General features: G+C 47.5%; 6 protein-coding genes across 17 annotated transcripts in view; 5 read left to right on the top strand and 1 right to left on the bottom strand.

The window, feature by feature from the left end:
- Positions 1–273: 273 nt before the first annotated feature.
- FLNB (filamin B) lies at positions 274–148,157 on the top strand. Of its 5 annotated transcripts, XM_032323456.1 has the most exons (47): positions 274–753; positions 59,662–59,910; positions 62,353–62,450; positions 64,892–65,039; positions 76,420–76,538; positions 77,372–77,449; positions 78,595–78,757; positions 79,743–79,940; positions 82,538–82,675; positions 84,190–84,316; positions 86,152–86,288; positions 87,565–87,758; positions 88,700–88,813; positions 89,655–89,798; positions 89,941–90,064; positions 90,401–90,561; positions 91,584–91,674; positions 91,967–92,136; positions 97,171–97,288; positions 99,957–100,219; positions 101,497–102,094; positions 102,981–103,154; positions 103,997–104,159; positions 105,548–105,708; positions 110,089–110,256; positions 111,470–111,562; positions 112,330–112,453; positions 113,615–113,771; positions 115,198–115,387; positions 117,278–117,525; positions 120,034–120,105; positions 120,826–120,928; positions 121,641–121,781; positions 124,594–124,722; positions 125,590–125,763; positions 126,648–126,806; positions 127,115–127,318; positions 128,520–128,672; positions 128,777–128,899; positions 131,830–132,096; positions 132,726–132,863; positions 134,318–134,433; positions 137,593–137,725; positions 139,728–139,904; positions 144,195–144,413; positions 145,370–145,573; positions 146,396–148,157. In XM_032323456.1, exons 1-47 carry the CDS (start codon positions 462–464, stop codon positions 146,581–146,583), a joined length of 7,902 nt encoding a protein of 2,633 aa, XP_032179347.1. In that variant the 5' UTR covers positions 274–461; the 3' UTR covers positions 146,584–148,157. The 5 variants fall into 5 exon arrangements, with proteins under 5 accessions (XP_032179347.1, XP_032179380.1, XP_032179354.1 ...); XM_032323463.1 differs by lacking the exon at positions 111,470–111,562 and having other exon boundaries at positions 275–753; XM_032323471.1 differs by lacking the exon at positions 111,470–111,562 and having other exon boundaries at positions 275–753; positions 120,034–120,072.
- Positions 148,158–152,974: 4,817 nt separating this feature from the next.
- On the top strand, positions 152,975–159,591 carry LOC116578896 (protein ATP6V1FNB). 2 transcript variants are annotated; one of them, XM_032323496.1, is made up of 2 exons: positions 152,975–155,953; positions 158,341–159,591. In XM_032323496.1, the coding sequence occupies exons 1-2, from the start codon at positions 155,431–155,433 to the stop codon at positions 158,457–158,459; spliced, it is 642 nt and encodes a 213-aa protein (XP_032179387.1). In that variant the 5' UTR covers positions 152,975–155,430; the 3' UTR covers positions 158,460–159,591. The 2 variants fall into 2 exon arrangements, with proteins under 2 accessions (XP_032179387.1, XP_032179395.1); XM_032323504.1 differs by lacking the exon at positions 158,341–159,591 and adding an exon at positions 157,342–157,676.
- Positions 159,592–166,971: 7,380 nt separating this feature from the next.
- Positions 166,972–188,447, bottom strand: DNASE1L3 (deoxyribonuclease 1 like 3). The gene is made up of 8 exons (XM_032323558.1): positions 188,003–188,447; positions 181,544–181,632; positions 177,794–177,883; positions 177,058–177,170; positions 174,442–174,554; positions 170,965–171,122; positions 167,472–167,568; positions 166,972–167,167 (listed from the first exon to the last, which is right to left on the bottom strand). The coding sequence occupies exons 1-8, from the start codon at positions 188,141–188,143 to the stop codon at positions 167,054–167,056; spliced, it is 915 nt and encodes a 304-aa protein (XP_032179449.1). The 5' UTR covers positions 188,144–188,447; the 3' UTR covers positions 166,972–167,053.
- Positions 188,448–206,949: 18,502 nt separating this feature from the next.
- On the top strand, positions 206,950–260,469 carry ABHD6 (abhydrolase domain containing 6, acylglycerol lipase). 5 transcript variants are annotated; one of them, XM_032323551.1, is made up of 11 exons: positions 212,428–212,511; positions 213,966–214,240; positions 218,411–218,474; positions 227,649–227,792; positions 239,838–239,994; positions 242,115–242,228; positions 243,684–243,816; positions 247,691–247,848; positions 251,022–251,076; positions 251,294–251,394; positions 259,352–260,469. In XM_032323551.1, the coding sequence occupies exons 4-11, from the start codon at positions 227,674–227,676 to the stop codon at positions 259,526–259,528; spliced, it is 1,014 nt and encodes a 337-aa protein (XP_032179442.1). In that variant the 5' UTR covers positions 212,428–212,511; positions 213,966–214,240; positions 218,411–218,474; positions 227,649–227,673; the 3' UTR covers positions 259,529–260,469. The 5 variants fall into 5 exon arrangements, with proteins under 5 accessions (XP_032179409.1, XP_032179416.1, XP_032179434.1 ...); XM_032323533.1 differs by having other exon boundaries at positions 212,430–212,511; positions 227,641–227,792; XM_032323518.1 differs by lacking the exons at positions 212,428–212,511; positions 213,966–214,240 and adding an exon at positions 206,950–207,374 and having other exon boundaries at positions 227,641–227,792.
- A 10,438-nt stretch (positions 260,470–270,907) lies between these two features.
- RPP14 (ribonuclease P/MRP subunit p14) lies at positions 270,908–281,918 on the top strand. 3 transcript variants are annotated; one of them, XM_032323602.1, is made up of 6 exons: positions 270,908–270,943; positions 275,517–275,614; positions 275,712–275,796; positions 280,459–280,535; positions 281,012–281,090; positions 281,812–281,918. In XM_032323602.1, the coding sequence occupies exons 2-6, from the start codon at positions 275,517–275,519 to the stop codon at positions 281,866–281,868; spliced, it is 396 nt and encodes a 131-aa protein (XP_032179493.1). In that variant the 5' UTR covers positions 270,908–270,943; the 3' UTR covers positions 281,869–281,918. The 3 variants fall into 3 exon arrangements, with proteins under 3 accessions (XP_032179493.1, XP_032179485.1, XP_032179478.1); XM_032323594.1 differs by lacking the exon at positions 270,908–270,943 and adding an exon at positions 270,950–271,066; XM_032323587.1 differs by lacking the exon at positions 270,908–270,943 and adding an exon at positions 271,082–271,356.
- Positions 281,919–281,962: 44 nt separating this feature from the next.
- The window catches only part of HTD2 (hydroxyacyl-thioester dehydratase type 2), a 1,493-nt gene continuing 634 nt past the window's right edge, over positions 281,963–282,821 (top strand). Inside the window, exon 1 of the mRNA XM_032323572.1 lies at positions 281,963–282,821. This exon is cut by the window's right edge and continues 634 nt beyond it. Coding sequence (XP_032179463.1) covers positions 281,988–282,494 — 507 coding nt within the window. The 5' untranslated portion in view covers positions 281,963–281,987 and the 3' untranslated portion in view covers positions 282,495–282,821.

Here is a 282,821-nt window from a genome sequence, read left to right on the forward strand (position 1 = left end):
CCGCCCCCGTCCATCGGGTCTTACTCTTGCATGTCTCCTACTCCGGGACCGGGTCCACGACCAGGACCGGATGCATGACCTTTTCCTTAAACCAAAGTCTCCCCACTGCCTTCCTTTTGCTTAGGTGGCGAGCACAGAGCACGGGGTCCCGGGACGCCTTGGACACTGCGGGTGCAGTGCACGTTTACGCCCGTAGGGGGCGAGCGTGGCCCGGGAACTCCCGCGGAAGGGCTGGGACTGGGCGGGGCCTCTAGGGCGGGTCGGCTCAGTGCGCAGGCGCCGGTCCAGACGCCTCGCGCGGCCAGGGGCAGGCGGCGGCAGAGTAGTCCCGGCCGCGGCTCCAGTAGCAGCGAGTTCGAGCCCCGCTCCCGCTCCGCGTTGGTTCTAGTTCCCCGGGCCCTTGGGCCTCCGTACGCCAGTCCCCGCCAGTAGCTGCGCGTTGCGCACTCTCCGCCGCCAGGATGCCGGTAACTGAGAAGGACCTGGCGGAGGACGCGCCGTGGAAGAAAATCCAGCAGAACACCTTCACGCGTTGGTGCAACGAGCACCTCAAGTGCGTGAACAAACGCATTGGGAACCTGCAGACCGATCTGAGCGATGGATTGCGGCTCATCGCGCTGCTCGAGGTGCTCAGCCAGAAGCGCATGTACCGCAAGTACCACCAGCGGCCCACCTTCCGCCAGATGCAGCTGGAGAATGTGTCCGTGGCGCTCGAGTTTCTGGACCGTGAGAGCATCAAGCTCGTGTCCATCGGTGAGTGCCCTGGCTCGGCCAGGCGCCGCGGTGTACCCTCGGGTCTCCGACCGTGGGCCGGGGGTGGGGTGGGGTGGGGAGCAAGGCTAGGGTCCCCTGCCGAGCACCCCTACCGCGCCCAGGAGCTGCGGGCGGGGTGTGGGCGCTGAGGCGGGGGGCGTTGTCCTCCAGGGCATGGGGATGCCGAGGACCTAGGCCCTCTTCCCGTGCTTTTCTCTGGGCTAGGATTTCGTATGATAGCTCCCCGCCCTGCCCCTCGCCATGCATTCCTGGGGGGCTGTGGGTCCTGGGCTTGGGTTGGGGCTGTACGGGGTGTGGTGGGGCTGTAGCATTTCGCCGCACCCGGGGCGTCCCTGCGGGGAGCTGGAAACCTCTGATCTGCGGTCCGTAGAAGTGGGGTTCCTGGTCAGATGCTCCTCGAAGCGCTCGCCCCGTTGCGCCCAGGGCGATGCGCCCAGCGGCTGACCAACGGGCGTTGGCTCTGATGCCCCGAGGAAGACCTGGGGAGGGACAGGTCTCCGAGCTTGGGGCCTCGTCGCCCAGGTGGGGCGTCTCCGATTCGGGTGTGGGCCCAGAGGTGGGAAGGGGAGCCGCGGGGGTGTGTCCTCCTCTCTCCCTCTGCTCCCAGCTCAGCTCTGGCCGGGTACCTCGGGGTGAGCCAGCTCTGAAGCAGAAGTGATAACTCAGGGGCAGTGGTGGTATAGTAACTACTGTTTTGTAGGGAGCCTAAACTAGTGGGTGCTGTGTGCTAACAGCCTTCCAGGTTCTGTCCTTACACATCCTGTGAGTTGGGGTGTCCTTAGATCTCTCTTATAGGCAAGGGGGTCCAGAGGGTTAATGGAGGTGCCCAAGGTCATGGAAGTAGGAAGGGTCTAGCTGAGAATTGAAGGAAGTGGGTACAATGAATGGAGACTTTGCCTTCCTCTCCTTGCCTTCCCCACACCAGGGTCTTCCTGTGAGGAGCGGGGGAGTTGGTGTCGGCTTCCTCTCCCCAGACCTGGGAGAGCATGAGGGTCAGGTCTCCACTGTGACCTGGGCTAATTGAAAGCTTCCAGGAAGGTCACAAGGCTACTGAGGGTATGGGCTGTGACTGTAGGGGCTAGAGGTGTACAGTGTGGGTGGGTGGGTGTGTGCACTTGTATGTGTGCAGAGTGTGTATGGATACACAGCATATGTGTAGAACATGTGTGTACACGACATGGGTGTGTAGAGAAAGTGTGTGCACCTACACTGTGTGTGTGTGTGTGTGTGTGTGTGTGTGTGTGTGTTGGGTCTGTGCTGCCAGGGGAGCGTCTTGCTGGAGTAGCTGAGCAGGCCTAGGACTGGGGTCCCTTCCTGAGAACACCAGACCTTATGGTGACTTCTGTGCTAGGAAGGAAGGGCGGTGGGTGTGGCTGCTGGGACTTTCTCCAGAGTAAAAGGGGTTCCCTCTAGGCTGAGTCTCCTCTGTCCTTTCCCTCCCCCACACCTGTCCTGGCAGGTAGGGCTGCTTCCTGTTTCCTGGGCCCAGGCAGCTGTCACCACCCAGTCAGCGCCCCATGGGTGGGGGTGGTGGCGGCAGAGGGTGTGTGTGGCTTCTCTGCAGAGCTGTGTGATATGCTTGCCTGTACAGTGGTAGGGGCCATCTCCTACCACTGGGAAAGGAGCACCCTAGAATCATCCTGGGATTTTTCCCTTTTCAGAAACCATTTTTGCTACTGAGGGATCTGAAGGCCTGGCTGAGCTCAACAGGGCTCACTTCGTCTTTGTTTTAAAAATGTGCATTTATTTAATTAAGTGAACAAAGAAACTTAAAGTAAACCGGGAGTATCCAAACATGACATGAAATCTCCTTAAAAAACAAACCAAAGAATGAAACCACAGCCTCAAAATCCTGGACTGCCTGATTTACCAACTGTTTACAGAGGCTGCAGCTGCTCGCAGCGTGGTTTGTCGTCTGTGCCCTGAGCTTGGGGGTCTCATTCTAGACTTTGTCTGGTCCCGTTTTCCTACTCAACCCCCATGATTGTCATTCCTGAACTCCCCCAGGACATAGTATCTTCCATTGTCCTGACATTCCAGGGCTAGCCTCCCCTTCTCTGGTTGCAGGCCCGTGGGCTGTTGGCAGCTTCTTGCTGTGGACCGCTTCCCACCACAGGCAGTGTTGTTTTATTTTATTTTCTCCTTTTCACTGATTTCTTGGATGATATTCCCCCAGGTGGCATTCCGGGGTCAAAGAGTGTGGCCACAGTTATGACTCCTGTCATTGGCTGCCTTGTTGCTCTTTGGAAGGATCTCACCGTAAACAGGTTTTCCAGCCTCTAGAGCCTAGAGGGAGACTTGCCAAGGGCCAGAACTCCCGTGGGGGTGAGGCCTGAGGCCTCTTCCCCCTGCGCCTGGGGGTGTTCTGAGGACCGGCCCTACTGCCCTTGAGATAACGAGTCACATCCAGCTCAGACTTCAGTTCAAGTACCACGGCTTATGCTGTATTGCATTGTGCTGAGGAAGACACGGGTTGCAGTTCGTTGTTGAATGTGTTCTGTTCATCATCCCATTGATCGCCACCTTGAGTCCTCAGATTCGGTTTCCTTGTCTGCATAGCGATCTGCCTTAGCAAATCATGGGGAGGGTAAAGGGTTTGCCCTAGTTTGCCCAGGTGCCTAGAACATGGTTGCTGTTATTCTGTGGTGGTTGTTAGTGTTACTGATGTCCATTTTAGGTGAGGAAACAGGAGTGAAGTAACTTGCAGAGGTCATCCAGTTTGTAAGTGGTGACTGGAGACGGGGCCTGTCCCTTTGTGAAATTGACCCTTAACTGACCCGCTGTTCAGTGTTCTGAGTACAACACAGCCCCTCTCCCCTAACCAGAGAGCCCCTTTTAACACCAGTTTTGCAAGTCTGGGATGTTGGGGTGGGGCAGCTAGATGCCCACACTTTGAGCCTCTGGTCTTGAGCAAAGCAGGGATCTCAAGACTTTGGGTAAGTAGCAGGATGAGGGTCCCTTGAGGTGAGTGTCACATCAGGACCTGAGCAGAATCACTTTGCATCTTCATAGTGAACTTGTGGAGGGGGTGGCTGCCGTGTGTTCACTGAACTGATTTCTTGGGGGGAGAGTGTGGGATGTGGTATTCCTATTACTTAATGGATGGTGTTTTACTCCATAATCTGGGAAGGTATCTTTGAATGGGTACAGGGTTTTGTGGACTTTGCTAGCTTCCAACCATGTACATTGCTGGAATCTTAGGAGTTGTGGACAGGCGCCCAGCTCAGAGACAGGAGATGATCAGAAGCTGCCAGAGGACTTGGGCTTTTCTGCCTAGAATTCACTGGAAGACAGTTCTGGCTGTGGATTCCTCTTTGTGAGTTGTTGTAAGGTGGGCCTATTCTAGGCTGTATCCAAGAGCTGCAGAGTTTGTTCAGTTTCTTGTTCTGTCTCGGGCAGTTCATAGTGAGGCCTCGGTACTTTTAATCCTAGTTGCCTGCCAGGAGCTGGCAGTTTTATTTACTTGTTTTTACAAAAACCTTTTTGACACTGGGCAGCTCGGCCAACTTGGAGACAAAGGGGTCTCCTAGCCCAAGAATGACAATCAATTCTGCCTAGAAGTTTGGGTGGTATGGTTTGGTTTGATCCTTTAGAAAAAGGAATTCTTTCCTTTTCGGAGGATGCGGTCTGACCCTAATGTTTACTTAAGGTGCCTGTGCCAGGCCAGTGCCTCAGAGCAGGCGGGTGTGTGTTCCCAAGACCTTGGGTCACTGGGCAGGGTTTCCAGGGTGGTGGGTCACCACGGCACTCAGCCCCTTTTCCTTCCTGTTGTCCCGCCCCCACCAAAATAACATACAAATACAGTAATCCTAAATCCTGTTCTTTCTTGAACTACCTAGCAAATTCCAGTGTGTCTAGGTAGCAGAGAATGTTTTAAAGTAGCAAAGTTGCGTGCTGGTCAGAATTAACAAGGTCTGGACCATTCGCAACAAAGTAACAGAAAGAGAGGAAGCTCTTATAGTAGTTCAGAGCAAAGATTCTTGGTTCAAATTCCACTTGGCACTAAGTAGCCATTAAGAAACTTCTGCGCCTTGGTTTCCTTATCACTAAAATGGAGGTGATAACTACCTCTTTTCATAGGTTGTTAATAAAAAGCAAACAAGTTAATATTCTTAAAAATGTTTGGAAAAGTTTATGGCACATAAGTGAGTGCTATGTGATTGTTCACTAAATACAGTACTATCCACCAGTATTCTCAAAAGTCACTGCTGGAGGGTTTGCTCACTGAAACGATGTTTAAAATCAGTGCCGCACTGGGGAGACCAGCGTGGTTGGCTCGTGTTGCTGCTGCTTTGCTGTAATAGGGCTGTGGACTGGCCTCCTTGGAAGGGGAGGACCCCTGGTTAGGTTACGGCTGCCTCCGGGGCCCATTCATGCCGGCTTTGTTTCTGAGACCTGGACCGGAGCACCGGGTGGCTGGTCATTCCAGCCTTCCACCCTGTTCAGGAATCTCTGGGCCAAATCACTTCCAGATGGCAGTTGGGCTCTGCGGCGGCTGAGCCCTCATGCCAGTCAGCAGCTGCCTTCATTCTTGGAGAGTCTGTGCTCAAGGAGGGCTTTGATTTGGAACCAAATTTTGGTCTCCTGGGCCCTTCCCCTCCCCTCTTTGCCCGGATCCTGGGTTCTGTGTGGTGAGGTGGGTGCACAGGGTAGTTGAGGACGGCTGCCCTGCTCATTGGGCAGTAGAAGCCCAGGCTCAGAGCCTTGAGTCGTGCTGGCCGTGGCTTCGTGGCCAGGGTACCACGTCACCCTGCTTTCTCTATAAATGGCCTTCTGGTCAGCACATACTCGGTTAAACTAGGTCCAGGTGGATGGTTGAGGATATGGGCTTGAAGCTAGGCGGCCAGCACGCTAAGTCCCACTCTCTCCCTAACAGCTGTGCAGCTCTGGCCTACTGTCTTCACCTTTGTGAGCCTCAGTGTCCCCCATCTGTAAAATGCAGAATAATAGTTCCTGTCTTAGTTGCTGAGGCCAGTGTATGTTCATAGCACAATGCTGGCATAATCATCATTATTATTATCAATGTGCTTCTGAACCCAGGTCTGGGACTTTGTCTTGTTTTCCATCTGCTCTCTGGCATGTACTACCGCTGTCATCTGGTGTGTTAGGTAGTCATCCCCCAACCCCCAGCCAAGTTTGGAACCTCTGTCAAAGATGTCCCCTAAGATCTTTCTTTCCTTTCCTCATTCCAGTGAATCTAGGAGAGACCAGCTGTGAGCCAGGCCCGGTGCTAGGGCCACAGCAATAATGAGAGTCAGGCCCTGAGCTTGCCTCACACACTGCTTGGTGCAGAGGAGAGAGTAACCTGGGAGTGTGCTTCTCAAACCTTCAAGCACACACAGATCTCCTGGCGACGTTGTTAAAAATGTTAGTGTGGTTTTGAGGAATACTAAGCAGCCATCAAAAGAAATGAAATCTTGCCATTTGCGACGACGTGGATGGAACTAGAGGGTGTCATGCTTAGCGAAATAAGTCAAGCAGAGAAAGACAACTACCATATGATCTCCCTGATATGAGGAAGTGGAGATGCAACATGGGGGGTTAAGGGGGTAGGAGAAGAATAAATGAAACAAGATGGAATTGGGAGGGAGACAAACCACAAGTGACTCTTAATCTTACAAAACAAACTGAGGGTTGCTGGGGGGAGGGGGGTTGGGAGAAGGGGGTGGGATTATGGACATTGGGGAGGGTATTGCTATGGTGAGTGCTGTGAAGTGTGTAAACCTGGTGATTCACAGACCTGTACCCCTGGGGATAAAAATACATTATATGTTTATAAAAAAATAAAAAATTAATAAAAAAATTTTTAAATGAAAAAAAAAAAATGTTATTGTGACAGAGCAGGTCAGGTGTGAAGGCTGAAATTCTTTTACTTCAGCCCGCTCCCAGTAGCTACTGTCTGCTGCCTGCCATGCTGTGGGTTTGAGGATCAAGATGGCAGGCTTTCTGGGTAGAGGCTTTCGTGGGGAGGAGTGCCTTCCCTGAGGCTGGGATGGGTAGTCTGGAGGACTCCCTGGAGGGAGGGACTGTTAAGCTGGGGCCTAAAGCCTGAGTAGAATTAGGCAGGTGAGGCACAGCAGAAGGCTTTGTCAGCTGGAGGTCAGAGGAGTGGGGTGGACACAGAGGTAGGCAGGGGCTGTCTCACAAAGGGTCTTCCTTTTTTTTTTTAAAGATTTTATTTATTTATTTATTTATTTATTTATTTATTTGACAGACAGAGATCACAAATAGGCAGAGAGGCAAGGCAGAGAGAGAGGAGGAAGCAGGCTCCCTGCAGAGCAGAGAGCCAGATGTGGGGCTCAATCCCAGGACCCTGGGATCATGACCTGAGCCGAAGGCAGAGGCTTTAACCCACTGAGCCACCCAGGTGCCCCTCAAAGGGTCTTCTGAGGCTGGAGGCTGCCATCCAGGCATACCCCACTTGGTGTGGGGTTGGTGAACCCAGCTGAAATAGATCATCTACTCTGGGGCTTGCTTGCTTGCTTTCTTTTTAAGATTTTATTCATTTATTTAACAGAGATCACAAGTAGGCAGAGAGGCAGGCAGAGAGAGAGGAGGAAGCAGGCTCCCTGCAGAGCAGAGAGCCTGATGCGGGGCTCGATCCCAGGACCCTGGGATCATGACCTGAGCCGAAGCAGAGGCTTTAGCCCACTGAGCCACCCAGGTGCCCCACTCTGGGGCTTCCTTGACTGTGACTGCAGTCATTCCTATCAGTCAAACAATTTTAACATGTCACTCTTTCATACATGCAAATTCACAAGCTATATACATATCTTACTGTCAGCCTGTATATTAAATATTAGTAAATCTTAGTTTTCCTGTGTTCTAATGGATATTCTTGTGTGCCCTTGTGGAGGGCCGCCCATTGGGAGGCCCCCGAGGACCTTTTCCTGCATTTCATCTCTCCTACCCCCTTCCTGTTGCTATTCTGCATTTAGTTTTGATCTTTAGTTGTCCTCAGTGAAGGAGGTAGATCTCTAATTCTGTCCACTTCCCCCAAGTTGAACCAAACGAATAAACGCAATGGAATGAGCCGTTTCAGTCTAAATGCGTGCTATTTCCTGCTCTTACAATGATGAAAATTGCCTTTCATGACAGTCTACGAGAAGGCACCTTACATTACTGGTGTAAATCTAGTTATCCATTAAACATGCTCAATAATCACCAGATTGGCTCAGGTTACTGTGTAATGAACAACAGCACTTTCCCTCTGCCGGGGCTTGGAAAGTGGCCTTGCAGCTTTTAAGTGCCTTGCTTGCTTTTCTTGGGAAATTGAGTCCCTGTTCTAGGGAGAGAGTTTTTTGGGAAAGATTAGAAAACCAAATGGCTCTTTATACCAAAATGATAAAGCAGTACCTGAGAGAAGTTATACACAGTATGAAGGATGGAACTATTGGTTTTGTTGTTGTTGTTGTTTTACTATTGGGTATTTTATTTTATTATTATTTTTATTTATTTATTTATTTATTTTTAAAGAATTTATTCATTATTTTGACAGACAGATCAGAAGCAGGCAGAGAGAGAGGGAGGAAGCAGGCTCCCTGCTGAGCAGAGAGCCCAATGCGGGGCTCGATCCCAGGACCCTGAGATCATGACCTGAGCCGAAGGCAGAGGCTTAACCCACTGAGCCACCCAGGCGCCCCCACTATTGGGTATTTTAATTATACCTACTTAGTATCATGATTTCTCTTTTTCAAAATCATACTGAGCTATACCTGCAGTGTTGCCTTTCCTCTAAGAGCCTTATAGCACTTGCCTTAAATACAGTCATTTGAAACATTGTAAATGGTTGTTGTAACTCTTCTGCAAACTGTTCAGTTCTAAAAAAAAATTTCCTGGGGCTTGCTTTCTTTCACTCATTGTCTGGTTACAACACACAGCAAAGAACTTTTAACTTCCCTGATCCCCCTTTGACCAGTTGCTGTGCAGTAGAATGTCCTTCGTTAAGATTTTCTTGTACTAGAAGCAAAGAAGCAGTTTGGTTTTTCACTTAGCCGAGACTGGTTTTAGGTCGGAATTATTTTGACAGAGCATCTTACTTCCTCCTTTCCGTCATCATCACAACCTGGCCTGGAGAGATGGCTTGGTAGGGAGAACACTTGTCCTCCTCCTGCATGTTCCTTGGCTTTTGCAAGGATCCATGCTGATGAGACATTGGTGTACTGAATGTTAGATGCGCACACGTATCCTGGAGTGGAATGTCTACCACATTCCTGTGCCTGCTAGCCACTAAGCATGGTCCTGAGTGCCTTACCTTTATTGCTCTCGTCCTCGTCGTGGAGCGCGCAAAGTGGCTTTGTATTCATTGCCATTTTGCAGATGAGAAAATTGAGGCCCAAATCAGCCTCTCTGCACATGCCAGGCACAATGCTTGCCTGCATCAAACTGTTGAGTATTTTCTTTTTTTAATCTCCAAGTTTGGTTTCACCCTTAAAAGTAAAATAGATACACTGTAGTGAGAGATTTCCTGCAGCTTTAGTTCTGCTCATTTCTGTGTTGCGAGCAGCTTGACTCACTTGACCTTGACGAATGTGCAATTGAAACGTTCTTCTAGAAAACAAAATTTTGGGGGGCCCATTTGCCTCGCCTTGCCCAGCATTGTTGAACTTTTTCTTTAACTGGGGCCTCCTCTTCAGTTCTGGAGGAACTCTAGTTCTTCCCCTGCCTTTATTTGGTTATTTGGGGCAGGGTTCGGACAGTGGGGAGCAGCTGAAGGCTGCTTTGGGCGGCCAGGCAGGGCTTTGTTGGTGGGGCCTAGAAGCCACGGGTGAGGAGGAGGTGCCCTCGTAGCAGCTGGGGGGCTCGCTGTGCCCACCCCATGGGGTGGAGACATAGCTGTGCCGGGAGATCCTCTGTCACATTCCCTGTTGGGTTGCTCTCAGAAAGGACCCCAAGCCCCATCCTCTCCTTCTCCTACCTTTAAAGATTAACAGGCGGTAGGGCATGTGGGATTGTGTTTGCTGCTGACCAGAGCCTCTCTCTCCTGGCAGGAGTGTTGGCCTTCATCAGTCTGGCTGCTCTGGCACAAGTAGCTGCCCACTCCCCACTCCAAGCCAGCAGCCCCCGCTCTTCCTGGGGAGCCTTGTGAAGGGCCCCTAGCAGGGGCACGTAGCTCTGGCGAGCTGCTCTTAGGAGCTGAACTTGGTGTCCCCAAGGGCATCTCCTGCAGCACTCCAGAGAGAGGAAGCTGCTCTGGGGGTGGGGTGGGGGGGCACTCAGGGCTCAGCCTCCCCAGAAACCGCTGGGCTGGTTAGTTGCAAGGTCTGGGCGTTTACACAACACCCCTGCTCTCCCTCTCTGAAGGCCCTTTATGCTAGCGTGAATTCCTTTTCTCACGGAGATCTGAAAGCTCTTTTGACTAAATGGGTCACCTTTCTGGGTATTTTCATAAGGCTGGTCAGCTTCTGCCATGCCAGACGACTTCCCTGGAATTTCCGTTTAGATATAGTGAGAACACAGTGTGGAATTTGGGCTTTTGAGCTATAGGGAAATGGGTGGGGATTTGTGGCTGGCATATGTAAATTTGTTGCGGCCCATAAATTCAGATTTTAAGATGAAAAAAAAGCAAGCAGCAGTCAGCTTTCCATCTACAAACAAGAATGGTGTTACTCTCCGCCCATGCTCCTGCTCGCCGGGGAGGCACAGGCAGGCCTCCCGTGGAGGCTAGGGTCTGAAAAGATTCTCGGTGGCTAAAATCAGATTCCTCCATCTCCCCTGCTGCCCCCAAGAAAACAATCAAGTTCTTATCATGCTGGTGCTGTGCTGCTTGTGTAAATCACCCCGATTTCCCTGTACCTCCCTGAAGTGATTTCTCAGATATTCCAGGGAAACAAGGATTATTTGGCCTTCTTCAGTCTGAGGGGAGCATGGCTGGGCCTGGGCTGCTTCCTCGCAAGAACAGAGTGATTTGTTCCCTGGATGGGGGAAAGCAGGCCAGAGGTGGGGAGGGGGGGCTAGGTGCCACCCTCCAGGGGACCACAGGTGCAGCCTCTGTGACTTGGCTGTGTAGTAACTGAGCAGAGTCCTGGGTTCTGTTTATAAGATTCCTTTGGCAGAAGAGGCAGAGGCTGGAAGACCAAGTGTGTGCTCCTGGGGCGCCTGGGGGCCTCTCAGAGGAGCTTGCAGCCTCCAGGGGTCTAGGGGCAGAACCCAGAAAGCGTGCCAAGAGCAGGAGCCATAGGGATCTTGGCCAGCAAGCACCTGCTTGTCATGTTCCTTCTCGGCACTGAAGAAAGAGGCTAGCGGGCGCTTGGGGAATGCCTCTCCTGTGCCCGTGTCCTCTATAGGAAATGATCAGGCTGTCACATTACGCTTCCTGTCGGGCATGCATCTCTCATCACCATAATGACCTCTCCTGTCCCTTCTTCTTGGCACACTTGTTTGACACCATGGGCGGTCACACCTGAGGTGGGAGGGTCACTCGGAGCTCTCCTCCTGCCTTGTGCCGTCTCATGTCATCACTTCCTGAGCTCTGTAGGTCTCTTGACCTGCCTGTTTCTCGCTCTCCCACTGGATCCCCTCTGCTCTAGGGGCAGGTTTGAATCTCTCGTTCATCTCTGGGGCTCGGGGCTTGACACCTAGTAGGAATATAAGAAGTTATTGAATAAATGCACAGCCTCCAACGTAGATGGGTTGAATAATAAGTCTGATGCATTCATTGGTCTGCAATATATTTGCTTTCAAAAATGCAAAATGGGATCATTTGTAGCCCATATCGGAAGAGGAATTTTGTGTAGTGGACCTCTGGGTCTGGGGTCCCAGTAGAACACCCTCATTTGGGGGACAGTGATGCTGATGTAAAGAATTCAGCACTTCATTGTCGTTCTCTGAACATTGGTGATTTGCTTCAACTGTTAGAGAATAAAGCCTTTTCCAAGTGGCCATGTGAGTTGCAGAAAATGAATATAAATGGGATCCACTGAGAGTCACTCTAATCACAGTTTCACTAATAATAGTGAATATATATTGAACACCTACCTGTACCAGAAAATTGTGAAGGATGCTTTTCACTAATAGCTAAGTAAAGCCTAATTGCAACCCTGGGATGTAGTTATTGTTATAATCCTCATTATACAGATGAGGAAACTAAGGCACATTCCAGATCAGCCACTTAGTATTGACCATGAGTCAAACCCTTTCCTCAAAGGAGAGCCATCAGCATGGTCTTCAGAATTCCCTTTAAGTATTTTTTTTTTAATATTAAGAAGTTGCATTTGTAGTTCTTAGAAGAAAAATGCAAGAATGTAGAGGAATACAAAGAAAAAAAATACCACCTGTGGAGAATCTTAACAAATCTTTTTCTACTTTTGGGGAGTTTTGTGTGAACAGCTGCTTTTTGATCAGAATGGGGAAAGGAGATTGCATGGTCTCAGGAGAAAAGAGACTGGACTGGAAATGTTTTGTAAAATCATTTGATCATACTGATTGTTGTAACAAGCTTCATCGTTGAGTTATTGCAGAACCGGGACCAGCATTAAAATTGGTGGTCTTGGTTGAGGCTCATGGTTTGCGAGTCTCCCTTGGTCTTGAAATATGTTATGGTCAACCACAGAGTGGGGGTGTTCCAGCTATTTTCTGTCTCTTAAAAGTTTTTAGGACCAACTTTTATTGGGATTGCCAAGGTCTCTTAATAATAGTTATTATGTTTGGTAACTAGTATGCCCTTGTCTCATGGTGAAGCCCAGCGCGGAAATTCATCTACTTTTTAGTTGCTCGACTCCATTAGCAATTTCAGTGTCTCCAGTATGAGCCTAACAGAGTGTCGTTGGCAGCTTGGTTCACCCTTACCCATCTGGGAGCTTTTAGAAGTCTGAGTATATTATGCAGCCCTAAGGTCTTCATGATATTGGTGTTTCTGAAACATTTCCTCAACAGCCCTCAGGACACCTGGTCCACGGAGTCATCTGTTCTACCCGTGTTCGAAGCAAAGGTGAGGGAAGGAAACCACTTCCAGATGCAAACTGAACTAGGTTCCTGAGTGTGGTCGCGACTGTGGGTCAGTTAGCCCCTGCCGCTGACTGCCTGGGAGACTCAGGGGAAGTTGCTGGACCTCTCTGAGCTTCAGTGTCCCAGGCTTGTCGCAGTGCTCCGACTGTTGGCGTTGTTGAAGAGTAAACGACACAATCTTTACAAAGCACGTGGCAGATAATATGGGCCACCTGAGTGGTGGTCTTTGCCCTCCTTCTCCCCTGTCCCCCTCCTCCTCCTTGACCTGCGGTGGCCCCCTCGGACTGGAGGAAGAAGTGACCTGATTACCTTGGAAGGGGAGAGGTAGGTGGGAATACTCCCAGAAACGGGTCCAGGGTACCTCATACCTAGTGAGCTGCTTTTAGAAGAGGTGACCTGGGGTTTTGAGTAGCCTCCGGCAGGAACCATGGGCTAGAGACACTTCCTGATCTTCCAGCCAAGCTTTCCTTAAGGACAGAAAATGGGTGCCAACTATTCTTGACATCTTCCCTCACTTTCCCTTTTGTCCTGTTTGGCTAATGAATCCGTTGTTTTAACTAGCATTTTTGCCTTTCTTTTTTTTCCTTTCTTTTTTTTTTTTTCTTTAATCCTTGTTTCTTAGATTCACTCCCCGTTTCTTTCCTGGTTTGGCTCTTGTGGAAGTGGCTGTGACACCATCCCAGTGATGCACTTGGGGTGGGTCTGAGCCTTGGCTCTGACCTTCTGAGAGCTGGCTGACCCCAGGAAGCTTTTTCACCTCTAGGAGCCTGTCTTCCATATGCAGAATATGATAATGAAGTGCTCTGTCTTGGGGATGCCTGGGTGGCTTAGTTGGTTAAGCACCTGCCTTTTGGCTCAGGTCATGATGATCGGAAGGTCCTGGGATTGTCCCCCTCTCCTGCTCCCCCTGCCTGTGCTCACTCTCTCTATATCAAATAAGTAAATAAAATCTTTAAAATAAAATAAAATGCTCTGCCTTACTGAGTTCTAAGGTATAAAGAGAATGTGCATCTAAAGCCCTTAGCATCGCTCCTGGTCATGGGCAGTGACTGCTGACAGCTGCTGCCCTCGCGATGCTGGCAGGAACATTATTACTAGAAAGTCCCGCACCTCCCACTTATCCTTTTCAGGGCTCAGCTGAGAAGCACGAAGAGAAAGCAGCCACGCTGGAGATGAGACCATGCTCACTGCCTTGTGTGTTTCCCATCTGGAACAAAGGGGCGTGCACCGACTGCCCTCCTCCAGCCAGGCCTGGCTCTGCCTTGGCCCTGGGCACTGTTTTCTCTCCCTTCTAGTCCTGGCGCTTTGATACCTGGGATCATGGTGGGGCTTGATGCCAAGATTTCTGCTGCCCTGGGTGTGGTCTTAAACCCAGCACAACCCAAACCCATGCCGTGGAGCTAGTGACAATATTTTTACAGTAGTGCTTGGAAACTGGAATCCTGGGGTCACACCCTGTACAAACAGCGTCAGGCTTGCTGGGAGACTGGAGGAGATTGACAGCAGCAGGTTCTGTGGCTCCCAAGTCTAGAAGGATGTGGGAGGTTGTGCAGGGATGGAAGGGGTGGAAAGCATCATTCCCAGTTCTTTTCAGGGGTTCACTGGCCTGAGCCCTGCCAGGCGGAAGGGATCTGTGTGTGTCTCGTGTAACGAACTACCTGGTTCCTTCTGTCGCTCCTTGGGTACGAGGCTGCCCACTGTTTCCCTGGTTGGGCCAGATTTCCAGTGCTGCGTCCCTTTGAGGGGCGTGTCATTTTTAGGTTGTCTCTCTCCGGGGCAGGGAACACCCAACACCTTTCCCAGAGGTAGCATTTATGGGGGTGATGCTTGAGTGATGATGACTAATGCAGATCTTCGCGTTTTAATGATGGGAAGGAATGAGTCAACCTGGGCACTGTTTCCATGTGACAGGGCAAAAATTGAAACACTTGCACAATGGCGTTTGTTCTGCCAGCAGTTGAAGCTGACCATCAGGCGTTATCAGTAGGATCAGCAGGTGTTCACCGCTTTTTGGTCCTGGGAAAGGCCCAGAGCGAGCCGGATTTGGCAAGACCTGGGCCTTTCTCCAGCATCCCTGGGGCCCCGAGGAGAGGCCCTGCCTCCCTCTGTCTCTCAGCCGGTTTCCCTGTCTGTCAAAGGGGAGAACTGGACCAGGTCTGTGTTTCCCAGACTTCAGTCATACGTAAAGGAGTCCCTTGTATTATTCATTTTGCCAGATCCCATGGCTGCCTCTGTTTCATTTTTGCTTAACCCTTTTCCCCGCTGTGGCTGACTCACTTTTAAAACAAATGTGTTTGAAAAGGAGACTTGTGTCACTGTCATAACAGAAAAGCAATGTCACTAGGTAAATCAGGGTAAACCATAGATAAACCCAAAGTGGCGTTATTAAATTCTAGCTAGCGTCGATGCCTGTTCTTAGCGGGAGGCCCACTCTTTTGGTTAAAAAGGAAAATTAGCCAGGGAGCCATAGGTGTTCAGAGAAACTTAGTACCACACTGAGCTTTTCTCCCTGACCTAGCCAGGAGGACTGATAGAGAATTGGAAAGAGAGGAATGTTGTCTCCGTGATGGAGGGAGGCTGATAGAGGGTCACCGATAGCTCCAAGTCTTCACGGCTAGATGCTTTTTTCGATAAATACTTCCAGAGGGTTCTTTGTGTGCCAGGATCCGTGCCAGGAGCTGGGCTAGTGGTCAGGAGGACAGAGGGGACTGGGGCCTTGTCACCTGCCTCAGGGGGCTCACTGAGGGTCTAAGTGTGTGTTGGGGGGGGTGCCACAGGAGTAGGTTAACAAAGTTAATGAAGAGCAGGGCAGGCCACAGAAGTTACAGTAAGAAAATCGTGGAACTGAGCTCTGTCATGCATGTAGTGGTCTTTTACAAATAAGAGTTCAGAAAATGATTTCTAAAAAGAAAATGATTCTTTAAATTTGAATTTTTTTTTTTGAATGGACAATAAACCCACTTCAGTCCAGAATGATTCTAGAGAAACACCCAGGCACCCCAAGAGAATGATCCATCCTAACCCTTTATGAGGTGGTAACCTACCTTAGATCCCTAAAGCTTGATTTGAGTTTTGAGCTCTTTTGGAGTCCCATGTCCATTGTAAATAGCTAAAAACAAGATGTCCTGATAATGCTTTTTACGACATGATTTTTACCCCCTCAGATGAGCATGTCCTGTAGTTTCTGCAAGCAAGATATATCCCATGATTGGACCTTTGAAATGCCTTTGGCTAGTGTCCAGGAATGAATGGTATTTTTTGAGGTAGTAGAGTCGAGGCTGAGTCTGATTTTTCTGTCCATCTGCCAGCCAAGGGCAATACCTGCTTCTCTTGGGTTTCTGGGAGGAGGGAAGTTGTGGTTTAAAATGAGGACTACAGGGCATGTGGGTGGCTCAGTAGGTTAAGCGCCTGCCTTTGGCTTGGGTCCTGACCCTAGGGTCCTGGGATTGAGTCCCACCTCCGGGCTCCCTGCTCAGCGGGGCGTCTGCTTCTCCCTCTCTGCCTTTCCCCATGCACTCTTTCTCTCTCAGATAAATAAATAAATATATAAAATCTTTAAAAAGAAAATGAGGACAGGGGTGTAAGGCAGCTCTGGGGTTGAATCTGGGACTTGCTGTGTGACCTAGGATTGAGTTACAGGAGTTCTCTGGAGCATTAGTGCCCGGTGTTCTCACCTGTAAACTGGGGATAATCATAGTTTCTGCCTGAAAGAGTGGGTGTGAAGATTTAATGAGCTAAATTTTGTCAAGTACTTGCCACATGGGAAGTATTTTGGAAGCGCTAACAGGTAATCCCACACTTCCCTGATTGAAAGGCTCAGGTGTTTACTACTCTGGGCTGGTAGTGAGTGAGATGAAGGGGTATGTCAGGTTTGGGGTTTGGTTAGATCCTGCTGATCGGCATCAGGACATACAGAAGGGATCTGAGGTTTGGGACAAAGGGCACCATGACCCCTACGACACCGTGTGTGGGTTAAATGAGGATGAAATGGACAGCCAGAAGAGCCTTCTGGCAGGTGGGATAATTAGAATCCTTTCAGCTGCAGGAGTGGGACCCCAAACTGGCTCACGTACAAGGAAATTGGTTGGCTCCTGTCAGCAAGCACAGAGTGGGTGATGGGTTTGTGGGTCCCAGCAGCTCTGTCATCAAGGATCCAGGTTCTCTTGGTCTCTGCTCTCTTGGTTTCCATAGTCCTGAGGCTGATTCATTCCCCTGTGGTTTCCTGTAGCAGAGAGTTCCCATGAGGCAGAGATAGAGTTCCTGGCATTTCCTTATGGGCCAAGAACAGCTTTTCCAGAAGCTGTCAACAGACCTCTTCTTATATTTTATTGGCCCAGATTGGACCACATGGTGATTTCTGAACCAGTACCGGGTAAGGGAGATCAATTGCCCTCAGACCGGTGAGGTCTTCTCCAGAGTTGGAGGTGGAGTCTTTTCTCTGGAGGACTGGGGCTGTGGTGGGGGCAGGAGGCTCTAGAATCCTCTCAGGGCCCTTCTAGGAAGGGCAGAGGGGGATGGATGCTGGGGGTACCTGTTGTTCTTTGCCCATCTCTCTACCTCCCCAGCCCGTCTCTTCTGTACCCAGGGGCCATTCACACGTCCTCTTCTGGACCCTGGATCCTTCCCTTCTTTCTTCTGCCATGAGACCTCCTCTAGGCTGAGTCATTCATTGTAGGAATCCTACTGATGTCAACTGTAGATAATCTATATAGACTTTCTTGTTTTTTTTTTTCCTCCTTAGGAGTGATTCATGTTTTTACATAGAAATGGGACAATTGCATAAAAATAATAAAAGAAGAAACTTTGCTTTCAATCTCACTGTCCAGAGAAATCGAAGTAGTTGCTAGCCTCCCTTTCAGTTGTGTCTGCACATGTGTACACAGCACAGTATAAACCGCTCAGGAACCAGACTGCATGAAGTTCGGTATTCCTTCCTATGATGATCCTTTCTCTGCTATCAAGTGTCGCTTAAAAGCTTGACTTCTTGTAACACTCCATCCTAAAGGGCAGAGTCTTTCAAAATAAATTAGGCCAATAAAAATGGAATATACAGAGTAATAATGAGTAAACCGGAACTCTGCTCAGTTTGTGTTCTGAGACTGGGCTGGACCTGAGGACCTACACCCATGTGGAGATGCCTTTTTCTAGGGAGGTGATCCTGGGAAGCAGGAAGGAGGAACAGGGAGTGATACAGGGAAGGAGGAGAAACCAGGACTAGGGTGAGTTATCGAGGTCACTGCTGTGGACAGTTCTGCTGGGGCCTCTTGAGGAGCATACATACAGAATGCCTCAGGACCTGTCTGCCTGGAGAAGGACGGGAAGCTAGAGATCCATGGGCTCCTGCTCCCCATTGAGGGAGGCATTCGTTCTTCAAGCTTCCAGGCTGGATGCTCATGCATGCTGGCTCTGCTGGGGCAAAAAGGAAAAGAAAAGGTGTGTGCGGGGATCTGTAGGTGGTCCCTAGAGAATAGTTTGAGCTGGCACAGAACTGCTGGCTGTTACTGTGGCTGAAATCAGAAGTGGGCCAGGAAAGAGGATGGACATAGGCAAGAGTGGAATCACCAAGCATACCACCCTGGTCAGTTTTGCAAACTGTTGAGCTGAAAAAACAAATTGCAAAAAAATAACCTATGGTGTGATACTGTTAATATATAAAGTTTTACATATGTAGTAGAAATACACATATATTCACTGCAATGACAATTCCCAAACTTTGGATTGTGGTTGCCTATAGGCGGTATGGGAGGTACAGCCAGTGAAGGGGGTGCAGCATCTCTCAATATTTTGTGACATATTACTTGTTCTGTTGGTTGCATGGTGCTTCTATTATATTGTTCTTTCTGTCCCCCTTTCCTTGTGTCTATTTGTTGGAAATATGACTCTTACAGAAAGTATCTCATTTTAATGTTGGTACAGTGCATTAATGAGCTTGACCAAGGGAAGGGGATAAAAGTATCCTTTTATTATTTTGTTTGTTTGTTTGTTTGAAAGACAAGCTTGCCCCCCAGCTTGTAAGAAAGGAAACAGATCATCCTCAGGATGTCAGGATGTCAGGATGATATATATATAAAGATATTATTAGGGGCACCTAGGTGGCTCGGTTGTTAATCCCAGGGTCCTGGGATCAAGGTCCACATTGGGCTCCTGCTCATCAGGAAGCTTGCTTCTCCCTCTCTCACTCTCCCTGCTTGTGTTCCCTTTCTCGCTCTCGCTCTCTCTCTCTCTCTCAAATAAATAAAATCTTAGGTGGCTCAGTGGGTTAAGCCGCTGACTTTGGCTCAGGTCATGATCTCAGGGTCCTGGGATCGAGTCCCATATCGGGCTTTCTGCTCAGCAGGGAACCTGCTTCCCTCTCTCTGCCTGCCTCTCTACCTACTTGTGATCTCTCTCTGTCAAATAAATAAATAAAATCTTAAAAAAAAAAGATTTTATTCATTCATTTGACAGAGAGAGACTGAGAGCATAAGCAGGGGGAGCAGCAAAGGGAAAGGGAGAAGCAGGCTCCTCTCCCAGAAGGGAGCCTGATGTGGGGCTCAGTCCTAGGACCCTGGGATCATGACCTGAGCTGAAGGCAGACGCTTAAGGACCGAGCCACTCAGGCACCCCTGTCAGGATGATACTAAGACAAAAGACATTCACTCTTAGAGGGTTTCTCCCTCCCACACCCCAAGTGTGTGTTGAAACTCCTGAGCTAATAACCTTAGAATGTGAGGCAGTCCTGTTGCTTGTGAGCATGGCGGGCTTGGGTTTCTCAAAGGCAGAGGGAGAGAGCTTCAGGCATTTGCCTCTGGGTACTTCCAGTCAATGGCTTTTTGTCTGAGGGAAGGAGATATTTCTCAAGGAGATACCTCAGGGGACTGCTGAAATATTTGCATTGTCCTTAAAAGTGGGTGAAAGTCCCTGATAGTGATGGTTCACAGTGGAATGAGTGTTAACGGAATTGCATTTTTTTTAAAGATTTTATTTATTTATTTGACAGAGAGAGATTACAAGTAGACAGAGAGGCAGGCAGAGAGAGAGAGAGAGAGAGAGAGAGAGAGAGGCAAGCAGGCTCCCTGCTGAGCAGAGAACCTGATGTGGGACTCGATCCCAGGACGCTGAGATCATGACCTGAGCCAAAGGCAGCGGCTTAACCCACTGAGCCACCCAGGCGCCCCCCCCCCCTTTTTTTTTTTTTTTTTTAAAGATTTTATTTATTTCGGAATTGCATTTTAAGAACACCTTCCCATTACGGCCAGAATCAAGTCTGTCTGTTTTGTCGTATGATGGCTCGTGTCTTGGTTTCCCAGGCTCCTGAACATAGGAGCTCAGAAGCACTAAATTTTTTAAAAAATGGCTCTGTTGGGGTATAATTGACGTACAACAAAGGACACATTTAAAAGTGTACTGTTGGGGTGCCTGGGTGGCTTGGTGGATTGAAGCCTCTGCCTTGCGCTCAGGTCATGATCTCAGGGTCCTGGGATTGATCTCAGGGTCCTGGGATTGAGCCCCGCATCGGGCTCTCTGCTCGGCAAGGAACCTTCTTCCTCATCTCTCTCTTTCTGCCTGCTTCTTTGCCTACCTGTGATGATCTCTGTCTGTCAAATAAATAAATAAAATCTTTAAAAAATAAAAAAAGTAAAAGTATAGTGTTAGAAGGCAAATAAAATAAATAAGTTAAAATAAGTAGGACTTCATTAAACTAAAAAGCTCTGCACAGCAAAGGAAACCATCAACAAAATGAAAAAAATCATCCACTGAATGGGAGAAGATACATGCAAATCATGTATCTGATAAGAGGTTAATATCCAAAATATATAAATAACTCCTGCAACTCAGTAGCAAAAGTCCAAACAATCTGCTTAAAAAATGGGCAGAGGATTTTAAGACATTTTTTCTGCAAATGGCTAACAAGTCCAGAAAAACAGGCTCAAATGTCACTCCTCATCAAGGAAATGCAAATCAAAAGTCCAGGTGATATCACGCTATATCCATTACAATGGCTAGTATCAAAAAGATAAGAAATAGTGAATGTCGGCAAGGATGTGAAGAGGCAGCCCTTGTGAGCTGTCGGTAGGACTGTAAATGGTGCAGCCACTGTGGAAAACAGTATGGAGTTTCCTAAAAAAGTTAAAAATAGAACTGCCATACGGTGCTGCAGTTTCACTTCTGGGTATTTATCCAAAGCAAAAGAAAGCACTAACTCAAAAAAGATACACACACCTCCAACAAACAGCCAAGATACGGAAATAACCTAGGTGTCTATTGATGGATGAATGGATAAAGATTGTGTGTGTGTGTATGTCTGTGTGTTTGTGTATTTGTGCATAATTCATCAACAAGAAGGAAATCTTGTTATTTGTGAGAGCACAGATGGACTTTGGGAGCATGGTGCTACATGAAATAAGTCAGATAAATACTGTTTGATCTCATTTATCTGTAGAATCTTAAAGATAATAGATTGGTGCAGAAGTAGGGGCTGGGCGGTGGGCGGAATGGGGGAAGAGGATCAAAAGGTTTTATACCTGAAACAGAATTCCAGATATTTAATCAGTAGTCCTAGGGTATGATGGACAGCATCGTGACTATGGTTAATGCTGCTGTATTGCCTATTTGAAAGTTGCTTAGAGAGTAGATCTTAAAAGTTACCACAAGAAAAAAATTTGACACCATTTGTCACCATGTGTCTCAAGAGATGTTAGCTAGATTTCCTCTGATGATCCTCTCACAATATATACAAGTGTTTTAGAAAAGGTAGGGGGGCCCCTTGACTGAGCTAAAAGTAAAATCTCAAGTTCTAAACTTCAGTCATGTGCCGTGTTTTCCCAGTTTTGCTCTGAAGGAGGAGTCTTTCTGAGTCGGTCTCGGAATGACATTCATTCATTCATTCATTTTTTAAAAAAGATTTTAATATTACTGTTTTTTATTTGACAGAGATCGATCACAAGTAGGCAGAGGGGGAGGGGGAAGCAGAGAGCAGGGCTCCATCCCAGGACCCTGAGATCATGACCTGTGCTGAAGGCAGAGGCTTAACCCACTGAGCCACCCAGACACCCCTCATTCATTTATTTAAGATTTTATTTATTTGACAGAGAGAGACAGGAAGAGAGGGAACACAAGCAGGGGGAGTGGGAGAGGGAGAAGGAGAAGCAGGCTTCCTGCTCAAGCAGGGAGCCAGATGCGGGACTCGATCTCAGGTCCCGGGGAACATGACCTGAGCCAAAGGCAGATGCTGAACAGCTGAGCCTTCCAGGTGCCCTTGGAATAATTTTTTAAAAAGTGTACAGTTTGCTAAGTTTTGAGATATACACACATAACATCTCACTTACAAACACACATTGGGCAATTGTTACCATAACCAAGAGAGCGAACATACCTGTTCAGACCCAGAAGTTTCCTTGAGCCTCTCTGCGATTCCTCCCTCCCATCCTTCCTGCCCCTCTAGTCCCCAAGTAATCACTGATTTCCTTTCTGCTGCAGTAGTTCAGTTCGCATGTGGCAGAACTTCGTGTAAATGGAATTCTACAGCGTGTACTCTTTCTATGCTTTGCCTGTCATTCTTGTTTTTGTATGTATCAGCAGTTTGCTCCTTCTGATTCCGGAGCAATATTTCATTGTATGGATGTACTATAATTTGTTTATACATTCTTCTGTCGATGACATTTGGGTTGTTAACAGATAAAGCTATTATGAACATTGTACAAGTCTCTGTGTAGACATGTATTTTTCTTTATTGTCCGGAGTGAATGGTAGGATCATATAGTAGGTGTATATTTAATTAAAAAAATTTTTTTGTTTATTTGAAAGAGAGAGCACACAGGGGGAGGGGCAGAGGGAGAGAGGGAGGGAAGCCGACTCCCTGCTGAGCACAGAGCCTAACACAGGGCTCGGTCTCACAACCCTGAGATATGACCTGAGCCAAAATCAAGAGTCAGACGCTTAGCCGACTGAGCCAACCAGGCCCCCCTGTATTTAACTTTTTTAGAAACTGCCAAACTTTTCCATTTTGACCAACGGTGTATTTGAATTACAGTTCCCACATATCCTAGCTGTAAGAGGTGGTGTTTTCTTAAAGACAGGATTCTTTAAGCAGGTTGGTGAAAGCAGCTGTGGCTCTGACCAGTTTGTATTTCTCTGTCCTCTACGCCAGTGTTCGTTCCTACTGTCATCAGCTGCTGTGACTAATTGGTTTGCTTCTAGGGGGAAGCCCCACAGTGCTAACACCATGGCTGACTGGTAGAGTGCGGGGTGCTTCTTGGAAACAGTGTCTTTCATGGGCCATCGTTCAGGGATGGGGCTGTGGGCTGCCATCTGCCGTGTGCCAGGACCGTGCCACGTTGGTGCCTTATGTCAAGTATCTCGTTTAATTTAGTGGTCCTGGGAAGTAGGTATTACTTAGGTGTTGCAGGTGGGGAGACTGAGGCATTAAGAGCTTTCATGATTGGCTGCATGGCCAGGAAGCAGAAGAGACAGACTCTGAGAGGAAACGGATCAGTTAGGCTGCATATGGCTCCACGTCATAGGAGACCCCACTAATCCTGGCTTCTCCAGACAGGAAGTTCACTGGCTCCTGCAGCTGCAAAGTCCAGGCCTCAGGCAGGCTGCAGGTGCCTTTTGACCCAGAGGTTTTGAGGTGGTCAGAGCCCTGGATCTGTTTCTCTACGATTCTGTTTTCTGTTGTCTCTGCTCACTGACAGGCTGGCGTCTTTCTGGGCTGCACAGCCATGCCCACACTGCTCCTGTCTGAGGAAGAAGGCAGGCCCTGGGGTTCGCAGGGGTCAGCCCAGCCTGGGTCACCTGTCCTCTCTACTGGTCACTGCTCAGGGGGTTTGGCTATTGGGAGTGGCTCACCTAGATCACCTGTCCTACCTCCCCTCTCCGCTCGGCAGCCCAGAACACTGAAGAGGCTGGAAGGGTGGATCTCGGGGAGGCTTCTCACACCCAACCACTGCTGTCCTAGGTTGCTGTTGGGTCTTGAGAAACCCCCTTCGTTTTATGAAAGTCTGGTGCCACTGGCTATAGTATTACATAATCTGTGACTTAGGTTATCACCTCCTTCCCCACCTTGAAGTGGGATTACCTCTTCCCGTCACGGGCAGATCAAACAGAAAAAAAAAAAAACCAAAATAAAATCAACCCATAAATTGTAGGATGCTTGAGGGTTCTTAAAAGCTGTCTATATAATTAAAAGCTGTTAGTTAAACTTGGATATAAAATAAAATCTGACTTCAAATTGAAGTGGTATAATTTCCATGGTAAAATATCAGGTAACTTCCCTCAGTCCCTCAGTCTTGCAGGCTTGGATCCCTATCCAGAGAGGAAGCAAAATGGCAGCTTAGAGACAGGGAGAGGCACCCAATCCCCTTTCTAGGAGGACGTGTTGAAAGAAAGAATGAATGTGTGCAGAATAGGGGGTTTGATGGCCTTCCAGGGTCCATGTTGAAGGAGAGGAAAATGTAGCTCAGCCACAGCGACGCTCCCCAATTAAAAACTAAAAAAAGATCGTGGTTATGGGGCTTGGACTTCAGACAAACCAGCAGCCTCTGTCATTTTGAGTGTTATTCCAGATCGGAAGGTTCTGCTAGGAGGAAGGTGGAAGCTTCAAGAATTCCTCATTGGACCGGCAGAGCAGCCCCTCCTCACAGCCCCCACTAGAGGAGATGCCCCCTATTTGCTGGACAGATGAGCCGACCATGCGTGGAGTCTGGCCCAGCACCACATAACTGGGTTTGGGGCGGCAACATAGGAAAGCTTTTTACTGGGATTGACTTTCTATAAGGATGCACTTTCAGATGAGACCATGTTTTCCCACTGGTGATCTCACCATTGCCCTTACTCCACAAAGCTTAATTGTTTGGGGCCCATAAATGTAAGCCTCTTGATGAATCGACTCAAGGCTTAGAGCAAATTCGCTTTTCTTTGTAATGAATCCGTGGCCTTAAATGCTCTGACTCAGGTGAAAGGGGATCCTGGAGCAGAGAATGGGGAGAACGCGGAGTCGGCAGACCCGGTTTTCATCTGTGCTCTTCATGAGCTCTTCCTTTGGGCCTCGCTGTTCTGGTCTGGGAACTGTGAGTGTTGATCGAGAATCAGGGTTTATAAATAGCTGATACCCGTCAGCTTGTCTGAACTTGTCTCTCTCCGGGGCAGACATCACTAAGGGGTCTTGGTGTTTTTTCCCCTTGAGCCCAGACTGGGCATTGGAATCCATTTCTTTCTTTTTAATTTTTTTTTTAATTTAATTTATTTATTTGAGAGAGAGACAGCGAGAAAGAACATGAGAGGGGAGAAGGTCAGAGGGAGAAGCAGGCTCCCCGCCGAGCAGGGAGCCCGACGTGGGATTCGATCCCAGGACTCCGGGATCATGACCTGACCTGAAGGCAGTTGTTCAACCAACTGAGCCACCCAGGCACCCTGGAATCCTTTTCAGTGTGGTGCCCTAGGCTGCCTTTTGGTCCTTGAGATGAAACCCATTTACTGTCTTGCTGAGTCTACATGAACTTGAACTCCCCTTTACATATGATGGTTTGAATCCTGCCCCTCAAAGAGTTTTCACATCACATCTGCTGTCCCCTACCCCACCCCCCGCTGCTGCTGATGGGACTCCTCTCCTTCACACCCCCATACCTTGGCCCGTGCTCTCCCCTCCGCTGAACCACTCATTTTTTTCATGTAGTTCAGGAACCAATTCACATGCATCTCCTGTGTAGAAGTACCCGGGTGGCTCATTGACTGAGCAGCTGGCTCTTGATTTCTGTTCAGGTCATGAACGCACATTTGTGGGATCAAACCTTTCATCAGGCTCCTCGCCCAGTGGGGAGAACGCTTGAGGATTTTCTGTCTCCCCCTCCTACTGCCTTGCCCCTCACGCTCTTTCTCTCTCTCTAAAATAAATAAATCAAGCTTAAAAAAAAAAAAAAAAAAAGAATCCTCTTCAAATCCCCCATATGGAATTAGTCATTTCTTCTCTTGTGTTCCCACAGCATTGTACACATAAAATTATAATCCTTATAAAATGGCCACAATCGTATTTATGACCATAGTCCTCTATCAGACCAGCCTCCAGGCTCTTTGGCTTTCTTGCCTTACCATCATGATTTCTCCCTCCTTTTTCTTCCCTTCCCTTCCCTTCTCTTCTGTTTTCCTTCTTCTTCCTGCATTTCCTTCCTTCCTTTGAACCATCATGATTTCTGCCAGACTTATTTTCTGAATATTTTTTCTTTATGCATTTTTGTATTCCTTTATCTCAAAAGGAAACGATAGAACATAATCATCAATAGAAAGCCACTATCACTGGCCATAAAGGAGAGGTAACTATAAAAGTGAAATCAATGAAAACAAGTTTACTAAATTTTGGAAAAGCTTGTTGAAGCCTCTGACCTGGAGGTCTGCTTAGAATCAGAAAGTGATTCAGTGTGAACCACGCAGCCCTAGTAGTTACCACCTAACTCATCTGCTTTGTCCGGCCTCATCTGGGGAAAGGCTATGCTGACTCGCAGCGGGGGTCCAGCGCCTGAAGAGGCCGGCCTCCGGAGGGTTGGATACTGGAATCCCAGCCTCCCACATAGCACCTTTGTGTACTGTCAAAAGTAAGAATTGTGTAGGGGGGCCTGCGTGGCTCAGTGGGTTAGGCCCCTGCTTTGGCTCAGGTCATGATCTCAGGGTTCTGGGATCAAGCCCCATATTGGGCTCTCTGCTCAGTGGGGAGCCTGCTTCCCCTGCTCTCTCTCTGCCTGCCTCTCTGCCTACTTGTGATCTCTGTCAAATAAATAAATGAAATATATTTTTTTTTAAAAGTAAGAATTGTGTAACAATCATCAGAACTACCGAGTGAAAAATCACATACAGGTGGCTTCTGTTTGTTCACTGCCTCTGACTGGTACGACAGATTCCTTGCTTTGCTGGATTAGTATTTTTTTTTTTTTAAGATTTTATTTATTTATTTGACAGACAGGGATCACAAGTAGGCAGAGAGAGAGAGAAGAGGAAGCAGGCTCCTCGCTGAGCAGAGAGCCAGTTCTGGGGCTCCATCCCAGGAGCCTGGGATCATGACCTGAGCTGAAGGTAGAGGCTTTAACCCACTGAGCCACCCAGGCGCCCCTGGATCAGTATTTGATAGGCGAAAAAATCTTATAGAGAAGTAATTCCACCCTTGAGCAAATCTTAGGGAAAATGATGTCTTGGGAGTCTTTTCTTTGGGAATATCTAGGGAAGACCTGGTGGTTCAGGCACCCCATTCCACAGATCGGAACACTGATGCTCTGAGGTTAACAACTCACCTGGAAGGGAGTCTGGGGTGAGACGAGGTTACCTCTCTGTGCCTCATTTTTGCATCTCCTAGACCTTTGCTCTGCTGTGGTTCAGGTTGCTGAGTGACAAACAAGAAGCACAGTGACTAGACTGAGCAGAACTAACCTTCTTGGGCTTTGGAAGGAGAATTTCTCAAGGCCTTTTTCCTCGCAAAGGATTCAGAGTGCTCTGGTTTGCTCTTGGGAGCATGCCAGTCATCTGATTGTTGGTTTTCCTTTCTGCCCAGAGTGGTGCCATGTTTTAGTGATGGGTGGGGAGCTTCAGGAGTCACTGGCAGTGGTTGAAGCCTGGGACACACTCCCTGCAGACAGGTGACACACTGTGAAGAGCTGTGCAGAAGCAAGCCAGATCCTTGGGGGTGCTGCTCCAGCAACTCCCCTGCCCTGGCTGCAGCATCAGACCTCTCCAGCTCTCCCACAGGATTCGTGTTTGTTAAATAATAATACACCCTGACCCAGGGAGCAAAAGCAAACAGGACTGGCCCTGAAACCGCAGGGCGAGTGTGAGTAAACAGTTCCAGGCTACCCCGTGGAGCTGGCCTCTGGTCAGCAATCCGATGGCCGCTGGCAGTCCACTCTTAGGGAGCCATCGGCCTTCTCGTTAGGGGACTAGGCAGTTCCTGGCCTGTGCTTGCAAGCCTGGATGGGGTGGGGGTTAGAGCTGAGGACGTAGTTTCTCTAAAACATATCCCCTCTCCCTCCTGTTCTTATGTGGAGGTTAAATGTATCTGTTCTTTCTGTCTCCTTTTTTCTGTACATTTTTATTGGCTTTTTCGATCACAGAATAGGTGTATGCTTGTCAAAAAAAACTTCACAGAATATTTTACAGAATAAAAAACATTACAGAAACTTAATTGAGATATTGAGTGCTAACTATAATGATCATATGTCCCAGGTGGCTTGTTTACTTATTTTTTTGCCACATCTCAGTTTATCTTTACACTAGATCTGAGGAATGGTGTTCACCCCCATTTTACAGATGAGGAAACTGAGGCTCCATTTAATTTTTTATTATTTTTTAAAAAGATTTTATTTATTTATTTGAGAGAGAGAGAGACAGAGAGAGAGCATGAGAGGGGAGAAGGTCAGAGGGAGAAGCAGACTCCCTTTGGAGCTGGGAGCCTGATGCGGGACTTGGTCCCCGAACTCTGGGATCGTGACCTGAGCCGAAAGCAGTCGCTTAACCAACTGAGCCACCCAGGCACTCCTGAGGCTCCATTTATTTTATTTTATTTTATTTTGTTTATTTATTTGACAGAGAGAGAGATCACAAGTAGACAGAGAGGCAGGCAGAGAGAGAGGAGGGAAGCAGGCTCCCCACTGAGCAGAGAGCCCGATATGGGGCTTGATCCCAAGACCCTGGGATCATGACCCAAGTGGAAGGCAGAGGCTTCAACCTACTGAGCCACCCAGGTGCCCCCTGAGGCTCCATTTAAAGTCATCTCACTGGTAAGCAATGGCTGTGCCTGGACCAGCAGCAGGTGACTCTGGAAACCAGAGCTCTGTGTGGTGTCTTTCTGGACTGAAAGATTTAACTTGATTCAGTATCATTTTACTTATAAGTGGAATGAGCTTGGATACTTTATCTTCAGGAGAAAGGCCATCCAGGTTATTATTGTTAAAATAAAAAGACATGCGGACAGGGGTCTCCAAAGATGGATGGTCAGCTGTGTGTCTCCCTGTTGGGCAGCAGGGTGCCCCCGGTGTGCTCAATGAGTCTCTGAGCCAGAGGATAAGTTGTCAGGCTAGGCTGCTAGCCTGCCTCAGTGGGGTAGCGGCACGGCTGGGTGGGCTCCTTGCTTTTCCTGAGCAGCCCTCCCTGTCCCCCAACTCATACCACCTGTGGGGCAAGCTGGTGAGCTCTTAGGCAGCCTTTTCATTCCTAACTTAGTTTCCAAATAATGTGTAACATATACCCACCCCCATTGCTCTGGTATCTCAAGCAATTGTTTGGGAAACATACCTGCCTTAAATCTGTACCTTGAGTCAAACGGCCTTGGCCTTGAGCAGGATCCGCAGACCCTTGTGTCAGCTTGCTGAGGCTGTAGAGCATCTGGATTGAGCGGGGTCACGGGCTGTGTTTTCAAACCTCCCTTATCCTTGCTTGGCTTGCCTCTGCCACCTTCCCTCCGGAGGCCTTTACCGCCCGCCCGTCCTGGCCAGAACCTGTGGGTGGTCCCAGCCACATGACTACACTGTCAGGCAGCCCCAGGAGGGGGCTTCCCCACCTGGGTTGTGCTGAGTGCCCTCATGGCTTTCTTTTTAGGGAGCCCCAATACTTGAGACTCGTTAGAGGTTGGATAGAGGTTGGAGATTTTGCATTCTTGAGATTCTTTCTGTGGCCAGTTTGGCAAACCGTTTCATCTCTTCAGTTTCCCAACTGAGCCCATCCTTCCCCTTGCTCTTGGGGCAGGGCTGGGGGGATGGGGGGGCACGGACTGATTGGCTCAGGTGCTGGACTGTGTTGCATTCTCAGCGAAGCTGCTGCTCTTTGGTTTGTGTGAGTTTTCTGTAGCCTGGTTTGAACAAGCCTTCTAGACTCCTAAATAGTCCCCTATTCACACCAGCCTGGTTTTCCCACTTGCCCGGGGCTCCTCGTCCACATCCACACTGGGTCAGCCTCAGACTTGCAAGCCTGCTGTTGATGGGAGGAGCTCATAAGTTGTTGTTTATTCACCTTTTAGGAGCGCTAGCGTCTGTAGGTATATCCTCCCTTCTGTCTCCTGGCGGGAGGGAGATCTCAGATTCTCACCCTGTTGGTGCTGTGATGCTGGGAATGCTTATGGTGGTTAGCCTGGTGCTGGCAGGGAGTTAATCCCAGGAGGCCCACCATTGGACCACGTTGTGCTGTTGACTAAGGTCAGTAGGCTTCTCGTCAGTTCTTCTGATGGAACAGAAAGGAATTGGGAGATTTCATGGATTTTTCTCTGTAGCATTGGGCAATTGGAGAAAATAGGCCTTAAACTCTAGCCATGGAGGCTGGGTAAGTCCTTTTGGCGATTTGTTATGCACCATGCTTCAAGTGCAAGTGAGAGAAACTCACTTGAACTAGCTTATGTGTGAAAGATTAGTTTTTGTTAAGGAGGATCTATCAAGATGGATTGATTGAGTGGCAGGTGGTGGAAACCCGTTTGAAACCACCTAAAGACAACAGAAGGAGCCACCTGGCCCAGTGAGAAGTTCTACAGTAGAGCAACCCTCAGGCATGGTTGGGTGTCGAGGCTCAAACAGGCCATCATAATTTGATCCCTCTCCTAGTCTCTCACTGTATCTGCTGGGGGGTCCCAGCAGGACTGATGGCAGGATGCTGCTGCATTTCTGGGCCTTTAGGCCTCCCAGACCTAAGCCCGGCCAGGTACCAGAGAGAATGAAGTTGGTGAGCACAGCCCTGTTTTCTGGAGCTCCCATATGAGATCCAAGATTTGCTGCTTAGACCCCGTGAATCATCTGCCTAGCTCTGAGACTGGGCCCTTTAAGACACCTTTGGGTGGGCGGAGCCTCTTCTTGGAGAAGATGCTGTGTGGGGTCCCGATGGTCCAGAAGCGACAGATAGGTGCTTCTTCTTATCTGGTTGACAGCCTTCTCTAAGTCAAGATGTTGATAATAAAAGGCCTCTGTCTCAAGCTAGGAAAATGTTAGATGAAGTTTCAGCCCAGCTACAGGACGCCTTCCATGGAGCCTGCTTCCGGCCTGGAAAGCGGTGCCCAGGATCAGTGCTTTGGGACCTCTCTGAGCTCAGCTCCCTGCTCCAGCATGGGCCCTTGCTTCCTGCAGAGGAGATGGCACTGTCTGAGAGGCATGAATGGGAATTTCCTCCTTCCAGACCCCAGTCAGCATGACTCGGGATGGCTTTGACTGGAAAATCTGAATCAAAGAGTGCGTTTAGGCCAAGGATTTCCCCAAACGCTAATCAGCACTGATTACTTCCAGCGTGTTGCCTTTGGCTCCGTAGAGGGATTTGTCCGTTGTGGCTGCAGTGTCTGGCTTGGGCTGCCCAGAAGATGAGACGTGAGTGTGTAGGGATGAGCCCCGGTGTGGGCTGAGTCCCTTTGCCATCCTGACCTTTACTAGGTGTGAGAAACCCTAATTAGCAGATTCATGGGTCATTGGCTGGCCTTTCCTTTGGCATTACCACTTGGGACTGGAGTTTCGCTTAAACGCAATCCTGAAAGTGTGTCGAGGAAACACTTGTATAAAAATCCTTGTGCAGTGTTGAAAACACCTTCTCTCCCCCACGTTGATGTCTTCTGAACAGAGTCGAAATGCTAAGGGTGCTACGGTTGCCATGGTACTGAACCTCAGGATCATCTCGAGAAAATAACGCAGTTCACATCTTGGATGGACTGAATGAAGTTTTATTATTAGGTCCCGGAAGTTCAGTAACTGTGTTGTTTAAAATAGCAGCAGAGGACTTGTAATCGGCTCTTCAAATGTCTTATAGAACCTTGAAATGCTTTCAGGTCTAGCCCTGAATTTGCAGTCTGGAAGTGAAACACTCAGAGAGAGACAGGATGTGCTCAGGGTCTCAGAGGGAGTTGTGGTAGCTGGACTAGAACCCAGACCTCCTGGGTCCCAGGTCATACATTGCCTTGTCTTAGTACTGTAACTGCCTTCTGCTAAGAAGAGTAAGAGGGAGCTTGTAGCCTGGAGGAATACAATTAAAAAAAAAAAAAAAGGCACCCCCCCAACTCTACTGAGATATAATTCACACTCCATAAAATTCACCCCTTTGAACTGTACAGTTTTTAGAATATTCAGAGTTATGTAGCCATCACCACTATATAATTTCAGATCATTTTATCCTCTCCCCTGTCCCTACCCCCTCCCCCACCAAGAAACCCTGTACCCATTAGCAGTTACTTACCGCACCCCTACTCCCTTCTCCCCACCACCACTGGTTTATTTCTCTGTGGATTTGCTGATGCCGACATACAGTGGAACCATAGAACATGTGGTCTCTGGTGACTGGCTTCTTTGACTTAGTAAAATGTTTTCAAGGTCCAAACATGTTGTATCCATCCTTCATTCCTTTTCACGGCCAGATGTGGGAATCAAGCCTGTACAGGGCTTGAATTTGAAAATAAAGCTGTAAAATTTTCCTTTGCCTAGTAAGCTTTCTCCTGGGGAGTCACTCTCTTCATTTGGAGATGAAATGGGAGACTTTCTCAGCCTCCCTGAACCTAAGTAGTTACTACGTTACTTAGATGTTTTGACACCTTGGGGAAGAGTTGGTTTGTGAAGAATGTATGTCCTTTCTTGTATTGCCAAGAGTATTAATACATGCTAATTAATACAGATTCTCAAGAGGCAGGGTTGTAATGAACTTCTGTCTTACATTTATTTTCCAAGGGTTTGACTTATTTTAAGAAATTTAAATAATTTAAGAAATTTAAATTTTGCAACAATGTAATTTTCCTTCCCTTTCCCAAATTCATTGGCAGCTTTTAGTCCTCCAGTAGGAAAGAACAGTGTAGCAAACTCCCCTATAACCTTCCCCTAGAGTCTCCAGTCGTTAAAGTCTGGCCACATTTGTTTACTTTGTAACTCTCTAAGGATACACATCATACACCTATCCCTTACTGAATCATTTGAAAGCCTCTAGCACAGGTCATGACCAGTCACCAGTCTCCCCACCCCACCCCCGGCCCCCAATACTTAAGCAGGTGTCTCCAAGAAAAAGGACATTTTCCTAACCACAGTGTCACTGCATACTCAAGAGGTTAGCACTGATACAATAATACCTTGTAGAAAATTTCCCCAAATGCTCCCAACCAAGTGTTCTTTATGGTTTTTTTTTTTTTTTTTAAATTCAGGAAACAAAGATTACTCAATTGAAATTTGTTTCAGAGGTACTTCATCCTAACCTTTCATCTAGAACACCCCCCTATCTTTAACATTTTTTGATTTGGGTCTTTTCTGACATTGCCATTTAAAAAAATATATATTTTATTTATTTATTTGACACAGGGATAGAGACCATGAGAGAGGGAATACGATACAGCAGGGGGGAGTGGGAGGAGAAGCAGGCTTCCTGCTGAGAGCAGGGAACGGAATGTGGGTCTCAATCCCAGGACCCTGGGATCATGACCTGAGCAGAAGGCAGATGCCTAATGACTGAGCCACCCAGGTGCCCCTGACATGGCCATTTTTGAAGAAGCTAGGCCATTTGCCTTGTGAGATGTTATGTACACAAGAGTTACAGGGTGAGGAGTAGTCGGGGTACACAGGGTGGTGGGAAGGGTCTTTGTAAAATGCAAATTCTGATTCTGGAAGCCACTGCTGGGGCCTGAGTCTGCATTTCTCTCTTTCTTTCTTTTTAAGATTTTATTTATTTATTTGACAGACAGAGATCACAAGTAGGCAGAGAGGCAGGCAGAGAGAGGAGGAAGCAGGCTCCCTGCTGAGCAGAGTGCAGGATGCAGGCTCCATCCCAAGACCCTGAGATCATGACCTGAGCCAAAGGCAGAGACTTTAACCCACTGAGCCACCCAGGCGCCCCTGAGTCTGCATTTCTAGCAGGCTTCCAGGTGAAGCCTGCTAGACCACACTTACCTGCAGACCACATTTGGAGTAGCAAGGCTGTAGAATATCCATATTCTAGATTTGTTTGTTTCCTTGTGATTAACTCAAGTCCAACATTTTTGGCAAGTGCCCTTGGAAAGAAGTCATGAATGTGTCCCGTTGCATCACATCAGGAGGTACATCATGTCGATTTGTCCTGTTATTAGTGAAGCTAACTGCCATTTCTTGATTCAAACAGTGTTTGCCAGCACTCCACTGAAATGCTGCCTTTCTCTTATTGTAATTTTTTTTAAAGATTTTATTTATTTATTTTCAGAGAGAAATCACAAGTAGACGGAGAGGCAGGCGGAGAGAGAGAGGGAAGCAGCCTCCCTGCTGAGCAGAGAGCCCGATGCGGGACTCGATCCCAGGACCCTGAGATCATGACCTGAGCCGAAGGCAGTGGCCCAACCCACTGAGCCACCCAGGCGCCCCTGTAATTTTTTTTTAATAAAGATTTTATTTGGGGGGCATCTGGGTGGCTCAGTTGGTTAAGCAGCTGCCTTCAGCCCAGGTCATGATCCCAGGTCCTAGGAAGGAGCTCTGAGCTCTGCATTGGGCTTCTTGCTCAGCGGGGAAGCCTACTTCTCCCTCTCTCCCTCTCTTTGCCACACCCTCTGCCTGTGTTCCTTCTCTCTGTCAAATAAATAAAATCTTTTTTAAAAAAATATTTTATTTTTGGGGCACCTGGGTGGCTCAGTGGGTTAAAGCCTCTGCCTTCGGCTCAGGTCAAATAAATAAAATCTTAAAAAAAAAATTTAAAAAAATATTTTATTTTTAAGTAATCTCTATACTCAATGTGGAACTCAAACTTAACAACCCTGAGATTGAGAGCCCCATGCTCCAAGTGAGTCAGCCAGGCACCGGTCTCCTATTGTAATTTAAAGTAACCAATGAGGGGTGCCTGAGTCCTTAAGCTGAGCTTCCGCCTTTGGCTCAGGTCATGATCTTAGGGGCCTGAGATCAAGCCCTGCATCAGGCTCCCTGCTCAGCGGGAAGTCAGCTTCTCCCTCTCCCACTCCCCCTGCTTGTCTTCCTGCTCTTTCTCTCACTGCCAAATAAATAAAATCTTTAAAAAAATAATAAAGTAACCATTGAGATTGCATCAATATCCTGGACTGCAACAGTTTCCACCCATTAATCATCTTTTTTGGGGAGAAGCATCTTGAGTTACAATAATCTCTTACTGGCAATGTATGTCTCTTAATGTTATTAGCAATTAATTGTGTGTGTGTGAGAGTAATTTTTGTTTTTTAAATGTAGCTAGTGGCTGGTTGCCTCCCATTTGTATTGTAAACATTGGCTTTTACATTTCCCAAATTTGGAAGCTTTACAGTCCTGTTTTGCATGATTCCCACGAGAAGTATTTACATCCCACAGCCAGGGGTGGGGTGGTGTCTTAAAAAAAATCCATTAAATTTTTGAGTACCTCCTGAAGTTGCTTGCTAGGACCACAACTGCGATTCTTTTTTTTTTTTTTTTTTTTTTAAAGATTTTATTTATTTATTTATTTGACAGAGAGAGATCACAAGCAGGCAGAGAGGCAGGCAGAGAGAGAGGAGGAAGCAGGCTCCCGGCTGAGCAGAGAGCCCTATGCGGGGCTTGATCCCAGGACCCTGGGATCATGACCTGAGCCGAAGGCAGCGGCTTAACACACTGAGCCACCCAGGCGCCCCCACAACTGCGAATCTTAAATATCTCACAGATTTCAGAAAATGACTCTACTAAACTGGACAGGCAGTTCTTACATGTTACAAGTTATTCTTCTTCTTTTTTTTTTTTAAGATTTTATTTATTTATTTGACAGACAGAGATCACAAGGAGGCAGAGAGACAGGCAGAGAGAGAGGAGGAAGCAGGCTCCCTGCTGAGCAGAGAGCCCGATGTGGGGCTCGATCCCAGGACCCTGGGATCATGACCTGAGCCGAAGGCAGAGGCTTTAACCCACTGAGCCACCCAGGTGCCCCACAAGTTATTCTTCTTGATTGAAACAGAGTTGGGAGGCCTAGAAGGGAGTATTTGAGTGGGGGCCACTGGCAGAGGTGTCTTTGGTGGGCTTGGTGCTCTAGGGTATGTTCTCCCAACCCAGCCCTCAGCCCCTAAGAAACTGCAGAGGAGAGATTTCCAAATGAGGATTCTTTACCAGTGAGTGTTGGGGTGCTTGGCAGTTTTACGAATGAGTCCATATCCCTCACTGTGCTGACCTGGAGGTAGAAAGACTAGGATTGGAGAGTATTCAAAGCCAATGGAGAGCAAAGACCTGGTTCTAAGTCCTGGCCCCACCTTCTACCAACACTGTGGCCTTGGGCAAGTGTCTGAGCCCTAATTTCCCTGTCTGTGAAGTGGGGATAATAATAGGTCTTGGCCTCATAGGTTTGTTGGAAGGATGAAAGAAGATGATCACTTTAAATGCTTAACATAGGTCTTGGTACACACTGAATGAACGCATGATGCATGTTGATTGAATTTCAGGTCCTTAAAAGGGTTAAATCTATTTTAATTTAAAACCTGTAATGAGGGGCGCCTAGGTGGCTCAGTGGGTTAAGCCACTGCCTTCGGCTCAGGTCATGATCCCAGGGTCCTGGGATCGAGTCCCGCATCGGGCTCTCTGCTCAGCGGGGAGCCTGCTTCCTCCTCTTTCTCTCTCTGCCTGCCTCTCTGCCTACTTGTGATCTCTCTCTGTCAAATAAATAAATAAATTCTTTAAAAAAAATAAAAAAAATAAAACCTATAATGATGTATTTACTGGTTAATTATTTCCAAACACCCATGTTCCTGATTTTGTCTGTCACCGTTTATTCAGTAAATAAGTCTGAGCCCATATTATCAGAGATTGTGTGTGTAAAGTTTTGGTTTACTGCATTCCTTTAAGAAATGAGATCACGAAGTTATACATGCTTATTCTTTTTGGTGCTTGATCTACCAAATTGGATGGGGTTCTAGTGAATGGATTACCACTGGCCACTTTCAGCATCATTATTATTCTAGAAATAAAGTCCTAACCAGGGAGATTCATTCCACAAAAATCACCCGAGTTTCTCCTCTGTCACCAGGCACTGCTCCTCCAGTGCCAGGGTATGGGGTCTTGCCATCTTCTCATGTAGGATGAGGACTTTTTTTTCTGACTGTGTGTTGCCGGGAGGCATAAACCATGTTCAGAATGCATCATCTCATTTCTGTCTAGCATTGACATCTTTAAGGTAGGGGAAGGACACTTGTTGAAACAGTGTGAGTACAGAAACCTTCTGGATTTTTGTTCCCTCTTCCCTTCCCCCCATTTCTTGTGGTTAACTTTTTCCACACGTAATTCAACAGTCCCACAAAGTGAGAGGGTTGAGAGTCAGTCACCTGTGGTCCTCCCAGGTTGCCGGAGAAAGCAGTTCAATTTTAATTTCAGAGAAACAATGAACAACTTTTAGTAGAAGTATGTTCCAAGTGGGGCAGGCAGTTCGCTGTTGTTAGAAGTCATCAAATGGGGTATACTTACACCAAGCATCGAATGGGGTATACTTACACCTTGAATGGGCTATACTTATCCACTTAAATTATACTTACATGACATTATTTACTGTTTCTCTAAATTCATATTTAACTCGATATCCTGTATTTTATTTGCAAAATATGGGGGCTGGAGATACCCCTTGCTTGCTCAGGGGTTTCATGTTCACTGTGGGGTGGTATTTGCACTGTCAGGAACACCCTAGGAGAGAATTGGAGTGGCATCTCATGGCGCTGTGGCTTCGGGCCGAGGGTAGGGGCCAGATTAGTAATTAGCTAACCATGACCTCACCGGGGAGGAATGTGCTCTTGCTAGGTATTAGCGAGAGGGTTAGGCTCTCGGGAGCCATTGTCAGAATCCTGTCAGTGACATCATCAGCTGGAAAAGCCAGCTTCCAGGCCTCAGGAAAAAAAAGCTCCACAAGACAGGGCTCCAGTTTTGGTAATAAATGGAAATGGATTTTCACAGGTGGGGTGTGGAGGAATTTGTTACAACAGGAAGCCTGATGGAGCCTCCTGGCGCGTGCAGCCCCCAGCCAAGTTTCTGGGTTCTGATGAACAACCAGAAGCTTCTAATGTGGTGTGCGATTATACTGTTGGCCCAGTGCCCTGGAAAAGTTGGCTTGTTCTCCGTGCACACTCCAGGAGCTGTAAAAGGGGGTGTCAGGACTGCTTTGTGGCTCGGAGTAGGACTCTTACACTGGAGAGGAAGGGAGGCTGATGTGGTTAAGTATTCCTTATGCTGCCCAGAGTAGTTCTAGAAAATGCATACTTGGTACCATCTGGTCCCTCCACTTGGGGATGGGGGATCGGGGTGGCCTTGGACGAAGGGGTCAAGTTGTCTGGATTTAGACTCAAAAAGACCCTGTTTTACCTTGTTTGGAAGAAGTAGAGCACGCTTTTAAATTTTCTTATTTTTAAAGGCTAATTAATTGTGCGTGGCTAGGCTGTCAGACCAGAAGGGGACCCAACTTAAATCAAGTGCTGAACGAGGTAAATAAAGCCATTTAAATTTTTATTTGAAATTTCCCATAAAACCTCCTGGGAAAAGAGGGGCTCTAGGGGTGAGAGTTCTGAGCTCAGGGCTGGGGTTTGCTGTTAGGTTTGTCTGGCCTGCTGGAGGTCCCAGTTACGCCGTTACGCAGGGCACTTCTGCCCAGCTGCAGTGCTAACAACAGGCATACTTGACCAGGTGGGAAGACTTGTGTTGAGCAAGGCAGAGGCTCAGAGCTCCGCTTCTGAAGGTCCGGCCTCCATCCCATCTGGCTTTCTGGTCTAGTTAGAATGCAGAAGCATTGCCCCCGAGTCTCCAGATTGGCTCCCATAATGGTAAGGCTGGGACAGGTTCTCCTGGGCCTCCTTTTCTTCCACACCCTCCCCTGGGGCTCCCCCACCCACTGGTGCAGTGCCCCCCCACCCTGCCGCCCTGCAGGTCACGGAGCATCTCGAAGCCTCTGCCTGGGCAGCTGTTTAGTGGGCAGCTCGTGTGCCTGTCCTACATGAAGTGTTGCAACCCGGCTGTCAGGTTCTGAGCTGTTACTTAGGAGGTGGTTGATGTTAACTGGGCACATTAGAGGAAGTCATCAAAAGGGTAGAGCCTGAACCACTGTGGAGTACGCCTGGCGGTTCATCATTTGGGATCCTCTCCATTTCTCTGATCCCTCTGTAAGATGGAGTGTCTGGATTCGTCGCAGGAACCAAGGGCAAAGCCTCTCCAATGAGCAGCTCCTGGAACCCCCTTCTGGTCCACTGTGTTAGCGTCCAGTACTAGTGGATATCCTTTTAAAAAAGAAAGGTCAAAACACAGTTCTGAAGACACCACTGCAGCCCATTTATTCCAAGGGACCGGCAGAGTCCTCCTTGTCTTTGTTGGGATGTGGCTTCGGTGCTATTTGTTTTTTGTTTTTTTGTTGTTTTTAATAAAGATTTTTATTTACTTATTTGACAGACAGAGATCACAAGTAGGCAGAGAGGCAGGCAGAGAGAGAGTAAGGGAAGCAGGCCCCCTGCTGAGCAGACAGCCTGATGCGGGGGCTCGATCCCAGGACCCTAAGATCATGACCTGATCAGAGGCTTAATCCACTGAGCCACCCAGGCACCCCGTGGCTTCATTGTTTTGAGACAAGTGGCTCATGGTGACTGAGAAAGGAGGCTTGAAGCAGTAGCTTTGGGCACTGAGTTCCTGACTTCCTGGGTGCACTCACTTTCCTTTCTGCTTCCCCATTCACCTCTCTTGGAGTCTGTCTGCCTTAGGCCCTTTCCCAGTTGAGAAAAAGGTTGGCCTCTTTGGTGGGGGTTTTGGGGCAGTTGCATTCCCATGGGGTCTGGTTGTCGACAGCGATTCTGAACCCTTAGTACCTACTCAGAAGCTTTAAAAATTACTGATAATTTGGGACACCTGGGTGGCTCAGTTGGTTAAGCAGCTGCCTTCGGCTCAGGTCATGATCCCAGTGTCCTGGAATCGAGTCCCACATCGGGCTCCTTGCTCAGCGGGGAGCCTGCTTCTCCCTCTGCCTGCTATTCTGTCTGCCTGTGCTCTTTCTCTCCCCCTCTCTCTCTGATAAATAAATAAAATCTTTAAATAAATAAATAAATAAATAAAAATTACTGATAATTTTAAAGAAATTCTCATTTTGTTTTCTTGTGGGGAGAGCGACTGCCTTGTTTTTTTTTTGTTTTTTTTTTAAGCTTTTCAGATGATTCCATTGTGTAGCCAGGGTTGAAACTCAAATGATTTCTTTCTTTCTTTTCTTTTTTTAAAAGATTTTCTTTATTTATTTGACAGAGAGCATAAACGGGGGAGGTTGTAGACAGAGGGAGAGAGAAGCAGACTCCCCACTGAGCAGAGAGTCCGACTATGTGCGTTTTGATCCCAGCACCCTGGGATCATGACCTGAGCCAGAGGCAGGTGCCACCCAGGCACCCTGAAGCTCAAGTGATTTCTCTGAGCAACAGAGGTGGTGAGGCTTGAGAAGAAGGTTGGATATGCCAAGCCTGAGGTGGGACCAAGGTCATGACCATCATTAACAGCAGGGCAACCCTAGCCTGTCAGTGGGGAGAGACTCAATTTATTTTATATCTATTTTACATATAATTTGAATTGATTGTAATGGCATGTTTTATAACTCGGGAAGATAGATGAGGATCAGGAAAGAACATTCCATATATATCAGTACCAACATGAGAGGCAGCTGAGATCCCTTCCGATTAAGAACTTCTGACAAGGCTGCTGGAGTTCAAAGCCACTTTTGTCACAAGATGCTGCTCCCCCTCATCCTGTCTGAGGATGGTTGTTAACAAAGGCCCAATCATTTGGCTCCCAGCCTGGTGAGTAAAGCAGCTGAGTAAGAGGGGAAATAGGGCCTTGGGTCAGAAAAACCAGAGTAACAAGTGGTCTGGCTGGATTTTCTTACCTATTCAGAGAAGCCCCAGAAGCTCCAAAAATCACAACTTCCAGACTGTCTTGTGTGTAGTGGCTGTGACATTTCTGAGGATCAGAGCAGCAAGACCCTGGGATCATGACCTGAGCCGAAAACAAGAGTCAGACACTTAACCGACTGAGCCCCCCAGGGGCCCTACTGTTAACCCATTTTACAGATGAGGAAAACTGAGGCTTCAGTAGGGTGAGATCTTGTGGTAGTGGAATGGGATGTTGACCAAGTGGTCTTATCCCTCTGTACTGCCGACTGGAAATCCATCTGGGCTTTTTTACTTTAACCTAGATTCTAGCCCTTAAAAAGATGTGATAAGCAGGTTTTAGGTAAATCTATTAATTTCAAAAAGAATTTTTTTTTTAAAAAGACAGTTTGTATTCGGTACTTAACTATAATGAAAGTGCATTCATTTCACAAATTTAGCGAATGCTTATTAACCTTAAACGTGGCTGTGCTGGGGCCTCTGGGTGGCTCAGTGGGTTAAGCATCTGACTCTTGTTTTCGGCTCAGGTCATGATCTCAGGGTCATGAGATTGAGCCCATTGTCAGGCTCCGTGCTCAGTGTGGAGTCTGCTTGAGATTCTCTTTCCCTCTTCATTTACCCTTCCTGCTTGTAACTCTCTTTCTCTCTCATTGTAAAATAAATATTTTTTAAAAAGTCTGTCAAATAAATAAATAAATAAAATCTTAAAAAAAAAAAAAAGATTTTTAAAAAATCTTTTAAAGAGACACAGGAGAGAGAGAGACACAGGAGAGGGAACACAAGTAGGGGGAGTGGGAGACGGAGAACAGGCTTCCCGCTGAGCAGAGAGCCCGACGCAGGGCTTGATCCCAGAACTCTGGGATCATGACCTGAGTCAAAGGCAGACGTTTAACGACTGAGCCACCCAGGCGCCTCTAAAATAAATAAATTTTAAAAAGAAAAAAGTAAGAGAGGCACTGTGCTAGCGACATGGTTTCAGAAACTTGTAGTATCTTAGAGTGAAGGGGAGAAAGCCAGAGAATGAGTGCACAGGTCACTGTGGCATGTCTGGTAGGAGAAGGTTCTTACAGGGCATGAAGAGCAGCAGTTTTCATCTGGGATGTCAGGGAAGGCCTGTGGCAAGAGTGGGGTTGGTGAATAATGGCGTTTAAAGGGGGCAGATTCAGGAGACAGGGCGTTCGGACCTGCAGAACTGCTTGGGAGTAGGAAGGGAGTGCAGGAAGGTGAGAGCACTTGGTACATCACCCCCTGATTGGCCTCAATGCTTAGGACTTATGGAGGGTGGGACCATCAGTTGTGATGTTGGCCAGGTTATGGAAAACCTCAGAAGGGATGATAAAAGGCTTGGGTTTGACTGCGTAGACCTGTTGGCTGGCTAAATTTAAATTAAGTAAAAATAAAGAAGTATATAAAAGGTACAATTTGGCATTTTAGTCACACCACATTTCAAGTGCTCAGCAGTATGGCTCGTGGCTACCAAATTGGACAGCATATAGAAACATTTCCATCATCCCAGAATTACATAGGCAGTGGTGCCAGATCTGGCCCCCTGCCTGTTTTTGTCAGTGAGTTTCACTGGGACATGGGCCACACCCGCTCCCTTATGTATAGCCTGTAGCTGCTTTCTCCCCGCAGTAAATCTGAATAGTTGCACCATGGGCCATATGGCCTGTAAACCCCAAATACTTGCCCCGTGGCCCTTTACAGAACATGTTTGCTGACCCCTGCCACAGACCGTGGGGAATAACAGAAGGTATTCATTCTGGGAGTAGCATAAGTGATTGTATTCATGGCCAGAGAAGATAGCTCAGTGATGGTGGGTAGGCCATATTGGTTGGGAGACCTAGTCACAGTGACCTCCTGAGGTCCTCATGAGAGATGACCAGTGCCATGCCCTGGCAGGTGCAGTTTCACTGACCCATGCCCCATTTACCAAACACTGATTACTGAAGTCCTTTCATTTCTTGGTTCTGAAAATTCACTAATTGGAGCCAGGAGGTTTTTTTTTTTTTTTTAATGATTTTTAAAATTATTATTATTACTTTAAGATTTTCTTTATTTGAGAGCGAGAGAGTGAGAGAGAGCATGAGAGGGGAGAAGGTCAGAGGGAGAAGCAGAACTCTGCGTGGAGCTGGGAGTCCGATGTGGGACTCGATCCTGGGACTCCAGGATCATGACCTGAGCAGAAGACAGCTGCTTAACCAACTGAGCCACTCAGACGCCCTAAATGATTTTATTTATTTATTATTTTAAAGATTTTAATTTATTGACAGAGATCACAAGTAGGCAGAGAGGCAGGCAGAGAGAGAGAGCGGGGGAAGCAGGCTCCCTGCTGCGCAGAGAGCCCGATGCCGGGCTCAATCCCAGGACCCAGAGATCATGATCCAAGCCGAAGGCAGAGGCTCAACCCCCACTGAGCCACCCAGGTGCCCTAAACGATTTTATTTTTTAAGTAATTTCTACACTCAACATGGGGGCTCAGATTCACAACCTTGAGATCAAGAGTTGAATGTTTTACTGACTGAGCCAACCAGGCAGCCTGGTTAAGTTGTGTGTCTTGAATCCCATTGGCTCCTGGAAGACTGCACTCTTTGTGCATAAAATCATGTACACGGGGTTCCAGAGGAAACTGTGATATTGAAATGCATTTATCAGAGATAAATTTTTGGTGACAGTAATACATGTACATATGTGTTTAAATGTTTAATAAGATCTAGCGGCTAGTCCCATGACTGCCATGATTTTGATGTAGGGATGAATGTGCAGGATATTTTGAGATATTGCCAACACGGTAATGTGATGGGCGAAGATCTGATTTTGCTGCTGACAAAACCACAGGTGCTGCTCCTACACTTGTGTTTCATGGTGCACATTCATTATGGAACAATATGCTGCATTTTAGTTGGAAGTTACCAAAGACCACCATTTTAGTTCTTTCCTATTCCAGCTCATAGTCTCTGCCCCCGACCCACCTTCCCTGCAAGAGTCCCTAGTAGGAAGCTGTGATGTCATCATTAAGGATGGTAGCTTGTCTTGCCTGCTGTCCCAAGACATTTGGCTTCCTGGTAAGATCATGTGGGAAGTTCACTTCTGTCCACTTTGTGAGAGGGTCTTTAGATACTAGAAAGCATGACGCCAAGGAGAAAAGGAATGTATCCGAGAAGGCTGGATCTTGAAAGGCTGGATCTTGAAGGGTGACTAAGAAAGCCCCCGAGTGAGAGGTGCGAGAGGAGGGTGTTCCAAATAGGGGGAGCAGCCCGGGGTTCCGCCAGCAGTGGGAGCACAGGCCAGGGTGTGCGGAGGGCCAGCTGTTTGGGGACACAGGCAGAGGCCAACTGTGGGAGCCTTGGGACAGTGATAGGGAGTTCAGACTTCATAGGGCATGCCAGGGTCTTTTCCGACCTTAGGGCCTGAGCCTATCCTATCAAATAGAATATAATACACCCATCTCACACTAAGAAAAAGGGGGGGGGGTGTTTTTTACATGTGTTTACATGGAATAATTGGAAAGATTTTTCAAAGAATACCTTTGCTTTTATTTATATTTATGTTCTGTTACATTATTTGGCCATGACTCTCTCCTTTATTTTACGGTTGACTGATTTCACAGCAATTATAATGTATACTTTGGAATTCTCAGGATGTGAGAAAACAAACCTGTAAGCCATTTTCACATGCAGTGAAATCTCTGTAGATGTCAGCCGTAGATTGCAGTTAGTGAGGAAGACACAATGCTAAAGGCGGGCACTTAATAAAACATTTTTTAACTTCAGTTTCTTTTAATTTTTTTGTGTTTTGTTTCGGAACCAATTCTTCTCTTGGCCCCCCAACTTCGAGATTGTTTTGCATGTCTCTGAGAAGGAGCTGTGCCTCAGAGCTATGGGGTGGCCCTGCTGGGTGGGGCCCATGGAAAGATCTGGGAAGAGTTAAGACTTCATGATCTGTGGACTGAGACAACAGTGGCCAGTGAAGGGGACCTGCCGTTAGCTGAGTGCGGCTGGGCGGGAGATCAATTTAGCAATGGCCAGCAGGACTGAATGAAGGAAGGGATTTGGTGGGAGAGGGTGGTGAAGGATGAGTCTACTCGGGTTTGATAGTTGGTTGACTAAGTGGGTGGTGGTTTTGGTAGGTCTGTTTCGTAGGTCTGTAACTATTGGTTGTCTGGTTGATTGTTAGTTGGTAGGTGGATTGATCAGTGGGTAGTTGTTGGTTAGGTAGTAAGTGCCCTGCCTCCTTTTGCTTTTCTCCTTTTTACTACGTGATCAGCATCTTGCTAGGTAGTAGAATCACAACGATGCTAGAGACGGAGTCCACGGCTTGTCTGTAGGATGCTTGCATTACAATCGACGGAGTCTCAGATTTGGATCCAGTGCTACACAGAAGTTTAGAGAGTGGAGTTAATTAGCACTCGTGCTGTGTGGCTCATTGCTCTGTTGGTATGCCTGTGAGGATTTCATCCTTACACAGCAGTAGGAATGCTACTTGGATATGTTTCAGTTAATTATATAAATAATTTTTACTAACTTAAGCCCCCTACCCCCACCCCATTATAATAAGTTTAGAGCTGAGTGGCCATGGGGTGGAGCTTCTGGAAAACTTCCTCTGTTCATGTAATTTGATATTGCAATTGGTCCCATCAGGACAACGCCCCTCTTTCTGCGGCATGAAGTGGTGGTCCAAATTAGCAGGTTTCATCTCTGACTCTTCCCACTTGGCAATACATTGTCTGTGGATGAAAATTTTGGCATTAGAAGCTCTTGAGCAAAACCAGAAAGGAGGAGGCTGCTTTTGGCCGGGATCCCTCTAAATCATGACCCATGTTTAAGAATTACAGTTTGCACTGGAACAATAACCTGTTTCTTAGTGTGGTTTTTAAGTGAGTTGGTTATCACCAGAATTTCATAAACATCATGGCTAAGGGATGTGCCTCCCTTTAGCCCCCTTCACTAGAAGCCATGTTTCGGGAACCTGCTTTTATTACCCTTTATCTCCAAAACTCATTGATTCCAAGTAACAAGGTTCTAGATTCATAATCACTGCCACCAAAATAGTTGTAGATCAGAGAAAGCCTTAATAGCTTATTTCCTGTCATCCTCCTTTTGTGCCTCTTGCCTGTCTCCCCTCACCCCGACATCTACCAGTTTTATAAAACATAATCTCCAGACCTATGGGAGTGTTCAGGAAAAGGGTTTGTAGAAGATCTAAAAGGCAGTTTAAGGTAGAGTTTCCCGAAGTATCTTCTGTACACTATTAAAGTCCTTTGAGAGGATATTTAAAAAGTTCCCTAATCCAGTAAAGTTGGAAAATGCTGTGTGGCACCCTAGTGCTCTTGGAGATTGTTAGTGTGCATTTGCATATTAAAGGCTCTGAGAAGTCCTGCAGGAGTTTAAAATTGTTCAATTCTTTTTTTTTTAAGTTTTATTTTTTAATTTTAAAAAAATGATTTTATTTATTTGACAGAGAGATCACAAGTAGGGAGAGAGGTAGGTGGGGGAGGGGGAGAAAGTGGGGGAAGCAGGATCCCCCGCTGAGCAAAGAGCTGGATGTGGGGTTCGATCCCAGGACCCTGAGATCAGGACCAGAGCCGAAGGCAGAGGCTTAACCCACTGAGCCACCCAGGTGCCCCAAAACTGTTCAGTTCTATATAACCCCACCTTATTTGTCCACAGGAGGAGTTTGTCTTGGTAAACCAGCTAACGTCTTTTTGAAGCTATGGTACACAAGATGATTGCAGGTGTTACGCAACCTTCATTTAAAAATTGTTAACTGTTAGGTATTTTCACATGTAGTTTAAAAATAAAGTGACTGGGGCACCATTCATGTGTGTATGTGTGTCTATAAAATTGTGTGTGTGTGCGTATACATACATAAATAAAGTAGGCCTAGGGAAAAAGAAAATGCAAACTGATTTTTTTTTTTTTTAATCTGCATTGATTTAAGGAAAACAACTGCTGGTAAGTGGTCTAAGTTAGGACCAGGTTTGTGAGTGCAGCCCGAGAGACAAATCTTCCTCAAGGCCAGGTTTACCAGAGTGGGTGTTTTGCTGAGCCAGGAAGTGACTTCAGCTCAGGCGCAGGACAGAGAGAGAAAGAAGTGGTCGTGAAGACGCTTGGCCCCGGACCACGTGTCTCCAGTCACTGGCAGCTGTGGCTAGGGCGTGGCTGTGGCTAGGCGGTGTGTATCACTCGCTTGTGCCTCAGGGATGTTGGAACTTGTTCCCCTTTCAGTAGAGAAGCTGAGCTGCTCTGTGCCTGGGCTGTTTATTTTACTGCTGTGGCCGGTGGCCGTGGCCGGTTTATCGTGGGACAGAGTTCAGGGACACAGCGATAAATCTCTTCTAGGAGGATGATGTAAGCCTCAGCCCTGACTTCCTCCTCGGCTTCTGCGGGTTTGGAAAGCCTTTGCAAATAGTATTCTGTCCGGGTGTGAGCCTCTTCCTTAACGCCCCATCCTGGTCTCCAGGTGGAGTGGTCTGCAGCAGGTTCTGGAGCCGGATGGCCTAGATTCGAATCCCACTCCTCCACTTACGAGCTGTGTGACTTTGGGCTTGGTTTATCCGCTTACTAGTTTTTTGTTGTTGTTTTTTAAGATTTTTTTAAAAAATTTATTTGACAGAGATCACAAGTAGGCAGAACAGCAGGCAGAGAGAGAGGGAGGAGGAAGCAGGCTCCCTGCCGAGCAGAGAGCTGGATGCGGGGGTTCGATCCCAGGACCCTGAGATCATGACCCTGAGCGGAAGGCAGAGGCTTTAACCCACTGAGCCACCCAGGCACCCCTGCTTACTAGTTTTTTAATCTGGAAAACGGGACTATCGGGTCCTTCCAGAAGCAGTAGTGAGAATCCAGTGGGGTCATTGCACTGGGCCTGGGCCCTCGGTCCTCACATAAAACTGAGTGCTGAGCCTCTGTGTCTTGGGAAGGACACTGTCAGGTAGGAAGAGATCAGGACAGTGGAGAGTTGATTTTTTTTTTGATGGGGTTGGATTGTTAAGCCTGCCCAAAGGCAACCAACCAGACTCCCATCTTCTCACAAAGTCATCTTGAACAACTTCCACTCATCCCGCGAGCTGTATGGAAATGGCAGAGGCCATCTTCTGAGGCAGGGGGGCTTGTCCAGGAGAGAGAGAGAGTGTGTGTGTGTGTGAGGGGGGGTGCTAAGGACTGGGAAGGCATCTGGATGGCCCCTCTATGACAACTGAGCAAGAAGTGGTCACCAGAAGGACATCTGCCCCATCTTGGAAGGCCTCCACGGATGTTTTGGTCCCTTGTTGACAGGGGACAATAAACATTGTGAGAATCGTATGTAGTGTACAAAGATAAGACTGACTCCCTCACACTCCCCTTCACCCCTTTCCCTGTTCCTCTACCCAGAAGCAGATGCAGTTGGTGAACAGTGTCTTATCTTTTCTAGAGGTGTTCTGTGCCCATCTGAACGCAATCATGCCGGTCTCTGGCTACCCCGTTACTCATATGCAAACCTACGGCACACATAGCTTTCATCGTTTGATAAACCCTGTCACTTTTTCCCACATCAGTGCCTCTAGATGCCGACAGGCAATTTTGTTCAGTGAGGAGTTCCTTCACATATACTGTTTCTTTCTTTGGGGAGGTGTATGTCACAATTTATTGTAAAAGTAGCACATGTAACTTAAACTGAGAAAAGAAATTCAGACAATATGGGAGTATGTCACAACAATAAAAGAGAAAGCTCGTCTTTTGCAATCATCCCAAGTCTTCTTCCCAGGGAGAACCAGTGAACACAGTTGGGTGTGCAAGCTTCCAGATTTTTCTGTTCAGATGCAGAGTCACGCCTTTTCCAAAACAGAATTGCACATTCTATGCTTTGCTACAAATGGTCGTGTTCCTTGATGTATCACAAAGGCCTGTCCCTATTGGAACAAACATATCTTTCTCATTCTTTTCTCAGTGGAATGTTCTGTATTTATTTAACCATTTATTCCCCGATAGGCATTTCCTTTTTTTTTTTTTTTCCTTCGGTTTTACTCCCTCATTGTGTGATGGTAATGAGCTGTTTTCCTGTTTAAAGATCGCTTTAGTATCCCCTCCCCCCATTAGAGAAAGGAATCCCGTTAGGGAACTTTCTTGAATACTTTGTGCTTCACATTGAATTTATTGACCTTGCATTTACTTTCCTGTCAACGGTGGCCCGAGCTGGCCCCTGCAGACTGCTCAGGAATCTGCTGGAGGAGTTGGGGTGGCCTGCAGATTCTAGCAAAGTGCAAGTTCATTCAGGCAGCTCACTGAGCAGAGAACATCTTGATTCTATCAGCCTTAATCCCGGGTCCCTGATGGGGGCTGGCTCTTGTGGTCGTTAGCAGATGGAATGCTCGTCTGTGTTGGAAGGCACAGTTCTGGGGTCTTTGGCTCTGGGGAGTCCTGAACCAGAATTGAATGGCATTGAATCTTTCACGATATTAATGGGGCACTGTGAGTCCTTGAACTTGTGTGTGCTTGTAATGTTACAGTAATAACCGTAGTGGCTGTCCTGGTCTCTGCTGATAGAGGAGACCCCTCAGAATGCAGAGCACTACCTGATGTATAGTATTGTCTGCCAAGCACTTCACATGGTGAGTTCGGTTCTGACTCTGAGCCTCCAGGTGACCCATCGCTGTCCCACGGTCACTCGCTAGCCAGGCTCGGGAGGGAAATCAGGCTTCTCTGAACCCTGACTGCCCTGTGACTGACCACGTCTGTGTCCCTGGCCCCTGGGTTACCTGGCTACCAAAGATTTTAGCAAGGGAGCTCCCCTTTGTCTGAGTGGGTTCTGTCCTGCCCCACACTCTTTATCGGGGGATATTGGTGGTATAGAACACCACCCACAGGGAGGACCCTGGGTCTGGGCCCAGTAGACTCTGTTGTGGCACAGTGGATGTGTGTCCAGAGGCCTCCTCATGTAATTCTGGGTTGAAGATTCAAATTTGGGGGTACAAACTCGCCAGTGGGGCAACTGTCTGAAAAGTGCCCATACAGGTAAAGCCCCTCCCTGTATCTGTCCTTCGAGAACTTCTCTTCTCCCAACCTCATCCTTTTTCTGTTGGTAATGATGGGAGCCAGCAGTTATAAATTATTTGGAATTTCCCTCAGCTTGGTTCCTATTCAAGACTTTAAATTGGGAGTTTTGTTCTATTTGTGACTTCACAATCTTTGGGCAGGCTGCCATTTCTAGAACAGGCTTATATGAGTTGTAACATGAGGTGAGCTGTGGGGGTGGGGTGAGGGGATGCAAACTGATTTCTCCCCTTTCAAACCAAGGAAACCACCTTGATCATCTTCTTCTTCTTCTTCTTCTTCTTTTTTTTTTTTTAAAGATTTTATTTATTTATTTGATAGAGAGAGACACAGCGAGAGAGGGAGCACAGCAGGGGGAGTGGGAGAGGGAGAAGCAAGCTTCCTGCTGAGCAGGGAGCCCAATCCAGAGCTGGATTCCAGCACCCTGGGATCATGACTCAAGCTGAAGGCAGTCGCTTAACAGCTGAGCCACCCAGGTGCCCTTACCTTGATCTTTTTTGTAACAAGGCTCAACTTTTATATGTTAGCAGTGGAGGGATGAATACCTGTCCTAGTCATCAACATTATTATTTTTTACCTTTTACTCTTAATTATAAAAGGGGAAAAAAAAAACGACTTCAAGAAATATAGTTTAGCATGAAAGACAAAAGGCAAAAAGAGAAAATTTTTTTTCTTTTTTCTCTTTAAAAGATCTTTAGTGTCCGTGCCTGGGAGGCTCTGGGTTAAGCCTCTGGCTTCAGTTCAAGGTCATTGTCTCAGGGTCCTGGGATCGAGCCCCGCATTGGGCTCTCTGCTTAGCAAGGAGCCTGCTTCCTCCTGTCTCTCTGCCTGCTGTTCTGCCTACTTGTGATCTCTCTCTCTCTGTTAAATAAATAAATAAAATCTTAAAAAAAAAAAAAAAAAAAAAAGATCTTCGATGTCTTGCCCTGGGGCAGGGTTGCAGGAGTGGGGGTGATTAGGGGGATGGCGGATGGTTTTCATTATAATAATGTTGTCATCTCTTTGTAGAGCATTTTAAAGCCAATTTAACTTATTGTCCTTAGATAAAAATACAATTTGTAGCCAGCACAGGGCCTGGCATTTGGTAGGCAGGATGTATTTGTTGGGTACGAGACCAGATGAATAGAACAAATTGAGCTTTCATGTAGCCAAGTGACCCTAATTTCTATTTTCCAGAGAAATGACAGTCGAGCAGGTTTGAGGAAATGAGGGCTGAGCTGTGTCCTCTGCCATCCTCCCCAACTTCCCATGCTGAGCAGGAGGGCCTGTGTGGCGGACCTCCCAGAATGCTGGGACATTGGAATCCCCAGTTCCTAGGGTGTAGTAGAGGCTGAGTCATGCCTGAGACACGGGGACTGAAATAATCCATGTCTGACTCCTGCTTGCACCACCCAGGCCTGGTGCTGTCACTTTCTGTGCTGTCTGTCCACATTTTACTGCCAGAATCTTGACAGTTTGGGACTGTGGGAATGACTGGGGCAGTTACGGGGTCAGAGGCCTTGCCTGGGGTTCCCCTCCCAAGGCCACGGCTCCCCGGCATTGGGTCCCAAGGGTGTGTCCCCTCCTCATCAGTGAAATGTGTGTCCTGTTCCACTCAGCGAATGGAGCTGTCAGTGTGCATTCAGGAAAGTAGGGAGGTTTGGGCCCGTGCAACAGAGAGAACTGGGTTTAAATGTAGGTTCTTCCTCTGTGTTACTTTTGGCCAGTGCCTCTGTGGCCCTCTGTCGTCTCATGTGTAAGATGAGATGAACCATAAAGCTGCCCTGGTGGAGTCACAGGGAGGGTCATGGAAGGTGATGCATGTGGCACAGGGCTGGGCCCAGGGGTCAGGTCTGGAAGAGAGGGAGCTGCTGTCACCATATGATTGTTTTGATGTCAAGAGGGGAGGGGCTTAGCCATCTTTCCCAGCGTGGTTCCTCCTGTGGTCACACTCTTTCTCCAAGAGTTCCCCTGTGGGCTGCGCTCCTGTGCACAGGGTGGGCCGTGAGCTGTGTTTCCAGTGAGGGGGCCTTGCCACGCGACAGACTGAGCTGGAGGACTGTTTCATGTGAGCCTGGGCTGGAGTCAGAGCCGATACCTCCATTCACAGCCCGCGTTTATTACTTCAGCTGGCCATGTTCTCAGAGTTGTGGTGGCTGGAAGCGAGGAGCAAGAGACAGACACCGCCATGCTGAGAACTTGGGAGCTCACACTGGGGTTTCCTGGTGCCTCCCAGTGGCTGGACTCCAGGCTCTTCCACTCCCTGTCCAGGCTCAGGGGTCCCTGGGGCCCTCATCCTACTACTCACTTAGGAGGCCTGTGGCTTCGAGATCAAAAACCTAGTGTGGCATACATTGCTTTGACCATTTTGGAGTGTCTTGTCTTTTTTTCCTTCTTTCTTTAATCCTTATAATAAGGCTAGAATCCTTGTCCTCACTTTTTAAGGCTGTCCCAGTCATACTGGTTGGAAGGGACTTACTAAGTTCTAGGCCCATTCATATGCCTATTTCATTTTAGTCCTGTGTGACTTTGTCCCTGGATAGAAAGTAATTCCCAGAAGCGGTAAGCACTTTTCAAAAGTGGCATTTGGAAGCCCGCTCGGGGATGCAGTTGCACATTTTGAATAAAGGATGCCTCTTAACCAGAAAATCTGAGGTTTGGGATAAATTAGGAAGCAAGACACTGTCGTAGTATCTGTGATCTGAGTGTCCACCAAAAACTCTTCACCAAAATAAAAGTAAGGTATTTATGAAATAATTTGTTCCAATTATTCCAGGCAAAAGTTGTCCAGCTAGTGAGAGAAAACAGAAGGAATAGTTGGCAAAGTAGGAAATTTGAAGTCTGAGGTTATGCATAAGGAATGTGTTATGGGCCTATAGCAGAAATCTCAAATCAGGGATCTGGCAGTGTTTACTTAGTTCTGTTGTAGAGACTCAGCCACTGCTCCCCATGCCGTGCCCAGGGCAGGCATGGCTAATCTGCACAATTCTGCCTCCCTGAGCCTCCATTCCCTGTGCCTGTTCAGGACAGAGATCGGTAATCAGTTTTCTCTCCTGCTGACCCCAGATAGGGCCTCAGAATCTTTCTGATTCTGAGCACACTGAGAGGGTCTTCACTTCACATGCCGATTCTGTTTGCCACCCCTGGTCTATGGTATCATCTCTTGAAAAATTAACTAACTTAAAAAGGTCTTCCACATGGACTCTTTATTAACGGAATCCTGACATAGTGACGTGTGAAAGCTATTAACTCAGACAGCTCCTTTGTCATCTTTGAGAGTTCCTGAGTTAGAAGAAGGATCGGAAATCCAGCTGACCCGAGTACCTCAATCCACACTTATTTCATTGTGGTCTGTGACTCCAGGGCCTCAGGGCCCAGAACATCCTCTTGTTAGAGTTAAACAGCTGTAACAGAGATTGAAAAACAACGACGACAAACCCCAAATACAGTGACTTTTTTCAGTCTTCCAGTTGTCAGGACACCCTAATCTGGGACCCAGGTTCCTTCTATCACCTTGGCTGGCCTCCCTGAGGGCAGGTCAGAGCTAAGTGACGGTCATGTCAGAGGCTCTGGCTGGCCATAGGAGCGAGTGCTTGGAGGAGGCACCCCAGCCCATGGGCCCTAAAGTGTTAGCGCACTTCCTCTGCTCACCGTCCATTGGCGGAGCAGCCTACCACTGAGCTGCAAGGGAGGCTGCGGAGGGACGTCCAGCTGGCAGCTGCATGCCTGGGAGAAGGGGCAGAAGGATTTTGGTGGCCTTCCCCGCAGAACCCCTCAACCATCGGCAGTATGAGCCACCTTGTTGTAAGTCTGTCTTTCCTTGGGATGGGTTCAGGCTGTAGATGAAGCCCTGAGCAGGAGAGATGCTGGCCTGGCCCCTTCATCCTGCCCAGAGCCGTCTGGGCAGGTACATAGCCCTGCCGGGGTACATACAGTCTGCCACCCACTGTATGGATGGAAGGACTGTCGGGCTCCTGGAAATGCACCCCGGCGCTGGACAGCGGACTGAGAGGCCCTCCTCACCGTGGCCTCAGGAACAGGTGGCAGCTGAGAAACTGAGGACCATGGTAAACTGCCTTCTTTCAGTTGAGGGTGTCCTCTTGTTTGCACAGCTGAGGCCAACAATTTAGCCGCAGTTGGTTGAGGCTAGGGAGGAATGAAGGATGGGGAGAAACTGTAAAGCCAACCCGGGAGGCCCGTGAGCCCCAGTTCCACCACCTGGCTCCTGGGCCCAGGTGCTGTGAGCGCTGCCGTGTGGGGTTACCGTGGGGCAGCCCCGCACAGGATGCCACTGTGGTTGGCTCACCCAAGCTGTCAGGGCTGACAGGAAACCCCAGGGCAGACGTGGAAGTCACCACCTTAAACGGCTAAGCTTTCACTTTTTCCTTTGGCCTTTGTTCTTTTTGGGTCAAGGTTGATAAAAGCATGGTGAAGTCAGGGGTGTAAGAATAATAGTAATAATACCAGCATTCAGTGCCAGCTGAGAGTGGGGGAGGGGGGTCTGAGTGCTGGAGACGTGTGACCCCATGTGTAGGCTTCCCAGCCCCTCTGTACTCCTGCTCTAGCATTGTCCCCAGTTTCCAGGGAAGGTCACTGAGGCACTGTGGGATCGGATCACTTGGCCATGGCTCTGTGGCCAATGTAGTGGTGTCCCCCCCTACACCAAGCCATCTTCCTGTGCCACATGCTCTGTTGTAGTGGTGTCCCCCCCTACACCAAGCCATCTTCCTGTGCCACATGCTCTGTTGCATGCTCTGGTGCAGAGGTGGTTACCATCAGGAGCAGGTTAGCATTCAGTCTAAAAGTTTGTATGTGGACTTCTGCATCCACTCAGTGAGGGCAGCTGTGTCTCAGTGAGCACCCAGGGGGGAGGGCTGTGCGTGTGGCAGCCTGTCCCCCAAACAGCCAAGTATCCATGCTTCGGGGAGCAGAAGAGCCTATTCCCACCCTTGCAGAGCTGGTGCTTTGAGCAGGGGAGGCCGATGCAGCCATTCCACTGGAAGAGGAGGGCACGTTGGACCAGGGACCTATTCCAGGGTTGCAGAGTTGGATGTAGAAGAGGTATTAACCAGGTCAGCAGAGGTGGGGAAGGAGTCCCAGAGTAAGCCTGCGTGGAGGCTGGAGATCAAGTTTAACCTAAGGTTAACCCCAGGTTAACCCCTGGGGCAATGTGACATTGGGAAATCAAGAAGGGGCCAGACCCCAGGCTCTTGTGGGCTGCTATCTGTAAGGTGTTCTCTTTCAGGGAGGTCTGATGAATGATCCATAGTTGGGTTCCTTGGTGGTTCTTGGTTTCTGTCTGGGGATCTCAGGCCGTGTGGGTCTCCCTAAAGCACTCAGCCCAAGAAGGGACCCCTGACACTGACCTCACGTGTCCTGGGTTCACCGCAGTGTGTGGGTCAGCTTCCTCCCAGTACAGGAGATCAGGGACCTCAGAGACTCACGACCCTTGTAATGCATTGCTTGACCCAGAGAAGTGACACATGCAATACCTCATCCTCCTCTTAATTCACAAAGTACTGTCTCTCCTTTCATTTCCTGCTTGCCTGCAAACCTGGGATTTAGCTTCTGGGCTTCCGGCTTTGTGGAAGTGTGTTGGGCACACAGCTCGTACTCAGGTATGAGGTGAAGGAGTAAGGAAGGGGAGGGAGGTATTGTTCAGCACCCGCCCTGTACCCGGCCTTGTGCTTAACTCTTGATGTTCTGTAGCCCAGCGAGGATGGATGGGTTGTTCAAAGTGACATGTCTAGTTGAGTGGCTGGTTCCAGCCATCGTGCCCCACGGCCTCTCTGAGAGTAACAGAGGTGAGAGGGTGGGGAGCAGCGTGTGTGGCAGACCCCTCTCCGGATGGCCCAGTCATAGTTGGAGCATGGCCTGCGTGCTCTTCCCCAAGCATACACGAGGGAGTTTTTCTGAAACTTCGTCTCCCGTGTGGGCTATTACTCACCTAGCAGCAAGTTGTTCTGTTGTGGCTAATGGAGGACCTGTTGTTCTGACTCAGGAGAGCAAAACTGTGGGATGGTGTTCGCTCAGGCCTCTTCCGGCCCCCCACTACGCTGCCCTCAGTAATAGGGTAGGCCGGCATGGGGACTGTAGCAGGCACGCAGGTAGTTGCTTGGACACCGCCCTCCTGATAGAAGAGAAGGAAAGATCACCATCGCCCTTCTGGGAGGATCTTGTCTACACAGTAGATGTTTCCACAGTGCTTCCAAAGACGCCTAAAAATAGCTGGTTTCTTCCCCCATAAATGTTGCCCATTCCCAATTGCTGCTCAGGGAGGACTGGGGAACCGGTGTAGAGAAGGTACGTGGAAACATTCCGTCCTGGAACTTGCAGTAGCTCAAATTAACTTACTAGCTATTAAAAAAAAAAAAAAAAAAAAAAAAGCCACGGCCCTCCCTTGGAAGCAATGCAGGGTGATTTTAAGTAGTTCCAGAGGGGGTGTGTGGTTCGAGGGTCATGCTGTCCAGAGCCAGGCCCAGTTCCATGGGAATTGGGATTGGTTGGATCTGGGGAGGGGAAACCTGGGGCCAGATTCCAACCCACCGGCAATCTAAGTCGATTCTAGGAGGTCCTGCAGGCGTGGCAGGCGTTGGCTTATTATTTTATTCCAGAAAGAGTCTGTCAATGAGGTGGAATCCTTCCAGGGAGGCTTCCCGCTGACCTGGCCTTTTCCTCTTTTTACATTTCTGTTCCATGTTTATCCCCAACATAAACATCACAGAGCGCACACACATTTGAAAAACCCGTCGTCGGCTGTGATGGTCCGATGTCGACACTGGGATGCTCTGTAGCATTTCATTTTCAAGGCGCTGGGAGTCTCCTGTTTCATGTGGGTGGGAAAGGGGGGGACCTTTTGGGCAAGCTGCCATCTTTTTATTGTTCCAAGAGTTCGGTAAAACATTTGAACCTTCACCTGTCAAAATCACTTTTGGAGCGAGGACTGTTCTTTCTCCAGCTTCTTAGACTAGCAGAACAAAAGTATCATTTATCCCAATGAGACCTTAATGGGGGCTTTCCCGTTTGGACACCCACCTTGAATTCATTGGAAACAGAAGTTCTGGGCATTGTATTTTTCATACATTTGGCTCAGACTTTTACTGGGTCATATTTCCCCCCAAATCTTTTTCAAAAAAGACTCCTGTCTCATTCGTTTAGACCAACACGTGTAATATAAGCTGGGTAAAAATAGAGCAAGCTGGTTTTGTGTTTTGATTTATGGATCAGTTCTGTAAGTTTGCATTTGAAAGGCATTTAACACAAAACTCAGGAAAGCTGAACTTTGCTGTCTGATGCTTGTGGCTGGGTGAGACTTGTAGGCCTGTTCCGATTCTGTCTGGTGCAAGACCAGACCCCACGTGGTCCACCACCGGTACCTAACAGTAAGCGTGCGCACACTTGGTGTCCTTCCTGCCCCTGCCCCCCACCCTTCTGAGGACTGTTCTTCTCCCTGTAGTTGTAGCTGGCATGGAAAATTGTTTGACCTGGAATTTCTTAAAGTTGGTAGGTAGTAACTCAGTAATCAGCAGCACTTCAAAAAGACAACTTTATAACAGGACATCTAATCAGAAAAATTCCGTCACGGTGGAGGCCTGTCACCTGGAGAAACATATAGTCAATAAGGTGGGATGCATTCCTTGGATGTCCAAGTTCTGTGCCTGGTCAAGCGTTTTGTGCATCTCATTGCTACCTTACTGACCACAGGACCTCAGAGGCAGAGGGCACTTCATGGCCAACAGAACGGGGCCTCGCCCTGAGAAGGCTTCTCTACTTGCTTTAATCTTCTGCTGCTGCCATCCTGAAATTTGTAATACTTTTGGACAAGGAGTCTTGTATTTTCATTTGTTGCTGGGCCCCATGAATTACATGGACTGTCCTGCTTCAAAGTTATTATTTATACAATTCATTACATAGAAAATCTCTGGGCGCCTTAACTTTGAGTAAGGATTGCTCAAATTTAGATTGTCCTGGGACACTTGGCTGGCTCAGCGTGTCTGCCTTGGGCTCGGGCCATTATCCCAGCATCCTGAGATCAAGTCCTGCATCGGGCTCCTTGCTCAGCAGGGAGCCTGCTTCTCCCTCTGCCTGCTCCTCTCTCTCTCTGGCCAAAAAAAAAAAATAATAAAATAAAATAAAATTAAAAATTCTAGACAGTCTTACCAGCCAGTTCATGATAATCTTTACTCTGCACAGTTTTACAAGATCAAGTTTTATTATGATTAAATCTGCAACCATAAAGCTACCTTTGGTTTTTGTGGGTTTGGGTGTGCCCTATTACGAGGTTCGTTTCTTGTAAGAGGACTAACAATAAACAGGTTAATTTAAAAAAAGAAAAAAGCCTCCAGGTTTTAAGTGGTGAGCCGTTTATTCCTTATGAGCATGTGTGTATTTCTCATGTGGTCGTAGCTGGGTTTCATGAAGTGCAATCTGGCGTGTGTTTGACTGACATGCAGGTGGTTTGTGGGGGATGGGTGGATGGGACACCATCTTGGAGCTAGCTCCAAGATGACAGAGGCTCAGTTACTCTCCTGCAGGGGCTTGTAGTCTGGTGGGCTCTGGGGGGGCTCGGAGGCTTGGTTTTCATCTTGAGAGGGCCCTGGCACAGTCACCCACATGCTGATGGGAGCAAAGCGCCACCCACTGTTGGATCTGGCCCTTGAAGGAGGAGCCCGAGGTTGTCCCAGAGGAGGGCGTGGTTGAAGGGTCTTTTCATCAAAGGGAATACAGAACGCATGGAGAGATCCGAGGGGTTCAAAGCAGGATGTGGTCCAGGAGTGAGGGGTCTGTGTGTCTGCAGTGTGAACTGTGGTGGGCGGGGGTGACAAGGGTGAAAAAGCAGGCTGGCTTTGGGGGTTCCGAGGGTGCTGTATGTGTAAGGAGTTCAACCGTGGGCAGTTGGGACCATTGGTGAATTTGGAAGCACAGTGGTACCTGACCAGAAAGATAGTTCTTCTTTTTTAAAATTTTATTTATTTATTTGTCGGGGGGCTGGTGGTGGAGAGAGCACAAGTAGGGGGAGGAACAGGAAGAAGCAGGCTCCCTGCTGAGCAAGGAGCACCATGTGGGACTCAGTCCCAGGACTCTGGGATCATGGCCTGAGCTGAAGGCGGATCCTGAACGACTGAGCCACCCACACGTCCCATGAGCAGAAAGATATTCTAAGGTTATGCAAACAGGGTTCAGTTTCATGGCTGTCGAGGATTCGGGGTGGAGGGGGGCCCATATTTACTAGGAAGGTGGAGAAGAGGATTTGCCAAGAGATGTAGGTAGAGAGGGGATTGATGTGTTGTAGAAACAACCACCTGGGATTTAAAGGAGAAGTCTAAGATGGCTCTCACGTTTGCAGTTGGGGGTCCTGGTAGAATTGGGGATTGCAGCAGGGGAGTTTGGTGGGGAAAGGGTGAAGGAAGTTGGGGAGGTGGGTGAATGCTTAGCAGGGGAGGTGTGTGGGAGGAGGTAGAGGGGAGAGATGGAGTAGATAGGAAGGGAAGTGTGGGGAGAGGCAGAGGAAGAGAGAGATGGGATAGAGAGGGGAAGTTGGGGGATGGTAGAGGAAGAGAGAATGAGAGAGGAGATTTTGTTGATAATGTTCGGGTTTTGATGGATGTAGGTAGAGGTTGGAAAGAGGACAGAGGATAGAGGGCCACAGAGAAGCCGAGGGAGTAGAAGAAGGTAGAAACCAGCAGCACTGAGATTCCTAGAAGATCCCTAAAGGGGGCCTGGGTTTGGCAGAGAGAGGAAAGTGTAATGCATTTTCATGTACACATGATCCAGTGACACTGAGAAACATTTTGGAATCTCACTTTCTATCTATTCCCATCTTCAAGTGTTCTGAAGCAAATTCTAACATTACAACCTTCCTTTTTCTTTTTTTAAGATTTTATTTATTTCTTTGACACAGAGAGAGATCACAAGTAGGCAGAGAGGCAGGCAGAGGGGGTGGGGAAGCGGGCTCCCTGCTGAGCAGAGAGCCCAATGTGGGGCTCGATCCCAGGACCCTGAGACCATGATCCGAGCTGAAGGTAGAGACTTAACCCACTGAGCCGCCCAGGCGCCCCTAACACTACATCCTTTCATTGGGAAATGGTTGTGTGTGGTTCTCTAACAGATAAGAATTTCCTTGACAGCCCAGAGGAATGTGCCATCTCAAGCCTGTGCCTCTCTCCCCAGATAGCAAAGCCATCGTGGATGGGAACCTGAAGCTCATCTTGGGCCTGGTGTGGACGCTGATCCTCCACTACTCCATTTCCATGCCTGTGTGGGAGGATGAAGGGGACGATGATGCCAAGAAGCAGACACCAAAGCAGAGGCTGCTGGGGTGGATTCAGAACAAGATCCCCTACTTGCCCATCACCAACTTTAACCAGAACTGGCAGGATGGCAAGGCTCTGGGGGCCTTAGTGGACAGCTGTGCTCCAGGTAAGTGTCCGAGGCTGCCTAAGCCTTCTCTTCAGGATGGGGGTTTGTGGGCCTCAAACCTCTTGGCTTCCCATTGGGAAAGTTGAGTTTGCTGGGATTGGTGTATTCTCCTAGTTTTAGCCCACTGTAAGAGCAAAGGGAACTAAAAATGGCTCTGTTTATCTTCTAGGTGTATCCATGGACTTTCTGAACATTGAGCTCAGTTATTTACCCAAATTCCCAATGAAGTTCTTGGAGCGGGCCTTGGTTTAGCTTTCAGATCCAAAGTCCCGCTTCTTCCCACAGTTGGTGCCGGGTTTCCCATTGACTTTAGCAGAAACACGTGGCTCTGTTAGTTGACTTGGCATGAAAATCCAAAAACTTCCATTGAGTGGAAAGTACCCATTTTTACCGACTGCTGGGTTGACCATGTATGGCTTTCTCTCCACCCTTTTCTTTCTGCATTGCTATGAAATAGTGTTTGGTCAAGATCCAGTTGGAGGTTTTCCCACCCTTTTCTGAGTGGTTGAGCGTACACCAACGTAGTAGTTATCCTCCCTGGAGCATTTAGATTGATGGGTAGAGTTTGCTGGTACAGAGTCAAGAGAATAACCAATCCGTCTTTATATGCACCACCAGAATTGTTTCTAATAAAAAATTTACTCTAATAATCATATTTTCCATTTATGAAAACTCCATATATATGCTGTTCACATTCATTTTTAGTAAGCTAGTCGTTCTTACCATGCTGTGAACAGAGCTGGCTGGTCTGTATTGAATAGGGAGAGAGGACGGACTCCAGGCCTCACTCTTCCTGTAAAGGTGCTCAGCTGGTGTTATCCAGAACGAAGTCAAGAGCTCAGCCTTAGTTTCCTGGCACCTTCTTCATTGCTTCCACCTACGGACACATTTTAAGATACCTCTTCACCAGTTTGAACCGGTGCATGTTTACTTCAGTCCTATACTTCTTGTGCTTACAAAGGTTTTTCAGATGATTCTATGTTTGGGCTTTTGGGTGTGTGGATTTTTGAATTATACAGATGCTAGATAGTCTTTTTAGATATATCTAGGAACCAGACTGTGATACTGTGACTTAGAATAAGAAATGGATATTGGGGTCTTTGTCCCTTTCTTGGCACAGAGCTCCAAAAACCCTTGGAATTTTTTAAGTGATAAGAGCCATGATAATGGTTTCTTTCAACCACACCTGAGTTTGTGTTAATGAGATGACTTTTGGACAGCCCCTAAGCATGGGATGGGGCCAGGAGAACCAACCATGTGATTAGAGGGTTTGAGCTTTTGGTCCCATCTCTTGACCTTCAGGGAAGGGATGGGCTGGAGGTTGAGTTAACCACAAATGGCCAGTGATTTAATCAATCCTTGTCTACTCGACCTAATGAAGCCTCCATAAAATTTCTCCAACTATAAATTTTGGGGAGCTTTCGTAAACACATGGAGTAAACACATGGAGTTGTGAGGAGAGTGGTACACGCTGAGATGGGGTGGGTGCTCCATACCCCTTCTCCCATATCTTGCCATGGGCATTTCTTTCATCTGGTTGTCCTTGAGTTGTATCCTTTTATAATAAATTGGTAATCTAGCATTTAAACTGTTCTCTTGAGGGCGCCTGGGTGGCTCAGTGGGTTAAGCCACTGCCTTCGGCTCAGGTCATGATCTCGGGGTCCTGGGATCGAGTCCCACATCAGGCTCTCTGCTCGGCAGGGAGCCTGCTTCCCTCTCTCTCTCTCTGCCTGCCTCTCCATCTACTTGTGATTTCTCTCTGTCAAATAAATAAATAAAATCTTAAAAAAAAAAAATAAAAAAAATAAACTGTTCTCTTGAGTTCTGTGAGCCACTCTAGTAAATGAGTTGAGGAAGAGTTGTGGGAACCTCCGATTTATAGCTGGTCTTTTAGAAGCCCAGGTGAGAACCTGGACTTGGAGTTGACCTCCGAAGTGGAGGATGGAGGTGCTGGACCTGAAGGTGAAGGACCTGAGCCCTTCACCTGCAGGATCTGACTCTGTCTCCATGTAGATAATGTCAGATTTGAGTTAATGTTGAGTTAATCCAGCTGGTGTGAATCCTGCACATTTGGTGACCAGAGTACAGAAGTTTGAAGGTGGTAGGAGGAAAAAAAAAATTCTTGCAAAAAGGCACCAGGCCCAAGGAGTTTTACAGACTTTTTTTTTTTTTATATCTATCACACCTTAAAGGAATGGATAATCTCTCTGTTAATGCAAGAAAATAACGGCCTGAAAGAGAAGTCTCAGCTTAGTCTTCAGAATAGTTTGGCCTACTCCTATCTGTGATACTTTTTCCCCTTAAGGTATCTAATTGACTGAGATTTTTGGAAGAAATTGTTCTCTGAATTAAGATACCAAGGGGGTTTAATTTAAGCATGGGGCTTCCTTTAATCTCTTCTGTCAGCTAATACTAATGGAATCTTTTGTGTTACATTAACAGGTCTGTGCCCAGACTGGGAATCGTGGGATCCACGAAAGCCTGTGGATAATGCACGGGAAGCTATGCAGCAAGCAGACGACTGGCTGGGGGTCCCACAGGTAGGCATACAAGCAGTGCCATGTGCCTGGAGGCTGTTTCCATCCTGGTTGTTCGGGCACTCTATAGATGCCTGTTTGGGTCTGGCAGGCGGTCTTACCTCCTCAGCATGAGCCTTCAAAGAGTACTGCCTCTGGCACGCTCCTGTCTTCCTCAGTTTACCCATAATAATAGGTCCTCATTGTCTTGGGTGCTTGTAGATTGTTCAGAAATCTTCACATCGCTCTTTGTCACATGTGGCAAATTTTATAGTATTTTTGCTCCAAAGATCTTAAAGACTATCTTGGGACACCAGACTGCAAATGTAGATTTTAATGATTGGGTTGTACTGTAAGGAATAGCCAATATTTGACCACTTTTTCCATATTTAAAAAGTCTTTTTTTTAAAAATCTGATATCTTAGGGGAAGTCACAAGACTTAGAACTTTGAAAAAAATTTAAACCGGGATAACCTACCATTATTGGAAATTGTGGAAAATTTGTATTGCTCATAATCCTATCACAGGAACATAACAGGAGAACTTGGAGATTGAGCAACTCTTGGATACCTTCAGCAGTAGCCACATTGTGTAATTGAGGTGCCGTCTTCCAGGGTTTTCCAAGGAAGCTAAAAAACTCCCCAAGCCTCCCATGTTTGAAGCCCTGGTCAAGAGCAGTTGTAGGGAGCCATTGCCATGGATGGATGACCTCACCCCAGGTCACATGATGGTCTAAGTTGGTGTTCAGAGCTGAGTTCCATGTCTTTTGTAATAGGATCCCTCGGGAGGGAGAAAAACTTTCCTGTATTTCTTTGGTTTGGTTTTGACATCATGTCTCCGCTTCATGGCCCATTTCTTCACTCTTCCATCCTTAGTAAGTGGTGTGGTATGTTTTTCATCTCCTCTTAAACCTAAAACCATCTCCTTTTGATGTTCGTGTGATGTTGGCACTGTATAGTTGTTGAAGGAGCTTTCTGGAAGAAATATCAAATCAACACACATCTTACATTTCATGGAATGGGTGAAGGCAACTGTTCAAACCCAAGTAGCTGTTTTGTTGCTGAAGGCTAACTATCAGAATGTTCTCTGGCAGTTTGTTTTGTTCTGTTTTCCTGTTTGGTGAGGGAAGCAGGGTATAGAAGTTGCTCCTCTGCATTTGGTTAACCTGGTTCATGAGACAGTGCCTTTTTTTGGGTCTGAGGGGTAGCGCTTAGCTCCTCAGCACCCTAGTTGGGGGCAGAGGGATGTTTTGGTGACTGTTTAGGGCTGGGTCAGGTGGTGGACCTGAGGCTGTGATGCCTCTGGGGGGCCTCCTATCCAGCATGAGCATAATCTTGCTCCTAGGCTACATTCAGGAGAAATTAATTCCTCCCTATTTCTTTGGACGGCTCATAATGTCCTGAAACCCATTTTAGTCAGCTCAGGCTGCTGTTTGACAAAATACGGTAGACTGGATGATGTAAACAGCAGGGGCTTATTTCACGTACCTGGAAGCTGGAAGGCAAGAGCAGGGTGCAAGCAGATTCAGTGTTTGGTGAGGAGGGCCCTCTTGGTGACTTGCAGACCTCTGGCTTCTTGTTGTGTCCTCACACGGCTAGACAGAGAGGTCTGCTCTTTCCTCCCCTTCTCATGAGGGCACCAATCCCATCATGGGGGCTCCATCCTCTTGACCTCGTCTAAACCTACTCACCTCCCAAAGGCCGAGCCTGCTAATCCCATCATCCTTGCGGTTAGGGCTTAGGCATAAGAGGTTTGGGAGGGGGCGTCTGGGTGGCTCAGGGGGTTAAAGCCTCTGCTTTCATCTCAGATCATGATCTCAGGGTCCTGGGATCAAGTCCCACATCAGGCTCTCTGCTCAGCAGGAAGCCTGCTTCCTCCTCTCTCTCTGCCTGCCTCTCTGCCTACTTGTGATCTGTCTCTGTCAAAGAAAGAAATAAAATCTTTAAAAAAAAAAAAAAGAGCTTTGGGAAGATACAAACATCCAAGTCTGTAACAAACAAGACCACAAGTTTAATTTGTTGCCGGGTTGTCTCTGTTTTTATGACTCTTTTTTATTAGTAACAGAGTTAATAGAGATGGAGGCAATGAAAAGATGAACAAGGGAAAAGGACAATTTATGTGCTTTTTGGTGAGATGCTCCAATCTGATGTGTATCTGATACAGCTTACCCCTTTTGGAAAGTTTCTCTGGGGGATGAGTGAGTTTTTTTCCCAGGGAAGGGTGTGCACCTCTGGAAATTACATGTAGAATTGTCTGGAGGGGGTCTTCAGCTTCCACAAGGAAGAGTGACACCTCTAAAAGGTTAAAAACACTGACATCAGCATGTTGTTTTAATGTAATTTCACTTAATTTAGAGCTTGACTCCGTTTCTTCGATTTGTAGTGGTTGGCCTAAGACACATTTGCAAATCCTTGACAGTTACCAGTGAGTTGTTCTGGGCCTTCACCTACCATGCTTTATTCTAGGTCATCACTCCTGAAGAAATTATTCATCCAGATGTGGACGAGCACTCGGTGATGACTTACCTGTCCCAGTTCCCCAAAGCCAAGCTCAAGCCCGGGGCTCCTCTTAAACCCAAACTCAACCCGAAGAAAGCCAGGGCCTATGGCCGAGGTAAGCACTGGTCTTGTTGGGTTTGAGCCTTGTCCTTTAGTCTTAGACATGGTTTTGTGGCTTCAGGGGGAAGGTTCTTAGCAGCCAGAGAGAAAATAGGCCTGATCTTTGAGACCCCCAGGTCTCCTTTATCAGCTGTTTTTTAGCTCAAGGTTTTTTTGTTTTTGGTTTGTTTATTTTTTAAGATTTTATTTATTTATTTGACAGAGGGAGACAGCGAGAGAGGGAACACAGCACGGGGACTGGGAGAGGGAGAAGTAGGCTTCCTGCTGAGCAGGGAGCCAAATGTGGGGACTTGATCCCAGGACCCTGGGATCATGACCCGAGTTGAAGGCAGATGCTTAATGACTGAGCCACCCAGGTGCCCCAGGGTCCATTTGTTTGTGACCAACATTGCTGCTGCACGAATCTAGACTCTGAGAAACACTGCGGCTTTAACCTGATGGAGAGTGAGGAGTTTGTAGCATTGTGATTTTAATGCAGTAACCCTGGGTTGAGGAGAGGATTATTTTTTCTCACTTTTCAGTTGAGGAATCAGAGGCCCAATCCACTGGAGGTGGGGGTGCCTACCCCAGATCTCCACTGTTAGTGATGGGAGTGGACCAGAGCCTGGGTCATGTGGCTACTGATCCTTTCTGCTTTGGTCATGCTCCTGCTGCTTCAGCTGTTCACGTGGGGAGGGAGCTCTTGGGACCCCCACACACTTCCTTGCTGAGACGTCCTATTTATGATCACCAAGGCTGCTACCGGGCACTGTTCTGTTCAGAACGTTATGGTGGGTTGAGGCATGCTGAGGCTTTATGGTGTCGTGGTTGGCACCTAGCTTCAAGCGCTCCAGCTTTTTTTTTTTTTTTTTAAGGTTTTATTTATTTATTTGACAGAGAGAGAGAGAGAGAGAGATCACAAGTAGGCAGAGAGGCAGGCAGAGAGAGAGAAGGAAGCAGGCTCCCTGCTGAGCAGAGAGCCTGATGTACACCTCGATCCCAGGACCCTGAGATCATGACCTGAGCTGGAGGCAGAAGCTTAACCCACTGAGCCACCCAGGTGCCCCGCACACCAGCTTTTTAAAGAACAATTTTTAAAGAACAATTGCATTTCAGCCCAGTGTGGTTTCTGGTAAAGAGGAGCATAGTGAGATACAGTTGATTCCCTTTTTTATGGAGAAGGGAAGGAATGCTTTCTCTTTCTTAATTTTTGTAACCACAGCTGGGATGACATTTAGAGACACAAAACATCTTGTATCTCCTCTGCTAGAATCTGCTATGCTAACCATTCTAACATAACAGTTTTCTTTAGCCCTTCTTGTGTGTGTGTGTGTGTGTGTGTGTGTGTGTGTGTGTGTGTGTGGTTGTTGAATTCTTTGAAAATCAGTGCGGACACCATGACAGTACATCAGCAGGCCTCTCCTAAAAGTAGGGTAGCCTCTTGCCTAACCACAATATTCATGATCACACATACGAAAATTAACAGTTTCATACCAGCTAATATCCAGTTTATATGAACATTTCACTCTTGTCCTAAAATCATCTTTTATAGAGTTTGTGGTTTTATAAACCGGGATCTGATTAAGGTTCATCTGAGTGCTCAGATGATGATGCTGAGGGCATGTGAGTGGCTCCGTGGGTTAAGCGTCGGACTCTTGGTTTTGGCTCAGGTCTCCACCTCGCGGTTGTGGGATTGAGCCCCTCTCATCCTCTCCCTCTCATTCTCTCTCTGTCTTTCAATAAATAAAATCTTAAAAAAAAAAATTCTCATATTTGTTGTTTCTTTAGACTCTTGTAATCTGGAATGATTTCCCTGAAAAAAATATTTTGCCCCAAGATTTTTTTTTTTTTTAAGATTTTATTTATTTATTTGACAGAGAGAAATCACAAGTAGATGGAGAGGCAGGCAGAGAGAGAGAGAGAGGGAAGCAGGCTCCCTGCTGAGCAGAGAGCCCGATGCGGGACTCGATCCGAGGACCCTGAGATCATGACCTGAGCCAAAGGCAGCGGCTTAACCCACTGAGCCACCCAGGCGCCCCGCCCCTAAAGATTTTTTAATTTATTTTTAGGGAGGTGGGGAGGGGCAGAGGGAGAGGGAGAGAGAGAGTCTTAAGCAGGATCCACACTGAGCAAGCAGCCGCATGCAGGGGCCAGTCTCACGACCCTGAGATCACCACCTGAGCCGAAACCAAGAGTTGGACACTTAACCAACTGTACCACCCGGGCACCCCTGCCCGCAATTTTTTTTTTTTAAATAACACTGACTTTCTGAAGGGTTCAGAGTACTTGTCATGTAACAGGATATCCCATACACATTGCCTTTGAAGATAGCATTTCCCCACCAGGGCAGTGGTGCTGTGTGCGGTTCTCAGTCTTAGTAGTCAGGGTCTTTTCATCTTTTTTAGGATGATTTAGAACAGCGGAGACAGCCTGATGGTTCTGGAACAATCCCGTTTGAGGTTCCTTTGGGCATGAAGTGGTGCTTCCGGGCAATTGTTTCTGTGTGGGGCCTGGGGATGCGTTGTTGGAGGCCCTCTCCTGAGGAGCATTCCCTGGAAGGTTGGCGCGTCCATGCTTGCTTTAAACCTGCCTGCTCTGAGCCAAAGGTCATGGCTAGAGTAAGGAATCTCAGATTTTTCAAGGTTATGCTTCCTTCATGGCAAAAAGCTTCAAACAGCTGGGGCACCTGGGTGCCTCAGTTGATTAAGCATCTGCCTTCTGCTCAGTTCGTGATCTTAGGGTCCTGGTGTTGAGCCCCATGTGGGGGGTGGGGGGGTGCTGGTCCTTGCTCAGTGGGAAGTCTGCTTCCCCTCTCCCTCTGTCCCTCCCCTGCCTTGTTCTCTCTCTCACAAATAAATAAATAAAATCTTAAAAAAAAAAAAAAAAGCTTCAAACGGCCAAATAAATCTCTTGTCGACAAAACCTCTTGTCCACAAAACTGGTTAGGTGGATCAAATCTCATCGAGGCATAAAATGCTTATTTGCAGTCGTCTTATCACTGGCTGTCCGGCTTCCCCATTGTTAATGGGAAACGGTTTCCTTTCACGATGCTGTTTTCTAGAAAATGACTGTTTGCTGCAGTCAGGAATGTGGCTGGTCATTGCCGTTTCCTTCATCTGCCTTTTTTTTTTTTTTTTAAGATTTTATTTTTAAGTCATCTCTACACCCCAACATGAGGCCTGAACTCATAACCCTAAGATCAAGAGTCACATGCTTCAGTGACTGAGCCAGCCAGGTGCCCCTCATCTGTCTTTTTTTTTTTTTAAGTGTTTTGACCTTGTGGAGGAAACACTCCTTAAAAAAAAAAAAAAATACACACCCCATATGTATGTATGCATAGGTACATTTTTTTTTTTTTTTTTTTTGCTGTGGTAAAATATATATAACACATTTCCTGTTTTAACCATTTTAAAATGTACCACTTAGTGACATTAAGTACACTCACTGTGTCATGTGGCCATCACCGCCATCCACCTCCAGAACTTTTTTATCTTCCCAAACTGAAACTCAAATCCCATCGCACTGTAGCCTTCCCTCCCCCGCTCCCCCAGCCCCTGGCAACCATCATTCTATTTCCTGTCTATGAATTTGCCTACTCCAGGTACCCCACATAAGTGGAATCCTACACTGTTTGTACTTTTGTATCTGGCCTACTTTAGTGTCATGTTTTCAGCGTTCATCCAGGTTGTGGCATGTGTCAGAATTTTGTTCCTTTTTAAAGCCGAATGATACACATCAACGCGTGGATATACCACGTCTTGCCCATCCATTCTTCGTCAGTAGACATTGGGATGGCTCCTACCTTCTAGCTCCTGTGGATAGTGCTGCTGCGATTGCGATAAGCAAGTAGCTGAATCCCTGCTTTCAGTTTTTTGTGTCTGCACCTGGAAGGGATTTTGCTGGATTATATGGTAATTCTGTGTCTGTTTCTCTCTTTTTGTTTCTGAGAGAGAGAATGAGTATGAGTGGAGGAGGGCTGTGTTGGCGAGGAGGGGGCAGAGAGAGAATCCCAAACAGGCTCCATGCTTTGCATGGAGCTGGACATGGGGCTCGATCTCACGACCCTGAGATCATCACCTGAACCAAAATCAAGAGCCAAACGCTTAACCTACAGAGCCATCCAGGTGCCCCTTTTTTGTTCTTAAGTAGGAGGATCAAGTGTCATTTTAGGCCACTGGGCCACCTGTGAAGCTACATGGGTAGGGCCTTATGATAATGTCTTTGTCCTGTGGTGAACCTGAGTGCAGGGGGCAGTTTTCTGTCTCTCGTGTGGCCACAGTTGCTTCATTTTTGCCAACTGAACCAAAGAGCATAGAGCACACCTCATCCTCTAGTTTCTGAAAGGATTGAGGTTTTCTTTGTTTTATCTTTTGGACGGCGGCCAGATTACAGTTAGCGGCTGGTTGGCACTTGCAGATCTGCTTTCTGAGACCCATTCCCTGAAAGGATCCGGAGGGCTGGAGTGAGGCAGTTCTACAGCCACAAGCAGATCCTTGTGGGGGGCTCGCTTGCAGGTGAGGTGTGTTGAAAGCATGCCTCTGTGAGCTAAGCAGAAACCTTTACTAAAACCCATGTTCTGTGAAGCATTCACTGCAGAGCTCGCCATGAGCACCCTTCATTGTGAGGGGTCCTAGGGAATAGGAACACTGAATATTTGATGGTTTTAAGGAATTATTAATTTTTTTGATGTGGATATTCTAGAAACATCTCTTAAAGATATATGGTGAATGATTATAGGTTAAAGATAGGAGGTCTACGGGCACCTGGGTGGCTCAGTCAGTTGAGGGTCTAACTCTTGCTTTCAGCGCAGGTCATTATCTCAGGGTCAGGAGATGGAGCCCCGTATCAGGCTCCAGGATCAGCAGGGAGTCTGCTTAAAGATTCTCTTCCCCTGCCCCTCCCCCATCCTCTAAAATAAATCTTTAAAAAATAAAGATGTGAGGTCTAGGATTTGTACCAAAAATAGTACAGGAGGACGGGAGAGGTAGGGGTGAAGATGTAAAGCAGGACTGGCCATGAGTTGTGGCATCGAGGTGATAGGTACCCGGGGCTTCAGTAGACCCTTCTCTGTGTCTGTATAGCGGAGTGAGAGCATGGGAGTGAGGGAGTGCACATGCGCAGGAGTGGGGGCAGGGGGTCAGAGGGAGAAGCAGACTGCCCACTGGGCAGGGAGCCCTGCCATATGTGGGGCTTGATCCCAGGCCCCTGAGATCATGACCTGATCTGAAGACGGACGCTGAACCAACTGAGCCACCCCATGAAAATAACTTTTAAAATAGGACTCCTTGAACTTCTTCTTCTGGGATGATAGAGTAGAAATACTTTTCCTAATTGCCTCTGCTGAGTACAAAATTCCTGGGCATTTTATATAAGATAAACATAAGGAGACTCTGAAAAGGAATAGGAGAAATGGGTTCCAGATCTCAGGCCCCAGGGGCTGACAAAGTAGTGAGTTCCCTGGGCTTACTCCCCCCTCCCCCCGCCCCCCATATCAGACTGGGTGTGGGGAAGCCACATACCTGAAACACAAAAGGCAAAAACAAACGCCTGCTCTCTCTGGCCAGAGGGACAAGAAAGGGCAGCCTCGCAGGACAGAAATCTGTGAGACACTAACTGCTCTTCTATAGCCAAGCATCCCAGGAAGAACTGTGACCTCTCAGACCCCACTTAGACCAGTAAGAGCCAGGTGGGGAGCCTAGACTCTGACCACAGTCTAGCGGTAAGGAGATGTCAGTAGACGATATCAGTAGCAATGAGGCGCTCCTACCCCTTCCAGCCACAGATGGAGGCCCAGTGGGGAGCTGGATCTCCCACTTCCACCTGCCAGTAATGAGGAGCCCCCTCATTTCGAGTGTCAGTGAGGAGCCCCCCTCATTTCGAGTGTCAGTGGAGGTTGAATAGGGAACCTGGACTTCCTCCCTGCATCGACACTAACAAGGCATACACTCTCCCTTCCCCTGATGTATCAGCATTATAAAAGGCATCTAAAACAGAACATTTAAATAAAACTCAGGTTTTATAACATAACATAATACCCAGTTTTTTTTTAAAAAAGCACTCATCACACCAAGAACCAGGAAGATCTCAAACTGAATGAAAAAAGGCAGTCCATTGATGCCAACGCTGAGATGATAGAACTGTTAGAATTATTTGATAAAGATTTAGTGCGGCTGTTATAAAAAGGCTTCAACAGGGCACCTGGGTGGCTCAGTGGGTTAAGCCGCTGTCCTCGGCTCAGGTCATGATCTCAGGGTCCTGGGATCGAGTCCCGCATCGGGCTCTCTGCTCAGCAGGGAGCCTGCTTCCCTCTTTCTCTCTCTCTGCCTGCCTCTCTGTCTACTGTGATCTCTCTCTGTCAAATAAATAAATAACATCTTAAAAAAAAAAAAAAGGCTTCAACAAGCGCTTACAACTCTATGTCAAGCAAGCAAAAAATTGAAAAGCTCAGCAAGGACATAGACTGTCTCAGAAGATATAAAGAAGCACCAAATGAAGCTTTTAGAACTGAAAAATGAACTAACTCAAATAAAAACTCAGGGGATGAGTTCCATAGTAGAATGGAAGGACAGAGAAAGAATCCATGACCTGGACAAAAAGAGAATAAAAATTGCCCAATCTGAATAACAGAGCAAGTGGACTGAAAAACCAAAGAAACAAGCAAAGTCTCAAGGACTTACGGGACAATAACAAAACATCTAACATTCATGTCACAGGGGACCCAGAGGAGAGGAAAAAGAGGGCAGGGCTGAAAACTCCCAAAGAAATAATGGCTGAAAACTTCCAAATTTGGCAGAGAACTTCCACATTTGGCAAAAGACATAAACTTACAGAGTCAAGATGCTGAGCTAAACCCAAACAGGATAAAACCCCTACCTACCTACTGCCACCAAAAAATAAGTAATCCACACCAAGCTACATCTTAGACAGCAGGGGAACAAGGAAAAAAGGAATCTTTGAATTATAGGAAGAAAGAACATGGTATAAAAAAAATAGGTATGACAACCATAGATGTTTTGCAGAAAAAGCACAAACTTCCAAAACTCATCCAAGATGAAATGGATAACCTGAGTGGCCCTGAAACCATTAAAGAATCAAGTTTATAGTTTAAAAGCCCTTGGAAAAGAAATCTCCAGCCCTGGTGGTTTTACTGGAGAATTTTAGCAAACATTTAGAGAAGAATTAACACCAATTCTATGCAATCTCTTCCAGAACGTATGAGGAGGGAACACTTTCCAATTCATTTTATTTTTTTATTTTATTATTTTTTTCCAGTTCATTTTATGAAGCCAGTGTTGCTCTAAAAATCAGAGAAAGGTGACCCCCCCCCAGATCAATATCCCTTGTGAATATAGATACAAAACTATAGGGGCATGTGGTGGGTTTATTCAGTAGAGCATGCGACTGTTGATCTTGGGGTTATAAGTTAGAGCCTCGTGTTGGGTGTAGAGATTACTCAGAATCTTAAAAAATAAAAAAAAGCATACAACAGAATAGTTGCAAATAGAGTTTAGCAATATATGAAAATAATTCTTCATCATGACCAAGCAGAGTTTATTCCATGAATGCAAGGCTGGCACACTATTGGAAAATCAGTGAAAACAACCTACTACCTTAACAGGCTAAAAAAGGAAAATCACACGATCACATCAATTGGTACAGAAAAAGCATCTGACCAGATTCAGCAGGCATCAATGATAAGAACTCAGAAAAGGGGAACTAGAGAAGAACTTCTTCAATTTGATCCAGAGTAGCTACCACAAGTCAACATCTACCATGATAATTAATGGCAAAAGACTGAGTGTGCCCCCTAAGAGTGGGACTAGGACAAGGATGTCCATGCTTAACCACCATTCAACAACATGATGCAAGTTTTAGTGAGTGCAGTCAGGCAAGCGAAGGAAATAAGACACACATATTGGAAAGTGAGAAATAAAGCTGTCCCTGTTTATAGATGACTTGATTGTCTGTGTAGGAATTCCTGAAGGATCTATAACAAAAGAAGATCAAATACAACAAAGCCCCAAAACTCTCCTTGAATAAGTGAATTCAGCAAGGTCTCAGGTTATAAAGTTGGTGTACAAAAATCATTTGTACTTCTGTATGCTCTGATGTCTGTCATACAGGCTTACCACAATGAACATGAGGACATCAAAATTCAAAGATGCCATATCATTGACAGTCAGTCAGAAGATTGAGAAATAGGTGTAAATGTAATAAAATGTGTAAGACTTTTTATGCTGAGAACTACAAAAAACATAAGATATCAAAGAAAAGACCCACATAAATGAAGAGACCTACTGTTTTTATAGATTGAAAAAGTCAGAGAGGGGCGCCTGGGTGGCTCAGTAGGTTGAGCCGCTGCCTTCGGCTCAGGTCATGATCTCAGGGTCCTGGGATCGAGTCCCACATCGGGCTCTCTGCTCAGCAGGGAGCCTGATTCCTCCTCTCTCTCTGCCTACTTGTGCTCTCTCTCTGTCAAATAAATAAATAAAATCTTTAAAAAAAAAAAAAAAGTCAGAGAGTAAAGTGGCAGTTTTCCCCAAATTGTCATTTAGGTTTAACATAGGTTTCTATTAAAATTCCAGCCAGATTCTTCACAGATACAGAAAAGATTATTATTTAAAGCATATATGGCAAAAAATAAAATCAGTCAACCAATCAATCATATATGGCAAGGCAAAGAAACTACAGTAGGGAAAGTGAGTTTTTGAAAAAGAAGAAAAATGTGGGAGGAGTTAGTGTACCTGAATTCAGGACTCATCAAGGCATACCAATTAAGACCATGTGATATTAGTAGAAAGACACAAGGATCAACGGAACAGAATCCAGAACTGTTTGCAGCTGTGCAAACTGATCATTAGTAGAGGTGCAAAAGTTGTTGCGGGGTGGGGAGAGAGCCTTTTCCATGCATGGTTCCAGAGCAATTGGGCCAAGGAAAGAAAAAAAAAAAAAAAAAAAAAAGGAAAAGAAACAGTAAGTTTCACACCTTCTAGAAAAACTCACCCAAAGTGGACCGTATCCTACTGTAAACTTCTTCAGAAAATCAACAACAACATAGAAGACATTCTTTGGGATCTAGGACGAGACCAAGAGTTCTTTGATTTGACACCAAAGCATGATCCCTAAAGGGAAAAATACAGTGTTGGTCTTCACCAAAATTAAGAACATAAAAAAATGTCATGAAGCATGGTCTGTCCCTCAGTGTGCCCCAAAGCATGGCCTGGCAGAGGAGGATTGGACTGCTTTCTCACAGTGAAGGTGTACTACTCGGCCACCTTACTCTCTTGCAAGACAAGAGACTGCAGCCTCCACCCCTCAGGCCACCTGGACACCACCTCAAATGGAACTCAAAATCCTAGTGAGACAACAGTTGAATTTCACTCTCTCAAACTTTTTAAAGCTATTTAAAACTCTTTGTAGTTAAGAGGATGAAAAGACAAGGTTAAGACTGGGAGAAAATATTTGAGAGCCACTTTATCCAAAGAAGAACTAGTATCTAGAATATATAAGGAATGCTCAAAACTCAGTAGGTAAAAAAAATCCAATTAGAAGATAGGCAAAAGATGCTAACAGGCATTTCCCGGAAGAGGGTATACAAATGGCAAAGAAGCACATGAAAAGATCTTCAGTGTTATTGGCCATGAGAAAAATACAAATTAAAATCACTACACATCTGGGGCGCCTGGGTGGCTCTGTCAGTTAAATGGCTGCCTTTTGCTCAGGTCACGATCCTGGGATCTTGCGATCAAATCCCACATAGGGTTCCCTGCTGATCGGGGAGCCTGCTTCTCCCTCTCCCTCTGCTACTCCCCCTGCTTGTTGCTCTCTCTCTGTCAAATAAAATCTTTAAAAAAAAATTTTTTTTAAATAAATCACTACACATCTATCAGAATGGCTAAAATAGAAAGTAGCAATAATACGAAATGCTGGCAAAGATGCAGAGAAAGCAGATCCAGATCATTCATCCATTGCTGGTGGGAATGCAGCCTCTTGAGAACACAGTTGGGCAGTTTCTTTAAAAGAACTAAATAGGGGTGCCTGGGTGGCTCAGTGAGTTAAAGCCTCTGCCTTCAGCTCAGGTCATGATCCCAAGGGTCCTGGGATCGAGCCCCGCATCCAGCTCTCTGCTCAGCGGGGAGCCTGCTTCCCTTCCTCTTTCTCTGCCTGCCTCTCTGCCTGCTTGTGATCTCTGTCTGTCAAATAAATAAAATCTTTTAAAAAAATAAAAGAACTAAATGTGCAACTACCATGCCACCCAGCAGTTGTACCCCCTGGAATTTATCCCAGAGGAATGAAATCTTGGGGTCAGACACAGCCTTGTACAGTAATGTTTATAGCAGCTTTATCAGTAATAGACAACTGGAAACAACCCAGATGTCCTTCAGTGGGTGAATGGTTAAACACATGGTGCTACATTCGTATCATGGAATATGCAATAAAAGAAAAACTATTGCTAGAGGCACCCATCTGGGTGAACCCTCCAAAAGATTATACTTAGTGGAAAAAGCCAACTGAAAAGGTTGCATAATGTGATTCCATTTATGTAACATTCTAGAAGTGATAAAATTGTGGAAATAGAGAACGGATTAGGAGTTATTGGGGTAAGGAGAGGGTAGGGTGGGGAGGGAATGTGTATGGCTATAGGCTAGCATGAGGGATCCCTCCCTGTGGTGTTGGAAATGTTCTGTGTCCTGACGGTGTCAAGGCCAGGATCCTTGGGATACTGTACTAGGGTTTTGTACAAGGTAACCTTGGGGAACCGGTTAAAGGATATTACTTCTTTCACCTGCATGTGAGTATCTCAAAATAATTTGCTCAGTCAGCTCAAAATGAATAGTGTAATTAAAAAATACTGATCCAAGGCCATTTTTAAGCATTTCAAGTAATAGAATATGGTCTTTAATGAAAAATGAGCCCTTCTCCCACACCTCATGCCTCCTTCCCCTGTGTTACCTCCCTTGGGGCAAACCCCACTGATGATTACTGCATCATTTTTTGCAGTTTTATAAACTTCTGACTGAAGTGCTCTGAATATTCCAGAATCCGATATCGCTGAAATAACAAGGGCAGGAGTGCCAGGGTGGCTTAGTCAGTTAAGCACCTGACTCTTGATCTCAGCTCAGGTCTTGGTCTCAAGGTCATGAGTTCAAGACCTCCACTGGGCTCTGTACTGGGTGTGGAGCCTACTTTAAAAAATTAAATTAAATTAAATTAAATAACAAGGACAAATTTAGGGCTCTCAACCTGTTCACTAATCCTGTCCCAGGTGTCCCTGTCTCCCACATGGCAGCTGCAGGGCTGGGTCCCTTCTCTCAGTTCCCTGAAGGAAACATGGTGAGTAATGGTCATTGTCAAGGCCCTGTGCAGCTTGTAATGTGCTTGTGTCAACCTGGCAGGAATTGAGCCTACAGGAAACATGGTGAAGCAGCCAGCGAAGTTCACTGTGGACACCATCAGTGCTGGGCAAGGAGACGTGATGGTGTTTGTTGAGGACCCAGAAGGGAACAAAGAGGAGGTAGGTTGGAAGATGCTGCCATTCCATGGAGCTCTGGGGGCTTGTGGCAGGCCCGGGGTCTGTGCTTTCCATTTTCCTCATTAAACCTCACAGTAAAAATTGTTTTTTACCAAGAGGAACCTAAGGCTTAGAGTAGTCAAAGTAACTGCCCAAGGACTGTGCATTGAAAGGTAATAGAAATTGATACCCAAGGACACAGTGGTTTGGTTTTTTTTTTAAACAACGTTTAATAAAATAAAGGATTCTTTGGATTTAGCAAAGGCCTTGTGAATTGAGGTTTTAGAGGCCGATGACCGAAATAACAATAACAAAACTGATGCTCTCCTCTCTTCCCAGGCTGACTATACTTGGTTCCTCCCTCAGGGCCTTTGCACATGCATTCCTCCTTCTTATCTTCTTAAGACTTATTCCTAGTGCCTAGTACCATCTAAAATTCTGTTTACTGGAATGTGGTCTATTTCTCCCACTGGGGCAGGGATTATGCTTGATTTGTTTTATTTTTGGTTCCTGACACCAGGCCTGTTCTTTCATAAGCTCTTCATAATTATTGAGCCACTAAAGGTTGAAGTGACTGGCTTTATGGTCCTTCTCATCTGCTGAGTTCCAGCCCTAAGACAGTGGGGAGTTGTGACGTGGTTATACATTTGTGCCATGTGACTTTGTTTCTGTGACTTTCAGCTGCTGCTTTCCTGGGGCATCCTTCAGCAGCAATGGGGCAGGAGAGAGCCAGGACAGCGCCCGACCTGGCGGCTCACTGCAGGGCCTTGGCTGGCACAGCGTACTTTTACTCATACCCAGCACCTTCTCTAACTATTGTTCATTTTCTGTCCTAGGCACAAGTGACCCCTGATAGTGACAAGAACAAGACATATTCTGTGGAGTATCTGCCCAAGGTCACTGGGTTGCACAAAGTAAGATGAGGTGTCATGGCCTTTGCTTGGATTGCTCTTCTAGGCTTGCATCAGTGTGTATGTGAGAGGGTTATCTTAGGAAGGTTGAATGCTGCTCAGTTCTTTGCAGTGTAAGGTGGTTTTCAACTCCCATCTGGGTAACAAATGGTTGTAGCTACATGCCTGGACCATAGATGCTATGGATTCTTTGTCTTCAATGCTTTCTTGAGTATCCCCCGTGGGGTGCTCTGGAGGGTCTCTCCATATTGAAGCTTGAGAGCCAGCTGAGTATAGTCCAATGGCCCAGTTATGCACCTGGAGGAATGATGGGGGTCTAACCCCCAGGTCCTTTGTCTCAGCAACATTTTGAGTTCTGTTGAGTAGTGTCTAGTTGGCCTATAGGACAGAGGTCCAGGGAGTCTTGCAAGAGAGTAGGGTGATCCAAGAGTATAGCTTTCCCTAAAAGAAAGTCTTCAACAGCACACATAGGTCAATCCTTGTGTACCATGCCAATATTTTGAGACCTAGATCATACCTTCTACCACCTTGGCCTTTAGTGAAGTCACCTGGAATCCTGACTGTCAGTTTTTCTTATACCCTTAGGACATCAGGAATTTGGGGGAAAAAAAATCCTAAAGGGAACATGTATGATGTAATTACTTTGTTCAGTTCGTATGAAATCCAACTCCATACCCCCTTAAAATTTAAAAGATGAGAACTGACTCAAATTTTAAATGAAAATCTATACTGTTTCTCACGTGAGTGATCTTGGTCCCTTGAAAGACATTTTGACTGTAAGTTTGAAACCCTGGAACTGTGCCTTATCTTCGGTGGGGCGGGGGGAGGGGGAGAGCGTGGCCCCTTCTGCAGCTGTCTTAAAGGATCCAGTGTCTGCCGGTTCAGTTAGAAGTGTTGGTTCACCTCCTGTTCACGGAGGCCACCTGTATCCAATGTAAGCATTTTTAGTTCAGTAAAAGACGTGATGTCCCAAGGCCCAGCCGTGTAGTGGATGGAGCCAGGTGGGGACCCCACTCCGGCTAAGTAGGGCTCCTGTTCGCAGCCACCTTTGTGTGGAGAGGTAGGAGATCGTCCGTGCATGTGGCTTGACATGGGGTCTCCCTGGGCAGGGAGCAGTGATGATACTGCATCTATCTTTCAACTTGTAGGTTACAGTCCTCTTTGCAGGACAGCACATCTCCAAGAGCCCATTTGAAGTGAATGTCGACAAGGCACAGGGAGATGCCAGTAAAGTCACCGCAAAAGGCCCAGGCTTGGAAGCTGCCGGAAACATAGCCAATAAGCCCACCTACTTCGATATCTACACGGCAGGTATTGTGGGTCAGGCTTTCTTCCAGAGCCTGAAGTGATCCTCGGGGACCCCAAGGCTTGGGATGCCTGACCTTTTATATTTTAAATCAAATCACTGCCAACAAACGTGCCCTTTTTCAAGTGTATTGGTTATATTTATAGATTTTCAAAACCAGCTTATCTTTTTTTAAAGATTTTATTTATTTATTTGACAGAGCAAAAGCAGAGGGAGCGGCAGGCAGAGGGACAGGGAGAAGCAGGCTGCCTGCTGAGCAGAGAGTCCAACGTGGGGTTCAATCCCAGGACCCTTGGGATCATAACCTGAGCCCAAGGCAGATGCTTAACTGACTAAGCGACCCAGGTGCTCCCCCCAAACCAGCTTTTCTTTAAGATCTTAACACTCAAGCTTGGGTTTGATTATTAATAATCCATCAATTTCTGTACACATTTCTGCCTTAGCTAAATAACTATTCCAAAGAAACTAAGTTTTAAGAATCCTTTACTAAGGGCACCTGGGAGGCTTATTTGATTAAGCATCTGCCTGTGGCTCAGGTCATGATCCCAAAATCCTGGGATCAAGCCCCACGTCAGGCTCCTTGCTCAGCTGGGAGTCATCTGCTTCTACTTCTCTCTCTAGTAAATAAATAAGATTAAAAAAAAATCTCTACTAGACCAAATTCTATACCAGGTTTGGGGGTGAGGAGAAGAATGATAGAACAGTTTAAATACACAGACACATACACACATACACACACTTTTTTTTTTTTAAATGATACATTTCATGAAATGTCACCTTTCTTTCAATGTAGGAAATTTAAAAAATAGAGAATGGGGGAAAAAAGAAAGTTAATGACCCTCCTGGCCAAACCAGAAAACAGTTGTTAGCATCTCGGTGTGGACCTTCTAAGTGCCTGTCTCCTCCCGTCTGCACTTTGCACCTGTGCTGATCTGCAGCGAGTGTTCTGAGAAGGTGACTGGGGCTCCTGGAGTGCTTGTTTTATTCCAGGTGCTGGTGTGGGGGACATTGGTGTTGAGGTGGAGGATCCCCAGGGGAAGAACACTGTGGAATTGCTGGTGGAAGACAAAGGAAACCAGGTGTATCGGTGTGTGTACAAACCAGTGCAGCCCGGCCCGCACGTGGTCAAGGTCTCCTTTGCGGGGGACACCATTCCCAAGAGTCCCTTCGTCGTGCAGGTCGGGGAAGGTGAGTGCTGGGGTGGCCAGCTATCCCTGCTTCTGGCCTTGAGGCTGACTGCTCACAGCTGAGCTCTGAGGCCAGGAGAAGAGTGGGGGCCATGCTGGGATGCACCTGTCCCCTTTCTGCCAGGGCCCCTGCAGTGGGAAGTGGCTTGCTTTGTCCTCAAGGTATTCATACTGATATCTTATCTTCCTGTGAGCCAAGCAATGACCCAAGTGCTTCACTTGTATTAACTGACTGAATCCTCCCCAAAACACTCATACAGGAGAGTTGTCCTCACTGAGAGCTGCAGGACTGAGACTGTGTAGGCCATTGGTTCCTGTGGCTGAAGTCAGCAGCTGTGGCTCCCATGGCCCCTGCTGCTTGGCCTTTACTGGCTGCCGTGTGCTCAGCACCACAGCATGTAACTGTCACCCCAGTCAGCGTGTTCCAGGTGCTGGGGTCCTCTCCAATTTGCAGGTGGAGACACCAAGGCTAAGATGACATTAGGGCATCAGTGAGTACAGACCAGGCATCTGTACACAAGGTCTCTGTCAACCCCTTAACCCTGCTGCTAAACCCCTTCTGCAGCCAGAGCATGCATTTTTTTCTCTAATGTTAGACTTCTTTTCCTTCTGACTTGGTTGTTCTTTTTGTTTTGTTTTGTTTTCCAACTCTGCTGCCTTTTCTAACCAATACTTGCCTTTCCCTGTTCTGTCCTCTGTCTCTGCGTCTGTAGAGCTGGCTTCCTCTTCTGAATCCTGCCTCTGGGTCAGCCTGGACCCCAAAGCTGTTGGCTTCCTAACTGAGAGCACTGGGCCAGAGGCTCCTCGCTGGGTAAGGGCTGGTTGAGTGGGACTTTCCTCCCAGTTCCCATGCTTCCCGCACACGTCACCTTGGGCCCGTGCTCTTGGTGCCCTCAGGACATGACAGTATACACGTCAGCATCACTTGGCCAGCTGGACCCCAAGCCCACTCATTACATTGAAACTTGTCTAAAACATCTCAAAGTGGTAGATAATTCAGTGGTTTCCTTCAGCTCCATTTCATGTTTATATGAACTGAGCAGTTACCCTTTTGATGTTGAGACTAATACCCATGTTCAGAATTTCCATGAGTGGTTGTTTTTTTTTAAGGCACATTAAAACCCTCCACGGGAAGTCCTGTCATCCTGTTGTGACTTACTTCTGGTATGATCAACTTTTCTCCTTTTAACAAAAAAAAAAAACAACCCAACATATTCATAAACAAAACTCTGTTTGATATAACGCAAGAAAGCATTTTTTTAACAGCTTTCCTGTTCTGATACTGTTCTCTGACTTCCTCTCAGTTAATGGATGATGCTTTTCATCTCTTGCGTTGTCCATTTGTCACTTGTACTGTTTAGAATTTAATTGATTGGGTTTTTCTTTTGACGTACTTCTCCTACTTAACTGATTTTATATTAAAAAGAATCTTCATCCCCCTTTCACAATGGAAAACTAATGTCACTTGCCATAAAATGTGGCCACCAACTTATATTCGCCTACAAACCACCTAAAATCTTCTCTGACTCCTAGAGTGTGGGTCCGTCTCTTCCAGAAATAGTTGTCTGCCAAGCAGCCAGCTGAGGACGTTGTTGGCGGGGGGGGGGTGGGGGGTGGGGGGGGGTGGGGAGACCCGAGGAGGCATTATCTTCCTTCTATGGAGTAAAGAGTTTCATCCTTTGGAGTCTGTGATCCCACTCCTGGCATAGAGAAAACTGTCAAATGTGCATTGCTAAATTTAGAAAGGAAAAGCTACTTAGTCAACAACATGACATTTTACCCCTGCTTTCTCATTTCTGTACTTAAAAAGGTCTCCTATGTTGGCAAAGAATTCCTAGGGTACAGGGATGTGTTTTATTAGCCTTCTGATGACCTCCCTGGAATGGTCGTTTTGTGGACCTCTCATGTAAGAAATTATTAGAAGCTACTTTGGTCCTTAATTTTTAGACTTCTGACTTTAGTTTTTTAAACTAGATCCAGAAATCAAATGAGGAGGGGTGTTTATTGCTAATTGTTGTATTTATAGCCACCCACATTCCGATTACCTGCTGACAGCAGTAAAATGTTTGTCTGCCTTGGCTGAGGGGGTGTCGAATGGGTTCCTTTTTGAGCTATCCCCTGGCTCTCCATGCGAAAGATGATCACATTTTGGCTTTTAAAAATGGCCGATCCAAAGTTTGGAACGCGGTCAGATGTTTTCAAGTGCTACATTTTCCAAGTAGACTTGAAAAAATTGGGTCTTCCCAATTACTGGGCCCTTGAGTGTGGAAATGAGATTTAACTCTCCTTCACCACCGAGAGGATAAACGCCAGGATTCAGTGGGTTCCAGGAGCACAGCGAATGCAGGCTGTGCTTCTCCTCCTTTCTTTGCCAAAGTCACCCCCCAGCCCCCCCACCCCAGTGTGGCTGGACAAAGTTATGTTGTGTCCTTATTTGCTAGCCTGGTGTGCTCCCTGAACAGGACCCTTGGCCTTGGGCAGCTGCTGCAGATTCTCTGTGCAGAGCAAACATTTTCTTGGCGGGTGGCTCCAGGTTACCTTGGCTTGCTCAACTCGAACGAATGAAAGGTTGAATTGATGTCAAAACTCTGTTTGCAGCCTGTAGTCCAAACGCCTGCCGGGCCAGTGGCCGAGGCTTGCAGCCCAAAGGTATCCGCATCCGGGAGACTGCAGACTTCAAGGTTGATACCAAGGCTGCTGGAAGCGGGGAACTTGCTGTCACTGTGAAGGGTCCTAGTAAGTGCTCCTTTGTTTCCCCATCTCAGGTGTGACCTGGGCCAGCTTTGCAGCCCTGGTGTGTGGATTTCATGCCACAGGCAGTTGTGATCGATCCCAGAGAGAATGGTATAAAAGAATTGAGGTGCCCTGAGCTCCATGGGGGAAGGAGGCAGGGATTGATTAGTAACGTCTGCCCTGGGTGCAGTGGGACCAGTGGTAGCTTGACAGCCTCCCCATTTTAAGGCTTCTGGGAATCGAAAAAGCAGTGATGTAATGGAGTTTGGAAAGTGCTGTCCTTGGAGCGACAACCTGAAGTGGCTTACTTTTTATTTGAGGAAACGTGGGCTCGAGAGGAGGGGTCTTGCCCAAGGTCACACAGCTTGTAAGCATCTGAGCTGGAATGCAAGCACAGTCTCCAAAGCCAGTAATTTTTCCACTCCAGGTTACATTTTATAGACTATGAAATTATGCCAAGTACCTAATTACTGTGATCAGTGCTTATAGAAGGAAAATAAAATTCCCTGAGATTAAGTTTTCTTTGTAGATAAATGCTGATTGTGGAGGGGTGGGTTGCACTCTGCAGCTCCTTCTTTTCCCTTTTCGGGAAAGGAGACCGCAGACACGAGGACGAGGATCTGCTCCGTCGGTGCGTTTGCCCCAGCATTTCTGGCTGTAGGCATAGCAGCCCTCCATGGGTTTCTGCCTTGTGGGAATGTGCGTGGTCTCTGTGTTGCTCCCATCCTCTCTATCTTCAACAGGCTGGGGCAGGAGTGCTCTGAGCTCCAGAAAGTTAATATTTGATCACAGAGCACCAAGCTGTGGGGAAGGCTGTGTTCGAAGGGTGGCCAAGGTTCTAGACTGCCCAGACCTGGAGCCAAGTTGCTCTGGGGCTGCCCTCCCTGCTGGCTTGTTGCTACAGGAGCCAAGGAGGCTTTTTCCCCCCCCCCCCCCCCCCCCCCCCGACCTTGGATTCTCGCTTGGCTAAGTGGCTTTCCCAGCCAAACCTCAGGGCACAACATAAAACAAGTTTCTACCTGATGGCTGAACCTGGAGTTTGTGGTACAGCATCTGAAACCTGTTCTCTTGTAGATAGCATGCAGGAGCTTTCTTACTGCTGCTGAAAGATATGCCAGGACAGTAAGCAGAAACCCATGCCAAATACTTGTAAGGGCTCAGTGTCCCTCGACCATTTCATGAGAGGCTAAGACAGCTAGCGATGATCATTAGGAAAAATTAAGATATGACTAGGAGGTCAAGGACCTGTTGGCCCCCACCTCTGTAGAAGGTTCTCTGAGCTTTCGAAAGCTGGTTAAGGTGGGAAATCTTCCTTTTCCCCACACTTAGAAGCAGAGATGGGTCTATTTTTAGGCTTGGATTAATCTCCCAAGTTTTGAGGGGGTCGCATTCTGAGGCAGCCCGTTTCCCTCTATGGCTTACATCTTGTGGATATTGCTATCTTTCTGTTCTTTTTTTTGGATTCTTGTTGGGGGCCTGGAATTGCTTTGGAAAAATGGTGTGTTTTCTTCCCACAGAGGGCCTGGAGGAGCTGGTGAAACAGAAAGGCTTTCTGGATGGAGTCTATGCATTCGAGTATTACCCCAGCACCCCGGGGAAATACAGCATCGCCATCACGTGGGGGGGACACCACATTCCAAAGAGGTGAGTCTCCAGTCGGAGTTGCGTCTTCTCTGGGGGCGTGCTCGGCTCCAGGCAGGATCAGGGAGGTTGCTTCCCCAGGCTGCAGGAGGGAAAGAGATCTGCTTTGTTGAAAACGTTTTTCTTTCTTTTTTTTCTTCTTTTTTTAAAGAGCAGCACACAGACATTTGGCCTGTTCTCAAAAACAGCACTGTGGTTTCGGTTGCCTTGCTTTAAATCAAATGCTGGCGGTCTGGGGCTGGGGGGAGGCAGGGAAGCCAGAAGGAGCAGTAATAGAGAGCAAATGGGCTGTGTGTCTATACACCCTTATATAAACTAAGATTCTCTTTCTTTCAATGTGTGCCTCTGTTCAGGAATGCCATGGGGGTAAAATCTGCCATGGTTTACATTAAAATTCTCTAGGTGAGTGCAGTCAGGAGCCAAGGGACGCAGTCTACAGCTTTGCCTGTGGACATCACAGTTACCCTCCCCTCTTCATTCTCCCCAGCCCTCCTGGGGGCACTTTTAGACTGCAAAGAATAAACTCCATTTACCTTGAGAAATAATCTGGGCATGATCGGGTACTGAGAATCTCAACAAACTTTTTAAAGATTTTTTTAAAAAGTTGGGGTGCCTGTTTAGAAAAGTTTTTAAAAAAATAGAAAAATAAACTCATGAAGCTCAAAAAAAAAAAAGTTGGGGTGCCTGAGCAGCAGTCCATTAAGCATCTGCCTTTGGCTCAGGTTGTGATTCCAGGGTCCTAGGATCGAGTAACATGTTGGGTTCCCCACTCTGCAGGGAGTCTGTTTCTTCCTCTGCCTCTCTCTCTCTCTGTTTCTCATGAATAAATGAACAAAATCTTTTTTTTAAATTAAGTATATTTATTTAAGCAATATCTATGCCCAATATGGGGTTCAGACTCACAACCCCAAGATTAAGAGCTACTTGCTCTACGAACTGAGCCAGCCAGGTATCCCCTTTGCTTTTTTTTATTCTGCTATACTAAAGTTAAAGCTCATCATTTGAAAAAGAAAGAAAGAAAAGAAAAAACTCATTCGTTCATGTGTGAGATAAAGCCTGTTCAACTTAGTTTTTTGTCTTACAAGATACTTTTTAAGATTTTACTTATTTTAGGGACACCTGGGTGGCTCAGTGGGTTAAAGCCTCTGCCTTCGGCTCAGGTCATGATCTCAGGGTCCTGGGATCGAGTCCCACATCGGGCTCTCTGCTCAGCAGGGAGCCTGCTTCCCTTCCTCTCTCTCTGCCTGCCTCTCTGCCTACTTGTGATCTCTGTCAAATAAATAAATAAATAAAATCTTAAAAAAAACAAAAAGATTTTATTTACTTTAGAGAGACAGAGGCAGCACAGGTGGGAGGGGCTAAGGGGGAGGGAGAGTGAGAATCTCAAGCAGAGTCCATGCTGGGCATGGAGCCTGATGCGGGGCGCCATCCCAGGACCCTGAGATCATGACCTGAGCTGAAATCACGAGTTGGATACCCAACCGACTGCACCACCCAGGTGCCCCTTATTCATATAATATAAGCAGGATATAGGAAGGCAGGCACACTCTTACCTTCCCGAGCTCGAGGTCTGCTGAGCCCTGCACTCAAAAGGTGAATGATGGGAAGGATAGTGTGAGGCAGGGTGTTTTGAGAGCCCACCTAGCGGCCACCTGAGTGCCCCAAGGCAGCCACAGTACTTATATTGTTGACATAACAATGGCTGTGGGTGCACCTGTGGAGGAAGGGCTTGGCTGGACACTGGGACTCCAGGTAAAAGGAGTGGAAAAAAACAGCTTATGGCTGTATTTAGTTCCTTCTTTGCTCTTCTTTAATGCTTTTTGTTCCTTTTCTCCTAGCCCCTTTGAGGTTCAAGTTGGCCCGGAAGCAGGCATGCAGAAAGTTCGTGCGTGGGGCCCTGGCCTCCACAGCGGAATTGTCGGGCGTTCGGCGGATTTCGTGGTGGAGTCCATTGGCTCTGAAGTGGGGTCTCTGGGTAGGTGGAAGCAGCCGGCCAGCAGCCCTGGGGGGCTGAGATGACACGAGGCTTGGTTCCAGTGTTAGACTGAGACTCGGGCCTCCTCCAAGCCTCGCTCCCCTTTTCCCCCAGCCTCCTGACCCCCCAAGTCCAACTCTTGGTACTGCCGTGGGATTGCGATTTTCCTTTTCCTATTGCCCTGCAAGTTGCCCTCTGCCTCTTCATTCATTCACCTGCTAAACCTCAAGGTAGAGGTTTCCTATGGATCTGGTGCTTGAAACAGTGCCTGGAACCTAGGAGGCACTTGTCAAATCATGTTGACTGATTCTTAGTTTAGATGAATGAAGGAATTTGGCTGAAATTTGAAATTTGGAGAAAAAATATTCTTCGGAGTGGAACAGTATATTTTAAACACACCTCTGATGTATATAGGATCACTTGAGAACAGTGGTCGGCATACCTGCTCTAAAAAGGACCAGAAAGCAAATATTTCAGTCTCGTGGGCCATATTCTTCCCACTGCAGCCGTGGCTGCATGAAAGCAGCCAGAGAAGGGAGGTAAGGGAAGGGGTGTGGCTGTGTCCCAGCAAAGCCTTATGTACAGAAACAGCTGTACTGGCCATAGGGTGATGACCAACTGTTTCAGGTAGTAAGAATAAGCAAACTGGCCAAAAAGAAGAAATCACCTTTAGTGTTTCCTTCTAGAGAGAGAATCAATGTTTTGGTATTAAACCTTTTGGCATATCCTTCTAGGCTTTTTTTTTTTTTTTTCTATGCATGGACATAGAAACATTCATCTGCCACAAAGAATACCTCGGGGTAATCTTTCTATCTTTCCGCCTCATAAAGATAGGCCTTGTCTTCATTTTCCTTGGCTTCTTTGGAATTCCATTGCATGGATATGTCTATTGTTAGGCTCTCTGGTTACTTCCACGGTTTTCCTGTAGAAACAGTGCTGAGTACATAGACTGTTTCTGTTTATGCATAGCCTTGATTACTTCCTTTAGACAAGAGCCCAGAAGCGGATTTGATGGGGCAAAGGGCGGGCATTGGTTTAAGGTTTTAGTTGACCTTCCCTGATAGATGATGTTTTTAAAACAATAACAACAACAACAAAACCCCATGGTATAAAATCCAACCTTCCATATCTAGTGAAGACTCAGTAGTCTTGGTTTTGTCAGAAAGGGATACAAAGAGATTTCAGTCTTCTGGCTGATACTTGCTTTGAGGGAATGAGCCAATAGAATAGGTTCTTTCCACCATGCAACCAGGGGTCCCTCTCACCTTGTCCCCAGGGTTTGCCATTGAAGGCCCCTCCCAGGCAAAGATTGAGTATGATGACCAGAACGATGGGTCATGTGATGTCAAGTACTGGCCCAAGGAGCCCGGGGAGTACGCCGTTCACATCATGTGTGATGACGAAGACATCAAGGACAGCCCATACATGGCCTTCATCCACCCGGCCGCAGGAGACTACAACCCGGATCTGGTGAGCCTGTCACGTTTCTGTGCTCTCCTCCTGGCTCCTGGCCCTCTCTGTGGTGCGCAGAGGGTGACCCTAACCAGCCTGTTAAGGGATGGCCGCGAGGAGCCGTGTAGAGCTTAGGAAGGATGCTGATCTGAGTTGGAACCCTGGTAGTACCATTCCAGAATTTTCTAATGCTGGGCGAGAAAGAAAAGATTCTTTCTCTTTACAGTGGGAATGATGGCCCTGTCTGCCTCCCAGTGTTTCTGGGATGACTCAAGGAGCTAACGTGCATAAAGACAGCCCTTCGCCCAGTGCCTGGCTCGTGCAGGGGGTCATGGGGACTGCTGCTCTTTTTCTCCCCAGCTCCCTTCTCTTAAATGGGAACAGTATTTCTAAGCGCTTCTGTCACACTCTTAGGCTGCAGATAAGCATCGAGTCTGAGGTGGCCTGGCTGCCAGGAGGAAGCCTCCACGCCTCCACGTGTGCTGCCCTGGCCCACACGGGGAGCCATTTGTAGCCTGGAGGCGGTCTGGGCTAGTTGCCTTTCCTCATTGGCCAGTGGCTGGTCCTTTGTTCTCTAGAGCTGTAAACCTTTGGGATGTCTGTGGTAAAGGTTCTGAGTCCCCTCCGTGTGGAAACGTTGAACCCAGACATGACTGGAGATCCCTGCCCTGGGTACTAGAAGTTGTCTCTGCTCAGAACAAGGCAAGGAGCCCCAGGCTCGTTTGGGGCCTGGTTTTGGAGAGTTTTCCTCCTGCTAGGATGTTAATGATACTGTTTGTAATTTTGGGGTTACAACCTGCTGGAGCATTTTCTTCCTTCCCTAGCCATCCTATTACATAGGTAATGTGAAACCAGACACCGGTAGTTTTGTTATCTTGTTCCTGGGTCCTTGGTCATTATGTAGGGGTTTCGTTCAGGCATTGCACAGAAGGAGAATCATTATTGGCCCTTTGCCCCAGGTCCAAGCATACGGGCCAGGTTTGGAGAAATCTGGGTGCATTGTCAACAACCTGTGTGAGTTCACTGTGGATCCTAAGGATGCTGGAAAAGCCCCCTTGAAGATATTTGCTCAGGTAAGTTTCCAGGGACCATCTGTGCAGGCAATCATCGGGAGACATGCTTCGCCGCTGTAATGGCGACTTGGCTCTGTTCACCTGACCCTCAGTTTATTCATTTGCATGCTGGGAATAAGAAGAATATCTCTTGAGGTTATGTGCAGATTACATGGGATTCTAATATGTAAAGCCAGGGTGCTTTTCTCATTTTTATGATTTGTATTCTTTGGAAACAAGGCTTGATTTCAGATTTCCCCTGTACATGTCCTTCAGTGTGGCCAAAGCTACTTAGGCCTTCACTGGAGGTTTGTAAATAAGCGTTTATTGAATATGTTTATCTAATTTAATCAAATTTGGCCCAGGAATTTAAATGCAGGAATTAAAATTAAGGAGGATTTTTTAAAAGATTGATTTATTTAGTGAGAGAGAGTGTGCACATGTGTAAGCACACACCCGAGTGGGGGGAGCAGAGAGGGAGAGAGAATCTCAAGCAGACCCCTGCTGAACATGGAGCCCAATGCAGGGGTTCAATCTCTCAACCCTGAGATCATGACCTGAGCCGAAATCAAGAGTTGGACACTTAACCAACCGAGTGAGCCACCCAGGCACCCCCAAATTAAGAGGTATTGAGTGGTCATGACTTTCTAGCAGGGTCATTTGCTCTTATGAAAAAAACAAATAAATACAGTCAGTATTTTGTCACCTGTGGTGACGACATTGTGAAAGCGTGGCATATCATAGTTGTTCCATGTTTTGTTGGATGGGTGGTGACTTGATGGTCTTGGGAAGCAATGGTGGCCCTGTTTGATGAAGACTATGTGAAGGCCAGTTTCTGTTCTTAGCCCCTGCTCTTTTATAGGATGGGGAAGGCCAGCCCATTGACATCCAGATGAAGAGCCGGATGGACGGCACGTACGCCTGCTCGTACACCCCGGTTAAGGCCATCAAGCATACCATTGCTGTGGTCTGGGGAGGCGTGAACATTCCACGCAGCCCCTATAGGGTAGGTTGAGATTCCTAATCCTGGCCACTCTATGAAAAAGCCAAGACCTATGACGGGTCTGGGCTCCATGCTAACTAGCAACGTTTCACTGGGTCCAAGTGGAGGAAAACTTGGTTATAACTTTGGACTGTGTTCTTTTTAGGTCAGTATTGGGCAGGGTAGCCATCCCCAGAAGGTCAAGGTGTTTGGGCCAGGCGTGGAGCGAAGTGGACTGAAGGCAAATGAGCCTACTCATTTCACGGTGGACTGTACTGAGGCTGGGGAAGGTGAGTGGAGGGTTCCCCCATTGAGGTCGTTGAAGCTTCTTGAGGAAGAATGGTCTTTTCCTAATGTTGGAAGGGCAGTGAACTTTGAGCTAGAAAATAGTGCACCTGAATAGGTAACTGTTCATCTAATGAGCGTCTGTGGCAGTTCCTTGGTGATCTTTGCTAATCCTCTATTCCTCCTCCAAAGCCCTGACTTAGCACCATCCCTTTGTCAGGCTTGTCACTGGAAACTTCCCAACTGCTTTTCTGGGGTGTTAGCTGAGCTGAGCTGGAAGTGATTGCACGGGACATGCTGTTTCTTGTACACTGGTGCGCTCATAAGCTGGTCTGTTCCAGGTGATGTCAGCGTTGGCATTAAATGTGATGCCCGGGTGTTAAGTGAGGATGAGGAAGACGTGGACTTTGACATTATTCACAACGCCAACGACACGTTTACGGTCAAATATGTGCCTCCTGCCGCCGGGCGATACACTATCAAAGTTCTGTTTGCATCTCAGGTGTGTGTTTGGGCCTGGGTTCTTTCTGGCCACCTGTGTGCATATTTCCTTTTTGTTTTGTTTTGTTTTTTAGCAATAGGGCAGTGTCTTGAGAATTCTCAGGTTTTCCTCTCTGGTTCCTGAAAACCGTAAGGAAAAAAAAAAAAAAACAACCCACCCAGAACTAAAGTTTTAACACTTTCTGACCAAAGTGAGGCACACAGTGTTTTCATGGGTTATAGCAGGGCTCTGGAAGGAGACTGGTTTGTTAGAAATGCTTGTCAAGTCTTTGACTGAAACATAATGAACTTCTGGATGTGTTCTACCTCTCCTCCTTGGAAGCAATGGCTTTGGCCTTGACCTTTATACCTCTATAGGGAGAGGAGGTTTGACCTTTCAAATTGAGCTCCTATTTATTTGTGATAGGTGAAGATAAGGCGAGTGGTACCTGAAACAGGGAACAGTGGAATCCTGGTGATTCAGATTAACCTCCTGTAAGGATGGAATCTCAAGAGAAAGTTCTCTGCCTGAGGTGTTGGTCTTGAATTGACTTCATCCAGTTAGCCTATTCTGCCTTTATTCTGATAATCTGCACCATTCTTTGTGAAGAATTACAATCCTGTTTCTGATCAGCTCCTCCCATTCCCCAAACCTTAGCTCTGAACTGTGCCTAAGGGCCTGTCCTTTAGCCCAATCCTTTTTGTTACTGTCATTTTGGGTTTTATTCTTGGTAGGATTTTTTGCATCCTAAGAACTCAACTTTTGGTGTTAAAGGCTCAGAGTTTTCTGATTCATTTGGAGGAAACTTTCCTTCAGCTGTGCAGCATCACAGGTCAAAGCCTGTGATGGAGGGATCCAGGCATTCATGAATGACCCCCGATGGCCCCTACCTTAGGCTAGAGTAGGAAAACTTGACCCGTGGGGAAAGAAGTTAGCCTGCTGCCCGCCAGAGTCACAGAGGTCTCCCCTTCACGTTGGGCAGAAGGCTAAGCTCTGGCAGAAGATTCAGGGGCTTTCCTACTGAGATAGTGTCTCCCCTGCAGGAAATCCCCGCCAGCCCTTTCAGAGTGAAAGTTGACCCTTCCCACGATGCCAGCAAAGTGAAGGCAGAAGGCCCAGGGCTCAGCAAAGCAGGTAAGAGAGTACCCGGGAAAGGTCATCCCGGAGACCTTCTGTGGTCCAGTGGCCATGGGCAGGTTGGGTCCAGGGACCCTGAGGGACTTGTCTCCTTGAAAGGCTGGTCCTGTTGGGGTTCCCATTCAGCAGAGGCGGTGCTCCTGCCGAGCTGTTGGCAGTGCTCCTGAGTACCAGCCCCTGTCACCGACTGCCTTGCTGGGGCTGGGGCTGATGAACCCGTCGGACTGGTTGTAAGAGTGAAACCGCTCCAGCCAGGCCTGTCTCCTCACTTCACAGTCTGTCCTTCCAGGTGTGGAAAACGGGAAACCAACCCACTTCACGGTCTACACCAAAGGGGCCGGAAAAGCCCCACTGAACGTGCAGTTCAGTAGCCCCATTCCCGGAGATGCTGTGAAGGACTTGGACATCATCGACAATTACGACTACTCCCACACTGTCAAATACACACCCACCCAGCAGGTAGGGTCCTTCCTGTGTCCGCTGCCACCAGCCCAGGCCCTCTCCCTCTCAGTGCTGTGCTGGGCACTTTGGACACCAAGGCTGTGATCGGTGCTTTGTTGAGGTGCTCCTCTGTGGGTGACAGGCTCTTTATTCCTGTCATTCTGAGCCTCTCCAGGAGGGCTGGCAAGAGGCCTGGCTGGTTCTGTGAGAGAGGCCTGAAGGTTTCCCTAAGTACAAGGGGCAAGCTAGCTTGTCTCTCCCCATCCCCAGCTCCCACCTCTATTTTGGGTTTTAGCAGAAACAGTGAGCTCTTGAAATTCGGAACCTAGTATTTTCCTCTTAGTCCACACTCTCTCCCATTCTTACCAGCTGCCCTTAAATGCAGTCTTTTCTTACTTACTCCAAGGGTAGGACGGGCGACCCCTTTGTGTTTTCTTGCTGGTCCCATTTACAAGGTGGTGGAGTGGGTCTCTCTCAAAACCCAGTTCAGCCCTTGGTCTTCTAGGCCTGAGACACTATCTAGGGCCCCAGATTGTCCTCTTTTACAAAATCCAGGAACGTACACAGGATCTTACGATCCAGGCCATTTTGCTCTGTTTATTTTAGGCAAGAAACACCTAAAAAATGACTTCTCAGCCTCTCTGTGTGAATTCATGTTAATTTGTTCAAAATTGGAGTTTGCTTCATGGCCACACATCTGGGATGTGAGGAACAGAAAACCCAGAAGAAAAGCCTGGATTTCCTATTTTTTATGCATAGTGTTCTACACAGTCCTTCCGAACCTCTCAGATTTCTTCTTTCTTGAGGAAAATAGTCTCCCTTGTGTGAGGTGCCTTTTGTAGGAGAACAGGGGCGATGCTTTCTGTAGAAACACCACCCAAGAGAGAAGCATCACTCCTGCCTGACCCTCAGTGAGGAGCTGCCTGGAGTCTAGTGGGAAGGAACGACGGGTATGGTGAGGATGAGGGGGTGGTGCAAATGTCCCCTTGCCTTAGGGACTACATGTCCTTGGAGATGGACTCTTTGGCGGTGGGAGCGGTTCTCTGGGGTGAATTCTGTGCCACCGTAAAGATGTGGCCTCTTACATCAAGCTGTCCTTCCTGTGGTTTTTGTTTTGACCTTAAGGAGGGCTTCCTTGTTAGTGATGGTAAAAATACTTTTGTAGGTAGGATGCTCTTTATTCATCAGGGCGTTCGGGGCTACGTAGGTAATTATTTTCCCGATGCTTCCAAGGGCTGGCAGGAGACTCACCATTGGGAGCACTAGTGTGACATCATCCTTGTTGCCAGTTCTCCACATTCCTTAGGAGAAGGTACCAGAAAGCATAGCCATGCACACTGGTCAAGGTCACAAGGTCTTTGACTCCTATAAAACATCTTGCTTTCTCGTCTGTCTACAAACCTCATTGGGTTCTGGCTGAGCCACTCAAAAGTAAGTTGCAGACATCAAGACAGAATCAGGTTTGGGCCTGCACCCCCAGAAAGGGCTTCAGAACCTCTTGCCATCTGGGGCAGAGGTGGAGGCTAGAGAGGAAGGCTTCTTACTTCGAAGTCACCCCAGGGTCAAGTTCAAGCAGTTCCTGGAGAACAGCAGGTTTTTCGGCAGGCTCCATGGGCGCATGGGGCTTTGCTCAAATGGTGCTGGTCATATCCCCAGGGAGCCTGGCCGTCTCAGGTGTCGGTCACTACCTCCAGAGTTGGTCACTACCTCCAGTGTGAGCAGCTCGCCTCGTGCCTCTTTGGTCCTTCTTGTTTAGTGTCTAGAACAAAGTTCATGGTTTCATTTTTTGGGCAACGTGCAGTTTCGCATATTTCCCTGTGGCAGAGAAAGCAGATTGAATTTCTTCTCTTGGATGGTGAGTTCCCCAGTGATGGGATAGTATGTCCTGTATATATATCTTTCTGGCCCCAGTCTGAGCACAGGACCTCTTGGTGTAGGGTCTCTACATGAATTTATGGCGTAAAGTGTGAATACACAAGGTTGAGCCTCTCTACTCACAAGCAGAGACAGCAGAAAAACTTTGTAGGGACGGTGGGGCCAACACATCCTTGTCCACCTTTGATCTCTCTTTTCTGAAGAGCGGCATACAGCTCAAGATTGGTTTAAATAAGCTTGCCTTTTGAGCTTTGCCCTTGGATGTGGTTAAGAGGCCTGTGTCAGCCCAGAAGGCCCTGCCCAATGTGGAGGCAGGGAGTGTACGTTGAGGGCTCATACTTGGAGTGCACTTCTCGTGGTGGTTTTTGGGTAACAGACTGGAATTTTCCAGAAATGGAGTTGTTCAGTGTGTGTGTGTGGAGAGAGGGCAGTGGCTCCTGGCCCAGTGAGACCGCGTCACCATCAGCATGCAGGCCATGCTGTGTGAGGAGCTGTCCCCCTCAGGGTCTCTGGGCCACAGCTTGAAGATCCCTGCCGACCTGCAGTGGACCCACCAGTCACGGTTTTGTCGGAAAGCAGTGGTCAGCTGTTGTGCCTTGGTGGAGTCACTTGTTGGATTGAGGCTTGAGGATGGTCAGAGAGAGACGAGAAGGGAGATCACACCATGCCATATTCTCCTAAGGATTTTGCCTTCTGTGCTTTCGGTTTTCTGTGACCTCAAGGGACTTGGGTTTCTTCCCCCATATTCCCTCACAAAGAGCAAGTGCTTTGAGAAGCCAGTGGCAACAATTCCGTGACCCACCAGGTCAGAAGCCATGGGGAATCATAAACCCCACACACTTCTAGGGGTGCCTTGAGAAGACCCTGTGGGTTCACTGATCTCCCTGCCTGTCCCAGAGGTCACTGGAGGAGGAGGGGGCTGTGGGTAGCTTACTTGATCCTGTCCTCACCTGAGCTCTTGGGTCAGAGTCTTACATTCGTGTGTTTGCAGGGTGGGATTAAGGTCTCAGAGGCTCAGTGGGGAGAGAGTAAAACTGTCCTATAGTCAGCAAGGTTGTCGTGAAATGCACCAGTGGTCATTTCTCAGACATTCCTCATGTCACCCCCCTCTGGGGGGCAAGCACAGTCCGTTCCTTAGCTGCACCCCAGAGGAAACCTTAAGTGCTACAAGCGGTCCAGGTGGAAGCCCCTTAAGATTTCTTCCTCCCCCTTGTTAGGTTATTTTAAGTAGAGTTTATTTCCTCTCTGAGGTTTTTGTTTTTGTTGTTGTTGTTGTTTTTAATGACTGGTGATGAGAACACACTTTCTTTCATGGGATGGGTAGGCTTAACTGAAAGAGGACTTTTCCCTCTCCTGTGGCACACTGGGGACACAATCAGAAGACTTCCAGGGCTGGTGGAGAAGGGTTTTCCATGACCCATGGTCAGCCGTGAGGCCTCTCCCGCAAGGAGTGAGGGGCTTGTGGTCAAATGGAAGCTTGGGAGTTGCTGGCCTGATGGGGATCCCATGGTGGCTGAAAGTCACAAACCACTCCCCGACTTCCTTATTATAAGGAGGAGACCTGTCCTGTCCTGGGCTGGCTCTGAGCTCTGTTGGGTCGGACCTGTGCACGTTCTACCATGAACATTGTGCACTCCCCCCAAATCCTGGAGGATCCGGTCTTCCCTCCTTCATTGATGTAGCCAATTCTTTTCTTAGCTTTTGCCCCCCCCCCTTTTTTTTTATTATGAAAAGCAACGTGAAGGATGACTGGGTGACTCAGTTGGTTATTAAGCCGCTGCCTCCGATGCAGATCATGATCCCAGGGTCATGAGATCGAGTCCTGCATCGGGCTCCTTGCTCAGTGGGGAGCCTGCTCTCTCTGCCTCTGCTGCCACTCTGCCTGTTTGTGTGCTCTCGCTCTCTCTCTCTCTCTCTCTCTGACAAATAAATAAATAAAGTCTTTAAAAAATGGCAGCACGAGAAAATACATGTGGGCCCAAAGGTACACCCTTTAACACTTGATCACCGGCAGCTTTCAGTAAAGCCTGAATTCTGGCGACCCTCCCCCAACCCCAGATTCTCAGGGGATATCGTCTCTCCCTCCATAGCCTTTGACGGTATGCCTGGGGTATTTGAGGTGTGGGAGAGCTTCATCTACGGAGACCGCCGTGGGCTTTCACGGAGCCTGGGTTTGGCAGTTGGGGGGGATGCTTAGCCGACGGGAGAGGGGAAGCCAGCAGGGAGTGGGCCGCACGGGGCCGGAGGAGAAACGCCCTGTGCATATATAGTCAGTGCTCCCACAGACCCGGAGCTGCGAAGAAGCAGCCTGCCAAACCCACAGGCGGGGTTCCCTTCACACTTGCCACTTTCCTTTCCTTGACATAGATGTGGGAGTGTAGAGGCTGCTGTAGTGAGCAAATCCCTCTCACAGGCTACAGGCCTGAAACTGATTTCCGAGACGTAGAAAAAGCTGGTTTTGGTCAGTGAGAGGCTCCCGTAGATGGCAGCTTTACCCGCGGCCAGGGGCCGGTGTGTGCTGGGCAGGGGGTAGTGCGGCCCAGCAGCTGAGACGGAGGTCCGGGTGCCCTGAGTATGAGGTCCAGCTCTCGCACTTACCAGGCATGTGATTTGGGGCAAGTGCCTCTACCTCCCTGAGCTGTAGTTTCCTTTCCTGGAGAAATGGGAACAGCAGTGAGAACCACCCCTTTGGACTGTTTGGAGATTGAGTCAAGGAAATGCTTGAAAGCACGGCATACAGTATGCTTAGGAAGTCTCCCCTGTTGTTCTTAGCAGCTCTGATTTTATCTGACTTCTCGGTTGTTTTTGCCATGGGGCCAGAAGCTTAGAGAAATACGTCTGTGGTGTTTCTAAATCCGCTGGAGTGAAGCGCCCCTAGTCTCCGGAAGAATGAAAGATCTGGAAGGCGGGTTTAAACAACAAGCTAGGGGGCGCCTGGGTGGCTCAGTGTGTTAAGCATCAGCCTTTGGCTCAGGTCATGGTCTCAGGGTGCTGAGATTGAGTCCCGCATTGGGCTCCTTGCTCAGCGGGGAGCCTGCTTCTTTCTCTGCCTGCTGCTCCCCTTGCTTGTGTGCTCTCTGTCTGACAAATAAATCAGGAAAATCTTTTAAAAAAATGAAATAAATAGCACGTTAGATGTTGGTGCCCAAAGGTGCACTTGCTGTCCTCTCGTTGCAGGGCTCTATGCAGGTGCTGGTGACCTATGGCGGTGACCCCATCCCTAAAAGCCCTTTCACCGTGGGCGTGGCCGCTCCACTGGATTTGAGCAAGATCAAGATTAATGGACTGGAAAACAGTAAGTGGGTGGAGGCAGGGGAGACGGGGTCACCGACGACCCCTCGACTGGAGCTGCCTGTTAGATGCCTTTCAAAAGAGAGTTTGCAGAGGGCGTCTGGGTGGCTCAGTCGTTAAGTGTCTGCCTTCCGCCTGGGGCGTGATCCCAAGGTCCTGGGATCAAGTTCCTCATTGGGCTCCCTGCACAGCGGGAGGCCTGCGTCTTCTCCCACTCCCCCTGTTCTGTTCCCTCTCTTGCTGTGTGTCTCGGTCATATAAATAAATAAAATCTTGAAAAACAGATACCCAAAGGCAGGAGAGCAAACTCTGCCCTAACAGACCTTGCAATGGGACAGACATGGGTGTGAACTGGGGCCACGCAGCAGGGTTGCACTGTGACCTTACCTGTGCTTAACCTCCCTGAGCCTCCGTCTCCTCATTTGTACAGTGTGGGCAGGGGGAACACTGTTAAGAACACTTGACATTCGTGGGAATATTTTGAAAGGTAAATGAGCTCATAATTCAGGGGCTGGCACATTGTCAGCCCTCAGTAACTGCTGGCTTCACAGCGGGATGTTTTCATTGCAAAGAGAAGTTGGGATGCATTACCTTCTGGTGACTTGTGCTGTGCTAGCTGTCCTTGGCCTTGGATCCACATGAGGAGGGACCATCAAGGGTAAAAGCCAGCTCCCAGCACTCAGAAGCCACGACTCTGATGCAGCCCCCACCCCACCCCCATATTCCTTTAGCCTGGTGGGTATCTTCTTCGTATAAGCTCATCTCATTTATTTAAAAATGTTTTCATTTGTTGTATTAGGGAAAATTCCAAGCATAAAAACGTAAACACATTGGGGCGCCTGGGTGGCTCAGTGGGTTAAGCCGCTGCCTTCAGCTCAGGTCATGATCTCAGGGTCCTGGGATCGAGTCCCGCATCGGGCTCTCTGCTCAGCAGGGAGCCTGCTTCCCTCTCTCTCTCTCTCTGCCTGCCTCTCTGTCTGCTTGTGATCTCTGTTTGTCAAATCAACAAATAAAATCTTTAAAAAAAAAAAAAAAAAAGTAAACACAGTAGTAGTATATAAACACTGGTGTGCTCCCCACTCAGCTTCAGAAGTTCAGCACATAATCATGAAATTCTTCTTTTTTTTTTTCTTACGCAAAGTAATGCGTAAATCCATTTTCACCTAAAAAGAAAGGCACCACCGTTGAAACTAAACTCTGCTCTCTGCATCACCTCTTATTCTTCCTAGGGTGACTCAAAGTTACCATCAGTTTCGGTGCTTCCAGACCTTCTCTCTCCCTCTGCATACATGCCGGCAGCAAATGTTTGGCAGTGTTCATGTTGCATTAGTGTTATCCTGCTATGCCCATATGCTTGCAGTCTGCCTTTAGACCTGAGCCATGCATCTCGGAGAACCTTCGCACCAGTGTTGCCTTGCATGAGCCGCCATACGGCTGAAGCCTGGTCACACCTCTGTAGCACACACTCAGCCTGATTTCGGGGTTACGCAGGGCTCCGTGCATCCCCCCATCCCCAGTCCCCGGCAGACCTCTTAGGTCTCAGTGGACCATCGATGAGCACCTTCACTGACCTGGGACTCAGACGCACAGGTTGTGAATGAGGCCACTTAACCAGCTCTGGGTTCTCTGAAGCTCGGCCAGCTCCAAGTGTGTAAAAGTCACTGGCCAGTCCTTTCGTGGGTCTCCTCATTGCTGCTTCCTCTAAGACACCTACGGCTTCAGTTCCAGAACAGGAGAAACATGATGCTAATTAGGAAAAGCCTTTGGGCCGTGGTGCTCTGAGGCCTCCTTGCTTGTGGTTCGGAGGTGCTGGTCTAGCCTCCTACTGCCCTAGAGTCAGAATTTCCCTGGCTTGTGGTGGGAGCCCGATGCTCCCAGTGCTGTCATTTTGGTTCAAAGTCCTTTCCTTTTTTTTTTTTGTCAGATACAACACACGGTTTTTCCAAGGCCCTGCTTTGCAGGGATCTTTCGAATATCGGTGCAGTAGAGAGAGTCCATTCTTTGGACTCGCTCTGGTGCCCCTGCGTTGACTAGCTCTCTGACTTTTGCCTTGTTGGCTGTGGGATTAAATTTGCTGCCAAGAATTAGTAAATAAAACATTGGCTTCTGGGAATGTTTTGATATAAAGTTAATACCAGAAGTGAGTAAAGCAGAGAGGATAGCGTCAGGTTATGATTTCCTCTTTGGCAGAGCAGATCACGAGGTCGTGTGAGTCCCACCTTTGTGGTCTGTTGCGTACGGCACCCTGGACACATTCCTTGACCTCGGAGCCACTGTTTTCCCATTTGCTAAAGCCATTGGTAACTAATAAATAACACTCTAGGGTTGTGGTAAAAATTAAAGGAGGCCATGTGCTATACTGAGAAATGCAGTCATTGAGTGATCAATCGTTATTGGTTTTTAAGTAACCCATCATTATAGTATCAGTAAGTGTCAGCTCTCATTGCTAGAATATCTATGGTTAGCTAGTAGCTGTTCTCGAACTGATTGTTATCTAGGTAGATGCTGATTATCCTGACTTAGTCTTGCTTCTTGTCCTTGGTATCTGCCCTTGCTTGTGGCCCAGACTGAGATAATGCCTCATGTCCAGGGAACCCTCACGGGTCTGCTCTCAACCACTCTTTCTGCTGAAAAGGGCGAGCTGATCACTCGGGCGTGTCTCCCTTTTCCAGGAGTCGAAGTTGGGAAGGGTCAGGAGTTCGCCATCGACACAAAAGGAGCAGGAGGCCAGGGGAAGCTGGATGTGACGATCCTAAGCCCCTCGAGGAAGGTTGTGCCTTGCATGGTGGCGCCCGTGGTGGGCCGAGAGAGCAGCACGGCCAAGTTCATCCCTCGGGAGGAGGGACTCTATGCCGTCGACGTCACCTACGATGGACACCCCGTGCCTGGGAGCCCCTACACAGTGGAGGCCTCATTGCCACCAGATCCCACAAAGGTCAGCTTTTGTTCTGTGCCGGGACTTGTCTCCTGTTGTCAAATAGAACACTGTAGTCCTTCACCGATCCTGCTTGACCAAGGCCTGTAGAGAATCGTTCTCTGAGGAAGGTTCATTCTCAGCGGCTGACAGTTGTTTTCCCTCCCAGTTCAGCCCGAGGGGACCCTTGGGTGGCTGGGTGTCCTCCCCACACTGCTCCTCCTCTTGCTCTCTGGCAGTGAGGCTTGGGTGAGGGACTTCTCGTCCCTGAGTTCTGTCCCTTCACTTGTTAGCATGACAAACAGCGCTCGCTTCACAGATGAACCCATAAGGGTTAGCTCACTCTGCAGGAACTTTATACCTCAGTATCAAAAATATATCCGTCTCTTTCTCACTGCTTCCTGGTAGCCCTGAATCAAGGGTTTTAGAACAGCACGCATCCTATAAACTGGTCTTATTTGTTGAATCAGAGAGGAAAATCCTGTCCCCTCCCTCTTGTAAAAGCAGTTTCGTTTACTCATTTGCTTTTAAATCCTTAAATCAGAATTTTTATATACATCTTTATATCAGAATCAGTTTTTCAGAGCGGTTTTAGGTTCGTCGTAAAACGTGGAGGCAGGTACAGGGATTTCCCTCCTACCCCTGCACCTGCGGGTGCCCAGCCTCCCCATTATCGCCATCCCCCACCAGAGCGGTGCATTTGTTCATACTGCGAACTTGCTCTGACAGTGTGTTCACCCCCAAATACGTAGTTTACATGGGGGTTCGCTCTGGGGGCTCTGCATTCTCCGGGTTTGGACAAACGTACCGTGACACATACCCACCACTCCAGGGTCGTGTCTTATTACATGGAATTTGTTGAGGGAGGCGTAGCTGTCCAAGCAACAGAGAGGTCCATAAAAGCCATCCCTACCAGCATTCAGCCCTGCGTGTGTGTATGTGTGTGTGAGAGAGATGAGACGTTAGGTCTCCACCTCTGGCCCGTGGTTCAGAAACGCAGGGCATGTCCGGACGGGCAGTCAAGCCCCGTGCTCTGGAGGGCCACGCCTCTGTGCTGTGGCTTTCCAAGTTGACTGAGCTCACAGGTGTGTCTCCCTCAGCTAGCCGTTCAAAACCTGGGATGATTGCATTGTGGCTCCATGGCAGTGTCTGTCTGATGTGAGCTAGGCCTGAGGGAGAAGGGCCCCTCTTCCGCTGAAGCAGCTCAGCGCCGAGTGCAGGCTGGGGTGGTGAGCAGGGCTGGCCGAGCGGCAACCCCAGTGTTAGGCAGAGAGTGACTTTATTTTCTATTGAACTAGGTGAAGGCCTATGGCCCTGGCCTTGAAGGTGGTCTCGTGGGCAAGCCTGCCGAGTTCACCATCGACACCAAAGGAGCAGGCACTGGAGGGCTGGGCCTCACCGTGGAAGGTCCGTGTGAGGCCAAAATCGAATGCTCTGACAATGGGGATGGCACCTGCTCCGTCTCTTACCTGCCCACAAAGCCTGGGGAGTACTTTGTCAACATCCTCTTTGAAGAAGTCCACATACCTGGTTCTCCCTTCAAAGCCGACATTGAAATGCCTTTCGACCCCTCTAAAGTCGTGGCGTCGGGACCGGGTCTCCAGCACGGGAAGGTGGGCGAAGCTGGGCTGCTGAGCGTGGACTGCTCGGAAGCAGGCCCCGGGGCCCTGGGCCTGGAAGCCGTCTCAGACTCGGGAGCGAAAGCCGAAGTCTGTATTGAAAACAACAAAGACGGCACCTACGCGGTGACCTATGTGCCCCTGACTGCCGGCATGTACACTCTGACCATGAAGTATGGCGGTGAGCTGGTGCCCCACTTCCCCACCAGGGTCAAGGTGGATCCCGCCGTCGACACCAGCAGGGTCAAAGTCTTTGGGCCAGGAATAGAAGGAAAAGGTGGGTTTCATTAAAAAGTCTGCAAAAGAACTTAGGATATAGGGGTCCCCAGAAACTCAGAGTAGATGTGCAAACTAATGTACCCCCAGAGGCCATGTGGAGCATAAGAAAGCACTCTCCTGTGGTCTCGGCATCAGGAAGAGAGGGACCACAGCAAAGCCGTGAGCATGTGACATTTCTGCTTCCCGAGCCTCACTTCATTTCTCTAGGGGGAACAGGGCCCAACACTGCTGGCAGATGTTCTTATTTTTCTGACAAAGCCAGAAGTTGTGATTTTTACATGGAAATTCAAGATCTTTCATTTTTGGCACTAATTGAAAAGGTTTAAAATATGATGCTGTTACCATTTTTGCGGCAGAGTAGGTCTGTCTTTTCGCTTTACCCTGTCCAAGAGTCAACCCCACCTTTGTCCAGAAAGTGTGCAAGGAGTTGTGTAGTCACAGGGTGGGGGCTTCCGCAGCCCACCCTCGTGGGAAGAAGCAGCTTTTGCAGGATGGTGGCAGGGAGGAGGTGGTCATTAACACTCTTGATTTGGGGGCGCCTGGGTGGCTCAGTGGGTTAAGCCGCTGCTTTCGGCTCATGATCTCAGGGTCCTGGGATCGAGTCCTGCATCGGGCTCTCTGCTCAGCAGGGAGCCTGCTTCCCTCTCTCTCTCTCTGCCTGCCTCTCTATCTACTTGTGATCTCTGTCAAATAAATAAATAAAATCTTTAAAAAAAACACACAACAACAAAAAACACTCTTGATTTGGAGAGTCAGAAAAAACACCCATCTGCTGGCACCGAGCTTAGACAAAACGTACCTCAAGAGCCGAGAACCCTGGTTCTTGGATATGTTCCGAGGTCCCAGGCGTTGGTGACGTTCTCCTCTGTGTGATTGCTCTGCAGACGTGTTTCGTGAAGCCACCACTGACTTCACAGTCGATTCACGGCCCCTGACACAGGTAGGGGGTGACCACATCAAAGCCCACATTGCCAACCCCTCGGGGGCCTCTACCGAGTGCTTCGTCACGGACAACGCTGACGGGACCTACCAGGTGGAGTACACACCCTTCGAGAAAGGTGAGCTGACTTCTCCTTGGACACGACCATCATTCAGAGCTATGCCAGGCCATTTCCTTGGGTGACTGGTGCTGTCTCCTGCCCCATGAGTCTGGCCTATCTCCATGAAGGCACAGACAGAGTGACAGGGACATGTGGAAATCTCCCTCCCCAGCAGAGCCACTGAACGCTCAGTGCCTGACAAGCTGGCCCTGGTGTGTGACAGACATTGTGGCCAAGGTTAGCCTCATGCTCCTCTGAGCAGCTTATGGTTGATATCATGGCATAGCGCCCATTTGTATCAATTTTTTTTTTACATAATTTCTTTATTAAAATTCTAGAAATGACTTGAAAATTTGACAAATCTTGAAAAGTTAAAGGAAAAAATAAAAGCACTATATATTTTCATTACCTGGGTATATGATTCCTGTAAGTATTCCGGTATAGACATAGTCAACCTCTTTATGTAGATGCATGGATATTGTGTTTCATGGATTTCCCTTTGTCTTTTGGCTAATGACAGGAGGAAGTTTTTCCAAATCAGAATAGTGCATTTAAGATGACTAACTTCAGTACAGACTTCGTGATACTTGCTTGGGGGAGAGGCCCTCTGCATATGTGTTATCTGTTGGGGAGGGAGGACTATGTGGCTGCCAGGTGAACAGAAAGCATTAAATAAATAGGTACATTTAAAAAAAAAAATCAGATCATACCAATATTGTACTATTTCTTTAACCTGCTTGTTTCCAGTAACACGGGATAGCGGGTCCATGTGAGCCCTGGTTGAAACCTGGCAGGAGAGTCTGTCTTTCCACAGGTAGGTGACTCTTGTGCATATAATTTCTGTTTGTCATTTTGAACAGGTCTCCACATAGTGGAGGTGACGTACGATGACGTACCCATCCCAAATAGTCCCTTCAAAGTGGCTGTAACCGAAGGCTGCCAGCCGTCTCGGGTTCAGGCCCAAGGACCCGGACTGAAAGAGGCCTTTACCAATAAACCCAATGTCTTCACCGTAGTTACCAGGTGAGCAAGGCACTGGGATCTGTGTGTTGACTCTGAAAGGAGTAATCCTGGGTGTTTGTTTATTTATTCATTTTTATGCCTTCTTGCTTTTTTTTTTTTTTTAATTTTTTATTTTTTATAAACATACATTTTTATCCCCAGGGGTACAGGTCTGTGAATCGCCAGGTTTACACACTTCACAGCACTCAACAAAGCACATACCCTCCCCAATGTCCATAACCCCACCCCCCTCTCCCAACCCCCCTCCCCCCACCAACCCTCAGTTTGTTTTGTGAGATTGAGTCACTTATGGTTTGTCTGCCTTCTTGCTTTTTTCTTTTTTCTTCCAATTCAGCTAATTAACATATAGTGTATTATTAGTTTCAGAGGTAGAGGTCAGTGATTCATCAGTCTCATATAGTATCCAGAACTCATTACATCACGTGCCCTCTTTCATGCCCCTATCTGAAGGGGTTGGTTTGGGTCCCTGGGCGGCTCAGCCAGTCAAGCATCTGCCTTCAGCTCAGGTCATGATCCCAGGGTGCTGGGATTGAAGTCCCACATCAGGCTCTCTGCTGAATGAAGGGCCTGCTTCTCCTTCCTCCTCTGCTGCTCCCTCTGCTTGTTCTCTCTCTCTCTCTATTGAATCAATAAATAAAATGTTTTAAAATTTTCTTTAAAAAATGAAAGAGTTGGTTTTTTTAAAATAAGATTTTATTTATTTATTTGAGAGAAAGAGAGAGTACACGAGTGGTGGGAGGGGCAGAGGGAAAAGCAGACTCCCTGCTGAGCAAGGAGCCTGATGTGGGACTTGTGAGTCCCCCACATCAGGGACTCGATCTCAGGACCCTGAGATCACGACCTGAGCAGAAGGCAGGCACTTAACCGAATGAGCCACACAGGTGCCCCTCGAAAGGAGTTTTATGGGTATATTTTGCATATGTGTCCTGATCTCCCAACTTTGGGAGGCTTTTTTTTTTTTTTTTCCCATGGTATGGGAGGCATTTGCTTTGTAGAGACTTTTATGCTACGGAGAGAGGGTGAGTATACCTCAGGAAGTACCAGAAACCCTTTGGTTACAGTCATAAGATGGCTAAGCAAACCAGAACGAGATGGCAGCTCCTTAACTGGATAATGCAGAAGCATACAGCCAGTTTTATGGTTAAGTGAAGTATTGGAAGTAGTCCCGCTAGAATGGGTCACAGATACAATCAGGTGTGAAAATGAAGGATAAGCATTGGAAAGAGGGGGTCGGAGCCGTCTGTCTATGACACCGTTGAGAAATTTTCAGCAGTTGAATCAGATTGGCTTCCTGGGATTATTTATAGAGAGATTTTAAGTAATTCTGGCAATAAGCAGACTAGCGTGAAGCGCTCGTCCCACTTCACTCTCTTTTCCACCCTTTCCAGAGGGGCAGGCATTGGTGGGCTCGGCATAACCGTGGAGGGACCCTCAGAGTCCAAGATCAACTGCAGAGATAACAAAGATGGAAGCTGTAGCGCTGAGTACATCCCCTTTGCTCCGGGGGATTACGACGTCAACATCACGTACGGAGGAGCCCACATCCCTGGTAAGCAATCCCGTAGAAATGTGTCCAGAGAATAATGGATTTGGCATGAAAGCAGGTTTTGTCTGCTCATGTCTGAGTGGGAAAGAGATACTGATACTTGCAGGAGGTGCAGAAGGAGAACTTCTCCTGATGGCTGCGTCTCCCAGGAATATCCCAGCTCCCAGTAGGGCTGATAACTGGCAAAACGCCTTGGCTTGGCATTTGGACTAGAAATCATTCACGTGTTGGAAGACCTGCTATTTAATTTAAGGGAGAGGTGGTTTTTTTGTTGTTTTTTTTTTTTACAAAGCTGAAAATCTCCACTTTATTTTGTGATTGGTTCTTCTTTACCTTATACGTGTTCTCTTATTTTCTGCTATTCGTGGATAGTCCTGGTAGACGAAAGAGACCCACAAACTCCAATTCTTACTTATTAATATCTTTTCTATTTCAAAGCAGCGTCTGTCAAGTGCTTGGCTGGCGCGGTCAGTGGAGCGTGCAGCCCTTAATCTCGGGGTTTTGCATTTGAGCCCCACATTGGGTTTGGAGAGATTACATAAAAATCAAATCTTTAAAAAACAAAACAAAACAAAACTAAGGTTTGTCGTCCTCAGGACCCTGACATTTCGGATGGGATAATTCTTTGTTGTTGGGAGGAGGGGGGCCGTCCTGTGCATTGTAGGGCATTTAGTAGTATTCCAAACCACCCCCTTCATTTTGGGACAACCAGAAATGTCTCTAGATATTGGCAAGTGTCCACTCTGGGACAAAATCACCTTTAGTTGAGAACCACTGCTATACTGATTGAAACAATGAGAAATACATGACTTAAGTAGCAAAGGGCCCTCCAACTTCCGTGCTTTAAGGGGAAGACTCTCCATCGGTTCTGGTCTGTTTATTTAATGAAACAGTTGCCATTCCATACACATCTGGCTGGGTCAATGCCCCTATGGTGTGGATACAAGGACCCTGGGGGCTGCCTCTGAGTCCACCTATGCCTTGTCTTGGGTATGGTGAGAAAGGGGGCAGAACCTCATCCGAGGATTCCTGGGGCAGGAAGAGCCTCGGATGGGTCAGGGTTATTGCCCCCAAAGCCATAAGCCAGGATAACACTGAGGAGGAAGGAACAGACTTGAGGAGCTTGCTTCTGGGTTTCTGGAATGACTCCCAGAAGCTGGAGTGTGTGCATTGACCAAACGCTTTCCTGAATCTATAGACATTTCCTCCTTATGACATGCCTATGTGCCCACAGACTCTCTCTTCCTCTCCCATTGGTCAGAAAACCCAGACATTCAGCTCAAATGAATGCTACTCAGATATCATTTAAGGCTTAATTTTATGAAGGCTTAGATTTTTCTTTGAAGACTTCACATTTAAGAAAAACTAAATTGGTGAGTTTCTCCTCCAACTTGTCTTTGCAGCTGATCACAGATTTTTTTTTTTCTAAGATTTTATTTATTTATTTGACAGACCGAGATCCCAAGTAGGCTGAGAGGCAGGCGGCGGGGGGGTGGGGGGGGCAGGCTCCTCGCCAAGCAGAGAGGCCGATGCGGGGCTCGATCCCAGGATCCCGGGATCATGACCCAAGCCAAAGGCAGAGGCTTTCACCCACTGAGCCACCCAGGTGCCCCTGATCACAGATTTTTAAATCCCTATCAGCACTAGGCAAGGGGAATTCAGCCAAGGACAAGACAGTCAGAGCTCTTGTGCTCCGGTAACTTCCTGTCTGGTGTTGATGCAGCTTCTTGTGATGACTGCTACCAGGAAAGAACAGGGCCCAGTGACAGAGGACAGAGCCATGGGTGTTGGGGGGAGCTTGGCAGCTCCGCAGTAGGAGGGACGGGAGGGGAGAGCGCAGAGGACAGGTGGAGGGCTGCTGTCCGGAAAGATGACGTGGTGGCTGCAAGCCCGCAGGTAGCATTGAGAAGAGCCTCTCTTCATGGAGGCGACAACACTGTTCTTAACTTCATGGGGATGGTCTGGCTGATGCTTTCAGCTTGGGAATTCGCCTCGCAGAAGAGGGTGAGGGTTTGGACCCCAGTGACTGACCTGGGAGCATGAAGCAGATGGCCATCTTTGAGAAGTCCAGTAAAAAGAGACCCATTTCTTGACCCATTTCTCATCAGAGGTAGATGATACGTCCATGTTTCAGATTCTCTGTAGCCACTCGGAGCGTAATGGCAGTTTCTCCCAGATCCCAGGCCCTGGGTGGTTAGTTAGTAAAGTGTGGGTTGGTTGTCTTAGTTTGGGCTTCTTAGTAAAGTAACTTGTGAGGTATTGCTGTGAAACACTCGGCAACCTGCTGGCTTCTCATTTGCTTTCATGGGAATTCTCACCGGTTAAACATTAGTCCAGTGTTTCCTGGCCTGGTGCAAAGCCCTAGTAGGGCTGGGTTTTTTTGTTTGTTTGTTTGTTTTTTGTTTTTTTTTTTTAAGATTTTATTTATTTATTTGACAGAGAGAAATCACAAGTAGATGGAGAGGCAGGCAGAGAGAGAGAGAGAGGGAAGCAGGTTCCCTGCTGAGCAGAGAGCCCGATGCGGGGCTCGATCCCAGGACCCTGAGATCATGACCTGAGCCGAAGGCAGCGGCTTAACCCACTGAGCCACCCAGGCGCCCCTAGTAGGGCTGTTTTTGACAAGGTTTGCTGTCCTCCCCACTGTGGCATACTGGTTTCCCTTGCTAGGCCAGCTGGGGTCAGCTGGTGGTGGCTTTTAGATCACTGGATCCACCAGGAAAAGCACATCAGGAGAGAGAGCTGCTGTGGCGGTTTCTGGTGTCTGCCTGGGGCCTGGAACAGGGTAGCAGGGAATGCTTGGTATGTGTCACCTGGGGTCTAAAGTTACCTTGCTAGTTCTGGATGCCCTCATGCAGTGTTCAGACACCATCCAGTGGAAGCTCTGACTTGGAGATCGGCCTCAGAGGCCGTCCATCGCCACCACCTGCTGACATAAGATGGCTCTACCGTTCCCCTGTGACATGAAGCTCCCTTATGTTTATTTCCCTAAACCCCAGCCTGGAGGGTGATGTTTGTCTTGGCCGGGTCAGCCATTTATTTCAGTTAGCTGAAAAACTGGATGCCACTGAAACCCAGCTGTCATTAAAGAGCCAAGGCCTCTGTTCTTTGTGCAATCTTGTAATTTACCACCGTATTCCACAACAGATGAATTTGGGGGGATGCAAAGCAGAAGACACCTGAGTTTGTGTGTCAGTTAGAAGTCATTGATTTTGCCAGTCTCTTTGGGAGCACAAGGACCCCTGCTCACAGCACGAGGTACATGTTGCCCCTTGGCGATGGGCTTGGTTGCCCAAGGAGGCATGGTGCTAGGGATTCTGAGGTTCCTGTTTCCAGCTCACCTCTCAGAGGTCTTATTTAGTCCCCTTGGTGGGGGAATCCCAGGAGGGACCCTGGCCCAGCCCTAGTTATTCTCTTTAGTGCTTCTCTTGCAAATCCTGATCACACAGCATTTTCTGTTTCCTTGGATTTTTTTTTTTTTTTAAGATTTTGTTATTTATTTGGGAGAGAGAGAGCGCAAGTGCACAGAGGGAGAGAGAGCCTGATGTGGGGCTCGATTCCAGGACCCTGAGATGATGACCTGAACCAAAGACAGATGCTTAACTGACTGAGCCACCCAGGTGCCCCTGTTTACCCTTGGTCTTTAAAACCAGTACCCTCAAAGAGTCGGAGACCCCAGTGCCACCTGTGGGGTCAGCCATGCAGGAGGACCACAGCTGACGATGGTCAGGAGAAAGCAAGGCTTCACCCAATGGCCAGGGAACCAAGCAGGCCATTCATGTTGGGAAGGAGCAGGCTACGTTGTAGGGGAAGGACTCCAGGAAGCCCTCAGGAGAGGTTTGGGGAGAGGGTATTAGATGCGGGCTGGTAGGGCTCCCAACCTCTGCAGCCCCCTGCATTCACTCCTTCCTTCCACCACTGAGCGTCCTCCTTCAGCGTCTTTGACAGCTTGTGCTCTCCCTCCCCTCCAGGGCCCTGTACCCCCCCATCACTGTGCTTGAAACCCCCTCCATCTGCTTCCCTGGGTGCTGTCTGCTCACTTTCTTGTCTGGGGTTAGTTGTCCCTGGAGAGCTGCCTCTGGCCCCCTGAAGACCAGATTCCTTGCCTTCTAAGTGTTCTACTGATGCTTGTACATGGCCCCGGCCTCTGTTGAATGTGATGTCACAGCTGCCTGTTTGCCACCTTCTCCTGCACTGTGGGTTCCTCCAGGGCCATGAAACCCTCTGGGCCCAGCTCGCAGCCCGATGCTGCATGTGGTGGGTGCGTGTGGGAGCACACAGCCAGGCAGGGCCCCTGGGGAGCTGTGGGGAAGTTCTGGGCACACATGAGGCAGGTCATCTTTCACTAGGAGAGCTGTGCTCAGGATCCTGTGACTTCTTCTCCAGGCAGTCCCTTCAGAGTTCCTGTGAAGGATGTCGTGGACCCTAGCAAGGTCAAGGTTGCTGGCCCTGGGCTGGGCTCTGGTGTCCGAGCCCGCATCTCACAGTCCTTTACAGTGGACAGCAGCAAGGCCGGCCTGGCTCCTCTGGAAGTGAGGGTCCTGGGCCCACGAGGTGAGTACGTCCTGCCAACACTCTCGCCACAGGTGAGGGCAGCCATGACTCAGTGAGCACTTGACTTTTGAGTTTGGTCATGAACTTAAAATTAAATTTGCTAAATTACTGTATTGCTCCATATTCCAGCTAAACAGGAGAAGTGCCTGCTTTTATTTATTTATTTTTAAATATTGTATTTATATATTTTGAGAGAGACAGAGTGTGCACATGCATGCTTACATGTGCACACTTGCAAGTGGAGAGGGAAGGGCAGAGGCACAGGGAGAGGCAGAATCTCAAGCAGACTTGTGCTGAGCACGGAACATTCTCTTGACCCTGCAGTCAAGGCCTGAGTCGAAATCAAAGAGTTGGATGCTTAACCGACTGAGCCATTCAGATGGCTCTGAAGCTGCTTTTAGAAAGCAGGCAGACCTCCTGTGTCTCTAGTGGTCTCTTCCCACATTTAATAAGGCGGCTCTAAGTGTCTTTTTCAGTTTTCACTGAAGTAGTGAGATGAGGCAAGTAGTATTTGTGCTCTCATATGCGTGTGTCAGCCTTTGTGAGGTGACTGAGGTCTGGAGTTTGGGTGGGCAGTGGGTTTAGAGGTGATAACTCTCTTTGAGGTGCCTTGGTGCCCATGTGCAATACATCCAAATCTCTGAAAATGACAGATACGCAACCCATGTGACATGGCTTTTGTCATTGTCCCCACTTCCTGGAGGGAGAGGGTCTCTTGGGAAATGGCCTCTGTTGACAATTCGGCCTGCCCTGTTGGCAGCCGAGACCTGGGGTTTGGTATGACGAGCAGGCCATTTTGGGACAGAGCCCTGCAGTGCATTGAGATTTACCTTATTTGGCAGGCAATCACATTTCCTCTTCCGGCACTGAAAAATGAGCCATTCCCTCCTTAATTTCTTAAGTTATCTGGATTTTTCCCTGGTGATGTGTTCTTGGCTTTATAGATGTAGCAAATGGGGGCTTCCTTCTTTGAAGAGGAACTTTCTACTTAATGGGGTTCAGCAGGAGGTTATGCCTTTTGAAGCTCAGGGCAGATGTGGTTTGAGGGAAATGAGGTCATGGGGCTGGAATCTGATTCTGCATAGTTACTGAGCTTTAAGACCTGTGTGTGTGTGGAAGAGAGAGAGAGACAGAGGGAGGGAGGCTTTACTTAGATATCTACTGCTATTATATTATTCTGGAGGACTCGGAAGTAACAGCCTTTTAATTTTAGCTGATGAGATGGATTCCCAGTCTTGGCGCAGCCCCTTGAAAGCCATTTCAGAGTTCTTTAAAGGTGACCCGAAGGGTGACTTTACGGAGACAGGTTTGCATTTTCCTATTGGCTGCTGCTCTAATTATGCTGAATGCCTCTTGCTGTCCTCACCCCCAAAATTGCCTGGTTCCTGCCTCATCTGCTTTGCTTAATGAGCAGCCTACCCTCAGTCGACCCATCCCCGATACTCATGGCCAGAACTAGGATCTAGAATCCACCAACGCAATGCATGCCTCGATTATGCTTTAACACGGTCTCTAGCTGACCCCTGTAGGCATCACTTGAAGATCCCCCCCCCCCACCCGATGGAATGGGCACCCTCACCTGCCCTGCACCTAACACTCAGCCTGCTGGCATCCTACTGGTCTGTGCTCTAGGTGGCCATCCATTTGCTTGGCCAGTCCATTGGTTAACTTCTGCTTCTCAGAGTTGTGGTCTCTTTGGCCCTTCCTCTGCTATAGAGTAAAATGGCCACATCCCAAGCATGCCTCACCAGCTTGGAAGGGGATAGCGTGCCTGCAACATGCATCTTCACGCAAGCATGGCAGTCTCCTTAATTGCACTCGAGGGCCGACTGAGTGTACTTCAGCCATCAGAAAGCTAAAGGTGTCTCTTGGGGTCATTTCTGCAACCATGAATTGGGGATCCTGTCTCCTGTGATTTCTTGGGCCACTGATTATGGCCTCCCCTGCCTTTATGTTTCTCCTCATTGGAAACCAATAGGTCTTGGGATGAATGTGATTCTATTTCAGACTCAGCCCAGGGTGGAGTGAAGGAGAGTCTGTGCAGTTCCTCAGATGTCTCATTTTTGTTCTCAGGCCTGGTGGAGCCGGTGAACGTAGTGGACAATGGGGATGGCACACATACGGTGACCTACACGCCATCCCAGGAGGGGCCTTACATGGTCTCAGTAAAATATGCTGATGAAGAGATACCTCGTAGGTAAGCTTCTGACACTTACAGAAGGGGGTCAGAACCAGCCTGAACTCCAGCCCTCTGAAGGTTTGGCCAGCACTGTCCTGGTGACCCATTCAGCCATTCATTGATCCAACTACCCATCCATCCATCCGTCCGTCCATCCGTCCATCCATCCATCCAACCATCCAACCATCCAACCGTCCATCTGTCCATCCATCTGTCCATCCATCTATCCGTCTTCCAACCAACCATCCATCCATCCATCTACCCACCCAACTTCCTCATCAGCAGGTATCAGTGAGAACCTGCAGGCTATCTCTGCACGGGTGTTAGAACATACTAGCCTTGATACCTGTGGCTGCTTCTCTCTTGATATCCTGTATCCCCCTGCTTTGTCCTTTTGTCCATATTTAATTTAAAGATGAGCTGAAATTAAGGAGTTGGGAATCTTTGAAGAAACAAGGAATGTGTTATTTCATCAACGTCATCTTTCTGGTGACCTTACAAGTAGTTCTCTGATGAGGGCAAAGATTTTTACTTTTTTACTTCTTTACTTGAGGATTTGGTTGACAGTATGTTCCCAGAAGGTATTGGATAGAAACGTCATTCCTCATTCACATTAATATGAAATGTTGCTATACTCTTCCTCTGTCAGGACAGCCTCCAAGGGATTCTTTTCATACTCCTTAAGATGAAAAGAATTTACCCAAACCCCAATATATGTTTTATATAGAGATATACATATAGCTCTAGGTATGTAGAAATCTGTAATTTATAAATTACATTTATGTATTACTTTGCTAATAGGTAGTTCACCATCTAAGGCATGCTAAGAATAGAAGAGGATGAGATAAGACATTAATTTTATTATTCCAACATTGTCTCCTAATTCCAACAGTCCCTTCCCATTTTGGTGACCATTTTCTTAGCATGACAAAAGCGAGTTAACTGTGTCTCCCAAACCAAGTTGAGGATTAGTGTGTATCCCATGGTGTGCACTCAGGGAAAGCATATGATGGTTACATGCTTGTAAATTTCTATTAGACTTAAGGTACATAAGGCACTCGCTGTCTTACCTTCTGTAGAAATCCTCCCTCTCAAGCCCTGTCTCTTTGTGTAAGAGAGATCGAATGTAGCTGGTTGATAGTATTGGCACTCACCCAGCATGTGTATGTGTCTTTCAAGTCCCTTCAAGGTCAAGGTCCTTCCCACATATGATGCCAGCAAAGTGACGGCCAGTGGCCCTGGCCTCAGTTCCTATGGTGTGCCTGCCAGTCTGCCTGTGGAGTTTGCAATTGATGCCAGAGATGCTGGGGAAGGCCTGCTTGCTGTTCAGATCACGGTAACTTTGAGTTATTTTCTAGAGTCAAATTCAATTAATGAAGACCTAACTTCCTGGTCAGGGATAAGAATAAGATTTTAAAGACCGATTTCTGGCCTGATGCAAATGTCTGATGATCCCTCCCACCCCCCATCAGAGAACCGGTCATTGTGTAAGAAAACAAACATGCTTGCCTGAATGAGAGGTCTGAAGGGGTAGCTCCAAGCACCACATTTGGATGAATCTCATGTACTTTGATCTCTACTCTATCTGCTCCTCTGCTTTTGTTTTAAAATGTTTTAAATTACTCATCAGATTATTTAAGACTAGGTTGCACTGTATATCACAATACCCCCGCAAATGAGAGTGGCTCCAACCGTGGGATTAATCTCTCTATTGAAGGAAGCCCGGAGGCAAGCCACCTGGGTACTGTGTGGCTCGGCAAGGAAGCCGGCTCCAGCTCTCCCGCTCCTCGGTCCTAGCGTGTGGCTTCTGTCCTGAGGTTTCCTCCTGGACCACGAACTGATGCACGTGGCAGGCCACAAAGAGAAGGAAGGGCAGAAATGGAAAGGGGACCTTCAACTCAATCAGCGGTCTTGACCAGCTCTGTGTGACTTCCACTTCCCTCTCATTTATTTACTGGCACTTTGTCACAAGTCCCAAGGCCATACCTAGGGGAAGAGTTTGCTAGCAAGTGGGAGCTGCCCCCAGCCAAGGACTGGGTATTTTTTACTAAAGGGAAGAAGGAGAGTGGATGTGGTGATATAGGAGCAGGGACCTTGTCCCTCTTGTCTCCCTGAATTTGGTTGGATTCAGAGGTGAATCAGTTCTTGTTTACTTGACCGTAGAATTCCTAAAAATTGACAAGGTCCATAGGGTGTGACCCTCTCCCCTCCCTGCCCCCCCAAAACAAGATTTTTTTTTTTAAGATTTTATTTATTTATTTGACAGACGGAGATCACAGAGAAGCAGGCTCCCTGCTGAGCAGAGAGCCCGATGCGCGGCTGGATCCCAGGATCCTGGGATCATGACCTGAGTTGAAGGCAGAGGCTTTAACCCACTGAGCCACCCAGGGGCCCCCCAAAACAAAACTATAATTAAGATTGTGTTGGGGCGCCTGGGTGGCTCAGTGGGTTAAAGCCTCTGCCTTCAACTCAGGTCATGATCCCAGGGTCCTGGGATCGAGCCCCACATCAGGCTCTCTGCTCAGCAGGGAGCCTGCTTCCTCCTCTCTCTCTCTGCCTGCCTCTCTGCCTACTTGTGATCTCTGTCTGCCAAATAAATAAATAAAATCTTCAAAAAAAAAAAAAGATTGTGTTAAGCCATTAATTCTGTCTCCTCTGGAATAGAGGCACCAATGAAGAAGCAAAATGTATCTTGTTTTCCCATGAGTGGTCTCTACATCTTGATGACAAAACCCTAAATAGCATTTCTTGGTGCTTCACAGGACCAAGAGGGAAAACCCAAAAGAGCCATTGTCCATGACAATGAAGATGGCACATACGCCGTCACCTACATCCCTGACAAGACTGGACGCTACATGATTGGGGTCACCTACGGGGGGGACGACATCCCATTGTCTCCCTACCGCATCCGGGCCACACAGACGGGAGATGCCAGCAAGTGCCTGGCCACGGGTGAGTGTGGGCTTTGGAGTCAGTAAGCCAGGGGCCAATCCTTCTCTGCCCCTCAGTGGCTGTGTGATTAGGGCAAGTTGCTTAGCCACTCTGAGCTTTGGTCAAACTTAGATGGAAGCTCTTTCTGAGAACATTTGAATTCAAGAAACTCTTCTTGGGATCAGAGACTGTTTCATGGGTTTACTGCAAAATTATATGAGGTCGGGTAGGAGAAATGTTTAGCATGGTACCAGGCACATGGAAGCTTTAAACATATTTATTATGTTACTTTTGAAGTGGGTGCTTTTGTGGAGATCTCACCTGTGGTGGTAGGTCCCACGAAAAGCTGCATATATATGCCTTTCCTTTCATGAGGAGATGGTTTAATTTTTCAAGATTTATTTGAGAGCATTTCAGGTCAGCGAAATGCATTCGAGGATCTGGGTTTTTCCTCAGCACTTCAGCCCGTGCCTACGTCTCTCAGAATGTCTCCAGAAATATTTGAACATCACACTTCCTTCAGTTTCTGAGATGTGACCGAGACCATCACGGGCCCTTCATTTCTAAGAACAGCTCTTGTTACCCTGACGCTGTTCCAGCAGATTTCAAAACATGAATCCCCATCTCTGAAGTGAAACAGATTGGCTTCTCTTTGAATTCAGCGTAGGTCCAACCTGGATGGACCTGTTTCTCTCATATCTTAGCTTGTTCTGAACGGAGGAAGAATTTCTGGCTTTCAGAGCAAGTTGTAAACTGCTCAGCTTGGCGAGTTGGGGCTCAAACGCTGGGAAATTTTGAACCACTGGCCAATCCAATCCACCACCTCCTAGGTCTGTGCTATCTGCCAGGAACGACTGGATTGCCTTGACTAACCTGGGGCATGATAATACTGGGTGGGGACTGACTCCTTCCTCTCCAGGCTCTGTTCTGTCCCTTGCTGGGGCAGAATCCTGAACAGGATACTCGCTCATCCTGGGGGCTCCGAGAGGCCACTGTTCTCTGTCGTTCAGACTGGCCCCAGGCTCCCTTCTACTATTCCCGCTCTGAACAATATGTTTTTAGCATTCGCTGTTGCTTCTACACCCCTTGCTTGCCTTTTTTTTTTTTTTGGCAGCATGCTTTTTGGTTCACTCATCTGCACTCCCTGATGTGGAAGCTGTGTAAAGAGTGCCCCCAGTCAGACAGAGAGAGACTGGTCGTGGTTTGGGGGCAGAGGTGGAAAGTGTCCTCTAGCCAGCCACGCCTGTGCTTCAGAATCAGCCATTCCCCTTTTCTTGCCCCCATCAGTGTGGCAGTGCTGAGATACAAAGTCATAGAACTTTCTTTATAGAAATGAGCTATGGGACACTTCTCTAAAGCACGGCTGACTCTTTTTTCTATAACTGAGTGTTCCCACAGCACATTGAGCCGTCGTTGTTGGTGCCTGGCCTGCAAACGTCTGCCTGTTCATAATGAACAGCCGACAGCAGAGACCGTGTGTGGTTCAATGTTGTGTGTACCTGGCCCTCAAGGAAGTGCCCATTGTACGTCTGCTTGCGGAAGTTGACCATCCCCTCTGACCCCTGAATGCCAGCAAGCTGGGTCTGACATCGGTTGACACTCCCAGCTTGTCTCTTAAGTACTAGAGCGCCCCCCACTCCCACGGGGAGCAGCCCCTTCCTCCGACCCCCAGGGGTCTCCAGGACCACCCTGTGTGTGGTGGCCGTCGAAGATCTGGCATGGACAGATGCGGACTCTGCACCAATGCGTGATTTGTTCTGGGGTCCCCAGGACCACCCTGTGTGTGGTGGCCGTCGAAGATCTGGCATGGACAGATGCGGACTCTGCACCAATGCGTGCTTTGTTCTGGGGTCCCCAGGGCAGCTCTCTGTGGCTGGAGCTTCTAGTCTTTTCTCCGGAACTGTTCTCTAGGTCCTGGAATTGCCTCCACCGTGAAAACTGGCGAGGAAGTGGGCTTTGTGGTGGATGCCAAGACTGCTGGGAAAGGGAAGGTGACCTGCACGGTTCTGACCCCCGATGGCACTGAGGCTGAGGCCGACGTCATTGAGAATGAGGATGGCACCTACGACATCTTTTACACAGCCGCCAAGCCAGGCACCTACGTCATCTACGTGCGCTTTGGCGGCGTTGATATCCCCAACAGCCCCTTCACTGTCATGGTAAGCCACATTCCTTCCCTAGAGCGCCCTGGTCTGACAGAAAAGCTAACAGCTGCCCTCTGTTAAATCCTGGCTAGAACATCCCCTTCCACTTTTTTTTCTTTAAAAATTTTTTCCTCAGCAGTCATGACCTTGTTGAGTCCTAGAGTAATCTCTAGAAATCCGGAAGCTCTTGGCTGTTAGAGTTTTTAAGGAATCTTATTGGCCATCGAAGTATCCATCAGGCTAAGGGTCTTGGGCAATGTCCTGGCCAAAGCCCAGTTCAGAAAGATATACTCGGACAAAAAAAAAAAAAAAAAAAAAAGAAAATGCGTGTAAGTAAGACAGCACAATTTTTTATTCTGCTAGCTTTTCCTCCTCCCTCATCTCCACGGCCTGGAGGAGAGAGGTTCCTGATGCCGTTATGTCTGGAGACTTGACCCATATCCCAGGACACAAAGTGCCTCCAGTTTTGTTTGGGAAAGACAGAGATTTTGCATAGACCTAGGAAATAGGAACATCTAGAAGAAAGGGATACCATTATGGTCCAGAACGGTGAGGCTCCTTAGTTTTCAACAAGTGACTCTTGGATTCTCCTCTGATAAAGAAGGTTCTTCAGTCAGGACAAGATTAGAAACCTCATTTGATCCTTAAAGCCAAGCATCATTGGCTCTCTTGCAGATGAGGTGTGGGAACAGGGCCCAGATTGAAGTTCACGGTGCCCAGCGTGCCTGCTGTGGACAACCACTGAGGGCCCCTTACACGGTGTCCTTCGATGCCATGGGCAGCAGCCATGCTTGACCACAAAGTCCTTAGGCCTCAGTGGCCTAGCCCCATGCACAGCCTGTGGAGTCCCTTCGGATGATTTCACTTCATGCAGCAACAGAGAAGGGACCCTGTTCCAAACAGAAGCCTGTGCCTTGCCTCCTTCCAAGCAGTCTTTCATTTGTTGTAGCTTTTTTCCCTTTCCATAGATTTTTGTTTATCTGTAAACATCCTGGCAGAGATCCAGAGGCTCTTTTTTGTCTCAAGGATGTAAGTGCCTCTCAACTTTGACACTTCATTTGGGAGTGTTCTCCTTTGAAGGCAGAAAGAAATGCAGCTAGAGAGTTTCTGTCATTCTTACTTCCCAAGAAGGGTGTAATTTTAAGAATCTGTTTTGGGTTTTATGGGGTTGATTGGAACAGGGCAGCATGGAGGAGCGGCCCCCGGGCAGAGGTCATGGCTTTGCAGGTGCAACGAGCTAGGATGGGTGAGGCGGGTCTGAGTGAGAAAGTCAGTGTGGAAATACCAAGGGCCATTTTAGCTGCTGAGTCAGGGACCTGAAGTGGGGGCCACCAGATTCAGTGGGAATAAATGTCCCCTCAGCTGGGAGGTCACCTCTAGTACCTGGTTTGGGCCTTTTTTGGTTTGGGTCTTCCATGCCAAGCTCTCTCTAGCCTTATCCAGGTGGACTTTCTCTACATGTGGATTCCCTGCCTCCCTCTACAGACTTGTGGCCAGAAGGACACAAGCACCCAGTACTGCCTTAAGAGCTCTTGTCTCAAGGAGCCCCAGCAGTCTGGTTCAGTTAAATAGATCACACAGCCATGGGTCTAGTGGTGTTTCTGCTCATCTCGTCCCCACTGAGAAGTCCTGGGTCAAAGGCCATAGAGTGGCCATTGAAAGATCTGTGACTAGTGTGTCCCTGCATAGCTCCACTGTGAGAGAGAGGTGGGGGTAGGGCTGTTCCAAATGGTGGTGCTCTCTTTCTGCAGATGCTGAAGTACACAAAGAGGAGTGAAGCAGGCATGTTGGCCTTCCTCCCAGCGAGAGGGCCTTTCAGTTCTTACTGTTGATGATGGGAGAAGAGAGGGATCCCTCCCTTACCGGGTTGATGGGATCAGGAATGTGAAGTCTGTGGTTTAAAAAAAAAAATGAATTTATAAAGACTTTTAAAACATAAATACCTTGGGCACTTACCAAGTAACAGGAGACCTCTTTCCCAGTTCTGTGCCGCAGAAGGGACTGGTGTTCCCTTTTCGCTGTTGGCACAACAAAGCCATCAGCTTTGTACACGGGGCGGCTCCTACCCAGTGCTTTACAACTCGTCTCGGTCCCTCCGAGTGTCAGAGGTACCCTTCCCCTTTCATTCATCAGACTTCGTAGCTTTTTCAAGTACAGGTTTGCATAGTTAGCAGACTCCCTGGCAGGTGTTTTAGGTACCTCCAAGTTCTCAGGACCACAAGCAGCCCGGGTAAAGAACCCTGCACGTATCACTACAGACTCTCCAGCTAGCATTTCTTTGGGCCAGCTTCCTAGAAGTGGGGTCATGGGTTTCAAGGGCATGTGGATTTGACATTTGAAGGAGGGATGCCGGCTTGCTCTCCACAAGGCGAGGAAGGTTGTAGGCTCCCGCTAGAGCAAGTGGTTCCTGCTGTATGAGACAGAGCCGTTGGGGAGGAAGCAACCCTCATGTTGTAGGACCTTCTAAAGTAGCAGCGTCCCTTCCGTGTGATTCCCGACTAATCTCCATTTGCCACCAACCAGGCCACGGATGGGGAAGTCGAGGCTGTGGAGGAGGCTCCGGTAAATGCCTGTTCCCCCGGATTCAGGCCCTGGGTACACTTTTTTTTTTGTCCCCCCCTTTTTGGCATTTCTGTGTTTACTCAGCCTTCATTTCAGAAAGCTGCAGCCTGCTTCTGGGGATTGCTTAAGCCCTCTGGGTGTCCTGGTCATTGGTTTGCCCCGCCCCCACTGATCAGTCCGTCACAATGATCCCCCGCTTCCTCTGTAAAGAGACCCACCTGTGTCATCGTCTGCGCTCCACGAATCTCCAGCCGTCATGTCTGTGATCACACTCGGTGTCGTTTGTCTCTGCGGTTCGGAGAAACACAGACTGTCCTCAGCCCTCCTGCTGACTCGCACAGCCGCCCCTCGCACAGTTGGTTTCTGTTCAGGGGAGAGCCACCCGCTGCTACTTTCTGCCACTTAAAACGCACCTTCTTTTCCAGGCCACAACTAAACCTTTCCAGGTGGAGCCTCTTGGGACCCACAGACATTGCTCTCTCTCACTTTCCCATGCCCCCGTGAGCCCTGCTGGGAATTCTGCAAGCAGAACGCCTAGCGATCGTTAGCAATTGGTCAGCATGACTTCTCCAGTACCCCAGGCTCTGCTTCGGCCCCAGGGTGTTAGACAGAGGCCATCCCACATGGACGGCAGCCACATCCCCAGATCCCGGCTACACTGGCTTGCAGGATTCCCAGCTCTCTGCCCTCTGTTGCTTCATCAGCCCACACCATGGTCCGCTCTACCCAGTGACGACTGCTTCCTGTTTTTAGGTGACCGAAGAGGCCTATGTCCCCGTGAGTGACATGAACGGCCTGGGGTTCAAGCCTTTCGACTTGGTCATTCCGTTTGCGGTCAGGAAAGGGGAAATTACTGGTAAGCACAGTCACGAAAGCCACCTTGTTCTCCCTAGATTGCATTAGCTTTCCAGAATGTTGCCCGGGAGGTGGTCCCACCTGTCCCCGATACCTGCCATCCTGAACCCAGCATCCCTGTTTCTTGCTGTAGGGGATTGGTCCGTGAGCCCCGAGACGGCAGAATGTTCACTGTATATATGTGTGTCTCTGAAGGGGCTGCTTCGTTTAGGACTTGCATCACATCCTAGAGAAGGCCAGGCACTCTCTCCAGGTTACGAACCACTGTATTTAGATACCTCTCGACTGTCAGGTTCCTGTCCCACCTTTCTTCCTGCCTTGTCTTATGCGCACACCTTTCCAGAGGTGACATTCCTACGATGTCTCTTGTACAAGCCTACCTTTCTCTCCCAGCCTCCTTTTAATGCCCATTTCTCTTTGAGCTGACTCTGCTACTTGGCTCGTGGTCTTTTCTAGTCTAGTTTGAGCTGCTCACTTGCAAGTACAAAGGTAGAAAACCCTTTACTGGAGTTGCCTGCTGCATTTTGTGGAAGGAAAAGGGAACAAAATAGAGGTAGACATGTCTCTGTTTTCCTGTTGTCCTTGTCCTGTCTTGGATGCTTTAGGCAGCAGGGAGTGCCCTCTGATCTGAAGGCCACCTGTGCCTTTGCACTGAGCTTCTCCGGGGGAAGTGCCTGGGGTGCTCATTGCCCTGTCTGCCCGTTCTCCCGCAGGAGAGGTCCACATGCCTTCCGGGAAGACGGCCACACCTGAGATTGTGGACAACAAGGATGGCACAGTCACGGTCCGATACGCCCCCACTGAGGTCGGGCTGCATGAAATGCACATCAAATATATGGGCAGCCACATCCCTGGTGAGTCGGGCTCTGCACCTGGGCAGCATGCTCACAGGACGGCATGACTTGGGCCTTGGTATCTGGGAGGTTTGCAGAGACGTGTAGTTAGCTGCTACATGGGAAATAATTCTCAGTGGCAGGATCAGGAATGCAGTGTGGGAGTCGCTATGAAACCAAATAGCCTGTGACCCCAGCAGATCCAGCTACTTTTCCAGAAGGGACAACACAGCCTAGCATCCTGGGTCACAGTTCACGCCCTTAGGTCCATGATTGTTTGTCTTTGTCACTGTGCCGAGCGTGGTCAGAGAGTATGCTGGGAGAAGAATGTGAGGCTCCCGGAGGGACTTTCCAGCCTGGCCTGCAGAGCCTGGTGTGGTGTGGGGTTTTGGGGCGGAAGGAGAGGACAAGCTGCCTTATGTTCACACTGACCTTGACAAGGAAACTCAGCTCAGATATCATGTCCATCAACCAACACAGTGTTATTCTTGTTCTTCTTTTTCTTTTTTTTTAAATGTTCAAATAGTTTTGTTTTTTAATTTAATATTTTGAGGCAACATATCCACATGGTTTAAAAAATGGTACGGGGAAAGGTTTCCTTCCTGCCTGTATCACCCACCTGACCTCTCCTTGAACTTGACTGCTGTTAACTTTTTACATTGGACTTCAGAATATTTTTAAGACCCTACAGACAAATGAGAAATATGGATTCTTAAGCCCTTTCCCATTCGTGCATTAATAGCAAAGTCTGCACATCATTTTGAGCTCGTCCTTTTCCATCTGACAGTGTATCTGGGAGAGCTTTATGCTCCGAATGATAGAGCATGTTTGTGGTGTCGCACCGTTGGGGTGAGCATGGTATATTCCACCATTACCCTCACTGGAGGATTTGAAGGTCTCCCCTGCCTTTTGCTGTCATTAGGCAGCAGTGAATAGCCTTTGTATCCATCATTTCACACTCACAAAGGTACAGCTGTGAGGTTTAATTCCCAAGGCACGTATTGTGGCCACAGAGATAACTGTCATTTTTAAGAATTAATTATTTTTATTAACATATAATGTATTATTTGCCCCAGGGGTGCAGGTCTGTGAATCATCAGGCTTACACACTTCACAGCACTCATCATAGCGCATACCCTCCCCAATGTCCATAACCCAACCACCCTCTCCACACCCCCCACCCCCCAGCAACCCTCAGCTTGTTCTGTGAGACTGAGAGTGAGACAACTGTCATTTTGATAGATCTTGACAAATTGTCAAGACAAATCTTGACAATTGCCTCCCCTCATCCACACATGCACCAGCAAGGTAGATGAGCACCTGCTTTCTACCAGGTTTTGGATCTTTGCCAGACCATTCAGAAAAACAGTATCTCTGTGTTTCTTTGTATGTCTCTTGCAAATGAGCCTGAGCAACTTTCTATATGTCTAAGTACCGTTTGTATTTCTTTCTCTGTGAACTGAGCGCTTGTTTCCTTGGCCAGGTTTTTCTCTTGGGTGATTGGCTTTTGTCATATCACTTTCTGAGAGCAAATTAAATACTGGAGAGATTAGTCCTTTGTGATACAAGTCGCAAATAGTTCTCCAGTTTGATGTTTGCTGTAGTTCATACATACATGTGTGCATAATATTTATTTAAAGCAAAAATATGTTATCTGCTTGTATCTAAATATTCTAAAGATGCAGATAAAGAGAAAGTAAAAAATGCCTTTCTCTTTCCCTTTTACTACCACTGCTGAGGTGTTAGTCTTTTCAGATGTTTCTCTCTGTGCCTACAAAACATGCATAGAATTTTGCTGGGTTTTTTCCTTCAAAGAAATGAGATAATGGTATTAATATTATATAGCAGCTTGTCTTTTTAACATGACACGTTATGAATAATCTCTCAAGTTAATACACACAGATCTCCCTCTTTTCTTTTCTTTTTTTTTTTTTTTGTAAGAGAGTGCGTGTGCCTGCATGTGGGCAGGCAAAGGGGGGGGAGGGGCAGAAGGCTAGGGAGAGAGGGAATCTCAAGCAAGCTCCACGCTCAACATGGAGACAGACACAGGGCTGAATCTCAGGGCATCTCCCAGCCCTGAAATTATGCCCTGAGCCGAAATCAAGAATCAGACACTTTGAGCCACCCAGGCTCCCCTTCATTCATTATTTTTAACGACCTGCCAGTAGACCCATGTTTACTTAACTGGCCCCCTGTTGTTGGACACTGGAGTCTTTTCCTAACTTGGATCTGAGCACTGTGGAAGTGGAAGTCCTTGCACAGGGCTGGGTCTGAGGTGTGGGATAGATTACTAGGGCCCTCATAGGGCCTTACATTTTGAAAGGGGCAGCAAATGGCCTTCCCAAAAGACTTCTCCAGTTGTGTTCCATCCAGTAGTGAGTCATTTCTTCACATGGTCAGCTGTTTCTTCCCTTATTCATCAACCTTTGGGATTATTTTTCTTGCGCACTATGAGTAGACCCTTTGGGTATTCCAGCATGGTCAGCTGTCCTGGAGTCTCCTTTGGATTTCTGCCCCTGTGTGGGAGACCCCGCCCTTGCCTGCTGTTAAAGGGAATGTTAAGACACTGGGTGTCCTTGGGGCGCCTGGGTGGCTCAGTGGATTAACGCCTCTGCCTTCGGCTCAGGTCATGGTTCCAGGGTCCTGGGATGGAGCCCTGCTTCCCCTCTCTCTCTCTGCCTGCCTCTCTGCCTACTTGTGATCTCTGTCTGTCAAATAAATAAACAAAATCTTAAAAAAAAAAAAAAAAAAAGACACTGGATATCCAAGGGATGCATGCTCCCCTCAATGAGTCCCCCTCGATCTTGTGATCTTGTGTTCTTTGCCAACTCAGAAAGCCCGCTCCAGTTCTATGTGAACTACCCGAACAGCGGGAGCGTCTCTGCATACGGTCCAGGCCTGGTGTATGGAGTGGCCAACAAAACCGCCACCTTCACCATCGTCACCGAGGATGCAGGAGAAGGTACTGTGTGGTCCCTGTGGGTTTTGCGCTTCCGGCCATCTGTTTGGAGAGTCGAGTGGACACAGTTCCGGGACAGCTTTAAAAATTAGACTGCTGAGGGGTAGCATTTGTCTTGTCCTTTCTTCTCCGTCTCTTCTGTAGAGCTGCTCTGTCTTCACCCAAGGCAGAACTTTTGAGGTCCTTTGTGTTCTGATGGAAATCCGTTTGATGCTGTGAAATGTTTTTACAGGACTTGCCTGAAATTTAAGCATGTTTTTTGGTAGATGATGTTCTTCTTTTGTTCTTTTTTGCATGTGTACATGTATCTAGAAGACTGCCTGAGTTACTGCCCATTCCAGATACAGCTCCATGCCTGTGCCCCTTGTCACCATGGAGACTTCTCAGTTTGTGGTCCTTTTTTGAAGATTTTCTTTTTAAGTAATCACACCCAACACAGGGCTCAAAATCAAAACCCCAGGATCGAGAGTCGCATGCTCTGCTGACTGAGCCAGTCGGGTGCCCCTAAATGTGTGGTCCTTACTGGATTTTCATGATGGCACCTGGTGCCCCACCAGCAGGAACAGCCTATGTGTGGCTCCCCTATATGTGTGGCTCGTGTGCTGGACGCCTTTCACGTCCCATGTATCCCGAAGAATAGAGAGATCTTGAAGGTCACTTATAGTGAATATTTCAGCTGGTGAAATGTCTTTCCAGTGGGCGGATTTGGCATGTCATTTGCTTTGCTCTGACATGCCCCTTGGTGGCCCACGTGGCGTGCATCAGCCTCTTGTTCCCAGCATTGGGACCACCCTGGATGAGTTGTGATCTCTGTTGAAACAGGGGAACACACTCTCTCTAAGGGCTCGCCCTCCTCCCTCCCATCTGCAGGTGGCCTAGACTTGGCTATCGAGGGACCCTCCAAGGCTGAAATCAGCTGCATTGACAACAAAGATGGGACATGCACCGTGACCTATCTGCCCACCCTGCCAGGGGACTACAGCATTCTGGTCAAGTACAATGACAAGCACATCCCTGGCAGCCCATTCACAGCCAAGATCACAGGTATGATTACCTGGCTCGTTTGGGGGGTAGGCAGGTGGGAGAGGCTGCCTACGGGGAGGTGTGGCTGCCTGGACAGCCACATCAGACCCCATCAGACCTGCGGCAGCAGGCTAGGCATCTAAGTGTAGGTTCTACTTCCAGACTCCTTGGGAAGGAATTGGGGTGCAAAGTCAACTTCGGGCTGGCCCAGTTCCTCCAGTAGCCTGTAATCCAAGGGAAAGCTTACAGTACCCTTCAGACGGCCCTTGTTTGGTGCTAGTCGGGCCATAGCATGCCAGTAGCAGGCCCTCAGAGGCATTCACATACTCCATGATTCACGTAAATACGTGAACTCGAAGATACCCTTCAGCATCACTACTGGATAGATTTCCTTTCCGTTTTTTGGATGGAAAAACTGACACAGGGTGAGATAGTGACTTAGCCAAATTGATAACGTGGGTATTCGGGGACTCAGACCCGGGTTATCTGATTCAAAGCCCACACTCCCAGTGTCTGTTGCGCTGGCTGTGTTCATATCATGCTGTCAGGAGGTTATAAAGGAGATAAGAAAGGCAAGGTTCTTGACCCTGAGGTGTTCAGGGCAGTCACCAGTCCCACATGGAGCATGAGGTACTTGTGCCTGAGGAATGTCCAAGGCAGGAGGTGACACGTGCCTCCTGCTGGCAAAGACGCCTTTAGAAAGTGGCCCGTGAAGCCTCGAGTTGCCTGCCAGTTCCCAGACACCATCAGCCAGCACTCATCATTGGTTAGGTCTGCTCATGGTCCCAGACGGGCTTTTTCACTGAACTCCGAGTAACTCATTCTCCGTGCTCCTGTGTAAACAGTGTGTGGCTGGGGAGACCACACGTAACCCAAGCCGCACGGTGGGGGGGGCTGTTTCCCAGACGACAGCAGACGCTGCTCTCAGGTGAAGCTGGGCTCTGCCGCGGACTTCCTGCTCGACATCAGCGAGACAGACCTGAGCACCCTGACGGCCAGCATTAAGGCACCATCCGGCCGCGACGAGCCCTGTCTCCTCAAGAGGCTGCCCAACAACCACATCGGTGAGCCCAGGCTGCCTTCCTGGCTGCGGCTGGGGCTGGGGCTGGGGAAGGGGATCGAGGGGGATGGGCTTTCCTCCAGTCCCAACCTGGGGACCTGATAGCACATGAGAGCATGCAGCTGGGTCGCACATGCTAAGAGTCCGCGTGCGTTTCTGCATTGAGCTGTTGACCATCCTCTTGGACACTCTGGGCTGCTGGAGAGTCAGGAGGGAAGTCCATTTTCATTCCTGCATGTGTGTCTCCCTCCCGCTTCCTCTTTTTCGTCCTGTCTCTGGACCTTACCAACCCCAGTCTATGCTCCTGTGCAGGCATCTCCTTCATCCCCCGGGAGGTGGGCGAGCACCTGGTCAGCATCAAGAAGAACGGCAACCATGTGGCCAACAGCCCCGTGTCCATCATGGTGGTCCAGTCCGAGATCGGTGATGCACGCAGAGCCAAAGTCTATGGCCGTGGCCTGTCGGAAGGCCGGACTTTCGAGATGTCTGAATTCATCGTGGACACAAGGGATGCAGGTGTGTGGAGACGTCCCTGGGGAAAGGCTTGCGGGAACAGTCTTCTTTTTGCTCGGGCTGCTTGTCTTTTCATCCTACCACCTCCCCTTTCTCTCTGAGCATCCTTCAAGCTGTAGGTCTTGTACCTGCATCAGCATTTAGGGCCCACAATTCCCAGTGAACTGGGTATTATCTGTATTTCTAGAGGAAGAAACTGAGGCTTTACAGAAGTGAACAGCCTGTCTGCTCCTGGCATCTGAAGCCAGAGCCAAAACAAGTCACAGATCTGTCATGATGGGTACTCCCACCCTCCAGCCGCTTTCCAGGACCTCCTGGGATCATCCCAAGCAGAGGAGGTTGGCCAACTGGCCAAGATCGTGTCAGCTGAGCTGTGCTTTCATGGAAGTGTGGACTCTCTTCCTGTTTGCTCTTTAAAATGGCTTGAATTGGATCGGGCCTCTTCACACTATGCCATGTGGCCATATATATCTTCATTGTCTGCCTTCTTGCGTCATGGCCATTTTGGTGGCTTTTGGACAAAGTGACAGTCTCAGGGGAGAGAGCTCGAGAATTTCTGGTCCTGGTGGGCCGATGCTCCCTCTTGATTCTTCAGGTTGTTAAACCTTTGGATCTGCTCCCTTAGAGGTTCCCCGGCTACATGGAGACACCTGGACGCAGTTTGAACATTCACATTTTCAGACCTGGAGCTGGTGATGAATACATGCCATTCTTGGAGGCGTGTGGTCAGAGCATCTTCCCCAGCGGGTTCTGTAGGACAGGGGCTCCATGGGATGTTAATACATACCCTTGACAGGAGCTGTGGTCAAAGCCACGCTCAGAGGTTTTTTGCTATGGGATTTCACGTGCTCCCCTGCCTGAGGCTCTCTGATTGGGGCTGCCTGCCCTTTCTTTTTTTTTTTTTAATAAAGATTTTATTTATTCATTTGACACAGAGAGATCACAAGTAGGCAGAGAGGCAGGCAGAGAGAGAGAGAGGAGGAAGCAGGCTCCCCGCGGAGCAGAGAACCCGATGCGGGACTCGATCCCAGGACCCTGAGATCATGACCTGAGCCGAAGGCAGCGGCCCAACCCACTGAGCCACCCAGGCGCCCTGCCTGCCCTTTCTATCATAACAGCTTGTATTTCCGTTCCTTCTGCCTGCGTCGAGCTCCCCCTCCCCAGTGAGTTGTGGTGCCATCAGCCCCGGGCTACCGTGTTGCAGGTTACGGTGGCATATCCCTGGCAGTGGAAGGCCCCAGCAAAGTGGACATCCAGACAGAGGACCTGGAAGATGGCACTTGCAAGGTCTCCTACTTCCCCACTGTGCCCGGCGTTTACATTGTCTCCACCAAGTTCGCGGATGAGCACGTACCTGGTGCGTCTGGCCCCCTCTGCCCTCCCTGTGTGGCGCTTGGGTTTTCTGTCAGTGCCGTGCCTCAGCCTCCGGGCCGCTCACCAGGGCCTTCTCGGCTTTCGCAGGGAGCCCGTTCACCGTGAAGATCAGCGGGGAGGGGAGAGTCAAGGAGAGCATCACTCGGACCAGTCGGGCCCCGTCTGTGGCCACTGTTGGGAGCATCTGTGACCTGAACCTGAAAATCCCAGGTGAGCCTGAGGAATGCGGGGGTCAGGGCGGGGAGCACCCCTGGGAGCCACGTCTGGGCATGGCCTGGGACGTACTAAGTGCTCTGTGGGTGACTATTTGTAAGTAAGCAAGCAGTGTATTTGTTTGTATTTTTCATACTGTTTTCACCGAGTCCCATCCAAGGAAAAAAAAATCACTATTCCCTTTTTCTTCTTCCAAATGAAATTTTTTTTTATTGTGTCGCATGGCGGGGAGACAGATAGGCTTTTTAGGTTTGAATTTACTATCCGTTGAATATAGAGTCATGTCAGTGAGAGAATTGGCCCTGTCCATGCCAATAGTTGGAAGTATTTCAGAGGTGTCAGCCCAATGGCATCCTTCTAATATTCGATGCATTTCTTCCATCCCTACAGTGAGAGCGGAGACTGGGTGGGTGGGCCACATCCGGCCTTTTCGTCGTGAATGGTGTAAATGGACACTTCAGTCTGTCTGAATATGGCCCAGGTTCCTTCTGTAAAGAGCCGTCTCTGGGGTGCCTGGGTGGCTCAGTCAGTTAAGCATCTGCCGTCGACTCAGGTCATGATCCCAGAGTCCTGGGGAGGACTCAGCAGGGAGTCTGTTGCTCCTACTCCCTCTGCCCCTTTGCCTGCTTGTGCACACTCTCTCCCTCTCTTTCCCTCAAATAAATAAAAAGAGCCATCACAGTGAATGCAGGTGTAAGGGTCCTGTGCCCACAAGTGGGCACAGGCTGTGTTGTGGCACAGATCCATGTGGACAGAAAATGGAAACAGTCTTCGGATCACGCTCAGGTTGTGATTTGGAGAAGGGGCTGCTTCTCCTCCACCGCTCTTCCCCTCTTTCCCAACATGCCCCCCTTCTACCTACTCTGCCTCCCCCATGGTCCTCAGTGGCGTCTTCCTATGTGGCTGCACCGCTGGCCACCTGAGAATGCGGGGAAAGCCTCCTTACTGCAGCATCCATACGGAATCACTTATTAAAAATAGCTGATGCATTGTGATCGTGAAAAGTTCAGGTGTTCCATCCCCGGGAAAGGAAGTGTCATTGCATCTCTGATCAGCCAGGAGGGTTGTGGCTCACATGTGAGGCACAGAGCTGGACCGCAGTTGCCTCCAGCTTCCTGGACATGTGGGGTCCCTTTCCAGTCGCACCTGTGCACTTCTCACACACTGGAGTCTGGTCATCTATTGATACTCCCACATCATCTTTTTTTTTTTTAAGAATTTTATCCACTTACTTATTAGAGAGCAAGCAAGCAGGGGGAAGGAGTGGAGGGAGAGGGACAAGCAGACTCCACACTGAGCGTGGAGCCCGACACAGGGCTTGAACTCATCACCCTGAAATCATGACCTGAGCCCGAATCAAGAGGTGGACGCTTGACCAAGTGAGCCATGCAGACGCCCCTCCACATCATATTTTTAGTGACGACGTAAGATTCCTTTCCATGTCCTGATGTACTGTCCTTCCTTACGTAGTCTCAGCACACGCACACTCATTTCCATCCCCGGATTCCGACAGCTGGGGCTCTGTAAAGCGCTCCGCTGTGTGCTCAGTCCGTCAGCACGTCGGACGGTTGCCCCGGCTGCTGTGCCGGATGGCGCGGCTGCTGTGATTTGAATGCTCCCCCACCCTGGCAGACAGACCGCCCTCGTGATAAAGGATCCGTGCCCATCTCTCCATTTCCCCACCAGCCCTGGGCAGTGTTTCCTTCTCATTTTGACCAATCCAGTGGAAAAATACAGATCTGGTTTTCAGTTCCATTTCTCGGGTCCCTAGTGACATGGACTGTGTTTTTGTCTGCTTTACATTCCTCATTTTGCAAGTTCTCTGTTTCCGGAGGAACTAGCAGGTCAGTTACTTTTTCCCTAAGGTCTCCCTGGCTCTTGGCTCCTCTTTTCTCTGATCAGGTCCTTCTCAGTGCCAGCTGACTCTGGGTGAGACTCGCTTCCCCCTCACTACCTAAATGAGCCTCTGTCCTCGGTTAGAATGGAAGACAGCTCATCAGTTTCCAGATGTCCTCTGGTCCCAGGCCATGTAGGGCGACCCTCTCCTCAACCGCCCTTCCTTTCTCTGTCCTCAGGGCTCAAAGTCATGGCTGCTCAGCCCAGGTCGTTGTAGGGCTGGCGAGTGCAGCTTCATGTGGCTCTAGGTGATGGCATTACGTGGTCACCCAGCATGCGTGTGCCTGTCTCTACCACGTCAGTGCGAGCACGGTCACTGGCACGGCATGAGCGCCGAGGGTGTGGCAGACGCGGTCTGCATCCCGGGGTCGGTGACCAGAGGCGTCACTCTTCTGAAAGCATGGCCTCTGGTATTTGACTGGCTCAGAGCTTGGCTTATGCACGGTTTCCCTTTGTGGTTGTGACCAACGTGGGTTCACTTTTTCTCTAAATGCATTTGTCTTGTTGCCTCCAAAGAAATGCCAAGTCTTCTTGAAGGTACGGGGTGACAGTTCTTGCATTTTCTCCCCTTACCTACCCGTGGGAAAGAGCCCCAGTAAGCATGATGGGTGGGCACGTGTCACCTTTGGTTTAGGAACATCTGATCTGTTATAATGGTTTCTGTTTACCTGCTGTCACTTACCAGCTCCAGGCCCTGGTTTGAAACTGCTGTGTGGAATTAATGCCAGCTAGGAAGTCTATAAAAGTACTCGGTGGGGCAGACAGTGTCACTATCCCTACAACATTCTCTGCACTGCGTGGCTGGAGGGGCCCTGGCATCTCCGTGGTGGCCACGGCAACCCAGGGTTTGAGGGAGACAGGAGGGTAGGCATCACGCCTGAGTGGGAGGAAAGCCTGAGCACCCCATATCCCACCCTGGGCTGCCCTCTGCCCCGCCTTGCCCTCTGCTGCTTGCCCTGCATGGCCTGCTCTGCCTTGGTCCCTCGCCCTAACCCTGTTCTCTTCCTCCCCAAACTTCCGCCCCCTTTCAGAAATCGACAGCAGTGACATGTCGGCCCATGTCACCAGCCCCTCTGGCCGCATCACCGAGGCTGAGATCGTGTCCGTGGGGAAGAACTCGCACTGTGTCCGGTTTGTGCCCCAGGAGATGGGCGTTCACACAGTCAGCGTCAAGTACCGCGGCCAGCACGTGACCGGCAGCCCCTTCCAGTTCACCGTGGGGCCACTGGGAGAGGGGGGCGCCCACAAGGTCCGCGCGGGAGGCCCTGGCCTGGAGAGAGGAGAAGCAGGGGTCCCAGGTGAGCTTGTGGGCGGGCTTGTGACTTGAGAACAGGAGGAGCCTACAGGTGTGAGCACCCCACGTTCTTCACGGGTATGGGATTCTGATGGTGGTATTGAGGGGCATTCTTTCGGGTATGGGATTCTGACAGTGGTATTGAGGGGCATTCTTTAAAACAAGGCCTCTGTGGCTACACATGATTAGGAATTGCCCACTTACCCAAAGCTAATAAACAAGCTTACTGAGAGACCTATAGAGCCTGTAACTAGGTGTGTGAGCATCTAAGAGGGACGCAGGCTAAGGAAGCTCTTTGCAGACCGTCCTGCAGTGCTGACATTTGGTGGAACACACTGGAATTCTACAAAACCCATTGTGGTGGTGGTTGCTGGTGGGGAGGATCTGTAGGGACAAAACTGAGCGTTCTCATCTTTTTCTGCCTCGGTCGGGTGTGTTCAGAGATGCCTGATTTCCCACAAACTTTATGTTCTTGTGGGTGATGCTCCGAAAACATCGGTGATGCCCTTCCTTGGGGCTCTGCCTGGCCTTAAAGGAGAGAAAAGGGAGCAGATGGAACCCAGCATCGTAGGTGTGAGCTAGAAGAGAGTATGTCCCAAGCTTGGTCGCTAACCAGGTGTGTCTTTGCTTTAGCCGAATTCAGCATCTGGACCCGGGAAGCAGGTGCTGGTGGCTTGTCCATTGCTGTCGAAGGCCCTAGTAAGGCCGAGATTACGTTCGATGACCATAAAAATGGATCATGTGGTGTGTCTTACATTGCCCAGGAGCCTGGTATGTAATCACGAGCCAGCTGAGGATGTGTTCCTTGTTGGGGGATGCCTAGGCTGTAGGGAACGGAAGCCTGGCCAGCTAGCTCCAGTCAATGGAGTTATCTCCATTGTTTATCTCCAAGTATGGGTGCGTGGGAGCGCCTTCTAGAAATCCATGGCAGGAAATCAGTCGGGCCTCGGGGCAGGAAGTGTGGTTCTCTGGTACCTCTCTGCTGGCCTCTCCTTCATTGCTTCATTCAGCCCTGCCCTTCCTCTCGCTGACCAGGCTCTCTTCCCATCCTTGGTCACTGGCTCTGTGGGCTCAGGGCTCTGAGCTCCCTCAAGCAGCAGCTCTTGACCTTTTGTGAGCCGTGGACTCTCTTGGGCATCTCCTAAAGCCTACAGGGACTGTTCTCAGGATAATGTTTTAAACATATAAAATAAAATGCATTGGGTTATAAAAGAAATCAGTTACATTAAAATAGAGATATCAAAATCTTCAGGAGAATGTGTAACATAGTAACATAAGCACATTCTTCTGAATACATGAAGTCATAGGATTTGGCAATGGTCTGCTAAGGACCTTAATTTCAAAGTAGAGGTGAGAGTAAATAATACATTAAGGTATATATAAAACTGTAAAGTGACATGAAAATATCTGTGATCTTTGTTGGTGACAGAATCACGCTTCTGATGTGTGCTTTGAGTGTTTCTTACTGATTTTTTTTTTTTAAGATTTTATTTATTTATTTGACAGAGAGAAAGATCACAAGTAGGCAGGCAGAGAGAGAGTGGGAAGCAGGCTCCCTGCTGAGCAGAGAGCCCAATGCAGGGTTCCATCGCAGGACCCTGAGATCATGGCCTGAGCTGAAGGCAGAGCTTAACCTACTGAGCCACCCAGGACCCCCTCTTGTTGACCTTTCTAGTAGAAAGAAAGGAAATGCTAAATTTCAGTCTGAACTTAGTGAAAGTAAGATGCAATTTTTTTTCCCATTCACGGTCTCCTGCGTTCTATAAGCAGGACCTTAGGGAGGCCTTGGACCCAAGTTAAGACTCTTGGCCCTTGGGGTGGCTGGGTGTCTCAGTCAGTTCAGTGTCTGTCTTTGGCTCAGGTCATGATTCTGGGGTCCTGGGATCAGTTTCCCTGCTTGGCAAAGAGTCTCCTTCTCACTCTACCCCTCCCCCCACTCATGCACGTGCTTGCACACACTCTCTCTCTCAAATAAACAAATAAAATCTTAAAAAAGAAGAAGAAGAAGAAGAAGAAGAAGAAGAATATCGGCCCTTTCCCGACTAAAGGAATCCTATTGGCTCAACCTCAGCTAGGTGACCTGCCCTCAGCCAACCAACCAGCCCTGACGGTCGGGGAGGCAGAGGCTCTTGGAAGGCATTTCAGCCCTAGGAAGGAAGCCAGAGGCCGCTCTGGAACCACCTTCCCAGATTCTCTGAAATGATGGGACTTTTCTGTCCCCACAGGTAACTACGAAGTGTCTATCAAGTTCAACGATGAGCACATCCCTGAAAGTCCTTACCTGGTGCCAGTCGTCGCACCCTCGGACGACGCCCGCCGCCTCACTGTTATGAGCCTTCAGGTGAGACGCAAGGAAACATCCGTCTCATTGGCCACAGGCCGACCAGTGAAACCCTGGACTCTTGAGGCCGCTTCAATCCTCCCTTCAGTGCCAAGGGCCCCATTCCAGTGGGACCAGAGATGCTGCCAGCTGTCGAGGACCCTTCTTCCCATGGCAGAGTGAAATCCCCACCACCACCATGGTTAGGACAGGAGACAATTGGGGCAAGCGGAAACAGAGCCACAGTCAACAAAACACCTCAACATTTGGGAACAAGTTCGTTTCTTAAATACTTATTCAAGAGAAACAAAGGAGGCCTGTTAATAATCGGTTAAGGGTTAAGGAGGACTTTCCAACAGAACGAACACCAGGCCAACAGTCCAGGGACATTCTGCCGGCTACTGCAGGCTTCCTCTCCCTCCGAAAAGTCAATTGCAGTTGATTATATTATGGTGCTTTATTTATAAGGGTGCAAGGTACCACCTAAGGACTTGATCAGTATTAAATCCTTGCATGAGCCTGGGGAGTAGGTTTCTCCGGACCCCATTTTAAAGATGGAGAAACTGAGGTATAGAGAGGTTACGGCTACCAGAAACCAGCTAGCATGAGGCAGAGGGATGGTCTCTGTGGCTCCAGAACCCGTGGTCTTAACCATGGCCCCGTGAATCCCCGCCCTGGCACGGTGGCAAGCAGTTACATAGTCCAACCTGTGGGGGTGCCAGAAAGGGCAACTTTCCCCCCGTCTTCAACAGGCTGTCAAAGTCCAGGTTTCATTAGAGCCCGCAGACAGACTAATAACCGGTAGGGATGCCTTTGGGTCATTACTCAGGACACTGAAAAGCAATTAGGTATCAGAAATCAGGAGCAGCAGTTCAGTTGCAGAATCATACCAGAGTCCCCCAGTCTGATTTCTGATCAGTAGGATTTCTCAGTAGCCTTCAGCTGCCCCACCCCCACCCCCATTTTTGAAAATCCTGTATCTGAGGTTGGTGATCTCATCGACCCTAATTCCACACACTTGGTTTACATGTGAGATTCTAACCTTACCCTGAGGAGAACTAGTGCTGCTGGTTGTTCCAAAACATCAGACTGAACCCAAAGCAGACTCACCTCGGCGGATTGAAGAGGCCTCACCCAAGAGTCCTCAGGGTGCGAACGGGTCGCTGTGGTGTCGATGTTTTTCTTGTGTTTCATTTAAAGGCTTCTTAACAGAAGTTTCTTCTGTGGCCGACTTAACTAAAACCTGTGGAGGGAGATAAACCCGGCATTTGTTGAGGGCAGAGAGCTGCCTTCATGCATCTCGAAGATTTCTCTCAGATCTTCTGAGGCGTTTATCTCCCTCTTGAGGATTTAGCGGCAAGCGGATTCAGGTAACGTAAATGGTTCTGTCACCCAAAAACCTGGTTTGGAGAAATCCTGTCCAGGAGACTTTTCTGTAGTCTCCTCTCATCACCGTTAGGTCGTCAATGTTTGAACAAGTGTGCAGTGGGCTGTGCGTGTCTCTTTGTCCCATTCTGCACCCCTCCCCCCTCCCCCTGGGTCACTTGGTGCTGAGTGATATGTAAATTATTTATCGGAGATTTGCCCGCGGCCTGCATGCCAACATCTGGTGCTGATTAGGAAAAGAGAGGCATGTATTGTTTTGTCTTGCGTTTAAGACTTTTTAGAAAATTAAAGTCGGCCGGTATTTCGTAGAGGAGGGGATGGTGCGACAGAGGCAATCTGGCGATCAAAGATTCCTGAATTTCGTGCGCAGTCCTCTCTCCCCAGCCTGTGACCTCCAGTGCAGCACAGTGCAATAGAATGTTCTACAACAACGGAAACGTCTCACATCTCCTCTGTGCAACGTGGTAGCCACTGGCCACACGTGGTTGTTGAGCCCTTGAAATGTCGCTAATGTAACTGAGGAATCAGATCTTCAATTTAATTTAATTTAATTGATTTAAAGTTTTAAAAAATATATTCTTCGGTGGCTCGTGGCTACCAGCTAAGCAGTGTAGCTTTACTGCCTTATTGGTGAGACGTGGTCCTGGGACAAGCAGCCTCAGCATTGCCTGGGAGTTTACTAGACTCCTAGAACTCCAGGCTCTCCGAGCCCCCCCACCCCCCGCCCCGGCCTCTGACCTGCTGGATCAGAATCTGCATTTTAACAAGACCCCCATGTGCTTCAATCGCACCCTGCAGTATCATCGGAGGAGTGGCTGTCTGATCAACTTCACCACAAAACTGCTAACGATGTTCAGGCAGGACTGGCCAATTTTAAACTATCTTAAGCATCTAAACCTCTAATCCCCTTCTCCTGGGAGAGGCTCTAGTTTCCAGGGCTGAGTGTGGAGGGTAAAACTGAACCAGTGAAGAGTAAAAAAAAAAAAAAAAAAGTCTAGGTGCACTAGACTTCTTTCTGTTGAGGCGGCGGAGGACGGCAGAGGGTGGGGGGAGACGGGGAGTTAAGTGCAGACAACTTCTGAGTTCATATACGTACTTAACGATAAGCTGACCTTTGGGAGCCTTTCTGTGTATGGACCAGCCCCTGCGCTGAGTGCTTGGAATGCATCACTTCCTTTCATCCTGATACGGCAGCTGTCTGGCGTAGATTCGGTTATTGTGCCCATTCTGCAGATGAGAAGACTGAGACTCAAAGGTGGAACAACTTTACTTACATACCTAGGAAATGGTAGTCACCCCAGGTCCTGCTGGGGTGTATACTCCTCTGTGAGTTTATTAAAAGTTGTCTCCATTCCTACCCTTGAGATAAAAAATAGCAATGATATAAAACTGTTCATGTTGGTGAGTACAGGGTTTTGTCTGTTGCCAGGCTCCTCTTAAAAGAGGGTCCTTTCTGACTTGGAAGGCACTGGGTTTTCTGGCTGTCTGGTCTTGTTTGAGATACGGAAATTATAGTTCTGTTGGCGAGGATGTCTGAGTCTCCAAATCCGGTAACCCTCTCTCCCAGCCCAAACCGAGGTGCTAGACGACGCTGACATGGGTCTCTGCTGTCTTATATTTAAAGCTAGAAGTGTGGAAGAAGGCACCTGCTCTTCTGTTGTCAGATGTTGTATGGTTCAATATCCCGGGCCTTTTTGCACGAGAACTGTCCCATGGAGTCCCAGGTCGGGTCAGTGTGTGCCACCGAACAGGAACACCAAGGGCCATAACCTCTTTAATGTATTAAATTCCCAGGAATCGGGATTAAAAGTTAACCAGCCAGCCTCCTTTGCTATAAGGTTGAATGGGGCAAAAGGCAAGATCGATGCGAAGGTGCACAGCCCCTCAGGAGCCGTGGAGGAGTGCCACGTGTCTGAGCTGGAGCCAGGTGAGCAGGGCGGGCGGGCAGACCCCGGCATCTGTGCCTCTCTGAGGCACGTTTCTGCAGGCGTGCACCCCCATGGAGGGCTCACCAGCCGCACCGAGGCCAGCCAGCCTGCAGATCCTTTTTGCTGCTCTTGCCAGGCCCTGTTTACAAATTAGGGCATAAACATTCGCCAGGGACAGGAAGACACTTTAAGACACAGCCTTCCTTTTTCTTTTTTCCTTTTCTTTTTCTTTTTTTAAAAGATTTTATTTATATGACAGAGAGACACAGCAAAAGAGGGAACATAAGAAGGGGGAGTGGGAGAGGGAGAAGCAGGCTTCCTGCTGAACAGGGCTCCTGGACTTGATCCTAGGACCTGGGATCATGACTTGAGCTGAAGGCAGATGCTTAATCAACTGAACCACCCAGGCACTCTTTTCTTTTCTTTTTTAACAAACTGTTTTATTTTTTTTGTTTTTCAGATTCTGTTCACATTCTATTCATTGTGGGTTTTTTCTTCTTCTTTTTTTTTTTTTAAGATGTTTTTTATTTATTTGACAGACAAGAGATCACAAGTAGGCAGAGAGGCAAACAGAGAGAGAGGAGGAAGCAGGCTCCCCGCTGAGCAGAGAACCCATGCGGGGCTCGATCCCAGGACCCTGGGATCATGACCTGAGCCAGAGGTAGAGGCTTTAACCCACTGAACCACCCAGGCGCCCCTGTGGTTTTTTCCTTCTAGTTTAACAAAATCTTAACAGATTTTTATTATGTTGTTGACCTTATGACACAAGTAAGTACTCTCTGACCTCACTTTACTCTGAGGGAAAAGTTAATCGATGTTCATCTGTAAATTTCAAAGAATCTGGGACTCCAGTATGCTTATGAGTCCAAGATTTTCCTGCCTGCTCCCTTGACGTACGGAATTCTCTGACGTCTATCAACTTTAATGAGCCATTTTGCCAGTGAACATTTGTTAAGTGTGAGAGACTTGGCAGGATGGTAGGAGGAAGACATGATGCTTGCCCTCAAGCAGGAGCTCAGAGTGGGATGGGGACCTGGCTGGAAGCCTGCAGTCCCTGCGGAGGACCCCAGGTGGTCAATAATACCACAGGGGACCCAAGAATGAAATGATGAGGGAACAGGAGAGAAAAGCAAGTTTCTGCCTTGGTGAGCCCAGAGGGCTTCTCAGAGGAAGTGACATGGAATGTGGGCTCCGATACGTGAGGAATTGTAGGGCATCTGTTATGTGTCCTACGATGTGTACAGTAAGGGTAGACACCTGGAGAGGTTAGAGGAGAGCAGTTAGTCTGCATCCCAGGTGGGAGGGTTTCAAGGAGAAAGAGGTGATGGATGGATAGTCTTGGTGGCTGGTCATTGGACAGATTGCCGCCTGCTGTGATCTAAACACTGTGAAAAACCTGGCCATTGCCCTGGGGAAGCAGTTGTTAGCTTAGAGCTTAATTCAGGAGCATTAATGCTAGTTGGAACCATTTCTTTTCCCTTCAAGAGAAACTTTGTGAGAAGTGAGCTTTTCATAAAGAAAGTGTTCTTCCGGGGTGCCTGAGTGGCTCAGTCGGTTAAGCGTTCGCCTTTGGCTCAGGTCATGATCCCAGGGTCCTGAGATTAAGCCCCGCTTGGGGGGGTCCCTGCTCTGTGGGGTGCCTGCTTCTCCGTCTCCTTCTGCCCTGCCCCCCACTCATTTTCTCGTTCTCTCTCTCTGAAATAAATAAAAATATCTTTGGAAAAAAGAAAGTGTTCTCCCAAGGCAGACGCCATGTTCTCAGAGGATGAATCCTAGAATTTGAGACTTGGATGCATTTCCCAAAGGGTTGACGAGGGACACCTAAACAGGCCCATTTGGTTTTGAAATCCAACATGCCGGGTACCAGGCTTCCGGGAGAGGTGTGGTCTTACTAATGATTTAAAATGCACCGTCTCCGGCTGGACTCCCGTCCTTTTTCCTCGCCTCGTTGGGTCGTATGCACATACTCAGCCTGACCCTGGACTCTGCTCACTCTCCTAGACAAGTACGCGGTGCGCTTCATCCCTCATGAGAACGGCATCCACACGATCGACGTCAAGTTCAACGGGAGCCACGTGGTTGGAAGCCCCTTCAAAGTGCGGGTCGGGGAGCCTGGACAAGCAGGGAACCCCGCCCTGGTGTCCGCCTACGGCGCCGGGCTTGAGGGGGGCACCACAGGTAACCCATGGCCTCCGCCTCTGATCATTAGCTGAGCCTGCTCCAGGGGCTCAGCCAGCAGGAGCTCTTCAGACTTCAGGAAGCCTTCCCTGACCTCTCCCCACCCCCCCCCACACACCCCCCCCCCACGCTGGGGAAGCTGCAATGCTCAACACTTTGGAGCTCTTGATCTCTGGAATTGTTTGGGGACATGTACTTTGACCCTCGGTCAGTCCAAAAGCAAGGGCTTGATGACTGTGTTATCACACCTCATTACTGTTTGTTCCACTTCGCCTGTCTTCCTTGGCCAAGCGCCTTGACTTCAGGGCCAGGACACCGATGGTGAGGGAAGACAGGGTCCTGTCTTTGCTTCTGAGGGTTTCTTCGCCTGCAAAGGATTCAGTGTGTGTCACAGGCCTCCTGGGAGGTCTCCTGCCCTCCATTCCTTCTGCAGTCCTGGGCTCACAGAAACAACCTTGAATTGGCAGTAGGACCTGTCACAGTCTGCCTCCCCGTTTTAGTTTCTGGTCCTTGGGGAGGAGGAGAAAAGATGGTGGCAAGGAATTCTAGAGCTTTTTGGACTTCTTACAGTCTGGTTTTAGTCTTTACCGTGGATGGGGCACATTGGTAGCAAAGGAGGCAGCGGGATGTATGTAAAGGAAGCTGGCTCCGTCTCCTTGCTTCTCCCTCCTTCCGTCTAGACCCAGGAGGGACCACCACCTGTGGTTCAGGGGAGGACCTTCTGTCTGCCTGTGTCTGTCACCCTCACACATGGTCACTTAGCTAGTTGGTTTGTTAAAAAGGTGGACATACAGTTTGGCTTTTATTTTCCAGAAATAATCTTGGTGCATGTGCTACTGTACAGTGTTTTTCACTTGGCATCTTCGAGAACTTTGTGTCAAGACACAGATACCTGCCCCTTGTAATGGCTGCGGTTCGTGTTCATCCCATGAGCCTCCAGGCTGGCCTTGGGTGGGTGGGTGGGGGGTCACTCTATGGAGAGGGCCAGCCTGGGGAGCTTGTCCACTCAGGCTTTTCTGCAGGGCCTGTCTGCAGACATGGACACACTGGGCATGGTTTGCACTGGGGGTTACCTTGGGCCTTGGGAAGGCAGCCCGGTCCCGGCTCAAGGCCCTTGTGTGTACAAGTTCTGCTCCAGTCTCCTGCTGATGTGATGACTTGGACAAAGCAGACCCGCCTTGCCTGGGCAAGGAGATGAGTGGCTGCAGCTCCTGGGGATCTAGCCCTAGGGAGCCTGTGTCCCAAGTGGCCCGAGGGGCCCTGTCCGGGTGCAGGAGTCACTGACAGACTGGCATGTGGCCCTAGGCTCTGGTTGAAGCAGTGGCCTCAGCAGAAACACCCGTAGGAGTGGCGTAAATACTTCTGGACTCCCAAGACCATCTAGTCCAGCTCCACACTGAACTGTGGGCCAGCAGCCTGCCCTTAATAAAAGGCATGGTAACCCTTCACGGTACGCCATTCCATTTCACAGATGAAGAAAGTGAGGCTCAGAAGGGTTGAGTCTCTCCCTAAGCTTACTTAGCTGGGAGTAACAGAACCAAAAATCAGTCTGGGTCCCTGACCTCAAAGCCTATACCCTTAACCCCGGAGTTTGGCTGCCTCTCTGAGTGGCTAGCTCAATCCAGATAATGACTTCACCCCTGGCCCACTTTGGGGGGTATTCTAAACGAGGACCCCTATTGTCCCAGCTGCCTGGAATGGTCCCCATGCAGGAGCGCAGGCATTTGGTCCCTGGCAGACCACCCGCCTTTAAAGACCCCGAGGGGTCCTCCCGGCATCGGAGCCACACACACCTTGGTCCGGGTTGCATAGCAGCCACTGAGGTCTCCTGCAGCTGCCAGCAGCCACCTTCCCTCCTGCTGGGTCACACCTGCTGCGTTCGGGGCCTCTTGTGCTTCCTCTTGGCTGTTTGCATGCCTTCTCGGGAGCTTGGGTTTCAGGCTGTCCTTTGCAAGGGCTGGATGCCACTGAGAGAAGGAGCCAGTCTTACAGGGAGACTCCCAGCCAGGAGGGAGAGGTACAGAGCATGCCTGTTTCAAACGCTGTGTCAATATTGCTCTTGTCAAGGGGAAGGCGTCTTGTTTTTCTAGCCCTCCCGCTCGCAAGCCTTTTCCCAAATATCCATCCCAAGATAACACAGCTGCAGTGTGCATGGGATGAAAAGGTATCTGTGCTTGGCTGCTGGAGGGCCTGGCACCCTGACCTTCAGAATAAAGCAAACTTCCCTGTGTTTTTATGGGTTCGCTTGCTGTATCTTTTGGCTTGAGCTTTAAATGGGCCATTTTGCAGGTTTTGGAACAGGGGAATGTGGAGAATTTGGGGTGGGACTCTGCTTGCCAGGGAGTTGAGAGGTTGGGCGTGAGACCAGGGGGTTCTCAATGCTCTCTGGGTTGGAAGACCAGTCTTCGTGATAAAATGCTCCAAGATCGCCGGTGCGCGCCAGGTGGAGTAGAAGAGCCTCCGTCCCTCCCCTGCCCCGTCGCCCACCTTCACAATAGAGTAGGGCTGCAGTAGACACGAATTCACCACACAGGAACTCAGCTGTGCGCACACGGGGCTGCAGAGGGGAAGACCGCCATGCCCAGAGATGTTTGGGCTGTCATGCTCTAGCTGGAGGCAGTAGGCAGAGGGACTCCTGTGCGTGGGGATTTTCTTTTTCCTCATTTCTCTCAGACAAGTGCCTTAGCTCCATGCTGGCCGGGTCTCGTGTTTAAATCCCAGTCCTTCCATTCCCCAGCCGTGGGACTTGGCGCCAAGGATTTGACCTCACCCGGCCTCCGCTTCCTTCCTGTAAAATGGGAAGAAGAAGGGAGCCCACCCCACAGGTTGTTCCACGTAGCTCTTGCCCTGTCATTCCTTACTTCTCTTTTCCCACCTCATGTCTCCTGTGTCTCCAGGCCCTCACAGCCAGGATTCACAGATCTTGATCTTTCTCGAGAAGGCAGCAACTTGTTAAAATGGGTTGGGCTTCTCGCCACTACAGCCGGGTTTTTTCATCTTCACTTTAAAAATATCTTTCCTTATTGTCGCCTTGCAGCTACTTCCTGGAAAGGCCGTCCCTTGTCGTGTGCCACCCCACCCCCACCCCCTTGCCCACACAGCCTCACTCTGGCTGCAGGGTTTAGAGACAAGGTTGAGATAATCCGGGGGGCCCTGGGACAGGAGGAGCCTCAGGAGCTTCCAGAAGCAGCTGGGTTGTGTTTGGGGGTTGCATGATAGCAGCGCCTTTGTTTTATTGATAGCCAGAACAATAATTCTTTCTCTGGCCTAGGAGCTATAATTAAACCCAAATAGTTCCCAGCTGGGGCGGCATCCAGGGCTCTGGGGAAAAGCCCTGCCCTGCACAAGGCTGCTGTGCCGGGGATGGCCTTTAGAGGGCACTGTCGTGGGCAGCCCTCACGGACCACCTCCTGCCTCTTGGCATGGGAAATGGGCCTGAAGGAGTGGAGGCTTCTGCAGGGCCCCCGGCTCAGGCAGGAATGCAGCACAGACATTGATCAGCCCAGCTTTTCTTTGTCACAAGGCAAGATGTCCGTGCAGAAGGCCCCTGTGGGCCAGGCAAGAGGCTCTGGAGCCACATGGAATTGTTCATACCCCCGTTCTACCAGTTCCTAGTTTGTATCACTGCCCGGCAAGTGCCCGAGCCTCCCTGAGCCTCTGCCGTTTGTTGAACAGGAGTCACTGGGTACGTAACAGGATGCTTACTCTAGAATCTGGAACCCGAGCAGTGGAAGCTTGAGTCAGTTAGCAGGAGCCACTGTTTCGGCCGGCTGGTGCTCCTGGCAAAGGGGAGGGCTGGCAGATTCCAACAGCCTCCCCAGACTTCAGCGTGGTGACTGAGGCAGGGAGCCTGTGGGAGGAGAAGAAGATGCTGGGTCTGCTTGGCGTCTCCAAATCCACTCAGGGGAAAAAGGAAAGGTCAGAGGGGCCCACGCATCCTCCACCCCGCTGGAGGCAGGGCTGAGCCCCCAGCAGCTGAAACAGCATTTTAGGCTGACAGCGAAGACTCCGGCTTCTTGTCCTCAGCCACCACGCCTTCCCAGAGGCAAGAACAGGGTGTCCTGGCGCTTGGGGCTGGTGGGCGAAAGGTCAGCCACACTCTTGCCTCCTGCTAGGAAAGGGAGTTACTGCCCTCAGGAGCTCAGAGCTAGTACCGATGCTGTGCCTCTGTGGGGAAACCTATGTCGCCCCCCGACCCCCGCCACTGCTTCACTGCCCCTGGGAAAGCTCCCCAAACCACATCCCCCCATCCCTCCAAACCAATACACATTCCCTCTTCATTTCTCCCAGGTATCCAGTCTGAATTTTTCATCAACACCACCCGAGCAGGGCCAGGGACGTTATCTGTCACCATCGAAGGCCCATCCAAAGTTAAAATGGATTGCCAGGAAACCCCAGAAGGCTACAAAGTCATGTACACGCCCATGGCTCCTGGAAACTACCTGATTGGCGTCAAATATGGTGGACCCAACCACATTGTGGGCAGTCCATTCAAGGCCAAGGTGACAGGTAACAACCAAACGGCTTTGAAGTTACTGTTTCTCCTGTGGACCGTGTCCTGTCAGATTATCAACAGAGTTACTTGATACTAGAAACTGTGGGTAATTTTAGATATGTTGAATCTACTTTGAATCTTGAATATAAAGAAATGGTAGGACATTGCCAGGAGAGTAAACATCTTTAGAAGCCCGTGAATATGTGTTGACGTCATCGCCCTATAAAATGATGAGTGTCGAGATTGAAAAAAAAAATGTTTAACAGAACAGAAAAAAAATTTACATATTTGTTAAGATCAGACCTGAAAAATCCTCTTGTTTCTAGCCTTTTACCTTTAAAATAATCAAACCGTTTTATTAAATTTATAAAAATGCACCTCTTTCAGAGCACTAGGAAAAATACCAGTCAATAGCATCTCACAGCCCACGGGCCCTAGGTAATCATCATAAATATCGTGGTAAATCCCTTCCACGTGTCTCTGCTCAGTTCACTGTTGTATAGGTAGTATATATAACTTCATTGCAGAAAAATTTATTAAAGAGTCAGATGGAAAAATCATCCTTTCACATGCAGAGAGAACCATTTTTGTTAATTTTGTTTTATATTCTCCCCAACATCTGACATTGTTTATGCATAAGGGTATTTTATTTCCATGGAAAGAAGTAGATTCTGCAGGGTGCCACAGGGTTATGTGGGAGGGATTTCCAGGCTTGGTCATTTGTCATTGCCCACTGGGTGGGGTGGGACCCAGGGGTTTGGAAGACATTATGGGTGTGAGATGGGGAGCTGGCAACGTTTACATCAGGTGTTGGGGATATGAGGTGGGGATGTGGTAGCTTTGGGATCCAGCCATTGAGGTGCACGGACTTTCCTGGAGCTTCTGCCCCCGGGACACTTGCCTCTTGTAGCTGAGAGAGCCTACTGCCACTGGCCATTCACTCCTACCTCCCCTCCCTTCCATCTTCTAGGCCAGCGTCTGGTCAGCCCTGGCTCAGCCAATGAGACCTCATCCATTCTGGTGGAGTCTGTGACCAGGTCATCGACAGAGACCTGCTATAGTGCCATCCCCAAGGCATCCTCAGATGCCAGCAAGGTGACCTCCAAGGGGGCAGGGCTCTCAAAGGCCTTCGTGGGCCAGAAGAGCTCCTTCTTGGTGGACTGCAGCAAAGCCGGTAGGTAGCCTGGTCCTGCTTGAGGGTCAGGGTGGAGGCAGGCTGACACCCTCTGCCCACCGGCCCATGCAACCCAGGCATTTGCAAGTACTTAATATTTGCTGATGATTTTCCTCTTTTGACTCTCGATTCCTTCAAATGCCCACAAGGTAGACAGGAAAGGTGACATTATCCCCATTACAGATGGGCAAATTGAATCGGTAACCTGGCTCCTTTCTCTGCCAGTAATTGCTTTAATTGCAGTTTGAACTTGAGTATTGATTTGGGTGTCAGTGGTTGGTTGCCTGGGTTCGGGGATCTGGCACATCTGGGCTGGAAACCTGGCTCCAGTACTTCTTCCCCCGCCCCCTTCCCTCACCCCTCCCTTCCTTCCTTGCCTCCTTCCTTCCTGCCCCAGACTTAGCCATGTGATCTTGGGAAAGGTACTAAATCATTTTCTAAAAGTCAGTTTCTTGTTGTCTAAAATGGGAATCTTTATAAAGTGACCTTCCTTAAGTTTCTGATGAGAATGAGATCAGAGTAGCGATCATTTATATAACTCTTTGCTACAAGCTAGGGCTTCACATATAACTCTGTAAACCTCATAGCAAGTCCATAGGGGAGGTGCTAGGATCATGTCCTATTTATAGATGGATTTGAACCCATGCCACTGGGCTCTGAGTCTGCTTGTAATTGCCATGTTGTCCCACCTCTCGAAGTTCTCAGTGTCAGAATCTCAGCAGACAATAGTTGGTATATTTCCTTTGGCTCCCATTTCCCCTCCCCTTCCTCTGCCTTCCGTGATGCATCCTGATAGAGTAACCACCTTTCCTTGCATCCTAGGTTCCAACATGCTGCTGATTGGTGTCCATGGGCCAACCACCCCCTGCGAAGAGGTCTCCATGAAGCACGTGGGCAACCAACAATACAACGTCACATACGTTGTCAAGGAGAAGGGAGATTACGTTCTAGCCGTGAAGTGGGGAGAGGAACACATCCCCGGCAGTCCATTCCACGTCACGGTGCCTTAAAACGGTTCTCGTCAAATGCTGGGAGGAGTTCTGGTGGTTGCTTTTTGTTGCTTGTTTGTAACTTGTTGTATACAAAGTTTTCCTCCAGCTTGTTTATGGGTCTGAAACCCCACCCCAAAAACATTGTCATTCTAAAGTGCCTTGAGAAATAAGTCCTAGACTTGACTCTTTAGGAACGCATTGGGGACTGTTAAGAAATACAGACTCATGCAATGGGCTGAGAGGATTTCCATGCTCATTTGGTTCAGATCCAGATCTGACCTCTTGCTGGCACCCATCGCCCCCTGCAGACAGACCAAGGTCACTCGCAAGACTGTCGTTCCTAAAGCATGAAATTGGCTAGCCCGGTTATGCAACAAGACTGGCAGGGCGGGACAGGGCAAAGAGGCCACCTACTTTTAGGCTGTCACTTAGAAAACAAGATGACTTAAAAAAAACCAGCTTCATCTCTCCAGCATTTCTCCATCTCTCCCTATCACAGAGAAGACTCTTGTTTCGACATGACTCATCTCCACACTCCCACCTGCCCCGTGGCCTTTTTACACGTCTCAGAGGGCAGTGGTCCGCGGCGGCAGACTGCCCTCAGTGCCTCCTAGTGCCTCTCCCCTCGTTCTGCTGAGTCTTCCCCTGCAAAGTTGTAACATGGGCCCCATCTGGGCAGCCACGTTTTGCTTTTGTCTTTAAAGGCCCTTGACGTCTCTGGGTCCGAGGAAGTTCTGCTGTGGCAGGCAGCTCCCTCCCGCCAAAGATCCCTTTTTTTTTTAAACCAACTCGAGGCTTTGTTCTTAACACACACTCCAGCCGTTGTCAGTCTGATGAGTCTTGCCAACATGCTCGAAGGGACCGCAGGTGGGTCCCTGTGTCAGTGCCCTCGTCTGCAGAGGCCTGTCACGGGACAGAACATTCCACACCCACCTGGGATCACTTCTGGAAAAGAATGATAGACAGGAAAGAATGGAACTCCTGCTGATCTTTGGCCTCAAAATCAGGGCGTGGCAGAGGGGGTGGGAAGGCCAGCGGCAGCTCCTAGGTGGTCTTCTGTCGTTGGGCAGAAATAGTGAAAGCTACGTAGCTGACCGTGGCCCTGTGTTCATTTGGCCCCGACCGTGTCCTCTGAGGTTGTTTAGAAAGCAGCGTGCAGGTGCATAATTCCAGAAATGGGGCTTAAGGCGTTTTGCACCCCTTTCTGCAGACCTGAGCTGGCTTTGGAATAAAATTAAAGCCTTTGGGGACTCTGCCCGACTTTAGGGCCCAGGGGTGTCGTATGGCCTGGGCCGGCAGACCTTTTTGATTTGCTGCTCCGTCCTGAGGAAGTGGCTGCCCTGGTCACGAGTGCCTCCATGGGTGGGACAGGGAGTGAGGCAGAGGACTGTCACTGAGACGCTGCAGCTGGGAGCAGGTGCTGGCAATAGCCCACCTCTTAGAAACCGGGGCAGCCCGAAGCCCCATGTGAAAGGGCCACAGGTTTTGTAAACTGGGACGTGGAAGTGAAACTGGAATCAGATGCCGACTGTAAATTGTATCTTATAACTTATTAAATGTTTGCTCCGTCAAGCTCCCTTGGTGTTCTTGGATGGTGTTGTTTCTGAATAAATGGTTCGAGTCTCTGACCAGCTCTCCCTGCCACAGGTGAGCAGCTTGTTCTGACGTGAGCCTGGCTTCTCTTTGCAGGAGGGATGATGGCCCTTCATGAGCGCCGCTGGGAGGGGAGTGTCAGGGGAGGCCCAGCAGCCAGACAGGTGGCGGTGAGGGCCCTAGGGAAGGGGCACTGGCCAGGACACCAACACAGTGTCTAGGACAGAAAGCCTTTTTCCCCAATGATGGTAGAAGGGGTCGTTTTAGGGGGTTTACTTAAACAAGAAGCAATGTCACCTGTCGTCCCAAGTGCCCTTGGACCAGAGGGTTCGGGTGTCTGTGGTATTCGTCTTTCTCTCCCTGCCCCTTCCTTCTGCTAGGAAGAGCTTGTGCCTGATATATTCTTAACATACCTCCCCCCGCCCCTCCTGCTCACCCTCATGGCACCCCCATGACCCCACTTTGCCATACTGACACCAGCTCAGGTGCTGAATGGACACATCACTTGGGGCAGACCCCAGACCCTGACCTTTTTGTCCCCAGAGTGGAGGCTCTTCCTCCCTGGTTATCCCTCCGTGGGAGCAGGAAGGGCATCAGGATTCCCCAGATGAGCCCCAGGAAGTCCCCGCTGGGCCCCTGGCCTTCCACTGGAGTGAGGGCTTCGAGGGAAAGGCAGGGAAGGAAGACTGGATCCTTTTGTGTGTTTCTTCCTGGCACCTCCTCATTGGTAAGGATGGAGGCTTGTTTACCGCTGGGAGGTGGGAGGAAAGTGGGAATAAAGAAGGTTTTCCCTCCTTTTCCCTCCCCGTGGAGGAAACCCCCATAGCTGTGGGCCTGTGCCGGCTGTGACTGTTCCAGGACTCCCCAAGATGGGGGGCTTGGGGGGCTGTCCAGGCTCTGCGTGGTGATGCTGACCTTGCTGGTTTCAATCCCAGGAGGTCTGCCTGGTTTCTTTTGGGGAGGCAGCATGTCTGTGTTCACAGCTGGACTTGGGCATCAGGTATTGTTTGAATGTGGGCTTGGCTGCTTAGTGGCACTGTAGCCTTGGGGAGGTGGCTTCCCCTCTGAGACCAAGCCTCCCTCGGGGTGGTTGTGAGACTCCTACGAAATCTCACTGGGAGCTGTGAGTCTTGGCTCCTGCTGTCTGTGACCAGCCCCTGCTGGAGGTGCCATTCCTTGTACAAGGCCACACCTGGGGCTGCCCTAGTGGGCCCCTGCCTGAAGCATCACCCACGACCCAGGGGAATCTGTGCACCTCCCAGTTGGTCAGTGGCTAGAACCACAGGGCAGCTCCTCTCTGCACCTGGACTTGCTGCTATGGGAATGAGCTGTTTTCTGTGCAAACACCTCAATGACTTTGAAACTCGACCTTGACCTGGTACCAGGCCCTTTCTGACTTCCTCCAGTTGACTTGTCCCCCTTTCTACCCGGGGCTGGCTGGGCCATCACTTTTGAGGGGCCAACATGGGTGTAAGCAGGACAGCACTAGCAGCTGATCTGCAAAGATCTTTAACCCAGAGAGACCCCTTCCAATCCACGGTGTGCTCCTCTCCCTCGTCTGCCTTCCCTCTGCAGCCCCGGGAAGCCCTCCTCAGCAGAGCTGCCCAGAAGGAAACACTGATTAACATGTCTGTTTCCAATGCACTTAGAGGCCTGTGGGCCCTTGACCACATGGCTGGTCTTCAGACTTCAAAGGGGCCTCGAAAACCACATCTTGATGAGTTTGATGTAAAATGAGTAAGACACTAGGGATTTAATTTTCCCTAAAAATGGCACCGCCTTAAAAATTAGCAGAATAAATGTAAATGGCAGAATGAGTGTTTGGTCCTTGTCACCACCACCCCCAAGTTTGTATTTTAAAATGGGGAAGAAGGGGGCGCCTGGGGGGCTCAGTGGGTTAAAGCCTCTGCCTTCGGCTCAGGTCATGATCCCAGAGTCCTGGGATTGAGCCCCGCATCAGGATCTCTGCTCGGGATCTCTGCTCGGGATCTCTGCCGGGATCTCTGCTCGGCAGGGATCCTGCTTCCTCCCCCCCCTCCCTGCTTCTCTGCCTACTTGTGATCTCTGTCTGTCAAATACATACATAAAATCTAAAAAAATAAAAAATTTTAAAAATGGGAAAGAAGGGCGCCTGGGTGGCTCAGTGGGTTAAGCCGCTGCCTTCGGCTCGGGTCATGATCTCAGGGTCCTGGGATTGAGTACCACGTAGGGCTCCCTGCTCAGCAGGGAGCCTGCTTCCTCCTCTCTCTGCCTGCCTCTCTGCCTACTTGTGACCTCTCTCTGTCAAATAAATAAATAAAATCTTCAAAAAAAAAAAATGGGGAAGTAGGGGTACCTGGGTGGCTCAGTGGGTTAAAGCCTCTACCTTCAGCTCAGATCATGGTCCCCAGGATCCTGGGATCGAGTACCGCATCAGCGGCTCTGCTCAGTGGGGAGCGGGCATCCTCCTCTCTCTCTCTCTCTGCCTGCCTCTCTGCAAACTTGTGATCTCTGTCTGTCAAATAAATAAATAAAATCTTTTTTAAAAAATAAAAATAAAATGGGGAAGAAGCTCATTAATTTAAGTGCTCTTTGGGCTTAGCACTCTGTCTGATGGAAGCCAGATCTAGGAAAGGAATGGAATCTTTTCAAATCCCCATTAACTGGGAGGGGGAAGGGGTTTTGTAATCAGGATATTCCACTAATGAAAACTCTCTTCCAGAAACACGTCTTGTTTAGCTCATTTTTTTCCCCCTCCTAACAATGGCAAATCATAACTCAAAGAGGGAGTAAAAATGTCACACGGCTCAAAGCAAGCCTGAATTCGAATTTTTCCCCCTCTGGCTTTGTCCTAAGGATGCTGACCAAACACTTGGCGAAACAAAGGGATCCTTTTTGCTTTGTAACAAGGCTTTTGTCTGGGTCCCTGAGCCCACAGGGGACCAACTCTTATGCAAGGAATTTAGGGTGGCCCACCCCATACCCCTTCTCTCTCCCTCAAGAGTTCTCCAAAGCAGGCAGGCAGGAGGTGGGGAATTTATCCTGACTTATGGCCTGCATCCAAGGGTGTTTCGGATTTGCTTATCTCCCCAGGACAAAGCTCAAGGATCAAAGAATATTCGAGCCTTGTACTGCCAACATTATTATTCCCTTTGCCATAACCACCGCCTTCCCAAGGTATCAGGATGCCTCTCCCAGGACAAAGCTAATACTGAACCCTGGTGGGAGAAAGGGGATCTCTGAGAAAGAGGAAATCTCAGCAGAGGCGCCACGCCCCCGGAAATGCCAGGCTCGGGCCCAGCTCCAAGCAGCTGGCACCTGTACCAGCAGTGTTGCTGGGTATGTGAGAAATGCCCAGAAAGCAGCTAGCTGCAGGTTCAAGTCTTCAGTCCCAGCCCTGCGGCTTACCGACTCAGACTCTGGCTGGCTCTCCATCTCCCCAAATGTCCCAGACTTCTTCATAGCACTCATTTTATACCAGTCGAGACAGCCTTACACTTTCTTGTCTTGCAGACTGGATGTCCCAGTCTGGAACATTCTTCCTCCACTCTTTGTCTGGCTAACTCCTGTTCATAGCTCAGGTTTCAAAGGGCACCTCCTCCAGGAAGCCGCCTTTGTGTCTCAGTGCCCTCATCCATAAAATGGGCAAGTGGGAAACTTCCATTCTAAGATTAACCTCTAGAAAGGTCTCCCAACACATTCATCCTCCAACTGGCTGCCAAATCCTTCCCCACCCAGAGCTGCTAGAATAGGGACTGACTACATGTTGAGGAGACTCAGTTCCCCAAGGCAAAGTAGAAAGGGTACCTCCATGAGGGGAAGGGAGCCTGTAGGGTGTCTATTAAGCATGGTGATTCAAAGCATGGGCCAGAGGGTTCAGATCCTGCCCTGCCATGAACTCCAGCAGATCATTTACCCATCAGACTCTCATAGCTTCTGTTTTCTCTCCAATGAAATGGGGTACTAGAACCTACCCTATGTGGTGTTCTGAGGGAACACTGTGTTCACGGACAAAATGAATGTAAACAACATACCACAGTGTCTAGTACATGATAAGCCTTCATAGAATTACTACTGGTGAAAGGTAAATAAGAGGATTCTTCTATAGGGAGAGTTTAAATCTGGGGTGGGGGTGGGGGCTACTTTAAGGACACACATAACCACAAACAGAAGGGGCACTTGGCCTGCAAACAGAGCCCAGTACTGGGAACTGGGTTGGGAGTCATCAGTGAGAGTGGATGGGGTGGCCAATGGCAGTACTAGGAGCAGGGTGGGTCCTTGGAGGCCTGGGGGAGTGGCCAGGAAGGTGGGAAGAAAGGTGAGTCAGGAGCACTGGGGAGAGACCCAGCTCACCTTCCAGCCTCCCCTGGTTTCCCTTTCAGGGACCCCTTCCCTTAGCAGAAGCCTAGGCCAGAGGCAGGCCTGGGGCTGCCCCCACACCTTCCCAGGGGTTGCAGGATGGGTTTGAAGTGAATAAATCTGGAGTAAACCAAGTGTAATAACTAACACTAATGCTAGAGTCTTAGGATTACCCTCATTTTTTTACAGGGGCATCTCCCAGGGCTCAGAGAGGTTAAGTGACTTGTACAATGTCACACAGTAATGGTCAAGGCTGTGTTAAAAGCCAGAAAGCCTGGGGCGCCTGGGTGTCTGCCTTCAGCTCAGGTCATGATCCAAGGATCCTGGGATGGAGCCCTGCATTAGGCTGTCTGCTCAGCAGGGACCCTGCTTCCCTGCCCCCCACCCCCTCCCCGCCTCTCTGCCTGCCTCTCTGCCTACTTGTGATCTCTGTCAAATAAATAAATAAAAATCTTTTTAAAAATAAAAGGGAAAAAAATTCAGAAAGCCTGAATGTAGGGAGAAGGGCATGAAGCGGTGCCCTGCACCCAAGGGCCTCCCCCAGGTGGGTACTCGGAATCCAAAGGCGACTCTCCTTGTGAGCCAACCTCTGTTCCTGAGCCCGTTGGAAGTGAGTATATTTGGGGCGCCTTTCTACACCCTTCCACCCCACTTCCCTCTTGGGAGTGCCTGTCCAGCCCTCAGTGTAACACCCGCCTCCTCCACCCGCCTATTGACAGGACAGCTACTCCGCTGTCATCCCCGTGATGACCGCCAGGGGTCGCCTTGGGCGCGCCAACCGTGGCACGGAAGAAAACCCTGCGGTCCGGAAGGCACTGGGTCTTCCAAGCCAGGAGGGAGCACACCCACCTCTGCGCTTCCTGGGGCTGGGGTGGTCTGGGTCAGGGATGCTTGCTTGAGTTCCGGGGTCATACCCTGCCCCACAAGCATCTGACACTAGGGTCCGGCCGCCCCCAGCCCCTAAATCTGCTCTGAATTTCCTCCATCTGTCCCTGAGGCAACAGAATAGACATGAAGTCTGCTGATTCATCCTTTCCTCGAGCACTTTCTCTGAGCACCAACTGTATGCCAGATAATCCCCCCAGACATACTGGAAATGTGGAGTTGAGGAGGACAGGACCCAGAATGCAACCTCCGTGAAGGAGGGACAGTTTGTCAGCACTGTTCACTTGCCGCTCCTGGCACACACATCCCCTCAGTACCCAAAGTGTGTTTGGTGCTTACAGGAGAGCCTGGATTAAAAAAGTGATTGCACAATTAATTGATGACTGTTGTGAGTGCTCCAGATGAGCTCCTACCATGCCTGGGCTGTTTTACTTACCAAGCTGGTTCTTAATCTTCCCAATTGTCCCAAACATCATAACCCTCATTTTACAGCTGGGAAGACTGAAAGCACAGAGGGCAGTCTAGACAGCCTTATGGTTTCTTGCCTTGGGAGTCCCAGTCTACAACATTCTTCCACTACTCTTTGCCTGGCTAACTCATGGTCACAGTTCAGGGTTCACTCAAAGGGCATCTCCTCCAGGAAGCCTCCCCTGATCATCTCTCCAGTTCCCTGCTCCCCATCTACCTGATTATGAGTCTGTCTCCCCTCCTGGACTGTGAAACCCTGAAGGCAGGAAGCATGTAGACTCTGTTCCTCCTCATCTACCTTTAGTACCTGGCTTAGTGTCTGGCAACAGGGTCAAGAGTGAATGAATGTTTGTTGAATGAATAAATGAGAGCACATAAAGCAGATAGTGGAAAGGTGCATGGCTCCAGGGCATTATGGGTAACCTCCTTGTCACTGGTACTCAGGCGGCCCACACCTGCAGGGCCCTGATGGGAGAGGCAGAGGGTGTGAGGGTCCTGGAAGTGGATGTTATGGAGCTGCTGGGTAACTGGTGGGTCCTCCTCTGCTTGCCCCCACTCCCACCACCCACTGTCTCTCTCAGATGATGCTGTCACATTCAGTGGGAAAGTTCTATATCTGTAACGCGGGGCGGGGTGTGAGGGGGGGTTGATGTCCATCCCAGTGGAACCAAATGAACATTGCTGAGCCCCCATCTCTCCATCTGGAAAAGGAATGGGAGAGAGCCTGCTAGTGAGTCACCGTGAGGATTCCACTGAGTGGGATCACTCGTTAAAGCCTCCAGCCCAGTGCCTAGCACAGAGTAGCCCGGGTGTGCCCTGGGCTGGCACATAGTTAGTTCCTGCAAGTCTCCCTTTCCTCACCTGGAAAGGAGGTTAATGAGAGCCCCAGCAACCGAAGAGGGTGGTTTCAGGCAGAGGGAGCTCAGCACAGCAGCTGGCACTGAGCAGGGCCTTGTGAACAGCGGCTGCCTCCATCCACGCCAGGCACTGTTCCAAGTTCTTCTACCCTGGCTTGATGTCATTCTCGCGAGTCCAGAAGTAATTCCCGCTGACATTCTGATGTTTCAGTGATGCCAGGTAAGCTCTCCTGTGTCAGAGCCGTGTCTGAGGAGTTGGGGGTCCAGAGTTTCCATGGCAACCCCCCAGCCATGTGTCCAGAGCATCCTGAGAGTGGACCCTGGGCCTCCCTTGGGACCTCCCTGGGTGCCTGGTGCACGGTAGGTGTGCGTCAGGGTTTGCTGAATGGACTAGAGGCTCGGGCACCCTGTGAGCCTCCCTGGGACCCTCTGGGTGTGGGGGGTAAAGGCTTGGGCCCCGAGTCCCTCTGGGGCAGAATACAGCCTCCTGCCAGGCACACTGGGTGGGCTGCAGCCAGCCCTTGCTCCCTTTTCCAGCCTGGTCTGTCCTGCTGCCTGCGAGTGGCCCCCTGAGCAGCCCAGCCCCTCCTCTCCAGCGGGGCCTTGGCAACCCGGCCCTCATTGGCTGCACGTAACCTTGGAGACGGGTCCCCGCAGAGCAAACAGGCCACAGGGCTCCGGGCAGAATGGTTCCTCCCTCCGCACCCTGTCCCCTCCCACTGCCATGAGGGATCTCTGCACCACCCAGAGCCAAGCCTACTGGCGAGAGCGCATCCAGAAGGAGACCACAGCCCGGGTCACCTGGAAGATCAACTATGGCCACAAGTACCTGAAGGAGGGGCCCATGCCCAGGAAGCGGCTGCAGCGGGCCCCCCTCAGGTTAGCCTTGGGAGCAGGGCCCTTGCCTGCCACCAGCGCCCCTGAGAGCAAGGAAATATGGGATGGATGGCCAGAGACCAAGGGGGTCCGGGATCAACTGTCCAAGGGAGTGGGCGTCCAGGGCCCCCCACCCAAGGGAGAGAAGGCCTGGGAGGCCCAAAGAGCCCCTCGGGGGCCAGCAGTCCAGACCAGGCCAGGGGGCTTAGAAATGAGGCAGGTCCCCGCCGGCACCTTGCGGCTGCTCTTCCAAGGCATCTCCCACGACGGCCAAGGCCGGGCCTCGTACCTCCGTGAGCGGCATCGGCAGAAGCCAGAGGAGAAGTTTCTGTACCCGGTCTTGTCATCCTGGGAGTACGGCTGGCACATGGGTAAGGGCTGCCACCATCTTGCCACTCCAGGCCTCTACTGGCAGGCCTGGCCCTCCCCTCCCCCACCCCAGCCCTGTCCTTAATCACCCCGCAGGCAACAGCCTATCCCTCGGTCTCACCCTTCTCAGAGCAGGCCCCACGCCTTCACACCTTCGGGCCTTCGCACATTTTCGTTGCTCCACCTGGAATGTACCTCCTGCCTCCTCCTCTGCTTGCTAACTTTCCCATGTCACCTCCTCTGGGAAGCCCTCCGAAAGTCCTCCAGGTAGATTTGAGTCCACCCTAGTGCTTATCCAGCTTTCTGTGTCTACAGAAGCCCTGGGCCCCCTGTGTCACCATTCCTCAAGTATCCATCTGGTCTAATGAGCCCTTTGGGTTCCAGAAATTCCTAGTTAATTTTATTAAGGCCCTCCCAGCCCCCAGCTTGGGGATGGTACCCTGTGACCATGGAATGAGTGAACAAATGAATGAAGGTAGACTAGGGAATGAGGCCTTGGTTTGGAATCAGGAAGTGCAAGTTCAAATCCTAGCTCCTCCCCTTGGGAGTTGTGTTGAGCTCAAGTAAGAACCTTAACATCACTGGACCTCAGTTTCCACATCTGAAAAATGGGACTATACTAGTACCTGTCTTCCTGTGTCACAGAGTTTTGGGGAAATCAAATGGGAAAGCACCCTGAACAGAAAGTTTTTTCACAAAATCCTCATGCGGTGGAGAGGACATTCATTCATCTGACATGCGATGCTTTCATTCTGGAAAGTCCAGCGAGGGAGATCTAGAGTCACTAAATCCCAGCTCTGCCCCAACATGAGTTAGCAAACGAACAACCATGGAAGAGGGACTCAGTTTGAAATGAGAGTGCCTGGGTTTGGATTCTGGTCTGTTGATTTATTCACTCGCTCAACAAAGATTTAGTGAGCACCTGATTTACGTCAGGACCTTTGTGTCCCTGGGGATATGGCAGAGCTTGTGAGTGTTCAGCCTGTAGAAGGAGATCTGTCGGGAAAAGGAGAGGAAGACGCAGGGGCTCCTTGGTGGACAGGTGGTCAGGGAAGGACTGCTGGGACAGGATGCTGGAGCAGAAGCCTGAGGTGTTTCTACTTCATCGGATTCTTCCGAGGAGGGCCTGACTCCTTGGGCCCCAGAGCGAGTCTCGGTTCCTGCACTACACCCCCCTCCCTTCTCCCCCTCTCCTCCTCCTGCCTATGGGTCTATGTCTCTGCCCGTGAAGCCACTGCCAGGCAAGGGCCACCAGACCGAGCAAACGAAACTACAGGATGCCCAGTTACATTTGAGCTTCGGATAAACAATAATTTATTAGTCTAAGTATGTCCCAGATATGGCACGGAACATACTTAGACTGAAAAATTGCCGTTTATCTGAAATTCAGCCATCACTGGGCATCCTTTACTTCATCCACAGTCCGAATACTGGAGCCGGGGGGAGCTGCTCCCGGATGCCTCCTGTGTCCTAGGGCAGTCCTAGGTTCAGGGCCAAGACTGAAGACTGTTTCCCTCCATGGTTGTTCTGCTTAAGCTCCCGGTTGCTCCTAAAATCTCCTGAACATTCTGTAAGATTCTGGCCTCATGCCCCCTACCCTGACCAGTTCAGGGACTAAATGAGGAACAGATGAGAGAACTTCTGTGGACCATCTCTCTCCATCCCCCGACCCGGTTACAGACAGGAGCTGCATCATCCCGGAGAGGGGAGGGGGAGTAGGGTGCACTGCAAACAGCCATGGGGCAGTGGGGTCACATGCATCATCTGGACCCCAGCTGGATTGTCCCCAAATGCCCTTTGACACATAGAGAGTACCAGTCTAGTGCTTGGCACATAGTAAGTGCTCAACAGATGGTAACTGGTATTATTATTATTATTATTATTATTATTATTAATTCAGCAGCCAGAACTTACTGCTGGTGGGCATCTGGGAGCTGGTTCAGCCTTGGCGAGGACCCTGGAGACTCTCACTAAGAAGCTCTGGGATGGAGGGGCTCTCACTAGACAAAAGGGAGAAATGGAATGAGGTTACCCCTTGTCGGTGTAGGGTAGGGATGGGAACAAAAGAGTCAACTGGTGGAATGACTTGAGCGCCTGCCACCCGTTGGGGCAGATTGTGGGCCCAAAGCCAATGTAAGGCTTTGAGGTCTCCATGCTACGTACGCCAGGTGTACCATGTAGTTCCTGGTTGCTAAGAAGGAACAGGGGAGTGAGGGAGGGATCAAGGGGCACAGGGGCAACTGCTGCCCCCAACTGTTCAGAAGTACTTCAAGATTTTAACTAGAGCGATTGTAGCCCGTGTCCCTGCTGACCCTCGGCCCTCCTGGCTGGGCCAGGGCTGGCGGGAGGAAGGTGGCCCCACCTCAACCAGGCCTTTGCTGTGTTCCAGGGGACATCATGAAGGACACCAGGGCTCCAACGTATGCCAGGTGCCAGCCCATCTCAAAGACCTTTTACATCAAGAGTAGCGTCTTCCATTTTCCACGGCGAACAGACCAGCTAAGCTGAGCTCAAGGGGGGCTCAGAGGCTGCTCCTGCCTTCTCCTGCAGTCTGTGCGGACCCCGCTGCGCAGAGATGCTGCCGCTCCACCTACCTTCCCTCCGTTTGTCCGGCCCTGCCTTCTCTGTGGAGCATGAGGGGACATGAGTGTTTTTCTCTACCTCTGGGACTCAGGGTGGCCCACCTGCAGCCTCTTGGATGTCCTCAGGGACTTCAGCTCCTTGCACAGCCCTGCCCCCAGCATCACCAGCCAAGTGTGGCTGCTCGCTGCCCTCCCAGTGTCCCAGCAGCAGAGCAGGAGGCAGGGGAGGGGCTCGCTAAGTGGAGGAGAGAAGTATCTCCCTGTCTTGACTCTCTCTATATTTCAGTGAAGGGACCCACAGCCGAATCGCTTGGTCCCAGTGTATCCACCAGTTCAAGGAGGAAGTGGTTTCTATGTTTACTTACTATTTCTCTCACTGTCCCCCACCTCCACCCCGAAGTACCTGCATGGGTCAGGTTTGCCTTGTTTTTGTAGCAAACAGCCACCACCTTTATTGCTTTAACCAATAAAGGCATATTCGTGCAGCACGGTGCACTCTGATGGCCAGTGCGCCGCCTGTCGCCTGCGGCCTGCCAACCTGGGGAGCCGAGCCACTCCCATCTGGTGGCTCTGCCATCTCCTAGGGCTTCAGGGTCTTTCCCTGAGTCTCTCTGCATCCAGCTGGGGACAAGGGAAGAGACAGAGTCTGGGGAGAACACACCCACTCTTAACTGCCTTGGTCCGAAACGGACCAATGTCGCCTCCCGTCACGTCCTGTTGATGAGAACTCATTCCATGACTTCTAGGTGTGTGAAGGCTGAGAGAGTTGTGTCTCTTCTGGTCAGCCTCTCAGTACAACTTCACAGACAGCCAGGCTCCCTACAGCTGAGATTTGAGCTAATTGGCCTGGCTTTCCCTCATCGACTTCAGGAAAGTTCTGGAGTGGGGAAGAGCAAGAGGCAGAGGATGTGAGTGAGGGCCAAAGTGTGCGTGTGATTCAAATGGAATTCACACTGTGGCTTTGCATGCACACCAGAGGTGCTTGGCAACAACCTGCTGAATGTACTCAAATACCAAAGAACACCCTGGATTCCTCCAGGGGCCATGTGATTGCAACAGCCATGGATCTGACCGCTCCTGTGGGTCAGACCTGGTCTGGGCTCCTGTGGGATCAGGGGCCACACCTTCTGGGAGTTCACAGTGCAGACTGAGAAGGGCTTGTGATGGGGAAGGTGGGCACTTTGGGAGCACAGAGGAGACACTGAAGTCGGCATGGTGTGAAAATGATTTAAGTGATGATTTTCTCAATTCTCTCAAGGAGGGGACTCCGTAGCTAGCACCGTTCTAGAGGCTCGGGAAAGAGATTCATTACAAACAGTGAATGTCCCAGGATGTTAGGCTTACTTCTTCTGAGGAATTTATTTGTGTATGTATTTAACAAAACTCCAATGTGGCATTGACTATGTACGGGCATTTTTCCAAGGCTGCACTGTGGCAATCGGTAGGCATAAGCCACACGGGTCCATTGAGCCCTTGAAATGTGTTGTAAGCATAAAAGATACACGAAAACTTGAAGATTTAATATGATAAAAAAGGTAAACTATCTAATGATTGTTATATTGAGTTACATGCTGAAAAGACAAAGTCTGTCATTTCAGACTTGGATGCTGGATTAAACCAGCGATTGGCAGACTTTCTCTGGAAAGGACTAGTTGTATTTTCCACTTGGGAGCCATCCAGTCTCAACTCCACAGCTACTCAACTCTGCAGTTACAGGGTAAAGGCAGCCATAAATAATACATAACCAAATGGGTGTGGCTGTGTGCCCGTAAAGCTTTATTTAAAAAAATAGGCAGTGGGCTCGACTTGACCTACAGGCTGTCATGTACTCACCCCTGGGTTAAATAAAATATATTATTCAAATTACATTTACTTGTTTATTTATTTATTTATTTTTGCTTTTCTTAATGTGGCTAATAGAAGATTTCAGATTACATTCGGCTCACATGCTATTCCTACTGAACAAGCTGATCTAAGTATTCTATGAATATTAACTCTAGGGATAACTGTTACCCTGAGGCGGGGGTGGGGGGTCGGGGAGTGTGTGAAATCTGCTGACAACCTAAGAAAAGAGCATGCATTGGCTCCTTAGCCTGGCTGCCAAGGGGTGGAGCCCAAGGCCAGACTAGCTTGTGGCTGCTTCCTGGGAATATCCCAGTCTGTACCCTCTCTGTAGGTTCCTTTGACTAAAAGGAAGTCCCCAGAAAGACCACCAGGTGGTGCTGTCAGACCACAGAGCCTGGCAGTTGGCCTGCAGAGACCTGGGCTCTAGGGCTGGGGTTGACCATTCACCTGCCGTGTGGCCTTGGACCTCAATTTTCTGACCTATAAAATGGGGTCAGACTGGCCTAGTGGAAACATGACCTTTTAAGACAGACTGACCTGATTTGAGCTTTGACTCCACCAGAGCCACAGGATGACTATCATGGTCCCCAGGCATTTTGCCTTCGTGCACCCCTTCTTCCATAGAAAAATATTAAAAGTTATATTTAAACTCTGTTGGTATAAGCACAAATATCTTAATATTACATATTAAAATATCTTTCCTCAACCTAAAACTTCATCTTATTCCTTCTTATTCTGAAAGAAAAAATTTCTGTGGCCCTTAAAACTATCATAAGCCCTAAGCCCAGAGGCTACTGGGCCTCTGGGAGAGTCACACGGGACTCCACTACTCACCAGCTGTGTGACTATGGGCAGGTTATTCAACCTCTCTGGGCCTCAGTTTCCTCATTTATGAAATGGAGATGACAACAGACCCCATGTTTTTAGAGCCATGGTTGGAATTTAGTGAGAGAGTATATACCATGACTATGAGTGGCAGCTATTATTTCTTCTTATTATTTATTATCTTTAAGGATATATTCAGCTCTAACCTCTATGAAACTACTAAAGTATCTCAAACAAGTAAGAATCTCAAAATACATCAAAAACATTTTTTTTTTTTTTCTGAAGCTTCCAGGCTCCTTGGTGGGGGAAGTAGGAGAGTTTCCCAGAGAAGAGTGTGTCAGCAGAAGTTTTTGCAAATGGCAAACACAGATTTTTTTTTTTTTTTCTCCTGCCATCAGGGAACTTATGAGGGAGGAACATGGGCTTGCACCAAATAGCTGGACCCTGAGCCCCTGGACAATATGTGCCGGTGGGCAAGAACTTGTTTGGGAAAGGTGAGTGAGTGTGTGTGTGTGTGTGTGTGTCTGTATGTCACATTCATCTTTCTAAGATGGGAGATTTGCATGGAGTTTTGAAGGCTATGAAAGCCTCAAGCATATGGAGACAGGAACATCATATTTGCAGGGAAGAGGAGTAAAGAGGGAAGGGGTGCTTTAGGCTAAGGGAATAGTATGTGAAAAAGTCCGTGGGGCGCACCTGGGTGGCTCAGTGGATTAAGCCTCTGCCTCCAGCTCAGGTCATGATATCATGATATCAGGGTCCTGGGATTGAGCCTCGCATTGGGCTCTCTGCTCAGCGGGGAGCCTGCTTCCTCCTCTCTCTCTGCCTGCCTCTCTGCCTACTTGCGATCTCTCTATGTCAAATAAATAAATAAAATCTTAAAAAAAAAAGATTAAAAAAAAAGTCCAGGGTAGGAGGGTAGAGGTCAAGTTCAAGGTGAGGTTTAGCTGAATTTTAGTTCATCTATCCCTGGTGCCACCCCATTTTATATCCTTCAAATATTCTTTGAGAAACTTGAATACACTAGAAAGCGGGTCAGTTTTCTTTGTATTGTTTTGGTTTGGGGCTTTTAATTTAATTTAATTATTTTAATTTATTTGACAGAGAGAGAGAAAGAGAGAAAGCATGAGTGAGGGCAGCAGACTGGGGTAGAGGAAGAAGCGGACTCTCCAATGAGCTGGGAGCCCGATGTGGGACTCAATCCCAGGGCCCTGAGATCATGACCCAAGCCGAAGGCAGACACTTAATGACTGAGCTACCCAAGTGTCCCAGCACTAAAATTTTTTAATCCCCAATTTGTACCAGCAGAAATCACTATCTTTGTAAGCTAGGTGTTTCCATCTGGAAGCATTTCTAAAAGAAAAATTACAACAACGTCCACTACTTTTCACTCCAAAAAAAAAAAAAAATTGCTTCAAAGGATGACTATGAAAAGGCTTTTACCTTCTTAACAAGATAGCACAGTAGTGCCCCAGTGTTTCATTAACTCCACAAAAACTGTGAGTAGTGACTACGAAGACACAGCTTTGCCATCATAGAGGCTGACGATTGGGAGTGGGGGCAGACACTGAGCAACCAGCTGTACAGGTAATGAGGGTTAGGAAAGGGACCTGAAGAGCACTGTGGGAAGATGTAATGGAGGGTCATAGAAAGACTGGGGGAAGCTAGTGAGAAAAGGCCTTCCTGAGTGAGATTTAAGCTGAGTTTTGAGGAATGAGAAGAAATTAGCGAAGCGGATGGGGTGATGGGGAAAAGGGGTGATGGGAGTAGGGGTGCCAGTGCAAAGCCCAGAAGCTGGGGAGAGCATGAAGAACTGAAGAACTACATGTTGTGGCTAGAAGGTGTAATGGTTGAAAGTGGAGTTGGAGAAGTAAGTGAAGGCCAAGATATACAGGGCTTCGATGAAAAGGACTGGGGTCTTTACCCAGAAGAGAAGTGGGGAGCCCTTGAGGGTTTTGGCAGGGAGGCAACAGCAGGAGATTTGCATTTTAGTAAGTATATCCTGTTGTTGGGAGGAGACCAGATTGTAGGGGGCTAGGGTGGGAGTGGTGGGACCAGTGCGGGGGCCGCTGATGCCACCCAAGGAGAGTCCATGGCTTGGCCTATGGCAGCCCCCCTTGGCTCTTGGCCCCATGAGGCCTGATGTTTGTCTGCAGCTCAGTCTCAGCTACGTGGAGACTTTGGGAACCAAGCGACCATCTGGCTAGAAAATGTCCCGTTGTTCCAGTCCATTCAGGGAACGCACTGTTTCCCACACTATTTTCTCAGAAGAGGCGTGTGCGTGCGTGCGTGCGTGCGTCTGTGTGTGTGAATGCGAGCGTGCGCGTGCCTGCGAACGTGCGCGCGCATGCGCGTTTGTATATGTGTGCAATGCTCCCTGCACGGCTCCTTGTTTTCTCGAGATTCCCTCAGTTTTATGGAATTCAGTAGCTTTCCTGAGTCCTGAAGCTTGAAACCGCTGGTGCCCGAGTTCCGTGGACCTTGGTTACCCGTCCCTTCTCCCAGATGTGACCTGTGAGTAAACGACATGGGAATGTGGGCTCCTCACGGTGCCTCTGTCCTCAGGACCATGGGGTGGATTCCTTAATGGGGGAGACTCGGCAGCCGATGCAGGTGGAAACGTCTCTCACCCGCACACCTGCCTTGGCCAGACCCCTTTGCTCCCTCCAGGAGGGAAGACAGATGTGGCCTCTAGTCTGTCACCTTTTCCTTTCCTGGTTTGACAACTGTCCTTTATACTTGCCTTCTCCAATCCAAGGGAAAGATGGGAGCCAGGGCTGCTGAATTAGAGAAGCTCCCGGTACTCCCCACCCCGGTCTCCCATCCCAGCAGGGACAGGATGAGGAATACTAAACATTAACACAGAGGGGTCTCTGTGCTTGCGGCAGGAAAGGGTGTTGAATAGAAAGCGATAATAACAGGGCCTGGATGGAGACACATCTCCATGTCTCAAGTCTCACTTGCCGAAATGCTTTTTGTGGTCCAAGATAAAGCAATGGAACCTTAGTCTGATTCCTCATATGGCAACAATTCAAAGCAGTGAAATGAGAGACCTTTGTACCCAAAGACTGCAGGTGGGCCATCCTTTGATGGAGCAAGTCCTATTGTTAAAATACAGCCTCCATCTTTGGAGGGCTTACCAAGTGTGAGGCACGTATTTGGTATGTTACATTCATTACTTAAACTTCATCTCTGAGGTTGGTTCTCTCATTAGCCTCGTTTTAGACATAAGGGAACTGAGGGCAAGTGGGCGGCTCAGAATCCCAGAGCTCCAAGGTGGTGCAGAGTATGACTCCGAAGTGAGCCAGAGTCCTGGATCACTCTACACTTCTTGTCCCGAAGCAGAGCTGGGAGAGTGAGTTCAAGATCTGGTCCCTCGATAAAGAATGAAAGAAGAGTCTCATCCTCAGGTCACCTGGGAGCTTGTTGAAAAGGCAGTTCCTGAGGCACCTGGATGGCTGGTTTGGTTGAGCGTCTAGACGCCTTAGCTCAGGTCATGACCTCAGGGTCCTGGGATCGAGTCCTGTGTTGGACTCCCTGCTCAGTGGAGAGTCTGATTGTCTCTTTCTCTCTGCCCTCTACCCCTGCTCGTGTGCATGCACGCTCTCTCTCTATATATATATATCATAAATTAATTAATTAAAAATAAAAATGCAGGCTCCCACCCTGCCCCCACTCCAAGCTTCTGAGACAGACTCTGGGAGCCTGGGACCTGGGATCAGCATAACAGGTCCTCTGGGATTCTGGTGCATACAAGTTTCAAACCCTCTGGACAAAGCCAAAGCTGAAAGGTTATACACACAACCAGGGTATACCCTCCTTCCCCAAAAGTTGCAAGGGTTCCTTGCCCCAGGCAGACCAGGTGACCCAGAGGGATGGGAGCATGTCTGTGGCTCTGTTAGTTTGTGACCAGAAAGAAACAGCCTCACTCCAGCCTCACTCCGTCTCTTCTTGTCTGGCAGAGTTTGCCCGGAATGGGAGCTGGCGGGGCCTGTGGCTCTGGGAAGCTGCTTCAGCGCAGGGATAGAGGGATGTCTTCTCACCAAGGAGGCCGCAGGGTAGCAGAGACCAGCTCAGAACCATTGACAAGCTCACTTAGTGTCTGGCCAACTTTTCCCCACCAAGCACAGGGCTCTTGTCCCACTGTGCTACTGGCCTTTAGGGCAAAAGCATGATCCTATCCTCCAAAATATGCTCTTTTGGGAATTGCCTGCTTGACCATTTTGGACCTTAGAAACTGGAAGTTTTCCTGGGCCTGTGAGCCCTGTTCAGAAGGGATGACAGAAGCTTTATAGCCTTGCCACCTGCCCCCACCCCCAGTTCCAACAAGAGCTCTGAGGGTCATTGGGTTTTTGGAGAGAAACAATTTTCCCATTTAAGCCAACCCCTTTTGATTTTATTCCCTTGCTCAGATGCAAACCAAATTTTAAAAATCAGGCTCATGGTTTCTTTCTTATATCAAAAGTCACATTGTCCCTGATATATTAAGGAAAATAATCAGGGGGTGGGACCCTGCTTATAGGATGCTAATGCTCTATTTTGGGGAGTCACTTAATGGTGCTGATTATTCATAGATTTTCTTGAAAGAATGCATAGGCTGGTAAGAGGAGTTGCATCTGACACAGGCAACTAAGGGGTGGGGTCCCGGGGCAGCAATCCTTATCACTGCTTATGCTTTGGAATGCCTGCATATTTAGCCATGCCCAGGTACTATTTGAACAAAAGAAACAATACAAGAGAAAGCAAAGCCAAACAAACAAAAATGGTCACCATGGATACAGGTAAAATGGTGCTTCTCGGCAGGACTCCTCTGCAGCTCTTTGGTTGCAGAATGATAACAAAATCCTTGAGTCTCTGCCAGCCAGCTAGCCTCCTCAAAGCCTAGGAGGAGGGAGGCTTGGAACGTGCAGGGAAGGGGCAGTCCCGTGGGGCACCAAGTGCAAGGTGGGACAAAGGCAAGGCTGACATGATACCCCACAAAATACAGACCCTTGTAGGCATCCAAAACCTGGGCTCTCTCGATGTGGGTGATGGGAGTGTCTGAGGGATTTAGAAGCAGGAATGGGAGAGCAGGTGGACCATGGTCAGAATGCAATTCCAAAGGATGGCACTGGTAGGTACTGGGGTGGCTGAGTTGGAGGACAATTTAGAGGCAGGGAGACCAGATGGGATAGCCTTCCTTCTTGATCCCTGTGAGACATGATCACTATCCTGACCTCAGACAAGAGGAAGTAGATTCCTCAGAGAGTGAAGGGCCCAAATCATGGGGTGCAGTGGAGGCCTTGGCCTTCCTGGTCATTTCCTGTGGACTAGGATCCACTCCATGAAGACTGAAAGCTAATGTTCTTCCTCCTCCGGCAGCCTCTTTCATGGCAGGGCTGAGCAGAGGCAGTGACAGCTGATGAGGCTCTCCTTGGGACATGAAGACTATCCTTTAGGACTGCAAAAGCCCCCAGTTTCCTTTTGGGTAATTCAGGGAAGATATAGCCCAAGTAGGATAATAGAAGACTCTCCTCCCAACTTGACAAAAATTTTTAAAGATTTTTATTTATTTATTTGAGAGAGAGAGAGAGAGAGAAAACACAAGAGGGGGAGGGGCAAAGGGAAAGGGAGAAGCAGGCTCCCTGCCGAGCCCAGGACCCCAGGACTCCAGAATCATAACCTGAGCTGAAGGCAGATGTTTAACTGACTGAGCCACCCAGACACCCCCAATTCAAGACAGATTAAATTCATGTTGAAGATGAAAACAGTTGGACCAGTCTTGTTTCCTGAGTGCAGGCAGCAGCTCATGCCTCTTAGAGCTGTTTTATTTAGAGACAAGAAATGGTTAGTACAATGGCTCCCTTGTATCTAGGAGCGTTGGACCTTTTTCTTCTTCGGAGAGATAGATTTCTTGCTGTTGGTGAAGGCCCTTGAAGACTGTAGTTTAAATTCAACTGGAAAGTGGTCGCTGACCTCCAAAGCCTATAAAGAGAAAAGGGAGATGAATTTGGGAATTCAGAGACTGTCATTTTAGTGAACAAATTCAGGCTTAAGGTGGGAAAATAAAACACCTAAAGTCATGCAGTAGAGCACACACTAGTGAGTGTCATCCTTGGACCAGCTCAACCAGAAATTTAGGTAGGTCTTCAAGCCATAGAATGAATCATAGACTTTGAGACTCGGGGGTCCAATGGCCCTATGTTGTATCTCCAGTGGTGGCCTCAAAGGGTGACACCAACCCGTCTCCCAGGACAGTGGTACAGAAAGACAAAGATGGCAGCTGTACCTCCTCCTCGGTCAACCCATAAGCTTTCTGGAAGTTAAAGGTGCTGTTTGATTTGAGAACAACAGAGTTGACGATCTCTTGTCCTCTAAGCACGATCCTGGAGAAAAGGGGGAGAAGACAGTCCTATTAATCCACCTCGTTGATTTGTGAAACAAACCGATTTTCCTGTTTGACCTCTGGAATTGACTGAGCAGCCTGGCTCTTTCATGTGGTGTTCAAATTCCAGGCCTGGTTTTGTCTCCCTTAGGACAGTGCCTAAGATTGGAGAAATTGGCTCATCCCCTACTGGGGCTCTGTGGGCACCAGCACACAGTGTTTCCCTGTATGGGCAGTAGCCCTGTAGGTGGAAGAGAAGATTTTGTATGAAACATGGACACCACATCGTGGATCAATGACTTACATACTAAGAATGTTGTTCCCCTTGCAATTATCTTTCACTTTTCCTGATTCGGTTATGAAGAAAGGTACTGGCTTATCTTTTTAAAAAATATTTTAATTATTTATTAGAGAGAGAGATTGGGAGCACACATGGGGTGGGGGTGTGGAGGGAAGAGGGAAAGGGAGAAGCAGGCTCCCTGCTCAGTGGGGAGGGAGCCCGATGTAGAGCTCGATCCCAGGATCCTGAGATCATGACCTGAGCTGAACATAGATGGTTAGTCCATTGAGCCACCCAGGCGTCCCTGGCTTATCTTTAATAACACTCTAAGCTCCCATTTTAACCAAGACAGAGCGGGCTGTAATCACCAAGCACTCTGCAAGCAAGATAATTAAGGCAGAATTTAACATTGTTCAGTTTCACTGGGCTTATGTTTTTAGTTATTTTCGATTTATGACAAATAATGCTATTTTCTTACCTTAGTATGAAATTTCCTTTATTTATTTATTTATTTGTCAGAGAGAGACACAGCGAGAGAGGGAACACAAGCAGGGGGAGTGAGAGAGGGAGAAGCAGGCTTCCCGCTGAGCAAGGAGCCCAACATGAGGCTCGATCCCAGGACCCTGGGATCATGACCTGAGCTGAAGGCAGACGCTTAACAACTGAGCCACCCAGGCACCCCTGAAATTTCTTTTAAAAATTAATTTATTTCATTACAAATGAATAAATTTAAAGACAAATATAGGGGAAAACCATAGTATAGTTGCTTTGTAACGACAGCAAAAACTGGGAACATGGTAGTTAAGTGAGTTTTGGAAAGATGGACTCTAATATACCCCACGTGGAGTGATACATTTGGGGCCTACATGGCCCCCACCGACTGACTGAGTGAGGAGGGACAAGGTGAGTCAACTGCCAGGTCATGACCATCCACTGAGCTTTTCCTAATTCCAACTGACTGATTTGGTTTCCTGTGTTTGTTACCAATTCCACCATGGTTAACTCTGAGCTTAATCCACAAGTAAACTCTTTCCATTCTCTTGGTGATTTCTTCAAGCCATCCTTCAGACCCAGAGAGTCAAGAGCAACATAGTTAAGGTGCCTCTGTTTCTGGCTTCTACGGACATGTGTGGGCAGGTCAGCTGATTGTTGAAGGCTCTCCTGAGGCTGCTCCTTGCACAGGCCAGCTCTTGGCAGCTTTCATGTCCAGGAGTGCACAGCTCATGGGAGGTGTTCAATAAATATTTGTCCACAGAATAAAGACTTGAATTGAGACCATTTCATCCTACTCCCCTAATTAGAAATGTACATCCCTTTAATTTTTTAAAATTTTCTTCATTTTTAAAGTAGGCTCCATGCCCAACATGGGGCTCAAACGCACATCCCAAGATCAAGAGTTGCATGTTCTACCGACTGAGCCAGCCAGGTACCCCAGAAATTTATAACTCTTTTAAGAAAAGCATAAAAGAGGGACGCCTAGGTGGCTCAGTCAGTTAAGCATCTGCCTTCGGCTCAGGTCATGAACCCAAGATCCTGGGACTGAGTCCCACACTGGGCTCCTTGCTCAGAGGGGAGCCTGGTTCTCCCTCTGCCTGCTGCTTCCACTGCTTGTGCACTCTCTCTCTCACTCTCTCTCTCTCTGACAAATAAATTAATTAATTAAATAAAATAAAAAAACATAAAATATATATGCCAGTCCAGAAAATATAGAAAATTCAGAGCAACAAATGAGAAATTAATCTTTAAAAAAATCACATGTAATCCTGCCATCCTTTGGCATATATGTGTCTAAACCCGAGGTTCTTTTAGTAAACACATTTTTAACCTGTTCCCCCACCCCTCCTAATCTACTGTGAGCATCTTTCCTGGTGATGCACTGTTCTTCAGCTTCATTATTTTTGATCACCTCCCCCTTGTTGGCCAGGGGAGAAGAATGGGGCTGCAGAATGGCCTTGACCTGCCCAAGGCAAGTGGGCAAGTGGCCATCTCCAACCCACTTAGTTGGCAAACCCTCAAAGTAAGAAGAGGAGTGAAGGCACCAGGGTTGCAGTAGGTTGTGGGGTGGCCCAGGCTCCTGGGACTTCCTGCCTCCATTCACCTTTCCTTAATGCTAGGGCTCATTCCACTCTTGGGAACTGGAGTAGGGACTTCTGCAAAGGATACACCAGCCCTGAAAGCTCCAAGAGGAACAAATGAGGTCATGGGATGGAAGTGAAAGCCTGACCTCAAAACTAGAGAAGTGAGAACAGCTGTCTTCTGGCAGAAGCCATCTCATGCTTCCTTGGAGGCACGCTGGGCTCTGGGAACCACAGAAGATCAGGAACATTCACATGTTTTGAGTGCCTCCCACATGTCCTGATTTAAGGAGCAAAAGTGAAAGCTAACTGAAAACCCCCGGGAGATTTTACAAGCAATTTTTTTTTTTTTTTTTTTTTTTTTAATGTAGGCACTACAGCCTACGTGGGGCTTGAACTCACACCCCAAAATCAAGAGACACGTGCTCCACTGACTGAGCCAGCCAGGCACCCTGAGAATGCTGTTACTTAAAGGTATGTATTTGCGTCTAGGAACATACAGCAAAAGCTTTGAGAGTGGAAAGACCCTTGTTCTAACTGGTCTCTTATGGATCGTCCGTTTCAGCAGTGCTTACGCTAGCAAACTCTTGGCAATAACCTAAGCTCAATGATGGGGGATTTGAGTGACTAAATTCTGGTATGTCTTTGTGATGAAATAATTAACAGCCAGTGAGTGTGTGGAGCACTACCATCTGCCAGGCATTGTGTGAGAAGACACATACTACTTCATCTACTTTTCCTCATGGCTCCATGAATGAGGCTTCACGACAATCCCTGTCTTACAGGCCAGGAAGCAAAGACACACAGAGCTTAAGTCTCTTGGTTACAGACAGGAAGTGGTAGAGGCAGGATTTGAAGCCAGGCCAGCACTAGCCATAACTAAGCTACAACGCCCAGGGCTCCCAGGCGTGGTGATGCAGGTTGCACACTGCACAAGTACCTAATGGGTGAGCCTGAAATCTAATGGGCTGAGGTGGGTTGCCTTTCCTGAGGCATATCAAATACTGTGTGGGCTAGCTTGCGTCGGGCAGGTGCCTCCTACCTGTCATATGCACAGCTGGTGCTCCCCTTGACTGTGGTGTCTTCTTGGTCCCCTATCAGCCAGACAAACCTGGTGTCAGTCCTCAAGCGGATGTTCTTCCAGGCCTTCTTGGGGACATAGCTACAGCCGGCATTGAAGTCACCCATGAAAATGAAATTCTGAAAGATGTTATTTGGAATTGTCACCTTGTAGGTATTATTGCCATGCTTTTTCTTAGACCCACTAACAGTGGCTCCACCTCCCACACCCAGTAAACAGTGGGTTCCGTTACGAGCTAAATTGTGTCCTTCCCTCCCCAATGCCCCCACACAAATTCATATACTGAAGTCCTAACCTAATACCTCATGCGACTGTATTTGGAGAGAGGGCCTTTAAATGAGGCTATATGGGTGGCCCCTAATCCAGTATGACTGGTCCCTCATAAAAAGAGATTAGAACCTGGCAATTCACAGACCTGTACCCCTGGGGCTAATAATACATTATATGTTTATAAAAAAATTTAAAAATTATTAAAAGAGATTAGGACACAGACAGACAAAGAGGGAAGACCAAGGATAGAGGCTTTAGGAGAAAACAACCCTGCTGACACCTTGACCTTGGCCATCCAGCTTCCAGAGCTGTGAGGAATACCTTTCTGTTGTTTAAATGGCCCAGTTTTGGGCAGTCCTTGCAAACTAATACAGGGTCTTTCTTCATTCCTTTTTCTTTTCTTTTTTTTAAAGATTTTGTTTATGTATTTGAGAGAGAGAAAGCGCTGGCACAAATGGGGAAAGCAGAGGGAAAGAGAGCAGCAGGCTCGACGCTGAGCAGGGAGCCCACTGTGGGTCTCAATCCCAGCACCCCGGATCATAACCTGAGCCGATGGGAGATACTTAATCAACTGAGCCACCCAGGCACCCTGATTTCTTTTTGGTTTTTGAAGTTGAAAACGGAGTCATGGTTTTGATGAGTATTTGGCAGGTGATGTCCAAGGGAAGGTGTTGTCATGGGGCTGTAGGATGTTTGCTGCAGCCCTTCCCTCCTGGTCTTACTCTCCGCATCCGTGTCATTCAGCACGCTGAGTTAGGTGGGCATAAAAGAATCCAGCTCATTTATTCCCTCAGATCTTTCTGGCTCAAACTACTAGAGGGTATAAATACATGAATGAATCAACGTTTTTTTGTTTCCAAGCAGGAAAATGAATTTGGGTGGTTTGACAGCTTTGGCACCATGCTTTCTCTTCTATTGTTTGTAAGCTGGGAACTTATTCCTGTGGAAATTCTGTCTGCTGAGGAAGTGGGAAGAGCCTGAAAGGGAGGGGTGATAGAATGGGTTGTCCACCCTTGCCCCGAGGCCACCAACAGGACCTTCTATCTTAGAAGTGTTTTTCCCTACAGAGCTTTCGGGGGAAAAAAACTTTTAATATTCCTTAATCCAGAGGAAGTGTCATATTTCCTAGTTAGTGCTATTGTTTGGGGTTGTTGTTGACTTTAGCATTTTCTTCAAAAACATTTTATTTTGACCTCAGAGATCATGGTTTTCCTTGAGATAGATGAGTGTGGTTGAGGGCAGAATGTCATCCTTAACCCCAGTGACCACCGGTTCCTGTTGTTCTAGGCACAGTTTACTGAGCACGCACTATGTGTCAGGCCAAGGATTAAATGTTTCATAAAGTTGGGGCGCCTGAGTGGTTCAGTCAGTTGAGCATCTGACTCTTGATTTCAGCTCAGGTTATGATCTCAGGGTCCTGGGATGGAGCCCCACCCCTGGCTCTGTGCTCTCATGGACTCTGCTTGTCCCTCTCCCCTCTGCTCCTCCCCTCATGTTCTCTCTCTCTGTCAAATAAATAAATAAATCTTTAAAAAATGTTTCATAAAGTTTAAGTTAAATCTCACAATAAACACTGGGAGGTGGAAGGGACCTTTAATCCCTGTGGAAACAGGATAGAGGGATAAAGTGAACTGCTCTAGACCATTCCACTTATTGGCTCAAGTGATAAAGTCAAGAATTAAATCCTGATCTGCCTCACTGAAGGCCCTCAGCACAAGAGTAGCGCCTCTTATTCACTCTTGTGCCATCGATGCCTCCCTAGTGCCTGACTTAATTTAAGAGATGCTCACTAAATTGTTAAATGACTGAAAGAATTCAAACTTTTAGGAATGAATGAGTCTTTCTCTTGCTTGGCAAGAGAAATAAGCAGTGAATTACACACCTTGTGCTCTCCATGTCCTAGCTCTGCGCCCCCACTTTATTTGACCCATGTTGCACTTTGAACGGTGGATCTGGAGAGGAGGAAGGGGGTGGTCACTGGAGTCACATCCCAAAAGGAGGAAAGAGGAATGAGGAAGAGCCCTCTAGAAGACTTCTGAACTTGCCAAGAGCTTTCACAGACCCTCACAGCTGCAAAGGTGGCATCCCTGTTTTCTAGGTGAGAAAATAATTGAGGCCAAGAAAGACAGTGGATATATTCCCCTAGATTGCACCCTTAGATCACTGGAGAAACCACTTCTGTTCTTCACTTCCGTCTATGAGGCTGGGCTGAAGCTCACACAGATTTAATCAATCGGAGCTTCTCAACCCCCCCTGATCACAGTGGTTGGTTAGGATGGACATGTGACCCAGTCAGGGCCAATGGGACTCAACCCCAGGGCACTTGTTGCATAGTGGGACAGACAGTTTGTCAGTGGGCTGGAAGCTACTGGTGGCCATCTTGCCATCCCAAAGGTGGAGCCCACCCAGAGGAAATGAGGGCAAAGAGATGGAAAGAAAGCGAGGAGACGGGATGCCTGGCTGGCTCAGTTGGTTAAGCAGCTGCCTTCGGCTCAGGTCATGATCCCAGCGTCCTAGGATTGAATCCCACATCGGGCTCCTTGCTCTGCAGGGAGCCTGCTTCTCCCTCTGACTCTGCCTGCCACTCTGTCTGCCTGTGCTCGCTCTTGCTCTCTCTCTCTGACAAATAAATAAATAAAATCTTTAAAAAAAAAAAAAGAAAGAAAGCGAGGAGACAAGCCCTGATTACTGGATCCAACTATGCCTGAACTACTCCTGGACATTCTAGTTACATGAACCAATAAATTGCACCTCCCTTTCACAAACCAGTTTTGAAAGTCTGTCCCATGCAGTGAAGGACTCCTGACCACTGTTCTCATTGCAAAGTGAGAATGATAAAGGTAGTAAATCGTGGGGTTATTGGGAGGATTAAATCGACTTGTCCATGTCCAGCCTCAGCATAAGGCACGGCTCCCACTATTTGTAATTTGGGGCAGCCATTATTAGTGGAGCAGAGTATGAATTGCTGAGCCCCACGCGGACGGGACCCAGGCAGATTTAGCAAGAAGGATATTTAAGGCTGAGGTAAGGCCTAAGATGAGGCTCTAACAGGGTGCTGCGCTGCACATGTCCTGCCCGCCTCGCTCTCCCGGGGAGTCACTCATCCCTTCCCAGAACCGGATTCTGCCTCTGCTAGATGGGAATTCAACAGACACAGAGGGTCATCACCTCCGCCTTCCAGCGGCGTTTCACATCCCAGTAGACATCAGCGAGCTCATCAATCTCTTTCACGGAGGTCTCAGGGGTGGTGTGCAGGGGGACAATCACGAAGTCCTTGACAGCTGAGGAACAGGAAAGAGGCAGAGGTCACATGCACACTTTCCTGAACAGGAGCAGGTTCAGGGAACACTGCTGGAGAGAAACAGGCTGTCCTTCCCGAAGGCCCAGACTGCACTGCCTGGGTCCTCTCATTTCTGGAGGGGCCAGCCAGCCAGTGGCTGAGATGTGAATGCTGTTGGGACCATTGGGCTGCTGTTCTCAGAGCGTGAAAGCCTCTTTTCACCCATTCACCTGCCCGGCCAAGAGAAAGCTGGTAATCAGGACTCCTTGCTGACATTGTGGGTGTTTTCATTTTCTCATTTTTTGAAAAATGGTATTTTCCACTTTTTGAAAAATAGGAAGTCTCTTTGGCTTTTGTACGGAAGAAAAAAGTTTTTTCTAGTTAAAAAAAAAGTGAGGCTTGTCAGTTTACGTTTCTTTTATAATCTAGAAAAAAGCCTCTCTAAAATTATGTATTTTTAAAACAGCCTTTGTGAAATAGCTGAAAACCTCCCCACCAGGAGGGACTGAGTGAGCCTGTATCCGGGAATGTGGGTGAGCTTGGGAGCCGTGCCTTGCCCACCTGCCAGTGGCAGCTGGCGTGTTCTGAGGGCCTCTTCCCCGGGGTTCCCTTGCCCAGTGCCTGGGTCCCCACTCATACTGCTCAAGTCACACAGTGGGGAGTCAGGACTCAGATCCGGAAGCCTGTCTCCATGACCCCACGCTTACCCACCAGCCGTGTCTCCACTCTCCTCCTCCGGCCTCCACTCCATTTCCCATCCTCTCTGGCCCCCTAAACACCCCTACCCTTTTCCCACCTCCGAGTTTGTGTGTACTTACTGGGACCTCCCCCTGGAAAGGCCCTTGCCTTAGCCCTCAGTGACTGGCTTCTTCAGGTCACACTCCCATGTCACCCTGAAGAGGCCATCTGTGGCCTGCCCCATCTAAGGCAGGCCCCTCTCCCCAGTATGCTTTTACTTCCTTCTTGCTCTGAAGTTACTTGCTGTGCCTCTGCGTTTTTCCCACTGGAACCTTGGCTCTGTCTTGCTCACTGGCTTGGCTCTAGCACTTAGCACAGTACCTGGCCCATGGGAGGGACTAAAAAATGTTTGTTGGTTGAGTTTATGATTGAAAGAATGAATGAGTAAATGAATAAAGGGAAAAAATGATGAATGAATGGCTAAATGATATAAAGGAAAAAAGTAAATGAATAAAGGGAAAAAATGATAAACGAATGGCTAACTCTATCTTTAATCTCAGAGGGGACATAAGGATGTTTCCTTGTACAAGAGAGAGAATTCCAAACAGGGCATGGCTGCAATGCCATCCTCTGGGAGGAGAGGTAGAGGAAGGAGGAAAGGTAGATGCTCACGATAAACAGGTTTGTTTAGTCATGTTTAGCTATGTGTCGCTGAAGACTCTATTCGAGGAGACGGGGCAGAGTGCTCTGCAAACACTGGTCAGCCAAATGGGAATTGTGTGTCTGACAAAGGTGATTATTACACCTGCTCTCTGAAGTGCATTTCTGCCCTAAACAGCCCCCACCTCCTCCTCTTTTTCTACTGGAAATTTCCACCACCATTCTTCCATGTTTGTTTTCCCGAAGTACTCACAAAGCCAGGGCCGAAATAGTTATGTTCCTACTTCAGGCTGTTTATATTTGTGTAATATATATATGCAGCTGTACATACATACAGCTCTATGGATATTTATTTGGTCAGTGTCTGTCTTGTCCACTACGACATAACTTCCCTAGGACAGGGACCTTGTCTGCCTTGTCTAGTTCCTGGAACAGAACGTGGTAGGCGTTGAAAAAAATATTTGATTCATATAGCTCCAATCTGCAAATCAAATTAATTATTGATTTTGGAGTTAGATATGCACAGTGGTTAAGAGTGTGGGCACCCAAGATAATGGCTTGGGTTCCAACTACTGAGTGAGTGACCTTGGGCCAGTGATTCCACCTGTTTGAACCTTGGCTACCTCAAATGTAAAGTGCAGATAATCCTAGATCCTGCTGGGTGTTGCAAGGATTACAGGAACCTGGCACTAGTCAGGGATCTGTAATTGTTAGTGGCATATATAAGTGTAGTTGTCAGAGTTCAGACGTGTAGTCGTTTGGATTTCCTCTCTATACACAGTGTGTGGAGGAGATTGGAAGGGGAGGGAGAGGGAGACTCTAGGTTGGGAGTTCGTCTCTGCTAGCCATCGCTGGGACTCTCTTTTTTAAATGAAGTTGTATTTGATTGGGACTGAAAAAAATCATGGTAAGTAATTTCCATCAGCCTAAAAGCTCAGAGAGTGGAGTGATCACTGATTTCTGAAGGTGAGTTCCAGGCTGAGGAGGTCTTGAGTTGAGGATACCTCCTCAACATTCAAATATTAGACGTTCTTAATGGCCATCTCAAGTCTAATGTATCCCTAACGATGCAGTGCAAACCCTGGGACCCCTGCTCACACTCGGGGCTACTGTCCATTCATGGGATCACAGGAAGGTCATAAGCAGGAGGGGCCTGTGGATCTCACCGGTGTGGGGTGACTGGAACCAGACCACAAAGGGTTCCCTGGAAAACACATCTGCATCACCAGCCTGATAGTCATGGTAGAGGTAGCGTTTCTTCACAGACACTAGCTTTTCCCTAGAAATAAAAGAAAAAAGAAGCCCTTCCAGCTGATTCAGTTGTCTTCTTAACCTCATTCAAGAAGCAGAGACCTAGCCCATGGCTTTATCGGCCCCCCCAGACAGGCTCTTGCCCTGCAAGGGATCTTCCCCTTGAGAACAAGTTTCCGTCAAATCTTCTCAATGGCCAGAGCCCTTTGAAAGCTGGAGACCAGAACAGCACCAGTTCTCTGGGGCAGCCACAAGTTAACGTTCAGACTTAGAACACAATTACTGGTAAGAAGAAGACAACACTGAAATTTCGGAGTCAGCCATGCTGGGCAGCTCAGGTTTCCATCCCTGGGCTGGAACTTCACTGTGAAGGATAAAGAAGTGACCCTCCAGACCAGGCCGCCACTGAACCAACCAGCAAATTCGAGGTCAGGAAGCTGCATGTGCTTTTACTTTGAGGAGATAATGCTTTGCTTCAGCCTCAATTCAGTAGCAATTAGTTTGATATTTTGATATTATTTGATATTGAGAACTGGTTAGAGATCATTAGAGATCCAAATTTGGTTTTGAAGAAAAGAAATACATTTTGATTCAAATCACAGTCATCATTTAGAAGTGAATCATGTCCCAGGAAGCCGAGACTATACTTACTTGTAGAGAAAGGCATACTGTTCTTTATATGTGTTTCTTCCAAGCCGAGAGCTAATCACATAGTTGTAGATTATATGTCTTCTTGAGTTTCTAGAAAACATAAAGATTTTACATTGCATCTTAAAAAATAAGCATTTCCCTACTGCAGGCTCCCCTCTCTTCATTCTGTATCCATATTGCCAAGGGTATCATGGAGAAAGGCTGCCATTTGTCATAATCTCTGAGTCTAATAAGAAGGGCCACCATCGCCTGGGAATGTGACATTTCTCAGGATCTTTACAGACGTTATCTCTTGCCCTTAGGAGGTGGGTAGTATTGTTACCCATTTTTTATAGTTTGCAGGTACAAAGCTGGGATTTGAGCTCAGATCCTATATACCCCAAATCCATAGGCTTTGGCCTGTACCTGTGGGACATTATTGAGACCATAGAAGATTCAGGCCAGATCAGTCCCAGATCCCACTCTGGTTCGTGGCTGGGGCTGACCTCATACTCCCTGGTGGAGTAAATCTTACCAGGTCACCCTGTCCCTGCACTACTCCTGAACATTTCTCAAAGGCAGAATTCCTAGTACCATTTTCTTTTTAAGATTTTATTTATTTATTCAACAGAGAGAGAGATCACAAGTAGGCAGAGAGGCAGGCAGAGAGAGCACAGGAAGCAGGCTCCCTGCCAAGCAGAGAGCCTGATGTGGGGCTTGATCCCAGGACCCTGAGATCATGACCTGAGCCGAAAGCAGAGGCTTTAACCCACTGAGCCACTCAGGCACCCCCCCAGTACCATTTTCATTGGACGTTCACTCCTGTTCTGAAAACCCCCAAGCATTTTCTCACAAGTCAGCTATTGTTTATGTCTTGGGGGCTAGAGGTATAGCTAGAGGTGAAGTCCCATTACCTCTACCACTCACTCATACCAGGGAAATGGACTCTCCGTGTGTTTGCCAAACCTGCTGATAACTCCACCCAGGGCAGGGCCTGACACAGGTTACTTCATTCGCACACAGAAAGATCTAGGGCATATCTAAGCTGTGGCATATTCTTAGGTTCTGTTGGAATATAGCAGATTGGGTCTTTAGGAGCCCACTGAGGCCCTGCAGAAATTCCCGAGCATGCTAGATACATCTTCTATGGCAGGTCCAGCTACTGGGGCCCAAGAAGTGTGGGCAGTGGATTCCACCGGGTTTCCAGTTTGGGAAGACTGGCCTTGTTCTGAATCTCGCCTGCCAAATTTTGGGTTGGCAGACTGCTCACAATGACTCAGCTGTGAGGCGATTAAGGCCCCTCCTAGCTTACGGGGGTTAAGGGGACAAACAGGCCTGCCTCTGCCTGGAGTCCATGGCACAGTCTAGGGAAGTTGGGGAGAACTGACTACAGTGGGGGTGGGAAGACCCGACCCAGGATGCTCTGGGGAGGGGCTTCTGAAAACTGACCAGAGACCCTCTATGGGAGGCTGAGGAGGTTCAGAATAGAGCACCGGCTTTGGAGTCAGACATGACCCAGGTGCAAAGGTAAGCTCCACCGTTTACTGGCTGGATGATCTTAGGCAGATCCCTCCTCTCTGAGTCTCAGTTCCCCCAGCTATGAGGGAAGTAGTAAAAGTACCAACCCCACAGAGTTGTGGGAGTAAATGAAATAGTGCACATAAATGGATTAACAGGATGCCTGGCATGTAGTTAGGGCTATCGATGGTAGGTGTTGCACATGGCCCTCTGGACCACCATCTGCTATCGTAATTTTCTTCCTTTTAACTAGTAGTAGACTCCACCAGCACTTACTGATCCCTGCTACATGCCAGGCACAGTGCAACCACTTACATGCAGGATTTAATCACAGCCACATCCCAGGAAGATGGGTTCATTATTAGCCCCATTTTGTAGATAGGGAAAATGAGGTACGAAGAGCTTGAATAACTTGCTCAAAGGCATATTAGAGCCAAGATCCAAACACAAGTTGGTCTGAGACTAGCATAGGTGCCTAACCCTTGTGCTAAACTCCCTTTTCTATCGTCAAAGATCAGATCTGGAACCAGAAGAGCAAAGCATATTTTTAGAGGAGAAACAGAGGCCCAGAGGGGAGTGGAGCCAGCCCAAGAGGCCTCTTGGAACAAGAGTGTCCAAGGCTGTTCTTGCTGGGCTTACTGAGGCTGGATTGATCATTTATTTATTTTTTTTAAACGTGAGTTTCCTTAATTATAAAAGTGTAACAATGGCCAGATGTACTGGATGGTAGATTACATGGTTGTTAGCATTTTCTCTGTGCTCTTAAGAATGTTTAAAATACATCATAAGAAAAAGGAAAGGGCGTATAACATTCTTGTTGTAGAAAACTTGGAAAATACAGACAATATAGAGAAGACACCATATTTAAATTCCTTGTAATTTTTGCTCTGCAATAGCTGTTGTCAGCCTTTGATTCACCGCTTTTGAATCTTTTAAATATTTTTTGTTTTGTTTTTCTTTTGACATAATTGAACTACTTGTTACATATTATCATATGTTCTAGTTTGTGGTATAATCTTATCATGCATGTACAAAGGAAACATTATATTAGAAGTTTTTAAAAATTGGGGCACCTGGGTGGTTCAGTGGGTTAAGCCTCTGCCTTCAGCTGGGATCATGATCTTGATCTCGGGGCCTGGGATTGAGCACCACTTCAGGCTCTCTCCTCAGCAGGGAGCCTGCTTCCTCCTCTCTCTCTGCCTGCCACTCTACCTACTTGTGATCTCACTCTATGTCAAATAAATCAATAACATCTTTAAAAAAAAAAAAAAAGTTTTAAAAAATTGGAGTGCATCAGAATCACCCGGGAAGGCTACTTAGATGAAGATCACTCCCAGGGATCCCGCAGACATTCTCGTTCAATAGCCTGGAAGTTCTGGAATGTGCCTTTTTAACTCACTTTGGGGTGATTTTCAGGTGGCTAGGTCTGCTGATTATTCTTTAAGAAAGAATGTAAATCATAACTATAATCCAAAATTATAAATTATTTGAGGACATTATCTTTTGGGGTTTTTTGAATTTATAAAATCAATCTAGGCTTTTTGTAAGATATTCAAATCATATACAAGTATATAAAATAAAAAGTAAATGTTCCCTATTTCTTCAGTGACCCCATCCACAGTGGTTCCGCAATCACACCCACCTCCCTGACCCAAAGTAACCACTCTTAATAGTTGGAGCCTATCCTCCCATTCTCTCCTCTGTCCCCGTGCAAACTCAAACACCCTCTTACTCAGGCATAGTAGTAATGTGATCACTAAAATGGGCCACTCTATCTACAGTTATGAACCTTTTTTGAATTGCTTTCAAGATTACTGCAGTTGTCTTCCTGTGCTGAATATTTAGCTCTAACATATTCTGTAGTGAATGTGGTTTTTAATGGCTACGTAGTATTCCAGCCTGTAGGCGTATGGTAACTTCATACTTGTACTTAATCTTTTCTTTATGACAGTAGTTCTGATTTCAATCTCTTGTCTGAAAACCTCTTGTCTTTTTCATTTCTCTCTCTGTCTTGGCTCCTCATGCATTTCCTCTATTTTGCTTTATCATATTAAAACTAGCTAGTCGAAAGTTCTCAAGACTGCAGCTACTGGAGTTGGAAGCTGGGGCAGTGTTGGCCATGTGATGTGGTGGTCAGGGCAGTGCTGGCTTTCACACTAGTTTCAGTTCCCCCGGGCTTTTCAGATATCCTTGCACTTAACCTTGAGCCTGCAGGCGGTCCAGGCCTCCCACCCCACCCCACCCCGTCTTTACCCATTTAATCTCTCCATCAGAGTAGGACAGATCCTGTTGTTGCTGTCCTTGATTTCCATCAGGAGTATGATATCACAGCGTTTGATGACCTGCAGAGACAGAATTCCCAGATGTCTTCAGGCAAATAATCTACACATAATAAATTCTTTTATTGGGCACTATGTTTTAAGTATAGGATTAGTGTTTGGTTAAAGTAATTAACTTCATTGCTGAAACAAGTGAGGAACTTCCTGAGGTAGGTAATATTGTTATGTCCATTTTATTTTATTTTAGTAAAGTTTTTATTTTTAAGTAACCTCTATGGCCAATGTGAAAATCAAGCTCACAGTCCTGAGATCAAGAGTCACAAGCTCCACCGACTGAGCCAGTCAGGTGCCCCAGTTAAGTCCATTGTAAAGATAAGGAGTCTAGGGCTCCAGGAAAGTCAAGTAAACTACCCAAAGTCACTCCGTTGGAAAGTGGCTGATACCGAGGGCAAATCTAGGCAGTCTGAATCCAGAGCCAATGATCATATGATCACGTGTCCTATATCTTGGCTTTGCTTGAATAATCACAATAACAACTACAAATATTTATTAAGCTCTTAGTAAGTGAGAGGGACACAGCTGGATATGGGTCTCCCTAGTTCACCTGGCAACAAAATTATAATAATAAAAATTACAAGGGCTAACATTTATTGTGATCCTACTCTGAACCTCACCAACCTTACGAGATAATCATAAGCAGAAATCAGGCTTAGAGTGATTGGATGAGAAGTTTGAAGTCACACAGCCAGTATATAGATGGTAGAGTCAGGATTTGAATTCAGGATCATGTGGCTACAAAGCCCATGATGATGTTAGAATACAGGGAGAGCTGGGTCTGGCCACCAAGCCAGCCTGCTGATTTAGTTACCTGTCACTGTCAGACCTTTCTTGAAGGCACTTTAATCTAGGGGCACCTGACTGGGTCAGTTGGTGGAGCATGCAAATCTTGATCTCAGGGTTGCGAGTTTGAACCCCTTACTTAAAAATAACTAAAATATTTTTAAAAAATACTCTTTAAAGTATGGATCAAAATCCTTGGAGAATGTACTTACCCTTTGGCCTAGTTTTCCCACCTGGAGGAAGGTCTCCTATCATAATGTAATATCTACTACCTCTCTGCATCTCAGTGTCCTCATCTATAGATTGGAATGATGATAGTTCTTCACTCACAGGGTTGCTGGAGGATTAAATGGGCACTTGGAGCAGTGAGAGCAGTATAGGAGGCACTCAGTAAATTATTACTACTACTATTATAACTTGTATAGATCAAAGAGGAAGATACATTGCAACGGACGACAACAACAAAATTGGAAACAACCTAACTATCCCCGAATAGGAAACCATTAAATGAAAGATAACATAGGGCATTATATAGAATTAAGAGTCATGTGAATGGGTCCCTCAGTGGCTCAGTCTGTTGAGCGTCTGACTCTTGATTTCAGCTCAGGTGATGATTTCAGGGGTGTGAGATCGACCCCCATGCTGGGCTCTGTGCTGGGCGTGGAGCCTGCTTAAGATTTTCTCTTTCTCCTTCTGTACCTTCCCCTGCTTGAAAAAGGCATGTTTTAAAAGAATTATTAACAAAATATATAAATAAATAATAACAGCATGTGAAATGCTTCTGATACAAAAGCAGGATGCAAAACTGATGATAGAGGGTAGTCTCCGTGCTGAAAAACAGATGCAAATTTATGTATTTATTTTTGTGTAGAAAAATGCTCATAATGTCCTAAACGCCAGTAGCTCTTATCTTCCAGTGATAACACTTCTTTATATGTTTCTATATTTTCAAAATAGTCCCTAATGACTGTTTTTTACTTACTAAAATTAGTTTCAAAATTCTAAATTTATATTTTAAAAAATTATACGTAATTTAAAAAAATTAAAGTGTTATTTAAAAAAAGAAAACTGCAGAGTGCCTAGGTGGTTCAGTTGGTTAAGCATCTGCCTTCGGCTCAGGTCACGATCCCAGGGTCCTGGGACTCAGCCCTGCATCCAGGCTCTCTCTCTGCTTGGCAGGGAGTGTGCTTCTCCTTCTCCCTCTGCCTGCCTCTCCCGCTGCTTGTGCTCTCTCTCTGCGTCAAATAAATAAGTAAAATATTTTAAAAAAGTAAGTGTTAGCTCTTACCATCGACTCACTGAATTTATAATAACCCTTTGATGCAGGTCCTCTTACTATCCCCACTGTATATATAGTTGGGCATTCAGCCTCAGCGTGGCTAAGTAACCTGAACATCGTGTGAATGTGGATAATGGGATCATCTGCTACAGAGCCCCTCTTGACCACTTGCTCAACGGCCGAAGTAATCACCATATTCCTGTGATTGCTCCTTTTGAATGTCATCCACTGGTGCAGGGCAAAAACGGACCAGGGTTCAGACTGCATTTCCTGAGCAGAAAGGTTGAGCTTTTAGATTCCCTGCTTACAGCTCTTTGCCCGCACAAAAACAAACCAAAACCAAAAAAAAAAAAAAACACCACTCCAAAGCCCCACATCTCCAGCAGTTACTCCAGCAGATCTCCATGTCCCTTGAGTACTTGCCTCTGAACCTCTGGACGAATTTCCTATAGACTGGAACCTACAGCGCAGTGAGCGATGGATCTCACCATCAGCGTTCTCCTGGGGACGAACCCTAGAGCTTTAACAGTCCGTCCATCCTCCTGCCCATCTCTCCACTCGCTTGTTTATCCATCCAACAAAATTCTGTCAGGCGCCTGCTGTGTCCCAGATGACCTGTGAGGCCTTGCTTTACTCACAACTCTACAGCATCTGGCATGAGTGAAAGAGAGAAGGGAGGGAAGGAGAGAGAGAGAGAGAGGCCCAGGGAGCCATACTGGAGCCATTTGAGCCCAGTTTATGAAGCACAAATACCTTCCCGTGTTTAACTCTTCTTTATGGCAGCATAAGAAAAATGGGAATACATTTCCTAGCCAGTGCTTTAAAAAATAATTTTGTTAACAGTTTTCTAATTATAAAAATAATGTTGCTTTTTGTAGAAATTTGAAAAATACAGAAAAGACTATAAAAAAAAATCACCTGATGACCTCTAAACCCATCACCCAGACACTTCTCACATGATTTCTGTACTTGTATTTACAAAATGACATCAAAATAACTCGCCTGTTAGTTAGCATCAAATGGCCTCAGAGTCGTATCTTGACTCTATTGCTCACCAGCTGTGTGACCCTGAGCAAGTCACTTAAGCTCCCCGAATCCGCCAGATTCCTCATCTATAACCTGGGATGAAATCCTCCTCCTGGGGATGTCATGGGGATTAAAGGATATGATAGATCTAAGGCATTCAGTCCAGTCCCTGGCCTGGAAAAGAAGCTCTGCAAACAGTGGGGCAGTGTTTATCACACAGTTTGGGTCTGATTGGTTTTTTTGTTCTTGTTTTTCAGCCTCAGTGATGTTCTGAGCGTTTTCCCCAGTGATTAAATACTCACTTTTCAAATCTTATCACTGATACATGTTTTCCCTGCCCCCGTTTCAGGCCAGGAAAAAATACTTCTCCCTGAATCTATCTCCTCAGAATGAGCCTCCAGAGATGAGAGGCCCCCCAGAAGGCCCTCTCAGACCTGAAACTGGAGATTTTCCTGACTCCCTTTACAGATGGGAGGGAGGAGAGGCTGAGCTCGGCCAGCAGTGAAGCCTTCCCAGCAAGCGGTATTGTGCTGCGAGTGGGCCTGGAAAGACGGGAAGGAGCAGTCTAGAGAAATCTTATGAAGACTCTGGGGCCAAGAGCAGCCTATGAAGCCGTACCGTACAGGAGGGAACCGTACAGTACAGGAGGGGACAGAGCCCAGAGAGGGTCCATTAGGCCAGGGTCCCAGCCTTTGCTCTCACACTTACTGGCTCCATGACCAGGGACTATGTCCGTCTCTGCTCTGAACTCCACTTGCCCATGTGCAAAAGGCAACCAGAGGGCTTGTGAGGCTGAACTTGGATGCTGCCTGATAAGGGCCTGGCTACTCCCAAAATTGTAAGTACCATGTGCTGTGGGAGACGATGCCTCCCATGTCCCCCATCTCAACCCGAGTGCCTCAGAGCATCGAGTACTTGGCCTACGTTCAGTATTTGTTGGATGAACAAACTTTGCTCTTTAAGGACACAGACTGAGGAATGGGACAGAAGCAGCCTTGCCCAGGCAGGGTTTGGCATCTGGAGAACTGCCCATAATGCCAGCCAGCAAGTCCAAGTTGGAGAAGGCAGGTCTCCTTCACTCTCCAGCCTCCCTGATGAAGGTCATAGACAACAGCATGATGAAGCCCGGCTCATCTCCAAAGTGATCAAGCCGGTATGGAAGGGTGGAAAAGGCATCTTCTCTAATAGGGTTGGTTCATATGGCTGCCTTTGATCCTGGCTCTTCTGCTTACCTGCTAGGGAATCCTGGGTACGGCACTTCACCATTCTGAGTCTGCCTTCTCTGTTACAAAGTGGGGGGAATGCCACCTATGTCATAATATTAAATAAGAATATGGAGGCATCTGGATGGCTCAGTTGGTTAAGCGTCTGCCTTTGGCTCAAGTCGTGATCAGGTCGTGATCCCAGAGTCCTGGGATGGAGACCCACATTGGGCTTCCTGCTCAGTGTGGAGGCTGTCTCTCCCTCTGCTCCTCTCTCCTGCTCTCTCTCCCTCTGTTTCTCAAATAAATAAATAAATAAAAATAAAAATAGAAAATTCCTGGCCAGAAGCAGGTACGCAGACACAAGGCCCTGTGAGTATTACTGCCCTGAATATCTGGGTTCGGGTTTCACTGTAAGTGCTCTCATTGGCTCTGGCAGTCTTTGGGGATGGCCTCTGTTTATGGGATGGTTCTGCAGCAGTGGGGTTAGGTAAGGATTCCTTGACAGAGACTTCCCATGTGCTTGGTGTTCGGTGTGACGGGCTGTCCATCAGTGGGCTCTCTAGGACGGGGCAGCTCCAGGGAGGTCCTAAGTGTAGGGCCCCAATGATGGAATCTCCAAGAACCAAAAAGACAGCCTCTTAAGATTGTGATGACTTTTCCTGGGTAGAATAAGTGAGGAAGGTGATCGGCACTAGGGAACTCATAGGTACCCACGCTCCGTGTGCCCTTGTGTGAGGAAGCAGGGAAAATAGTTTCCCGGCACGTCAGAGCTCCCTGTAGTGCCAGGGAGTCTCGGCGCCCACAGGTTGGGCATGGTTGTTCTGGTTAAACGACTGCCGCTGGAAGGCCTTGGGTGCCATCCAAAGGGCAGGGCCAGCCAGGGAGAGGACGATCTAAATAAGAACAGAGCGTGTAGTCCTTGTTCTAATCCATTTTGTGTATTAATCCCAACAGTAGCGGCTCTGTTTGTGATCATCTGCCCCGTCCCAGGCTCTCCTGGGGCCCTTCCACACCTTGAGTTCTCTCTGCCAACCAGTGTCACAGGTTGTGTGAGGCCCAATTGCTGAAAGGCCCAGAGGTTCAGGGAGGAGAAGGGAATTCCCGAGCTTCCTCTCACAGCTGCTGGGCAGGATCTGAACCCAAGGCTTGCGGTGCTCCCACCATACCATGGTGCCCACAGGATTTTCTAGGGTGGTAATACCCAGACAGAGTCCTGGGAAAGGTTTCAGCTCCCAGCATCATCAGAGATTAGTTAACGTGTCAGGTAAAGACAAAGTTAGTCGACTCCAGAGAAACGTGAGCAGCCACTCCGGACCTTGGTCATACAACCCAGGGAGGTTTTATCTAAGTGGAGAGAAAGTTTAGAATTGGTAGTTGGGAAAAGGTTGATGGGTGTAAGGTGGAAAAGGAGGGAGAGGTGGGGAGGAGGGAAGGAGAGAGAGAAAGGAAGGAAGGAAAGAAAAAGAAAAGGAAGGAAGGGAGAGAAGGGAGGATGGAAGAAAGGAAGGAAGGAAAGGAAAGAAAGAAATCTGTGCTGTAGTGATGGAGAAAAAGATAGAAAGACCAGGCTGGGCTGGCATCCCAGCTCCCCCTCCACCCACCCCCCACCTACATGAGGTCACTACACCTTTTGTTGTTCATCTCTTCATGGGGGGTAATAACCCTCCTTCTTGAGAGTGATGGAATGAAATCGTGGATTCGTGGTGCCTGGCGGGGGCATTCAGTAAATGGTAATAAAAATCATGGTATTAGCCAGCCCTTCCCTGGAGCTTACTAGGAGCCAGATATTGTTTTAGGAGCTTTACATTTACCAACTCACACAAACCCCCGAACAATCCCACAGGGAGGAGCCGTCGTAGCTCCCGAACGCCCCTCATGTTCCGAGGATGACATGAAGCCCGGAGAGGGGGATGTGGTTATTGGCATTATTGCTGTCAGTACTGCGACTGAATGCAAAGGCAGCTGCTACCTTCCCCCTAGAGACTAACTTGGGTGAAATTTCTCCTGAGTCTCTTGAAGTCCAAAGGCAGAGAGAGCGCATGAGGGGGATCCACCGCTCTCCGTGACCAGGAAGGGGTCTCACCTTCATGATGACGTCCATGGCATTCTTGTTTTCCTTCTTGGCTTCCCCAAAGGACCTCACGTTGAAGGAGCAGAGCCTCAGGGCCTGGGCACTGCTGATGGAGAGGAGGAGAAGCAGCGGGAAGGCGGGCAGCCGGGGCATCCTGGCAGGGCTCCGGATTCAGCGAGAGGACCGTGGTGGCTGGCGTTCAAGGGCTCTGGGCCACCTCCTTGGGCTCAGCTGACTTATAAAGCCTGCGGATAACAGGAATGACTGGATTCCTTGTTGCTACTTTCACTTCTCTGAGGAACTGAAGATCATGGGCTTCTTTCCCCAAGGAAATGAAGAAAGGGGTCTAGTCTTTTAGGGGCCCCTGTTTTTGTCACTCGGGTGCGGAAATTGGCCTGCGTAATTGAGGGACCATCCCCTGCAGAGTCTCTCCTATCCCAGTCGGGAACCAGCTGTGACATCTGGTCATCAGCCCTGCAGTGGCATGCCATGTGCCTTTTCCTGAGAATGGATAACTCGGAAGTGGTCCACCCCAAGAGGGCAGCTGGGGTGAGGAAGGCTTCTGTGGAGGGGATGGTGAGGCAGGGGTCAGTGGGAAATCCGGCCAGGCTTTCTGTCCTCACTGGGGTTTCGCAGCCAGCTGTCCTGGGACACACCCAGGCTCTGACTCTCTAATTGCCCTGGTGGGCGTAATTAAGATCAACTCTGCTTTGAGTTACATAATGTTATAGGCAGTTTTACCGTTTACAGTGTAACACACCGAAGGCTGGTAGGGTATTGCCAGGGAGAGCAAGTGCTGGTCTGCTGGAATGGGTCCGTAAAATATCCTTGGACTTGAAGGACTAATAGCCAGTGAAAGCCCCTGGAGAGATCACAGTTCAGTCAGGTATGATCTTAATGTTTGTGAGAGATGTATGACCCGAAGAAAGGAAGGTTTTTCAAGAACTGTAGGATTTCAACCCAAGTAAAATGAGTTTTAGAGAGGTGGACATGGAGCCGGGACGATCCGAAATGCAAAATCCAGTCAAGTCCTAAGCCCCGGGTGAGATTTGCAGACTTTGGCAAGGAAAATTCTTCTGTGAAGAAGGCGGGTGATGAGAATAAGTGGAGGGTAGCATTGGGATCTCTGGGCCACCCCCCTCTTGAAGAGATGGGCGGGAAAAGGGAGAAGCACGCATGTATCACTAACATACATCCAGGCAGCATCCTGGCCAAAATCTCTTGCCGAGCACGCTCAGGCATCCTAAGGAGATAACCCCAAATAGTACATGGAAGGAAATAATGGTTTCCTGAGCTCCTGGTGACAGGCTGATCCCTGGCGTCAACAACAGGCTTCTCTGAATCTCCAGGGAAAAGGGTGATGATTGCCTTCCTAGGCAAATCGGCCTCTCCCAGCCGGAGGAAGATTTAGAATTGAGTGCTGTCCATGCTTTTCGGGCCTCTTAAGGAATTTGTACATATGCGCATTTCACGAACTTGTAACATGCGAGAGATCTTGGACTATTTAACTGACAATCTTGTAACTCCGACATCAACTGGGCAGTTAGGGGGATCAATTTAGAGTTGTGGCTTTACGTTGAAGCCTTTCTGAATTCATGCATGGATCTGGAACATTTATAAGAATGTGGAGTTAACAGTGTTTTGTAAGTTTAATTTATTAGAATTACTTAGTATTTAGGGGCGCCTGGCAGGCTCAATTAGTAGAGCATGGGACTCTTGGTCTTAGGGTTGTGGGTTCGAGCCCCACATTGGGTGTAGAGACTACTTAAACACAAAAAAATTCTTAAAAAAAAAAAAAAGAGAATTACTTAGTATTTTAAAAGGTGGCTTTTTTTTTTTTTTATTAGTTCAGACAACTAAAGTCGTTTACAAGGAAATGGGATATATTAAATGTATAAAAGTAGTTTAAGTTGTTTGTAAATGGGTCTATAACCCCTTAAAAGTAATTATTTAAGTTTGCTGAATGTAGGGCTCATTAGATTTAGCAAATAAAAATACAGGGCACTAGGTAAATTTGCTTTTTTTTTTTAATATTCATTTATTTATTTTAGAGAGAGACAGAGCAAGCAGGGGGAGGGAGATAGAGAATCTCAAGCAGATTCCCTGCACAGCCCGACTCGGGGCTCAATCCCAGGACCCTGAGATCATGACCTGAACCAAAATCAGGAGTCAGACGCTTAATTGATTGAGCCGCCCAGGCACCCCTAGGTAAATTTGATTTTTAGATAATTCAAATTTAATTGGACATCCTATCCTGTGTTTTATCTGGCAGTCCTACCTGAATTTATAAAAAGAATAAAGACTTTCATAAGCTGAATTTAAAGGCATGGCATTGCCTACGGCAGTAACAATCCTGTAAGGATCCTGGGATAGGGTTTAGTTCCCAGCATCAAAAATAAGCTAACCTGGGGACCCCTGGCTGGCTCAATCAGCAGAGCATGTGACTCTTGATCTCGGGGTTGAGGGTTCGAGCCTCACGTTGGGTGTAGAGATGATTTAAAAATAAAATCTTAAGGGGTGCCTGGGTGGCTCAACAGGTTAAAGCCTCTGCCTTCAGCTCAGGTCATGATCCCAGGGTCCTGGGATCGAGCACCACATCGGGAATCTCTGCTCAGTGGGGAGCCTGCTTCCTCCTCTCTCTCTCTGCCTGCCTCTCTGCCTACTTGTGATTTCTGTCAAATAAATAAATAAAATCTTAAAAAATAATAATAAAATCTTTTTAAAAAAGCTAACCTCCTCTACTGGGTAAAAAGCAAACCCCTTTGTTAGAATACTGCACATGTTTATGAGAAAAAAATTTTTTAAAGACTAGAATGATACAAGTGAGCAAAAGAAGTTGGTCATCTTGACTATGGAGGGGTGGCAATAATCTCGAAACATTCCAAAAGATTACGAGCTGAACCTCAGCTCCCTTGGCAACTGAACAGACATAGGAACATAGAATTGCCAGTTGAAAACTGTGACCAGATAGTCTGGACCTCAGAGGCATCAGTAGGTGGCCTAAAGCCATTTCAAGTACAGAAACTATATTGGGGGGCACCTGGGTAGCTCAGTCAGTTAAACGTCTGCCTTCTGCTCAGGTCATGATTCCGGAGTCCTTGGATCAAGCCCTGCATCAGGCTTCCTGCTAGTGGAGAAACCTGCTCCTCCTTCTCCCTCTGCCTGCTGCTCCCCCTGCTTGTGCTCTGTCCCTCTCTCTCTCTCTCTCTGTGTCAAATAAATAAATCTTTTTTTTTTTTTTAAAGGAAACTATATTGGGACTACAGTTATATAAATTTGAACATTAAGTGTAACTTTTCTTTTTTCTTTTTTTCTTTTTTTTTTGCTTTTTCTTTTTTAAAGCATATTTGTAACCTCAAAGCTGAGCAGAAGTGACTTTACTTTCTCAAGGCCGATACTGAGCTGGCTGTGTTCCCTCCTTTACCACCTCATCATTCCTCTCACCTTCCCTAAGGCCACAGTCCACAACTTAGGTTATTTTTGCTTCAAAAATTTGAAAGAACTTCATGCCATGAATTTTTTTTCTTTTTCAAGACACCTATTATCACTTTGTTCAAGTGTAAATGTTCCCTTACCCTTTTGAAATAAATTTCCTTTTGTAATTTTGAAAAAAAAAAAAAAAAGTTAACCTGTAAGATGAGAGAGCCGACTAATCCATTTCTGAATTTTTAATTTTGATTGTTTGAATATGAATTTGAAAAATAATATAAACCTCTGTATAGTGGCTTCTGCATATAGTAACTGCCCTTGAGGACTTTAAAAAAAAAAAAAAATCGGGCGCCTGGGCGGCTCAGTTGGTTGGACGACTGCCTTCGGCTCAGGTCATGATCCTGGAGTCCTAGGATCGAGTCCCATATCAGGCTCCCAGCTCCATGGGGAGTCTGCTTCTCCCTCTGACTTTCTCCTCGCTCATGTTCTCACTCACTGTCTCTCTCTTAAATAAATAAATAAAATCTTTAAAAAAAAATCACATAAACAGTCTGAAGATTGACCCCATTCTGTAATTAGCACATTCAACTGCACAGAACTGGACTTAGGGGGGAAAAGTATCTGGATTTCAGAAAGAAAATGCTATGCCTCTAATTTAACCAAAGTCAGCTAGGTGCAGAGGCTTTGCTGAGTACTTTCTGTGTTTCATATTACTTAGTACTCCCCTCGGCCCTTCTATGCTTCCTCCATTTTATGGATGAGCAAACTGAGGTTTACACCCAAGGATACACAGCTAGCTGGTCTCACCTGGGGCCTGAACCCAGGCCCTCGAACTCCAGACCAGAGAGACTGAATCCAGTCCCTCGGGCTCCAGACCAGCCATCTAGCCTGCCAAACCAGGCACAGCAAAACCTTAATAAGGAACAAACACTATAGGTGGGGGACAGGAAGCAGACCAAAGGAGACTTCGATTTTTTACTGTTACACATCTGGGTATTGTTGGGTTATTTCGTTTGTTTGTTTCTACAAGAATATTTACTTTTTAGTAATTAAAAAGGAAGATAGAAGAGTTAAAACGCTTTTTATTTTTTAAAGCAGATTAAACAATGCCCTTGCCAACATGTTTTCTTCGACTGAGCCAAGTGCAGTTTTCAGCCAGCTCCAGGAGTCACTGATAACATGGAGGGGGTCAGGGACGGGAGGCTCTACTGCAGCCTCAAGGGAAGCAGAAAGACCACACTCATCCATCCTGTGCTGGGAATTGAGGGTTTGAGACAGTTCCTTCCAGGAGCCTGGAGTCCGGAGCCCGGAAGGAAAGGCAGACACTGGCCTGACCTACACTGATCACTTTGAAGTGTCCTTCCTTCTGCCACTTAGTGGCTGTGGATGCTGTTTCCTGGGGCATGTACTTCTGAGCACTAGTCTGTAAGATGCTCCTAGAAAAAAGGATAAATATGTTACTCCCTGGAGATTTATAAAGCACATTAGCACATTAAATGCTCTGAAAAGTCCTGCAATAAAGAAAACTACTTCAGAGGGGCGCCTGGGTGGCTCAGTGGGTTAGAGTCTCTGCCTTTGGCTCAGGTTGTAATCCCAGGGTCCTGGGATTGAGCCCCGAATTGGGCTCTCTGCTCAGTGGGGAGCCTGCTTCCTCCTCCTCCTCCTCCTCCTCTCTCTCTCTCTCTCTCTCTCTCTGCCTGCCTCTCTGCCTGCTTGTGATCTCTATGAAATAAATAAAATCTTAAAAAAAAAAAAAAAAGAGGAAAGCTGCTTCAGTGTCCTGAGGCAGGGTGTCCTGACTTTGTTGTCCATAGAACTCTTTTCTTTCTGTAAGTCCTTTCAATATCTTGAGCAACATACACCTTGAGAAATACCATCCCAATTGGGCAGGGACAGTCAGGTCCCCCAAAGCCTCACTAAGCCCTCATGGAAGAGTTCCCTGAATGCCATATGAATGGTCAAAAATAAGGAGCAGATGTTCAGACACATGGTCCCATACATCATTGGGAGCCACAGCCAGCCACCATGGGCCCTGGTGGAACAGGAGTCGGTGGGAGCAATATACTGGGGCAAAGGATACCTCAGAATTGGAGAAAGACACAATGGGCATTTCAGGGGGAGTGCAAGTGCACAGGCTGAGTAGCAAAAAGAAAGTAGCAAAAGTAGGAAAAGGAAATAAAGGGTTTGTGGGAAAATCCCCACTACTAGCATGGACAAGCCGCCTGACCCAAATAGGTGTTTCCAGTGACTGATGTCACTCTTTGTCTAGTAACAAATGAGCCATAGCAATAATCTTATAATGTATGCAAATCGCTCTGGTTATCACGGTTCAGAGCCAGCTTCCCTCACCCCAACCATGAGGGGAGGTGTCTTGTTTAAGGCTGCTTAATTGGGACCAAGACCTTGGTGTGATGGTTTCCAGGTGATGAAGCAGGCTCTGGGTTTTGGCCTCACACAGCATCTAACACGCAAGGCTGTGCTTGGACTTCAAAAAGGTCGCATTTTGAAGGACTGGCCTTGGCATGTCACTGCTCTAATTAGAATCCTTCAGAGATCCTTCATTTGGCATAAAGACAAAGCTCCTTCCTATGGCCTCTACCCACCTACCTCTTCAAAGTAACATTGTTCCTTTCCTCTCTCCTCCCCCACTGGCCTCCCCTCACACTGAGTGGCTTTCAGTGCCCACCTCAGGACCTTTGCACATCTGTTCCCTCCATATACAGAACTCTTCCTTCCTCCCACCTCCAAGTCTCAGCTTAAATGTCACATTCTCAGAAAAGCCTTGCTACTAGTGTCTTTTCTTTTATTCTCTTCCATGGGGCCTATGTCTTTTGCTACGTGGCATGTATCATAGTATATGATTATGTATGAGCTGTGTGTTGTCTTATGTCTGTCCGGCTCTCTCTAGACACCTCTGTCGGGGCAGAGACACCTATCTGTGTCTGCATGGCCTGGGACAAGGCCAGCATATAGCAGGTGTGTGATAAATCATTGTTAAAAGCACATTACGGTGCTCTGAATCCAAAGCCCATCTTCTCTGCAAATGTAGGGATCCAGAGGGGCACATGTGCCCAAATATTTATAGCAGCAATGTTCACAATAGCCAAACTATGGAAAGAGCCTAGATGTCCATCGACAGATGAAAGGAGAAAGATGTGGTATCTATATACAATGGAATACTATGCAGCCTTCAAAAGAGATGAAATTTTGCCATTTGCAATGATATGGATGGAACTAGAGGGTATTGTGCTGAGCGAAATAAGTCAATCAGAGAAAGATAATTATCATACGATCTCTCTGTTATGAGGAATTTGAGAGGAAGGGCAGGGAGCTGTATGGGGTAGGGAAGGAAAAAATGAAACAAGATGGGATCAGGAGGGAGACAAACCATAAGAGACTCTTTAATCTCACAAAACAAACTAGGGTTGCTGGGGGGTGAGGTGGGGAAGGATAGGGTGGTTGGGTTATGGACATTGAGGAGGGTATGTGCTATGGTGAGTGCTGTGAATTATGTAAGCCTGATGATTCACAGACCTGTACCCCTGTGGCAAATAATACATTATATGTCAAAACAAAACAAAAACCCATCTTCTCAACCGTCGTGTGAGGGCGCTAAGCCAGGGGAACTTGGGTCCCTGAATAACCAAGAGAATCCAGGTCAACTGAGACAAAAGAAAGAAAGCAACCACCTCCACATAGCATCTGTCTTTCAGGGAGCCTGCGTGTTAAGCTCTCATATAGCTCCCCGATCTCAGCTGCAGAGCAGTGAGCGGGCTTCTCCACCTCAGCACTACTGACATGTTGGTCCAGATAATTCTGTGTTGTGGGGGCTGCCTCATGCATTGCTTGGTGGTTAGCAGCTTTCTTGGCCTTTACCCACTGGATGCTAGTAGCACCCCCCTAGTCATGACAACCCAGGATATCTCCAGATATTGCCAAATGCCTCCACAGGGATGGAGATTGCCCCCACCCCCACCTCCTGCCCCGCACTGAGAATGCTTGTGTGAAGGTGAAAGCATATGCACTTCTGCTTACTGGCTGTTCAACCTTCGGCAAGTCTCTCTGTGCTTATTTCCTCATCCTCAAAAACGGGGATGATAATAGCTCTTATATGGTAAAACTTGACAATTTTGTGAGTTTATAAATAAAGGGCAGACTCAGCACAGCATCTGGCCCTCAGGAAGTACTCAGTTGGATGATATTCTGCCTTCAGAATGAACTGTGCAAAGAAGGAATTGTGATCTCCGTTTTACAGATGAGAAAACTGAGAGATAATGACGTCTGGCCCAAGCCACTGACTGTAAAGTCACATCAAAGGCAGGAATTTAGGTTTTCAGGATTAATTCTCTTAGCCAACCCTTTCTTTATGGTACAAAAGGGCCTATTAACTGCAGACCTCATCTGACCAATCACAAACTGAGCTGGTGGTGTTGTAATTAATGGGTTTGATCTGCCACGGTGGGACTAGGAAGAGGCAAATGAGGCCCTGGCCTCAGATGGAACATTTAAGGGGTTGACAACTCACTAATCAAGATCAATAATATTTTTCACAATATTTTCAGTAATTAATCTTGAGTAATTAATCTAAATTTATGCAGAACATAAATCATCTACAATGAACAAAGTATCACATCTTAAATGAAGAGAGAAGCCAACCCTCACTTTCAGGCCCCGCCTCCATCACCTGACCCTGCAGATCTGGGAAACCACTGTGAACACACCCAAAGTAGAAAAGTTGGTTTTGGGGCACCTGGGTGGCTCAGTGGGTTAAGTCTCTGCCTTTGGCTCAGGTCATGATCTCAGGGTCCTGGGATAGAGTCCCACATGGGGCTCTCTACTCAGCAGGGATCCGGCTTCCCCCTCTCTCTCTGCCTGTCTCTCTGCCTACTTGTGATCTCTGTCTGTCAAATAAATAAATAAAATCTTAAAAAAAAAAAAAAAAAGGAAAAAAGAAAGAAAAGTCGGTTTCCCAGCATGATGCGGGGAGAGAGAGCGCCCTCTTCTGGCTAATGGTGGGCACTGCTCCTCTCCTGGGAAGCCAAGTTCATCTTCCCTGGATAAAGAAGCATCTCAATGCTAGAACAGTTTCTTCCAGCATCACGGTGCTTTTCACCCTGCCCTTCCTGAGACATCTAGGTTAAAAAACTGCAAGCAGGCCAAATAATGCTACTGGAGCCCCCACCCCTTCCCACTGGCCACTGCACTGTGCTGGATCCATCCATTGCCTTTCTCTCCTTACCACATGTGCAAACAAGTCCAGCACCTGTCCCTGCCTCTATGGGCGATTCTAAAGCTGCCTGTTAGTACACAGCTGGTCCTTCCAGGCTGACCACAAGAGGGGATGGTGAGGAAACAGGACCAGGAGGTGGAAGGCTTCTCACTGTTTGCCTAACTGCACTGTTTCTTCTTCTAAGGGTTTGGTAGTTTCTTTATGTTAATTATGTTTTCATTTTTACTTTTAAATAACTTCTTTTACTTTTTTTAAAAAGGTTTTATTTGTTTATTTATTTGACAGCGAGAGAGAGAGAGGAGAAAGAGAGCGAGCGCACAAGCACAGGGAGTAGCAGAGGGAGAGGGAGAAGCAGGCTTCCCGCCAAGCAGGGTGCGCGATGCAGGGCTTGATCCCAGGACCTTGGGATTATGACCTGAGCAGAAGGCATACAGTTAACAACTGAGCCACCTAGGTACCCCTATTTTTAAATAATTTCAAATGTGCATTAAAGTTGCAAAAATAGTTCAAAAATATATACCCTTCACCCAGATTCACCAATGAACATTTAGGTCCATTTGCTTTTTCATTAGTTTTCATACATACAGATTTTTTTTTTTTTCCTGAACTGCTCAAGAGTAAGTTGGAGGCATTAGGACCCATTCTTCCTAAATACTTCCAAGTGATTTCTCAAGGACAAGTAATTTGCCTTTACAACCACAGGACAATTATCAAAACGAGAATCTTTAGCAATGATATAACATTATTACCTAATCCACAGACCTTGTTTAAATTTTACCAATTACACTAGTAATATTCTTTATAGCAGTTTTTTTGGGGGGGTTTTTTGTTTGTTTTTTTTCTGGTGCAGGATCCAGTCCATGCTTACCCACCGTTCTTAGCGGTCCTATGTCCTCAACCCTCTCTAATCTGAGCAGTCCCTCAGCCTTTGTCTTTCATACCCTTGACATTTTTTAAGTGTACAGGCTAGTTATTTTGCTTAATCTCCCTCAGTTTGGGTTTGTCAGGACTTCCTCATTATTAGATTCAGGTGATGCATTTTGAGTGGGAATACTACTTACATGTTTCACAGAAGTTCTTAAATAAGCTTCTAGTATTCACAGGGAAACTGGGTGACTCACGCACAGGAAGTAGAAGATGATTTAAAAGCTCTTAATAACAGTTGCTAACATTTATTGAGTGCTTGCTGTTTGACATTCCCTTCTGTATTTGTTGTTGATTTGGGCACTATTCTTTCTTATACGGGGTGCTTACATTGGATCCCAGTAATAAGACAATAACAGCAGCTATGTCTATTGAGCTGTACTGACCCCATATTACACATATTCTTTTCATGGGTGAGGTCAGAGAGGGCGTCACTTGCCCCAGGTCTCACAGCTGCCAAGAGGCACAGCTAGGGCTGTTTGACACGAGAGTATGACTACCTGGTTAGTCTCCCCACACCAGTGACGGAGCTCAGCCAGGATTCCAGCTCAGAACACTGAGGACAATCCATGTCCCACCCCCTAGACTCCCAGCAGGCGGGGATGTTTTCTCCCCATATTCTAAACTCCTCTGCTTGCTCCACATGTCCAGAGCATGAGAACCTGGGAGATAGACCCCATGCTGTGACGAGGGGACCTCAGTAGGTTGTGTGTTCTCCAGGGGCAGATATCCCTCCTGGGTCATCACCCCCTGGACAAGTATTTACTAATCCATTGAAAACTGTATCAGTCTCCAAAACAGGGCGAGGAGCGTGGCTAGGAGTGGGAGTCAGTCCTTAACCAAACAGTGACTCATGAATGTTTCTCAAGGCAGGAGTCCCAATGCATAAGATTTCCCCTCCACAGGCCAAGCCTGCTCCAAAGTCATTCCAGAACCAGATTTAGATGCAGGCTGGTGTCATTCGTAACACACAGCCTTAAGAAACCAGCCGTGGAGATCTGTTGGCACAAGGAGCTCCCAGCCTGAAACTGGGGATCATTTTGCATTGTGGGTGTTTTAGGACATTTGTTATTCACTCATTTAACAGTTAGCCTACTAAACATGGAGAAGAAATACAAAGATGAATACGGCAGCCGCTGCTCGTGGGGACTCAAAATTAGATAGTTAATTGCACTTGCCTTTGGTTTCAGTTTTCTATGCCTCTGAGTCTTCCTTCCAATGGCCAGAAAACTCCTGAATATGAATGGCCAATGTAAATGTGGGACTCAAACCATTATGACTTCTCTGACCCCAGAGAACCTACACAGGTTTGCCCAAAACTGAGGGGGGCTTTCAGTACAAAGACAAAGAAAACAAACTGGGATGAACTGGTTATTCTAGTTTAGTTGGGAACAGGGGCAGCAGGAAGGGAATGGGGGCAAGGAAAAATAACAGTCAACACCTATTTTGTTTGAGGATTTAGTAATGTCTAGAACAAATTGATGAAGTAAGTACTATAGTACCCCTACTTTATACAGGTGTCAACTGGGACCCAGGGAAAGTATCTTGTCAGTTGTGTACACTTGGTACCTGGATGAGTCAGGCCCATCGGGGAACAGCAAATCCCGTGTTCCCAAGCATTACACTGCACCACCCCAGAGCCACACATGTAAATGTGGTGCAGGTAAAGCTTTGGAACTATATTTGAGATGAATTCTCAGAGATTGGAAGCAGTAGCCAGTGGAAGTTATGTTTCCATGGAGACCCGCTCATATCCAGCCAGGCTCCCTTCACAGGTGGCCATAACGGTGGAGAGCTGCCATCCCGCAAATGTGCATTTCTTAAGAAAAAGATCCTCTGTAGCAATTTTCTGAGCTTCCACCAATGCCCATTCTATCATTCAAGATGCTGGTGGAGTCTCCATGGCAGCCTGCAAAATGTGAGTGTTGCCCAAGTCCTAGGAGGTATGCGTTGAGGACAGTGGTTCCGAGCACAGATCCAGGAGACTCGTCTGTCTCTGGTCTCTCACCCGTTGGCTACATGAGCTCAGGGAGGTTAGCTAACCTCAAGCCCAGTTTCCTCATCTATTAAATGGTGGAAGTCCTAATCTCCATACCCCACAGTGGTTGTGAAGATGAAAACAAATGGTATAATGCATGAAAAGCACAATTCCCCATACCAAGTAGGCAGTGAAGAAATGTATGCTACATACTGATTAACATCTGCTCACCCCATGTCTCTCTCTCTCTCTTTTTTTTTTTAAGATTTTATTTATTTGACAGAAAGAGAGGCAGGTGGAGAGAAGGGGGGAAGCAGGCTCCCTGCTGAGCAGAGAGCCCAATGCGGGGCTTGATCCAGGACCCTGAAATCATGACCCAAGCCGAAGGCAGAGGTTTAACCCTCTGAGCCACCCAGGTGCCCTTCACCCCATGTCTTTAAGTGAAAACAATCCACGTGAGAACTGACACAAAGGAGTGGGAGTCTAACTTCCCACAACTGTCTTCTCTCCCCCTAGCTTCGTCTGCCCCATTCCTCTCTACAGCCTCCTGTTGCCCATCCCACTTCTGGCCTTTAGGCCTGTTCCCAGCCACTTGTGTGCCACTGGGGAGAGAGGACCAGACTTGGGATCCTGCTCCTGGCCCCACTGGGCACCCAATACCTCCAGTCCCCAGAACCCCCAACTGGGGCAGCAGGACCACTGCCTGAAGGGGGACCAGGCTCTAGTCCGTCCACACAGATGTGTGATGTGGCTCCCCTATGTGACCTCAGCAGCTCAGAGATGAGACAAGATAAGAACAAACAAAGAAGCTTTATCTTTTTGACAAATCAGGGAGCATCATGATTTAGACGGCATAACATGATGCATATCTTTTAAGTTTCGTTAAAAGTGTTCGTGTTGAAGTGGCTACCCAGTGCGAGGCTTAAAGGCCCCAGGAGAGACACTAGGGACAGCAAAGAGGGAGAGGTCTCAGTACAGTGTCATGAGGGGTATGGATGTTGAAATGAAGACTGTGAGGACCTTGGGGAAAGTGTGTGCTTTCTTAGCAAGAAGAACTATGCACTACATTCACACACACACACACACACACACACACACACACGTGCTGGTAAACTTCCCCCATGGATTCCTGGTTCACCCTGGGGTCTTCAGAATCTCAGTTTTCTGTCTGATCTTTGACTCTTCAAAGGCAATTTTTAGGTCCCTCTAAGAACGGCACAAGCCCAGTAGTACTGGGCCTGTGAACAGTGATGATGCTAATAGCCTATAGTTGATATGACACACACTTCCTTGGTGCCTCATGAAGGGCTAATCTGCAAACTTATTATTCAGCTTGATCTTGTCTTCAGCCCCACGAGGCTGGTCCCATCATCAGTTGCTCATCCTCACCTCCTACTTAGAAATGAAGAAACTCAGGTTTACACAGGCAGATAGCTAGTAAGTGGCAGAGCTGGACCCACCATCACCACCTGAAAGGTGTTCCTGTGACTCACACCCCTGGAGCTTGTGTTTGCTCATCTGTGCTACTAGCTGTGTTTTTTGCCAGTCCACCCATGAGCCCCAGTGTGGTACCTGCATCCCCAGTGTCCTTGAAGTGCTAGATCTCCCCTAATCTCAATCAGTGTGGTTTGGGTGAGGTAGGAAAGGATTTCTTAAACAGGACATAAAAAGAACTAAACACAGAGGCTAGGGGTGCCTGGGTGGCTCAGTGGGTTAAGCCTCTGCCATCGGCTCAGGTCGTGATCCCAGGGTCCTGTGATAGAGCCCCACGTTGGGCTCTCAGCTCAGTGGGGAGGTGCTTCCCCCTCTCTCTCTGCCTGCCTTTCCACCTGCTTGTGATCTCTGTCAAATAAATAAATAAAATCTTAAAAAAAAAACTAAATACAGAGGATATTCGACTAAATTAACGTTGGTCCAGAAGCACTAAAGAAAGTGAAAAAATAAGCCACAAACGGGGAGAAGATCTTAGCTGCACATAAAACTATAAACCATTAGGATCTAGACAATTAGACGGGAAAATGACACGAACAGGTATTTCACAGACACAGAAACACGGTGGCAAATGACTATATGAATAATTCCTCAAGCCCAATTATGCTAGATGTAAAGATTAAGGTCACAATGAGATACCCTTCCATACCTACTAGATTAGAAGCAGTCTGGTGGAGATACCTGGGTGGCTCAGTCAGTTGAGCATCTGCCATGCAGCTCAGACTGTGATCCTGAGATCTGGGATTGAATCCCACATCCGGTTCCCTGCTCTGTGGGGAGCCTGTTTCTCCCTCTGCCTCTCTCTCTCTGTGTCTTTCATGAATAAATACATAGAAACCTTAAAAAAAAAAAAAAAAACAGTGATCTGATGGAACCAAGTGTTGGCAAGATCCTGGAGAGATTCTCCTATGTTATCCTTCTAAAAGTTTAGTTTTGCCTCTTATTATTAAAGTCTTCGGGGTGCCTGGGTGGCTCAGTCTTTGGGCATCTGTCTTTGGCTCCGGCTGTGATCCTAGGGTCCTAGGATTGGGCCCTGCATCGGGCCCCTGCTCCTGGGTTGTCTGCTCTCCCTCTCCCACTCCCCCTGCTTGTATTCCCTCTCTTGCTGTCTCTCTCTGTCAAATAAATGAATGAAATCTTTAAAAATAAATAAAATCTGTAACCTATCTTAAATTAACTTGGAGGGGGGGTGAGTTGTTAAATTCCATGTTTTTCTATATGAATAATCAATTGTCCTAGCACTTTTTACTGAATAGTCCCTCCTGTCCCCAGTTATCCAAAATGTCACTTCCCTCATAAACCACATTTCTCTATGTGCATTGGTCTGTTCCTGTGATTTTTTTTTAAAGATTTTATTTATTTATTTATTTGACAGAGATCACAAGTAGACAGAGAGGTAGGAAGAGAGAGAGAGAGAGAGAGAGAGAAGCAGACCCCCTGCTGAGCAGAGAGCCCGATGCGGGACTCGATCCCAGGACCCTGAGATCATGACCTGAGCCGAAGGCAGCGGTTTAATCCACTGAGCCACCCAGGTGTCCGTGTTCCTGTGATTTTTATTCTGTTTCATCAGTGTTTTTACCTGTTCCTACGTGAATACATACTGTCCTAATAACTATACTTTTATAACAAATGTTGATATCTACTTTTCTTTCTTCACTAGGACTGTTTTTACTTTTCTTTGACCTTTGCTCTTTCCTATAAAATTGTATTTTTTTAAAGATTTATTCATTTATTTTAGCAAGAAAGAGAGCAAGAGGTGGGGGTGGGGTGTGGAAGGAGAGAAACAGTCCTGAAGCAGGCTCCCCCGCTCAGCCCACTCGACAAGGGCTCCATCCCAGGACCCTGAGGTCATAACCTGAGCCAAAATCAAAAGTCAGCCACTCGACCCAGCTGAGCCATTCAGGTGTCCCTTCCATATACACCTTAGAATCAGCTCATCATCTTCCTTGAAAAGCCCAGTTGGGATTTCGATTTGAACTATTTTTGATTCTTTTTTTTTTTTTAAGATTTTATTCATTTCAGAGAGAGAGAGAGAGCACAACCAGGGAGAGTGGCAGAGGGAGAGGGAGAAGCAGACTCCTCACTGAGTGGGGAGCCCGATGTGGGGCTCAATCCCAAAACCCTGGGATCATGACCAGAGCCAAAGGCAGTGACTTAACCCACTGAGCCACCCAGGCTCCCCCTCACCACTGTTTTTTACTCTGAAGACAGCATTTCTGACTTTTCATTATTGAGTATATTTGCCATAGGTTTTTGATAGCTGCCTTTTAACTGTTTAAGGAAGTTCTCTTCCTACTTGCTTATGAGTTATTATAATGAGGGACTGTTGAATTTTAAAATTTTGCAACCGTGGAGATGACCTTATAGTTCCCCCTTAATATGTTGATGTGGTTAATTACAAGAATATATTTTCTAATGTTAAACTGTCCAAACTGTCCTGGCATTCCTGGGATAAACCTGTTTGGGGAATGATGCATCATCTTTTTTATATGTTGCTGGATTCAACGTACTAATATTTTATTTAATTCAAGATTTTTACTTCCGTGTTTCTGAGCTAAGCTTTAGGAGTAATAGTGATCTGATCTTGCTTGGTATGGAATTTAGACTGGCCTCATAGACTGAGTTAGGCTCTGCTCTTTCTTTTTCTGTTTTCCGGAACGGCTTATGAGAGAATAGCATGATCTATTCCTTGAAGGTTTAGACTTGCTTCTAGAACCATCAGGCTTAATGTTTTCCTGTGACTAAAAAAAATTTTTTTTAAAGATTTTATTTATTTATTTGAGAGAGAGACAGTGAGAGAGAGCATGAGCGAGGAGAAGGTCAGAGGGAGAAGCAGACTCCCCATGGAGCTGGGAGCCCGATGCAGGACTCGATCCCGGGACTCTGGGATCATGATCTGAGCCAAAGGCAGTCGTCCAACCAACTGAGCCACCCAGGCGTCCCCTGTGACTAAAGATTTTAACAATTTCTCTAAAAATTATGAAATTTACTTTTTCTATAGTTGACAACTGATATAATTTGCTGGCAAATCAAACCTGATATTATGATATTCTCCATCCTTATGATTTTTGTTAGTCTGTTATCTAATATTAATATAGCTACACCAGCTCCCTTTTGGATACTATTTTTGAGGTATATCATTTTCTGCACTTTTACTTTTACCTCTTTCCAGGTTCCTATGTTTTAGGAATACCTCTTGAGAAAGTGCCTCTTAGATTATTTTAACATCCCATTTGACAATTTCAGACTTTTAACTGATGAGTTTAGTTAAATTACTAGGATTATTAGTATATCTGAACTTAGTTTTTTTACTCTCTTTTTTAGGGGGAGGAGTCTCACTTTTTCTACATGGCTTTGGGTTGATTAACATTTGAGTTTTTTATTGACTTATGTCATTTCCCCCCTTCTACTGATTTGAAAGGTATATGTGTTATTTGTATTGTTTTAATGAATACCACTGACATTGTGCCATGCATAATTAACAAAGCCAAAGTTAATATCTTAAGTCCCTTCCCACCACAAATGCGAAGTTATTGGAACCCTTTAATTTGGCCATCTCATTCCTAATGTATTGTTGTCTCCTATTTTCATTCTGACCTTGTTTAAACCTGTGAATTATGATTATTGATGTCATTGTTGTTTTGTACTGACAGTTTTGTTTAGATTCACTCTATTTGCCCATTTCTTCACTCATTATTCCTCCTTTCACTTTTTTAAAAAATATTTTTATTTATTTATTTGAAAGTGAGAGAGAGAGAGCAAGAGTGGGAACACAAGCAGGGGGGGTGGCAGAGGGAGAAGCAGACTCCCCACCAAGCAGGGAGCTGGCTGCGGAACTCGATCCCAGAACCCTGGGATCATGACCTGAGCAGAAGGCAGACAATTAAGGATGAGCCACCTAGGCGCCCTCACTGCAGTTCTTAATTGGGTTGTTTTTCTTATTTCTGAGGTATACCTTAGAAGTTCAGTTAGTCAAATTTTCCAGTTGTAAATTCACTTTATCTGTATGTCACCCTCATTCCTGAAAGGCTGGGGATCCAATTCTCAGGCCTTTGGAGATATTCTTCAACATCTTTTAGCTTCCTATGTTGCCATTCAGAAATTTGCTGGCAATCTAATTCCTTCCTTTGGGAATAAACTTTTTTTTTTTTTTTTAATCTCTATTGCTTTTAAGATCTTTTCCTTTGTTTTTCGTATTCTGCAGTTTCACTACAATATTTCTTGGTTTGGATTTCTTATCATTTTTCCTGCTTAGGATATATTATGCTTTTTAAATCTGTAGAATTATGTCTTTTTTCTGCTCTTGAAGTTCTCACCCATTACTACCTCAAGTATTGCCTCTCCCTTCTTCTCTCCTTTGATGCTGATTAAATGATCTCAGTCTGTTCTGCTTGTTTGTAAGATCTTTCATATTTTTTATTTCGTATCTCTGTGTTGCATTCTGATTAATTTCTTCAGATAGTTCTTCCAAATCACCCTATTTGGTTAATTATGATCTATGAGAATCCTGAACAACTTGCTCTTTGATGAGTACATTGTCCCTGAAGCTCTGAGAACAATTCGATGGAAAAAAGAAAAACAAAAGAAAAAACAATTCAATGAAGCAACTCTTGTAACCTGAATGATGAGGTAGCCAACAACTTAGAGAGAGATGCTCCAATCCAAGCCAGGGAGATTGTCCTTGACTCTGGATGGATTCCAACAGTCTTGACTTAGACTGGTTTTACAAGGTGCCTCAAAAATGCTCCTTTGCCACATCTCTGAGGCTTCTTGTCCATGACCCATTCTTAAAATTCAAGACCCGCCCAACTCAGCCAGGTTCTGCCAGTCTGAAGGGTTTGGCAGGCAGGAGGCTGCCTTTGGGGTGGATTTAAATATGAAGAGAGTCCTATTGGGCACTGGTCCCACCTAGGTCTAGACTAAGAGGCAGAAAAGGAAGCCATGGATTTGGGGTAGCAGAAGACATCAAGCCCCAACACCTCACCCCACATACAGTGCTCATTACATAGTAAGTGCTCAGTAAATATTTACTAAATCAATGAATAAACACTTAGATGGAAGAAGTCCATAGAGCAGTGTGGGCCCAAAGGGGACTTAAGGAAAGTTTCCTGGAGGAAATGACATTTAAGCTGAGGCATGGAAAAGAGGAAGTAGTCATGCCAAGCAGAAAAGGAAGAGTTCCTGGTAGAGGGAACAGCCCATGCAGAGGCCAAAGTGGTAGAATTCAGCCTGGGTGCCCTGAATAGTAGATGATGCTGGAGTGGGAAACTGAGGCCAGCTGCTCAAAAATCCAGACTCTGTGGCAGATAAGCTAGTCAGACAACACCGTTTGAATTTAATAGGTGGTAATTTTTATGCTCCGCTGATTATTTTTTTCTTTCTTTCTTTCTTTCTTTCTTTCTTTTTTTTTTTTTTTTTTTTTTTTTTTTTGCCTAATGAGATTTAACTGTCCTTAAAAAGAAGAAATGACCGTAGGGGGATTTAATCAGTGGTGGCTGAAAGCCCTTCAAGACTGCCATTTTGCCCCCGAAGCTTTGGAGCCAGGTGCCGGGTCTGAATTCCCAATTCTGTCCTTTACAGGCTCAATCCATGGGCAAACTCCTCATCTTTCTTCTGAGAAAGGAAGCCAATCACAATGCCCACCTTACAGGATTAAAAGAGACAACACGTGTAAGGCAGCGTTGCTAAGCATGCCTGTGAACCTGGGCCTGTCCCTCGGAGCCCTCTGAGAGCAGAGATCCGGTCACTTTGACGGCCCGTGCCCGGCAGCACCAGGCACACAGCAGGTGCTCAGAACCATGAACCAATGCCTCGATGAACTCTGGCATCTCCCGCTGGAACTGTGGCTTCTCGGGTCGCCACCCCTTCCCCTGCCCCCAGAGCTCTTTAGGGGCGGGGCGGGGCGGCGCGGGGCGGAGCGGCCGGCTCTGCGCTCCGCACTTGGCGCGGCGCGCGAACGCGGTAGGCGCTGGCGCTCTGGCCGGAGCTCTGGGGTGCTCGGAGGCAGGTTGCGGAGGTCGGGGTGTGCGAGACCCTCACTTGCCCCTCCGGGTTGAACGCTCGGAGCGGCGGAGCCGAGCAGCTGAGGGTTCTCGTGACGGGTGGGCGGTAGACCGGACGGGACAGCCGCGGAGCGGCGCCAGGGGCCGGCGCGGGCGGAGCCGGCTTTTCTGTCGGCTGACGCAGGCCGCCGCGCCGCGCCTTTAAGGCGTCCAGCGGAGCCCGGCGCCGGGAACTGAGCGGCGCGGGCACGAGCGCTGCTGCCGGACGCGAGCGGGACTGGGGGCCGAGGACCGGCGTCCGGATCCGGCGGCGCGACCCTTGCGCCTGAGGTCAGAGAGAGTGTGCGCCCGCGGGGCGGGCTGGGGCAGGGGATGCGCTCCTGAAAGTGGGGTGTGGGGGGGTGTTGTGTGTGTCCGAGGTCTCTCCTTTCGGGCCCGCTGACCCACCCTGCACTTCCCGAATCGGGGCTGCCTGGCCTCCCTGCAAACGGAACACGGGGCGAAATGGGTCGGGGACCTGCATCTCTCTTTCTGCTCGGTTCCCTCGCTCCGGCATCAGCCCTAGCGCGCTCCCCTGCAGTGCCTGGACAGATTTGACATTCCCGAATCCAGATGCCCTCACTCCCCGGGCTGCCTACCGCCTAAGCCCCGGGACAAGGTGAGGATGAGTCGGGGACCAGCACCCTCTTTCTACTCCGCCTCCCACCTCTGGCTCCGGCACCAGCCCCTGTGCGCCCCTCCTGGTGCCTGGATGGTTTGGAGGCTCCTGCACCCTCGTTCTACCACTTCTTGAGGAAAGGTTGCAGTTCGACCTTCCAGCTAATGGTACCTACCCCCGTCCCGCCCCAGATATCAGCGCCCCTCGGGACCTCTCCCAGCCAGTACCTACTCCCAGCCGCCTTTAGCTCACCTTTCCTCAGTCTGCCCCAGTTCTCTCGGCCTCATGCCCTCTCCTCCCGCCAACCCTTGAGAGTTAGGATCCTGGTCCAACCACCCTGACAGCCCGGTGCTGCCCCACAACCCCCAGCATCCCCCGCCTACACCTTCGCTGCCTTCCTGGCAGCCTTGGAAACTGGGATTGTGTAACGCTGGCTGCAGGGCAGAGCACATGCAAGCTGTGCACCCCTGTAACCGCATTCGAGTGAGGAGGCCAAGTTGAGAGAGTGAATGAAATAGGGAAGAACAAGAGGTTGCAGGGGGTGGGGGGGTCTAGAAACTGTGCAAGCTGGGATATGTACCTGGAGCCCTTCGTGTGCCTCAGAGTCTGGTTGATTAAGAGGAGGTTTCAGTTTGGACTGGAGGTCAGCATTTTCCTCTCCTCTCCCTCATGGCTAGTCTACCTGGTTGGAAGTTAAGAGTTTATAATATTGTAAGTAATAGCTGACATAGAATACGCAAGTACTGGCTGCTGGACCCTAGGTCCGGCACCTTTAGAAGATTACCTGCTTTTCTTCTCCCAACATCTCCATGCATGAGGGAGGTACCAATGTTATGCCCATCTCTCAGAGGAAGAATGTGTCCTCTTCCCAGGACACACAGGGAATCTGACCTCAAACCCCCTATTCTGAACCATTAGACTTAATTTTTACCCAATTGTAACTAATAAATTTTTATCAACATTTTTATAACATAGAAAGTTAGAAATATGAGAGATTGATAACCTGTGTTCTTAGGATCAATTTTTCTAAAAGTGGGTTCTCAGACCAGCAGGGGGTCCTGGGTCTCCTCCCTGGGTAGACAGATGCCCAGAGAGAAGGGGTATGCTCGAGGCCCCACAGCTAGGAAGTACCAGGGCTGGGATGCTAAACATGTCCTGGGATGGTCAGTCCTTACTTCCTGCGCTCCCAGTTCTGCCCCAGCCCATCAGCCTAGGCCCTGGAGATTCTCTTCCCTCCCCTGTTTGCATCCTGATCTCCCTCTTCCCGCTCTGCTTGCTTTGCTATAACCCAGGCAGGTGAGCTGCAGCCTTTGCTTAGGCTGTCCCCTCCTTTAGGAATGCCCTCCTTGGAATCTGATGTCTCGGTCGTACCTACCCCTTAGCTCCAGCTCAGCAGTTCTCTCCAGGAAGCACCTCTGATTCCTCCTCTTATAACTGGGATCTTTACCTTCTACCCCCATGATGGCATTTGAGAAGTTCTAGCTGCATGTGTCTGCCTATGCTTTCTGGTGCACCTGTGCTGGCAGGATCGGAAGCACTCCCCAGTGCCCGTCTAACCATCTGCCTGGTGACGCCCCAGGACAAAGAGAGAGAAAGAAAGAGGTCCATGGGTGTATGGTGCGGTTTCCAAAGTAAGGATAGGCTCAGAATTTCTGAACCCCACAACATCAGACTCCCTTCATTGAGCTACAGCCTGATCATGGGAGAATGGCTCAGCATGTCACCCAACATTATAATTACATAATTTGTTTTTTTTTTTTTTAACCCAGAGGATTCCCACCAGAAAATCAGAAACTTGGGTCCAAATCCCCCTGCTACCACTGCTAGCTGTGTGGCCAGAGGCCTATTACCTCACCTCTCTGAGCCTTAACTTCTGGTAATGGCACCTGCTTCAGAGGGCAGTTGAAAGATTTAGATAAGATAAAGCACACAGCCCAGCCTGTGCTGAGCACTCAGCAAGCAGCAGCTATTATGAAGAGTGAGTGTTGGCCCCCACTTTGAATTACTAGAGACATTAAATCATTACTCAGTGACTCACACTGACTGCTTAGAGGTGGGCCAGAGGAGTCTCACCAAAGGAGAGGAAAGCTTTTTTTTTTTTTTTTTTAAGATTTTATTTATTTATTTGACAGACAGAGATCACAAATAGGCAGAGAGGCAGGCAGAGAGGAGGAAGCAGGCTCCCCGCTGAGCAGAGAGCCTGATGCGGGGCTCGATCCCAGGACCCCAGGATCATGACCTGAGCAGAAGGCAGAGGCTTTAACCCACTGAGCCACCCAGGCGCCCCAAGCATTTTTTTTTTAAAGACTTTAAGTAATCTCTACACCCCATGTGGGGTTTGAACCCACAACCCCACAGTCAAGAGTTGCACACTCCACCAGCTGAGCCAGCTAGGTGTCCTGAGGGAAGCATTTTGTGTGTGTACTCAGAAAGGCCTGTGACACTTTCTTCGACTCTAAACCATCCATTGCCTTGGCAAAAAGAATCGTCTTTCTGATTTTTAGCTTTAAAAATCTATGAGCTTTGAGTTTTGTGAGGCTTCACACACCTAGAATGAGTGTGTGAATGCAGTTCGTGCAATTGTAAATAACTGAAACTTACTGATACGAGAGAAAAAAAAATAGCTTGTTTTTAGAGGTGACCTTGGTGTGCACTGTGTGTTGGTTCAGGCTTATCTTGGGGGTGAGAGGTTTGAATCAAAGGTTTACTTTAGGGCGCCTGGGTGGCTCAGTGGGTTAAGCCGCTGCCTTCGGCTCGGGTCATGATCTCAGGGTCCTGGGATCGAGTCCCGCATTGGGCTCTCTGCTCAGCAGGGAGTCTGCTTCCTTCTCTCTCTCTCTCTCTGCCTGCCTCTCAGTGTACTTGTAATTTCTCTCTGTCAAATAAATAAATAAAATCTTTAAAAAAAAAAAAAAAGGTTTACTTTAGATTTGGAGGGAAGGAAAGCTGGGGTGAGTGTTTTTCCGTAGTATACTAGTAAGCGGCTCAGAGTAGAAATCACTTTCCCTGTGTCATATTCTTTAGCAACTCCTGGTTATTTTGGTGATTAGATCACTTTTTTACAGTAATGAGTATTCAAAAGTAAAGGACCAGGAATGTCTCCTTCAAAACTAAGTGTTTGGAATATCTGCAGGTTGAAAAAAAAAATTTTTTTTTAATGTCTCCTAATGTGTCTATGAAGGTAAGTTAGGATCTCGTTTGATAATTTTAAGACTGTTAAGGTATTCTAAGGCACACATTTTTGTAAATTTTCATTGTTCCATGGCATTTAGCAAGCTATGGGACTTTCTTTCTGTGGCCCTGCAGGGACACAAATCTTTTTCATGCTATTAATATGGTGGCCATCCAATTCAAATTCAGTGAAATTTAAAATTCTTTTAAGTCACACAGGCCATATTTCAAGTATTCAATAGCTATGAGTGACTAGTGGCTACTGTATTAGGGAGAGCAAAGAGAGAACATTTCCATCTTCCCAGAAAGCTTTATGGGAAGGCACCATTTAGATCAATAAGGCCATGGACAAACTGCATGATTACAGGCTTAAGTTCCATTCTTTCTAGCAAGTCATCTGCAGGCCAAGAAATGGAGTGTGCTGAGGATGTCTCCTTGTCAAGGATAAGGATGTTACTTAAATCCCCTTAACCTCATTCTGGTTTTCTGATTCACTGGCTTTTAACACTGCCAGATTCAGAGGATGAGGAGATGGAAGCAAATTCAATGTCTTCCGGCAGTGCTTCTCCATCTTGGCTGAATGTTAGAACCGCCTAGGGAATTTAAAAAAAAAAAAAAAAAAAAAAAATACACCTGTCCAGCCTCTGGCCCAGGCCCATTGAATCTGAATCTGTGGGGCAGGTATCCTGGAATCTATATTTTTAAAACGCTCCCTGGGAGATTTTGTGCAGCCAGGGTTGAGAACAACTGCCTTCAAGACTGTGAAGTTAGGGGAAAAAAAAAATCCCTGAGGACTGGAAGATGTCATTTTAAGGCAGGTATGGTGAGTGGCTAAGAATGTTCCTCATTGATTTACTATGGCAGTAAATGCAGCATCGGAGTTGAATGGTCTCACTTCTCCAGAAGGGCTCTCAACTGAGGGCAGCTTTGCCCCACAGGTGCATGTGTCAATGTCTAGAGACACTTCTATTTGTCACAACTTAGCAGTAGCTTCGAATGGCTAGAGGCTCCCACATGCCGCTAAATATCCTATTTGCATAGGACAGCTCCCCACAACAAAGAGCCAGCCGGCCCAGAATGTCCATGGTGCCACAGTTGAGAAACCCCAATCTAGATGCAATTTTTGCAAACCCAAGTTGTCTCTGACCTTGGATATAGATGTCTTTAAGGAAGATCCAGATACTCTCCTGGGCCCTCAGAAACCCTTTTTGATCCATCTCTCAGGCTTTCGAAACCCAGAAGCCATGGAGGGGGTCGCTGCCTGTATTCGGATGTGTTTGGGGCTGCACCAGGGAAACTGCTGATTCAGGGGGACAGGGCAGCCTGTGAAAGGTGTGGGCAAAGGATCTCACACTGCAGCAGGAGCAGGTTGGGATCCTATTCTTTTGTTAAGTAATTATCCATAGTAACAGCAGCCTTTGCCTTAGGCTTTTTTTTTTTTTTTAAGATTTTATTTATTTGACAGACAGAGATCACAAGTAGGCAGAGAGGCAGGCAGAGAGAGGAGGAAGCAGGCTCCCTGCTGAGCTGGGATTATGACCTGAGCCAAAGGCAGAGGCTTTAACCCACTGAGCCACCCAGGCGCCCCTGCCTTAGGCTTTTTTCCAGAGGCTGTGGCTCTGCGACTGTTGGCATGGGGTGTTTGCCGTGTGATATACTCAGGACAAGATTTAAGCCTTGTATGTGGTGAAATTTGGGACCGGAGCTAGGGGCCAGACTCTGGGAGTATAAAGTTAGCAACACAGACGTGCCCATAGACTCAAGTGTCCGAGAGCCCCCCGGCACAGTGGCACTGTCAGGGGAGGGGGGAGGTGGAGGTGTGGCTGGACTCCCTCCCTGGGTCTTGGAGGGCTATTGAGATCTTCCCAGCTGTCCAGAGTGAGTACTTGCTATCTGCCAGTCACTGCTTTGAGCAGTCTCCATGCACCCTCTCATATTGTCCTTTTACCGAGGCCCTAAGAGGTGAAGTGACTTTGCCAAGGTCACACAGCAGGTCAGTAGCAGAGTAGAGATTTGAACCCAGGTTATAAAACTACAAAACTGAATCCTCAGAAGAGTATTTACAGACGGGCTTTGCTTCACGGCCAAGACTTGTGGAGTGAGCTGGAACTCACCACGCAGGAGGCAGAAAAGGCATGCCAGGGAGAAAAACACCATGTGTGCCAAAGGCTTGGAGGTGTGAAAGAGTATGACTGATCAGGGATGGTGGCTCATTCAAGGAAAGAGGTGTAGGGGGGTGATAGAAGACGATAATGCTTGAGAGACAGGCAAGTATTAAATCTATCCTACGTAGCCTTGTAAATCATGCTGAGGGCCACTGTGAGCCACTGGTGGATTGGAGGCAGAGAAGAGCTGTGTGACGTTGGACAGCTTGCTTAACTTCTCTGGGTCGCAACCACCCATCTGGAGAAGGCCTCAGGAACTCAGCGCTCTGATGAAGAATGTTCACTTTGTTGGTGACCATCATGAACAAAGTGAAGGAGTGGCCTTGATGGCACTAGTGGGCAGCCCTGTTGATTCATGACCTCCTAGCTTCTCGTTTGGTATTAACTAAGTGCCCTCCAAGGGGCAAGGCACTGTGTGTCCGGAAGTGCTGTGGCAGATGCAGAGATGTAGTGAGACTCCTCTTGGAGACTTGCAGCCTAGTGGAGGGTATAGCTGGTGTTCTCACGGGTCCCGTGCGTAAAGGCACAGATCACCAGGGCCAGGAGAGAGAAGCACCCCTATAAAATACCTGAGGCATGGAGGTTACTAATGACTGGGGTTGGGGTGGTGGTGGTTGAGGGAAGGTACATTGAGGGAGATAACTCCTAGCTCTGTCAGAAAGACTTATAAAGGAGAAAACAGGGGTAGGTCAAGGGTATCTTCCCAGGAGAGAGAATGGGGGAAATGGAGAGAAATAAAAAACCAGTTCACAGTCTCCAGAGGGTCAGACTATCAGCATCTCTGGTACCTGATTCCCCACAGTTTCCAGGTCACAGAGGGGAAGCAGAAGTCATCATCAGACGAAGATGTTCAGTAATGAACTTGCCACTTATATACTGAGGTCCCACGCCGTCATCTCTCCCTCTATTTTCAACCCTGCTGTTTAGCCCGGCTCCAGGAGCACCCAGGTCTTGGTCGTCTGTCTCTCCCAGCTCCTGGGATGTTTTGCAAAAATCCGTACAGGACAAGGAGTGGAAAGTGAAATTGGAACTCTTGTGAGAGAGTGTGCAAGTGATGTTGGAGAACTGCTTGAATGACATGTCAAGGCAGTAATAGATGAGGGTCTGGCACCGTGAGACCTGATGAAGAGAAGGGGGGAAAACTGAATTCAAAAATCAATTCTTTGAAAATCAAAGAATTAAGCCCTTGAGAGATCAATAAGGTATGTTTGCAAAAACATCCTCTTTAGCACTGTGATCACCAAATGCTAACCGGAAGGATTTATCATGCTCTAAGACAGTCCACGTGAGACTTACTCTTTAAGAATTAGCACAGGATTTCAGTTATGACCTTGTTTTTATTTTGCTCGATATTTACTCTTGCTTTTAAAATACATTTGGTTGGAGTGCCTGGGTGGTCAGTTGTTAAGCCTCTGCCTTTGGCTCAGGTTGTGATCTCAGGGTCCTGGGATAGAGTCCTCCATGGAGCCCCGCAATGAGCCCCGCATCTGACTCCCTGCTCAGCAGGAAGCCTGCTTCTCCCTCTTCCACTCCCCCTGCTTGTGTGTTTTCTCTCTCTCTCTCCCCCTCCCTCCCTCTCGCTGTCTCTCTGTCAAATAAAATCTTTAAAAAAAATTTCCTTTGATTTTTTTCTTTTGTTTTTTATTTGGATTAAGTTCTAAACTGAGCTTTGTTTTTTGTTTTTTGTTTTGTTTGTTTTCTTCTTGACTGTGAACTTCCCTGTGTGGCTTCACTGCTGGTCCCTTTTTGGGATGCTAATTCTCCAGGGGCACAGAGATCTCCTATGGGAGGAGATTCTGCTAGAAAGAAGGTGGGGACCAGCTCACAAAGGGCCCTGAATGCTGAGCCTCTGCTGGAAGCCAGAAATCTTGTCCTGATAAAAAACCTCCAGGCTCTTAATAACAGGGCTCCCTTCTGTCTAACCCAGACTTTGTTCCTGCAGGTAGAAAATGCTACGGACCAACTTCACCTCCTTTAGAAATGACAAAACCCTCTTTAATCTTCTTGCTTTTCCTTTTATTGAGAAGTACAGATTGAGCAATGGGAGACTGTGTTTTGGGTGCTGAGGTTCTATTTTAGGCCCTGTGTCACTGCGTACCCATAGAGAGGGCTATTTTAATTCCTTTCAGTCATGTGGAAAATAATCACTTAAGTGATGCTCTTTCTAGCACTTTACCTCTGAGAGGTGACCTCGGCCGATGACCGTGCATGCAATCTGCAAGAGCCAAGTGCTGGAATCAAAGCTGGTCCTGGGCTCCCTTAGACTGAAGATGCTGGGTTCTTCGGAGGTGAAAGGTCAAGTGACTTTGGGACTTCTTTGATCCAGCAGGAGATTTCTGGAGGGTTTTCTTGTTTTCAACATGATTTCAATCAGGCAGTTAGGTCAGACTTTCATCAGTCTAGATCATGACACCCCCACCCCCACCCCAGGCCGATATTTTGAAGGTTCTCGGCTAGGTCAGGTCACATGTTGGGTATGTTATGCCCTGTTTCTTGGCTAGTACGATTTTTTAGAAGATCTGCTGCCAAATATATAAGCCACTTACCTTCCAGCTGAGCCCCTGATTCTGCTGCCTGCCTTTCCCCCGTCTCTGCCTGTGTCCTTTCTCCAGAGAATCAGGTAGCATGATTATCTGGTTCTCCAATTCCCTGCCCACAGGACCAGCCTGGTTAGGCTGAGTTTCCTTGCCCACAGAGCTGCCCCAGGTGGGAGAAGAAAAGGAGAGGGGCTGTGGGCTTGGCTGGTTCTTAAGTAAGAACCCCCAGAGGGAACCAGTTGCTGGCACTTTGACACCAAGTGGGACCAAGGGCTCCTCTTATTAGTACCTCTCCCAGAGCCGCCAAGGAGCTATGCATTTCCAGTTCATGCAAGGGTTTGGTTGCAGGATGGAAATCCTTGTCTTCTTAGAGTGCTGGACTTCGACCTTTGAGGACTGAAGTTCATGTCAAACTGACTTAACCTTTGGATAGTCACACAGGACAGGAGCCCTTCCTGGTCTTTGTTATCTTGGGAGGCAGCCTGGCTTTTTAGCTTGTGTACAGGGAGAGAGATTTGCAGGCTAACAGCCTTCTCATTTGTGCTTCTTCCCTTACCATGTGAAACAATTAAGGTTTGGGCCATTTTAACTAACACAGAGTACAGGACTGGCCAGGAGAACTCTGTGATGATGAAAATGATCTCTATGTCCACTGTCCAGTCTGGTAGCCACATGCGGCCCTTGAGCACATGAAATGTGACTAATGCAAGGAGGAACTGAATTTTTCATTTTATTTTATTTTGATCAATTTAAAGTCACAGGTGGATAGTGGCTGCTATATAGGACAATGCAGGGTAGACCATTCTATTTGAGGACTTTATATTATACTTTGTAATAAAGTAGAGAAAACCTTATACACATACATAGTAGCAACTCAAAAGATACAAAGGGTATCAGTGACAAGTCTTCCTCTTCTCTCTCTAGCCTCCCAGTTTCCCTTCCCAGTGGCAGCCAGTTTCTTATGTATCCACCCAGAAATATTTCACACATACATAAACATTACATCTCCTCTTTCTACCTCCCTGTCCTCTTTCACTCCTCTCTCCTTTAATGCAAGAGGTGTTACTCTGTCCACTCTCTACATTCCTGGGGCTTTGTTTGTTTGTTTGTTTTAGAGGCAGGGAGCAGTAGAGGGAGAGAGAGAATCTTAAGCAGCCTCCACACCCGCACAAAGCCGGCTGTGGAGCCCAGTCTCATGACCTTGAGATCATGACCTGAGCCTAAATCAAGAGTTGGACACTCAACTGACTAAGCCGCCCAGGTGCCCTTGTTCTTTGTTTTTTTGAGTTAATAATGAACCCTGGAGGTCATTATCTTAATGGCTCACATTTAATTTTACTTGTATTTAATGGTTATACCTAATACACCTTTACAAAGTTACACCATCATTTACTTAACAGACACCCCCCCCCCACAAGTGGGCATATGCATTAATTCCAGTCTTTGGCCATGACAGATTCCTGCTGGAACAACTAACTTGCACAAGTGGGATATCACAAATTAGGTATAAAACACAGACTCTTAGAAGTGAGACGATCAGGTCGAAGGAATGGTTTACATTGCCTCAGATTTTTACCGGATCGCCATGCATAGAGCATGTTGATGAGAATAGAAGTTGCACCTACGGAAGAGCGCCTGTTCCCCTCAGCCTCAGCAGTGGTCTGTTAGTGAACTTGTTGTTCGTTGCCAGTGTGATAAATCAAGCCATTACCTTGTAGGTTTAGCATTTTTCTTATTATAAATGAGATCGAGGGTCTTTTTGTATGTTCAGGAGTCTTTTCCTTTCTGGTCAATTGGCTGCTCAGGTCATTTGTCCCTTTTTCTGTTGGATTTTTGGTTGTTTTAATTGATATGTAGGAGGAACCTTCTTTACATTCAGGAAATTAGTCTGTTGCCTCTGATTTGTATTGACAAATCTTGATCTTGCTCAGGGTCTCTCTTTCCCTGTGGCGTTTGAAAGCATTTCATGTGGTGAACATATTAATCTTCTTGTTACGGCCTCTGTGTCTTATATCTGACTTAGACATTCCCCGTGGAGGTATTTTCAAACAGGTCTCTTTCCTTCTAGAACCTCCATGGTTCCATGGTTCCTCACTGACTCCCCCGAAAGAGTTCAGGGGTTTTGTGGATTTCCCTTCCCTTGCCCGGCTCCTCATTCTCTTGCTGTGGTGCCTTTGCCATTGGCTTTCTGTCCAGTGCTGATTTTAGCTGTGGGGTGCCCTCTCACTAACCACTCTGGGAGGAACCTGATCCTCATTTGTCCACTGGTTGCTACCTTCTTCTCTCCTTCCTTTCTCCTTTTAAAAAAATTTTTCTTAAACTTTTAAGTAATCTCTACACCCATCATGGGGCTCAAACTCACAACCCTGAGATCAAGAGTTGCATGCCCTACCCACTGAGCCAGCCAGGCGCCCCTTCTCATTCCTTTCTGAGTACAACTTTGAGGTAAACCCTAATCCTGAGTGGAGAAGGTGAGAGTCAGTCTTTATTTACATCCCCGCACCCTGTTACCTTTTTCCCACTGCCTCCCAGATATCACCAGGTCAGTCCCTGCTCTGTCCTCTTGATGCGGATCCCCTTGACTTTCTCCTTGACTTCCTGTGTGCCTTCCTCGCCTGGTCTCATTATCTGACACACCCTGCCCTTTGTGCCGGTTGCTTAATTGGGGTGGGTGACTTGAACCAGAGGTAGGCTATAAAACTGTGGGATATTTGTACTCTGCCTGTGCCAAGGAGAGCGCTCTGCCTTGCTTTCCGCATTCTGTGGCTGTTAGCACTTCATTCATGTGCTCTAATATGATTTAATGCTTTGTCATTTTCTTTCCTGTGATTCCAGAATCTCATTTTCGCTTCTGCCAGAGCCAGTAGCAGTTGGGAAAGAAGGCCGTGTTCTTTGAAGAGTGAGTATGGATTTTTAACACTGTCGATTACAAAAAAAAAAAAAGGCAGCCCTTAATGAGCTTGGGTCCCCTCTGTAAGCTTCCTCAAAACCCCTCCCAGGCCAACTTGTGGTGGGTGATTTTTCTGGTTCAGTAGGTCTGATGGGGAGGGGTTTGGGTCCCTGAAGGGCAGAGACGTGCCCACTATGGACAGTTCTCAAAGACTGTGCCAGGAGCAGGGCTCTGAGCTTCAAGGGAATCTGGAAGATCTGAGCCTCTGCGAGGGAATCAGGGTGCTTTCCTGGGGAGTGTGTTGCTTGAATTAGCCCCGAAGGTGGAGAGGAATTCATCTAGCAGCCAGGACATGGGGTTCCTCCCCATGAAGGGAACAGCCTGAGGAAAGAGCAGGAGGCTCTGCGGAGCTGGCATGGGGATGGGAGCTGGTCACTTAGGGTGCATGCAGAGATGTGGAAGTTGATCCAGGAAGTTGGTTTGGGATCGTTGGGTTCACATTCGACCAGGGCAGCCTAATGTATGGTGGGAAGTGTGATGGTTCCCCTGGCAACTAGTGTTAGGGATGAGACAGAAGAGGAGCAAGAAGAAATGAGGATCTGGACCCAGGGCGACGGCTGAGGGTGCTGTGGTCTGACTCACACATGCTGGAGTTTTGTCTTCCTCCCCCGCATTGCTAGGTTATGTTGGACAGCATCAGCCTCAGGGATTGGTGGCAGGAAGCTTTCAGAGGTATAAACCACCCCCCCCCCCCAGCTATGTTCCTCTTCCTGTGTGGCTCTACCATGCTCTTAAAATGTGACAGGTATGACTGAAGAACTGAACTCTGAATTTTATTTAGTTAAATTTAAATAGTCAAGCGTTGAACGCCGTAGTCTGTCTAGACTCCCACGAGTTGGCTCCCGTGCTGGCGCCCCTCCAGCTCTGCGTAACAGGAGTGGGAAGAGTGAAAGATGTATCAGAGTCTGGGAGGGTAGATCAACTGGGGAGACTGTCGGCAGAAATGAATGAGAAGGGGGAGAGATGAGTCCGGGACATGGTGAGACTGTTGGGTCATGCATGTGCTCAGGCAGACTTTTAGAAAAGTCTGGAAGGGGGTTTCTGGCCAGGCATGTTGAGTTTCGAATTTCCTGAAGGAGGGAGTGGAGGAGGATGTAGGGATGGAGAGCTCTCCAAGGAAGACTGTGAGGAGAGCATTTTGGGAGTATCAGACGACAGGATGAGGAGAGCATGATGGGAAGATCAGGAGAGGAGAACATCATGGGACTATCAAGGGGGAGAGAGAGGAGAGCATCTCAGGCCAGGTGTGCTCGTTTCAACAGTCAGCGGCACCTGGCTGGCTCAGTCAGTAGGGCGTGTTAACTCTTGATCTCCGGGTCACAGTTCAAGCTCCACGTTGGGCATGGAGCCTACTTTAAAAAAATTAATTAGGGGCGCCTGGGTGGCTCAGTGGGTTAAGCCTCTGCCTTCGGCTCAGGTCGTGATCTCAGGGTCCTGGGATTGAGCCCCACATCGGGCTTTCTGCTCCGCAGGGAGCCTGCTTCCTCCTCTCTCTCTGCCTTCCCCTCTGCCTGCTTGTGATCTGCTTGTGGTCTGTCAAATAAATAAATAAAATCTTTAAAAAAGTAAAATAAAATAAAATAATTAATTAATGGTTAATCAATAGTAGGGTTGTGAGAACTGCAAAGCACAGAAGATGAATGGACTCAGCCAGACTGCGCGGGGGGACAATAAGACAAGGTGGGCATAGAGTTGGGCACCTCGTGGCAGGAATCCTAGGGGCCATGCCATGCTTTCAGTGATGAGTGGGCAAGCTTAACTGCTTATTTGGAAATTTCAGTGTGATTTTCCTCCATGATGGAGATAATCTATATGACAAGAAGTTAGAACTGCCCATTTCTTGGGGCGCCCAGCTTACTCACTCAGAAGAGCATGTGACTCTTGATCGTGGGGTCATGAGTTCAAACCCCATGTTGGGTGTAGAGATTACTTTAGGGAAAAAAAAAAGCTTCCCATTTCTTGAATTATTGTTTCATCAAGTCTTGGGGCCTCCACATAAGAGAATTCTAACCATTTTAGTATTTTTTCTAGCTGTTGATCTTTAGTGATGGTTTTGAGGGATTGGTTTACCTTGATAAGAACCTAGTTTCAAAAAACAGCTTTGGGTGGTTGCAACAATATTTCAGAGCTTGGACATTACACTTAGATTTTAGGAACTTAGCGTTTTCCTTGTGGAAAACATTGTAGGAAGAATTTTCGGCCTCCAGTGGTTACTCCATGGATGGAGGGTGTGGCTCTCACCTCATTGGCTGTGGTGGTGGTGGAGCTGATTATTAGCATTGCTGTCATTGATACAATAATCATTATTTTTTTTTTAAAGATTTTATTTATTTATTTGACAGAGATCACAGTAGGCAGAGATGCAGGCAGAGAGAGAGAGAGGAGGGAGAAGGCTCCCTGCTAAGCAGAGAGCCCGATGCGGGACTCGATCCCAGGACCCTGAGATCATGACCTGAGCCGAAGGCAGAGGCTTTAACCCACTGAGCCACCCAGGTGCCCCCACAATAATCATTATTTTGAAGACACCAGGGCTTCAGTCTGTCAGATATGATGGTGTAGGGGTAAGATTCTTTGAAAATGCTTCCCATTCTGTTTTTTCTTAGAAGTTTGCATTATACCCTAAGATAAACATATTGGAACTCAAGAGTTCTCAGTTTTCAAAATCAGGGAGAACATGGAAAGCCAGTCGTGATGCATTATGCCTTACTTTTCACCCCAGACTAGGCAACTGGAGATGCAGTATGTACGTGGATCTGCTGGTGTGTCCTCTATCCAGTTAGTGTTCGCCCCTGTGTTCAGGGATGCACAACTTGGACGCTGACAGGAGGAGGCCAGGGGGCAGGCTCCATTCTGGGATGTGAGCGTGTGTGACTCTCCCTGGTGTCCTAGCAGCCAGCTCTCTTCTTCCTAAAGTATCTTCTCTTCACACGGTGCCACGAGGCCACGGACATCATTATCATTAACCCTGGGATGCGGTGTTTTTATTTACAAGATACGTAAAAAGAGTACATTTTTTTACCGCCTTTTTCAACCTTTTTCGATAATTCAGGCAATATGCATTGTCAAGGCACAGATAATTTCCCTGGTACTGTTTTAGGTTCTGGGAACATGCAGCAAGGAACAAGATTCTTGAGGGGGGCAAACCAGATCCTCCTCTTTAATTGCCTGGCATAATTTCAGAAACATTTTAAGTCTTCAGAATAGGAAAAGACTGCACAGGTGATTTGGATGAACATTCTTACTTAATTGTTGAGGAAACCAAGCCCTTGCAGCTGGTATATAGAAGAGCCTGGTAGGAGAGAATCTGCTGGAATGTTCCAGCCCCAGCCTGCTTGGGCCCAGCCCTCAGGTGAATCTGCCCGAGTGGCAGCCATTCCTCTATCTCCATTATGATTGTCACAAGACCCATATATCGCATTTTTCTTAAAATTGACTCCTTTTAACTTAGTGTTCAAAATTAATTTGTGTCCCTACCATGAATTAAAAATATCTCTCCACTTGTTAGATGGGATGCTACCCCATTCATGAATGGCTTAATAAATACGATTGGATCTTCCGGAAAGAAAGGAAGGAAGGAAGAAAGAAACCCTAAAAAGCAACACAAAGAAACCATGTTATTAAGTAGCTAGGCACTGTTGCTTGTGGGAGGGGAAGTCTTGGAGAGGTTATCTAATAACAGCATACTGAGAGTTCCGTTGACCTCTGCAGAACTGACAAAGAGCCCAAAGCCAACTTCTCAGTATGGATGTCGGTGTTATGTTACCTGGGTAATGCTGTGTAGCCCTGAGCATTATTTAGCACTCTCCTGCTCCCTGACCTGAGCATTATTTAGTACTCTCCTGCTCCCTGATGTCATTTTGCAGGCATCAGCTGAACGGGGCCCATCCTTCGCCGGCTCTATTTTCCACCCTGCAGCAGACTTTCCATCATTGGTGGTTCCAGGTTCACAGGGGTTCCGTTTTTCTGTCCCCAGCCTCTCCTTTGGGTACATAGAGTACCCTATAAACAAACCTCAGCAGGGTAGGAGAGCTGCCTTTTTAAAGGAAAGTTGGGGCAACTCCCTTTCAAAATGAAGAATGATGGGATGCCTCAGTGGCTCTGATGAGGGAGCAAGAGGCTGGCTGAAGACAAAGCAAAAGCTGGCGCCTTGCATCCCCCCCCTTTCATCCGCTCCCCTCCATATGTGTAGCATTCCACAGGCACCCCTGACTGCCCTAAAAGAAGAACAAATGGTTATCTTGCAGAGATCACAGTCCTGCAAGGTAGGAGTCTCCTTTGGTTTGCAAATGTCCTTGAGATTTAGAACAAAGAAGTTACCTTATCAATAGCCCTAATGTCACCCTCCCCTCCATGAGAAACGGAAGGAGGCGGAGGTAGAAGGAAAAGTAAATAAAGTTAAATTTCTTCTAAACCTAAATCTTATTAACAAGGATGCTTGATAGCAGGAATGGAACATTCCACCAGACTTCCAATTGTCTTTACTCGATAACAACTAAGCCTTCAATATCCTGATAGTATTCTTTGCCCCAATAGCCCTTCTGAACACCCCTTTGTCCTCACCTACCCAACCGTGGGGTATATAACATGCCCACCTTCACAACCCGGGGCGGCCGCATCTCTGCCTGCCCACGGGCCCTGTCCCCGTGCTTTAATAAACCCCCATTTTGCACCAATGACGTCTTAAGAATTCTTTCTTTAGTCGTCGGCTCCGAACCTCCTCACCCCACCGAACCTGACTTAGGTTCTGGGACTTCATCAGCTCAGTTGGCTAAGCGTCTGCTTTCGGCTCAGGTCATGATCCCGGGATGGTGGGATTGAGACCCACATTGGGCTCCCTGCTCCATGAGGAGCCTGCTTCTCCCTCTGCCCCCCCTGCTTGCACTCTCTTGCTCTCTCTGACAAATAAGTAAAATCTTTTAAAAAGAAATCTTTAAATAAATAAATAAATAAATAAATAAATAAATAACATGAGGGATGATGTAGAGGGAAGGGATAGTCACCTACTCCTGACGTGTACAGAACACTCAGGGGACGCCTGGCTGGCTCAATAAGAACAGCATGCACCTCTTGATCTCGGAGTTCTGAGTTTGAGCCCCACGTGGGATGTAGAGATTATTTAAAAAAAAAAAAATTTTTTTTTAAGATTTTATTTATTTATTTGAGAGAGAGACAGAGCACAAGCAGGGAGACAGGCAGAGGGAGAGGGAGAAGCAGACTCCCCGCTGAGCAGAGAGCCTGATGTGGGGCTTGATCCCAGGACCCTGGGACCATGACCTGAGCCGAAGGCAGATGCTTAACCCACTGAGCCACCCAGGCACCCCCCAAAAAAAAAATCTTAAAGGAAAATACAGAAAGCATTAGTATCTTCACTCGGGGCCAGTCTACATTTGACCTGGTCAGGGAAAGTGTGCAGGCTTCTCCGTTATACGTCAAGCCTTGCTAAACCAGCCACGCTGTACAGAGAAGCTCTTCATCCAAGACTTCATTCTGCAATGAAGCAGAAGGTGGCTCCAAAGAAAACCTTCCCGGACTGACGGGGCCAGCCCGGTGTTGACAAAGCTGTGACATCTCTTTTTGACAGTCATACCTTATGGGGCTGCCATCTCCAGTGTCAGGGCCTATGATGTCATGGCCTTGGGCATAAAATGTTCTCATTCCTCTCCAAAGGAGCATCATGTAATTAACTTCCTGCAGCTCAGAAATCAGAATTCGTGATAGCCCTCAGCAGCTTTTTTTTTTTTAATTATTTTTATTAGCATATAATGTATTATTGCCCCAGGGGTACAGGTGTGTGAATCACCAGTCTTATGCAATTCACAACACTCACCATAGCACATACCCTCCCCAGTGTCCATCACCCAGCCACCCCATCCATCCCTCCCCCTTCCCTCCAGCAACCCTCAGTTTGTTTCATGAGATTAAGAGTCTCTTATGGTTGGTATTCCTCCCCTAACCCTCACCCTCAGCGGTTTTTAAGGACTTTGTGTAATGTGGAAAAGTCTTCTTGAAGCTGACAGGTCCTATTCTCATTGACTCTTTTGTGACCCACAGTATTCAGACAGATTGGTTAAAATTCCCTTCATCCGGAAAGTAATTTGCTTACCCCTTGACCCTGAGGCCTTTCGGTATTGTAAATTGTATCTGGGGAGTTTTGTAATTGCTGAAGGAAAAAGTACAGCATCATTGGGAATAGTTGGTTGCCCCTAAAACTAAGAGGATTTAGCCCATTTCGTAACTTTGCTTTTCAATAATTCATTTGTCCCATATTTGTGTCTTGTGCTCTTCTTGGCACTGAGAAAGAATGTGGACGATTGGCCCTACCTTCAAAGAGCTTTCTAGTAGATGAAATAGGCCAATGACTTAAGAGTGCTGGAATGTGTTTATGGTGATGGACAAATTGAGAGGACAGTTGAGTGAGAAGCATACACAATGCTTCTGCCCCTGAGAAGGCTTTCATTCCTACAGTTTCAACCCTGTACCCAGACAGAGCGTGTCTGCCTGACTGAAAAGAGCTACCTGTCCCACCTCTACTCTCTCTCCCCCTACTCCCCCTACCAAGGCTGTGAGGGGCTCGTTCTCCAACCCCTTTGTAGGGGACAAAACATGTAAATGGGACAAACCAATATTGCATTATATGTTAACTAACAAGATTTAAATTCTAAAAAATTGTAAAGAGAGATATTCTATCTTCATGGAGAAATTAGGAGTGACAGCTAGTGTGAGTGTTTAACAGCAAATAGCTTACAAAGATTGAAAAAGGCCATTTGGAAAAAAAAAAAAAAATTTAGACACAGTAGAGCTTGGTGCAAAGGGAGTAGTCCAAGCAGAAACTTGTTTTGTAATCATGACTCTTCCAACTGAGTAACCTTGGGCAAGTCACTTAACCTCTGTGTGCCTTAGTTTTCTCAGCCTATGAAGTGGCAGAAACACCCACCTTGCCTGTTGGATAGGGCTTGGTGTGCTTGACTAAGTGTTGATCACTTTTAGCCCGCTGGCCAAATTCAGCATGCAGCCTGTTTCTAATAAAGATTGGAATACAGGGGCACCTGGGTGGCTCAGTGGGTTAAGCCTCTGCCTTCGACTCGGGTCATGATCTCAGGGTTCTGGGATGGAGCCCCGCGTCGGGCTCTCTGCTCGGCAGGGAGCCTGCTTCCTCCTCTCTCTCTGCCTGCCTCTCTGCCTACTTGCGATCTCTGTCTGTTAAATAAATAAATAAAATCTTTAAAAAAAAAAAACATCCGTCCCACCTATTACATGCTGGGTGTGACTGCTTTCTCACTACAGTGGCAGGTCAAGTAGTTGTGACAGACCCTGTAGGGCTCCCAGTGACAAAATATTTATCATCTGGCCCTTGTGTTCAGTGATGTCAGTGAGGTCACACCGTCACCATCATGAATTCATTATAATATTGAAATATGTCTCAGTTGACATATTTCATATGTCAGTGGGGGCGTATGGGAGAGATCTCTTCCATTTCACAAGGAAGGGCAGGATTTGCTGGATATTCACACTTTTTCTTAAAGAAGTCTTTGTTTTGTTTGGTGAAATGTAGGTTTGGTCTTAGGCAGCTGGGAACCCTCGGGTTGCAGGCCACCCACCCCCACCCGGCACCCGGCCTTGCAGGAGTTCTTTTCTTGATTAGAGAGGATGATGGGACTTGCACAATTTCTCATTTCATGAGAAAACGAACCGTGTTGTGAACTCCTAAGACAGAACAGAGTGGGGGCTACTGATTCACCTCTGGTTTCTAGAGCACCCAGAAATGTGTCAGGCCCTCGTCTGGATCCTGGAGACACACAGTAACCCCCATTCTCCTGGTGCCCGCATTCTAGCTTTGAGATGTGCCCGGTGAGTCTGCTGGAAGACCTCAGGACGTGCGCTGGAAACTCTGCTGTTGGGATTTGTTCCCTCCTGACTTTTTATTATATAGTGTTTATTTTTGAATAGGCCGTACATGTGTAAGTGATAAATAACCAAACGCTTTAAGAGGTAGACCATGAAACCCAAGTCTTTCCTCTATTCCTGACACCCAGCTTCTAGTTTCCCACCTTAGGTGAACCTAATGGCGTTACCCACCCTACTGGTTGGTGGTAGCATTCACGTGCACATGTACGTTGTTTCCATCTCAGTCTTTTAGGTTCTCTGTCTTCTCTTTTTTAAAAGATTTTATTTGTTTATTTGGAGCAGAAGTGGAGGGAGGGGCAGAGAGAAAGGGAGAGAGAGAATCTCAAGCAGACTCTGCAGAGCACAGAGCCCTGTGCAGGGTTCGATCCCACAACCTTGAGATCATGACATTAGGCAATATCAAGAGTCAGATGCCCAACCAACGGAGCCACTTAAGTGCCCCTGTCCTCTCTAACTTTTAATTTTTTTTTAAGATTTTTATTTATTTATTTGACAGAGAGAGAGAGAGCAATCACAAGTAGAGACACAGGCAGAGAGAGAGGGGGAAGCAGGCCCCCCACCGAGCAAAGAACCCGTTTGAGGGCCTCTGTATTGAGACCATGACTCGAGGCGAAAGCAGAGGCTTAACCCACTGAGCCACCCAGGCGTCCTTCTAACTTTTAATTTTTAAAAATTGCAATCTTTCAGAAAAGTTGAAAGAATACTACCTTGTAAGCTGCACCTAGATTCACCAGTGGTTAACATTATCATATTTGTTCTAATGTTCTCTCTTCTCCCCTCCTCGCCACATTTTTTCCCCTCAGTTTTTAAAAGTGAGCGGCAGAAGCAAACACTGAGTAGGCGATATCACTGTTCTCTTAATACTTCAGCAGACATCACCCAGGAGCGAAGATATTCTCCTACATGCAGACATTACCACGATTTCATCCCCCGCTCAGGAATTGTGTCTCTGAAACAATAATATTATCTTGTATCTGGTCCTTACTCAGATTTCCCCAATGGCTTTAACAGTGTCCTTTATTAAAAAAAATCCAGGATCCTCTTCAGGGGTTCTTTGTTGTATTTATTTGTTATAACAATTTAGATATTTTAAGCACTTGTCAGCTTTTGTTCCCTCCTGACCTTTATTCTCATTCCGGGTCCTTCTGTCTCCCACTTTGCTGCTTCACCTTTTCTCTTGAGACAGAGTTTCAGTATTGACTCTCTTCAGCCCTGCAGGTGTCCGCCAGTCCTGAAGAGCAGGATGGACCTTGACGTGGTTAACATGTTTGTGATCGCGGGCGGGACTCTGGCCATCCCAATCCTGGCATTTGTAGCCTCGTTTCTCCTTTGGCCTTCAGCGCTGATAAAAATCTACTACTGGTAAGTTGATTTTATAATTAAAGTCCTCCAGAGTAGCATAGTAACAGTGCCCTCTTCCTTGCTTATCCTTTGGTGGCGGCTTTTCAACATTTTGTCATGAAATATTTCGAAGATACAGAAAAGTTGAAAGACATCCTGTCTTGAGTCTGGGGACTGTTCTTGAAAAATTGGTTGTAGCTCCTCACCGGGTAGATTCTTTCTGGTTTCTGATTACATCTTTGCCTGGGGGGCCACCCTAACCCCCAGAGTCACTGATTCTGTCTTCAGGCAAGGATTGTGCCTGGTTATGGGAGCTCCTTTGGTATTTTCTTAGTTGTTGGATTCCCACCCAGTGATGTCCTGGACAGGTGCAGTGATGTGCACAGAAAAATGATTGGAAAGACCAGGGCCAAGGGATGGCATGGGTTTTAGATTTGTTCTAAATGTGTTCGTTAGTGAAGTGACGGAAAGAAAAAGAAGTTTCCAAAATTTTTATCAGTCTCGTACCATCTTTATGAGTCTTGCCGTATCTGTAGAACAGCTCTACTTTCCTTTTGTATTTTCTTTAGAATAAGTTACTCTTCTTACCTTAATTCGATTTAAGAGTGACACAAATATTACTACCTTATGCAGAAAATTCCTATTTGCTGTACTTGCCGTAAATAGTAAATTAATATTAAAAGTAAAAATGATGGGTGGCTGGGTTGGCTCAGTTGGGTGAGCCTTTGGCTCAAGTCATGATCCTGGAGTCCTAGGATCCAGTCCCCTATCGGGCTTCCCCTGCTCTTCAGGGAGCCTGCTTCTCTTTCTCCCTCTGCCTGCCAGCTCTCCCTGCTTATGCACTCTTTCTCTCTCTCTCTCTTTCTTGATCTCTGTCAAATAATTATAAAATCTTAAAAAATAATAATAAAAATAAAAAGTGAAAATGAGCACAATGCCATTAAACGGCGTTTTAAAATTCCAGTCTCCCAAGGATTCTGTGTGTCCTTTCTCTTTGTTACAAAGTCCAGAGAGGTGTGAATGATGTAGCAGCCAGAACAGGGCCTTCCTCCTGGATGGAACCAGAAGATTCACAGTTGAAAGGAGATTAGATTTCTCATGATGTGCTTCAGTGACTTTTCGTGCTATGGTCCATTTACCAAATAAAACCACCCCTCACGCCCTATGGTGTGTGTCCCCTGGCGAAGGCAGTCCCCAAATAGCCCTGGTTCCTCTCTGTGCCACAGGGAGAAGGGCAGCACACTGGGATTTAACCGGGACTCCGGCAGTTAGACTCGCCTTCTCTGCACACAGGAAAGAACGCAGTGAGGTTGCGTTCAGCTCGTGCCCTTTATCTGCTCTCCTTTCTGGCTCGCTTTTGTTTCATTGGAGTGTGGAATTTTCCGCCTGCCAGCCAGGCTCTGATCCTTGAAAAGAAGCTAATTGAACAGAAGGGAGCTTTTCATCCTGCACTGTCCCGCTCCCTCTTGGATGGGAGGGGGTAGGAGGGCAGCGCGGTGACCCTGTCAGAAGGTCATCCAGGGCCCACCGACCTACCTCTGCGTTGACGAAGCTGAGATTCTAGCCGTTTCCGTGTGATTGCCCTGCAGCACCGGCAGCCAGAGAGCTTGGGGGCCAAGGCCTCTGTGTGACCCCTGCCATGGAGAGCCCAGAGCCGTGGGCCCCTTGGGGCTTCACAGAGTCACCCTGGCCCTCCACACACAGATGCCATCTTTCCTCACTCCAGTACAAGCAGAGAATGCAGTTTGGTGGTGGGGCCCGTCACCGTGGATATGGCTGCAGACAGGTGTGCCAATCCCACCCGCCACACACGGAGCCCGGCAGCTTCCTTGGGCTGTCAGGGAGAAGGCTTTCAAAGTCAGGAGTGTCAGGATAATTTTGACATTGGAGCTTTGAAAAGAAAAATAACCTCATAGCAAATAATTCGCCTTTTATTGAATTAAAATTCACACAACATAAAATTCACCATCCTAAAGTGTGTAGGTCAGTAGTATTAGTATATTCGTGGCATTGGAGCGTCTGGCTGGCTCGGTCAGAAGAACCTATGACTCTTGATCTCGGAATCATGAGTTCAAGCCCCAAGTTGAGTGTAGAGATTACTAAAAAAAAAAAAAAAAAAAAAAAATTAAAAATAAAAACTTCTTTTAAAAAAAGTATATATATAAATATATATACACACACACAGTGTTGTGCACCCATTACCACTATCTAATTCCTATCTAATTCCAGAACACTTCCATCTTCCCAAAAGGAGCCTCCGTACCTGTTTGCAGTCACTCACAGTTTCCCCGTCCCTTCATGCCCTGGCAATTTTAATTATATCTCTGTCTCTTTAGATTTGCCTGTTGGGGCCATTTCATATAAATGAGATCAAACAATTTTGGCATTTGATGTCTGATTTCTGTGACTTAGTGTGTTTTCAAGGTGCATCCTTGTTGTAGCATGTGTCAGTATTTCATTATTATGGCTGAATTCTAGTCCATCCTGTGGTTATACAACATGCTATGTATTTAAAAGGACATTTGTGGGGTGCCTGGATGGCTCAGTGGGTTAAGCCACTGCCTTCGGTTCAAGTCGTGATCCCAGGGTCCTGGGATCGAGTCCCACATCAGGCTCTCTGCTCAGCGGGGAGCCTGCTTCCTCCTCTCTCTCTCTGCCTGCCTCTCTGCCTACTTGTGATCTCTCTCTGTCAAATAAATAAATAAACTCTTTAAAAAAAAAAAAAAAAGGACATTTGTATTGTTTCCACATTTTGCCTATTTTGAATAATGCCACATAGCAAATAATTCACTTTTATTAACAAATAATACCACTAAAATCCTGAGAGGTCCCACAGAGCAGAGCATTCAGTCCCTTATTTAAATGACAGCATAGGGACACCTGGGTGACTCAGTGGGTTAAGCATTTGCCTTCGGCTCAGGTCATGATCATGATCTCAGGGTCCTGGGATCCAGTCCCACGTCAGGTTCCCTGCTCAACGGGGAGTCTACTTCTCCCTCTTGCTCTCCCTTTGTGTTCTCTCTCTCTCAAATAAATAAATAAAATCTTAAAAAAAAAAAAAATGACAGCATAGATACATGTGATCTTAAAGCCTGCCCATGCCTGTCACTCAGCTCAGAGCTGTAGCCAGAGGACAAACACAGTGTTCTTGATTTTATGAACTCAGGCACATAAGCTAAGAAGAAACCCAGCTGGTTGGAGAGAATGAAAATCCTAGAAAACGTTTTGGTTCATGCCAGGTTGAACTGTGGCATGAGGTGTTTATGGTACTAGAACCCGTGATGCCATTGCAGAGGGCTGTTGGAAATCCTGTGATTTCCTCCTCCTCCTGCCCCCTTGGAAATGCACAGCCTGTTTCCTTCATCTCACCTCACTGCAAGTGACATTTACACAGTGGGTGGCTTGGGATGAACAGCTTTACCATGAGTTATTTACATCCCTTAACCACAGCTCCTCCTCCAAACACCTTTATTTGCTCAACGAGGCATAATGACCACCAGTGAATTCACTCTGCAGAGCGAGGTTGGTCAGGTTAATTTTCAGGGTTGCTACGTGAATGGGTGGAACAGGCGGTAGAGTTAGCTGGGCCTCCCAGACAACCCAAGCTGCTCTGCCGGATGCCCAGAAGAGTGTGGGCTAATCCCAGCAGCCTCTCCTGGACATCTTCCCTGAGGAAACTAAGTGGTGACATAATGGTAAGAAGTCCTAAATAGAAAAAGATGGACAAGAATTGAAAAAGAAAACGAACATTGTTTGCAGGTGACAGGATTGTATTCATAGAAAGCCCAGGGGAATCTATAGATAATTTTTTGGAATTAATAAGTGAGTTTGGAAGGTTGCTAAATACAAGATAAGTGAACAAAAATCAGTTATATTCTTATATGATAGCAACAAAAAATAGAAAATGAAAAAAAAAATGTAATGATTCTATTTACTGTTGTATCAACAAATTCAGAATACCCAAGAATAAATCTAAAGAACAGTATGGAAGGCCTCTGGACAGCGAACTATGAAGTATTAGAGAAATTTGGAACCTAAAGCAATGGAGGTATAGACAGTATTTGTGAGTTGGAAGACTTTCTTATCACTGGGTTGTCAGATTTCCCTAAAATGATATGTAGTTCAGTGTGCACCCATTTACAGTCCCAGCAGATTGTTGTTGTTGTTGTTGTTGTTTTTAAGATTTTATTTAGTTATTTGAGTGAGAGAGAGCATGAGAGGTGAGAAGGTCAGAGGGAGAAGCAGACTCCCCATGGAGCTGGTAGCCCGATGCAGGACTTGATCCCAGGTCTCCGGGATCATGACCTGAGCTGAAGGCAGTTGCTTAACCAACTGAGCCACTGAGGCACCCAGTATTTTTTGTTTTGTTTTTAAGATTTTATTCATTTATTTGAGAGACAGAGAGCATGGGTCGGGGGGTCAGGTGGGCAGAGGGAGAGGGAGAAGCAGACTCCCGGCTGAGCAAGAAGCCCAATACAGGACTCCATCTCAGGACCCACGGATCATGACCTGAGCTGAAGGCAGACATTCAATCAACTGAGTCATCCAGGCACCCCCAGCAGGTTTTTTGTTTTTTTTTTTTAATGGAATTTAATAAACTGCTTCTTAAATTTATAAAGAAAAGCAAAGAGCCCATTAAACAAGACAGTCTTGAAGAGGAACGATGTGAGGTAATTTACATGACCAGCTGTCAGACCTAATTATAAAGCAACAGTGAATCAAGGCAGCGTAATATTGGCACTAAGAAGGGCAAACCAGTGGGTCAGGAGAGCCCAGGAGCAGATGCACATAGATACAGTCTCTTCGTTGATAAAGGTAGTGCTGCTTTGCAGCACGGAAAGGGGGCTGTGTCAACTAGATGCCCATCTGGGAGAAAAGTTCATCGTGACCCGTTTGGTAGGCAGAATTAGCCAGACCCACAAAGATCCCTCTCTAATCCACGGAACCTGTGAATATGATGACAAATCACTCCCACGGTCGTTATGTTATATATAGTTGACCTAAAGACAAGATTTACCTGAGGAGGCCTGATCTAGTCATAGTAGCCCTTACAAGTGGAGGGGTTCGAAGCACAAGAAGGACTCCGTGCGATGGCGAGTTGGAGACCCCAGGTGAAGGAATGGCAGTGGGCTCTAGGAGCAGACAGCCCCTGGCTGACAGCCAGCAAAACAGCAGGGATCTCAATCCTAGGCCACAAAGAACTGAATTCTACTAATAACCCCTAAATAATAAGCTTAGAAGCTGATTCCTTCCCAGACCTTTCAGATCAGAAGTGGCTGGTGCCTTGATTTCAGGTTTTGATATTCAGAGGAGAACTCGCTAAGCTCACTCCTGACCTGCAGAACTGTGAATTAGTAAATGAGTGTTGTTTCAAGCTGCTAAGCTTGATAATTTGTAACGCAGCTGTGAAAAAGAATACAGCCTCATCCACAGCCTTGTACCATGCACAGAAATCAAATCCAGGTGGATTTTAGATCCAAATGAAACAAAAAAGCTTTTGTAAGAAAACATGGAAAAACCTCACAAGAGAGGTTATCCAGATGGCCAGTAAACATATGTAATGGCGCTCAACTTCGTTGGTCATACAGGGCAACAACGAGAGGCCATTTCTACCCACCAGGATGGCTAAAGTGAAACACAGGTTAAAATTCCAAGAATGGGCAAGGATGTTGTATTCATATCCTAGTGATAAATGGCTACAATCTGGGTGACCTAAAACAACAGAAATTTAAAACAACAACAATAGAAATGTATCTTTTTACAGTTCTGGAAGTTGGAAATACTAAACCAAGGTGCTGGCAAGGTCGGTTCCTTCTGGAGGCTCTGAGGGAGAATCTGTTCAGTGGCTCTTCCCTAGTTTCTGCTGACTGCGAGCTATCCTGGGCATTCCTGGACTTGTAGTTGTGTCCTTCATATGTAGATGTGTCATTCCACTGTCTACCTCTGTATGTCACTTGGTGGTGTTCCTTTGGTGTGTTTCTGGGTCTACATCCCCCCCAACTTTTTAAGATTTTTTTTTTATTTATTTGACAGAGAGAGTACAAGTAAGCAGAGCAGCAGGAAAAGGGAGAGAGAGAAACAAACTCTGCTGAGCAGGGAGCCTGATGCAGGGCTTGATCTCAGGACCCTGGGATCATGACCCAAGCCAAAGGCAGACACTTAACCTACCGAGCCACCCAGGTGCCCCAACATTTCCCTTTTTTTTTTTTTTTAATTCGCCGCTTTTTTTTTTTTTTTAAGATTTTATTTGTTTATTTGACAAAGAGAGAGCACAAGTAAGCAGAGCAACAGGCAGAGGGAGAGAGAGAGAAGCGGGCTCTCTGCTGAGTGGGGAGCCTGATGGTGGGGGCTCAATCCCAGGACCCTGGAATCATGACCTGAGCCGAAGGCAGCCACTTAACCCACTGAGCCACCCAGGCGCCCCCATTTCCCTTTTTTTAAATAAGGACACCAGCCATATTGGATTTGGGGCCAACCCTAATCCAGTATGACCTCAGCTCAACTCAATTATATCTGGGAAGATGCTGTTTCCAAATAAGGTCACATCCACAGGCTCCAGATAGACATGAATTTGGGGGGAAATACTTTTCAACCCCATGTGGATGTGGAACAACTATAATCTGGCATATTGTTGATTAAAGTATGAATTGATTTGGAAAATTTTTTGTCAACAGGACCCCCCTCATTTCACACAAGAGAAGTATGTGTATAGTGTGTATATATACACACACGTATATGTGGAAAGAGAGATATCAAAAGTTGTATAAAAGAATGTTACATAGCAGCTTCATTTATAGTACCTCCAAACTGATAACACCAGTGTCTATTAATACCATAGCAGATACATAAATAAAGGTATAGTTGTACCGCCATTCATATAGTATTCAGTAGGAAGGAAAGAACTTGTGCTAGATTCTACAACACAAACATATACTGAGTGAAGGAAGTCAGATACAAATACTTCTCATATGATAAGGTTCTGAAACAGCAGAACTGTCCTGGAGAATGAATGGAGGCAGAAGTTAATGGGGAGAGGCACAAGATAGGCACCTGGGATGCTGGCCATATTCTTGGTCCTAACCTGGTGGCAAGATGCCGGGTTCATTCATTTTGTGCAAATTCATCAGACTGTACACTTAAAATTTGTGTACTTGTCTATATGATTTATATTTCAGTTAAAGGTTTCTTTAAAAAATAAGAAGGATGTAGAGAAATTGGACTTCTCGTGTACTGCTTGTGGGAATATAAAATTATGCAGCCACTTTGGGAAGCAGTCTGGCAGTTCCTCAAAAGGTTTCTTAAGAAAAAGCTACCATACGATCCAGCAATTCCACTCCTAGGTGAGCTGAGAGCACCCAAGAGAACTGAAAACATATGTCCACAGAAAAAGTTGTACGTGAATGTTCGTAATGGCATTATTTAGCTTGAACTGAGACTAGATAACCAAGTGTGCATATCCATATGATGGATTATAATTTAGCCTTTAAAAGGAATGAGTATTAATAGATCCTATAACGTAGATGAACTTGAAAACATTATGCTAAGTGAAATAAGGCAGACACAAAAAGCCAAATGCTGAATGTGTCCCCATTTATATGAGATGTCCCGAATAAGCAAATCCATAAAGTAAATGCAAAGAGACATGAAGGAAACCAGTGGTTGCCATGATCTATAAGGAGAGGGCAATGGAGAGTGAGTGCTAAGCAGTGTAGATTTTTTTTGAATTGCAGTAAAATGTACATAACATAAAATTTGCCATTCTACCCATTTTAAAGTATACAGTGCAGTCTTGTTTCTTTTTGATAAAAATGTTCCAGATATAGGTAGTGGTGATGGTTGCACTCCTTTGTGAATATACTTAAAAAAAAAAAAAAATCCTCAGTTGTACCCTTTAAAAGGGTGACTATTATGGTATGTCACTTATATCTCAATAGAAAGAGATCTATACTCAACACCCTAGTCATTAGGGGCTTGAAAATCAAAACCACAGTGAGCCACCATTAGGGTGGCCATTTCTCTCTATATATTTTTTAGGGTGCCTATTTTTTTAAAAATGGAAAATAAGTGTTGTTAAAAAATAAATAAGTGTTGTTGAGGATAGAGAAATCCTTGTTCCTTGCCGTTAGAAATGTGAAATAGTACAGCTGCTGTGGACACATTTAGTAGTTCCTCAGAAAATGACACATAGAACTACCTTATGATCCAACAATTCTACCTCTGGGTCTGTACCCCAGAGACTTAAAAGCAGGGACTCAAACAGATATTTGTATATCAATGTTCACAGCAGTATTACTTGGCCAAAAACCCGAAACTGCCCAAATACTCATCAGTAGATGAATGATAAACAAAAATGTGGTATCTACATAGAGTGGAATGGTATTCAGTTTTCAGAAGGAATGAAATTCTGACACCTGCTATAACACGGATGAACCTTGAACTCATTATGCTTAGTGGAATTAGCCAGACACAAAAGAGCAACGTTGTGTGAATCTACTTATATGAGCTATCCAGGATAGGCAGACTCATAGAGACAGAAAGTAGAACAGAGGTTATCAGGAGCTCAGGGGAGGAGGGGAATGGAGAATTATTATTTAAGGGTTATAGGATTTCTGTTTGGGATGATGAAAAAGTTCTAGACATGGATGATCGTGATGGCTGATGTACAACATTGTGAATGTATTTAATGCCACCGAATTGTGTGGTTAAAATGGTGAATCTTCTGATGCGTATTTTACCATAATTTAAAAAAAAAAAAGGAAAGAAATGTTGAAGTACTTTTCTCCAGAGGTTCTTATAACCTAGTAATGCTGAGACTTAGAGGATGAAGGGTCTGGACCCTGGAGGAGTGTACGTGTATGTAATGGAGTATCCATCGGTCAGCCTTAAAAAAGAAAGATCGTGCCTTTCGTAACAACATGTAGGTACCTGGAGGGTATTATGCTAAGTGATATTTCAGTCAGACAGAGAAAGAGAAATACACCATGTGACTTCACTTATGTAAGGAATCTAAAAAACAAGGCAAATAAACAAAAAACAGAAACGGAATCATAAATACCGAAAACAAACTGGTGCCTGCCAGAGGGTAAGTGGGTGGGTGGTATGGGCCAAACAGGTGCAAGGGATTAAGATGTAGCACATTCCAGTTATACAGTAAATAAGTCATGGAGATGGAGAGTACAGCAGAGAACATAGTCAGGAATACTGTAAAAACGGTATGCTGTTACATGGTGTTGTATTATTGTGGTGAGCACAGAGTCATTACAGAATTGTCCAAGCACTATGTTGTTTACCTGAAACTGATAAAACATCGTATGTCAACTATACTTTAATTTTTTAAAAAAGATCATAGAGTCAAGAAATGAATGAATTGGGATATTAATGAATGAACGAATGAAGAATGGACTTGTGTCATATGTCATGATTTAGAATTTTGAAATATGCTTGCTTTGTCATAAGGGCTTTTAAGCTAGCCAGTGTTATTTTTAATGTTTTGAATAGGGAATGCATTTCATTGAAAAAGGAAAGCAGTAAAAGTCTCCCTCCTACCCCTGTTCCTTTTCCAGCTACTTCTCAGTAGAACTCCCGCCTCCACTCCAAATACTCACCTTCATAGTGTCTGGTGTGTGCCCTCATGCGTTTTGTTTGCAGATGCAAATAAATATGAATATATGTTCTCATCCCTTTCTCCCTTTATTTACGCCGTGTAAGCTATTTGCTTTTTGTAAGACTTGGCTACCTCTCTGGTGCAAAGTGTACCGCAAAGTGAATCCCTGATTGAATTAATTATCTTTCATCTTGGAGAGATTCTTCATGCAGAGAGTTCAATTTGTTGCTAATTCCATACTGAAATCGAATTTGGGCCAAACTCCAGCACTGCCAAGTCTTACGTAACGGACAGACACTGAGCTTTCAACCAGCTGCCATATGTTGTGAGGAATAAAGCAGAGGACGGGTGCAGATAGTCCCTAAGAGTCAAGTTCCTCAGAACTGGTGGCTTAGTCGGTTAAGTGTCTGCCTTTGGCTCAGGTCTTGATTCCAGGGTCCTGAGGAGCCCTGCTTATCCGGGAGCCTGCTTTTCTCTCTCCCTCTGCCCCTCCCCCTCAACTTGTGCTCTCTCTCACTATCTCCCCCTCTCTCTCAAATAAATAAAGTCTTTTAAAAAAGTCAAGTTCTCGGGGCACCTGGGTGGCTTAGTTGGTTAAGCAGCTGCTTTCGGCACAGGTCATGATCCTGGAGTCCAGGAATCGAATCCTACATCGGGCTCCCAACCCACGGGGAGTCTGCTTCTCCCTCTGACCTTCTCCCCTGTTGTGCTCTCTCTCACTCTCTCTCTCTCTCTCTCAAATAAATAAATAAAATCTTTAAAAAAAAAAAAAAAGTCAAGTTCTCATTCTCAAAATCTCTAGGGGGAAGAAACCAGCATATATTAATATATGTATTATACAAATATATATTATCCAGATAATATATATATATAATTAACATACATTTTTAAATACTTAAATGTGTACATATGTTTGGGAGGTAGGTTATGAGCCTCTTTGAGCTTATCCACCAGCGTGGAAATAATGTCTGTATAAAAACAAATGTTTAGGAGCACCTGGGTGGCTCAGTGTGTTAAGCCTCTCCCTTTGGCTCAGGTCATGGTCTCAGGGTCCTGGGATCAAGCCCCACATTGGGCTCTCTGCTCAGCAGGGAACCTGCTTCCCCCCTCTCTCTGCCCACCTCTCTGCCTACTTGTGATCTCTCTCTCTGTCAAATAAATAAAATCTTAAAAAAAAAAAAAAAAACCCACAAATGTTTGTTACTATGACTTCTGCATCACAGTTAACATCCAGTCCACTCAATCAAAATCCACTGGTTCAAAATCAATAGCTTCGGGCGCCTGGGTGGCTCAGTGGGTTAAGCCGCTGCCTTCGGCTCAGGTCATGATCTCAGGGTCCTGGGATCGAGTCCCGCATCGGGCTCTCTGCTCAGCAGGGAGCCTGCTTCCCTCTCTCTCTCTGCCTGCCTCTCCATCTACTTGTGATTTCTCTCTGTCAAATAAATAAATAAAATCTTTAAAAAAAAAAAAAAATCAATAGCTTCTTTGAAGCCACAGTAACACTTAAAAAAAGTTAAGACTCAAAAGCAGAAATTTGGTTGGCTGGAGGGTTAATTTAACTTCCCGCTTGCTCAAATGGAATGACAAAAGGACAAAACTGTGTTCTTCGCAGAGATGGAGTCCATGGACTCACCAGCTCCGGACAGCTGTGTCAGGACTCCAGGCACCCTTTAGACAGTCTTCTGTCGTCCTTTCTCCCCAGGCAGAGATTTGTGGATGTGTGGAGTGACACCACCCCCACCCGTAGCCTTGGTGAGAGAGGCTGCTTCTTCATCTCCACAGAGAGCGAGCGGCGTTACCTTTAAGTCTTGGGATGCCTTTCCTGCCCAGCAGAGCCCCTCTGCAGTGAGATCCTTACGCTGGGATGGTCCTACATGGGTAGTGTTCGTGATTCTTCATCCTGGATTTCAGAGGCCCGTGAATCTGGCCCACCGGGAAGTGGAGGCCGGCTCTGTGTGAGGGGAACTGCCTTTTTCTTGGCCTTTCCCGAGTTCTTCCCAGCCTTACCGCCAGCCACTTTGAATTCAGCTGCAGCTCAAGCAGGCGAGGCAGAGAAAGGCCAGTCTGGCAGCTGGAGAGATCCCGCCACCTACTCCTTCGTCACACCACCATTCGAACTGCTAAAAATAGGGATGTAAATATATAGATTAACAAAAGGCTGTGATGTGTCATGCTCCTTCAGAAAACACTCTTGTTTCTCCTCCTAGTTAGAAGTATCAGAAAAGTACATACCAGAATATTTATTTAAGGTGCTTCCTGGAATGGTTCTACTTAGTGCTCCTTGAGGGTAAAGCTGGGGAGGGGGTCGGGGGACTCCAGAGACCGGCTGGGAGGAGGAGGAGGAGGAGGAAGGCAGCTGGGAGACGGGTTTGTCTCTGCATGATGGAGGACTGTGGACAGGGCATATGCCCCTTCTCTGGAGCTTGCTGATTTTGTCTCGCCTTTCTTTTTTTCCTCCCCAGGTACTGGCGGAGAACGCTGGGGATGCAGGTCCGCTACGTTTACTATGAAGACTATCAGTTCTGTTACTCCTTCCGGGGCAGGCCTGGGCACAAACCGTCCATCCTCATGCTTCATGGGTTCTCTGCACACAAGGATATGTGGCTTAGCGTGGTCAAGGTGCGTTCTAGGTTCTTCTCTCTCAACAGAGTGTCACTCAGTAAAGAAAAGGGTGTCCACTTGAATGAAATGTCCTCAGCAACGATGAAAAGCCAAGGGAACCCAGAACTGTGGCTCAAATCATCTGAAAACTAATTCAGCATAGGGGTGCCTGGCTGGCTCACTCAGTAGAGCACGCGACTCTAGCCCTCAGGGATTGTGAGTTCAAGCCCCGTGTTGGGTGTGGAGCTCACTTAAAAACACACACACGCAGACACACACAAACTAATGTGGTATACAGTTAAGCCTTGAACAACATGGGTATTAAGGGAGCCCATGCACGATGCAGTCTAAAATTCATGTATAGCTGTTTTGCTTCCCCCAAATTTAACTATGAACAGTCTACTGTTGACCAGAAGCCTTAACAATAACATAAATGGCCAGTTAACACATATTTTGTATGTCATATGTATGAATATATGAATATATATACTATATATATATATATATATATATACTATATTCTTACAATAAAATAAACTAGAGAAAAGAAAATGTTATTAAGAAAATCAGGGGTGCCTGGGTGACTCAGTTGGTTGAGCATCTGCCTTTGGCTCAGGTCATGATCCCAGGGTCCTGGGATCGAGGCCCACGCCAGGTACCCTGCTTGGCAGGGAGCCTGCTTCTCCTTCTCTCTCTCTCCCTCTTCTCCCTCAGAGAGAGAGGAAGAAGCAGAGGGAGCCTGCTGCTCCCCCTGCCTGTGTGTGCTCTCTGTCTCTCTCAAATAAATAAATAAAGTAAAATAAAAAAGAAAAAATCATAAGGAAGAGAAAATACATGTACTGCGCTGTATGGAAAAAAAAATCCACGTCTAGGTGGACCTGCACAGTTCAAACCCATGTTGTCTGAGGGTCCACTGTATTATTTGAATCCTTTTGTCAGACAAAAGTTACTGAATTCAGTGTTCCTTGTAAAATCTGCACCTTAGAGATCATTTCACCGTACAAGTATTTCTTAGGGAAAGTTTCTGACACTCAACTTCCTCTAGAACTTGTCGTGACGATCAAGATCGGGTTGAGCAAAATCACTTCTTCCGTACTCCAGTGTCTCCTCTTCCTCCCCTCGTCCCCCTTTTTGTTGTTCTTCTCCCTTCCCCTCCCTCCTCCTACTTCTGTTTTTCGCTCTTGTTTTTGTGTTTTCATTTTCCTGGGTCGTTTAGAGAGACTTTCTTGATCTGACCGCTCTCTGAGGTAGTTTTCTAAATCCCTCCCCTTCTGTCCTGGTTTCCTTGCGTGTGGCAACTTGCTCTGCTTGATAAGTGACCCGCTGGTGCAGGTTGGGCCTGGGAGAGGTCTCGGGAAGAACGAGCCCCAGCCTCCCACCTCAAGCAGAACCATACCTGAATGATTCCGAGTAGGACCTGCACCAGGGGGAAAAGGTTCACCCATCCTATAGTTGCTTCTGTTCTCACTCCCAAATTCCACTGTAAGGATAGTCATCCTCATGCCTGAAGGAACCTCTCACTTCCCGGCCCACCTCAGATGTTTTTGGTGTAACTGGTATTTGTGTATTGATAACACATGGTTCTCAGCTTCTGCTTAAAAGTGGCACAAATAGGGACACCTGGGTGGCTCAGTGGGTTAAAGCCTCTGCCTGCGGCTCAGGTCATGATCCCAGGGTCCTGGGATCGAGCCCCACATCAAGCTCTCTGCTCAGCAGGGAGCCTGCTTCCCTTCCCCTCTCTCTGCCTGCCTCTCTGCCTACTTGTGATCTCTGTCAAATAAATAAATAAAATCTTGCCGAAAAAAAATCTTTAAAGGAAAAAAAAGAAAGAAAGAAAGAGCAAGAGACTCAAGCCTGCTACCCCCAGCGTTTGTCTCTCTCTTCCCCCCTTTTCCAGACATCCCTGGAGTCCCCTCTCATCTTTGTATTGGTCTTTGAGGGCCTTGGCTCCCTATGAGGCTCCTGGCAGTGCTCACTCACATCAGATGTAACTAGGGTAAGACACTCGGTAGCCTAGACCCATACATCCCCAGGGATGGCTGTCCAGGTCACTCAGTAAGTGAGGGCCATTCCCTAGAAGAATGGACAGACATGTCCTGCACACCACAGCCTGACTCTCTGCACCTGTGTGTCCCTAGTTCCTTCCAAAGAACCTGCACTTGGTCTGCGTGGACATGCCGGGACATGAGGGCACCACTCGATCCTCCCTGGATGATCTGTCCATAGACGGACAAGTAAAGAGGATACACCAGGTAAGCAGGAGGCTCTGCCGAAGATTGCTCAGACTGTGTCTTACCCACCTCGTGTGCCCAAATCTGGAGACCAAGGAAGAGCATTCCATGCTGACTTGTAACCAGCCTTCAGTGCATTCTGACTGCAGATATTTGCACACAATATGGCACCCCAGTATTGGAGCACCTGGGTGGCTCAGTGGGTTAAGCCTCTGCCTTTGGCTCAGGTCATGATCTCAGGGTCCTGGGATCGAGCCCCACATTGGGTTCTCTGCTCAGCAGGGAGCCTGCTTCCCCTCCTCTCTCTCTGCCTGCCTCTCTGCCTACTTGTGATATCTCTCTCTCTCTCTCTCTCTCTGTCAAATAAATAAATAAATAAAATCTTTAAAAAAAAAAAAAATGGCACACCAGTGGTATCACTGGTCAGCTCTGAAGGACCAGGACCTACGGCAGACCGTTCTGGAAGCCTGCTTTAGTTACTTCTCAAGAAATAGGATATGGACATTTTTTTTAGCTCTTTAAAAAAGGAGTTTAGAATTCTCAAGACCATTTCCCTAGAGTCTATTTTTTTTTGCTTACACCTACATGACACAACATAATGATAGCCCCTCTGCCTAGTTGTGGAGGATGGGGACAGTGCTCTTTGCATTTTGTTCTATTTTAGCATCTAGCTTCAGCCTCTCTCTGACTGGGCTTTTAAGGTCATGGGGCTTATGAACCACTTCAGAATTTAGTAATCTATAAGTTACAGATAGGTATTATGAATTTTCCCCAGACGAGGATGTTTATTTAATGTCTGCGCCCAGCCTAACCCCCCTTTAAAGTGTGTATTCTGATGAAGTCAGGGACCCTGTCTGTTGGGGTCTTTGCTGTATCCTCAGGAGCTGACCATAGTTCCTTATACATAATAGATATCCATTAAATATTTTTTTAGATGGGTGGATGGTTGGTAGAATGGTGGGATGAATGATCAGACGGTTAAATAAACAGAGAGGTGGATTATTATATGAAATGGGTGGATGGGTGGGAAGGGCTTTGAATGTAGGGCAAGAGTCAGCAAACCCTGGTTGGCCTGCAACTATATTTGTAAGCCAAGTTTTCTTGGAATATAACCATGCTCATTCATTTACATATTACCTCTGGCCACTTTTGTGTTACAATACTGGAGTTGAGTAGTTGCAACAGAGAACCTATGACCCAGAAGGCAAAAAATGTACTTTCCTTGAGACCTTTGTTTAAAAAAAAAAAAAAAAAGTTTGCTGGCTCATGAGTTAGGGGAATCCTTGTCGATTTTATACTTATAAATGACCCTTCAATGACCTGTGCCAGGTAAAGAGGATTATGTAAAAGGATTATATGCCACAGGGTTTGTCTGGATAATGGATCTAGTAGATTTCAGAGGTATTCCGCTGTGTAATCAGTTTTGTTATTGTCTGTAGCTTTGTGACCAAATCTCCTTCTCATTTCCCTCCCTAGTTTGTAGAATGCCTCAAGCTGAACAAAAAACCCTTCCATCTGATAGGCACCTCCATGGGTGGCCACGTGGCTGGAGTCTATGCTGCTTACTACCCATCAGATGTCTGCAGCCTTTCTCTTGTGTGCCCTGCTGGTAAGTTACAAGGCTGCAGTAGCCCTGTGTAGGACTTGAGCACGGAGGGTTCTGAAACTCTTAAGGAGCCAATGCCGTCCCTGCACTGTCTTGTAGCATCATGTTTTCAGTGTCTACTTCAGAGAGGTGCAATGCTTTAGTGATAACGAACCAACAGGAATTGTATAACCATAATCATAACCTTCTAACTTTTAAAATCTAGAGCCAGCCTTGTTCCACAAAGGATTCAAGGCAGTTAATTAAAATGTGTCTAGTACTTTGCAGCATATAAATACTTTGAAATATAATGATAATATTAACATCCAACATATTTTTTTAAGATTTTATTTATTTGAAAGAGAGAGAGCATGCAGGGGTAAGAGTCGAGGGAGAGGGATAAACATACTCCACGCTCAGAATGGAGCCCAGTGCGGGCTCCAGTCCCATGACCCTGAGGTCATGACCTGAGCTGTAACCAAGAGTCAGAGCTCAACTGACTGAGCCACCCACGTGCCCCTAACATACAACATTTATTGAGCTCTTACGAGCTAAGGTCTTTATATGGATTTAATTCTTGCCATATCCTTATAAGATGAAAGTACTCTTATTATGCCTTTCTCCTTTTCTGCTGAAAACTCAGTAATCTTGATACGTGACGGGGTCTTTTTTTTAGAAATCAACAAACTTTAGTTTCTGTGTTTTTATGTATATACATGTCAACTTGGGCTGTAATATGTCTCCAGAAATTACAATTTGAAGTTGAGCTTTTTAAAGGATTTTATTGGAAGGGGAAAAAAAAAGATTGTATTTTTTTAAGTAATCTCTACATCCAGTGTGGGGCTCAGACTTAATCCCAAGATCAAAAGTCACATAGTCCACTGACTGAGCCAGCCAGGCACCCCTGAAGTTGGATTTTTAAAATTCATTTTTTTTATAGAAGTCTTCAAATTTGGATTGATAATGTGTTAGAGAGAAAAATCTTAATTTTCTTTTTCCTTCTCCTGTTCCCTCTCTCTCTGGTACTTTATTGGATTTTGATTTACACACAGTATATCACCCAAATCGTAAGTGTACATCTCAAGGACTTTTTTCATGGGTAATTACTATCCAGATCAAGGGAGTATGCCCATTTTATAGGTGGGAACATTGAGGCACAAAGAAATTACATTTCTGCTAGAGCTATGATAGGAATGGATCCTAGGCTGTCTGACTCCAGAACCCAAACTGGGGCTTTTTGGAAATCCTTTATTGTCCACTACCTCTTACATGTCACTCTTACGCTCTACCTCCTTTATCTGCTAGAACCTGCTGTCACACCTTCTACTGAAACCTAAGTAAACTGACCTTATCAAATCTTTTAGTCACCGGGGTGCCTGGGTGGCTCAGTGGGTTAAAGCCTCTGCCTTCGGCTCGGGTCATGATCCCAGGGTCCTGGGATCGAACCCCACATCGGGCTCTCTACTCCGCAGAGAGCCTGCTTCCTCCTCTCTCTCCCTGCCTGCCTCTCTGATGACTTGTGATCTCTGTCTGTCAAATAAGTAAATAAAATCTTTAAAAAAATAAAGTAAGGGGCGCCTGGGTGGCTCAGTGGGTTAAAGCCTCTGCCTTCGGCCCAGGTCATGATCCCAGGGTCCTGGGATCAAGCCTCGCATCCGGCTCTCTGCTCAGTGCAGAGCCTGCTTCTCTCTCTCTCTCTCTCTCTCTGCCTGCCTCTCTGCCTACTTGTGTTCTCTGTCAAATAAATAAATAAAATCTTTAAAAAAATAATAATAATAAAGTAAAATAAAATCTTTTAGTCACCAAAATCGCTTTCACGTCTGTTGAGGACATTGAAATTGAAACTCCCAAAGCAGAGTGCCTGGATGGCTCAGTGGGTTAAAGTCTCTGCCTTCGGCTCAGGTCATGATCCCAGGGTCCTGGGATTGAGCCCCGAATTGGGCTCCCTGCTCAGCAGGGAGCCTGCTTCCCCCCCCCCCCCACCGCCAACCCTGCCTGCCTCTCTGCCTACTTGTGATCTCTGTTAAATAAATAAAATCTTAAAAACAAAACAAAACAAAACCTCCTGAAGCATTTTCTTTTCTCCTTTCTCTAAGCTCTGTGTCTGAATTCATTTGGTCTTTTAGTTATAAAGTTTAAGAATCAGAGAAACGGCTCCTATAGAAGTTATTAGGAAGGTCAAATCTAACTGGCTTTTTTGAATGTATGTTTATTTCCTCAGAGTTGAGTTTCACACCTACGTTTTAATGGGAAATTTAAAATTAAGATTATTTGGGGGCAGCTGGGTGGCTCAGTCAGTTAAGCATCTGACTCTTGATTTCAGCTTAGATCATGATCTCAGGGTCTTGAGATTGAGCCCCGCATCTGGGTCTGCACTGAGTGTGGAGCCTTCTTAAGATTCTCTCCTTCTCCCCCCACCCCTCCTCCCCACTCATGCACTTAATTAATTAATTGATTAAAAATAAATTAAGATTGCATGTGGAAAGATAAGCTTTTTTACTTTGAAAGAGTTTTAAATTTATAGAAATGTTGCAAAGATAATACAGAGAGTCCCATAGACCCTTCACACAGCTTCCCCCATTGTTAATGGCGCACCTTAGCCCAGTAAATTTGTCCCAGCTAAGAGACCAACACTGGTACAGCACTATTAACTGAACTCTAGGCTCTGTTTGGATTTCATCCGTTTTTCCACTAATGTGCTTTTTCTGTTCCAGGCGCCAATCCAGGATACCACATGACATTTAATCTAGGATTATTTTTAAAGTGAAAGGAAATAGATCATGTAATCTGCACCATGGCATCACAAAAGCCACATGATGCTTGTGCTCGCTTTAAAGGAACTGCTGAATGTAGGAGGTTTATAAAGTGTGGGTTTCTACAGCACAGTATTGAAGTCACTGCTTGCGTTATGAAATGTATCTCGTCAGCTAAGTGAAACACCTAGACTTTTGCTCAGTATTGGAAGTGAAAATGAGTTTTGCCCTCCCATGCACATCAGCTTGTGTGAATTCTCTCGTGTCTTGTTCCAGGGAGATAGGAAACGATGGCCAGCCTTAAAAGTGTTTGGTCTCAATGAGCGCCTAATGCTGTCTGGAGAAAGAGTGGCTGTGCACAGGGCAGCTGCGGCACCATCATGGGGGACAGCTAACAGGGGTCTCTTCCTCCCTCTCGTTTATGTATTAACCCCAAAAAAGATATTGCTAAGTGGCTCCAGGCCAAGGGAAGGAGGCGTTGGTCACTCCAGTCCTGTGTTCTCTTCCCATAATGTATTTTATCAGCTCTCCTCTTCGTGAAGGGGCTTGGGCAAGTTGTCTTCTAGACTGATCTTCTTTTTCTCTTTCTTTTTTTAAAAAAGATTTTATTCATTTGAGAGAGAGAGTGAGAGAGAGCATGAGAGGGGAGAAGGTCAGAGGGAGAAGCAGACTTCCCGTGGAGCTGGGAGCCCGAAGCGGGATTTGATCTCAGGCCTCCGGGATCATGACCTGAGCCAAAGGCAGTCGCTTAACCAACTGAGCCACCCCGGCGCCCCTAAACTGATGCTTCTTAAATTCTATCATACACGTGCCTCCCCGGCAGCTTGTTCAAGTGCAGATTCAGATTCAAGAGACTTTGGAAGGGGTCTGGGATTCTGCATTTCCTACGGCTTCCACTGCTGCTGGTCCGTGGACCACAGTTTGAGTAACCAGTCCCTAAACCATCCTGAAGGAGTCTTTTTCTGTGTTTCTCAGAGTGGGATTTTGACTTTGAGCAAGGATGGCAATACCAATGAAAAAGAAATCTGGTGAAAAACACCTGAAATATGTTAGCCCTGGGCTGCTATTGTAAGTTTCCTATATAATAATAGGAGTTGGTAAGAAGGTAGCTACATTGCCAAGCTGTTTTGGTTTGAATCCCACAGGCCTGCAGTACTCAACTGATAATCAATTTGTACAACGGCTCAAAGAACTGCAGGACTCCGCCGCCATGGAAAAGATCCCCTTGATCCCATCCACCCCAGAAGAGATGAGTGAAATGCTCCAGCTCTGCTCCTATGTCCGCTTCAAGGTGCCCCAGCAGGTACCGTGCTCCAGCAGCAAGATGCCTGTCCTCTGCCAAAGGCTCGGGCGGCCAGCTGGTGCCCTTCCTCCAGCTGGAGGACCTTCCCTCTCGTAGCCCTCTATGTAGTCATTTGGTGGCCGTCTGTCCTGTGCCTGCGGCAGGTCAGGCATGGTGTTTGGGCACAGTGGTGAAGAAAGAAGACCGAGGGGGGACCTGGGCAGACACAGGCCAGTGCGGGAGGCAGACGGCTAATGAGTAAACATATCCGTACACATGGTGATAAGTCCTGGGGAGGAGATGAAGATGGTATAGTGACTGAAAGCAGAGAGGCAGGGGAGACTTTGACAAGCCCCTCTGAGGAGCTACTGTGGGTGGAGGTGGGAAAAACATAGTAAGTTCAAGGGAAGGAGGAGGCCAGGGGGTCTGGCTCTATCTAGAACGAGAGTAGGGGAGCAAGGGCTACAGTGGAGCCTTGTTTCTTTTTCTTTTCTCTTCTTTGTTTTTTTTGTTTTGTTTTTTTTTTTAGTTTCAGGACAGCTTTACACACCTAAGAATTGCTAAGAATCCCAAAGAGCCTTTATTTGTAGGGGTTCTGACTATTGCTATTTACCGTATCAGAAAGTAAAACTCAGAAGAAGGTAAGACACAAGAGCATACAGGCCCTCATTCCATGAGCTACCAGCATCATGGCGCTGTACCTTGACAGGTAGTCTCTGAGGAACAGTGCTTCTGAGAGCATGAAAGTGAAGCAGGCAAGTAACATGCAGCATTACAGAGGAACTAGCTTGAACTGCTAATCAGTTTGTTCAGAATTCCTCATGAACCCCAGGAGCCTCTTGGAGAACCACTGGGCTAGATCACGTAGCACCTTCCAGGTTTTGGGAAGGAGCCTGGAGTTCTCCTAAGAGGGACTGTGGGGGGCACAAACTGAAGCAGAGAACCAGTGGGGTGCCCCCGTGGCCTGGTGAGGACAGTGGTGTAGACGAGGGTGGTGGCAGTGGAGACCAGAGACCCGAGCCGCTCCGGGAGGGATGATGGGCAGGCCTTACTGGCAGATTGGCAGTGGGGAATGAGAGGCAGTGAGGACGCCCAGGTGACTTCGGTGCTTGAGTTGGATAAAGGCAGCAGTTTCTGAGTAGGGGAAGGAAAGAGGGAGGACAGGTGCTGGGGACAAGCTCAGGGCTCCAGTTTGGCCGTGGTCAGGTTGTCTGGGAGGCCTCCGGGTGCAGATGTCAAGCAGATGGTTGCATATGCAGGCGCTGCTGAGGGACGTCTGGCCCGGAGCTGTGCGGTTAGAGCCGTCAGCCAGGATGATGTGAAAGGTCACGGGCTGAATAAAGCCGGGAATCCAGGGAGGTGGTGTGGGAACCAAGAGACAAGAATGCGTGGCTAAATTTCATAACGGCAGCTGATCGCTTTCTAGTGTAGGAACTGGACTCTGCCTCGTGGTGGGGTGGAACATCCTAGAAGTTGAGGGAGTGGGCTCTATGCCGAACGCCTGAACACGACTCAGTTAGTGGGTGTAGAAGCACCCAGCGTCTGATTCTGTGGTACATTCTAGCCCTGAAATCTTTTTAGTTGTGAGGTTGCACTGATTCCCTCCCAGCCATGCTCTCTGCCGAGAAGAGAGTGGCCAACCAGTGCTTTAGGAGATTCCATGTTTTAAGCTGTTGGGAATGTGAAAACACTGGGAGATAGCAAGTGGCAGCTCTCGAAGTCTTCCCTCCTAGGAGACCAGGAGCACCCGAGCACTCTGTGTCATGTTACATTTATCTGTTTACTTGCCTGTGTCTTCCACTCTGACCTCAGTCAGATCAAGGATTTTGTCTTACCTGCCTGCTCTGTCCGCAGCCTTTTGCACACTGCTTGTATGAAATAGGTCCTTGGACCAAACTGGGGCGGGGCGGGGGGGGCGGTGGTCAGAGGGAGGGCGGATGCCCGGATGAGGCAGAGGTGGAGAATGGATGTGCCGCGGAGCAGGTGGACGCATGAATTGTTGCATGTACGTGCACAGGTGATTTCGGGATGCAGGAGAGATGAAGGGCTGAGTACTTGGTTGGATGGATGGGAGGATGCCTGGAGAACGCCGGGGCGGAAGGCAGGTGGATTGGCGGATGCAGGATAGAGGGTGTATCAGTAGACGTGCATGTGTGATTCAGGGATAGAAGATGGCCGGATGGCTGGATGTCTGCATGAAACAGGATGGAGGCTGGTGGATGGGTAGGTACAAGGCAGGTGGGTGCATAGAGAGATACATGCACACATGAGTCAGAGATGCAAGACGGGTGGCTGGGTGGGTAGAGCAGAAGTAGAGGATGCAAGACGGATACGTGTGCGGGTGCAGGATACAGAGTAGAGCAAACAGAATGGCTGATGCCAAGCGCAGTGTGTTGGACGACTTGCCATTGGTCTCACCTCCAGGATTTCACTTCCAGAAGGGTCACCTCCTAGTCATGCTCCAGAGGGTTGGTTCAGAGCAGTTCTGGCTGGATTTTCCCCCTTCAGTCAATGCACAGGACTCTTCAGCGTGCATGTGAGGGGCTCACACCATTCCCAGGTAGATGAGAGAAGTGCCAGTGCTGAGGGGATCCTGCAGCGGGAGGAAGAGGAGGGCTGTGTTCCTTCTTCCCACAGCCAGTCTCTGGGTCAGGATCCCAGGTCCAGGAGATCGGCCTGCCCACACTGGTGCAACCTTCACCAGCCCTCCAAAAGGAAAGGAAAGATAACACTAAATAATAAACAAAGGACTGTGGAACCCATCCCAGAATTGTTTAAATAGTTAATCTCTATTGTTCAAGAGGCCCATCATCCCCAATAATTTGATTTTTTTTTAATAGACCTTATTCTGCATGTGGATGTTCCTAAACAGTTCCTTGATATTATTTCCAACCTTCATTGTATCTTAGGCTAAGCAGAGAATATCTCAAGATAAAGTGGCTGTGAGCCCAGGTCAGGTTTTTTACATGCTTTGGCTTCCCAGTATTACCCAGGTTCCTTCCTAATTATAAAGGAAAACCATCAGATGACCCTCACTTCCAATTACAGTGTATACTCCGTGGTGGAAATTTGGAGCCGTGGGCCCTAAAACCTTGACAGTTGCCGGACTTCATTTCCTTCCCTGTCCCGGAGCCATGGGGGGCTTGAGGAAACACTGTCTCTTGCCTTCTTAACCATGGCTCCCTTCTCCGTAGATCCTGCAAGGCCTTGTTGATGTCCGTATTCCTCATAACAACTTCTACCGAAAGCGTAAGTAGCTGTGTTTAAGCTTGGCACTTGTGACCAGTGAAGCTTTATGGGCAGCTGGCTTCTATATTTTACATTCCTGAGACTTTGACCATTGTCTGGGGCGCCTAAAGACAAAAGGTGGCAGCCCGACTCCATGGCTGTCCCCAAACTCAGTAGAATCCGGATGCCTGCTGGCACAGCCCAGCGTGCGCTCACTTTGTTTTCCTTTTCTGCGTAGTGTTTTTGGAAATCGTCAGTGAGAAGTCGAGATACTCCCTCCATCAGAACATGGACAAGATCAAGGTTCCAACGCAGATCATTTGGGGGAAACAAGACCAGGTATGTAGCGAGTGTGTCCCTGGGGCACATGTCCCTGTAGCGTGTAGCGAGTGTGTCCCTGTGCCAGCTACACTGGCCTCTGAGAAAAAGCAAGAGGTGATTTATCAAGTGAGCCTCACTGGCTGGTTTCTGATACCAGGAGGATGTAAAACACACCTGGGGCAGATGCTAGTGATTATAGAGGGCAGCATTCTCTTGAGTTGAGAGCAGTGGTGTTGATCTTTTAAAAGGAAAGGAAATCAGGGCACCTGGGTGGCAGAGTCGTTAAGCTGCTGTCTTCGGCTCAGGTCATGATCCTAGGGTCCTGGGATCGAGTTCTGTATCAGGCTCCTTGCTTGGCAGAGAGTCTGCTTCTCCCTCTCCCTCTGCCCTTCCCCCCCCATGCTTGCTTTCTCTCTCTCTCTCTCTCTATAAATAAATAAAAATCTTAAGGGCACTTGGGTGGCTCAGTCAGTTAAGCATCTGCCCTCGGCTCACATCATGATCTTGGAGTCCCAGAATCGAGTCCTGCATCAGGCTCCACGCTCAGCAGAGTCTGCTTCCTCCCTCCAACCCTTCCCCCTCTCATGCTCTCTCTCTCTCACTCTGTCTCTCATGAATAAATAAATAAAACCTTTTAAAAATTTTTAAAATCTTAAAAAAATAAGTAAAATGAATGGCAATCTTAAATAATTTTTACAAACTACTTTAGTCAAAGCCACGTAGTCTCAGAGTACAAAAAGCTTTACAGAGGGACTCCTAGGGGTGCTCAGTCAGTTAAGCGTCAGCATTCAGCTCAGGTCATGATCCCAGGGCCCTGGGATCCAGCCCCATCTCGGGGCTCCCTGCTCAGCAGGGAGCCTGCTTCTCTGCCCCTCCCCCTGCTCATGCTTGCTTTCTCTGTTTCTCTCTTGCTCTCAAATAAAATCATTAAAAAAAAAAAAAACTTTAAAGAGTACAAAAAGGTTTGTAATGAAAATTCGATCCTTTTTCCATCCTAGATTGCAGTTCCTTGAGGAAGCTCTTGCTGTCTTGTGAACATTTCTTCCATTTTTCTAAGGCAGGGATTGACATGTTTTCTGTGAAGGGCAAGATAGCAAATATTTTTTACTTTATGGGTCCTACTATTTCTGTTGCAACTCCCAAGCTCTGCTGTTGTGCAAAAGTAGCCACGGACAGTACACAAACAAGTGGCAACACAGAGTGCCAGCAAACCTTCATTCCTGCCAACCGACAGTGGGCCATTGTCCGCTCACTGCTGTGCTGAGCATACATGTTTCTGCAGAGATCCGTTGTATCTGTAAAGTTTTCAAACATGCATAGTGACACTGTTCACATCACTTCACATAGGTTTGAACTGATGTATCTTCGAAATAATTTCATACCAGCCCACACAGATTTACTCATTCTATTTTTTTTTTTAAAGATTTTATTTATTTGACAGAGAGCGAGAGATCACAAGTAGGCAGAGAGGCAGGCAGAGAGAGAGAGGGGAGGAAGCAGACCCCCTGCAGAGCAGAGAGCCCGATGCGGAGCTCGATCCCAGGACCCTGGGATCATGACCTGAGCCAAAGGCAGAGGCTTTAACCCACTGAGCCACCCAGGTGCCCCCATTCTATTTTTTAAATATTTTTTTTTATTTTACTGACTTTTATTAATATGTTTGGGTAAGTTTTTATATTCCTACACAAAAATGACATGACCAGTGGTTAAATCCTTTTTTTAAAGATTTAAAAAATTTTTTTCTTTTTTCCTTTTTTTTTTTTGATTAGGCAAAGAGGGGAAGGGGCAGAGGGAGAGGGGGAGAGGGAATCTTCAGCAGGTTCCACACCCAGCACAGAGCCTGATGTGGGGCTCACTCACAATCCTGAGATCATGACAGGAGCCAAAATCAAGAATCAGGCGCTAAACTGACTGAGCCACCCAGGTGGCCCAAGATTTTTAAAAATTTTAATTCCAGTTAGTTAACATTCGGTGTTATAAGAGTTCCAGGTGAACAATATAGTGACTCATCACTTCCATACAACAGTGCTCACATAAGAGTGCTCATCACAAGGGTCCTCCTTAATCCCCATCCCCAATTTTACCCCTCCCCCCACTTCCCCTCTGGTAACCATCAGTTTGTTTTCTACAGTTTAGAGTCTGTTTTTTGGTTGTTTCTTTTTATCCTTTGTTCATTTGTTTTGTTTCTTTAATTCCACATATGAGTGAAATCATATGGTATATGTCTTTTTTGACTGACTTTCTTCGCTTAGTATAATACTCTCTATCTAGCTCCATTCACATCATTGCAAAAGGCAAGATTTCATTCTTTCTTATGGCTGAGCAATATTGTATATATCTACTACATCTTCTTTATCCATTCATCAATCAGTGGACACTTGGGCTGTTTCCACATCTTGGCTACTGTAAATAATGCTGCTGTAAACATATGGGTACATGTATCCCTTAGAATTAGTGTTTGTTTTTTGTTTGTTTGTTTTTTAAATTTATTTATTTGACAGAGAAAGGCCACAAGTAGGCAGAGAGGCAGGCAGAGAAGTGGGGGAAGCAGGCTCCCCGCTGAGCAGAGAGCCCGACTTGGGGCTCGATCCCAGGACCCTGAGATCATGACCTGAGCCGAAGGCAGAGGCTTTCACCCACTGAGCCACCCAGGTGCCCCATCCCACTTTTAATATTTTATTTTGAAATAATTTCAAATCTATAGAAAAATAAGATGAGCACAGAGTATTCTTATATACACTTTCCCTAAATCCATCCATTTTAACTGCTTTATTGAGGTATGTATCATCTACCTACCATCAAATTCACCTAGCTGGGCACCCTGCCACAACCCAGTTGTAGAGCATTTCTGCCGCTCCCAAAAGTTCCCTCCTCCCATTTCCAGTAAATCCCAGCCCCACACAACCACAGATCTGTCTTCTATTTCTACAGTTTCACCTTTTTTTGAACTTTCACAGAAATGCTGTCGTGTTATAGGTCGTCGTTGGTATCTGGCTCTCTTCGCTTGGGTGTTGTGTTCTTGAGGTTCTTTTGTGAGCTGCCTGTCTCAGTAGTTTGTTTCCTCTATGGCTGAGTGTCATTCCATGGGATATGTCTACCGTGTTTTATTTATTACCAATTTTTAAACAGTTACTCCATTGGCTTTATTAAACATTCTCATCTATCTATCTATCTGTCTATATTTGGGACCATTTGAAATAGGTTGCTTACATTGTGCCCTTTACCCCCAATACTTCAGGGTGTATTTACTGAGAGTAAGAATATTCTGTCACATAACCACAGTGTTTTGTTACATTCAGGACGTTTAATGCTGGTGCAATGTTTTTGTCTAATCTACTGCCCATATTCCAAATTCATGGGTGGGGCGCCTGCGTGGCTCAGTCAGTTAAGCATCTGCCTTTGGCTTAGGTCATGATCCCCCAAGGTCCTGGGATCAAGTCCTGCATCAGGCTCCTTGCTCAGCAGGATACCTGCTTCTCCCTCTGCCTCTGCCTGCCGCTCCCCTACTTGTGTTCTCTCTCTCTCTCTCTCTGACAAATAAATAAATAAAATCTTTTTTAAAGAAAATGAAATAATACCTCTGTGAACTTCAGCATAGATGTGTGGTTGTGGAGTGTGAGACCATACCTGAAAGGTGAGTTCTCCAGTGTGGACTCCCTGGGTCAAAGAGTGGGTGCATTTTATTTTATTTTATTTTATTTTAGATTTAATTTATTCATTTGTCAGAGAGAGAGCAAGAGAGCACAAGCAAGGGGAGCAGAAGGCAGAGGAAGAAGCAGGCTCCCTGATGAGCAGGAATCCCGATGCAGGATTTCATCTCAGGACCCAGAGATCATGACCTGAGCTGAAGGCAGATGCTTAACCAACTGAGTCACCCAGGCATCCTGAGCAGGTGCATTTTAAAATTGTAATAGGTTTTGGGGACACCTGGCTGGCCCAGTTGGTAGAGCATACAACTCTTGATCTCGGGGTCATGAGTTCAAGCCCTATGTTGAGTATAGAGCTCACTTAAAAAAAATTTTTTTTCTTTAAATAATAAAATCTTAGTAGATTTTTATTAGATAACTCTGTATTATTTTGCTGGAACAGTCATAGCAAAGTACCACAAACTGGGTGGCCTAAACAACAGATATTGATCATCTTAGAGTTTTAGAGGTTAGAAGTCCAAGATCAAGTTGTCCGCAGTTTGGTTCCTCCTGGGGGCTGTCAGAGAATCTGTACCACGCCTCTTCCCAGCTTCTGGCAGTTTGCTGACGGTCTTCGCGTTCCTTGGCTAATAGATGTGTCACGCTGCGTCTGCCTCCATCCCCACGCAGCGTTCTCCCTGTGCCTGTGTGCCTCTGTGTTCAGATTTTCTTTCCTATGTTTAAATTTTTCTAAGGCTGGCAGTCATATCGGGTGAGAGGCCCACCTGCACCAGTATGACCTCATCTTAACTAATTACATTTGCAACAACTTTATTTCTAAATAAAGTCACCTTTGTATTGGAGGTTCAAACTTCAAAATGTGAATTTTAGAGGGGGGAACACAAGCAATGACAAACCCTCCAAAGAGAGACTGGTTTATACCCCAGAAGCTCCTTTTTTGCTTGCAGCTGTTCTTTAGAAATCATATCGTACTCAGAGTTGTTGTTGTCATTTTTCTTCTTCTTCTTTTTAAGATTTTATTTATTTATTTGAGAGAGAGAGGGAGAGCACAGAAGGAGAGCGAGAAGCAGATTCCCTGGTAAGCAGGGAGTCTGATGTGGGGCTCGATCCCAGAACCCTGGGATTGTGACCTGAGCCAAAGGCAGACACTTAACTGATGAGCCACCCAGGCACCCCAAAGTTCTTCTAAAGTTTAAAGCAAGAAGAGGGGCACCTGGGTGGCTCAGTCGGTTAAGCATCTGCCTTCAGCTCAGGCCATGATCCCAGGGTCCTGGGATCGAGTCCCGCATCAGGCTCTCTGCTCCGTGGGGAGCCTGCTTCCTCTCTCTCTCTCTGCCTACTTTGATCTCTCTGTCAAATAAATAAATAAAATCTGTTTAAAAAGAAAAAGAAAATATATTACTTATTACTCATGTCCTTTGCCTCTGAGAGTAGGCCTCTGCCTGTGGCCCAGAATTTTTTCCAGGACTCTGAAGTCCATTTTGTTCTGAAAAAAGAGCCTAACATTCCATGGACCTACTATAAATATGACCAGATCTTCTCTGTGTTCTGTGGACCATCCCCAGTGCAAAATCCAAATAGCAAAGCCTTTAGGGGCTCTTTATTTTATGCCCTTTTGCTTCCCAAGCCTCTGGCTCTTTTCCTGTTCTGTTTTCAGCATTTGGGGTCACCAACCCATGCCCGCCAGGCTGAATTCAGCCTCCCTCTTCTTTGGACCCCAATAGGTCAGCCACTGTGCTGTACAGCTGCAGGAGAGCTGTGTGCATTGTTGTCTATGTGAATCATGCCCACTGGTTTTGGGCAGTATACAGCCTGCGTAACTGAACCTGGCAGTCCTCCTTCCTAAGAGGATTTCTGCACATCAGTTCAAGTATTCCCCCTCTGTGTTCAGTCCACCAGAATGGGAGGGCCTTGTGAAGATACACAAGGTCTGTTACTCTCTATGTCCCTTCATCCTGCCGCCACAGTGCGTGGGATGCAGGAGACCCAGAGTATACAGTGAGTGAGTGAGCCAGCAAGTAAGGAAATAAATAAACAACCTAGCAAAGGAACAAAGCCACCAGCTGACGGCCTATACATTTAAGTCAGCTAACAGATTTATACTGAGCACCTGGTATGTGCCTGGCACTGTGTTAGGCCCTGGGGTTATAGCGGGCACCAAGACAGGATCCCCGAGCTCCAGCAACTCCTGATGTACCTGCCATTATCATGCCTGGCAGAATGTAAACTAGCGTGAGGTAGGTCATATGAGTTCAGGGTCGGATCCTGTATTTATATTTTGTTCATGGTGGGTCTTTTTTGCATTAATGTCTGTTTTCTTAAATACTGCATTAAAATAATCTTCATCTTAATTACCGAGTTTTTTGGCGGCTGCTTAAATTGTGTGCCCAAGGCAAGTGCCTCACTTCCCCCACCCTAGTCTTGGCCCTGGCCTGAAGTGGGATGGAGGAAAATTGTTTTGACTATCTTCGTGAGTGTCTTGTGCAAGAAAGAGCTGATGTGGTTCCCATAGACATGTGTACCGGTTGAGTGTCCATATAGCTATTTCCTGTATGTCTGAGTGACCAGGGGGAGTCCTGGATTTGACCAGCCTGACAGTGTCAAAGCTAGAGGCTCATGTGGGCAGCTATGGGTTCCGACCTCTCTGTAGGATAGACATTCAGTTGGGAGTTTCTGCTTCTTCATGCCTTGACCCGTTGACGCCACCTGCATTTCCTCTGGGGATCTTTCTGTCTCTCTGTCTTTTTTAAAGACTTTATTTATTTATTTGACTGACAGACAGTGAGAGGGGGAACACAACCAAAGGGAGTGGGAGAGGGAGAAGCAGGCCTCCCCGCTGAACAGGGAGCCCAATGAAGGACTCGATCCCAGTACCCTGGGATCATGACCCGAGCCGAAGGCAGATGTTTAATGACTGCGCCACCCAGGCGCCCCTCCTCTGGAGATTTTTCTACAGACGCTGGGCTTTATTTCTGCGCAGTTGCCACGGCAGACTTCGCTCTGAGTGCAGGCCTGGGGGAGGCGCCCCTCTCACTAAGCTCCCCATCAGCTGCTTCTGTCTGTGGCCCGGGGCTGCTTTGCTATGCTCCGTGCTCAGTGCCTTGGCAGAGACATGGTGTCCCTTTCCTCACCCCCCACTTCCTGGGTGGAAAATCTTGGTTTTCATGATCCAGGCTGACCAGAATGGAGCTTAAACACAGTCAGCACTTGAGTATGTTGGGGGGTCTTGCTTTTGCATTGAGGATGAGGGGAGGGGTTCTCTTGTGCTGGATGAGTTGAAGGTGAACGCAGTGGCAAACGGGGAACAGATGCAAATCTGATGCTTCAGGAGGGTGTTGGGGAGAAAACCCGGGATGGGTGTAAACAGCAAGGTAACCCAGATGACAGTGAAATTAGTGCATTTTTAGGAAAGGGTCAGCCTGGAGAGTGGTGCCTGCCATATCAGAAGAGCATTCCCCCTTGGGGCGCCTGGGTGGCTCAGTGGGTTAAGCCTCTGCCTTCGGCTCAGGTCATGATCCCAGGGTCCTGGGATCGAGCCCCACATCGGGCTCTCTGCTCAGCAGGGAGCCTGCTTCCCTTCCTCTCTCTGGCTGCCTCTCTGCCTACTTGTGATCTCTCTCTGTCAAATAAATAAATTAAATTTAAAAAAAAAAAAAAAGAGCATTCCGCGTTATTCACAGACTGCCTGTGGTCACGCAGCTCAGGGGACCCCGAAAGACCCTCGAAAAGACACTGCCCCTTCCCCCAGCTTGGCATAATTAGCGTTCCCCTCCTGTGTCTTCTCTGTGTGCCCTTCCCAGAGCTGCCTTCTCTAGTCTGGCCTGATCATGTCTGTCCCTAAGACAGCCTCGCGGCTCCCCACTGCCCTCAGATGGAGGCCTGACCCCTTATCTCTCCACCACACCCTCCACGCCCCCCACATGCTGTGTCTCAGCTCAGCTAACTGCCATCCCCTGCGCTTGCCTGACCTGCCCCCCCTCCTGCACGATCCTCCCCTGCCCCCCGCACCCACCCCATGCACCCTTAGCTCCCGGGATGCTCCCCACTTAGAGCCCTCATCTACTGACCAGTCCTGCTCCCCTGTCAGACCGAAAAACTTCCTCCGAGGCAGGGACTGTGTGTTTCCACTTCAGTAATGCTGGCAGCCACACAAGTCCAGGTGCCAGATTGCAGAATGAGGCATGCAGTCATTTCTGTCAGTGAGTCACGTGCCCCGACTTGACTCGATCCTAAATGTCTCCCCTGCCAGGCCTCGGCCGCTGTCCAGTCCCCCGAATGCATGCAGGCATCTGAGGCTTTTCTACCTAGTGTCCTGTCTTGTCCTGCAGGTGCTCGACGTGTCTGGGGCCGACATGTTGGCCAAGTCGATCGCCAACTGCCAGGTAGAACTTCTGGAAAACTGTGGGCACTCAGTGGTGATGGAGAGACCCAGGAAGACAGCCAAGCTCATTGTCGACTTCTTAGCTTCCGTGCACAGCACAGGCAACAACAAGAAGCTGGACTGAGTCCCCGCCCACAGCCTGCACTCGCACACAGCATCTGCCCCCATCTCCAGAATCGGACGCGGCCAGCATTTCTCAGGGATCCTGCCCCAAACGCGGTCGGAGCGCCAGCGTCCCTGAGGAGGCCAGTCCCCTGTCCCTGGTCCCAAAGGATCCACAGAGCTTCGGGGACCATAGGGAAATCTCCAAGATATTTTTCACAATATAGAAATTCCCATGGGACAGAATTAAGAAAACCTAGCCATGAAATCTACCCAGAAGTCTTCATGTTGCAAAGCGGCTGCCTTGGGACCATAATCACTGAGGCCATCTTCTGTAAAACAACCTTCATAGACTGAGACTCGAGGATTTCCTGCTGCTTCGACGTTCTCCCCTGCATGGTCAGTGGCTGTTTTAGGAGCATTAGTCTCCCATCTGCTGAGCCCTTCTTGTTCATGTCTAGTTTAAGTTCTTTGTAGAGGCCCCTATGTGAGTACAAGTCCATCAGGTGCAAGACCAGGGAGCAAGATGCAAGCTCTCCGTGATACTAGCATGCGAGGAGGGGTGCGGTCCCACGCCTGCCAGTCCTCCCAGCTGCCAGAGCAGTGGAGAACACAGGTCGAGGGGTGGATGGGCCCCTGCATGTCAGCCCTGTCATGAGGGAGCCCGGAATGGCTGCAGTACGACGACCAGGGTGGGTTTCCTGGAAATCATTGATTATTTTTAAAAAGTAGGACTAATGAAGCAATAATGTTCTATCATCAGACTCGGATTCCATACACAAGCACCTCGTGGGCCTCTTTTCTATCTTGCTGTGCTACTGAAGACCCTTGGGTGTAAAATACTAGTTTGTTAATGAATTCTGTGAATTCTGTGAACAGTCATGTGATTAAAAATAAGTCTCAACAGCTGTAAAAGTGACCACAATGACACGAAATAAGTTTAATAAATCTAGATCAGCAACATGCAGATGGTTTCTGTCACTAAGTTCCTATTTAAGTACAATGTTGGCTGATTTCCTGTTAACTTTAAGAAGTGTTTTCTCAAGTAAGGCCTCTTCGAAGACACTGGAAGACCTTATTTGGATGAGTTATTAGTTTTCTTCTAAGAACTCATGTTTGTCATTTTTATTCAGCTGAAACTATATATCAGAAACAGAAGGCAAGAGTCATCAGACTGTTCCTTTTGGCCCTTGTCTGTTGTACTGAGGAGCCCTTAAAATTCCCAGAGCTTTAGGGCACCTGTGTGGTCAGTCAGTTAAGTGTCTGACTCTTGATCTCAGCTCAGTCCTTGATCTTGGGGTCGTGAGTTTGAGCCCTGCACTGACCTTCCCGCTGGGCTTGGAGCCTTTTTTTTTTTTTTTTTTTTTAAAGGGGGCGCCTGGGTGGCTCAATGGGTTAAGACTCTGCCGTCGGCTCAGGTCATGATCTCAGGGTCCTGGGATTGAGCCCCGCATCAGGCTCTCTGCTCATTGGGGAGCCTGCTCCCCTCCCCTTCCTGTCTCTCTGCCTACTTGTGATCTCTGTCAAATAAATAAATAAAATCTTAAAAAAAAAATCCTCAGAGCTTGAGCCCTCCAAATCTCTTTACAGAGACTCTGCAGCCAAGGAGTTCTAGAAATAAAGTGAGATAAACTTTATAGTTTAAATTAAAAACTGCAGTTATAGTTTAAGTATAGTTTAAGTTTATATTATAATTTATCAGAGAAGAGTGGAACACAGATCTTAGAAACAAGAAGATACAAAAATGTGATGTCTCAGATGGGTGGGCTGCAGCTAACACAGTGTTGGGAGAGAATGTTAGAGGCCTCGGTACACGTATTAGCAAAGAAGAGGCGCCTGGCTGGCTCAGCTGGTGGAGTGTGTGACTCTTGATCTTGGGGTTGTGAGTTCGAGCCCCATGTTAGTTTTAGAGATTTCTTAAAAATAAAATCTTTTTTTATTCTTTTTAAGATTCTATTTACTAGAAAAAGAGAGCACAAGCAAGGGGAGCAAGAGAGGGAGAAGCAGACTCCACACTGAGCAGGGAGCCTGACGTGGGGCTTGATCCCAGGACCCCAGGATTGTGACCTGAGCCAAAAGCAGATGCTTAACCAACAGACCCACCGAGGTGCCCCTTAGAAATATAATCTTAAAAATGAAAAACCAGGGGCGCCTGGGTAGCTCAGTGGGTTAAAGCCTCTGCCTTCAGCTCGGGTCATAGTACTGGGGTCCTGGGATTGAGCCCCGCATTGGGCTCTCTGCTCAGCAGGGAGCCTGCTTCTCCCTCTCTCTCTGCCTGCCTTTCTGCCTACTTGTGATCTCTCTCTGTCAAATTAATTAATTAATTATTTTTTTTTAAAACCGTAGGGGTGCCTGTGTGGCTCAGTGGGTTGAGCCTCTGCCTTCGGCTCGGGTCATGGTCTCGGGGTCCTGGGATCGAGCCCCACGTGGGGCTCTCTGCTCAGGTGGGAGCCTGCTTTCCCCTCTCTCTCTTCCTTCCTCTCCTGCCTCTCTGCCTACTTGTGATCTCTCTGTCAAATAAATAAATAAAATAAAATTTTTTAAAAAATGAAAAACCATGAATCAAAAATAAACCTAGAAAAAAACGGAAGGAAAAAATACCGGTGAGAGCAAAAACCAATGGCATGGACGGAAGAGTGGATATTAGACACACTGCTTGTTCCAGTCTTTCATGTTCATCAAGAACTCTGAGCTTTGTGCGGCCCTGATGACAGGCGCCAGTCTGGGTGGGTTTGGGTGAGGAGGGACGGTGTCCAGGGTGGCTGAAGAGGTCTCCAGCCTGGGGTCAGTCCTGCAAATCGGAAAGCACACGTGCTGCAGGAATCGTCATGCACTGGGTGAGCAGCCAGTAGAGAAGCCACAGTTGCTGCAGCATCGTCCACACACTGGAATCATCCAGGCAGGGGTGTGGGCTGCCCGTCTCACCAGGAGGACAGCTGGCGGGGTCTGCAGCCGCGGGAGGCAGCTCCCGCCTCCTCGGCTGTCATGGAACGCGTCAGCTGGAGGTCACAAGAAGAGCATTATCAAAGTGTCCTTTGGACAGACCTTGGGTTGCCTTGGGCCCGCACCTCTGGCCCCACCGTGTTAGGGAGACTTGAAAACAGACACGCACAACTCCCTCTTAGCACCCCACTTTTTGCCCTTGTGATGATAGCGAGCTTGCTGGCGGTCCCACCTGGCGCCACCTGGCGGTCCCCCAAGCCACAGCCCACTGGGTCCTGTGGTCGTCGCCTTTAATGGCATTCTTGGAAAGAAGAAAAGGGTCATTCAGAACAGCCTTGCCTGAAAGACTGCCAGAAGTTTCTGAAGTGACAGTGGAAAGCCCCGAGACTCACAAGGGAACTGGCTCTCCCACTTCCTGGAGTGGGGCCTTCAGGGCTGCCGAGAATGCACTCTGCTGGGCACGTACCGAGGGCGCTGAGGGACAGGCCGTGGGTGGCTCTCAATTCGCCATTAGTCTGGGCTTCCTGTCCAGCACAGATGCAGCCCCAGGAGGGACCGGTGCCAGGAACGCAAGTCTGATGTGCTGCCCATGTGTGTGAGTCTGCCTTCCATGTGAGGCCCCGGGAGTACTCCCCAGCCCAGGGAACCGTCCTTGCTGCCTTTTCCAAAGGAAATTCTCAGACGGTGTTGGGAGACTAGAAGGTGGGTCAGGCCAGCTGATGCTCTTCAAGTACGTTCCCTGCATCACCTTATGAAGTTCTCGCACCCCTGAAAGGTACATACAACCTGCGCCTGTTTTATTTTTATTGCTTTAAGTTGTGCCCATTTTCAGCCCAAAAACTGAGGCAGGGAGAGGTGAAGTATCTTGCCCAAAGTCACACAAATAACAGGTAGAGAGAGCCGCCTGGCTCTCTGACTCGGGGTGGAATGTGCAGCTCTTGATCGCGGGTTGTAGGTTCGAGCCCCTCATTGAGTGTAGAAATGACTTAAAAAATAAAATCTTTTTTTAAAAGATTAAAGAAAAAGGAGAGAGATCGAGACAGTTTATGATTGAAGGTGACTTGCAAAAACGATGTTTTCGCCGGTTCCGGCAGGAGCTCTCTCCAACTTCCGGTGGAGGCTGTGGCCCTTGTTGGCTCACCTGAACCAGCCAGCGTGGGGCATCTCTGGCCACGATCACTGAGGCCACACCTCAGGCCCCTGCTGAAGAAGGTGACCTAGTTGTTCACTCAGCAGTTAAGGCTATCCCAGTGCTGAGCCTCTGCTAGGTAGGAAACAAGCTTACCTATATTCAGGCATCTGAGGGGGCCTCAAGGGACAGCCTGAGCATCTCCCAGTGTCTTCAATATTAGGACACGTGTCATGTCCACCCTGGAAGGGCTCGTTCACCTTGTTGATAACCCTCATCCCCTCTGCCACACTCTGGAAATGATCATCAGTGTTGTTTGCCCAAAGGAGTTTTCTGGAGGGGAGGTCTCCTCTGTGTCTTGCCCCTCGGGGGTCAGGCTTGGCAAATGGTCAGTTGATTTGGCTCTGCTCCTAGCTGCCATTCCAGAAGTGGCCCGAGACTCTGCCTGGGATCAAGTTCAGTCTCCCTTTGAAGGGGGTCAATTCCCTAGACTTGATACCAGCCAGGGCTTTCCCACTGCCTTCAGAAAAATTTTAGGTTTTAATTAAATATAAATGCTAGCTTTGGGTCCCCCATTTACTTCCCAAACCCTGGATATATTGATCTCAGGACAATTATTAGTTGATTAGTGAAACACACATTGTTCTAAAATGATGGATGCAAATTTTAATATCCACACGTACCAACCTTCTGCTTCCTGTCTTAGATCGAGAAATCTTTTATTAAAAGTGACAGTTCAGGGGCGCCTGGGTGGCTCAGTGGATTAAGCCGCTGCCTTCGGCTCAGGTCATGATCTCAGTGTCCTGGGATCGAGCCCCGCATCGGGCTCTTTGCTCAGCGGGAGCCTGCTTCTCTCTCTCTCTCTGCCTGACTCTCCGCCTACTTGTGATTTCTCTCTCTGTCAAATAAATAAATAAAATCTTTAAAAAAAAAAAAAAGTGACAGTTCACTGGGTCTGTTCCAAAAATGTTAGCTGAAATACTCTTTGGCCAGGTTTGGGAGTTTGTTTTTTTTTGTTGTTTTTTTGTTTTTTTTTTTAACTCTTAGTCTGTCTCTGTCTCAACTCCTCTCCTTCCTCACCCCATCTGTTTCACCACTTGATCTGTCTCCCATCCATCTGTCTGGCTCTTACCCATGCACACAGACACACAAAGACATACTCTCCCGTGACAGGTGGGAGCCCGGCTCTTCTGATCCTCCGTCTTGTAGGTCTTCAACACCACTCCTTTAACCATATAGACTGGGCTTTCTCACCAGCTGCTTCTCTCCCCCCAACAAAGTAGAATGATGTTCACACACAACCCCCATCCCTGAAAGGAGGCAAAAAAGTAGAGAGGGGGTGGGCGTGGTCACAGATGGGGCAGTGGAGATGTCTTCACATTACCTGCTGAGTCCGGGCCAGCTGCCCTGGGGCTCTGGACTGGAAGTCACCAGCAAGCGGGTTTGCGGGTCGCCTGCGAGTGCCTATGATGGGATGAGGGTCTTGCATGACCATCATTAACCTAGTCAGGGAGAGGATGTCAGATAGCTCCTTCCAGCAACAGGAAGTCTTCTCCCTTGGCTCCTAGAGGAAACTTTCCTTCATGCCATGTTGGATTTTTGGTCTCTCTATCCTCCAGGCAATGACTAGGAACCTTAGGACACACCTAAGGGGTGTCCAAGCTCCAATAAGAGATGGGAAGAGAAGGAAGGATTCTTAGGGGCAAGAAAGAGCCAACTATTGACATGGGATAGGTTCACAATCCCTTACCAAACCTCCAAGAGCCAGAAGTGCTTCTGAATTCAGAAGGTTTCCCATTTTAGAAAGGTGTTAGGGTGTGTACATCCCAGATTATGTAACATCCCCAGCAGGGTCTGGGACTGCCTGACATGACCAAATGCATTGACATTTCTGCTGTGTGATGTAGGAATATCCACGGCAAATGGGACAAAAGCTATAAAACGCTTCATCTGTGTTCAGATTAAACACTGCCTGCCGCATGAAGATTTGGTTTTCACGTTTTTCTTGGATTTCAGAATTGCAGATAAGGGAACGGCAGGCCTCCACTCCCTGTTTCCTCTCTCCTGCCTTGGGGTTGGGTGGTGAGGGGGTGGGAGTTGGGGGGCAGCAGGGGGCATCTTGAGGAAGAGTCTGTTCTTCTAAGTGGGAGAGAGGCTACAGATGGGTGGGGTCCATGGCTCCCTGTTGTGACTGTTAGGGGCAAGTTCTGATTTTTATTTAACAATTTTTTATTTGACAATTATTAAATTATACAAATAATGACCTGTCACTTTAAAAGAAGTCAAAGAGGGATGCCTGGGTGGCTCAGTTGGATAAGCAGCTGCCTTCAGCTCAGGTCATGATCCTAGGGTCCTAGAATCAAGTCCCACATAGGGCTCCTTGCTCAATGAGGAGCCCACTTCTCCCTCTGCCTGCTGTTCCCCATGCTTCTGCTTGCCTGCTCTCTCTGACAAATAAATAAGATCTTTTAAAAAATAAAACAAGTTAAACAAAATGAATGTTTAAAAAATATGCTTAGGGGAACCTAGGTGGCTCGGTGGGTTGAGCCTCTGCCTTTGGCTCAGGTCATGATCCCAGGGTCCTGGGGTCGAGCCCCTCATCAGGAGCTCTGCTTGACAGGAGGCCTGCTTCTCCCTCTCTCTCTGCCTGCCTCTCTGCCTACTTGCGATCTCTCTGTCAAATAAATAAATAAAATCTCTAAAAAATTGGTTATAGGGTGGTTGGGTTATGGACATTGGGCAGGGTATGTGCTATAGTGAGTGCTGTGAAGTGTGTAAGCCTGATGATTCACAGACCTGTACCCCTGGGACTAATAATACATTATACGTTAATAAAAAAATAAAAAACTTTTTTAAAATCTAAAAGATATGCTTATACATACATATTTATCAACAGAGAGGTCCCCACAGTGGGTTTATTGGGGGGCTGTTTTACATAAATGGGTCCTGCTGGACACTACTGTTGCCGACCCTGCACCCCGCGCTTGCTCTTTTCGCTTACATCTATGTCTTGGGCCTCTTATAGGTCAGAACCCACAGATCCCCCAGGTCCCTGTAATGGAGATGCAGAGGCCTCCAGGGAAAGGTGGGGTACAGCAAGGGTGCACTTCTTTGTAGGAAGAATCTTTGCAGGATTTGATGAATCCCTCAGACAGGATCTCTGAATTTTAAGAAAGGCTCTTGGGCCCCTCCAGAAATAGGCTGCTTAATTACAGGGTGGTTATCCCCTCCCCAAATTCTCCCTTCCTAGGGAACTAGAGCCTTCCTTTAGGGGAGAAGTTTCTAACGTCACTTGTGAGGAAAGTTCCCTCCATCATTTAAATGCATTTCAGAAATGCTGGATGAAACAGAGTTAAATAGCCTGGCTCCCTCTCCGACCCCAACACAAGCAGGGAACTGACTGGGAAGGAGTAAAAACACCGTCAGAAGGCAGCCAGGGATGCTGGGGCTGAGGCAGGGACCAGGCCATTGTACTGCTCCCCTGGATGATGGGGCTGGTTTGGACTTGACAGTTCTGGGCAGGAACTTCTGGCTCACCTTGACTGGTGAGCTGCACCCCAGAGTCCTTGCCTGCAGCATGTGCTGCTAATGTCCCTTTCCCAGATCCCCTTTACTGACTGCTGCCTCCCCACCACTGCTGAGGAAACACACCTGCCCTTCTCCAAGGGAACCGCCCTCAGACACAAGGAGATGCCTGAGAGGTGGGGGCCCATCCTCTTCCTCTCACCTCCAGGGGTTTCCAGACAGAACACAGGCTGCCCAGCTAAATTTAATTTAGCATAAGGATATCCTATTCACTGTGTACCTGAAATTCAAATTTAACTGGGCAACAGTATTTTTATTTGCTAAATCTGGCGACCCTACAGCTGGCCGTCCATGACAGGGGGTGGGGGTGAGTAAGTATGATGAAGGCTTTCCCCCCTCACCTCCAAGGCTGGATGCTTGCTGGTTATCATTCATGCTCCAGGGCTCCCTGTGGGATCAGCCTGAGGCTGGACTTCAGCTGAACCCACATCTTTGCTTAGCTTCTTCCCCTGCCCATCCTTTCTTCCTCCCTTGCAGGTTTCCCATGAGAGCTGCCCCCAATAAATTACTTCCACGAGGATCCCTGTCTCACGCTCGGCCTCTGGGGACTCAAAAAAAAAAAAAAAAAAGCCTCCCTTTCAATTTCCTTTGAGGGTTGCCTCAAGGAGCAACTTCCAGACTTGCCATCCCATGGGTTCTAGAGCTTCTCACCACCTTAGACAACTCTGTTCTCTTTTTTCATCTGTGAAAGGCAATAATGTGACATTGTGGGGTAGATGGGATAATGTGAGCACGCTCTTCGGCATTTGGCAAGTCTCCCTAAATGGAAACAACAGCTGTCATCCCGTAGCTTTTAGCTCCTGGTCCTTTTCGCGCCCTTTGTCCTACCACCTCAATCTGCTGGCATCAGTGGATATGATTCCCATGAGTCTGATGGAGATTTGTGGCTGTAATCCTCCTTACACCCCCCTCTTGCCTTTTCTTCCCAACATTGTGAAAGCACCAGTTTTATCAAAAGCCATTTGGCACCAGTTCACAAGGCCCGGAGGGGAAAGCTGAACACAGCGGGGGTGGGGGGCCATGGCAGGGGGTGGAGGAAGTGTGGACTCAACTTTTTCTTGGCTGCCATAGCTTCCAGGGACATAAAACACTCCCCGACCTGCCCCAACAACTTGGCTCTGAAATGTCAGAAACACAGGGTCTGGAATGGCCATCTTGAGCCAAATGACTCCACCAATGCAATGCTGGGCAACGTCTATAAAGACTGAGGCAGGTTCGCGTGTTGTGTTTTGGAGTGATGTTAAGGTATATGGTTAAGAGGGGCACCTGGGTGGCTCAGTCGTTAAGTTTCTGCCTTCGGCTCAGGTCGTGATCGCAGGGTCCTGGGATGGAGCACTGCATAGAGAGAGAGCACCGCCTGTTCTATTACAATGGGGAGCCTGTTTCTCCCTCTCCCTCTGCCTGCTGCTCCCCTTACTTGCGCTCACTCACACTATCTCTGTGTCAAATAAATAAAATCTTAAAAAAAAAAAAAAGGATACATTGTTAAGAAGGGAAAGCGACCCCTACCCTATCTCTGGAAGGACACTTAAGAAACTCCTATCAGGGGCGCCTGGGTGGCTCAGTGGGTTAAGCCGCTGCCTTCAGCTCAGGTCATGATCTCAGGGTCCTGGGATCAAGTCCCGCATCGGGCTCTCTGCTCAGCAGGGAGCCTGCTTCCTCCTCGCTCTCTCTGCCTGCCTCTCTGCCTACTTGTAATCTCTCTCTGCCAAATAAATAAATAAAATCTTTAAAAAAAAAAGAAACTCCTACCAGTGGATACCCCTCTGGACAAAGGCTGGCTGGGTGAGGGTTGGGAGGAAGACTTACTTTTCATTGTTTATCCTGTCCTACATACTATTTGAAATGTAGGCCACATGCCAACAGGATCTTCTAGGAAAATAGATACAATTTAACTGAGAAAAGTCAACTACTATCTTTATCATTCAAAGGCATCTCTTTTATTCTAAACTCTGAATTAATGAGGCAACACTGAGAAAATTCAGGGAACTTGGAAGGCACTTCATTTTCAGGGTTTGGTGCAGAAAAGTGAAAATTACCCAAGTTCTTTGAAGTCTAAAATACATGAGCTGCTCTGGTTTTTCTGGGCTGCAGCCTGGTAGGTGAGTTTGCCAGGTGGCTGGTTTGGGGGGACCTCTCCCATTGCAGAGTGTTTCCTGAGCCCGATACTTCACACCCGCTATTTTTTCCTCACAACTCTGGGGTAGATGCTACTAATCTCTCTGTGTGACAGATGAGGAGGATGAATAAGTGGCAGAGGATGTACTTGAAGTGAGTTTGGGCAGTTTCTGAAACCCAACCTCTTTTAAGAAAGAAAATGTCACTGTCTGTGGGGTCTGGGTTGATTTCCTCTACCTCTCCCCCAATCTCGAACAAGTCCTGTCTCAGAATTCTGAGGAAAGAAGGAAGGGAAGCAGAGCCACAGAACCAGAGAACATGACTATAGCCAAGCACAGGTTGCAGGATGATACAGAAGAAAGTGGAACTTCAAGAAAAGACATAAGAGGGGCGCCTGGGTAGCTCAGTGGGTTAAAGCCTCTGCTCAGGTCAAGATCTCAGGGTCTTGGGATCGAGCCCCGCCTCGGGCTCTCTGCTCAGCAGGGAGCCTGCTTCCCTTCCTCTCTCTGCCTGCCTCTCTGCCTACTTGTGATCTCTGTCTGTCAAATAAATAAATAAAATCTTAAAAAAAAAAGAAAGAAAGAAGGAAAAAAGGACACAAGAGAGAAGGTCCCAGCTGACTCAGGCTCATGCGTGCCTGTGCTGGGCAACCCTCTACCTCCACCCCAGGCAGAATCTGCACACCCACCTAGGAAATACTGCATTCACTAACGGTGTGCTGTGTGTTGAGTGCCAGGCACTGGAATGCAACGGTGAGCCAGCACAGACAAGGCCTCATGCTCATGGGGCTTACACTCAAGTTTTAGCAGCCCCAGTGCCTCTCCCCCACACACCCTTGACTCATGCCACACAACTGATGGTAGTATGGGGCAGTATGGACAGCACCATCTAAAGTCAGACCGCCTGCTTCACTGTTTACACCTGGGTGGTCTTGGGCAAGTAACAGCCTCTCGGACCTCAGTCCCCCCCATTGTAAAGTGGGGACGATCATTATAATAGCTACCTTAAGGTTGTGTGAGAGTTCCACGACTTAACATAAGAAATTTTTTTTTTCATTACGCCTGGCCCGAAGAAAGTACTAGATAAATATTAGCTGCTATTAGTATTGTTGTTGTTATTACTATATTATTATTATTTACAAACACTATCAGTTTCACGAGTACAGGGTCGTATCTTCTTGTTCTCCGCTGGGTTCCCAGTACCAGCACATAACAGGGAGTCAGCATGAATAAATGCAGAGATGAAACCGAGCTTTCATCTGAAGACAGGACCATCTGGAGCTTATGTCAACCCAGATGGATAACCTACTATGGCCTGGGCGCCTCAAGGGACATTAGGAGTGGCTCCAATCCTTGGGGTGCTTGATGGAAGATGCTCCGCAGAAGAGAAGCTACATAGAAAGCTGAGTGAATGAATGCATGGAAAAATGCACGACCATGAAAGCGAGCTCCTGGGACGAATAAATACGTCCGGAGTCCAGTACCCCATACACACATTTGGTCACAGAGTTTTCTCTGGAATGGGCACCAGGGGGCACTGAGCTCGGCCAGTCTGAGCTCCTGCAGGATTCACGCCCAGGTTCCAAGGAGGACGCCGCGCGGTGACGTCATATCCGCGCCTAGCCATTACGCTTCCGGGGAGCGAAACAGACAGGAGCCAAACGTAAGTAACCCCGGAGTTTCCTGGGCCCAGGGCTCTGGCCACTACAGAGGAGCTCCCAGCTTTGGTGGATTCTTGCAGTGAACAGGAATCAGGGAGGCGCCAGACTAATCTTATCGAAAGCAGGTAAGCAGAAGCCCATGAAAGAGCGGCTTTTTGCCGGGATTGAGCTCAGTCGGCCACACTCGTGGCGCATGGCCGTGCGCAACAGGTGCGCATGCGCAAGCAAAGAGTTACGGCGGCCGGCGCGCGACCATCTGAAATACCTATCTGCTCCGGCCTAGGACGCAGTGGGTTGCTGGCGAGCTCCGGCCACGCACCTCTCTGGGTTTCTGTACAACAGGGTCTCGGCAGCAGATGGTGGCTGCGAGGAGTGAGCGGAATCACGTGTGCAGACCGCATGCGCCCGGCGCCAGGTGGGCGCCAAATAAATGGCGGATGGTCGTTTAAAAAAAAAAAAAAGTTTAAAACAACGGAAGTGTCCAACAGTAGGGGACTGAGCTTTTTTTTTTTTCTTTTCTTTTAATATGATTGATTTGGCCCAAAACTTATATATTGGATGCATACTGTGTGTGATGCACTTTTCGGTATCTGCGAAACAGTCGCGAACAGGATAGAACTCGGTTTCTTGCGGAGTGTATGTTCTGTTGGGTGGGGGAGGGAAGTACAGAGCGAATAAATGAATTACGTAGTTGTGTTAGAAGGTGGTTAAGTGCTGTGGGGGAAAACTAGAACAGGGGCGTGGAGGGGCTGCCGTATTAGAACAGCCACCGGACCAAATCGAGGGGTGCGAGTTGATCCATGCCGTGAAAGAAGCGAGGGAGCGAGCCATCTGGTTACCTGGAGGAGGCGTGTTCCCAGCGTGCGGAAAAGCTAGGAGCGAGGCGCAGAGGCGGGAGGGAAACGGTGTGTGAGGAAGAGCTAGGAGTCTGGTGGAGGGGGTTGAGCAAGGGAGCATGGTCAGAGCTGTGGGAGGAGGCAGCGGTACAGTTCAGGTAAGGCCTTGCCGGGCCTGTAAGTCCTTTGGGTTTACTCTCAGTAAAACGGGAACCATGGCTAGGTTTTGAGCAGAGGAATGGCGAGGGCTCGAATAGGTTTTAACTGGCTCAGTCTGACTGCTGTAGAGACTAGGTTGGGGGAGAGTGGGCAGCAGGTGGAATTAGGGACACCTATGACTATAGGTCACTTAATGAGCATCCCTACAGCCATTACAAAGGCTGGCTTCAAAGATGATGATAGCAAGAGCTATGGAAGTTCTTCCATTGTTACAGTGAGCCTGGCTGTAGGAAGGGTACCCAGGCATGCTCTCCCTTAATCTCGGGACAGCCTGCAGAGGGCAATACTGTCACTGCCTCTGAGGCTGAGGCGTTTGTGGAGGTCACTGCTCAGTAAACACTTGCTCCTTAAGTCGTTTTTGGTCAAATATACATAACTTAAAATTGCCATTTTTAAGGGTACAGCCCATTTATGCAAAGTATGTTAACACTGTTATGGAACCATTATCATCCATTTCCAGAAAAGTCTTCATTGTTATTGGCATCCTGAGCCTCAGGCCAAATCTCATTCCCCTAGCTCAGACAGCCAACTCCATCAAGACTGATGGTGAGGGGCGCCTGGGTGGCTCAGTGGGTTAAGCCGCTGCCTTCGGCTCAGGTCATGATCTCAGGGTCCTGGGATCGAGTCCCGCATCGGGCTCTGCTCAGCAGGGAGCCTGCTTCCTTCTCTCTCTCTCTCTCTGCCTGCCTCTCAGTGTACTTGTAATTTCTCTCTGTCAAATTAAAAAAAAAAAAAAAATCTTTAAAAAAAAAAAAAAAGACTGATGGTGACTCTTAAAAAAACACCCATCGGGTGCCAGACAATGAATGAAGTGATTGAGGGCCCTATTCTCTCTGCCCTTCTAGTCAGGGACAACTCTAATGATTGGGAAAAAAATCATCAGGTGGTTATTTCTGCAGTCTTTCTTTTTTTTTCCTTTAAATATTTTATTTATTTATTTGAGAGAGATTTATTGAGAGAGATCACAAGCAGGCAGAGAGGCAGGCAGAGAGAGAGGAGGAAGCAGGCTCTCTGCTGAGCAGAGAGCCCAATGCGGGGTTCTATCCCAGGACTCCGAGTTCATGACCTGAGCCGAAGGCAGCAGCTTAACCCTCTGAGCCACCCAGGCTCCCCTGCAGTCTTTCTTGAAAGCAAAAGTACCCTCAAACATACAGGCCTAGTACTTCTCACATTCAGTAAGTGTTTATTGAATACCTACTCTGTGCCAGACACAGTAACTATTCATGTTTCTAAGTGGATGCTTGGATGTAGCTCCTTGACCCTAACTTCTCCTTTTCTCTGAGGATATCATCTAGGAGTGGTTGGAACTGAGCCTGGTGCAAAGGTTTTATAAATGCTGGTTTACAGCTATGTGGCCTTGGCTAAGTCCCTTTTTTTGGTTGGCCCTCAGTTTCCTGGTTTCTTTATTGGGGAACCAGATATTGAACAAATAGTATTAAGAGATTGCATAACAAGTGAATCTAATGTAGAATAAGGTGTCCAAAAGATGGCTTTCTGGAGGAGGTGAAGTTCCTGGAAGAGGTGAGCTTTAAGCTAAAATGTAAAGGATGAGTAGGGGCTATCCAGAGGGGGAGTGAGGTAGGAAAGAATGGAGCCAGTGACAGATTATCCCCAGGGGACCAGCATGTTCTGAATTCTTGAAGGATCCAGGTCTATTAGAAATGATATTGATTGCTCATTCCAGGAATCCCTCTTCTCAAACCCCTTGCTTTTTTAAGCTCAGCCCTTTGTGGGGGGTAGGGGCTACCAAATAGCTCTGTATACACCTGACCTTCAGACAGAACAGGCAGATCCAGCATGGGATGGAACAGCCGAGCTACCACTCCTCATTCTCCTCTTCATGTTCTGTGTTGACTGAGGGCAAACAAGAAGATCCTACACTTTATTCCTGTATGCTATTTTTTTTTTAAGATTTTATTTATTGGTTAGAGAGAGAGCATGCACAAGCAGGGGAAGCAGCATGTAGAGGGAGAAGCAGGCTCCCCACAGATCAAGGAGCCCGATGCTCAGGATGTCAGGACCCCGGGATCATGACCTGAGCAGAAGGCAGATGCATAACTGACTGAGCCACCCAGGTGTCATTTTTTTGTTTGTTTGTTTGTTTGTTTTTTAATTAGGAAGTATTGAACCAGAGTGGTCTTGAGGGACTCAGGAGTGTTTGGAATCTGTGTGTCCTTGGGCAAGCGTTACCTCTCTTTGCCAAGCCTCAGTGTCCTCTTCTCAAAAATGGATTGGGGGGAAAGTGGGAATAATAATAGCTTTTCCTCATGGGATCATTTTGAAAACTTATGACTTAAGGCATGAGGGGCTTTTAGCCCAGAGTAAGAAAAAGTGTCCATTGGGATTATATTGTTAGGATTTGAGAGTACAGCAATGTGGCATGTAGAAAATCTTTGCATCTTTATGGGTAAATTTGGTTTAACCAGAAATAAATGAATTACTATACTAGGAGTTCTTTTATTTATTTATTTATTTATTTTTTAAAGATTTTATTTATTTATTTGACAGAGAGAGATCACAAGTAGGCAGAGAGGCAGGCAGAGAGAGAGAGAGAGGAGGAAGCAGGCTCCCCGCTGAGCAGAGAGCCCGATGCGGGACTCGATCCCAGGACCCTGAGATCATGACCTGAGCCGAAGGCAGCGGCTTAACCCACTGAGCCACCCAGGCGCCCCAACTAGGAGTTCTTTTAAAAATCAAATGGGTTAAAAAAGAAGAAGAAGAAGAAAGAAAGAAAGGGAGAAAGAAAAAAAGAAAGGCAAGGGGTGCCTGGGTCGTTCAGTCAGAGGAGCATGTGACTTGAACTTAGGGTCATGAGTTCAAGCCTCACTTTGGATGTAGAGATTACTTAAATAAATAATAAGCTTGAAAAAAAATCAAATGGGTCTGGGATGCCTCGCTGGCTTAGTTGGTAGAGCATGCGACTCTTGATCTCAGGGTTGTGAGTTCAAGCCACACACTGGGTGTAGAACTTCCTTCAAAAAAAGAAATCAAGGGGCACCTGGGTGGCTCAGTGGGTTAAATCTCTGCCTTCAGCTCAGGTCATTGTCTCAGGGTCCTGGGATTAAGCCCCGAATCTGGCTCTTTGCTCAGCAGGGAGCCTGCTCCCCCCCCACCCCCCCACCCTCCTGCCAACGCCTGCCTCTCTGCCTACTTGTGATCTCTGTCAAATAAAATCTTTTTAAAAATTTTAAAATTTTTTAAAAATTTAAAAAAATAAAAATGGGTTAAATTCTCATTTAAGGGAAGCCTGGGTGGCTCAGTGGGTTAAAGCCTCTGTCTTCGGCTCAGGTCATGATCCCAGGGTCCTGGGATTGAGTCCTGCATCGGGCTCTCTGCTCAGTGGGGAGCCTGTTTTCTCCTCTCTCTCTCTCTCTCTCTCTGCCTGCTTCTCTGCCTACTTGTGATCTCTGTCAAATAAATAAAACCTTAAAAAAAAATTCTCATTTAAAAAATGGGGGGTGGGGAGTGAAAAACAGCTTGTACCTTGTTAATTTGTAGCCCTCTTGCCTTTAATTTCTAGATGTGTTCAGCTTTGGAAAAGATGCCAACCCCAGCCACCACATATGAAAGAATAGTTTACAAAAATCCCTCTGAGTACCATTATATGAAAGTCTGCCTGTAAGTTCAGTCTCTTTAGTTCTATTTGTGATGACATTTTTATGAATTTGGATAGTATGGAATTTAATACATTTTTTTCTTTTTAATGTTTTTGTAGAGAATTTCAGGACCGTGGGGTTGGACTGAATGCTGCACAGTTCAAACAGCTGCTTATTTCAGCCTTGAAGGACCTCTTTGGGGAGGTATGAATCACTTGGTAGATTGAACATTCCCAAGATTTTTGTAAGAAATACCGAAACAGTGCTTTTCCAAATGCTTATTTTAAAACTTTAGAAACAGGGGCACCTGGGTGGCTTAGTGGCTTAAAGCCTCTGCCTTCAGCTTAGGTCATGATCCTAGCGTCCTGGGATCGAGTCCCACATCGGGCTCTCTGTTGGGTGGGGAGCCTGCTTCCTCCTCTCTCTCTGCCTGCCTCTCTGCCTACTTGTGATCTGTCCGTCAAATAAATAAATAAAATCTTAAAAAAAATAAAATAAAATAAAATAAAACTTTAGAAACATACTTGACACTGCAGAAGCAGACTTTCAGAAATGATGAGTTTTGGGTAGGTCTTTTCTAATATGCCTTTGTGTATTTGACAAGGAATGTGTTAGACAAATGTTTTAGTGCCGTGCTACACACACTGTGGCTCAGACTGACAACCTGCAAATAGTTTGTGGTTTTTTTTTTTTTTTTTTAAGATTTTATGTATTTAAAGAGGGTGTGTGTGAGCAGGGGGAGAGGGAAAGAGAACCCCAAGCAGACACCACATTGAGCACAGAGTCCAACCAGGGCTCAGCTCAGGACCCTAGATCACAATCCGACCTAAAATCAAGAGTCAGACACATAACTGCCTGAGCCACCCAGGCACCATGTGCAATTTTTTTGCCCATTGTGAAGATTTGTGATTCACACCAAAATCAGCACACTCCTTCCTTTACTGAGAAAGTCTCTGTAAGCAAACCTTGAGGTGAGCTATCAGAAGAGCTTGCAATGCTTGATCTTAGAATCATGAGGTAGAGCCCCACACTGGTGTAGAGATTACTAAAAATAAATAAATAAATAAATAAATAAACTAACTTAAAAAAAAAAAAACTGAGCTGAACTAAACAATGTCCTTAGTGATATTGTTGATTTACATTGTGTTACAGCCTCTTATTTTATCATAGACCAGCGCACTGAGTAGTCCTGTGTTAGCATTTACTTGAAAATAAGCAGAATTTTGAGAGAGAACAAAGATGATTTAGGAAATTATTTCCTGATTCATATATTTCAAATCAAAATCTGGTAAGCATCTCATTAAAATTAAAAACATTTACTCCACAGCAGACTCAGTTAAGAGGATGAAAAGACAAATTATAGACTGGGGGACACTAATTGTAAACCACATATCTAAAATGTAAAAAAGAGGGGCGCCTGAGTGGCTCAGTGGGTTAAAGCCTCTGCCTTCAGCTCAGGTCATGATCCCAGGGTCCTGGGATTGAGCCCCGCATCGGGTTCTCTGCTCAGCAGGGAGCCTGCTTCCTCCTCTCTCTCTGCCTCCTTCTCTGTGATCTCCGTCTGTCAAATAAATAAATAAAATCTTTTTTAAAAAAATAAAATAAAATAAAATGTAAAAAGAACTCTTAGGCGCCTGGGTGGCTCAATCAGTTAAGCGTCTGCCTTGGGCTCAGGTCACAATGCCAGGGTCCTGGGTTTGAGCCCGGAATTGGGCTTCCTTCTCGGCAGGGAGTCTGCTTCTCCTTCTCCTCCCCCCCATGCATGCTTGTTCTCTCTCTGTCTCAAAAATAAATGAAAAATCTTTTAAAAAATAAAAATAAAATAAAACAAACTCTAAAAGCTCCATAGTAAAGAAAACCAAACATTTCAACTTGAAAGTGAGTAAAAGACACAAATAGACATTTTAGAAAAAAAGATGTACTGTTGACAGAGAAACACATGCATGAAAAGATATTCAGCATTATTAGCCATTAGGGAAATACACCTTAAAAACACAATAAGCACAGGGTGTCTGAGTGGCTCAGTTGCTTAAGCAACTGCCTTCAGCTCAGGTCATGATCCTGGAGTCCAGGATCGAATTCCGCATCGGGCTCCAGTGGAGCTCCAGGGGGAGTCTGCTTCTCCCTCTGACCTTCTGCTTTCTCGTACTCTCTCTCACTGTCTCTCTCTCAAATAAATAAATAAAATTTTAAAAAACAACAACACAATAAGCTCAAAAAAAGCCCCACAAAACAAGATGGGGGTGGGGCACCTGGCTGGCTCAGTTGAAGGAGCATGAGACTCTTGATCTCTTGACTCTTGGTTGTGCATTTGAGCCCCATGTTGGGTGTCAGGATTACTTAAAAATAAAATCTTTTAAAAAACAAGTAAATAGATTGGGCGCCTGGGTGGCTCAGTGGGTTAAGCCGCTGCCTTCGGCTCAGGTCATGATCTCAGGGTCCTGGGATCGAGGCCCGCATCGGGCTCTCTGCTCAGCAGGGAGCCTGCTTCCCTCTCTCTCTCTCTGCCTGCCTCTCTGTCTACCTGTGATCTCTCTCTGTCAAATAAATAAATAAAATCTTTTTAAAAAATAAATAAAAAATAAAAACACAGCGAGCTATCACTACACACCTAACAGAGCAACTGAAAATAAAAATTTTTAAAAATGGTGATAATACTAAATGCTGGTGAGGATGTAGAGAAACTGGGTCACTCCTTCATTGCTAATGGGAATGCAGAATGGCATAGACACTTCGGAATACCATTTGACAGTTTCTAAAAACAATTAAACATGCATATGCTCTACTACCCAGCAGTTATACACCTAGGCATTTGTCCTAGAGAAGTGAAAACTTAATGTTCACACAAAACTTTTATGTGAGTGTTCATCGTAGCTCTATTTGTAGGAGCCCAAAAGCAGAAATAAGCCAGATGTCCTTCCGTGAGTGGTTAAACATTCATGATACATTCATACCGTAGAATATAATCAGTAATAAAAAGGAACAAACTGTAGATACACATAAAAACTTAACTGAATCTCCAGAGAATTATGCTAAGTGAAAAAGCTAATCCCCAAAGGTAACATTCTGGGTGATCCATTTGTATCATGCTCCTGAAGTAAGTAAGTATATAAACTGGAGAAAGATACGTGGTTAGGGGTTGGGGGGAGGAGTGGGTGTGACTAAAACGACGTAGGAGAGCGGCCGTGTGGTGATGGTCTAATTCTGGTGATGGTATCTCACCAGATGAGATACCATCTTGGTGGTTATGATAGTGGTTGCATGAAACGCTCTGTGTGGGAAGATTGCAGAGAAGTATGCACACACACACGCACAGACAAATACGAATGCGTGTATGACTGGCAAAATCTGAATAAACTGGTTTATCAATTTTAGGTTTTTGGGTTTGATACTGTATTACCGGGGGTGCATAGAACCTTCCTTTAAAATACATGGTACCTTGTGATTCCAATTTTTCAAAATAAAAAGTTTAAGAGAAAAGTGTGCACCTTTTATCAGGTAAAATACCCGGTTCCAGAATGAAGAATGTTATGAGAGAGGAAGTAGATCGTTTCTGTATGTGAAACAACCTAGCAGGCAGTTGAGCTTAATCCTGGGGATCAGGGATGGAACTTTTTCTTTTTTAACCCTGAGATCGAAAGCCTCCTGCTCAACTAACTGAGCCATCCAGGTGCCCCCAGGGATGGAACGATTTAAACGAAGACTTTTGAAGGGTAAAGAGTCATGAAGAGTTACAGGAAGAACATTCCAGACAGGGATAATTGTAAATAAGCAGTCCCAATACTCCAGCACCACTAAATAAAATATTGCTTTCTTAGAGGAGAATAGCAGTTGACAGGATTAATTGTAAGACTTTAAGACTAGTGATGATGGGGGCTCCTGGGTAGCTCAGTCTGTTAAGCATCTGCCTTCGACTTGGGTCGTGATCCCGGAATCCAGGGATGGAGCCCTGTGTTAGGCTCCCTGTTCAGCAGGGAGTCTGCTCCCTCTGCTTCTGCTTATACTTGCTCTTTCTCTCTCTCTCTAGCTTGCTCTCAAATAAATATAATCTTCTTTTTTTTTTTAAGATTTTATTTATTTATTTATTTGACAGAGAGAGGGAACACAAACAGGGGGAGTGGAAGAGGGAGAAGCAAGTGGGGTTCCCACCAAGCAAGGAGCCCAACGTGGGACTCAATCCCAGGAACCTGGGATCATGACCTGAGCCGAAGGCAGACATTTAATGGCTAAGCCACTCTGCTGCCCTCCAAATAAATAAATAAAATCTTTAAAAAAAAAAAAAAAGGGCGCCTGGGTGGCTCAGTGGGTTAAGCCGCTGCCTTCGGCTCGGGTCATGATCTCAGGGTCCTGGGATCGAGTCCCGCATCGGGCTCTCTGCTCAGCAGGGAGCCTGCTTCCTCCTCTCTCTCTCTGCCTGCCTCTCTGCCTACTTGTGATCTCTCTCTGTCAAATAAATAAATAAAATCTTTAAAAAAAAAAAAAAAAAAAAAAGAACTCAGTGATGGTAGAAGGTACCTTGCTACCTCAATCACTGGAGCATACAACTCTTGATCTCGCGGTTGTGAGTTCAGGCCCCACATTGGGTAGAGATTACCTTAAAAAAATAAATTGCGAGGGAAGCCTAGATGGCTCAGTTGTTAAGCTTCTGTCTTCAGCTTGGGTCATAATCCCAGGGTCCTGGGATCGATCCCCACATCAGGCTCCTTGCTCAGTGGGAAGCCTGCTTCTCCCTCTCCCACTCCGCCCTGCTTATGTTCCCTCTCTCCCTATCTCCCTCTCTCTGTCAAATAAATAAATAAAAATTTAAAAATAATAATAATAAATAGCGACAATAATAGTCTGCTAATAGTATTTTTCCATACTTAGGTTGATGCAGCGTTACCCTTGGACGTCCTAACCTACGAAGAGAAGACCCTGTCAGCCATCTTGAGGATATGTAGCAGGTATGACAGACAGAGGCACCTTTGTAGTATAACAGAGGAGAGACATGGATGGAGAAATAGAGCAAAAATACTCTTCTCTAAGAAGAGGCTTGTCATATGAACTCTGAGTAGTTTTTGGAATTTTAAACTGGGATGGATATGAACACTTATCCAGCAGGAGCTTAGACATAAAGAACAAAACTCATGATTTGCTTACAGCTGTCGTGTTTCCCAATTGATAGCCATGGTTGCAAACTCAAAAATGTATTTTAGAAACATTCCTAATTGCAGTTTATTTTATTCTTTGCCTATGAGATACTGTGCTTTTACTTTTAAAGTTTTCTCATTTAGGGCTCTCTTTGGCAGCGCATCTACTCAAGTTTCTCATTTAAATTAGGGTTTTTTAGAACTAATTTAGCTGTCTGGCCCATCACAAAAGTACTAGAGAGATATCGCAGAGACAAATCCTTATGCATTCATTGTTGATCTCTCTACAGTGGTCTTGTCAAGTTGTGGAGCTCTTTGACTCTGTTAGGATCCTATAAAGGCAAGAAATGCGCTTTCAGAGTAATTCAGGTAAAGGCTTCCTTCACATATTCCAAACAAGGCTGAGTAGGGGTCAAACAGCTTTTTCTTTTTCTTTTTCTTTTTCTTTTTTTTTTAGGATTTATTTTAGAGAGAGAACGAAGCAGAGTTCGGGCCCCAGCGTGCTGGGCCCATGGAGGGGGCGGGATGCTAAGGGAGAGGTGAGGGAAAGAATCTCAAGCAGACTCCATGCTGAGCTAGGAGCCCAACATAGGGCTCAGCCCCAAGACCCCAAGATCATGACCTGAGCTAAAGTCAAGAGTCAGACACCCAACTGACTAAGCCACCTAGGCACCCCTCAAACTGCTTTTTTAATACATGTCCCATTTTTTGCTTGCATAAATCTAGTATGGATTAAAATTATCCCCGGGGGGCAGTGGGGAGGAATAAGGACTACCTTGCTTCTGGAAGTGTGAGAGAAAGCACTTAGATTTTAGATCGTATGGGAGATGTTTGGGGGTGAAACTTGGAACTCTTGTGGAAAAGTCTTAACTTTCCATTTGTTGCTTAATACCTAGTGCCTAAAATATTAGAAGACTCTTTCTAAACTTATGATGATGATTTATGTATTTGAGGCTACCTCTAAGTGTGCTCTTTGAGATGCCACTGCATCAGCCTCGCTTACCCTAGGAAACGAGGCACGTTTCCACATGCCCTGTGTTGCAGTGCAATTTCTCCCCAGATTTCCTTAACTTTTTTCTTTCTCTTACAGGTGTCTCCATTTCTGCTTGCCTTATCTGGTAATAGTAGGGAACTAGTATTGGATTGAATAGTTTTCAATTGCAGAAACATTCCTCTGCTCTCAAAAGCACCTTTTGGTGACAATAAGCTGTCTGAAGACTGAAGCCGTTTAAAAGCTCCGATTGCTAGGATTTGACAGTGCTGAAGATGGTCCCAGTAATTTCCCGCTATTATCTGTGGTGGGTTGGGGTTCAGAGGAGAATCTGCCTGAGCCAACCAGTGGTGAACCGGCAGCGCATTGAGCAGACACACGTCAGAGTTGGAGACCGGGCTGAAGTCAGCAGGGTCTTCACACAGAGGGACGTGGCTGCCTTCTCAGAATTAACGGGGGATGTTAATCCTTTGCATTTAAATGAAGATTTTGCAAAACACACCAAGTTTGGAAAGACAATTGTACATGGAGTTTTGGTCAATGGACTTATTTCGGCTCTCCTGGGAACTAAAATGCCAGGGCCAGGCTGTGTATTACTTTCACAGGAAATTAGCTTTCCAGCCCCTTTATATGTTGGAGAAGTTGTTTTAGCCTCCGCAGAGGTGAAAAGGCTGAAGCGATTCATTGCCGTTATTGCCGTGTCGTGTTTTGTAGCAGAAGGTGAAAAGACTGTTATGGAAGGCTGGGTTAAAGTTATGGTCCCAGAAGCTCCCCAGTCCTGAACTGTGTTTAAAGATGCACATTCAGGTGCCAGTGGTACTGTTCTAGAGCCTTTGAGGAAAAGGGATTGCTGCTCTTCCCCAAGGAATGGCTTATAGACCGAGAAGCCTGTGTTGGGGGAGGGGAGCAGGTAGAGGGGCGTTCCAAGGTCCACTGTCCAGTTTGGTGTTATGCTTCATAGACTTATGTATATCATCGTCTGTCTAGGTTTTTGAAATGGAAAAAATACCAGGAAGGTTATTTAGCCAAAGGTTTTACTTTTAGGATTTCACATGTAGTTAGATTTGCATTTGAGTAACAAACCTGCCTCTATCTGTGCGGAGTAAGTT

Source organism: Mustela erminea, chromosome 1, assembly GCF_009829155.1.
Source record: "Mustela erminea isolate mMusErm1 chromosome 1, mMusErm1.Pri, whole genome shotgun sequence".
NCBI classification, from domain to species: domain Eukaryota; kingdom Metazoa; phylum Chordata; class Mammalia; order Carnivora; family Mustelidae; genus Mustela; species Mustela erminea.

What these genes read in the sequence shown, in the direction of transcription:
- ABHD6 (XM_032323518.1), top strand. Translation starts at nt 227,674, where the DNA reads ATGGACCTTGACGTGGTTAACATGTTTGTGATCGCGGGCGGGACTCTG. An exon ending in TGTGGCTTAGCGTGGTCAAG is followed by an intron (nt 239,995 to 242,114) that starts GTGCGTTCTAGG and finishes GTGTGTCCCTAG; the next exon opens with TTCCTTCCAAAGAACCTGCA. An exon ending in AAGTAAAGAGGATACACCAG is followed by an intron (nt 242,229 to 243,683) that starts GTAAGCAGGAGG and finishes TTCCCTCCCTAG; the next exon opens with TTTGTAGAATGCCTCAAGCT.
- LOC116578896 (XM_032323496.1), top strand. Translation starts at nt 155,431, where the DNA reads ATGAGGGATCTCTGCACCACCCAGAGCCAAGCCTACTGGCGAGAGCGC. An exon ending in GGAGTACGGCTGGCACATGG is followed by an intron (nt 155,954 to 158,340) that starts GTAAGGGCTGCC and finishes GCTGTGTTCCAG; the next exon opens with GGGACATCATGAAGGACACC.
- FLNB (XM_032323456.1), top strand. Translation starts at nt 462, where the DNA reads ATGCCGGTAACTGAGAAGGACCTGGCGGAGGACGCGCCGTGGAAGAAA. An exon ending in AGCCAGGGCCTATGGCCGAG is followed by an intron (nt 65,040 to 76,419) that starts GTAAGCACTGGT and finishes TCAACCTGGCAG; the next exon opens with GAATTGAGCCTACAGGAAAC. An exon ending in GATGAAGAGATACCTCGTAG is followed by an intron (nt 112,454 to 113,614) that starts GTAAGCTTCTGA and finishes GTGTCTTTCAAG; the next exon opens with TCCCTTCAAGGTCAAGGTCC.
- RPP14 (XM_032323602.1), top strand. Translation starts at nt 275,517, where the DNA reads ATGTGTTCAGCTTTGGAAAAGATGCCAACCCCAGCCACCACATATGAA. An exon ending in CATTATATGAAAGTCTGCCT is followed by an intron (nt 275,615 to 275,711) that starts GTAAGTTCAGTC and finishes ATGTTTTTGTAG; the next exon opens with AGAATTTCAGGACCGTGGGG. An exon ending in ATCTTGAGGATATGTAGCAG is followed by an intron (nt 280,536 to 281,011) that starts GTATGACAGACA and finishes ATCTCTCTACAG; the next exon opens with TGGTCTTGTCAAGTTGTGGA.
- DNASE1L3 (XM_032323558.1), bottom strand. Translation starts at nt 188,143, where the DNA reads ATGCCCCGGCTGCCCGCCTTCCCGCTGCTTCTCCTCCTCTCCATCAGC. An exon ending in CTGATGGAGAGATTAAATGG is followed by an intron (nt 177,884 to 181,543) that starts GTAAAGACGGGG and finishes TATGTTTTCTAG; the next exon opens with AAACTCAAGAAGACATATAA. An exon ending in GTTCCAGTCACCCCACACCG is followed by an intron (nt 174,555 to 177,057) that starts GTGAGATCCACA and finishes CCTGTTCCTCAG; the next exon opens with CTGTCAAGGACTTCGTGATT.